The following is a 284,602-nucleotide window of genomic DNA, read 5'->3' on the forward strand; positions in this document are numbered from 1 at the left end:
GTATAGCCAGTGTGACAACAAGAATCAGCTTAACTAATGCATTGGCACACAAGTTTCCAATTTGTTTTTGAGTATTTTCTTAAAATACAAGCTAGCGCAGTTTTGTAATAGTGAATCAGTGTAGTGAATGTAATAGTGTAGTGTAATAGTGATCAGCCCTGAATTCAGATTTTTGCAAGACCCCTTGAAGTTTGTCTCCACGCCCCGGCGAGGTCTATCACTTTCCATGTAGCCTAACTCAACAAAGGTTACAATGAAAACACGGTCAAGGCGGGAAGACCACATATGCTCCCTTGAGCAGTTATGCATAACCTGGTGAGTATTGCAATCTAACAGTTTCATGATTCAACACAAACAATTGCAAAATCAATATAAACAGAGCATGATTTATTTCTTGGATTTGTCAACTGCTTGGCACTGGGGCTCAGAGTGGTTCACGTACATAAATTTGTTAGTAGATGGAAAAAAGTAACTGCCGAAGCAGGTGAAGATTTGAGCTGTTGTGGGTTTTCAAGGTTGTGTGGCTGTGGCCTGGTAGATTTTGCTCCTGACATTTCACCCACATCTATGGCTGGCATCTTCGGAAGCATGTCACGATGTGAAAATGCCAGCCATAGATGCGGGTGAAATGTCAGGAGCAAGATCTGCCAGGCCACACTGCCCGGAAAACCAACAACAACCAGTTGATTCTGGCCCTGAAAGCCACTTAGACAATACACAAGTTGTAGGTTTTGTTGCCGTGGGGACTAGAAATTTGGCCACAGAAATGGAAAGTCAGTGCAAGAATGGAGTAAGGTGTAGGAACCTTTCTGTGATGTTTCTCCAGACTTTTGTTTTAAGTTGGGGGTCCTTTGGCCAAATAACTCCCCCCCCCCCCGCCCTGTACAAACGGGCAGCCATTGAGACAAGGAGTGTGGGCAGTGAGCGTCGTGGGACGTACTGCGCAAACTCGCCTGGTGGCCACCCACGGGCAAAGAAAGCGGCAGGATGTTCCTGCGTTGGACGCTCTATCGCGCTTCCCTGTGTCTATGGTCCCCCTAACGACGTTTGCAGGCTGCGCTGCGAAGGGCGGTTCGCTTTACGGCAGAAGGGAACAAAAGAGGGGAAGTCGCTTCGCGACAGAGTGGCGGAAACGAGAGGGAGGAGTTGCTTTACGGTCGCCGGGGAATGAGCCTCTACGACCTGTTCCGGGGCTTCTTCGGCTTTCGCGGGGAGCGCAGGTGGGAGATCCGCGGCCTCATTGCCCAGGCGACCCTAACTTCTTAGTGGCAGGGGTCACCCATGAATGACCACCCTGAACCTTGACCCCGTGGCAAAGCAGGCAGAAATCCGTCTGGTGTAGCCTCTCCTTGCTGGGCGGGGTCCTGATTCGGCTGAGCGGCTGCCTGCCCTGCCAGCTTTTTGCACTTCAAAGCCGCCCCCAGTTCTTAAAGGATCTCAGGTGTTGGGAAGGGCCCGGGGCCCTGGCCCCTGGGGATTTAAGGTTTGGGAAGGGAGGGACCTCAGTGGGGTACTTAGAGCCATAAAGCCCACCCTTCAAAGCACCCATTTTCTCCAGTGGAACTGAGCCCTGTCTTTTGCAGCTGTGATTCCAGGGAATCCCCCGGTCCCACCTGGAGGCTGGCATCCCGAGCTCCACAGCATCTGCCTGGCATACGGAAAGTCCCTAGTTCAGTCCCCAGCATGAACAGATCAGGCAGTGAGGGGTCTCTCTGCCTTTGATCCCGGAGAGCTGCTACCCGTCAGAGCAGGCAATACCTTCGCTGATGGACCAATCAACCAATGCTCTGATTCTCTGATTCCATTCATCAGCTGAAGCTGCCAGTGATGGGATGGAAGGGGCTCTTACTGGGAACGTCTGCCAAGGAGGAGATCCTGGGCTCTGAGTTCAGGTTCAGTCCCCAGCAGTGAAAGGATCGTGGGTGGCAGGTGTGGAGAAAGACCCTTCTCTGCCTGAAGTCATATTTAGCCCGGTGGACTGGGGGTCTAAAACTATGGTTCCCAACCGAGGGTCCATGTTCCCCCAGGGGTATGTGCTAGAGCGTTTGGGATACATTAAAAAAATTATGTAATGGGTTAGCTAATATGGGGGTACAGTTTTAGGGAAATGGGTTCAATCATAGAATCATGGAGTTGGAAGAGACCCCAAGGGCCATCAAGTCCATAAGAACATAAGAACAAGCCAGCTGGATCAGACCAGAGTCCATCTAGTCCAACTCTCTGCTACTCGCAGTGGCCCACCAGGTGCCTTTGGGAGCTCACATGCAGGAGGTGAAAGCAATGGCCTTCTGCGGCTGTTGCTCCCAATCACCTGGTCTGTTAAGGCATTTGCAATCTCAGATCAAAGAGGATCAAGATTGGTAGCCATAGATCGACTTCTCCTCCATAAATCTGTCCAAGCCCCTTTTAAAGCTATCCAGGTTAGTGGCCATCACCACCTCCTGTGGCAGCATATTCCAAACACCAATCACACGTTGCGTGAAGAAGTGTTTCCTTTTATTAGTCCTAATTCTTCCCTTCAGCATTTTCAATGTATGCCCCCTGGTTCTAGTATTGTGAGAAATTTCTCTCTGTCAACATTTTCTACCCCATGCATGATTTTATACACTTCAATCATATCCCCCCTCAGACGTCTCCTCTCCAAACTAAAGAGTCCCAAATGCTACAGCCTCTCCTCATTAGGAAGGTGCTCCAGTCCCTCAATCATCCTCGTTGCCCTTCTCTGCCCTTTTTCTATCTCTTTGATATCCTTTTTGAGATGTGGCGACCAGAACTGAACACAGTACAGCGTTCACAGAGCAATGTTGGTGCAGAGGAAAGAACAAAAAATCAACCCCAGGGCAAAATGATCCGGTTGGAATGAGAGATGGCAGGTGGTGATTTTACTCCGCAGGTGCCTTGACGGTTTTTCTTGAGCCTTCAGGCTGAGAAAAACGCAAGAAGGTGGAACGGGACGCGGAGGCCGCGCTGGCATCTCGCAGCTCCCGCGTCCCAACGCTCCTGGGTGGCTCACAGTATTTTACTGGTGTGGTTAAGAGCAGGTGGATTCTAATCTGGAGAACTGGGTTTGATTCCCCGCTCCTCCATTCCTCCTACCTGGTAAACTGGATTTGTTTCCCTGTTCCTTCACATGAAGCCTGCAGGGTGACTTTTGGCCAGTCGCAGTTCTCTCAGGACTCTCGGCCCCCACCTGCCTCACAAGGTGTCGACTTTGGGGAGAGGAAGGGAAAGGAGTTTGTCAGGCGCTTTGAGACTCCATACAGTTGAGAAAAGTGGGGTATAAATCCAACCCCCTCTTCTTCTTCTTCTTTTTCTTTGATTTTGTAGACTTCCTTTCCCTGTGTGGACTTAGGGTGGTGTAAACATCAGTAAATAATGATAATAACAATACATCAGTAAACATTGTGTTTAGACCCCAGAGTTGTAGGTTCTAGTAAAGGATAAACAATTAAAAAGTCAAATCTAACTATACCCCTTAAAAATGTGAAAAATCCACATTCGTGCATATATTAGGGCAGGGGTAGGAAACCTTTTAACACTCAAAGAGCCATTTGGACCCGTTTTCCATTGGAAAAGAAAACACTTGGAGCCGAAAATAATTTTTGACATTTAAAATAAAGATAACACTGTATATATTGGGTTTTTTTAACCTTTTACTCCGCTCATTCTGAGAAGTGCATGGATGCGTCCGCCCTGCTGCCTGCAAGGCGGGCAAGGATGGGGCCAGCGGCTCGGCCTCACTGGCCGCCGGGAAAGTGCCCGCCCTGCTCCAACAGGGCAGGTGAGAGGGGAAGCCAGGCTGCGCCCACCCTGCTGCCTGCAGGGCGGGCAAGGATGGGGCCAGCGGCTCGACTCGTGGAGCCGCAGTTCAAGGGCAGAAGAGCTGCATGCGGCTCTCGAGCCGCAGGTTCCCTACCCCTGTATTAGGGGAAAGTGGAAAGGGGAAAAGGCCCAAGGGAAAGGGAGGGCAGCTGGAATGGATACCATAGCTATGCTCAACCACAGGCCATGTAAAATGCTTCTGAGCATCCTTTATGCGGCGATAGAGCTTATAATTTCAAGATATTCCCTTGTATCAATCTAACAAGCTAATTTGAAGACCTTCCCTAAGGTACCATATTTAGGTAGGTCGAGAGTAGTTGCACGAACCTGTTGGAGTTGCTCCTTAGAGTAAAGTGCTTTGAACGACTCCTCCTTCTCTAGGTCTCTATTTTGGAACCCAGTAACCTGGCATTTTATTCTCATTAGGGCCAGTGTGGTGTAGTGGTTAAGAGCACTCTAATCTGGAGGAATGGGTTTGATTCCCCGCTCTGCCACTTGAGCTGTGGAGGCTTATCTGGTGAACCGGATTATCTTTTATTATTATTATTATTATTATTATTTATTAAACTTAATATACCGCCCTATCCCCGAAGGGCTCTTGTGCAACACATGCCAGCTGGGTGAGCTTGGGCTAGTCCAGTGGTCTGCAACCTGTGGCTCTCCAGATGTTCATGAACTACAATTCCCATCACCCCCTGCCAGCATGGCCAAGTGGGAATTGTAGTCCATGAACATCTGGAGAGCCACAGGTTGCAAACCCCTGGGCTAATCACAGTTCTCTCAGAGCTCAATATTCCCATATCAGATTAACAAAACTCAAGCATAGTTGATGTAATAAACATTTCACAACATATCATCCACAAAACATAATTACATTTCATAATATGACAGCATCATTACATTAAAAACGTCACGACATTATAACATCCTTAATAATAACATCACTCCATAACATGTCTGTCTAATAACATAGAAAGCATTACAACATAATCGCATAATAATAAAATAACCACATTACAACATAATGTAAGATAACAGGAACGTAGCCTGTTGACCGACCTTGGGACAGTCATTCTCTCTTTGCCTACCCTACCTCGCAGGGTTGTTGAGAGGAGGGGAGAACCCCGCAAACCAGTGGAGGAAGGGCGGGATAAAAATGTGATGGAGATTCTCCTCTACTTATCCTAAGATGCCTACTGTCGCCACAGACCCCGAGACCCCTTCTTTGGGGGGATCACCCGGGACGATGACGAGGACGACGAGGACGAAGATGACATCGGCCCTTCCTTTGGGGCCAGGCCCTCTGACGACTTCGGCTTCGGCTTCACACTTGGCCCCGACGGGATGCATTTCCACGACAACTTCGGCTTCGACCAGCTCTTCCAAGACTTCAACAATCTGTTCAGTGAGATGGGATCCTTGACTCTGCCTCGCCACCCCTTTGGTAAGGGAAGTCTCTGACTAGAGGTGGGCGTTGGGCATGGAGGGGCAACCTTGGTTACCCCCAGCACCTTTCCTAGACTCACCAAATGTTTTGAGGAAGTGGGCGTGGCCACGTAGGCGGGCTCTGCGGGATCTTAGTGAATTCCGCAGGGCCTGTAAAACCGAATTGTTCCCCAGGGCCTTTGGGGAGGCCGGCTGCGGATTTTCCCCCTCGGAGGCAGAGGTGGGATCCAGCAGGTTCTCACAGGTTCCCGAGAGTAGGTTACTAATTATTTGGGTGTGCCGAGAGGGGGTTACTAATGGGTGATTTTGCCACATGATTTTTGCCTTAGTTACGCCCCCCCTCCACTCCTCAGCAGTAGCGTGCAGAACTTGAAGCGGTCTAGCAGGAGGTGCACCGGCGTGCGTGGCAGCCTGCGCCTGCGTGCATTTGTTTCCCGCCCAAGGACCGGCGCAGTGGCTGTGTCCTTGCCAGCAATGCCCCGCCCCCGGAATGCCCGGCCATGCCCCCGTCATGCCCCGCCCATCCCCATTGGCGCTACATCACAGTTTGAATCCCACCACCATGGGAACCTGTTACTAAAATTTTTGGATCCCACCTTCTCGGAGGCCCCCATGTTACATGCCGTACCATCATCGGCATTACCTGTATGACATCTTTTTGGTATTGTCTGTCCCCTCCCGGCCTTGGGATCGGGCGCCATCATCAGTATTATTTCTACTTGGTTTTTGGAATGCTGCTATGTTAAACTGAGTTAAGTTATGAGTGTTTAATTATGTATTAATTATTTATTGTGCTCTGTTGTTTTTAGTTGTTGTGTGCTGTACACCGCCCAGAGCCCTTCAGGGGTGGGTAGTTTATTAAATCTAATAAATAATAATAATAACAATAACAACAACAATAGGTATCTGGCCTAGCAGGGCCTCTCATTGGCCACTAGAGATTTGATTGGCTGTGCAGCTACCCCCACCGTGGTGGTTTTTCTCTCTCTTACTCTTCTCTCAAGTATACTTTTAAAATTAACCCACTTCTTGAGAGCTAGCATGGTGTAGTGGTTAAAAGCTGGTGGATTCTAAGCTGGAGAACTGGGTTTGATTCCCCATTCCTCCACCTGAGTGGCGGAGGCTTATCTGATGAACCAGATGTGTTTCTGTACTCCTACATTCCTGCTGGGTGACCTTGGGCCAGTCACAGTTCTCTCAGAACTCTCTCAGCCCCACCTGCCTCACAAGGTGTCTCTTGGGGGGGGGGGAGGGAAAGGAGATTGTCAGCCACCTTGAGTCTCCTTATAGGAGAGAAAGGTGGGTATAAATCCAAACCTCCTCCTTGTCCTTCATCTTCTTCTTCATCCTCCTCCCACCCCCTTCCTCTTGGGCTTCCAACTCCTGTAACCAGCCATTGTATGATTGGGCCCACCACCAAAATCCCAAAGATGCCCATCAAAATGTCCTGAAGTTAACATAATGGGGCCCCCACTTAGGGGCTCAGGGATCCCGGTGCTAATGGGACGGGGTAGATATGATGGTAGGCGGCGGCCATATGAGAGAAGGTGGGAGAGACATAGATGTACTCGCTCACCTTCTGACCTCCGACCTATCCCGAGGAATGTAGGTGGTAGGGTTCAGAGAGACTCCGCTTCATCATTGGTGCTGATCAATGCCAGGTCCATAAATAATAAGACCACAGTCCTCCGGGATTTTCTCGGGGACCTTCAGATGGACCTGGCTTGTATCACCGAAACCTGGGTGCGTGAAGGGGAGACCGTCGCTTTAGGCGAGGTCTCACCCCCGGGTTTCGCGTGCCTGCACCGGTCACGAACACGGGGCCGGGGGGGAGGCGTGGCAATGTTCATTCGTGATATCATCCCTTTTAGGGCAGCCCCTGTCCCGGAGATCGATGGTCTAGAGTGTGTCGGCCTAGAGTGGTTGGCCCAGGAGAGGTTGGCGGTTCTCCTGGTGTACCGGTCGCCTAGCGCGCCAGGAGATAGCCTGCTGCTGGAGGTGGTGGCGGACTGGGCGTTGCGGTTCCCCAGGCTTATTGTATTGGGGGACTTCAACGTCCATGTCGATGCCGCCTCATGTGTAGTGGCTGCGGACCTGGTGTCATCCATGGCGGCACTGGGCCTCTCCTTAGTAAATTCTGGCCCCACTCATGAGGCTGGGCACACATTGGACTTGGTTTTCGGGTCGGGGGTTAATATGGTCATATCCTCTATTGATAGGGTGCCATGATCTGACCATCATGCCCTGAAGGTTCGGATGGACATGCCACAACACCCCTGTCTAGGCGACGGACGAATTTTTGTCCGCCCGCGGAGACTTATGGATCCTATTGGATTCCTGAATGCTCTGCGGGACTCTGAACCCACCGGCACCCTCGATGAGCTAGTGGAAGACTGGAACTCCCGTCTTTCTGATGCCATCGAGGTGGTTGCTCCTCGGCGTCCTCTACGCCCCCGCTCGCGGCTGGCCCCTTGGTATACTGAGGAGCTACGCCGTATGAAGCGGGAACTTAGGCGACTAGGCGAGTGTGGAGGAAAACTCGTGGCGAGGCTGGAACATCTTATAGGGCGTTTATGAAGGCCTATGAGGTGGCGACTAAAGAGGCGAAGAGGGCCTTCTTCTCCTCCTCCCTCGCGTCTGCTAGCTCCGCCCGGCACAATTGTTTAAGTATTATTAGGTCTTTGACCTCATTGTCTGAGAAGTGTCGACAAATTGTCAATTGACTATTAGCTGTGAGGCATTCATGAGCTTTGCAGATAAAATCGTGTCGCTCCGCCAAGACCTTCCTGCCACCTTGGAGTCAATAAGTGAACTGGAGGCTCCCTTGCCGTCTTCTGGCCCTCGTCTGGCCCAGTTCTCTCTGCTCTCAGAAGCCGCTGTTGACAGGGCCCTGGCTGCTGTTAGACCTACTACCTGTCCTCTGGATCCGTGCCCCTCCTGGCTTATTAAAGCGTGCCAGGCGGAGTTACGACCCCACCTGTTGAGTATCATCAATAGCTCCCTTGAGCAAGGAGTTTTTCCTGGTGGGTTGAAGGAGGCAGTGGTCGCCCACTCTTGAAAAGACCATCGTTAGATCCTGGTGATCTGGCCAATTACCGCCCCTTTTCGAATCTTTCGTTCCTGGGGAAGGTATTGAGAGAGTGGTGTTGGAGCAGCCGGGGTTTCCTGGAGGGCGCGTGGCTTTGATCCCTTCCAGTCTGGTTTCCGTGCTGGGCATGGGGCGGAGACTGTTCTGCGTCGCCGTCACAGATTTGCTCCGCTTACAACTAGACCGAGGCGGATCGGCGCTGCTGGTTTTGTTAGATCTAACCACAGCGTTTGATGTGGTCGATCCGCGACCTTTGACCCACCGCCTGGCGCTTCGGTCGCGGGGCACTGTCCTTAAATGGATTGTCACCGTTTCTCCGGGACGGACACAGCAAATTATTGGTGTGGGGACCAAGCATCCGGAGGTGCTCACTTCATTGTGGTGTGCCTCAGGGGCGCTGTTGTCCCCACTATTATTTAACATCTATATCACGACCCCTTGCTCAGTTGGTGCGGAGCTTTGGGCTGGCGATGTCATCAGTATGCTGATGATACCCAGCTCATTCTGTTGATGGAGGCGAGCGGCGGCGCCCCTGCGGCTCTCCAGCATTTGTGTTTGGAGGCCGTGGCTGGATGGTTGAAACAGAGCAGGTTGAAGCTGAATCCATCGAAGGCGGAGATCCTCTGGCTGAGACTTGAGGAGGTGGGGGATTTCCAGCCGCCCGAGTGGGAGGGGGCTCTGGCCACCAGCCCCTCTGTCCGCAACCTGGGGGTCCACCTGGATTAGTCTCTTTCAATGGAGACCCAGGTGGCCCATATTACCCAGGTGGCGTTCTACCATCTTCGCCAGGCCGGCAGCTGGCCCTTCCTCTCCCAAACCGACTTGGCCACAGTGGTCCATGCAACGGTCACCTCAGGCTAGACTATTGCCTTCGCTCTGGCGGGCCTTCCCTTGCGTCTGATTAGGAGATTGAAAATGGTCCAGAATCGTGGCTTGTATGCTTGCAGGGGTGCCATGAGAGAACACATCACACCTGTGCCGCGCTTGCACTGGCTACCCGTTGAATACCGAATCACTTTCAAGGTGCTGGTGTTAACCTTCCAAAGGCCTTCTTGGCGGCCTGGGACCTCCGTACCTGCGGGACCGTCTTACCCCATATGTCCCAAATCGGTCTCTGCGTTCGGCAGAGGCCAATTTACTAGTGATCCCTGGCCCCTCCATGATGCGGCTAGCCTCCACCCGGGCCAGAGCCTTCACAGCTCTGGCCCCGCCTGGTGGAACGCCCTTCCACCAACTGTCCGGGCCCTGCGGGACCTCGCTGATTTCCGCAGGGCCTGCAAGACCATACTGTTCCACCGGGCCTTTGGGGAGACTAGCTGTTGATAGGGGGCCCCTTCCTTCCTTCCTTCCTTCTTTTCCTTCTGCTTGCCGCTGTAATATCATGTGGCCCCTACTGCCCCGCTTTTTTGGTGTATGTTTTAGAGGGAATAGATGGTAGGCGCCATCTTGAGCTAATGTTAATATTAGTTTTATCAGCTGCATTTTAATGGGGTAGGGTTTATTTTTACTAGAGCCATCTTAACTTATATTTATTGTATTTTAAATTGATTGTGCTCTACTTGTATTGTACACCGCCCTGAGCCCTCCGGGGGAGGGCGGTTTATAAACCCAACAAACAAACAAACAAACAAACAAACAAACAAACAAACAAACAAACAAACAAATAAATAATGGCATTCCGTGTTACATTTGGCAAAGTGCAAAAATTGTGGAGGTTCAGAGAGACATTGCGGAATGAATTGATTCTATATATTTTTTCATATTTCTTTACTATCGATTTATGTATTGATTATTTTTTATTTTTGTTGGATTTATATCCTGCCCTCTCTCTGAAAGGCTCTGGGCGGGTTACAACATAGTTTTAAAACATTCCGTAAACGTTAAAAACAGTAAAAATATCAATCCCAATCGCTTCACAATTTTAAAAAACGCTGAGATGATAATGAACGTAAGTTCATCCTTCCCATCTTCCACTCTACCTTCCTCCCCCTCCCCGTGGAGACCGAAATATGTAGTACTGTGGTCAAATCTACTGGATCCCTCCTTCAGATTGAGGGATCTGGGTGGGCCTCTGTAACCTCTATCTGTGGGTTCTGTGGGGCAGAACTTGGAAGGAGTTGCAAAGAACTAAATTTAAAACAAAATGGTTTACTTCCATAACAGATAACACTTTTAACTTTAACATTAACAATTTACAGTCCTTATAGGTTGCATTTTCAAGTCCTTATCTTGACAATCTATTGATAAATGCCAAGTCCAATTCTTCCTGCTGGTGGTTGGCTTATGACCGTGGTGGCGAACCTTTGGCACTCCAGATGTTATGGACTACAATTCCCATCAGCCCCTTCCAACTGGCCATGCTGGAAGGGGCTGATGGGAATTGTAGTGCATAACATCTGGAATGCCAAAGGTTTGCCACCACTGGCTTATGAAGACTTCAGAGGCTTGGTGAACGGGATCCAAGATGATGAAGGTCCCCAAAAGAACTCCCAACAACTACATACATAGCAAGCCCTGAAACAATAAATTCTAACATTTACAATATAGCAAAAATAAACAACTCCCTTCCCACTAGTTCCCAACAACTTTGCAGTTACCTTAAACAAGGTGTTAAGAGCTTATAAAGAATTAAACCAAGGTCCCAGCCTGGTAGCCTCAGAGCTTCCTCCAACTTCACCGGTTTGCGCAGCCTTCGGCTGCTTTGAGTCTCCACCCCTTTCTGGGTCAACCCATTCTGGACAGAGGGGTTACACCTGCTGACCAGCTTTGTTGACTGTTCCTGTGTTCAAGTGGCACCAGCAAAGCTGGAACTGGGCACAGCAGGGGGCCAGACAAGGGCCTTAGAGGGTGGGTGGGTGGGAGTGGGGTGGTAAGTCCTTATGAAAGAGAGCTGCCACTAATTTTTCCATCTCTGTCCACAGAGTTCCCTGGCATAGAGGCACCACCATCTGCCAACCGCCCTCGTGACAAGAAGCAAACACTGCGGGACTCGATGCTGAAATACCCAGAAAGCTACAGACCCAGCCGAGCCCTGGAGGAGGACTTGGGTCCTCCAGCGCCGGAGAGGCGGCCTTGGAGCCCATTCCAGGGGGTATGTGGTCCTGTGTAGTTGGGTCACCTTTAATGATGCCCAAACATTGTTCAAACAAAAGGAACAAAGACATAGATCAGTGGGGAGCCGGTGGGCACTGCTGTGCCTGCCAATTTTTTCCAAAACAGTGGGGCCAGGTGGGGCTTTTGCCCAGCAAGTCTTCTGATTGACTATCTATATCAGGGGGCCCCAAACTACGGCCCGGGGGCCAAATCAGGCCCCCGGAAGACATTTATCCGGCCCACTGGGCAGAAGCGGATCTCCCCCTTCTCTATCTCCTGTTCCCCAGGTTTACAAACAGCATTAAGCGCGGGCAACTCGCTGCTCATTCCAATCGGCCGGAGGGGATGGCACCCATGCAGCAAGGGGGGGAGAGAGAAAGGTGGCAGAGCTTCAGGGCCGGATTGGAAGGGGACCGCGGGGGTGGGGGGCTCGGCCAGGGGCGGGTCGAAGGCGGATGGATGGCGCCCCCCCGCGGGCGGCACTTGGTCCGGCCCCCGGCTGGGCTCTGGCCATGCGTGAACTGGCCCCCTGTTTAAAAAGTTTGGGGACCCCTGATCTATACATATATAAATCTATCAGTGCGTTTTTCTGCTGACAGGTAATCTCCCAAACTATTGGACCGATTGCTTTGAAATTTTCACACAACGTTGCATTCGCGTGTGGCCAGGTTTCCATACTGTTTCCACACCTCGTGTTGTGTACATGGCACAAGTGTGCCTGATATTGTGTACATTCCACACCTGTGACAGTTGGAACCACCGTTCTGTTCCACAACAGCGCCATCTGCTGGCCGTCAAAGCAACACCCTCTGATACAAGGGAAACAACCATGCCTTCCTTGAAAACCACTGCCATCTGGAGTGACAGGGATTGGGTCCGCCATCTGGACATGGCCCACCCACCCTAGCGGAGGAAGGGGAAGGTGAGGGAGGGACGGGGGCGGGGTGCCATGCAGGGAACGGGAGAGAGGGAGGGGAGCGAGGGGCCCCTTGCCACTCCCCTCCCTTGCAAGCATTGTGCAATGACACATGTTCGAACCGTTCGCTTCCCCTTTTCTTTCTTTTCCACTTCACCAGACTCAGCCACAGCAACGTGTGGCTGGGCCCGTAGTTACAGATATAATTGGCTGTGCAGATTTTAACTTTTTAAAAACAAACTTTTTGCAGAAAAATAATACAGTAATGCCATTGAATCATAGAATGATAGAGTTGGAGGAGACCTCAAGGGCCGTTGTAATGCAGCGCAGGAACGCACAATCAAAGCACTCCTGACAGATGGCCATCGAGCCTCTCTTTTAAAACCTCCAACCGAGGAGACGCCTCCACACTCTGAGGTAGTGCATTCCGCTGTCAAAACAGCCGTCACTGCCGTGTTTCTTTCTTTCTTTCTTTCTTTCTTTCTTTCTTTCTTTCTTTCTTTCTTTCTTTCTTTCTTTCTTTCTTTCTTTCTTTCTTTCTTTCTTTCTTTCTTTCTTTCTTTCTTTCTTTCTTTCTTTCATTCATTCATTCATTCATTCATTCATTCATTCATTCATTCATTTATTAAACTTATAGGCCGCCTCATCCCCGAAGGGCTCGAGGCTGCTCACAACATGGCTGTTCCAACGAACAGCAAATCAGCAAATCAACAAATCAGCAACATAAAACTTAATCCCTTTATGTCTGATAATAATGAATTTAGATTAATTTATATAATCAATTGAAGCTTATTACCACCAGATTTGTCGTGTTCAATCTATGACTCGTGACTGTTTGTTACTGTGTCTTTAAAAAATAAAACGTAGTTTTCCTCACCGAAATCTTTACTTACATCTTTTAATCATGAGTAAGTTTACCAACCTTGTATACCTCTAATAATGTTTCAATTTTTGATCCTAGATTACTTTTTTCCATTTTAAAAAATCCGATAATCTCTTTTCTGTTACGAAATCCCAAATTAACATATTCAATCTGGGGTTCCCATTTTTTCCTAAAACTCTTCATAAGTTTATTTGAAACCATTGTGTCAGTTTGGCCGTTTTTACAGTTACTTTTACTTGCCAATCTTTTATCTCAGGTATATTTGAAGATCTCCAGGTTTTTGCTAAGATTTAAAAAAATGTTGCTTTGGCAGCGGCTGCTACCATATCATTTTGTGGCTGGGTCCGCCTCCTGCGGCAGCCATTTTGACGGCAGCCATTTTGTTGCTTGGCCTATCGTGCAAGAATAATTGGGGCCAAGAATTGGAAAACGTCAGAGCTTCCAACGGTCTAAGAATGGCCATGTAAAGTCATGGAGTTTGTAAGATTGGCTAACCTGGCAGGTTCTATATTTTATGCAAGTCCGATATCGAATTCAAATTAGAGTGGAAAGAATGGGTAGATTATATAGTACGAGAGTATAAGAATGATAACATTGTAGGTGGCTCTGTAATGTTATAAATAGCTATAAACAGAGATATAATGTTTTAAAGAGATAATCATATATCAGATTGAAGATCGTCGGGAAGGTAACCGGAAGCAGAGTTTAATGTTACTTTTTAATTGAAGTTTTTTTTTAGTAGCAATGTTGAATAGCAGTACCGTCATGTAATATAAGTGACATCATTTATATTGCACCTCTATGAAAAACGTATTATGATAATGAAGGATTGACTGGTGGGGAAGACCCCTGCCATAGATACAGAGCAGCAGTGGCGTAGGAGGTGAAGAGCTCGTGTATCTAACCTGGAGGAACCGGGTTTGATTCCCCGCTCTGCCGCCTGAGCTGTGGAGGCTTCTCTGGGGAATTCAGATTAGCCTGTGCACTCCCCCACACGCCAGCTGGGTGACCTTGGGCAAGTCACAGCTCTTCGGAGCTCTCTCAGCCCCACCTACTGTTAGATTTCGTTTAGGATATGCCCAGTAGTGTGTGTGACTGCAGTTTATAGAAAGTTCTCCAGAGACATAAATGTAAAAGGTAAAACTTACATTTATTCAATCATCTTCAGTTCACAACTTTGTTCCAAGAAAAGGTAGATAGAAAGAACCCTGGTCTAAAGAGATTACTTTCCCTATGACAAGAAATTATATGGAGCACAACTAGCAGCCATCGCGTGTGTGGAAGTAGTGGATGCTGCAGTGGGGAAAGGCCCCACTGAAGCTTGAGGCTGCCGTGACCATGCTTTCGGTTTCTGAAAGAGCTAAGAGCAGAAGTGAAGCTAGCATGGGGAAGAAAGGGAGTTAGTGGGCGGTCTCCTGGCCCAGACAAGGAGGGCAAACAAGAGAGGCAACATCACAGAGTGAGATACACAGCACCCCCCAGTGTCCAGGCATGCAGAAGTCGCTTATCCCAACACTCCCTCTCTCTCAGCCCCACCTACCCCACAGGGTGTTTGTTGTGAAGGGGGAAGGGCAAGGAGATTGTCAGCCCCTTTGAGTCTCCTGCAGGAGAGAAAGGGGGGGATATAAATCCAAACTCTTCTTCTTCTTTATCCATGCTGCAGAATGGAGAGACTAGGACACCTTTGGGTAAAATTCTGGGCCGCAACTCCCTGCAGGTAGTCAGGGTGACGTTAAATGTTTATCCCTGGTGTTTTAGTTTTCTACTTGAAGGAAGTTCTTGGTTGTTGTTGTTTTTTAATTTCATGTAGGGCAGCATTAAAAGAAATCCCATATGCATGGACTCAAGTGGTTCAACCCAGCTTTCTGGTCTTTTAAGTCCAAGTTTGCTTTCTCACATGCTTTCTTCTTGGTTTATGTAGCTGGAAGAGAGGCCGGCACCTGCTGACATACAGGAAGTCCCAAAGGAGGACAGAGGTTAGTGGATGATTGGCAGAGCTGTAACGAGGGGGAACTGCGCCCGGGCCACGCGTGCGCCCCGCGCCCTTGTCCGCCCCCTGGTGTGTCATGCCCCCTCTGCCCCCTTGGTGCTACGCCACTGATGATTGGTAGGGTGGGTTGGGAGAAAATGTATACATCAGGGAAGCTACCTAGTTCATGATGGGTGAAAATTATTAATAATTTTTAGAACATATTATATAGTATATTGAAAAAAAAAGCGGAAGGGGAATAGAAGAATAGATAATTATATTAAAGAAGATAATTAGAATTTCCCATCACAATTTCTATTTATATTTGTAGTTTTTATATTTTGGGAGAAGAACTCTAGAAATGTACAGTTGTAATCAAGCGCTAGTTATTCACCAATGCGTTATATTAATCCAGAGGTAGGATCCAGCAGGTTCTCACAGGTTCCCGAGAGTAGGTTACTAATTATTTGTGTGTGCTGAGAGGGGGTTACTAATTGGTGATTTTGCCACATGATTTTTGCCTTAGTTACGCCCCTCCTCTCAGCAGTAGCACGCAGAACTTGAAGCAGTCTAGCAGGAGCTGCACCGGAGTGCGTGGCAGCCTGCGCCTGCGTGCATTCGTTTCCCGCCCAAGGACCGGCGCAGTGGCTGCGTCCTTGCCACAGCCCCGCCCAGGAATGCCCCACCCCCAGAATGCCCGGCCACACCCCCGTTGTGCCCCGCCCAGCCCCATTGGTGCTACGCCACAGTTTGAATCCCACCACCATGGGAACCTGTTACTAAAATTTTTCGATCCCACCACTGTATTAATCCATTTAGAGTGATAAAGATTTCTATCCAAAATCGCCAATATGGGGAACTGGTCTAAGATTTCTACATAATGTTATCTGCATGATGTTATTTCCTCCTTCGGTGTTTAGAATTGTAACAGTGATAAAATTCCGTTTTCTTGGCTTCGCTCTCAAAGCGCGGATTTTGCCACAGGATGCTGTATTGAACCACCTGAGAACCTCCCTTTTCTGACGAGATAGCATAAACTTCTAGTCCCTGTTTGTGAAGGAAAAGAGGGTTTGCCCAAGGGGTGCCCTTTCTTTCTTTCTTTCTTTCTTTCTTTCTTTCTTTCTTTCTTTCTTTCTTTCTTTCTTTCTTTCTTTCTTTCTTTCTTTCTTTCTTTCTTTCTTTCTTTCTTTCTTTCTTTCTTTCTTTTCTCTCTCTCTCTCCCCCTCTTTCTTTCTTTCTTTCTTTCTTTCTTTCTTTCTTTCTTTCTTTCTTTCTTTCTTTCTTTCTTTCTTTCTTTCTTTCTTTCTTTCTCCTACGCAGGAGGTTAAGAACTCGTGTATCTAATCTGGAGGAACCGGGTTTGATTCCCAGCTCTGCTGCCTGAGCTGTGGAGGCTTATCTGGAAATCTCAGATTAGCCTGAGCACTCCCACACACACCAGCTGGGTGACCTTGGGCTAGTCACAGCTTCTCGGAGCTCTCTCAGCCCCACCTACCTCACATGATGTTTGTTGTGAGGGGGGAAGGGCAAGGAGATTGTAAGCCCCTTTGAGTCTCCTGCAGGAGAGAAAGGGGGGATATAAATCCAAAACTCTTCTTCTTCTTCTTCTTCTTCTTCTTCTTCTTCTTCTTCTTCTTCTTCTTCTTCTTCTTATTATTATTATTATTATTATTATTATTATTATTATTATTATTATTATTATTATTATTATTATTATTATTCTTTCTTTCTTTCTTTCTTTCTTTCTTTCTTTCTTTCTTTCTTTCTTTCTTTCTTTCTTTCTTTCTTTCTTTCTTTCTTTCTTTCTTTCTTTCTTTCTTTCTTTCTTTCTTTCTTTCTTTCTTTCTTTCTTTCTTTCTAAATTTTGTATACCGCCCTACCCCCGAAGGGCTCTGGGCGGTGAACAACATATACAATTAAAACCATTAAAATAAACACAGCGGTAAATATAATAAAACCGCATCAGCAATAAAACCCTTATTAAAACCCTCCCAAAGAGGGGAGAAGGAAAAATGGGTCCCATGGATAGTAAAGGAACCCCAAGCACAGGATAATAAAGGGGCACTTTATCAGCTGCTGGACACTCCAAAAGCCCGGTGGAACAACTCAGTCTTACAGGCCCTGCGTAATTCACCAAGATCCCGCAGGGCCCGGACAGCTGGAGGAAGAGAGTTCCACCAGGCAGGGGCCAGTAATGTCCCGAGAAACAGGGTCCTTGATCCAGATACTCTCAAACAGCTGAGTTTTTAAAATTGTATTAAAAAGAAAGAAAATAAAAGAAAACACAAACAGGTTTCTCTCAGCTCTAGGCAGTTCCAGGTATCCAAAAACAAATACTGTGCAAGGCTGTCCAGCCCAAAGCAGATGAATGAATTTTGTAGCAAGTCCCTTTCCGCACGGGCCATCAACAGCGCCGCCCTCACTTCCCCAGCGAGGTTTACGGAAAATGGTGGCTTTGAGTCGCTGCCGTGCAAACGGCAGCGGCTCAAAGGCGCCCTCCCTCCCCCCTTTTAACTGTCGACCTACCATCGCTGCAGCCGTCCAGCGCGTCGCCGGGGCCTAAAGGACACTTCGCCCTGCCCACTGTGGCCCGGGCGGAACCGATTACGCGCAAGCCAGGGTAGGAGCAGAAATCAATACTGATGCCTCGACAGCAACGCTGCCGGATTGCCGCAGCAACGGTAGGTCGATCGGGTGACGGCACTCTGCGGCGCTGTCTTCCCGGTTGTTTCTGGGACCGTACGCCGACCCAACCCCAATCGTGGCCGTGCGTAAACGGCCTCTGAATCTGACTAACTCTGGCCACAAGTCAGAGTTTTATAGCCTTTTTCTTCTCTGGTCCTTGAAGAGGATGACTCCCACCTGAGCTTTTCTGGTCGTGTTTCAGGATGCGGCCTCGTAAAATCCAATTTCCGTTATGTAAACACAAACACGGTTTGCAACTTTAATGAGGGGCAAAAGGTTGCGTTGTTTACGAGCTGAAACCAAACGTTTGCCGTACAAGATGAATGATATTGTTGAAGGCTTTCATGGCCATCTGTGCCTGGGATCTTCAGAGGATCTGGCGGTAGTAAAGCAAATGGAGTATATATACCTCTGGAATGTCTAGTATAGAAATTAAAGCGAAATTTAACAAAACAAAAATTTAAAAAGTCACAGCCGACATATGGGGCTTTCAAGGCAAGAGACGCTCAGAGGGAGTTGCCTATTACCTGGCTTTGTGTAGCAATCCTGGACTTCCTAGATCAGGGGTGGCCAACCTATGGCACCCCAGATGTTCATGGACTACAATTCCCATCAGCCCCTGCCAGCATGGCCAATTGGCCAACGCCTGGAGTGTCATAGGTTGGCCACCCCTGTCCTAGATGGTCCCCCCTCCAAAGACTTACCAGGGCTGACCTGCTTAGAAGAAGAAGAAGAGTTTGGATTTATATCCCCCCTTTCTCTCCTGTGAGGAGACTCAAAGGGGCTTACCATTTCCTTTCCCTCCCACCCCCTCAACAAACACCCTGTGAGGTGGGTGGGGCTGAGAGAGCTCTGAAGAACTGTGACTAGCCCAAGGTCACCCAGCTGGCGTGCGTTGGAGTGCACAAGCTAATCTGGTTTACCTCCACAGCTCAAGTGACAAAGCGGGGGATCCAACCCGGTTCTCCATTTTAGAGCGCACCTGCTCTCAACCACTATACCACGCTGGCTCTTCGCTTCCAAGATCTGATGCGATTGGGCTAGCTTCGGACATCCAGCTCAGGGCAAAAGACATACAGAGGTGGTTTGCCGTTGCCTGCCCTGGATTACTGGGTGGTGTCCCATCCACATACTAAAACACACACACAAAAGTAAATCACTGTAGCTAAGCTGCTGAAGGCAACTACAGCACTGTTGTGAGCCATGACATTTAATGAATAAAGGAAGTTCAAATTGGGTTGCAAATGATAATGCAGAGCAGCAATACTAAATGCTATGTGTATAACACACTGCACAACACCGGAGAATCTTGTCTGAAGTATATTAGGAATAACTACCCACAGAAATGCAAATGCCAAAGTCCAAGATAAACACAACGTCCCAAATTTGTTTACCAGTTCTCTAGTCCTGAAATTTTTACAATACCTAAATTAACACATATTTTACAATACCTAAATTAACACATATTCCTGACAGCAGGAAGGTTTATAGCACCCTGTAGGAAACTATACCCTCTCACACAGACCCGCAGAAGGGCTATTTAATAAAAAGGACGTCAAAGCAGCAACATGAAGACTCGGGAGAGCAGCAGTGGCATGGTGGTTAAGAGCAGGCGTATTCTAATCTGGAGGAACCGGGTTTGATTCCCTGCTCTGCCTCTTGAGCTGTGGAGACTTATCTGGGGAATTCAGATTAGCCTGTGCACTCCCACACACGCCAGCTGGGTGACCTGGGGCTAGTCACAGCTCTTCTGAGGTCTCAGCCCCACCTACCTCACAGGGTGTTTGTTGGGAGGGGAGGAAGGGCAAGGAAATTGTCAGTCCCTTTGATTCTCCATGCAGGAGAGAAAGGAGGGATATAAATTCAACTCCTCCTCCTCCTCAGTGCAAGAACAGTGTTAAGAACTTGGCCCGGATCTCAGCATAGAATGAGCCGAATGAAATGCGTTGTGCTGTTTCAATAGTTGAGTAACGAAGGCAGATTCTTCCTGCGTATGGCACTCTCTGGAATCGACCACCAGCCAAGCCTCGGTCTTATTTCAAAAGCATCCCGGCTGATAACATTGTCTTGTCTCCCTTGTAGACCTGGACTCGCGTGTCACGTCTGAAGGGCTGGAGACGATTCTGCCGCCAGCCAAGCCCCGGTCTTATTTCAAAAGCATCTCGGTCACAAAAGTGGTGGCTCCGGACGGGGTGAGTGCAAAGGACTTGAAGCGGGGCCTGTCAGTGCTCAGTCTTCAGGAGCCAGGATTGGAGCCAGGGTTGCCAACTCGGTCCTGGGAGATTCCTGGAGATTTGGGGGGTTGAGTTTGGGGGGGGGGGGTTGTGGAAGGGATAATGCAATAGAATCCACTCTCCAAAGTGTTGGGAGAACCACACCTGGTGCGTGTGTTTCCCTTGCAAAAGTAGCAGAGCGGCACACAGGCTGAACACAGGGGAGCTTACCTGGGCACACGCGCGTGGCTGAGCTTGCTAGAGAGAACTTCAGACACAAAAGAAAGTCAGAGTCGTTTGTAGTTTCTAATCTAATGAAAAGAGCATTTATTCGTGAACTCCATTCTGGATAGAAAGGTGGAGAGATAGGTTCACTATCTAGTCTAATCTAGCTGGATGGAGGTGGATGCGTAGGAGACACATCCTCTCCCTAGGCATGGTGAAAGTAAGATGGAGAGGTTCTGAGAAGAAGGCAGAAGCTCCTAAGACAGTGGTGGTGAACCTTTGGCACTCCGGCTGTTATGGACTACAATTCCCATCAGCCCCTGCCAGCATGGCCAATTGGCCATGCTAGCAGGGGCTGATGGGAATTGTAGTCCATAACAGCTGGAGTGCCAAAGGTTTGCCACCATGGCCCTAAGAGTATCAGTCTACATCAAAGGGATAGAGTCAGCATGATAGAGTAAAGGTGACAAATCTCTAAGTCCCTATCTAGCTACTAGCTTGCTAGTAAAAAAAAACCCTCTATAGGATGAGGCAGGAAACAGCGTAAAGTCCCTTTCTTCCAACACAAAGCAGTCAATTTCTGCAAGGGAACTAATTTCTGTGGTCTGGAACTCATAGAACCATAGAGTTGGAAGAGACCAGAGGGGCCATCCAGTCCAACCTTCTGTAATGCAGGAACACACAATCAAAGCACTCCTGACAGATGGCCATCCAGCCTCTCTAAAAACCTCCAAAGAAGGAGACTCCACCACACTCAGAGGCAGCGTATTCCACTGTCGAACAGCCCTGAGGGTCAGGAAAGGGAAAGGCAAACCACCTCTGCTTCTCTCTTGCCTTGAAAGCCCTGGTCGAGTTGCCAAAAATTGGTTGCAATGAGATGGTACTAATATACATAATCCCTACACCAGGCTTGGAAGGCAGGCCTGAATCATACGTCCCGCCTCATACGGAGCTTGGTGGAGACTGAGAGGTGCTTGCCTCCAATCAGCTACTGAATTCATGGACGAAGCAAGATTCAAACCCAGGACTTTGTAGCATTTTTGTCTCTGCTCAATCATACAATCATAAAGTTGCAAGAGACCCCAAGGGCCATCAAGTCCAACCCCCTGCAATGCAGGAACACACAATCAAAGCACTCCTGACAGATGGCCATCCAGCCTCTCTTTTAAAACCTCCAATGAAGGAAACTCCACCACATAAGAACATAAGAACATGCCTGCTGGATCAGACCAGAGTCCATCTAGTCCAGCACTCTGCTACTCTCAGTGGCCCACCAGGTGCCTTTCGGAGCTCACGTGCAGGAGGTGAAAGCAAGGGCCTTCTGCTGCTGCTGCTCCTGAGCACCTGGTCTGCTAAGGCATTTGCAATATGAGATCAAGGAGGATCAAGATTGGTAGCCAGAGATTGACTTCTCCTCCATAAATCTGTCCAAGCCCCTTTTAAAGCTATCCAGGTTAGTGGCCATCACCACCTCCTGTGGCAGCATATTCCAAACACCAATCACACGTTGCGTGAAGAAGTGTTTCTTTTTATTAGTCCTAATACATCCCCCCAGCATTTTCAGTGAATGCCCCCTGGTTCTAGTATTGTGAGAAAGAGAGAAAAAATTTCTCTCTGTCAACATTTTCTACCCCATGCATAATTTTATAGACTTCAATCATATCCCCCCCTCAGACATCTCCTCTCCAAACTAAAGAGTCCCACACTCCGAGGCAGCGTATTCCACTGTCGAACAGCCCTTGCTGACAGGAAGTTTTTCCTGATGTTTAGATGGAATCTCTTTTCCTTCACCTTGAACCCGTTACTCCTGGTTCTAGTCTCTGGAGCAGCAGAAAACGAGCTTGCTCCCTCACCAACATGACATCCCTTCCGATATCTAAACATGGCTATCATGTCACCTCTTAACCTTCTCTTCGCCAAACTAAACATCGCCAGCTCCCTAAGTCTCTCCTCGTAGGGCAGTGGTGGCGAACCTATGGCACGGGTGCCAGAAGCGGCACTCAGAGCCCTCTCTGTGGGCACGCGCAAACAGAGTGCCCCCCACACACACATCTAGGCTGGCCTGGAACCGCTGGGCTCGATAATTAGCATTAAACCTGAGACCTAGTTTTGGAGAAGCAGTGTAGGTAACCCTGTTAAACCCCACTGATTTTCACGCAAAGAACTAAAGCGCGATCCTTGACCTGGGAGTCAGCTCGGTTGCTGGCAATGGGACTTGCTTCTGAGTAAACCCTCCTAGGGTTACAGCTGACTGCGCCTCGTTGGAAAGAGTTGCTTGGCCGGTTGCTTCAAAGCAAAGCCACCGACTACCACCATGCTTACTCCCGAGTAACGCACGCCTTTGAGACAACCGTTTTTTCTAAACTAAAACATCAGTATTCGGGTTAAATTGCCGGGTTGGCACTTTGTGATAAATAAGTGGGTTTTGAGTTGCAAGTTGGGCACTCGGTCTCGAAAAGGTTCGCCATCGCTGTCGTAGGGCGTGGATTCCAGACCTTTGACCATTTGGTTGCCCTCCTCTGGACCCGTTCCAGCTTGTCTATGTCCTTGCGGTGCCCAGAGCTCAGTTGCAGTTGTGGGAAATCTGGCTGGAGGTGGTCAACCCTTTTTGGGTCCATTGAAGACTGACCCGTGCCTGACAGCCGTTGAGCAAGCAGAAATGCAGACTTCCTCCTCGCACAGAGCGAAAACAATTCTCTTTCCGCAATCCTTCCCAAGCCCACGAGGCCTGCCTTGCCTTATTTCTCCTTTCAAAGGCAAACGAAATGAAACTGCACCGTGACCTTTCCGCCGCCCATTCCGTCTCTCAGTAGCAGCATTGTTCTTTTGTCAAAAATAAAACCCAAGCCCAGCTGTGCTGCTGCAGACGTTGCTCAGTCGCTCAGATGCGTGGGACTCTGCGGAGGAGGTTTTCCTTTCTGCTCGCCCGTCGCTGGATCCAACCCAAAGGTGGCGGTTCTGTGTCAAACTGAGGAACGGGATTTTGAGTGGATCCTGGGCAGTTTGCCTGAGAACTTTCGCTGGCATCTTTCGCTGGGCCGGGGGTGGGGGGGAGCGGCGAGTTTCCAGCCTTTGTGGCAAAAAAGACCATTTGAAATAAGAGGAAGGCCAAACCTAGGCAGGCAGCAAGCTGGGATGTCCATCTCAGCAGCGCAGTAGTGGTTAGGCGAGGAATTCGGAGGCCTGTCTTTGAATCCCCCCTCAGACTAAATGAGTCGTACTGTCTTCTGCACCTGTTGCACCTGTCGTACTGTCTTCTCCACCTGTAGGAGCAGCAGTGGCGTAGGAGGTTAAGAGCTCGTGTATCTAATCCGGAGGAACCGGGTTTGATTCCCCGCTCTGCCGCCTGAGCTGTGGAGGCTTATCTGGGGAATTCAGATTAGCCTGTGCACTCCCACGCACGCCAGCTGGGTGACCTTGGGCTAGTCACAGCTTCTCGGAGCTCTCTCAGCCCCACCCACCTCACAGGGTGTTTGTTGTGAAGGGGGAAGGGCAAGGAGATTGTAAGCCCCTTTGAGTCTCCTGCAGGAGAGAAAGGGGGGATATAAATCCAAAACTCTTCTTCTTCTTGTGAGGATAAAATGGAGAAAGGTAGGGTCACGTATACTGTCCTGAGATTCTTGAGGAAGGGCGGATAAAAATATAAGAGAGAGAGGGAGGGAGGGAGAGGCGACTTCCGCACATGCAGAATAATCTACTTTCAATCCACTTTGAAGTTGGATTTTATGGGTAGAATAGCAAAATCCACTTTCAAACAAAAGTGGGTTGAATGTGCGTTATTCCGCGTGTGTGGAAGAGGCCAGAGAGAGAGGGGGAGATTCTAACCCCGGCCAGTCAGACGCTTCCTGAAACGGCCACAACAAGGCCTAACCCTACGATCTGGCCCCCATGAATCGGGGCTCAGATTCATCTTGCTTCTGACCATGGAAGTTCAGTTTAGTAATATTTTGGCCAGCAGACCTCTTGTCCACAAACTTGACTCTGTACCTTGTCGCTTCAGACTGTGGAAGAGCGCCGGACAGTGCGAGACAGCCATGGCCACGAAGAGACGACGGTGACCCGCCAGAGCAGAGGGGAGTCCTATCCCGGTGGTGACGGAGGCCGGCAAGGCGAGTCAGGTGAGTTCCAGGAGGAAGAGCCCCGTCGGTGGGTTTACTCTGGGGAGGGGCTTGGAAACAAATAACGCAAGAGATAAACAGGGTTTAATGTATTGTCGAAGGCTTTCACGGCCGGAATCACTGGGGTGCTGTGTGGTTTCCGGGCTGTATGGCCGTGTTTGGACGTTTCGCCTGCATCTGTGACTGGCATCTTCAGAGGATCTGATAGTAGGAATGGAAAGCAAGTGGAGTGTATGTACTGTCAGGTCAAAAGGTGAGGCCCTCTGAATAGAGTAGCCTGGTATGTGAGTCACAAAGAAGTCTGTAGCCTGGGAGTAACAATGAAGATAGCAAGGTCAATAGGTGAATGCATCTGAATATTGACCTTGCTATCTTCATTGTTACTCCCAGGCTACAGACTTCTTTGTGACTCACATACCAGGCTACTCTATTCAGAGGGCCTCACCTTTTGACCTCACAGTATATATACTCCACTTGCTTTCCATTCCTACTGTCAGATCCTCTGAAGATGCCAGCCACAGATGCAGGCGAAACGTCCAAACACGGCCATACAGCTCGGAAACCACACAGCACCCCACCGATAAATAGGGTTGTGCGTTTTGCGGTTCTGCAACGGCACCCCTCGAATTCGGCTTCCTAAAAAAGCCAGATTTTCTTTTTGTTTGTTTTTAAAAGAAGAGGAGGAGTTTGGATCTATACCCTGCCTTTCTCTCCTGTAAGGAGGAGACTCAAGGCGGCTTGCAAACGCCTCTCTCTTCCTCTCCCCACAACAGACATCTTGTGACGTACATGGGGCTGAGAGAGTTCTGAGAGAACTGTGACTGGCCCAAGGTCACCCAGCGGGCTTCATGTGGAGGAGCAGAGAAACAAATGCTCATTTGGATGACGGGGGAACCAACCTGGTTCCCCAGAATAGAGTACCCCGCTCTTAGCCATCATACCATCCAGGCTCTCAAAAGATTCCTTTTTTTTTGTCCTTGCTTGCAAATTATTTACAGACAACTGTGATGGAATAGTACTGTAAAACTAGCAAAGTCACATATGACTGTGAAAAGCATCTTTGCCTTTTGATATCCTGGAGGGAGGACAGGAAACTATGCAGAGGTGTAAGGATGAAACTTCAAAGGCCTAAGTTACCTCGTGGCCTGAACAGAGTTTTCCTGAGAAGGGGAAAACAAAGGTTTTGGAATTCCATCTTAAGACATGGTCAGAGAAGCATCTCTGGGCCATGGGTTCCCGGAATGGGGACAAAATTCCAAAAGGGAAGTAACCAGCTAAGCAATCCCTTAACTGCATTTATGTTTTATTTCTTTGATTTCTGTTTTTCAATTAAAAAATCGTTGAGACCTCAGCTGGTTAGAGTTATTGGAGAAAAGAACCCAGGTTTTACTGAAACAAGCGTGGCTCTCCCAGGCTTGCTTTCATGATATGGTGGCAGCTTTTGTGGTCCCCGATACTCCAGGACTACACACCTTCGTGGATTTGCGGCAGGCTTGCTTTCGTGATTCCAGTGTGAGAATTTGGGAGAAGGCTGCGTGCAGGTTGAGATGGTAACCAGAGAGTCTGATGCTGATGGCATGAGTGCTTTGGGAGAAGATGTGCCAGGATCCGGCAGGGAGAAGCCAAGGGGCCAGGGCTCAGGTCCTGAGCGGGGCGCCCAGAGGGCTTTCTCAAGCGGCTGGCAGGAGCTCCTAAGAAGCTTTATGCTGCATCTACAGGTTATTTGGGATCTTTTGACAGCACAGCAGAGACAACAACTTCCAAAATTCGAAGCTGGAGGGGATCAAAGTCTCAAGAGAGGGAACGAAAATCCCAGGCTTGCTTTCATGATAACAACAAAGGAATGATTTTTAAAAATCCTGCTGATCAGGACAGATATAATGTCAGTGTTCTCTCTGCATCCCTCAAAGTCTTTATAAAATTTGTAGCTCTGCCTGTTACCCATCAGCCCCTTCCATCCCCAAGGTTATGGCCTGATGTTGTCAGGATTAGCTTCACAGTTGTTGTTTTTTTAAGGCTAGTTTATTGTCTTGTCAGAGCTGCAGAAGATAAGCTTGGAAGCATGTGAAGAATTCCCACAAGAATGTCAGAAGCTAGGGAGAGGTGGTTTTGAATTCCCAGCCGTGGTGGTTGGGAGATCTCGGCACCCTCCTGATCTTCGTCGCCCTTCTCCTAACCAGCAGACCAAGCGTACGTTCTGCAAATCCAAATTTGTTAAAGATCGCCGAAGCCATTCTGCAAAGAAGAAGAGACTTTGTACAAATTTTGCAGAATTGTGCGGGTTGCAGAATGCCGATCTACATTCTCTGGGGCCGGGATCTTGATACGGGGAGAGTTCACTCGACCCTGATAGAAAATAAGAATTAAAATGATAGCGCTGCTTTGGCTGCTGATGGATTAATATGGCAGACCAGCAATATCCCTTCCCGCTGTCCTGGCTGTTTCTCCCCCAGGTGACCTGGTACACCCAAGAGAAGATCTGGAGGACTCCTCTTCCATCTTGAATGCCTTTTTCCGCCGCTGGTTCCAGGGTCGATAGTTTGTCCCGGTGAGTAGCAGTACGGTTGAAATACCCGAAGACGGGAGGTCCTTTTAGACCTTTTAGACCCAGTCGTTTCCTTTTTTACAGTAAGAGTTTTTTACAGTAACAGAGAAATTATTAATGCCCCGCCCCCGGAATGCCCGGCCACGCCCCCGTCGTGCCCCGCCCAGCCCCATTGGCGCTACGCCACTGTTTGAATCCCACCACCATGGGAACCTGTTCCTAAAATTTTTGGATCCCACCACTGGGCCGGGGGGGGGGGGGGGGGTCTCAGTTTCAGCTCTTGTCCTGGGCACCATTTTCTGTACACACACTCCTGTGGACATGTGGGGTTTCTCTCTCTCACTGTTTCTCACAATGACCGATGCTGTTTTCTAGGTTTGCATGAGGTTTCCACCTGGCTCCTGGAGATAAACTATAGTTGCTCCTCCACGCCCCATCTTTGACGTCGCTTTCTTCCTACGTGGCTTCTGCCCTTCTGGTTTCTGAGAAGGCCGTGCAGCCCAGAAAGATGCAATAAAGTCTCTATTTGTCTGTGTGATCTCTTTTTTTTTTAACCTATATATTATTTTTGTTTATTCAACAGTCAGCAATCTATATATATAAAAATCTAACAGTGTGTTTGTCCCTGATGGTCTCCCTCAGAAACTGCTGGACGGATCGCCCCCAAATTTTCACAGGACGTCCCTCCCTGTTGCTGGCAGGTATTCGGACCTTCAAACCGCCGAAAGTCCATACCTGAGCCAGGTAAAACGTCTTTTTCCTGGCGCACCAGGCCATGAAGCTGGCTCTGTTTTAACTGTCACCCTTAGAATGTCCGTGCAGCCTGTCTGTGGCCGGAGGGATTGGTCTGAGGGCTGAGAATGTTCGTGCAGATGGGCAGAGAGGAGCAGTGAAAACAGTAAATAGGTAACACTGTTAGGTAATACGAGTGGAAGTGAAACACATACACACTTTGCCGTGTGAGACGTCAGGTGGGGTTCCTCCCCCCTCACACGCAGGTAACTTTCACTCTCTGTGCCTCACCCACTGCTACCACACAACACACATCCAGCTCATCCTCACACACCTCACTCTGCCCTCCCTCACATCCAAACACCACTTCCTCACCCGTATTCACCACAGCTCTCTTTTACTAAAAGCGAGTTGGAGTTTGCCTTTTTCTTCTAAGAAAATCCACGGGGTGGGGGCGAACCAACACTTCTTTTGCGCTTCTTTTGCACGTGGCCCTTTAAGGACCCAGGGAGCTGGCCTCGATCGGAGCGCCTCACCACCCTGCCTCTGCTGCCTGCCTGGGATAGCCTCCTTGCCCCAGTTCTGCCTTCCCCAAGCCAGGACTGTGCGCGTCAACCAGACTCATGGACAGCGGGATTCGCACTCTGGACAGCTCCGTTGTGGAATGGAAAGGGTTACCTTATACTAAAAAAACCAGACACCACCATATAACAATGTGAATTGAAAAGGGAAAGAGGGATTCCATTTGACCACCCCAAAAGGCTATGCTGCGGATCATTGGACCTGCATGGGCATCTGTGTGGGTTGCGGACTGTGATGAGAAGGACAATTGCCACAGCAACGCGGGGCTGGGCCCGCTAGTATTATACAAAAAGTTAATCAACTATCAAGAACAATGTAATTTGCAATCAGAAAACACCCCAACAACACAAATTACAAAGCTCTCAGAAATGCATAGACTCAGCTTATTCGCTCAGTCATATAACCATTAATTTGTTCCATTATGGATTACCTAAATCTACAACTTCCCGCTAGTGAAAAAAAAGCCCTTAACTATAGGTCCCAATTCTGCTTTAACTAAAACACATCTAAACAGCGCAACATTACATTTCTATGAGAATCTGTATCATATCTTATGTCATTACCTAACTTACTTGCGTAAGTATTTCCAATCTTAATATAAATATTAAACTAATCTTATCCATACTTCAGTCAATATTTATGACACTAACTTAAAATTGTTTCCTTATATCATCATTCGCCTTCTAGCAACTTTGCAAATATCATCATTACTGAGTTGCAAGCTTAATGATAAATTCAATGTTTGCAATCCTAATTCCAGCAGTGGTGTAGGAGGTTAAGAGCTCGTGTATCTAATCTGGAGGAACCGGGTTTGATTCCCCGCTCTGCCGCCTGAGCTGTGGAGGCTTATCTGGGGAATTCAGATTAGCCTGTGCACTCCCACACACGCCAGCTGGGTGACCTTGGGCTAGTCAGCCAAGCAGCTTCTCGGAGCCTCTCTCAGTCCCACCTACCTGATTCTCATTACAGGGTGTTTGTTGTGAGGGGGGGAAGGGCAAGGAGATTGTAAGCCCCTTTGAGTCTCCTACAGGAGAGAAAGGGGGGATATAAATCCAAACTCCTCCTCCTCCTCCTCCTCCTCCTCCTCCTTCTTCTTCTTCTTCTTCTTCTTCTTCTTCTTCTTCTTCTTCTTCTTCTTCTTCTTCTTCTTCTTCTTCTTCTTCTTCTTCCCAAAAACACAATTAGCGGTTTCTATATTTTAGTACAACTTTCTGTGTGATCTTCTGATGCCTAAAGCTTTACTCAGGCAGGGCGGGATCATGGGTAAATCTACTTTTAGCCCTTGTTCTGGGGTCATCTTTGAAATCTCCAGTTCCGCTTCCTGCATCCTTGTTCACTGAACTCTTAATAATGCTGAAGTAGTCTGGATGGGTGACGTTTCGCTGGTTCGCTCAGCTTATGCTTGAACATCACCCAACTTACCGCGCAGGGGTGTTGTGAGGATGAAGGGAGCAAGAAGAGAGCAGGGTAAGCTGATTTGGGTCCCCACGGGGGAGAAAGGCAGGAGATCAATAACATAAATACAAATTGGATTTTAAGGCATTAGATGAATTTATGGAGGAGGAGAGGTCTCTCTCTCCTAGGTGTTACATGTGATAGCTAAATAGCACCTCCGTGTTCAGAGGCAGGCTACCTGAATGCCTCATGCTGGAAAAAAGAAAAAGGAGGGCTACTAATTCGGTGGCATGTTTGCAAGCTTTCTAGATGCAGTTGGCCGGACATTATGGGATTAGGGTGCGGGACAAAATGAACCTCTGGTACGATCTTACAGGATTGCTCTTGTACACTGAATCTGGATTGGAAATTTTGGGATGGTGTCTGGGGAGGGTCTGGTTTGGGGAGGGGACGGACTTCAGCTGGATATAATGCCCTGGAGTCCATAAGAACTAGCCAGCTGGATCAGACCAGAGTCCATCTAGTCCAGCTCTCTGCTATTTTCGCGATGGTGGGCCCACTAGGAGTGCCTTTAAGGACTCCACAGTGCAGGATGTGAAAGCAAAGGAGATGGTGCGGCTGTTGCTCTCCCAGGCACCCTGGTCCTGTTAAGGCATTTGCAACCTCAAAGAGAATCAAGATTGGTAGCCATAGATCGACTTCTCCTCCATAAATCTGTCCAAGCCCCTTTTAAAGCTATCCAGGTGAGTGGCCATCCACCCACCTCCCCGTGGCAGCAGCATATTCCAAACACCAATCACACGTTGCGTGAAGAAGTGTTTCCTTTTATTAGTCCTAATTCTTCCCCCCAGCATTTTCAATGGATGCCCCCTGGTTCTAGTATTGTGAGAAAGAGAGAAAAAATTTCTACCCCATGGATAATTTTATAGACTTCAATCATACCCCCCCCCCCCCCCCCCAAGACGTCTCCTCTCCAAACTAAAGAGTCCCAAACGCTGCAGCCTCTCCTCATAGGGAAGGTGCTCCAATCCCTCAATCACCCTCATTGCCCTTCTCTGCACTTTTTCTATCCTATCTATTTTTTCTGTCTCCACCTTCCAATGCAGCCATTTTCTCCAGGGGAGCTGATATCTAGGGATCGATTGTAATCTGCCGAGATCGCCAGACCAAGCCTGTTCTGAGTCACTGCATATGAAGCGTTTCCAACCAGGCTCTCCCGTCTGAATTACACCACCCTAAACCGTGGATGCAGAGCGGAATAACTCTGCACGAGATCTCACTGCAAGTCGTTTTCCAAAGGCCCCTTCCGCACATGCAGGATAATGCACTTTCAATCCACGTTCAGAATTGTTTGCGAGTGGATTGTGCTATTCCGCGCAGCTGTAAAGTGCATCGAAAGGGCATTATTCCTGCATGGGCAGAAAGGGCCAAAGTCTGCTTGGCGATCTCTGCGGCGTTATTCTCACTGGAATTCGGGGCTGTTTACACGGATGATTAAAAAAAAAAAACACAGCCTCCATCAAATAAGTGTATTTCAACCAATGATAAATATTTGAATGTGACAGCCGAGATTGCTACCAGATGAAAACTGGGCTGGGTGGTCTTTCGGCTAGCTTTCTGGTATGTTTCCCGGAGGTCTTGGCGTTTGGATCCAGACCCGGCCGACGTCGTGGTCTGCAAAGTGATTGTTGCGGAAAGAAAACAAAACCTGGGATCTGCCTGCCGAATCAACGTCTCGCTCTGTAATTCGGGGGGAGAATCCTGGCAGGAATCCCCCACCCCCTCCACCCTCCCAAAGGAGCCCCTTTCATTAAGAGCTGGGATGGCGACCACAGAGGCCCGTCTTGACATGATAACTTTGTGGCCTGGCAGTAATTGGCACGACTGGGCCCCGTTGTCATGGTAGCAGGGGGAAAACAAAGCATAAACAGAATTCCTCCAGCCCAGGGCTTGGCTGTAGCTGGGGTTGCCAGCTCTGGGTTGGGAAACACCTGGATATTGTGGGGGTGCAGGCTGAGGCGGGTGGGGTTTGGGGAGGGAAGGGGCTGTATGGGGTACCATGCCATAGAGTCCCCCTTCCAAAGTGGCCATTTTCTCTAGGTTAATTGCAGGGGGTTCCTGCATGGCAGGGGGCTGGACTGGATGGCCCTTGGGGTCTCTCCCAACTCTATGATTCTATCAATTGATCCCTATCACTTGGAGATACACAACATTTCCAGCCACCCCCTTAAGAACATAAGAACAAGCCAGCTGGATCAGACCGGAGTCCATCTAGTTCATCTCTCTGCTACTCGCAGTGGCCCACCAGGTGCCTTTGGGAGCTCACATGCAGGAGGTGAAAGCAACGGCCTTCTGCTGCTGCTGCTGCTCCCGAGCACCTGGACTGTTAAGGCCTTTGCAATCTCAGATCAAGGTGGATCAAGATTGGTAGCCCTAGATCGACTTCTCCTCCACCAATCTGTCCAAGCCCCTTTTAAAGCAACGGGCCGTTTCTGAAACCAGTTTCTGAAACTTGAAGTTGGCATCTCTAGCTGTAGCTCAGGGAAACCCATCACAGCCTTGTGAGGGGCAGGGTTGCCAGATCTGAGTTGGAAAACTGGAGATTTGGGGAAGGGGACTAGGGCGGACCGTGGATCTGGTACCACCACCTCCCCACCAAAGGCCAGGGGGACCTGGGAGCCCTATCTGAGGAGCTTTCCGCACTACAGAAGGGAGCTAAGGTTGACTCAGTTCCCTTCAGTGGGGGGCGATTCCAGGCTGTCTGCACAGCAACTTACTTGGCCCCCTGGAACCGAGCTAAGTGGGCGGGATCATCTTGGTGCCTGTTTCGCTACTTGATCGTGATTGGAGCTTGTGTTACCACAGGAAATGGGAGCGTTCTTTTTTTTTTACAGTTTTTAGTTTATAGTTTACAGTTATATGCCCGCCACGACTCTCCCATTCTGCGCATGCCACAAAAGCGGCTCCTGATTGGTTGAACGGATGAGGTGTGGTTTCGATGCGTCCGCACTTCGAAGCTTCAAAGCGGTATCAACCTTGTTCCAGCAGAAAGGTGCAGTTCATAACTGTGACAGGGATGTTGAAGTTCTGAGAGGGGGGGAACTGAGACAAAACAACGTTGAGCTCAGTTGCAGTGTGGATACACTGAGGTGAACCTAGATAGAAACCAGTACAACTCTGTCAGTGCAGAAAGCCCCTGAGTGAGACAGGCCACTTGACATAAAGCAGACACGTGGGAGGTGGATCTGTCAGCGAACTTTATGGCCGTCTGAAACTCTGCACCCAGTTCTCCTCATGATATCTAACATTTTTTTCTCTTGGTCCTAAATCTACAGCCGATCAGCTCCGTTGCTTCGGTCCTTCGTGACCTGCCTTTGGCTGCTTACAGTCTTCTTTGGAAATAAAACCTGTGGACCGAAAAAGGACTGAATACCGCCCAAATGCGCTTAGAATAACTTGGTTGTAAATAAACTTGCAGCAATCCACTTATTTGATCTGTCAGCCGCCCTAGAGCAAAAAAAAAATTCCGCTTGACTCACTAGCAAACTCTCCCCTAGCAGCATTAACATAGATTTTAAAGCCATAAAAGCATAATATATAAGGACATTTTTGCAATATTAATACAGACAAGGACTTGTTTTGTGGAAGCCGGCTGCATAACAATAATATGTTCTTCCTTGAAATAATTCCAGTGGGGGAGAGGGGTAAATTGAGTTTTTTAAAAAAATGGGAACTGGGACGTCGTACCTCCTTAAAGATGAACACATGTTTTATTCAAGCACAGGTGTGAAAGCAGGTCGGTACAAAAGACTAGTAAATGGCTGAGGTGTTAACTCCCATCTTCCGCTTCAAGCCTCCCGAGAGAAAGAGGACCAGTAAAGAATTTAAATCTCTTCCCCTCCGGCCCCGTACCGAACATGCAGAATAATGCACTTTCAATCCACTTGCACAACTGTTTTGTAAGTGGATTTTGCTATTCCGCACAGTAAAATCCAGCTGCAAAGTGCATTGAAAGTGTATTATTCTGCATGTGCGGAAAGGGCCGTAAAAATGGCTGAATCTGGGTTGGGAAACTCCTGGATATTAGCAGGTGAAGCGTGGGAATGTAAGGGAGCTGTGCCATGCCATAGAGGACTCTCTCCAAAGTGGCCATTTTCTCAAGGAGAAGAGCCATCACTTCACACCCTGGTTACAATAGCACACTGCGTATCAGAGGCGGAGCTACAAGGGGGTCGGGATGTGCGCGCTGTACTGGGTGTGCACCGGGGGGGGGGGGTGGGCTCAGATTTTGCACCGGGCCCCATTTTCCCTAGCTATGCAGGTCGGTCCAAAAGACTAGTAAATGGCTGAGGTGTTAACTCCCATCTTCCACTTCAAGCCTCCCGAGAGAAACAGGACCAGTAAAGAATTTAAATCTCTTCCCCTCCGGCCCCGTACCGAACATGCAGAATAAGGCACTCCTGACATAATGACACTCCTGACATCCTGCTGCCTCTACCTGGAGCTGTCCCCACAATCCTTGGGAGGAGGAGGATCCCGCCCCTCAAGGAGGCCCGTTGCTTTCTGCCAATCGCTGCCTGCTCTCTGTTTGTTCCAAACACAAGCAACTCTTTCCTTACGCCCACACCCCTTACGCCCACTGACCCAACCTTCTGAGACAGGGGCAGGGTTCACCTTCTCCAAGCTTTGGTGGATAAGCGAGCAGAGCTTGCAAGACAATCATTAGCTTAACCATTAGCTCCCGTTCATCAAACATCAGCCAAGACCTTGTCGGAGACTGGAACCAGCTGGCTGTGGTGGGTTTTCAAGGCTGCGAGGCTGTGGTCTGGTCGTTTTTGGCCCTCCTCCAGTCCCGGGGCACGTCCCCCATTTGGAAGATGATGGACAAAGGCCTCAAAAAACTTTCTAAAAAGTTCTCTCACAATACTAGAACCAGAGGGCATTCGCTGACAATGCTGGGGGGAAGAATCAGGACGAATAAAGGGAAACACTTCTTCACGCAACGTGTGATCGGGGTTTGGAATATGCTGCCACAGGTGGTGGTGATGGCCACTAACCTGGATAGCTTTAAAAAGGGCTTGGACAGATTTATGGAGGAGAAGTCGATCTATGGCTACCAATCTTGATCCTCCTTGATCTGAGATTGCAAATGCCTTAGCAGACCAGGTGCTCGGGAGCAGCAGCAGCAGAAGGCCATTGCTTTCACCTCCTGCAGGTGAGCTCCCAAAGGCACCTGGTGGGCCACTGCGAGTAGCAGAGTGCTGGACTAGATGGACTCTGGTCTGATCCAGCAGGCGCTTTCTTATGATTGAAGTCTATACAATTATGCACGGGGTAGAAAATGTTGACAGAGAGAATTTTTTTCTCTCTTTCTCACAATACTAGAACCAGGGGGCATCCATTGAAAATGCTGGGGGGAAGAATTAGGACTAATAAAGGGAAACACTTCTTCATGCAACGTGTGATTGGTGTTTGGAATATGCTGCTACAGGAGGTGGTGATGGCCACTAACCTGGATAGCTTGAAAAGGGACCTGGACAGATTTATGGAGAAGTCGATCTATGGTTTCCAGTCTTGATCCTCCTTGATCTGAGACTGCAAATGCTTTAGCAGACCAGGTGCTCGGGAGCAGCAGCAGCCGCAGAAGGCCATTGCTTTCACATCCTGCAGGTGAGCTCCCAATGGCACCTGGTGGGCCACTGCGAGTAGCAGAGAGCTGGACTAGATGGACTCTGGTCTGATCCAGCTGGCTTGTTCTTATGTTCTTATGTTCTTTAAGCACTTTGGGAAGCACACCATTGGGCCAATGGGATTTGTACTCATCCAATGGAGCCAGGTGCTTATCAGTAACCTCTCAAGCAATGGCCTAGAAACTGTACCTTGTCTACTACCATCTCTCTATATGAGTCTGTTCTCTTCTTCAGGAAAAAAAAACTGAGACAACAGAAGCACCGAGTCTTCCAGATTTCTCTCTGTTCTCTGTCAAAGTTTCTCCATTTTCATCCAACAGTCTGTCTGTTGAGCCAGCGTAGCATAGTGTTTAAGAGCAGGTGGGTTCTAATCTGGAGAACCGGGTTTGATTCCCCACTCCTCCGCCTGAGTGGCAGAGGCTGATCTGGTGAACCAGATGTGTTTCACACTCCTACATTCCTGCTGGGTGACCTTGGGCTAGTCACAGTTCGCTCAGACCTCTCTCAGTTCACCTACCACACAAGGTGTCTGTTCTGGGGAGAGGAAGGGAAAGGAGCTTGTAAGCCACCTTGAGTCTCCTTACAGGAGAGAAAGGTGGGGTATAAATCCAAACTACTCCTCCTCCTGCTTCAGCTATTGCTTTTCACATCCTGTATGTGAGCTCTCACAGGCATCTGGTGGGCCACTACAAGTAGCAGAGTGCTGGACTCTTTCTTACATTCTTATGTATGTTCTTCTTCTTCTTCTTCTTCTTCTTCTTCTTCTTCTTCTTCTTCTTCTCCTTCTCATCTTCCTCCTCTTTTACCTGGCATTTGCTCCTGTTAGGTCTCGAACCTTGAAGCAATAAACAGACTCTGTATCTTTGATCAGCAGCGTTTCTTGATAGGCATCGAAGCACCCAGCTTCACAAAGCCATTCTGGCAAACGGGGCTTTTGCTATCCCCTTTATTCCGATGTTAGTCCCCCCTCCCATTTTCTCACAGAAATGTGAGAAAAAGTTAGGAGCTGAGGTGTCCCAAGATCGGCGACAGACAGACAGCCACCTGCAATCCTGCCCCCATGAGATAACGGAAACAATCCTGGTTCTCACGAGACCAAAGTGTCTGGGGAAAGCCTAGCTACCTACTCAGCCAGAGGTGGAATCCAGCAGGTTCTCACAGGTTCCCGAGAGTAGGTTACTAATTGTTTGTGTGTGCCGAGAGGGGGTTACTAATGGGTGATTTTGCCACGTGAGTTTGGCCTTAGTTATGCCCCTCCTCTCAGCAGTAGTGCGTAGAACTTGAAGCAGTCTAGCAGGAGGTGCACCGGCGTGCGTGGCAGCCTGTGCCTGCGTGCATTTGTTTCCCGCCCAAGGACAGACGCAGCGGCTGCATCCTTGCCACAGCCCCGCCCAGGAATGCCCCGCCCCAGGAATGCCCGGCCACACCCCCGTCATGCCCTGCCCAGCCCCATTGGTGCTACACCACAGTTTGAATCCCACCACCAGGGGAACCTGTTACTAAAATTTTTGGATCCCACCACTGAACTAGGTGTTAAATTATTTGAATCCTGCCACGGCTTTGCCCCTCTGCCTTTGTGGCATCCCTTTGCAAGAGGAGGGATCCACCCTCTTACAGCTGGGCATCACCAGTTCGTCGGCCAAAGCTCTCGCAAGCCGATCCATGGGGTCTGTGTCCCTTTGTACTCTCCTTACGCAATTTGCCCAGGCAATCAATCAGTGCGTGTCAAACGGAATGATTAGTGATTATCACAACAATTGAGTGGCGCCGGTATAAATGCTGCCCGTCGAGGCCCATTTTTCTGCACTGTCAACATCCTCCCCGTACCTGCTCGGCAATGATTTACGCCCGCTGCTTTGCCAAGGCCCAGGGCTGCCTCCGTCTTCGCAGCCTCTTGCTTCGCCAGTGCCTGGCAGAACTCCTGGGGGACTTCATGCTGATTGTGAGTTTCAAGTCTCAAGGGGAGCCGAAGGCTTCTGCAGGGGGCAATTGGAAGGCAGGAAGGTTTGTCGGCTGCTGAGTGGTTATTGCTTTTTTTAAAAAAATTTATTGTATAGAATATATGTACATTTGTTACATTCAATATCTTTGTTCCATCTATACATTTTTTCCTTTTTTCTCCCCCGCCCCCCTCTTTTCTATTGGTTATTTCATGCAAGCAGCAGGAGGTTCATCCTTCTTATTCTCTTATTCCATGGTTCTTCGTTAAATCAGGTTTCTTCCATCCATTTTTCATATATTGTCCATAGCTTCATAATATCTTCTATTTTTCCTTGCCATCATATATTTTTGGCCAGTCTTTCAAAAATCTCTAACTGTATTTGTTCCCAAAACATATTCCAGCCATTTTGAAACTGTCCGTTTTTTGTTATCTTTCCAGCCCAACGCCAACACTGCGTGTGCCGCTCTGATCATTATTTTATACATTGGTTCCAAACTTCTGTTCACTCTTATGTCATCTATTATCCCTTATATCATCTATTATCCCTTATATCATCTATTAGTAAATCATTATTTACATCAATTTTCACTTTTACTAACTTTTCTACATATTTCAAAATATTCTCCCAAAACTTTTTCACCATTTTACATTCTATCCACATATGAGTATAATATGCTCCTTTTTCTCCACAATGCCAACATTTTGGGCCTAATCCTTTTATCATATAGGCTAGTTGTATTGGGGTTCTATACCATTTAAGTAAAACCTTTCTTTCTAATTCCACATATTTTTCAATCTTTATCTTCTTCATACTGTCCATAATTCTTTCTATTTTTTCTTCTTCTAAAAATTTTTCTTTCTCCCATTTTTGGTTCAACTGAGTGGTTATTGCTGGGAACAATCGAGTGGTGATGGGATGGGATCGAAGAGGCGGTGGACGGTGGGTTATGGGATATTGACGGTCAGGTGCTGGAGTGGTGGACACGTTTTGCTTGCAGATGCCCGCCCGAGCATCTCACTGGAAAGTCCTAAGACCTTGGAAGGTCAGTGAAGAAGAAGAAGAAGAAGAGTTTGGATATATACCCTGCCTTTCTCTCCTGCAAAGATACTCAAGGGGGCTTACAAACTCCTTCCCTCCCTCTCCACACAACAGACACCTATTGAGGCAGGGGGAGTTGAGACAGTTCTGAGAGAACCGCGACTGGCCCAAGGTCACTCAGCAGGCTTCATGTGCAGGAGCGGGAAACAAATCCAATTCTCCGGATTAGAGTCCGCCGCGCTCAGGGAGGAGTGGGGAATCCAAACCCGGTTCTTCCAGATTAGAGTCCACCTGCTCTTAACCACTGCTCCGCGCTGGTTTCTGTCACCGTAGGTCAGTGATGGCGAACCTTTTCGAGACCAAGTGCCCGAATTGCAACCCAAAACCCACTTATTTATCGCAAAGTGCCAACACGGCAATTGAACCTGAATGCTGAGGTTTTAGTTGAGAAAAAACGGTTGGCTTTGAGGCACGCGTTACTCGGGAGTAAGCTTAGTGAAGCAACCGTGCAACGTTTCAAATGGGTGAATCACGATCCTAGGATCCTAGGATTATTCAGAAGCAAGCCCCATTGCCAGCGACCGAGCTTACTCCCAGGTAAAGGATCGTGCCCAGGCCAGCCTAGATATGTGTGTGTGGGTTTTCCACCCCCTCCCACATGATGAACTCTGTGCGGGAGTGCCCACAGAGAGGGCTCTGAGTGCCACCTCTGCCACCCGTGCCACAGGTTCGCCACCACTGCCGTAGGTGGACTGACAGTTTGAATCAATATAAAGTTATTCCCAGTATTAACAGAGAGGGCACAGAACTCACTGTTTGAGACCCTGGTTTATCGGCAGAAGGTTCCAAGGTTGCTCCTCGTTGTCTCCAATCACTTATTTATGTTGACTTGCTTTATTTATATCCCGTCATTCTCCCCACTGGCAACCAAAGCAGCTCACATCTGGGTCTCCAGGTGCCCCTTAGTGTGTTTGTGTGGGGCTACACGGTTCCCAGTTCCTGTTTGGGAAACTCCAGGAGATTTGGGGGTGAAGCCTGGGAGGACCCAGATCTCAGTGGGGTTCAGTCAGAGGTGGGATCCAGCATGTTCTCACCAGTTCCCGAGAGTGGGTTACTAATTACTTGTGTGTGCCGAGAGGGGGTTACTAATTGGGTCTGCTTTTCCGTTGGAAATTCCATTAGGTCCAAAAATCATGAAGTCCTGTTGTTTCCTATGTGGCTGGTTAGCGAAGGTAGAAAACAGGATAATTCTCCCTGTTGGGCTGTTTTCAAAACATGTTTTAGTAATATGGTAAAGTTCCTTGTTTAAGGAAAGTGCTCCTTTCTTTTAAGAGTTCTAGAAACAAAAATTAGAAGTATTCTAGAAAGTATTAAAATTTATTTATGCAGGCAGTCAATTTTTGGGAGGAGAAGTAGTTGTTTCTGTTGGCAGTAGACGATAGGACTTGCTATAATGAGATTGAATTATGGACAGAAAGATACCAGCTGGAAATTAGGAACTTTTTTTTTTACAGTAAGAGTTTTTTACAGTAACAGAGAAATTATTAATGCCCCGCCCCCGGAATGCCCGGCCACGCCCCCATCATGCCCCGCCCAGCCCCATTGGCAGAGATACAAAGGGCTATTTTTGTTCTTCTGAAAGAAACCTTGCGAGCGAAGAGGGAAATGTAAGAGGGAAACGTGTCTCAAATTAAAAGGAGTGCTGGGTAATCCAGACTCCTGCCTTGATTCAGGTTTGAGTTGCTGATTACAAGCATCCCATGAATGATTAAAAAGTTTTGGGTGAGGAACTGAGATATAAATGTTCATAATGTTGCAAAAGCACGTTTCTGCGATGTTGCTTGGGAGCAGTAGTGTCATGGTTCACAGATAGTCCAAACCATTGGCTGTCGCTTCCAGGTAGGATCCAGTTCACAGGTGTGAAGTCGCCGGGACTTCCAATGTCTTGCTGAGTGAATTTTTTTAATCGATGTGTTTCTTTGAATGTCTGGCCCATGATATTCTCCAAGCTGGGTGGTATTGTTATTGTATCAACCTGATTAGTACATTCCACAAGCACGTTTTAGCAAATTTGACTGTCGGCAATAATCATTGGTTCTGATAAAGGATTTGGCCATAATCCGAGACCGGGATTCAGCCCTGCTGGGTGTCAAAATCTGAATTTAAACGCCCCGAGTTAAGCGAGGTGTAGTGGTTAAGAGCCAGGTGGACTGTAATCCGGAGAACTGTGCTTAATACTCCGCTCCTCCACATGAGTGGCAGACTCTGATCTGGAGAACCAGGTTTGATTCCCCACTCTCTGTGAAAATATTTACTGACCCCTCGCATCCTGGACATAAACTGTTTCAACTCTTACCCTCTAAACGTCGCTACAGAGCACTGCACACCAAGACAACTAGACATAAGAACAGTTTTTCCCCGAATGCCATCACTCTGTTAAACAAATAATTCCCTCGATAATGTTAAACTATTTATTATATACTTATTATATAATTACTGCACTACTTTTTTCATCATTCCTATTACCCATCTCCTCCCACTTATGACTGTATGACTATAGCCTGTGCTGGCATTTTATTTTACATTTTATTTTATTTTATTTTATTTTATTTTATGATTTTACATTTTATGTTTTCATTACTACTGATTGTTTCCTGATTGCTTACTAGACCTATATGACAATCATTACGTGCTGTACCTTATGATTCTTGACAAATGTATTTTTCTTTTATGTACACTGAGAGCATATGCACCGGAGACAAATTCCTTGTGTGTCCAATCACACTTGGCCAATAAAGATTCTATTCTATTCTATTCTATTCTATTCTATTCTATTCTATTCTATTCTATTCTATTCACTCCTCCGCATGAATAGCGGATTCTAATCTGGAGAACTGGGTTTGATTTCCCCCACTCATCCACTTGAGTAGCAAACTCTTATTTGAAGAACCAGGTTTGATTCCTTCCTCCTCCACATGAAACTTGCTGGCTTTGGGCCAGTCGCAGTTCTCTCAGAATTCTCTCAGCCCCATATACCTCACAAGTTATCAGTTATGGGGAGCAGAAGGGAAGGAGTTTTCAGCTCTTCTGAGACTCCTTTCAGTAGACAAAAGCAGTGTATAAATGCAAACTCCTCCTCCTCCTCCTCCTCCTCTTCTTCTCCTCCTCCTCCTCCTCCTCCTCCTCCTCCTCCTCCTCCTCCTCCTCCTCCTCCTCCTCCTCCTTCTTCTTCTTCTTCTTCTTCTTCTTCTTCTTCTTCTTCTTCTTCTTCTGTACTGTACTCCCAATCTGAATGGCAGTATTTTTGTTTATAATAAAGCCACTACTAAAGCCCGCTGCCAATACTCTTTAGAGCTACAAGGCGAAACCGCTAAGTTGCTGTGATGCGATCTCTTAACCCTGGACAAGAATCATGGATCCTGGATAGGTTTGAGGACCTCCAGGTGCAGCCAGGAGATCTGGAATGATAACTGGTCTCCAAGCTACAGATCGGTAGAAAATGGCTGCTTTGGGGGGTGGTCTGTGTGGAGGTTCCGCCCCTTCCCAGGCTCCGCCCCCAAATCCCCAGGAATCCCACAGCCCAAAGCTGGCAGCTCAACCCTCCAAAGCAGTGAGGCCATCTGACCCCCGTTTGCTTCCTGGTCCATCCTCCATCTTCCTCCCGCAGTGGCCACTGGGAATCCAGGTGTGTAGGTGAGCAATGAAAATGCTCAGTCAAGATCAAATGTCGTTGCTGTGCCTTCCGCTGTAGCGGTAAGGTTCTTTCTGCGTTATATTCCCACTCCTCAACCAAAATTATGCTCCCGTCAAGGGCTGCGGGGGATAAAAATGGAGGATGCAAAAGGCAGAATTCCACGCAAGCGTTCCTTCCCTGCTGAGTTGGACCCAACACGATAGCGGGGTACACGGCTGCTCTCCTGGCCTCTCTCTGATCTCTTCAGTGATGAAGCAGGAAGGAGACAAACTCTCAAGTGGATCTAGGCCCCTGCTATACCCTTTTCCAGGATTTGAGAATTCTTCTACAGAGGAATCATTGAGTCTGTCATCTGCACCTCTATAACTGTGTGGTTTGGTTCTGCAACCCAACAAGATCGACACAGACTTCAGAGAATAATCAGAACTGCAGAAAAAACAATTGCTGCTAACCTGCCTTCCATTGAGGACCTGTATACTGCACGGGTCAAAAAAAGGGCTGTGAAAATATTTACTGACCCCTCGCATCCTGGACATAAACTGTTTCAACTCTTACCCTCTAAACGTCGCTACAGAGCACTGCACACCAAGACAACTAGACATAAGAACAGTTTTTTCCCGAATGCCATCACTCTGCTAAACAAATAATTCCCTCGATAATGTCAAACTATTTATTATATATTTATTATATATTTATTACATAATTACTGCACTACTTTTTTCATCATTCCTATTACCCATCTCCTCCCAATTATGACTGTATGACTATACAGTGCTGACATTTCATTTTATTTTATGATTTTACATTTTATGTTTTTATTACTATTGATTGTTTCCTGATTGCTTACTAGACCTATATGACAATCATTAAGTGCTGTACCTTATGATTCTTGACAAATGTATTTTTCTTTTATGTACACTGAGAGCATATGCACCGGAGACAAATTCCTTGTGTGTCCAATCACACTTGGCCAATAAAGATTCTATTCTATTCTTCCAGCATTTCCCGGACCATCTTTGACCTACAATGCTCCACTTGGGTCCAAGTGCCATGGAGACAGAACTAGGCAGGCACTAGGACCCAAACAGAGCATTCCAGAGCAAAGACAGTCCAGGAAATGGTGTCATCTTTATCCTGAAAAAGGTTTAGTGTGGCCAGCCTCCAAGTAAGACCCCGAGGTCTCCCGGAATTACAGCTGAATTCCCAGACGACAGAGATCAGTTCCCTTAGGAGAAAATGACTGTTTTGGAAGGTGGACTTCAAGGCCTTCTCCTGCCTGTGCTTCCTCCGCTTCCCAAACCCGCCATCTCTGCTCCGCACCCCAAATCTCCAACGATTTCCCAACCCAGACGCGGCAGCCGTGGATTCCGCATCACCGAGGGGTGTCTGGCAGAACCAGTGGCGTAGCGGGAGAAAATGGCGCCCGGGGCAAAATGGCACCCCCGGGCTCCCCCACATACCCTGCCCCCGCCTCTCCTCACTTACCTTATTTCAGGCTGGAAAAGTGACCTGTTCAGTTCAGGCTAAAAAACGGCCTGGTGGGAACTACACTTCCCAGGAGACCTTGGAGCTGGCGAGGTCTCCTGGAAAGTGTAGTTCCCACCAGGCCATGGGGTTGGGGGGCAATTTTCTGTCCCCCAGGTGTGCGCACTCCTGCCCCCTTATAGCTCCACCTCTGGGCAAAACTAACCGAAGGTCCACTTTTGTGTTCAGACTGAGGCCTCTTCCGCACCTGCAGAATAATGCTGCACTTTCAATCCGCTTTCACAACTGTTTACAAGTGGATTTTTGCTATACCACACAGTAAAGTCCAGCTGCAAAGTGGATCGGAAGTGGATTGAAAGTGCATTATTCTGCAGGCGCAGAAGGGGCCTGAAAGATGGAAACTCTGCCCCAGAACTGGGGTCAGGGAGGGCAGGCAGGCTTCGGGTGAGATTCACGTGGCGTTTTATTCCCCTTTCCTCTCCCAGGTGATCACGCTCAGTGCGGCAGCCCAGTCCATCACCAGCGAGGGGACGAAAGGAGGCTACATGAGCTCAGCCCTGGCCGGCGGCGTCGGCGTAATGGTAGCTATTTACGTTTCAGGGGGTGTCTCAGGTGAGATTGGCGGGAGAGTTGTCGTCTTTCCTGGAAAGAGTTCAGACAAGGCTTTGGAGCTGCTTTCGACAATCTGTGGCGCTTTTTCTCATCCGATGCCGTTATCTCTCTCAACGCTGGCTCCTGTCATTACTTGACCCGTGATTCAACCACCTTTTGCCAACTGGTCATGGCGACAGCTCCTAAGGGCGGAGGAAATCTGGGGAGAGATTTCACGTAGGCCCCTTCCACACATGCAGACTAATATACTTTCAATCCACTTTCACAATCGTTTGCAAGTGGATTTTGCAATTCCGCACAGCTGCAAAAAGCATTGAAAGTGGATTGAAAGTGCATTATTCTGCATGTGCGGAAGGGGCCTTAGAATCTATGACATATCCTACAGCAGTGGTCCCCAACATGGTAGTCACGGCTCACGGGCCCCATTGCATTCACTGATGCCTTTTTCGATGACTGATGTTTTCAGGAAGCGGGTGGGGCAGGTATAAGGTGACCAGATTGTCACCTTTTTAAACCGGGACAAGGGGGGGACAGGGCGGGAAAAGGGGAGCGACCCAGAAGGCAAAATCGGGACAGTTAAAAAAACCCCATGGGATGCGGGACAGATTGATTTAAGGCGGGACTGTCCTGCCAAAAGCGGGACATCTGGTCACCTTAGGCAGGTAGGACTTTTGACCAGCCAGGTTTGGATAGCTATCAAAATATTTGATTAGCTGTGCAGATTTTAAGCAATGTTGCTTCGGCAGCACCTTCCGCCACAGTCAAGGATCTCCACTGGGGTGTTGTGGGGTTTCTGGGCTGTACGGCTGTGATCTAGTAGCATTTTCTCCTGACGTTTTGCCTGCATCTGTGGCTGGCATCTTCAGAGGTGGGAGTGACCATGTTCTCCTGGAGTTCATTATGTCCCTACTCAGCCTCTGCGCTCAGCAGAGGCCAATTTGCTGGTGGTTCCCTCGATGATACGGCTGGCCTCCATGCGGACTGGGGCTTTTACGGCCCTGGCCCCTGCCTGGTAGAACACTCTTCCTCCAGCTGTCCGGAGCTCCCCATGGACCTTGGTCAATTCCTCAAGAGGGAGCCTGTAAGACTGAAGTCGTGTCCACCGAGGCGCTCTTGGATAGTAACCTCAGTCAGTTGAATGGTGCCCCCTTCTGTTCTCCAAGCCCCTCTGCCTATATTTTATACCTTATTGACGGAGCTAGCAGTCTTCCCGTTTGGGAGGGTTTTTAACAACGGGCTTGCGGGGGGGCCTTTGAATTTTTGAAATTTGAAATTGATTTTAACCGCTGTTTTTTAAAAAAAGGGATTGGTAATTTATTTGTATGGACGTTTAATTGTTTAATCTTGTTTGGGTATAATGCCAATAAAGGCTTTGGAATTGGAATCTTGTTTGGGTTTAGCTGCATTATGATTTGATTTTGTTGTGCACCGCCCAGAGCCCTTTGGGGATAGAGATCTGGGTATATAGATCAAACCTTAATAAATCAAATTGACGGACGGATCGACGGATCGATCGATCGATTTGACGGATCGGATATGGATGGATCGATAGACGGATGGATTTGACGACGATCATGGACGGACGGATTTGATCGACGGACGGACGGATCGATTTGACGGATCGATTTGACGGACGGATCGGACGGATCTGGATCGGACGGACGGACAGGACTCCAGGATCAGATCCAGGATCGGACGCAGGACGGATTTGGATCGATTTGACGGATTCGACGGATCAGGACGGATTTGACGGATTTGATCGACGATCTGACGGATCGACGGATCGATTTGACGGATCGGACGGATCGACGGATCGGATCGACGGATCGATCATTGACGGACGGACGGACGGACGGACGGACGGATCACAGATCGGATCATAGACGGACGGACGGACGGATCATATGGACGGACTTGACGGACGGACTGACGGATCGATCGACGACGGATTTGACGGACGGATCGACGATCGGATCAGACGGATCAGGACGACGGACGGATCGATCTGATCGAGGATTTGACGGACGGATCGATCGGATCGACGGATCGGATCGATCGGATTTGACGGACGGACGGATCAGGATCGACGGACGGATCGATCGGACGGATCGACGGACGGATCGATCGGACGGATTTGACGGATCGACGGACTTGATCGATCGGACGGACGGACGGACGGATCGCAGGACGGATGATTTGACGGACGGACGGACGGACGGATCGACGACGGACGGACGGACGGACGGACGACGGACGCAGACGACGACGGACGGACGGACGGACGGACGGACGGACGGACGGACGGACGGACGGACGGACGGACGGACGGACGGATGGATGGATGGATGGATGGATGGATGGATGGATGGATGGATGGATGGATGGACGGACGGACGGACGGACGGACGGACGGATGGATGGATGGATGGATGGATGGATGGATGGATGGATGGATGGATGGATGGATGGATGGATCGATGGATGGAAGGAATGGTTGGATGGATGGATGGATGGATGGATGGATGGATGGATGGATGGATGGATGGATGGATGGATGGATGGATGGATGGATGGATGGATGGATGGTGTGTGTGTGTGTGTGTGTGTGTGTGTGTGTGAGCAGGACAGAGTGGACAGACAGATAGAGGAGGAAGATGGATAGAGCAGGAGGGACAGAGCAGACAGATAGACAGAGGAGCAGGACAGGAGGAGCAGATAGAGGAGGTGGAGGGACAGACAGATAATACAGATGCCAAGTCTAGTCAGACACAGCCTAGACTTGAAAAGTGGATTTAATAACTGGGTGGACTTTAATGGCAGACTAAAAGAGAAGGGTGGAAGAGTGGATGGGGAGTTTCTCAAAAGGTGAGATCCTGAAGGCATAATTTCAAACAGGTCCAAGGAGGAGAAATAATGGAAGGTGTCTAAAGAAACCAGGTGGATGGATAAAGAACTCCTCAAGATCGGAAGTGGATATGTGGGCAAGAAATGGAAAATACTAAAGAGGGCCAAACAAATAGAAGGGACATGGGGAGAAAAGTTAGAAAAGCTAAAGCCATGCCAATGAGCTAGGATGGGTGAGAGATGTAAAATACAGTAAAAAGGGCTTTTAGGGTTTTGTGTTTGGCCCAAAGGTGAAAGAAAGGGGGAGCAGTGGATCTTCTTAATGTATGGAGTAGATGAGGAAATTGGACAGGGGAGCATGAATGGCAGAACTACTCCTTCTTTGCCTCATTTCCCACCCACCCCCCAAAGAAACAGTGCTCAATTGGGAAGAAATGGATCAGAAGATGCAGTAAGGGAAATTCAGCACAGAATAAATTAAGAGCTAGTGCAGATGATACGGAGGATACCAAGTTAGGGGAGGGGGTAGCTAATAATTCCTGGGAGTGACAGGGGCAGGATTCCAAAATGATCTGGAGTCCTGTTCAAAGTTCTGGTCACTACATCCTCAAAAAAAAGGATATTGAAGAGATAGAAAAAAAGTGCAGGAGAAGGGGGCAATCTAGGACGCATTGAAGGATTGATTGAGCACCTTCCTTATGTGAGGAGAGGGCTGCAGCTTTGGGAATTTTTTTCTTTAGTTTGGAGAGGAGACGCCTCTGAGGAGTATGTATGATTGAAGTTCATAAAATTATGCATGGGGTAGAAAATGTTGACAGAGAGAAATTTTTTCTCTTTTCTCCCAAATACTAGAACCAGGGGCATTCATTGAAAATGCTGGGGAAGAATTAGACTAATCAAAGAAACTACTTCTTCACACAACGCGGTGATTGGTGTTTGGAATATGCTGCCACAGGAGGCAGGTGGTGATGGCCACTCACCCTGATAGCTTTTAAAAGGGTCTTGGACACAGATTTCATGAAGGAGCAGTTCCATTTATGGCTACCAATCTTGATCCTCCTTGATCTGAGATTGCAAATGCTCTTAGGCAGACCAGGTGCTCAGGATAAGCAGCAGCAGAAGGCCATTGCTTTCACCTCCTGCATGTGAGCTCCCAAAGGCACCTGGTGGGCCACTGCGAGTAGCAGAGTGCTGGACTAGATGGACTCTGGTCTGATCCAGCAGGCTAGTTCTTATGTTTTTATGCTCTTATGTTCTTATCTGGACAGATTAGAGAGCTGGGCCAAAACTAACATAATTAATTTCAACAGAGATAAACATAAGATTCTACACTTCGGCAGAAAAAATGAAATGCACAGATGTAGGATGGGTGACAACACTGCATGCGAAAGGAATCTGGGAGACTTAGTAGACCACAAACTGAACACGAGTCAGCAGTGTGATACGGCAGCCAAGAAAGCCAGTGCGATTCTGGGATGCATCAATAAGAGTATAGTGTCTAGATCGAGGGAAGTAATTGTACTACTCTACTCTGCATTGGTCAGACCTCATCTAGAGTACTGTGTTCAGTTCTGGGCGCTGTAATTTAAGAAAGATATTGACAAGCTGGAACATGTCCAGAGGAGGGCAACCAAAATGGTCAAAGGTCTGGAATCCATGCCCTACAAAACCTGCCCCCATATTCCACGTGATGTCCATGCCTGTTCCCTTATTTCATGTAGATGTCAGTCATGCAGGCACTGTGTTAGCTGCCTCTGTGGAGAAGTATTTTTTCGGGTTTAGGTTTAATACCCTGAAAATATTTGCAGAAAAGCCGCTACAGCATCACCATTAAGTGGGAGTGGGGCGGGGCGGTCAAAAAAATTTCTGCATCTGTTAATCCCAAACCTGAAAAATACCAAGAAAAGGTGGCCAAACTCCATGAGTGCTTCCTTGCTTCATTCCTTGTCTGCCCTTGTCTCCATTAAGTCAGCATGGTTTAGTGATGGTGAACCTTTTTGAGAGCGAGTGCCCAAACTGCAACCCCAAAACCCACTTATTTATTGCAAAGTGCCAACATGGCAATTTAACCTCGAATTTCAGAGTTTTTTAGCTTTCTAGAAAAAACGGCTGGCCTCGAAAGGGGTGCTACTTCCTGTGAGTAAGCTTGGTGGTAGTCAGTGGCTTGCTTTGAAGCCAACTGTGCATCTCTTCCTAATGGGTGGAATCACCTAATTCCCTAGAGGGTTTACTTCCAGAAGCAAGCCCCATTGCCAGCAACCCAGCTTTAATTTGCAGGTAAAAGGATTGGCGCTTTTAGTTCTTTTGCATGAAAATCGTGGGATTCTTAACAGCACTTTAACAGGGTTACCTGCACTTCGCTTCCCCAAAACTAGGGTCTTAGGTTTAATGCTAATAATCGCTTCCAGCCGCCCAGGCCAGCTCTAGGTAGGTGTGTGGGGAGCGCAATTTCTCAATACGATGAACTCTGGGCGCGGCTCCACAGAGAGGGTTTTCCTGAGTGCCACCTCCTCTGGCACCCTCGCTACATAGGGTTCGCGCCATCACTGGTTTAGTGGTTAAGCGCAGCGGACTCTCATCTGGAGAATGGGGTTCGATTCCCCACTCCTCCATATAAGCGGCAGACTCTTATCTAGCGAACTGGGTTTGTTTCCCCGCTCCTCCACGCGAAGCCTGCTGGGTGACCTTGGGCCAGCCCAAGTTCTCTCAGAACTCTCTCAGCCCCACCTGCCTCACAAGGTGGCTGTTCCGGGGAGAAGAAGGAGGGCGATTGCCAATTGCTTTGAGACTCCTAACGGATTGAAAAAGGTTGGGTATAAAACTAACTTTTCTTGTTCTCCCACGCAGGAGGACACCTGAACCCCGCCTTCTCCCTGTGCATGTGTCTGCTGAACCAGTGCCCGTGGTGGAAACTGCCCATTTTCTCCGTCTTTCAGATCCTGGGGGCCTTTCTCGGCTCAGCCACCGTCTACGCCCTGTACTACGGTAATCGAGGCCGCGCAGAACATCAAACCCACACCCTGGGAGGGGGGGGGGGGCTCTGGAAGAATGAGTCCCGAACAGCAGCTGCACTCCCCCACCTTTGTTCTGTTCTCGCCGTGACAAACACAGGTTATTTATTTAGAAAACTCTTGTCAGCCACATTTCCACAGCAGATGGAGGAGTTGTGTTCTCTTCCCGCTCTGTTAAACGGGCAGGAGTCCTAATGGCGCTTCAGGAGGCTTGAACGGGCGCGGTGTCCCGGCATCGGTTGTTGTGAGTCAGATCTCGCTTCGGCAGATGCACGAAGTGAAGACCCGTCATGGGGCCATAGACGGAATCAAACCATTGCTCGGTAGTGAGAGATTATCTCCCACCCTAACAGAAACGCTACGTTAGACAGTTTCGACTGTGAAAACTGATTAGCCCTAGAAATCTCCAAGTTATAGAAAGTTTTTCGCCTCTAACTCTGGTAGTTTGAGAGCCAAAGTGATGGTAGTGGTTAAGAGCAGGTGCGCTCTAATCTGGAGAACCAGGTTTGATTCCCCACTTCTCCACATGAGCGACCGAGTCTTATCAGGTGAATCAGATGTGTTTCCGCGCTCCTACATTCCTGCTGGGTAACCTTGGGCTAGTCACAGTTCGTTGGAGTTCTCTCAGTCCCACCTACCTCACAGGGTGTTTGTTGTGGGATAGGGGAAGGGAAAGGAGATTGTAAGCCCCTTTGAGTCTCTTTACAGGAGAGAAAGGGGAGATATAAATCCAAACTCCTCCTCCTCCTCCTCCTCCTCCTCCTCCTCTTCTTCTTCTTCTTCTTCTTCTTTTTCTTCTTCTTCTTCTTCTTCTTCTTCTTCTTCTTCTTCTTCTTCTTCTTCTTCTTCTTCTTCTTCTTCTTCTTCTTCTTCTTCTTCTTCTTCTTCTTCTTCTTCCTCCTCCCTCCTCCTCTCCTCCTCCTCTTTCTCTTCTTCTTCTTCTTCATTGTACAAACAAGTTTTCCAGGAATGGAGTCCATTCTCTTGACCTATTAGCAAACCAGACAAGGCACCTACGCAGACTTTTATCTTTTACTAAGCAAAGAAAAGATTCTTTGTATTGCGCAAGACCGAAAAAAAAAATCACGGCAGGAAAGAATTAACTGTGGAAATGCGTGCTAAAATTATCAGCATTCCTGGCATTGCTTCCTCGTGTAAGAACTAATGATAGTTTTAAAAGAAAAACAGGTTTTGGATTTTTGTCCCTCTGCGATCAGGGGTTAGCTGAAAAGCTTGGAGATAACCCCCAAAGTCCTCACCAAGAGACGAAATCCCTCTTCTATTCTGGTTGGAGGACTTCTAGACAGAGCAGTTTGATTTGCAGGTCACAGCAGTGTGTATTTATAGAAAAATGTCAACCTCGTCTTTTTCAAAGTCTGATTTATGACAATTGTGGGCTTATGTCTAGATACCTGATTGGTTACCACGAAATAAAAGATAAGCGACGTGAATGCAAGTAGACAGTCAGCAGGTACATACGAGGCCCTCTGATACTGTCACAGTTCTTAAAAAGCAATTAATCCAGCTGTTTTTCTGCAACTGTTCTAATGAACTGTCTAAGATAAAGGTTGTTCTAAACAGCAGGTACGCAATCTCGTAGTCCACCTGCAAATTCAGCAGGAAAAAAAGTTATGTCATTGCAACACGCCTGTTCAGCTTAGGACTCCGACTGGCACGTCACCTGGTTTTTCATCCTTTCCTCTGGAGACTCCAGGTATTGAACTTGGGACCTTCTGCGTGCTGTAAAGATGCTCCACCACTGAGCCAAACCTGGCACTGCCAACCACCAGATAGAGCCAGCCAGGTGATCTTTGAGAATGACAACTGATCTTCAGTCTGTAGTTCCCTAGGCCCTAGGGTCTGCAACCTGCGGCTCTCCAGATGTTCACAGACTACAATTCCAACTGGCCATGGTGGCAGGGGCTGATGGGAATTGTAGTCCACGAACATCTGGAGAGCCGCAGGTTGCAGACCCCTGCCCTAGAGAAAATGATTGCTTTGGAAGGGGGAATCTCGTATTTATTTCGCAACGTTTTAATTCCGCTTTCTGCCACCGAGGCAGCTAACCATTTCAAACAGACATGATGAAAACCACACTTTAAAACCATTAAAATCAACCCCACGACACACATCATTAAAAACAGTTAAAATAATCCCCCCCCACATCAAGTCACAGCTGATTTATGGCGACCCCTGATGGAGTTTCCAAGGAAAGACCGTTGGAGGTGGTTTGCCATGATCTGCCTCCACGGCACGCACCTGGTATTCCTTGGAGGTCTCTCATCCAAATGCTTGTCAGGGTTGAAGCTGAGAGTGTGTGACTGATCCAAGGTCACTTGGTGAACTACCATGGCAGAGGGGTAATTCAAACCCGGGTTTTCCCAGATCCTAGTCCAGTGATGGCGAACCTTTTTGAGACCGAGTGCCCAAATTGCAACCCCAAACCCCACTTATTTATCGCAAAGTGCCAACACGGCAATTTAACCTGAATGCTGAGAGGTTTTAGTTTAGAAAAACGGTTATCTCTCCTCCTACTTCCAATGCATCGCCTAGCCTCCAGCAAAGTCCTGCGCGACCGGGCCTGTGCCTCTCTAGCAACTATCTCTGTCTCCCTATTATATAAAAACACTCGGCCTCTTTGGGCATATGCAGCCACCCGGAGCACGGGCATCAGGCCCGCCAGCCTTGAAGTCCTCCCTGCTCACTGCGAGTGGTAACAGAGGCCCAGGCTGTGCCTAGATGTCGGAATGTGTGGGGCGATTTTCCACCTCCCACATGATCTAACTCTGTGTGCACGTGCCCACAGAGAGGGCTCTGAGCGCCATCTCTGGCACCCGTGCCATAGGTTCGCCATCACTGTCCTAGTCCGATGTCTTAACCTTTATACCACTTTGACACAGGGACACAGGGGTGTGTAGAAATGATGCCTGGGGGGAAAGGGCACCCGGGCCCCGCCTAAGCGAACCCTGCTCCCCCCACATAGCCCCTTTACAGAGCCCTCTCGCTCATTTATTTCAGCCGCAGCCGGTTGAAAACGAAAGCTCTGTCTGCCTCGCCGGGGCTGGACCCTGGATGGGCTGGAGCAGGGCGAAGGCGAGGGAAGTTGGGGGAGGAAGCGGGGTGATTTCCAGCCCCACGTGACCCCAGCGGCATGCCCCACCCCTCCCCGTTATTGCTATGCCAGTACTTTGACTATCACCAGGGGGCATTCGTTGAAAATGCTGGGGGGAAGAATTAGGACTAATAAAAGGAAACACTTCACGCAACAGGAGGTGGTGATGGCCACTAACCTGGATAGCTTTAAAAAGGGCTTGGACAGATTTATGGAGGAGAAGTTGATCTATGGCTACCAATCTTGATCCTCCTTGATCTGAGATTGCAAATGCCTTCTCAGACCAGGTGCTCAGGAGCAGCAGCAGCAGCAGCAGGCCATTGCTTTCACCTCCTGCACGTGAGCTCCCAAAGGCACCTGGTGGGCCACTGCGAGTAGCAGAGAGCTGGACTAGATGGACTCTGGTCTGATCCAGCTGGCTCGTTCTTATGTTCTCATGTTCTTATCACGGTAAAAGACATACCAAACATAAGAAAAATTGGTTTGGAAGGAGAGATCTTTGAGGGATGCCAGTCCCCCTCCCCTAAAGTCGGAAGATGGCAGCAGAAGGTGACAGACAAATCTTTCTGGTGACACAGTTCCAGAGCTTTGGGGCCATGACGGAGAAGGCCCCGAGGGCACCCAAAGCAGTCGACGGCATTACACCCAGCTGACGTCCCTCCTCTTTACAAACGCCACACTTCCCAATTTCCCCCCACAAATCTTCGGGAATTTCCCAACCCAGAGTGGCTATACCAACCCACAGCCATTCCCCACTCCAAAAAATGTTCACCGAGAATGGAAACCGAAGGTCACAACAAACAGAAAGATGGGGTGCTGCGTGGTTTCCGGGCTGTATGGCCGTGTTCTAGCAGCACTCTCTCCTGACGTTTCGCCTGCATCTGTGGCTGGCATCTTCAGAGGATCTGATAGTAGGAATGGAAAGGATCTGATAGTAGGAATGGAAAGCAAGTGGAGTATATATACTGTGAGGTCAAAAGGTGAGGCTCTCAGGAGAGAATGCTGCTAGAACACGGCCATACAGCCCGGAAACCACACAGCACCTCAGTGATTCTGGCCGTGAAAGCCTTCGACAATACATTAAACAGAAAGACGTTGGGCAGGGGGGTGGGGCTACCAAAGGATGTGGACAAAATGGAACAGGTGCAGAGAAGAGCGATGAGGACGGATCGGGGCCTGGAGGACAAGTCCTACTAGGAAAGGCGAATGGATTTGGGAATGTGCGGTGGGGAAGGAGGGGCGGCGAACCGTGGTTGGACCGGGTTGGATCCCGCACCACCGCTCAGCTCCCCCGGACATCTGATTCCTTTGCGTGCAGAGTGCAAAAGAGGCAGCCGCCCCTTTAAGATGTCTCTTTTTTTTGTGTGCTAAAATGCTTGGAGACGGACCCGATGATTCTAAACAGAGTGATTAGTTCCGGTAAACAGTAAAGCAGTGGCGCTGGAGGTTAAAGAGCTCGGTATCTAATCTGGAGGAACCGGTTTGGATTCCCCGCCTGCCGGGCTTGAGCTGTGGAGAGCTTCTCCTGGGGAATTCAGATTAGCCTGTGCCCTCTCCACCACGCCCAGCTGGGTGACCTGGGGCTAGTCACAGCTCGAGATAGCTCTTTCAGTCCCACCACCTACACTCACAGGAAGCTTGTTGTGGGGGGAAAGGGCAAGGAGATTGTAAGCCCCTTTGAGTCTCCTATAGGAGAGAAAGGGGGGATATAAATCCAAACTCTTCTTCTTCTTCTTTTGGCTGGATCTGACTGGCCTTACCAATGTGTGCTTCATGTATCTCAGGAACTGAGCACTGACTCCCAAACACTCGTGATGGAATTGTGTTGTTGGTCTCTAAAATACCTTCAGACTCTTGTTTCGTTTCCAGAGCAATCTTTTTTTTAAAAAAACCCACAAACGTTCAATCCACAGCATCTTTTAGTTAAAAGATCTTGCGTCGGAGGAACCGGGAACAGCTTTTCTCTGCCCAAGATGCAAAGGGAGGCTTTCTTGCCCGAGCAGACAGCCCAGAGCTGGATTTGATATCAGACAATTCCCTCTTCTAATTCTCGAGGCAAAAGAACCACCGTTAAAAAGAAACTCATTATAAAATCAATAAAGCGAATCCCACGTTAAAATCACGAGGAGCAGACAGGACACCGCAGCCAGGAAACAAATTAAAAACAAAAGCACTTAGCCACTCTAAACAAGCAGCCTGTTTTACCTGGTTTTGAATGAGCTGAGATCATACATCTGAAATATTATTATCCCAAGCGCTGGGATTTTTACCCCTTAGAATAGCACAGGCGGTAAAGCGTCATCTGGTTTGTGTGCTGCTGTTAAACGGGGGCCCGTTATGCATGGAGAGCTTTCTGTGGTGTTCCTAGCCTCAAGAAGTCCCTTCTCGCCAAGCAGGGGTCTCCTCCGCTTCCCTCTGTTTAAATGCGTAATCCCTGTTATTCGGTTACATGCAGCCGTGCTCGCTATCATCGCGGCTGCCTGCCCCACTCAGAATGCAAGATATTACCCTTTCAAGGTAATATTAATTTTATCAATTCTTAATTAATTAATTAATTAATCGATCGATCGATCAATCAATCAATCAATCAATCAATTAATTAAACTTATAGGGTCACCTTCGCCCCCCAAGGCTCGGTATGTTCGATAACATGGTCATGCTCTAGTGAACAGCAAATCAACAACATAAAACTTTAAAATCCCTGCAAAACCTATGCAGCAATAAATGAAAACAGCAGAAGTATTTTAAAACACAATTGTTTTAAAACAGGCGCCCGAACCAAGGCCAAGGAAGGGAGGAAATAGGTAGGGCCCGCGATGTTATCAATGGATCAGGCCCAACCAGAATAAAAAAGATGGAGACAGGCAGCCTCAGATTCGGTGGGGGGCAATAGGGCCACGGCCGGCCCCTCCAAAAGCCCGGTGGAACAGCTCCATCTTTACGAGGCCCCGCGGAACTCACCAAGGTCCACGAAGAGGTCTCGACAGTTAATAATGCTTATTATGTCTCCATGTCGAGATATTAAATGAGAAAGCGTACCATTGCTTTTGCATTTTTAAGGGAAAAGGATCTCGGAGTTGGGGGGGGAACAGTCTCTCCCCTGCCATCCCACTCTGCTCCAGGATCCACAACCGGATTTTCCCGACAAATTCAAAATCAACGAAAAGCAGCCTCAGCAGTATCAACATCAGCCATATCGATATTACCTGGAAAGGACTTTAAAGAAGCAAAATAGGCTACCTTCATTTTGCTTTTGGACTGCAGCGACCTGTAAAGAGGGGAAACCCCACAGGGAGAGGGGAACCGTGTGGTTTCCTCACTCTTGCAAACTGCGGGGAATCCAGGATCTGCAGCGATGCAATTTAACGGCATCAGCGCAAGAATCTCTGCCCCGCGGAAACCACACATTTGCTGCCGGGCAGAACGCCAATGTATAATCAGCCCAAGTTACGCACGGCACCTCTTTATCTATGCAAACTAATATGCTTCCTTTATGGTAAGAAACTCCCTTCTGCACAGTATAGGGTAGAAGTAGAGTTTCTAATCCAGGCTTACTAGTAGGATGAATGGAGATGCGGGATTTATGTCCTGCCCGTATGGTGCCAAGATGGAGAGGAGAATGGTATGGGGCAGAAGGTGTGAAAACAGAAGGAAGGAAGGATATGATTGAAGTCTATAAAGTTATGCATGGGGTAGAAAATGTTGACAGAGAGAAATTTTTCTCTCTTTCTCACAATACTAGAACCAGGGGGCATCCATTGAAAAAATGCCGGGGAAGAATTAGGATCTCATCGCGGAAACACCTCTTCACTTAACGTGTGATTGGTGTTTGGAATATGCTGCCACAGGAGGTGGTGATGGCCACTCAACCTGGGATATTAGCTTTAGAAGGGGGGCTTAGGACAGATTTATGGAGGGAGAAGCTCCATCTATGGCTACTCCATCTTGATCCTCCTTGGTCTGAGGTTGCAAATGCCTTAGCAGACCAGGGTGCTCAGGAGCAGCAGTCAGCAGAAGGCCTCTTTGCTTTCTCACATCCTGCACGTGAGCTCCCAAAGGCACCTGGTGGGCCACTGTGAATAGCAGAGAGCTGGACTAGGTGGACTCTGGTCTGATCCAGCAGGCTCGTTCTTATGTTCTTATGTTCTTATGAAGGCTTACCTGTCTACATATCAAAGGGATAGCATCAGAGCAGTAGAAAGAAGGATCTTGAGTGTCCTGACTATCGCTCTGACTCTCTTGTAGTCAGTCCCACTCTGAAGTCTGGGGGTGAGGCAGGGCAAAATCTTTCACTGTCAACGAGGAGAGCTGACCACCTTCTGAGAAAGCCTATTATTCTGAGGAATGGCTCTAGGCCCCTTCCGCACATGCCGAATAATGTACTTTCAATCCACTTGCAATGCACTTTGCACAGTGGTGGGATCCAAAAATTTTAGTAACAGGTTCCCATGGTGGTGGGATTCAAACTGTGGCGTAGTGCCAACAGGGCTGGGCAGGGAACTGCAACGACGGGGCATATGGGCGGGCATTCCCGGGCGGGCATTCCTGGGTGGGGCTGTGGCAAGGACGCAGCAGCTGCGCTGGTCCTTGGGCGGGAAACGAATGCCTCCTGCTAGACTGCTTTCGGTTGTGCTGCCGCTACTGCTGAGAGAGGAGGGCGACCAAGACAAAAACCACGTGGCAAAATCACCACTTAGTAACCCCCTCTCGGCACACACAAATAATTAGTAACCTACTCTCGGGAACCTGTGAGAACCTGCTGGATCCCACCTCTGACTTTGCAGCTGGATTTCACTGTGCGGAATAGCAAAATCCATTTGTGAAACTGGATTGAAAGTGCATTATTCTGCATGTGTGGAAGAGGTTTAAGTATGTAAAAACCAAGAATCGCGTCACACACTAAGGCGGAAACTAAATAAATGGAAAACCAATAAATCTCTGAAGTTACTGCTATAATTCATAAAGTGTTGTATAACATACAAAAAAATAGACCAAAGTCATGATTCAAATTCATCAAAATAATTATGGCTATTATGTGGAGTGTCCATATTATGTGTCCATTGTTGGAGTGCATGACAGCTCTACGGAGAGATAAAAAATCCATATGGCAATTAAGAAATGTGAAAAAGAGAATTTATGAATTTCTTCTCCTGAGGAAGATATCTACGAAAACACTTTTTGAAACGCGTGAGGTGTTTTGAAAGAGAGACTCTAAAGGATTTATAAAGACTGGAGATATTTATTTTGACGCTCTTTGAACCATTATTTTGGCCTTTTGCATATAATATCACACTATATGAATTATAAGAATTTGAATGAGAGACTCTAGATACTTACAGAGACTTAAGATAATTATTTTGATGAATTTGAATCATGACTTTGGTCTATTTTTTTGTATGTTATACAACATTTTATGAATTATAGCAGTAACTTCAGAGATTTATTGGTTTTCCATTTATTTAGTTTCCGCCTTAGTGTGTGTGACGCGATTCTTGGTTTTTACATATCTATACGTTACACACATTGTTGTATTGTTCTTTGTATTTGGAAGAGGTTTAAGTGCCAGGAAGTTCTTCCTAATGTTTATCCAAAACCTTCTGATTTAATTTCAACTTGCTGGTCTGAGTTGAGTTCAGGCAAGAGTGGAGAACAGATACATTTGTCTGAAAGGATGGTTATTTATCCTTTGCTTTCTGTGTTACTAGTCCTCATGTTTACCTGGCTTCCCGCAGATGCCATCCAGCACTATACCAATGGGACCCTGACCGTTACCGGCCCTCGGGAAACTGCCTCCATCTTCGCCACGTACCCAGCTCCGTACCTGTCCCTGAGCAATGGCTTCTTCGACCAGGTAAGGCTGCCTGTCCCCGGAAATCGTGACACCACCAGGAGAGAAGCCCATCTATCTGCAAGGTGTCTGTGGTGGGGAGAGGAATGGAAGGAGTTTGTAAGTCTCTTTGAGTCTCCTTAGAGAAAAGCGGGGTATAAAAGACAGACAGCGTGGCGTAGTGGTTAAGAGCAGGTGCACTCTAATCTGGAGAACCGGGTTTGATTCCCCACTCTGCAACTTGAGCTGTGGAGGCTTATCTGGGGAACCAGATTAACTCGTGCACTCCAACACACACCAGCTGGCTGACCTTGGGCTGGTCACAGTACTTCGGAGCTCTCTCAGCCCCACTTACCTCACAAGGGGGCTTTCCCCACTGACAGAGTTGAACTGGTTTCTACCTAGGTTCGCCTCAGTGAATCCCCACTGCCACCGAGCTCAACATTGTTTTGTCTCAGTTCCCCTCACCTTCAGAACTGCGACATCCTTTTGTCGCAGTTATGAAGTACACTTTTCTGCCGAACAAAGGTCGATGCACCGCCGCTTCGGCGGGGAAGCATCGAAACAACACCTCATCCGTCCAACCAATCACGAACCGCTTTTGTGGCATGCGCAGAACAGGAGAGTCGTGGCGGGCCGAAAGAGCATGTAACTGTAAAAGAAAAGAACGCCCCGCTTTCCGCCGTAACACAAGCCAATCACGATCGAGGAGCTTAAACAGGCACCAAGATGATCCTTCCACTTAGCTTGGTTCCAGGGGGCCAACTCAGTTGCTGTGGGGACAGCCTGGAATCGCCCTCCACTGAAGGGAACCGAGTCGACCTTAGCTCCCTTCTGTAGTGGGGAAAGTCCCAAGGTGTCTGTTGTGGGGAGAGGAAGGGAAAGGAGATTGTCAGCCCCTTTGAGTCTCCTTGCAGGAGAGAAAGGCGGGATGTAAATCCAACTCCTCCCCCTTCTCCTCCTCCCTGGCCCCAGTGTTGACACCAGCCCTTCTGTGGATCCTCATCTATTATAAGAGAGGGGCCATATGTGTGCGTGTGTGTGTGCGCGTGTGTGTGTGTGCGATTCTTCCTTTGCTAATCTTCCTCTTCTGCCTGGACAGGTGCTCGGGACAGCCGTCCTGATCATATCCATTCTGGCAATCATTGATTCCCGAAACAAGAGCATCCCCAAAGGACTGGAGCCGGTGGGGGTGGGGCTGTTGGTCCTCTCCCTCAGCCTGGCCATGGGGGCCAACTGCAGCTGCGCCATCAACCCGGCGAGGGACTTGGGCCCCCGGCTGTTTACCTACGTGGCCGGATGGGGCCCTCAGGTTTTCAGGTAGGTCCCAAATGGGGGCAGGGAGAAGGAGAGGGTTCATTCCTAGGGGTTCCTTGCCCTCTGTAAACATTTCAGTTGCCTGAGCCCAACAGTCACTGGTGACCAGCGGCGTCCGGGGCGTGACCAGCTCCCTGTGGCCCCCCTGCCTGGCACTCCACGCCCCACTTACGGCTGCCAGTGTAACCTCTATCTGTGGGTTCTGTGGGGCAGAACTTGGAATGAGTTGGCAACAACAAATTTTAAAACAAAATGGTTTACTTTCTTAACATATAACATCAAACATCAACATTTAACGTCACACTTCAAGGTCCAGTTCAGGTTGCATTTTCAAGTCCTTCTAGTTACAATCTACTGATACTGCCAAGTCCAATTCTTCTTTGCAAGTGGGTTGGCTCCTGAAGACTCCAAGGGCTTGGTGAACAGGATTCAACATGATGAAGGTTTTCCAGGAGAACTCTCACCATTTACATACACAAAAAGAAACCCTGAAACAATAAACTCCAACATTTACAACATAGCAAAAAACAAACAACTCCCTTCCCACTAGTTCCCAACAACATTGCAGTTACCTTAACAAGGTGTTAAGGGCTTATACAAATCAAGGTTCGAGTCTGGTAGCCTTGTCTCTTCCAAACTACATGAGCTCTGCAGCCTTCTGCTGCTTTGAGTCTCCACCCCTTTCTGGGTCAACCCATTCTGAGCAGGGGGGTGACACCAGCAGGGAAGCCAGGGGGCGGGGCTTGGCAGTGGGCAGCTCGGCGGCTCAGATGGGTGCTGCAAAGGCATGCTGGCTCCTGCCCTCCAGGGTGTGGCCTGTGGCCACGGCATCTACCTGGGCCACTGGCCACCGAGTCCCACCCACCCAGACCTCCCTGCAGGCCAACGGGGTGGGAGCCAGCCCGCCACTTAGCTACCAAGTGGCGCCCTGGCACAGGGGGAACCACCAGGCGGGTCGCCATACCACAGGAGAGGTCGGGGGCGGACTTCGGAGGTGCAGCCAGCTGTATCGTTTAATGCCGGGCTCGGCCTGGCTGGGCCCAGCTTTAAACTGCAGGCTCTCCATCTTCCATTGAGGGACTGGAGCACCTTCCCTATGAGGAGAGGCTGCAGCGTTTGGGACTTTGGAGAGGAGACGTCTGAGGGGGGATATGATTGAAGTCTGTAAAATTATGCATGGGGTAGAAAATGTCGACAGAGAGAAATTGTTCTCTCTTTCTCACAATACCAGAACCAGGGGGCATCCATTGAAAATGCTGGGGGGAAGAATTAGGACTAATAAAAGGAAACACTTCTTCACGCAACATGTGATTGGTGTTTGGAATATGCTGCCACAGGAGGTGGTGATGGCCACTAACCTGGATAGGTTTAAAAGGGGCTTGGACAGATTTATGGAGGAGAAGTCGATCTATGGCTACCAATCTTGATCCTCTTTGTTCTGAGATTGCAAAGGCCTTAGCAGACCAGGTGCTCGGGAGCAGCAGCAGCAGCAGAAGGCCATTGCTTTCACCTCCTGCCTGTGAGCTCCCAAAGGCACCTGGTGGGCCACTGCGAGTAGCAGAGAGCTGGACTAGATGGACTCTGGTCTGATCCAGCTGGCTTGTTCTTATGTTCTTATGTTCTTATGCTCTGCCTCTCCAAAGCGGTGGCGTAGCACCAAGGGGGCCGGGTGGGGTGCAATGCACCGGGTGTGTACTTGTGCGGGGGCGTGGCGTGGCAGAGGCGGATGGGGGCGCAGGACAGAGGCATGGCCCGGGCGCATCTCCCCCTCGCTTTGCCCTTGCTCCAAAGCCTACATGGGCTTTGGAGGCTGTAGGCACAATTCAGTGCTGGGCCCCGGGATTCCGTGGGGAGGAGAGAGGTTTTCAATGCTTGTCCTGCCGTTTTCCATAGATACACCCTGCATCTAGGGCTGACTGCCGACCCTGCAGAGCTGAACGGGGACCTGGCTTTTTAAAAATCTCACTAATGGTTAGGTCTGAGTCTAGTTGTATCTTAGACACCGACAAGATATTTTGAGTAAGAGCTTTGGAGATTGAAAGCTCCCTTTGTTCGATGCAGAATGTAATACGTTCCCCTTCTCCCTCCTCTGTATAGGAGAGGAGTGAAGACGTCCCCTGAATAATTAACTACTTCCTATTGATTTCCTACTTAGAGATCTCAGCCACACTAGTTCCCTTTTTGTATAAATTAGGTTGCACAAGGCCACCACCCAGAGACAGCGAGAAGCCAAACGGAACGGAGACATTTATTCTACAGACATTATAAATAGGAAAGGGGTTTTCTTTCTGCCGCTCCAGAGACTAACGGGTTCAAGGTGAAGGAAAAGAGATTCCACCTAAACATCAGGAAAATCTTCCTGGCAGTAAGAGCAGCAGTGGCGCAGGAGGTTAAGAGCTCGTGTATCTAATCTGGAGGAACCGGGTTTGATTCCCTGCTCTGCCACCTGAGCTGTGGAGGCTTCTCTGGGGAATTCAGATTAGCCTGTGCACTCCCACACACGCCAGCTGGGTGACCTTGGGCTAGTCACAGCTTCTCGGAGCTCTCTCAGCCCCACATACAGGGTGTTTGTTGTGAGGGGGAAGGGCAAGGATGTGTAAGCCCTTTGAGTCTCCTACAGGAGAGAAAGGGGGGATATAAATCCAAACTCCTCCTCCTCCTCCTCCTCTTCTTCTTCTCCTTCTTCTCCTTCTTCTCCTTCTTCTTCTTCGACAGTGGAATGGACTGCCTCAGAGTGTGGTAGAGTCTTCTTCTTTGGGGTTTTTTAAAGAGAGGACGGATGGGCATCTGTCAGAAGTGCCTTGATTGGGTGTTCCTGCATTGCAGGGGGTTGGACTGGATGGCCTTTGGGGGTCTCTTCCAATTCTATGATTCTGACAGACAAAGAGCAGTGGTTTACCATTTGGTGCTTTTCCATCCAAGTCAGAGCTGACCCTGCTTAGTTTTGTAGACCTATAAAACCAGGACAATCAACACATGCTCCAGATGTTTATACTTTGAAAACTGTATAAGTTCATGAGTTTACACCATAGTGTAACACACATAGCCAGTGTGGTGTAGCGGTTAAGAGCAGATGGAGTCTAATTTGCAGGGCAAGATTTGATTCCCCACTCCTCAACACGAGTGGCAGACTCTTATCTGGCGAACAAGATTTATTTCCCCACTCTTACATTCCTGCTGGGTGACCGTGGGCCGGTCACAGTTCTCTCTGAACTCTCTCGGACCCACCTACTTCACAAGGTGTCCATTGTAGGGAGACGAAGGGAAAGGTAAACTGGAGGTGGGGTATAAATCCAAACTCTGCATCTTCTCAAGTTTCACAAGGTCAGCCGGCTGATTAAAACGGTGAGTTTTGGTTTGTAATGAAAAACGAAACACAGACGTTGATTTAAATCAGGCGTCTGAAGCCTGCGCCTCTCCAGATGTTCACGGACTACAATTCCCATCAGCCCCTGCCAGCACGAACATCTGGAGAGCTGCAGGTTGCAGACCCGTGATTTAAACGGTTAATTGCACTAGCATAGAACAGTAAACTCAGATGAGCAGGTTTACATTCTTCACATGGTGATATTGCATTTATCAGCCTTCGCAAGGTTGTTTTGCCATGTAGTTTCCTAGATCTGTGAAGAATGCGTCAGTCTGGGCCGTTCAGGTCAGGGGAAGATCTCCCTCCAGATGCTGGTTTTCTGACCCTCAACATTTCTCTCTAATCAAGCTGATAACATTTTGCGTTGGACATCTGTATCCTCAGTTCCTTCGTTTGCAACATCCTTCCCGCCTTCTGACTGGGATTTAAGCACTCGGGGATCTCCGTTCTGACTCGTATCTGACAAAGGGAGCTTTGATTCTCAAAATCTTATACCTTGACAATCGTGTTAGAATCACAGACTCACAAAGTTGGAAGAGACCCCCCCCCGCCAAGGGCCATCAAGTCCAGCCCCCTGCCATGAAGGAAGACACAATCAAAGCACTCCTGACAGATGGCCATCCAGCCTCTCTTTAAAAACTCCACAGAAGGAGACTCCACCACACTTCAAGGCGGTGCATTCCACTGTCGAACAGCCCTGACTGTCGGGAAGTTTTCCCTAATGTTTTGGTGGAATCTCTTTTCCTGCATCTCGAACCCATGACTCCTGGTCCTAGTCTTTGGACGCCCCCGTCGTGCCCCGCCCAGCCCCATTGGCGCTACGCCACTGTTTGAAAACAAGCTTGCTCCATTTTCAACATGACATCCCTTCAAATATCTAAACATGGCTATCATGTCACCTCTTAACCTTCACCAAACTGAACATCCCCAGCTCCCTAAGTCCCTCCTTGTAGAGCATGGATTCCAGACCTTTCACCATTTTGGTAGCCCTCCCTTGGACCCGTTCCAGCTTGCCAATATCCTTCTTGAATTGCGGTGCCCAGAACTGTACACAATATTCCAGGTGAGGTCTAACCAATCCAGAATAGAGAGGTACAATTACATTCCTCAATCTAGACACTATACCCGTGGTGGCGAACCTTTGGCACTCCAGATGTTATGGACTACAATTTCCATCAGCCACTTCCAGCATGGCCAATTGGCTATGCTGGTAGGGGCTGATGGGAATTGTAGTCCACAGCATCTGGAGTGCCAAAGGTTCGCCACCACTGCACTATACTCCTATTGATACAACCCAGAATCACATTGGCTTTCTTTGCTGCCGCATCACACTGCTGACTCATGTTCAGTTTGTGGTCTACTAAGACTCCCAGATCCAGAGGTGGGATCCAGCAGGTTCTCACCAGTTCCCGAGAGTGGGTTACTAATTATTTGTGTGTGCCGAGAGGGGGTTACTAATTGGGTCTGCTTTTCCGTTAGAAATTCCATTAGGTCCAAAAATCATAAAGTCCTGTTGTTTCCTATGTGGCTGGTTAGCGAAGGTAGAAAACGGGATAATTCTCCCTGTTGGGCTGTTTTAAAAACATGTTTTAGCAACATGGTCAAGTTCCTTGTTTAAGGAAAGTCTCCTTCTTTTGATTTCTAGAAACAAAATTAAGTATTTGAAAGTATTAAGTATTTGACAGGCAGTCAATTAGAGGAGAAGTAGTTGTTTCTGTTGGCAGTAGACGATAGGACTTGCTAGAATGAGTTTACATTATGGACAGAAAGATACCAGCTGGAAATTAGGAACTTTTTTTAACAGTAAGAGTTTTTTACAGTAACAGAGAAATTATTAATGCCCCGCCCCCGGAATGCCCGGCCACGCCCCCGTCGTGCCCCGCCCAGCCCATTGGCGCTACGCCACTGTTTGAATCCCACCACCATGGGAACCTGTTACTAAAATTTTTGGATCCCACCACTGCCCGGATCCCATTCGCATGTTGGTCTCTAAAGGGCTACTGGACTCAATTCTAGCTCTTCTGCCAACCAACACAACTATTTTCTGAAATGAGTTCAGCTGCTTGTAAACTTAGCAGCTAAGGACTGGGAACAAATTATGTGCTAGCTAGGAAAGGGTGCAGCAAGTTCAGGTTTGCCTAGGAATTTCCTCCGCTGAAATGCAGGCTCCTAATATCTGAGTCTGGTCACGACTACAAAATGTTTTTGAGCAGTTCCCTCTGCCCATGCTCAGATGCCCTCTCTTCATGATGGCTTTGACACCCTTCATTCTCACGCTCTGTGCCAAACCAAGTACACAAATTAAACAGTGATCGATTTCTGTAAGCCCCAAGTATCCGCGTGCACAGGGGTCTGCCCACTGTGCTTTGGAATGAGTCCCTGCTCCTAACTTGTCCCCTTCGAATCAGCCTCTGTTGGGAACAAGTAATTTGGTGGCATTTCTCTATCTTGCGTGACCTAATCAACCTGTCATTGCTGATGAAGAGATGCAGCAGGATTGGCTGAGCCAGCCTCCATGAAGGGTGGGTGATTCACCGGAATCAGTCAATGCCTTTTGATGTAGAAATGCCATAGAATTGGGACTGCATTACCCCATATGTCCCAACTTGACCTCTGCGCTCAGCAGAGGCCAATTTACTGGAAGTCCCTGGCCCCTCAATGATGCGGCTGGCCTCCACTTGGGCCAGGGCCTTCATAGCCTGGTGGAACACTCTCCCTCCAGCTGTCCGGGCCCTGCGGGACCTTGGGGATTTCCGCAGGGCCTGTAAGACTGAGTTGTTCTGCCAGACCATTGGAGAGACCGGCCGCTGAGGGTGCCCCTGCCCCCTCCTCTTTACCCCCATGGGCCCTAATACCATCAGGACCCATTATTTCGCATTAGGAGGGTTTCGTAAGGGCGTGGGCGATGTTTTAAGATATGACTGTTGTTTTAATTATATGTATGTTTTTAGCTGATGTTTTATCTGTACACCACCCTGAGCCCTTCGGGGATAGGGCGGTATACTACATTTAATAAGCAAACAAACAAATAAACAAACAAACAAACAAACAAACAAACAAATAAATAAATATACTAATAATACTAACAACAACAACAACAACAACAACAACAACAACAATAGTAGTAGTAGTAGTAGTAGTAGTAGTAGTAGTAGTAGTAGTAGTAGTTTTGGAACACAATACTCCTGACCTCACGATTGTGGAAAAAAAGAAAGTGTGGATAGTCGATGTTGCAATTCCTGGTGACAGCAGAATTGATGAGAAGCAACTGGAAAAACTTACACGATACGAGGATTTAAGGATTGAATTGAACAAAGACTCTGGCACAAACCAGCAAAGGTGGTCCCAGTGGTGATCGGCACACTGGGTGCAGTGCCTAAAGACCTTGGACAGCACTTAAAAACAATCGGCGCTGACAAAATCACCATATGGCAGCTGCAAAAGGCCACCCTACTCGGCTCTGCACGCATTATTCGTCAATACATCACACAGTCCTAGATGCTTGGGAAGTGTCCGACGTGTGATGTAATACAAAATCCAGCATATTGATCTTGTTTGCTGTGTATAACTGTTTTTGTATCAATAAAATAATAACGATAACGATAACGATAACAATAACAATAACAATAACAATAATCATCCTGGGAGGAGGCTGCCTGTTGTGCTTCTGAATGAATCCCTGTGTCATCCTCCTTTCAACCAGGGGGCAATGACTCCAGCAGAAAACGCAGGGACGGTTTCCTCCGAGGCCTGGCAATCCTTACTCTTTCGTGCACTCTAAAAGTCAACCTTTGAGCATTAGGACCTCTAATCTGGATTTGCAAACAATTGTGTCAGCTGTCAGAAATCTGGGAATTGCTGTTTTTGCAAATTCCAGGGCTAAAACAAATCAATTGCAGCTTATGCTGCTTCCGAAGCACTTAAAAGCCTCTTGGCATGGCCCGGGATAACTCGTCTGGCATTCATTCCCGTTTTGTTCTGTCTTTCCAGTGCTGGAAACTATTGGTGGTGGGTTCCGATCGTGGCACCAATGGTTGGCTCGGCCGCTGGTACTGCCGTCTATCAGCTCTGCATAGCGTTCCACCATCCCCCAGATGAAGATGAAGCGATCCCTACGCCTGCTCTTGAGAAGGCCCACCTAGGGGCGGAGAAAGACGTGGACCTTCCGATTTACGTTGTGAACAAGTACGTGGACACGTGGGTGGAAGGGAATCCCATGGTCGTCCCTGCCACGGAGCACGACAAAAGGGAAACGGCACCGTCGACCTAAAGCCTGAGAAGGAATGGAAGTCCTTCTCCACCCCCTTCTGTATTTTATATTCGGTTGGATCTGTCCAGCTTTTTCAGTGGATCTCGCTCGGTTCCTCCACAGTCCCAGTTCTTCGTGGCTTTCAGACATGCAAATTCCCTGAGTCTCAGCATAGATTGTTCCAGAAGTCTAAGGGCAATTCCGCATGCGAGTAAAATAGGTTCGACCCAGTTCCCTGAGAAGGGTACTAACCTAGGTCGAAGCCATTGTTGTTCCCCACTGCAACCAGCTTGATTCCAGCTCAGAGGGCGGAATCATCCTGTGCCTCTTCGCCGCTCCGTTCCGATTGGCTACTGTTCTACGGCCATGTTCCGTCTATCCCCACACATTATAAAAAAAACTGCCACAGGAATGGAGGGACGAAGGTGGCGTTTTTTGATTGGCCAGCTGTACGCATGCTTGAAACACTCAGCTGTGATTGGCTGAATAGGGAATCCTGGCACCAGAGATTCTGCACTTTACTGGAATTGAGCTGAGTTCGAGCGTGGTTCCCGGAAAAAGTAGTAGTTCCCAACTGGAGTCGGAAATTTGACCGTTACACGGGGCGAAGCTGGTACAAAACCACATCGATCCCAGTGGCTGTGCGGAGCACTTAGGTCGAACGCAGCTCGAACTTAGGTCGATAATGCAAGTGCGGAATCGACCTAAGAGGGTTTCTTCCTTCCTCACCCAACAGTTCTTCGCATGAAAATCAGTGAGGTTTAACAGGGTTACCTACACTGCTTCCCCAAAACTAGGTCTTAGGTTTAATGCTAATTATCGAGCCCAGCGGTTTCAGGCCAGCCTAGATGTGTGTGGGGGGGGGGGCACTCTGCGCGTGCCTGCAGAGAGGGCTCTGAGTGCTGCCTCTGGCACCCGTGCCATAGGTTCGCTACCACTGCTCTAGGTCAAAACTGCTGACTTAGAGATTCCTTGATCCCGATTATTCCAGGGCGGCTGTAGCTATTTGGTGTGGGAGAATGTACCTGCTCTGTGTGCTCAGACTTGGGTGATCATCTCAGTGCTTTCACGATAAGCATTCCAGAGAGCCACATGGTGTAGTCATTAAGAGCAGGTGCACTCTAATCTGGAGGACTGGGTTTGATTCCCCACGCTGCCACTTGAGGTGTGGAGGCTTATCTGGTGAACCAGATTAGCTTGTGCACTCCAACACATGCCAGATGGGTGATCTTGGGCTAGTCACAGTTCTTCTGAGCTCTCTCAGTCCCGCCCACCTCGCAGGGTGTTTGTTGGGGGGGGGAGGGAAAGGAGATTGTAAGCCCCTTTGAGTCTCCTTACAGGAGAGAAAGGGGGGATATAAATCCAAATTCTTCTTCTTCTTCTTCTTCTCCTCCTCCTCCTCCTCCTTCTCTTCTTCATCTTTGAAATCATATTGCACTGCACATCTCCTTGAGTAAACGCTTTTTAAAAATACTACTTATTTACTTTTCAGTCTGTAAAGATAAAACCCAAACACATTAGAATGTGGAGCTAGAAAAGATATATTGCTGAAGGCTTTCACGGCCGGATTCAACTGGTTCTGGTGGGTTTTCTGGGCTGTGTGGCCGTGGTCTGGAAACAGACGTTTCTCCGTGATACACCTCTGAAGAGGCCAGCCACAGATGCAGGCGAAACGTTAGGCACAAGATCCACCAGACCACGGCCACACAGCCCAGGAAACCCACCAGAACTAGAAAAGATAGTTCTTTTCATTTCATCTGTACGGCACATTTTTATCCACCGTGTTTTCCTAGGAGTGCATGGTTCCCCCCTCCTAGATTTATCTTCACAACAACCCTGCGAGATAAACTAGGCTGAGAGAGAGAGAGAGAGAGAGAGAGAGAGAGTTTATATTCACGTTTGTATAGCTTATGCCAATAAAGGTCTATTGTGATTGTGATTGAGATTGAGATTGAGATTCAGACAGACAGACAGACAGACAGACAGACAGACAGACAGACAGACAGACAGACAGACAGACAGACAGACAGACAGACAGACAGACAGACAGACAGACAGGCTGAATCACCCAGCAAGTTCCATAGCAGAGAAAAAACTTGATCAAGATCACTTCCCATCCCCTGTATGGAAAATTGAGGATTCTTTTTCTGTCTGAAATTTTTTTTAAAAAACCAATGTGATTGTAAGAAAATGCAAGAGAACTTTGACAGTGGCAGAGAAGGCAGGAATCCAACAGGTCCGGTTTTCAAGCCCTCTCTGTGCCAGGGAAGCGTCAACAACTGCATATTTCCCCAGTGCAAAAATAACAGGAGCCTGGCTTGTCAAAAAAGGCGACAACTCTCGGTTCTGGGCTCAGCCCATCTCATGCCAGGGCAAGGTAAGACATGATAACTTGCCATTCTGCCTGGCCGCGTGAAGTGACAGGGATTTCTCTGGAAGTCACGCCCAAGCTGGTGGAAACAGTAGGCGTCACCTGCTAGAGATGCCCGAAACATTGGCCTTTGAAACCTGAACATAAGAACATAAGAACTAGCCAGCTGGATCAGACCGGAGTCCATCTAGACCAGCACTCTGCTCCTCGCAGTGGTCCACTAGGTGCCTTTAAGAACATAAGAACAAGCCAGCTGGATCAGACCAGAGTCCATCTAGTCCAGCTCTCTGCTACTCCCAGTGGCCCACCAGGTGCCTTTGGGAGCTCACCTGCAGGAGGTGAAAGCAATGGCCTGCTGCTGCTGCTGCTGCTCCCAAGCACCTGGTCTGCTAAGGCATTTGCAATATAAGATCAAGGAGGATCAAGATTGGGAGCCAGAGATCGACTTCTCCTCCATAAAGCTATCCAGGTTAGTGGCCATCACCACCTCCTGTGACAGCATATTCCAAACACCAATCACAGGTTGCGTGAAGAAGTGTTTCCTTTTATTAGTCCTAATTCTTCCCCCCAGCATTTTCAATGAATGCCCCCTGGTTCTAGTCAGACCTAAGCTGGTGGAAACAGTAGGCGTCACCTGCTAGAGATGCCAGAAACATTGGCCTTTGAAACCTGCATCAATTCCGTTACACCCAGGCGCACACATGCAGGATAATGCACTTTCAATCCACTTTCACAATTGTTTGCAAGTGGATGTTGCTCTTCCGCACAGTAAAATCCAGCTGCAAAGTGCACTGAAAGTGGATTAAAAGTGCATTATTCTGCATGTGCGGAAGGGGCCCCCGTCGCTCTAGCTGGACTTTACTCATAGCTAAGATGAAGAAACGGAACAATTAAAATTAATAACATATACAGTATGTCTTTATGGCACAGGGCTTGAAGAAATAATATTAAACGCAACATTAAACACTGAAAATTATGTATTGTCGAAGGCTTTCAAGGCCGGACTCAACCGGTTGTTGTGGGTTTTCCGGGCTGTGCGGCCGTGGCCCGTTAAATCTTGTTCCCAACGTTTCATCTGCATCTGTGGCTGGCATCTTCAGAGGTGTATCGCAGAGGGAAGTCTGTTACACAGTGTGTTACAGACTCCTCTCTGTGATACACCTCTGAAGGTGCCAGCCACAGATGCAGGCGAAATGTTAGGAACAAGATCTACCAGACCATGGCCACACAGCCGGAAAATCCACAAGAACCACTTAAAATTAGATCAATCCAATAGAAATGTGGATCAAAAGACTGAAACTATGACGACACACAAATATCAAATTATTGCATACGATACAACAGCGGTGGCGAACCTTTGGCACTCCAGATGTTATGGACTACAATTCCCATCAGCCCCTGCCAGCATAGCCAATTGGCCATGCTGGTAGGGGCTGATGGGAATTGTAGTCCATAACATCTGGAGTGCCAAAGGTTCGCCACCACTGCGATACAAGAACATCCCTTTCTTTAAAGCATCTCTCTGGCTCATTCCGCACGTGCAGAATAATGCACTTTCAAACTGCTTTCAGTGCTCTTTGAAGCTGTGCGGAATAGCAAAATCCACTTGCAAACAGTTGTGAAAGTGGTTTGAAAACACATTATTTTGCGTGTGTGGAAGGGGCCTCTGAAGACCTTTCACCCTGCAGGAATCTCTGCTTGCGTCCCACTGATTGTTCTAGCAACCCTTCTGGCATCCCTTTGTGGAAAGAGCCATAGAGCAGCAAGTTAGAGCAAAGGGCCACTGGAGGAATGGGGGTGGGGATTAGTTGTGAATTTCCTGTGTTGTGCAGGGGGTTGCATTAGAATCATAGGTGTCAAACTCGCGGCCCTCCAGATGTTACGGACTACAGATCATGCTGTCAGGGGATGATGGGAACTGTAGTCCATAACATCTGGAGGGGCGTGAGTTTGACGCCTGTGGATTAGATGATCCTTGCGGTCCCCTGCAGCTCTATGTTTCTATGATCCATTATGCAAGGAGAACTTCTCACGATGCTCCTAGCCCCGCAGTCCCTCCGCGGTGGAGTCTCCTCACATTTCCCTGTTTAAACACGAGGAGCTGCCCTTCCGTCTGCCACACTGCTCCTGATCGCCTGCCCCCACGCTGCTCCAACCAAAAGTCTCGCCTGCCCCTGCTTCCAGATCCCTGAGTCCTTGAGTCCTTATATCCCAGTCTTGCCTCCAGTCAAAAGGAAAGACCGATATTACCCTCTAAAGGTAATATCGATATTGGTTATATCGATATTGTGGGGAGGCTGCTGCGTTCTAGCTTTTGCATTTTAAGAGAAAAGCTAGCTGTCAATCCGTGAGAGAGGAGGGAGGTCTCTTGCCTACACTCCTTTCAGGGATCGACGGCAAGAATTTCCCTTAGGAGCAGCAGTGGCGTAGGAGGTTAAGAGCTCGTGTATCTAATCTGGAGGAACTGGGTTTGATTCCCAGCTCTGCCGCCTGAGCTGTGGAGGCTTATCTGGGGAATTCAGATTAGCCCGTGCACTCCCAACGCACGCCAGCTGGGTGCCCTTGGGCTAGTCACAGCTTCTTGGAGCTCTCTCAGCCTCACCTACCTCACAGGGTGTTTGTTGTGAGGGGGGAAGGGCAAGGAGATTGTAAGCCCCTTTGAGTCTCCTGCAGGAGAGAAAGGGGGGATATAAATCCAAACTCCTCCTCCTCCTCCTCCTCCTCCTCTTCCTCTTCTTCTTCTTCTTCTTCTTCTTCTAATGCAAAAACCACGAAAGCAGCAGCCTCCCCACTATCGATATAAGCAATATTGATATTACCCTTTAAAGGGCTTTCAGAAACCAAAACAGGCAACCATCGATCTTGCCTTTTGAAGCCTCCTGGAAGGAGGGAAACCCTGCAGCTAGAAACCTCACGTTTTTCCCCGCTATTGCAAACTGCGGGGTGTCCGGGATCTCCAGCGACGCAACTTTAATGGCGTCAGTGCAAGAATCTCTGCCCCGCAGGAACTATACCAGTGATGGCGAACCTTTTTGAGACCGTGTACCCAAATTGCAACCCAAAACCCACTTATTTATTGCAAAGTGCCAACACGGCAATTTAATACTGAGGTTTTAGTTTAGAAAAAACGGTTGGCTCCGAGGCGTGCGTTACTCAGGAGTAAGCTTGGTGGTAGTCGGTGGCTTTGCTTTGAAGCAACCAGGCAACTCTTCCAATGGGTAAATCACGACCCTAGGAGGGTTTACTCAGAAGCAAGCCCCATTGACAGCAACCAAGCTTACTCCCAGGTAAAGGATCGTGCTTTAGTTCTTCACATGAAAATCAGTGGGGTTTAATAGCGCTTAACAGGGTTACCTACACTGCTTCCCCAAAACTAGGTCTTAGGTTTAATGCTAATAATCGATCCCAGCAGCCCAGGCCAGCCTAGATGTGTGGGGGAGGGGAGCGACTCTGTTTGCGCGTGCCCACGGATAGGGCTCTGAGTTCCACCTCTGGCACCCGTGCCATAGGTTCGCCACCACTGAACTATACGCTTGCGGTGGGGCAGAGCACCAGTGTATAATCAGCCTATGTTTATTTGTAGCACTGTCCCTAAACAGAATTACATCCTTCGAAGGCCCCTTCTGCACACGCAGAATAAAGCACTTTCAATCCACTTTCAATGCACTTTGCAGTTGTGCGGAATAGCAAAATCCACTTTCTAACAATTCTGAAAGTGGATTGAATGTGCGTTATTCTGCGTGTGCGGAAAAGGGGCTCCACTCTATTGAAGCCCAGGGTCTTCGAATGGAGTAATTCTGCTCAGGGTTATCATGACTGGTCTGGTTTAAACTAAGTTTGGAAATTGACTTGTCGACCTTTGACCTCTGTTTGTCATCACCCCCTTCTTGCCTTCTTCTAGAGGCCTCCTTTTTGACCTCTACGATGTGATCTTTTTTCTATTGTAGATTGTAAGCCAAAGCAGGGTTTGTTGTTTTTTGGATACAACCAGTGTGTAGCGTCTGTCTTTTAAGGGCTTTTAGGCATCGCCTTCGTCATTACGGAAGTAAGAATGAGAAGAATTTGACCTGCTCTGAATCAAACCGCTCTGTCTCCCAAGGAGTGCTAATAAGTTGAAACGGACCAGACCTTTCCAGCTCTTAGTGGTCTGAGGTGACGTTTCGTCTGTCGTTTTCCGCCTGCGTTTGAGGAACCATTGAGCGTTCGGTCCCAAGAGGGCCAGACCTCAACCCTTCGAGGCACCGACGTTCAACCTAAGATGTTCTCTCTTTTTTTAATCTCTTGAGATGACTGTTTTTCCTCTCGACTTGTGTACAGCTGTAAATAAAACAAACTGATTTTTGCAAAGTTGTGGTAACGTTTCCTGACCCCGGCCTATGCAGAAACGAAACCACAAAACGAGCCACATTCTCGAAGTTTCATAGTCTAGCCGACAAAAGTTACATAGCATGTTGCCGAAAACTGTACTTAGGTTATTTTAAAATCACATTTGTAGCTAGCTAGAACATACGTATTTCACCCTTCTGGGGTAGGTGAGGTGCAGAGGGAGAGAGAGGCAGATAGAAGAAGAAGAAGAAGAAGAAGAAGAAGAAGAAGAAGAAGAAGAAGAAGAAGAAGAAGAAGAAGAAGAAGAAGAAGAAGAAGAAGAAGAAGAAGAAGAAGAAGAAGAAGAAGAAGAAGAAGAAGAAGAAGAAGAAGAAGAAGAAGAAGAAGAAGAAGAAGAAGAAGAAGAGGAGGAGGAGGAGGAGGAGGAGGAGGAGGAGGAGTTTGGATTTATATCCCCCTTTCTCTCCTTGTAGGAGACTCAAAGGGGCTTACAATCTCCTTGCCCCCCCCTCACAACAAACACCCTGTGAGGTAGGTGGGGCTGAGAGAGCTCCGAGAAGCTGTGACTAGCCCAAGGTCACCCAGCTGGCGTGTGTGGGAGTGCACAGGCTAATCTGAATTCCCCAGATAAGCCTCCACAGCTCAGGTGGCAGAGCTGGGAATCAAACCCGGTTCCTCCAGATTAGATACACGAGCTCTTAACCTCCTACGCCACTGCTGCTCCTAAAGAATGAATGACTCAACCGAGGCCACCCAGCAAACTAGATAGTTCAGTGAGAACCTGAACCCAGGCCCTAGTCTAATCACTATCTAATTTGTTTGTTTGTTTGTATCATTTATACTCTGACTTTCTTGCCAAAGCATCATACATCCTTCTCCTCTCCTCCAGTTTATTCTCACAATAACCCTGTGAGGTTGGCCAAGCAGACTGGTTATGGCCTGCTATTCTTTGCAGAGCTCAAGGTGACGTACACGAATCTCCGAAAGAGGTTTTCCATTCAGACACTGACCAGATCACATACTTGTTTGGGCTCAGCAGGGTTTTCAAAGCAAACTTCTGAAAAATTAAATGACTGACATTTTCATCACTACCTGCTATGATAATCGGTTGACACTATACTCCTATTGATACAGCCCAGAATTGCATTGGCTTTCTTTGCTGCCGCGTCACACTGCTGACTCATGTTCAGTTTGTGGTCTACTAAGACTCCCAGATCCCTTCTGCGTGTAGTGTTGTCAAGCCAGGTGTCACCCATCCTATATCTGTGCATTTCATTTTTTCCCTACCTAAATGTAGTATCTTATACTTATTTCTGCTGAAATTCATTTTGTTTGTTTTGGCCCAGCTCTCTAATCGGCCCAGGTCATTTTGAATTCTGACTCTGTCCTCTGGGGTGTTAGCTACCCCTCCTATTTTGGCGTCAACGGCAGATTTGATTAACAAGCCCTCTGTTCCATCATCCAAGTCGTTGATAAAAATATTGAATAGCACTAGGCCCGGTACAGAACCCTGTGGCACCCCGCTAGTCACTTCTCTCCAGGATGAAGATGAGCCATTCATGGGCACCCTTTAACCAATTAGAAAACCATCTAATAGTAGCATTGTTCAGGAGCAGTCTACCTCTGAGTATCCAGCAGTAAAGGAACACTGAATACATCTTGTCATGCTTAGGAAATTTTCCTTGGGTATGTGGTTGGTCATTGCATGCAGCGTGAGGTGGATCTTTGGATCTGATCCAGAAGGGCTTTGACAACAACCACTCTCCATGACTCACAATGAAGACTGCATATTTAGAGGCAGTATACCTTGAAATACCAGCTAAACACATCACATGCTTAGGAAATTTTCCTTAGGTACGTGGTGGGTGACTGCATGCAACAGACACTCCATATTCATTTCATTTCAATTTTAATTTATACGCTGCCCTATCCCCGAAGGGCTCAGGGCAGCTAACAACATAATAAAACAATACATTATAATAGAATGAACAATAATAACAATAATAAATACATTAAGAACTAGAGATAAGATCAAAATATTCAGATGGCGACTTAGCAACAGCAGCACTAGAAGAACAATATATCAGTACACCAATATGAAATCCATATCAGAGGTAGGATCCAGCAGGTTCTCACCAGTTCCCGAGAGTGGGTTACTAATTATTTGTGTGTGCTGAGAGGGGGTTACTAATTGGGTCTGATTTTCTGTTAGAAATTCCATTAGGTCCAAAAATCATAAAGTCCTGTTGTTTCCTATGTGGCTGGTTAGCGAAGGTAGAAAACGGGATAATTCTCCCTGTTGGGCTGTTTTCAAAACATGTTTTAGAAATATGGTAAAGTTCCTTGTTTAAGGAAAGTATCCTTCTTTTGATTTCTAGAAACAAAATTAAGTATTTGAAAGTATTCAGTATTTGACAGGCAGTCCATTAGAGGAGAAGTAGTTGTTTCTGTTGGCAGTAGACGATAGGACTTGCTATAATGAGTTTAAATTTTGGACAGAAAGATATCAGCTGGAAATGAGGAACTTTTTTTTTACAGTAAGAGTTTTTTACAGTAACAGAGAAATTATTAATGCCCCGCCCCCGGAATGCCTGGCCACACCCCCATCGTGCCCCGCCCAGCCCCATTGGCGCTCCGCCACTGTTTGAATCCCACCACCATGGGAACCTGTTACTAAATTTTTTGGATCCCACCACTGATCCATACCATAGTAGTACAGCAGTAGATCAAAATATTAACGATAACATAATAACAATAACAATCTATTAGCATATGAGAAATCAGTACATAGACAAGTCAGTTCATTTGCAATAAATCAATACATTTAAAACAGTATGTCTAACAATGTATTAATACATTAACACTACTCTGATAGGACTAAACTATTTCACGCTATCATAACTGCTGCAAGAGTCAATCTAGTAACACTACATCTACTCAACCTACACTAATTAACTTACACTCCCTAACAATGTTACAGAAGGAACTAACTACACTCTCTAACAGTATACAAGAGGAGCCATCTAGCTCTCGACATGTAAAAGGAAATTCAGAGGCAGTCTATCCTGAAATACTGGCTGAATACATCATGCCATGCTTAGGAAATTTTCCTTGGGTACGTGGTTGGTCACTGCACGCAGCGCGAGGTGGATCTTTGGATCTGATCCAGCAGGGCTTTGACAGCAACCACCCTTCATGACTCACCATGGAGATTCCAAATTTAGAGGCAGTATACCTTGAAGTACCAGCTGCAGGGCACAAAGAGCAGGCGAAGGCCCGGCTCCATTCATGGATTGCTGAGAGGCCTCCAGCGAACTGGCCTTCAACCCCAGAACGTCATTCATCCAAGGTCAAAGGGGCTGACAATCTCCTTTCCCTTCACCCCCCCACACAACAAACACCCTGGGAGGTGGGTAGGGCTGAAAGAGCTTGGAAGAACTGTGACTAGCTGGCGTGTGTTGGAGTGCACCAGCTAATCTGGTTCCTCAGATAAGCCTCTGCAGCTCAGAGCAGGGAATCAAACCCGGTCCTCCAGATGAGAGCGCACCTGCTCTTCACCACTAGGCCACGTGGAAATAATTCAGAGCTTGTAATTTATATTTACCTGAGCTTTATCGCCTGTTTTAATATTATTCATGCTAGTCCTGTTTTTTTGTTATGTCAATAAAGGCTATGCCAGGGGTCTTCAAACTATGGCCCTCCAGATGTTCATGGACTATAATTCCCATCAGCCCTGCTACTTGGCCATTCTGGCAGGGGCAGATGGGAATTGTAGTCCATGAACATCTGGAGGGCCATAGTTTGAAGACCCCTGGGCTGTGCTATTCACTATGCCACGCTGGCTCTGTGACAGATCTCTGTAGTCTGGATATCAGCTGTATTTCTGGGAGACTTCCAGCTCACACCTGGAGGTTGGCATCCCAATCTACTCCCTGGCGTATTTAAAAAGGACATAGCCTGGGCTGGCGATGCTCACCCTTCACAGTGGCCTGTTCATCGCAGCTGCACTGGGCTGAACAGAAGCTTAATTGGATTACTGAGCTTTGGACGCTGGATCGGATTCCAGCACCTCCCAGGTCCGAGGTAAGCAAGAAACGCGGTTTAGTCGAGTGCACAGGAAAATAAAAACGCCCTTGCGAGGAAACCCGAGAAGCAACGTTGCAAGATTGGGAGGGACGGTTTAGCTTTGCTGGCTCTAAAGCGACGGGATTTTTGCAAAGGCGAGCTGCAAGCTCTGCCCTTTTGTTTGGCGCACAACAGCCGAGGGGCAGAGCCGGCCCAAAACAGTGCAAGGCCGGTGCCAGGCTGCGTGTCTGCCGCTAGAGGCTGCTCCGATCGCTTTCTGATGGGCTTGTGGGCACATGCCAACCGGTTTCAGAGGCAGCCAGCCCAGGAATGCGGGCTGGCGAGCCCCGGGCAAGGCCTGGCTTGTCCTAGATCCCAGGCCTAGGGCACGAGGGATCCTCGAACAGCCCCAAAGAGATCCTGCCAGCTATCCACGCCTAGTGCCAGAGGGAGAGCCCAGAAGGTGGCAGAGAGAATCTTTTCAGAAACTGGCATAGGATTGCCAGCTGCCACATGTGTGCTGGAGAATTGCTGAAATTACCACTGAGGTCTACACAACATAGATAAGTTCCTCTATCTATCTATCTATCTATCTATCTATCTATCTATCTATCTATCTATCTATCTATCCATCCATCCATCCATCCATCCATCCATCCATCCATCCATCCATCCATCCATCCATCCATCCATCCATCCATCCATCCATCCATCCATCCATCCATCCATCCATCCATCCATCCATCCATCCATCCATCCATCCATCCATCCATATCCATCCATCCATCCATCCATCCATCCATCCATCCATCCATCCATCCATCCATCCATCCATCCATCCATCCATCCATCCATCCATATCCATCCATCCATCCATCCATCCATCCATCCATCCATCCATCCATCCATCCATCCACCCACCCACCCCTCCATCTATCCCTCTCTCTCTCTCTCTCTCTCTCTATCTATCCATCCATCCATCCATCCATCCATCCATCCATCCACCCACCCACCTACCTACCTACCTACCTACCTACCTACCTACCTACCTACCTACCTACCTACCTACCTACCTACCTACCTACCTACCTACCTACCTACCTACCTACCTATGTACCTTTCCATCTAAAGAAGTGGCTGTCTACCTGTTTGCCTGCCTGCCTGCCTGCCTGTCTATATCTATCATCTATCATCTATCATCTGTCTGTCTGTCTGTCCCCAGAAGGGGCTCAGGGCGGCAGTACAACAGCATAAAACAACATTTGATAAAAACAACAATAAATGCCCTAAAACATTATAAACAACAATACAATATGATGTAGCTTAAAAACGACCAAGATGGTGACTTAAAACCCCCAGAAAGAGTTCTCCGAAAAAGAGTCCCCGGGAAGCGAAGAAAGAAAGTAGTAGCCCGGCTGGCCTCCAGAAAAAACCCGGCAGAATAGCTCCATCTTACAGGCCCTGTGGAAACAACTCAAGTCCCGCAGGGCCCTGATCTCGCTCTGGAGCATATTCTACCAGGTGGGGGCCAGGACAAAATAGGCCCCACTCCTTGTCGAGGCCAGCCGGATATTTTTTGGGCCAGGGATAACCAAAAGGTTCTCCTCCGAAGAATGGAGGGAGCTGATTGGGCAATATGGGGAAAGGCGGTCCCTAAGACCGCTCACAGCCTTAAAGGTTAAAACCAGTACAGCGGAACCTCGGTTTTCGTTGGTCATCCGTCCGAAAAGAATCGATGAAAACCGAAACCGATGAAAACCGAGGCAAACTTTTCCAGCGGAATCAATGTAAATCCAATTAATCCGTTCTAGGCACTCCAAAAAACATCCCAAAACCACATTTTTTGGGGGTGAATAAACATAGTGTTTAATGCTGAAAACAGTAACAAACAAACACGATCTGAATAAACTTAAACACCCAATTTTCAGTAAAATAATGCTGAATAAACTTTCAATAATGCCTTATCTTACTTCTTTGTTTAACGTTAACTATCGAAGAGCCTACAGCCTACTCTGTTACAACGCCCTTTCGTCTAACTATACCAACGGGACTTATAACAAAGTACCAACTGAGGGTAGAATTTGCAGTTGTCAAATAGGAGGTGTTGAAAACTCGGAACATATAATATTTGAATGCTCATACCATGATGAAATACGTCGGATGCTTCTGTCCTTTGACCAGACAAACTCTCCTTTGGCTAAGAAAGAAAAGGTTAAAATTCTGTTATCAGATACCAATAAAAATCTAACGTATTCTGTTGCCAAGTTTGCCCAGATATCAAGTAAAATCAGGAAGGCCCGACAGAGCACTACCGGCTCTGCCAGCTAATCCTTATTATTAATTATCATTAGACTGACATTCCATTCATTATCTTGAGCTGATGTTCTGAGTTCCTGAGGCCTATTATCTGCATTTTGTTAACTGTTTTAATCTGTATATTTGTAATATCTGTAAATTTTATGGTTTTAATTCTTCTGGATCTTGCTGGTCAATGACCGTAAATAAACTATGATGATGATGAGCAAACAATAACACTAGGACCAGCTTCAGAGCCAGTGGTCCGACGTCGCACCAGAAAGCTGTCCAAGGAGGTCTGTTTCTGACGCCTCTTTAAGATTTGTCTGAAATGAGGCAAGACACTGTCATTAGACAAGTTGCAGACACGGCCTGCCACAGCTTTGTCCGGGTGATTTTCCTCCGCAAATCCCTGCACCTGACTGCAAATCGATGAAAACCGAAGCAAATCGATGAAAACCGAGACAAATCGATGAAAACCGAGACACTGAAAAAATCGATGAAAACCGAAGGCAATGAAAACCGAGGTTCCACTATACCTTGAAAATAACCTGGGAAGGGAGGACTGTGTCCCACTGAGATATTTTATGTCACCAGGCTCGTACAGCATTGTATTCCACTAATCATACCGTGTTTCCCCGAATATAAGACAGTGTCTTATATTAATTTTTGCTCCCAAAGATGCCCTATGTCTTATTTTCAGGGGATGTCTTATTTTTCTGTGTTCTGTTTGTCGGGCATGCTTCCAAACAAAAAACTTTGCTATGTCTTACTTTCGGGGGATGCCTTATATTTCGCACTTCAGCAAAACCTCTACTATGTCTTATTTTTAGGGGATGTCTTATATTCGGGGAAACAGGGAATTACTCCTTCGCAGCCTCCAGTCCCAAATCTCCAGGAATTGCCCAACCTGGATTTGGCAACTAGCCAAATGCCCCAATTCACCTTTCCTCAAGGACAGTTCTCACTGTTGGCCGGCACGGACACCTTGCACGAAACAGACTCCGCTTAAGGCAGCTTTGCCTGAAAACCAAGGCATCGGTTATACAACAAAATCAATGAAAAGCGAGCGAGGATTCTTGCTTCGGCAGAAATTGTAAGAGCGGCGGGTGGGCGGGCGGGAGGAGAGGCGAAGGAGCTGTCATCTTCCATCCGCGTTTTCTGTCTGGATAAGGACAGATCTCTGCCCTGAGGAGCTTAAGGTCTAAAATTGGAATCAGGGGTATAACTGGGAGACGGAAGCCTGGATACAGTGTCTGTTGTGGGTTTTCCAGGCTGTGTGGCCACTGTCTGGTAGTTTCTGCCCCTAGTGTTTTGTCCGCCAAGGAGCAAAAAATGACCAGATCACGGCCACGCAACCCGGAAAACCCACAACAGCCAGTTGATTCTGGCCCTGAAAACCTTTGACAATACAGTGTCAGCTTAGTTTTAGCAGTGCAGAACAGAGGGGCTTCGGCAGTGGCGTACCGCCCAGCGGGACATATGGGGCCAAATGTCCCCGGACTGTGGTCATTTAGTCACGTGGGGGGGCGCCCCACACACCCCCTCCTCCCCCCCCCCCGGGTCCATACACTGACTTCAAGACCTGGTGCGAAAAAAGTTGTTTGATCATGGTGGGGGAGGGCAACCGCCCGTATGGGGGTGGGGGGCGGAAAACTCTGATTTTGCACCAGGCTGCATTTTCTCTAGATATGCCTCTGAGTTTTAGGCGCCTGTCTTTAATTTTGCTTGCTCTTAACTTTGTCATTTAAATTTTAAGAAACTGCTGCTGTGGAAATTTGTTTTAATGGGGTTAAGTTTTAGTTATGTATTTTATGTGCTGTTATTGGAACAGCTGTATTGTGAGCCGCCTCGAGCCCTTTGGGGGGTGAAGCGGCCTATAAATCTAAACAACAACAACAACAACAACAACAACAACAACAACAACAACAACAACAACAACAAACCAGCTGAGGTCGTCCCAGTGGCAATCGGCACACTGGGCGCCATCCCGAAAACACTAGGGCAGCACTTGAAACATCTTCGAATTGACAAAATCAACATCTGTCAAATTCAGAAGGCAGCCCTGCTGGGATCCGCATGAATACTATGCCGATACATTACAACTTCCGAGGCCTCTGGGTGAGGCTCGAATTGTAATGAAGGCCAACAACCAGCTAAAGATCTGGCAGCTGTGAAATCTACAATAATAATAATAATAATAATAATAATAATAATAATAATAATAATAATAATAATAATAAAGGTGGTCCCAGTGGTGATCGGCACACTGGGTGCAGTGCCTACAGATCTTGAACGGCACTTAAAAACAATTGGCGCTGACAAAATCACCATATGTCAGCTGCAAAAGGCCACCCTACTCGGCTCTGCACGCATTATTCGTCGATACATCACACAGTCCTAGATGCTAGGGAAGTGTCCGACGTGTGATGTAATACAAAATCCAGCATATTGATCTTGTTTGCTGTGTATAACTGTTTTGTATCAATAATAATAATAATAATAATAATAATAATAATAATAATAATAATAATAATAATAATAATAATAATAATAATGACCTAAAGCTCTATGGAAAATCAAAAGCAGAGATTGAGTCACTACTGAACACAGTGAGAGTCTTTAGCACTGACATTGCAATGGATTTTGGACTTGACAAGTGTGCAACTTTGGAACTCAGTAAAGGTAAACTTGCAACATGCGAAGGTGTGAATATGCCAAATGACATAGAAATAAAGAGCTTACCAGTGAATGAAAAGCTTCACCAAATACTTGGGGATACTCGCAAAGCAGAAGGGAACCATCAAGCATGCAGAAGTCCAAAGGCGCCTAATTAGGGAAGGAATATCTTAGAAGGGTCAGAAAAATTTTAGCAAGCGAAATCAAAGTTAAATGGAGGAAATACAATAAAGGCAGCATTAATACTCATGCAGGTGCCTGTGAAGTGCACGCTACCACTGCTGGCATAATTAACTGGACAACAAGCCGAATTGGACATCCTGGACAGAAAAACAAGGAAAATTATGACCATCAATCGAAAGCACTGCAATCCAAGCAAGAAGTGAAGGTGTAGACAGACCTCTACCTGGCAAGGTCAGAAGGAGGAAGAGGACTGCTCCAGGTCAAGCAATCAGTAGAGGGAAAGAGAAAAAAGAGGCCTGAAAAAGAGCATACATCCAAGAAAGTCAAGAGCCAGCATTGAAAGAAGTCCACAAGGCTGAGATGGCACTGAAAGCCAAAGAATCAAAAAAGAAGAGTATAGAGCCCAACAGTTTAAAACACCGAAAGGAGCGAGGTGGATACAAACAAAGCCACTCCATGGGCAGTACTTTTAAGAAAATTGAAGGGAAAGGTTGACAGCAAGCAAAACTTATGGGAGTGGCTCTGCTAGAAGGGGAACTCTAAAGAAAGAAAACTGAAAGGCCTTCCGATTTTGCTTTCGCCCAGGAGCAAGCATTACGGACAAATGCAATAAAGACACATCGAATCCGAAAAAAAGTCCTAGTAACAATGACTCCAAAAGTGCCGCCTCTGCAAAAGAGTGTGATGAAAACCGTGGAGCACATCATCTGCTGCTGTAAGAAAATAGCCCAAACTGACTATCTCGAACGTCACAATAGGCTAGCAGCAATGGTGCACTGGAACCTTTGCAAAAAGTACGGCCTGCCCTGTGGCAAGACCTGGTACGAGCACAAGCCAGAGAAGGCCACAGAAAATGAAGAAGCAAAAATACTCTGGGACTTTAGAATACAGACAGACAGACACCTGGCACACAACACCCCAGACATAACAGTGATAGAGAAGAAACATGTTTGGATCATCGATGTTGCTGTGCCAGTTGACAGCAGGGTAGAGGACAAAGAGCTGGAAAAGATCACAAAATACAAGGACTATAGGCTCCTTGTCGAGGCCAGCCGGATATTTTTTGGGCCAGGGATAACCAAAAGGTTCTCCTCCGAAGAATGGAGGGAGCTGATTGGGTAATATGGGGAAAGGCGGTCCCTAAGACCGCTCACAGCCTTAAAGGTTAAAACCAGTACAGCGGAACCTCGGTTTTCGTTGGTCATCCGTCCGAAAAGAATCGATGAAAACCGAAACCGATGAAAACCGAGGCAAAGGGCCAAGGGAGGGGGCCCAATATGCCTATGGAGATGGTGCAGGGTAATGGCGACGGATTTGCCCTCTCTGGGGCACTTACCCTGGCAAAGGGGTAAATCCTCCCCGGAGGGGGCTTCCACGGTGGCCTCAGCAGGGGCATTTCGGAAGCACGACTGGGACCGGAGCCGACATTAGTTGTTTTTCACTCGGCCTTTTCCTGCCAGAACGCTGTGGCGTAGACCCATAAAGACCCATAGAGAGTTAGCCAGTGGTGGGATCCAAAAATTTTAGTAACAGGTTCCCATGGTGGAATTAAGGATTCAAACTGCATGTAGCGCCAATGGGGCTACAAAGCACGCATAGGGGCGTGGCTGGGCATTCCGGGGGTGGGGCATCCCTGGGCGGGGCTGTGGCAAGGACGCAGCCGCTGCGCCGGTCCTTGGGCGGGAAACAAATGCACGCAGGCGCAGGCTGCCACGCACGCCGGTGCACCTCCTGCTAGACTGCTTCAAGTTCTGCGCGCTACTGCTGAGAGGAGGGGCGTAACTAAGGCAACAATCACGTGGCAAAATCACCCATTAGTAACCCCCTCTCGGCACACACAAACAATTAGTAACCTACTCTCGGGAACCTGTGAGAACCTGCTGGATCCCACCTCTGGAGTTAGCCATTGAATTGCCATCCCTTATATTTCAACTGGTGGCCAGACTTGAGTATAATCTGACGCTGCTGTGCCCCCACGTCTACTCTCGCGATACAAATTGGTTTGCCATCCTGCCATCTATTTTTGTACTGTGTTTATTAATTTTTAACTGTTTTTATGCTTGTAATTGGGTTTTATACTAGTTAATCTTATATATTGTGCACTGCCCAGAGCCCTCCGGGGGGGTGGGTGGTACAAGAAATCCAATAAATAAATAAATAAATTGTATCTGGCTTTCATGGCCAGATTCAACTGGTTGTTGTGGGTTTTCCGGGCTGCGTGGCCGTGGCCTGGTAGCTCTTGTTCCTAACGTTTCGCCTGCATCTGTGGCTGGCATCATCAGAGGTGTATCACTGAGAGAAGTCTGTTACTGGACACAGTGTGTAACAGACTTCCCTCTGTGATACACCTCTGAAGATGCCAGCCACAGATGCAGGCGAAACGTTAGGAACAAGATCCACCAGACCACGGCCACGCAGCCCGGAAAACCCACCACAACCAAACAAATTGTAGGCCTGGCGGAAGAGGCCCAGAGAACTGAGGTGAGTCTCGCAGGACCCCGTTCTCGTTTGATAAAGTCCCACCAGGTCGGGGATGGGCCAAGAAAACTCCGGCTCTAATTGACAACACCCCTCCTCTCTCCTGGATAGGGACCCCAAAGTGGCTTACGTCGTTCTCCTCTCCTTCCTCCTCCTCACAACGAAGCTGTGAGGTAGGTTAGGTTGGGTGGGTTAGACTAGCCCAAAGTCACCCATTCAGTTTCTGGGACAGATCTGGGATTTGAATCTGTCTCTTCCAGACCTTAAACTGACACTCTGACAGCTACGCCCCACCGAATTTGGGAAGTCACATTTATGAAGTTGAGAAACCACAAGGTGACGGGCATTCATTCATGCGTCTGCATCCGGTGTTTTTAGGAAATTGTAAACTGCCTCCAGTTCTGCAAGATTTTTTTTAAAGTATTGATATCCTACTTCTCAGTATAAATATATGTCAGGCAGCTTGCGAGAGGTAAAGAATCATAAAACCGGCATCTTCTTCTAAAGACCTGCTAGCTGGAAACTTCCCGGAAAATATGGCATGAAGACACCAGCTGGGCCTTGATATTTATTCCCTGGGTCTGTTTTTCAGAGGGTATATTGCCTCTGTACATGGAGATTCCATGAAGAAGAAGAAGAAGAAGAAGAAGAAGAAGAAGAAGAAGAAGAAGAAGAAGGAGGAGGAGGAGGAGGAGGAGGAGGAGGAGGAGGAGGAGGAGCAGCTCCCAAAGGCACCTGGTGGGCCACTGCGAGTAGCAGAATGCTGGACTAGATGGACTCTGGTCTGATCCAGCAGGCTAGTTCTTATGTTCTTAAGGAGAAGAAGAAGGAGAAGGAGAAGAAGGAGGAGGAGGAGAAGGAGGAGAAGAAGAAGAGGAGGAAGAGAAGGAGAAGAAGGAGGAGAAGAAGGAGGAGGAGGAGGAGAAGAAGAAGAAGAGGAGAAGTAGAAGAAGAGGAGAAGGAGAAGAACAAGGAGAAGAAGAGGAGGAGGAGGAGAAGAAGAAAAGAAGGAGGAGGAGGAGGAGGAGGAGGAGAAGAAGAAGAAAAAGAAGAAGAAGAGTAGGAGGAGGAGGTGGAGTTTGGATTTATACCCCATCTTTCTCTCCTGCAAGGAGACTCAAAGTGGCTCACAAGCTCCTTTCCCTTCTGTGACTAGCCCAAAGTCACCCAGCAGGAATGTATTGGAGTGCACAAACTAATCTGGTTCCCCAGATCAGCCTCCGCAGCTCAAGTGGCAGAGCGGGGAATCAAACCCGGTTCTCCAGATTAGAGTGCGCCTGCTCTTAACCCCTACGCCACACTGGTGGTTGGTTTCCCATCCAAAGATTAAGCAAAGTGGACCCAACATAGCTTCTGAACTCCAATAAGATCATATTAGCCCCGTGACGGCGAACCTTTAAGGCTCAACGTGTTGAAAATTCAGAAAACGCCTAACGTGGCTCTGCTGTTGTGTCCCTGCCCCCTCCACAAAGGAGAAACAATTATTTACATATTCATTTATTTGAAAAACACACAGTCCAATTATGTCTGGGGCGATGTGTTATATAAAGAAACGCCAAATCATTACAAAAATGATTCAGACTCAAAACAGGAAGAATCATTGTTTTCGGGGGCTGGCGAATGCCGGCGCGTCACCCGAAACGTTGTGGTGTGTCACCGACACACCGCAACGTTTTGGGTGACACGCCAGCAATCGCCGGCACCTGAAAACAATTATTTGACAAGCGTGTCATAGGTCGGCCGTCACCAGGCTCGGCTGAGCTAATGAGCTGCTCTGTATGCCAGCTCACGGCGCAAGTACTCTGTCTGTTCTGTTGCGATTGGCAGGTGCCGTCTTTGCGTGCCAAAAGTGCTCGGCTTGAGCCTTGGCTGGTAAATGGGATTGCAGAATCGTAGGCCCCTTCTGCACGTGCAGAATAACGCACATCCAATCCACTTTCGCAATTGTTTGAAAGTAGATTTGCTATTCTGCGTGGTAAAATCCAGCTGCAAAGTATGCATGGAAAGTGGATTGAAAGTGCATTATTCTGCATGTGCGGAAGAGGCCATAAAGGTGCAAGAGACCACCAGGGCCATCAAGTCCAATCCACCTGCCATGCAGGAACACACAATCAAAGCACCCCTGACAGACGGCCATGCAGCCCGTTTAAAAATCTCCCAAGAAGGAGACTTCGCCACCCTCCGAGGCAGCATCTTCTACGGTTAAACAGCCCTGGCAGTCAGGAAGTTCTTCCCAATGCTTAGGTGGAACCTCTTAGGTGGAACTGAGTTTGATTCCCTGCTCTGCCACTTGAACTGTGGAGGCTTATCTGGTGAACCAGATTAGCTTGGGCACTCCAACACACGCCAGCTGGGTGTCCTTGGGCTAGTCACAGTTCTTTGGAGCTCTCTCAATTCCACCCACCTCACAGGGTGTTTGTTGTGGGGGAAGGAGGAGATTGCAAGCCCCTTTGAGTCTTCTTACAGGAGAGAAAAAGGGGGCTGTAAATCTAAACTCTTCTTCTTTTCTTATAGTTTGGGCCTCAGGTAGCCTTTGGGTCAGGAAAGGCCTTCTCTGCTCAACGTACTGGAAAACGGCTGCTAGCCAGACGAGGCGACGCTGCGTTACACGGACCAGCAGTCTGACTTCGTTTCAGGCCGCTTCACAGGTTGCATAAGGACACACAACACAGCGCTACCTATAAATATGTGCACTGACACACTGTCTCCCACTCACGATTATGCCGCCACAAGAGAACGACAGGATAAAACCATGGGCCCCGTCTTGCCAACTGCAAACATTATTTTGTCTTTTCTCGGGCGTGAAGCCGCAGATAGATCTTTGATGAAAACTGGGCAAAAGCAGATTAAAATGAACCCCCCCCCTTCCTTTTAAAGGGAAAGATGGACACACAACTCACAGCGATGGAGCAGAGAGAGGAGGCGATTTCCGGGCACAGTTGCTAGCACAGCCGTGCATCTTAATTGACTTATGGTTTTTTAATTTGGTTGCCAGCGGTCTCCTGGGTCATTAACGGAGAGGCGGGGGAGCAATGTTGGAGGCTAATAAATAAAGGGATGTCGTGTTGGCCCAATGCTGCCCCTGCCTTTTTGAGGGACTGGCGTCGGAGGGTGGGGAAGGATGGGAGGTAGGGTTCCCAACCTCCAGATGAGGCCTGGAGATTTCCCAGAATTCCAGCAGATCTCCCAACTAGAGATCCGTTCCCCTGGAGGAAATAACTGGTTTGGATGAGGAAGTGGCGTACGGCCCACAGGGACACGTGTGGCCACATGTCCCGGGGAAGAGGTAATTTAGTCACGTGGGGGGCAGAAAAACACCCCTCACATGCCACACGCCCACCAGTCTGCCCAGTGAGGAACCCTACGGCATCCACCAGCCACGGCCACGTCTCCCGCCAGCCCCGTGAGTTTCCCGCTCCCCCTCATTGAAAGTTGCGCCCAGAGGGTGCTACTGCCCCAATCCCACACCCAGCTGGGACTTTTCTTCATCTTCCTGTGCCCGCCAGTCAACATCATTGGGCTAAGGGGGTGAGTAGCAGACACAGAGGCGTATCTAGGGGAAATGGAGCCTTGGGCAAAATCTAGGGGAAATGGCGCGTGGGGGAGAAGGGAGGGACAGGACTCCAAATCGTCCTCTTCTTCTACAACGGCTCTCCAGTTTCTTCTGCAATGACCATTACCAGCTTGTGCGGTGATGAAGAGTGGCAGACTCTCATTTGGAGAACTAGGGTTTGTTTCCCCGCTTTTCCCCAATGCACCCTTGCTCGGTGACTTTGGCCCAGTCCCGGTTCTCTCGGGACTCTCTCAGCCCCACCTCTCTGACCAGGCGTCCGTTGTGGGGAGAGGAAGGGAGGATGATGGCAAGTCTTAAGGTTGAGCAAAGTGGCGTATACGTTTTTAATACATTTTTTAAAATCTATTTATCTTTCGATTTCTACCCCACGTAAAAGTTACTCTCCTTGTCCCCATGAAGCCAGCTGGGCCCGTCCCAGTTCTCTCGGAACTCCCCCAGCCCCCCCCCCCCACCTCCCAAGGTGTCTGTGGTGGGGAGAGGAGGGGGGGAGGAGCCCCTTTGAGGAAAGCGAGGTCTCCTTCTGACCCTTTTGGGGGGAGGCCTCGGGGATCCTGAGCCCCGCTGCTTGGAGAGAGGGCGAGGAGGGGGTTCCTTGCTAAGGGAACCTCCTGAGGGGGGGGGGGGCTGGAGGCCAGGAGGGGGGAGGGGGAGGGGGCGTCCTCCCCGGCGTCCCTCTGGCTCCAAGGCCAGGGCGTCCTCCCCGCGCGCCCTCCTCCCCATCTCCCTCTGCCCAGGCGGAGCCGGCCGGGCTCCAAGCGGCCCCTTTCATCACTTCCGCCCCCCCTCCCCTTCTTCACTCCTCCTCCTCCTCCTCCTCCTCCTCGCCATCCAGCCACCGCCACAGCAGCAGCAGCAGCAGCCGGAGGAGGAGGCGGCGGCGGCGGCGGGCGGCTTGGCGAGGCTGGGGCGCACGGGAGCCGAGGCGCGCGGAGCAGAGCGCAACCCTCCTCCTCCTCCGCCGCCGCCGCCACCGCCATGGGCCGGGGCGCTGGGCAGGCCGGGCCGGGCCGGGGCTGGGAGGCGCGGGCAGCCCGGGCGTAGCGGCCCCGGCCGGGGATGGAGCGCGGCGGCTGCGGCGGCGGCGAGGGGCGCCCGGGGGCGGCTCGTTAAGGTGAGCCCCGGTTCGGATCGGGGGGGGGGGATTTGGGCAGCGGAGGGGCAAGAAAGGGGGGGGGGGTCCTTCCCAGATCCTCTGGCCTGGCGGGTGGGGATCCCTGTGCAGCGATCGATTCTGCCCCCCCCCCTCCGGGCACCCCCAGCGGCTTGGGATCTCCTCGGGATCCCTTTTCCACGTTCCCTCCCCCCCACGCAGGCTCCATTGTGCCGAGAAACTCCCAACCCCCCCTCCCGTTTTCCGGCACCCCCCTCTCCCCCCGACTTCTTCTTCGATGCCCCTTCTCTGCCCCTCAGTCCCTATTCCTAACCCCCCCTCTTTCCCCAATACTGAAGTTTAGATTTCCTTTGCCTGCCCCCTGGCCCAAAAGTCTTGACCTCCGCTTTGTAGTTTTTAGGCTTGGATCCTGCACTCCACACACACACACACACACAACACAACACACACCCCGTGCACAGTTCCTCTTTTGGGTGTTGTGCCCCCACCCCAGATGTGGGTCTCCCCTCCACTCCTGGGTTCCGATTCCACCCCTTCCCCGTCTCACTGCTTGCTCCAATCGGTTCCCCCTTCGCCCCCTAAAGCGCTGAGGCCTGGCTGTCTTATCCCCACTCCTGGGTCACCCACAGAACTTCCCCCTTCCCCCTCCCCCTCCCAGGTTCTAGATCCCCCTCCCAGGTTCTAGATCCGGCAGTCTTTTCCCAGGGAACCGCCCCCCCCTCGCTTTTTCCCCTTGGCACCCAGCCCCCTCTGCCAGATGCTGCCGCCCAAAAGAGAGGAATCTTGCTTTCGTGTCATTTGAGGAGCAGCCGGGCTTTTTGGAGCTCGAATCTCTTCTCCCCCCTCCTGACCCCAGCAGTGCCAGGTGCCCGGGCAGCCTGCTTGGCACATCATGGGCTGGGCAGGATGGGAGCCCCACGCCTGTCCGAACTTAGGAAGAAAGGCCAGAGTGTGGGCAGAAGAGAGGAAACCGTTCTCTGTTCCCGTAAGTCCCCTGTGTGTGCCCCCCCCTTTCCTTTTGCCCGTGTTGACTTTACCTCCCTTGCGGGTGCCCCAAGTGGGGATATGCCCATGCCTGCCAGCTGTTTGTCCTACCTCCAAAGTTTGGAAGGAAGCCACACCCAATAAACCTATCAGTCTTCTCTCTCTCTCTCTCTCTCTCTCTCTCTCTCTCTCTCTCTCTCTCTCTGTTTCTCCGTCTCCTCCTCCTCCCCCCCACCTCACAAGTTTACCTCTTCATTTTTTTTCTGCGACCTGCGTGAAGCTGAGCTGCGGTGGGACCCTTATTTTCACACCCCGCCCTGGGATCTGGGAAGGGGGTGGGGTGAAAAGAGCACTCCTGAGTTAGTGCGGAGTGCCGTTCAGCTGCAGCGGCCATTGTCCCCGCCTGTGTACACCACTCTGCCTTATGCTGAATCAGATTCCCGGCCCATCCGGATCAGTATTGTCTGCTCCGACTGGCAGCCGCGCTCCGAGGCTTCTGGCCGAGCGCCTTCACATCCCCCACGGCTTGTAAGCCACTGAGCCACAGCTCCTATTCAAAGGGGCAGCGGCGTTCTGGAGTCTCAGGCAGAGGGCTTTCCCATTGCCGACTGCCTCGTCCTTTGTAACTGGAGACACTGGGGATAGAACTGGTGACCTCCTGTGCACATCACAGGGGCTCGTCCAATGAGCCGTGGTCCTTCCGGAGGACAATTGCAGAGTAGTGGGAAAGGGCAGGAGGGTCTTTTGTTACAACCTCCATGCTTGGAGGCAGAGCGCTCGGGAATACCGAATACCGATAACCCGCTTACGAACTTTCTTCGGCTTATCGGGATGCGGTCCTTTCGGCCACATCCCCGCTGGCCTGCTCTGTTGCTCCTCGGTGTTTGCGTCTGCCAGATCCTCTCCAGATGATTTCTGCGGTTGGTCGGCCAGCCAGACGTCCACTGGGGATGTCTGTGAGGAGGAGGGGGAGGGAGCCGGTTAATCTGTCCTCGTCTCCACCCATCCCAGAACGGCACAAGCCAGGGCCTTGGCTGTTGTTGAGGTTAGAAGCAGGCCTATTCTGGTATTTGTTTCTCTCTGCTTTATTTGTGATCGGAGAGCCAGTGACTGTGTTCACTTCCTGCCCACGGGACAGAAACAGATAAGGTACACCTCATCTCCCCGCCTCTCTGCTCAGTGGCGGTTTGGTGGGGTTTTTTCCCTTGTGCTTGAGGACCTGGTTTTATGACAGCCGCTTGCCTGAGGAGAACAGAGTCTGTCTGCAGGCGACCAGCGACCGAAACTTTGTGGAGTGTCGTGGTTAAGAGCAGGTGGGTTCTAATCTGGAGAACCGGGTTTGATTCCCCACTCCTCCACCTGAGCGGCAGAGGCTGATCTGGTGAACCAGGTATGTTTCCGCACTCCTATGTTCCTGCTGGCTGACCTGGGGTTAGTCACAGTACTCTCAGGTCTCTCTCAGCCCCACCTGCATCACGAGGTATCTGTTGTGGGGAGAGGAAGGGAAAGGAGCTTGTAAGCCACCTTGAGTCTCCTTACAGGAGAGAAAAAGGGGGTATACCCAAACTCCTCCTCCTCCTCCTCCTCCTCCTCCTCCTCCTTCTTCTTCTTCTTTTTCTTCTTCGCTGAGGACGAAACTGGTGTTTTGTTCTTTCCTTCTCATCCAAACTGTTTTGACTTTAAAAGAACCTGTTCTAGGCATCCCTGCTGGGGTATCGTCACATGGTGCAGGGGACTTTGGAGAGGGCAGTTATGGGATGCAATTATTTCCTAAGGGGCGATGGTCGAGCTAGTGCTTTGAATTGAGAGCGGCACGTATAAAAATTTCCCAAGTTGCGGGGGAAGCGATAGGTAAGCCAGCATGGTGTCAGGTTCAAACCTCCGCTCAGTTGTGAAGTTCGCTGGGTGACCTGAGACCAGTTATTCTTTCTTCACCTTGCCTACCTCACAGGGGTGTTGTGATGGCAGAAGGAAGGGGGGAGGTGTGTATGCTGCCCTAACCTTGGAGGAAGGATGGAATGAAAACATGGCAAGCAGCTAGCTCAGGATCTGCAACTTTCAGCTCTCCAGATGTTCATGGACTACAAATCCCATCAGCCAATTGGCCATGCTGGCAGGGGCTGATGGGAATTGTAGTCCATGAACATCTGGAGAGCTGCAGGTTGCAGACCCCGGAGCTAAATGATGTTCGGTGAGGCTAACTCCCAGTGGAGTGTGCTTAGTGTTACAGCGTAAAACCTATCCCCCAGAGGGTATTAACCAAATGAGTGGGAAGATACAGGTTCCTGGTACTTCAAAAAAACAGGGCTGATCAGAGGTGTACTGGGGAGCAGGGCCGGAAATCGGTGCCCAGGGCTCCCAGCTCTGCTCCCGGCGCGCCGCCGCCAGAAGTGCTTGCACTCCCTCGGGGCCTTGCTGTGGCCCAGGAGAACGGGACCAGATGGCCACGGCCTGGGGCGCTTCCCCGGAGAGGCCGGCGGTGGGGGCATTTTGCGAGGGTCCTCTCCACGTGGCGCCAACGGGACATGGGACCACCCATGTCCCTCGGGCAGATATGCCACTGGGGCTGATAACACCTGGGGGTGGTGGTGAGGCTGAGAATGGGTTACAAACCCTTCCTCCTCAAACTCTACTCTGCAAAATTATTTAAGGTCGTGATATCTGGCCCTGTGCGAGGTCTCTCTCGATGTCTCCCTTGTCCCCAAACCAGACAGCAACTGAGTGGGCCCGGTGGGCGTTTAGAAAAGGAGAAATCCCAACCCTGCCCCACTTGAGGGCTTTGGGAGAGGGATTTTCTAAGGCCCCTTCCGCACATGCAGAATAATGCATTCTCAATTGACTTCCAGCGCGCTTTGCAGCTGAGCGGAAGAGCAAAACCCACTTGCGAACGATTGTGAAAGTGGATTGAAAGTGCGTTATTCTGCATGTGCGGAAGGGACCTAAGTGAAATCGCAGCAGAGGGTAAGAACAAGCCAGCTGGATCAGACCAGAGTCCATCTAGTCCAGCTCTCTGCTACTCGCAGTGGCCCACCAGGTGCCTTTGGGAGCTCACATGCAGGAGGTGAAAGCAATGGCCTTCTGCGGCTGTTGCTCCCGATCACCTGGTCTGTTAAGGCATTTGCAATCTCAGATCAAAAAGGATCAAGATTGGTAGCCATACATCGACTTCTCCTCCATCAATCTGTCCAAGCCCCTTTTAAAGCTATCCAGGTTAGTGGCCATCACCACCTCCTGTGGCAGCATATTCCAAACCCCAATCACACGTTGCGTGAAGAAGTGTTTCCTTTTATTCGTCCTAATTCTTCCCCCCAGCATTTTCAATGGATGCCCCCTGGTTCTAGTATTGTGAGAAAGAGAGAAAAATTTCTCTCTGTCAACATTTTCTACCCCATGCATAATTTTATAGACTTCAATCATATCCCCCCTCAGCCGCCTCCTCTCCAAACGAAAGAGTCCCAAACGCTGCAGCCTTTCCTCATAAGGAAGGTGCTCTAATCCTTCAATCATCCTCATTGCCCTTCTCTACACTTTTTCTATCTCCTCAATATCCTTTTTGAGATGCGGCGACCAGAACTGGACACAGGACTCCAAGTGCGGTCGCACCACGGCTTTATATAAGGGCATGACAATCTTATTATCAATTCCTTTCCTAATGATCCCCAGCATAGTTTGCCTTTTTCATAGCTGCCATGCATTGAGTTGACATTCCCATGGAGCTATCAACTAAGATGCCCAAATCCCTTTCCTGGTCTGTGACTGATAGCACTGACCCCTGTAGCTTGTATGTGAAGTTTGGATTTTTTGCCCCTATGTGCATCTGGACTGTAGCTGGACTGTACGCTCTTTGCCGGTTCTGCTGCATAAATGCCCCTTCCTGGGCGGTTTTTTAGTTACCCCACCACCCCCTCCAGAGCTGGACTGTAAAAAGCGAAAGGAACCTGGCGATGAGAAAACCAACCTTGGGAATAAAGGGGGGGGGGAATTGTGGCCATTTTGGGGGTGGAACCAGTGGTGGGATTCAGCAGGTTCGCACCAGTAGAACTGGTAGCTAACCGGCTGCGATCCCACCACTGGGTGGAACCCCTGTGGGGTATGGTGCCCAAAAGAGTCCAAAGCAGCCAATTTCTCCAGGGGGATTGATCGCTGTCACCTAGAGGTCAGTTCTAATTCCAGAAGATCTCCAGGCCCCACCTGGAGGTTGGCAAGCCAACTTGGGGGGAAAATTGCAGCACTGTGTGAAAACAGACTTTTCTCTGTGATACTCCTCTGAAGATGCCAGCCACAGATGCAGGTGAAACGTTAGGAACAAAATCCACCAGACCACAGCCACACAGCCCGGAAAACCAACCAGAACCAGTTGAATCCGGCTGTGAAAGCTTTCGACAATGCAGGAATATGTTCCTCTCAGTTCCGCTGATCCTGCCAGAACTCCCTTCCCAAGGAAGGCTGACTCTGTTGGCTAAAGCAAATGGACTTAGGTGACGGGCCGGAGAGCTGGGATCTACCGGTAGTTGAGCGCTTGGAAAAACCTTATTTTTTAAAATTTTATTTTATTGGGCTTGCTATCCTGCCCTTTCCCAGCCTGAGCCTGGCTCAGGGCGGCTAACATACACAATTACACAGCAAACAAATTCAATGTTATATTATATGTTACCCAATATTATATATTACACAACATACACATTCGTACACAATTGCACAACATACAAGTTCACAACATACCAATACACAGCATACACATTCAGATTACTTGCTATAATCTTTCAGAACTCTTGGAGAACAGAACATAAGAACTAGCCAGCTGGATCAGACCAGAGTCCATCTAGTCCAGCTCTCTGCTACTCGCAGTGGCCCACCAGGTGCCTTTGGGAGCTCACGTGCAGGATGTGAAAGCAATGGCCTTCTGCGGCTGCTGCTGCTCCTGAGCACCTGGTCTGCTAAGGCCTTTGCAATCTCAAATCAAAAGGACCGGAGGAGGGCTAATGTTATCCCCATCTTCAAAAAGGGGAAAAATAATTACCGTCTAGTCAGCCTGACATCGATACCAGGGAAGATTCTGGAGCAGATCATTAGACAGATGGTCTGCCAGCACTTAGAAGGGAATAGTGTGATCACAAAACGTCAGCATGGGTTTCTGAAAAACAAGTCATGCCAGACCAATCTTATCTTTTTTGTTTGATAGAGTGACAAGTTTGGTAGATGAAGGGAATGCTGTGGACGTAGCATACCTTGATTTTAGCAAAGCTTTTGACAGTGTGCCCCATAACATTCTAGCAAGTAAGTTGGTGAAATGTGGACGAGACAAGGTTACTATTAGATGGATTCCTAATTGGTTGACTGACCAAACTCAAAGGGTGCTCATCAAAGGCTCACCTTCATCCTGGAGAGAAGTGACGAGTGGGGTGCCCACAGGGTTCAGTCCTGGGCACAGTGCTATTCAATATTTTTATCAACGACTTGGATGATGGAATAGAGGGCATGCTGATCACATTTGCAGAGGACACCAAATTAGGAGGAGTAGCTCATACCCCAGAGGACAGAGTCAGAATTCAAAATGACCTGGGCAGATTAGAGAGCTGGGCCAAAACAAACAAAATGAATTTCAACAGAGATAGATGTGAGATACTACACTTAGGCAGAAAAAACAAAATGCACAAATACAGGATGGGCGTTACCTAGCTTGACAACATTACATGCAAAAGGGATCTGGGAGTCTTAGTAGAGACGTGAGTCAGCAGTGTGATCCAGCGGCCAAGAAAGCCAATGCAATTCTGGGCTGTATCAATAGGAGTATAGCGTCTAGATGTAATTGTACCTTTCTATTCTACACTTAGACCTCACCTAGAATATTGTGTTCAGCTCTGGGCACCACAATTTCAAGAAAGATATTGACAAGCTGGAACAGGTCCAGAGGAGGGCAACCAAAATGGTGAAAGGTCTGGAATCCGTGCCCTATGAGGAGAGACTTAGGGAATTGGGGATGTTTAGTTTGGTGAAGAGAAGGTGAAGAGGTGACACGATAGCCACGTTTAGATGTTTGAAGGGATGTCATGTTGGTGAGGGAGCAAGCTTGTTTTCTGCTACCTCAGAGACTAGGACACGGAGTAATGGATTCAAGGTGCAGGAACAGAGATTCCACCTAAACATCAGGAAAAACTTCCTGACTGTCAGGTAGAGTTTCCTTCATTGGAGGTTTCTAAACAGAGGCTGGATGAGCATATGTCAGAAGTGCTTTGATTGTGTATTCCTGCATGGCAGGGGGTTGGACTTGATGGCCCTTTGAGGTATCTTCCAACTCTATGATTCTAATATAAAATATAATAAGCATAAATATTAAAAACATTAAAGCCACACCATCCAAACCAATACGATTCCTAAAGATGGCGGTGAACAAGTAACTCGTTTCAGGGTACCATTCGGGCCCCACAATAGCTTAAAGTTTAGCCTAAAAATTTCTTCTTCCACCTCATCGCAAAACAATAATATGGGGGGGGGGGGGGAGAGGAGAGGAGGGCCAAATCGGGAGGCTTATTATTAATATGCTTATTATTAAAGAAGAGAAGAAGAGTTTGGATTTATACCCCACATTTCTTTCCTGTAAGGAGCCTCAAGGTGGCTTACGAGCTCCTTTCCCTTCCTCTCCCCACAACAGACACCTTATGAGGCGGGTGGGGCTGAGAGAGTTCTGAGAGAACTGGGACTAGCCCAAGCTCACCCAGCAGCAGGAATGTAGGAGTGTGGAAACACATCTGGTTCACCGGATAAACCTCTCCCACTCAGGTGGAGGAGTGGGGAATCAAACCCGGTTCTCCAGATTAGAACCCACCTGCTCTTAACCACGACGCCACGCTGGAAAATCGTAGCTGCCTCGACCGAAGGCCCAATGGAACATCTCCATCTTTCTATTGGGGAGAGCGGTTTTACGGAGGGTCCAGTTGCCTAGGGAGGTCTTAGAAAAGGTGCTCTTGAGATGATCTAGGTAGCTGCCCCCCCTCCCAGTTTTGAGTCTCTCAGGCTGGGAGGCCCCTCAGTACGTCCAGGTGTCAGTTTTCCACAGCGAACCCAACCGGCCCTTTGCAGGAGGCCAGGTGTCTGCATAATCATAGGGGAAGGAAGCTGCTGCGGCCGCTGCAGCCGAGGAAGGGAGACGGTGCTCCCCCTCCCTCCTCTCCGTGGGCTTCGGCTGGCAGTAATTTGGTGTCTGGTTTGTGGTGTCTGACGTGGCTGGTCGCCTGGTTGCTGGAAGCAGCACCTGCCACAGCTGCGGGGGGAGGGGGAGAGGTTGTCTTTTCCAGGGCTCTGGGCCTCCATGTGGTTTGGCGGTTGCTTTTGCTAACTGGTAGGGAAGAGGAAGCATCGACCTGTTCCAGATGGTGATAACTTGAGAACCGGGAAGGTTTGGGTGGGTTTCGTTGGCTGCATTTTAAGCCCTTTTGTACGTGTTTCCTGTTTTTCTTCCTGAAATGGTCTTGATGGTGGTTTCTCACTGCCCAAGAGTTCTCTGCTGGTCTCCATCACTGCCCCATCTGACTGGAACTCCTTGCCGTTCTCCCTCGCTGCTCTTTAGGCCTAAAACTCTGTGCTGTTCTCTGTCAGTGACCCTCATATCTGGAATTCCTTCCTGTTTCCCCTCTGTGCCCCATCTGCCTGGAACTCTCTGCCACTTTCCCTCACTGCCCCTTATGCCTGGAACTGCCTGCCATTTTCCCACACTGCCCCATCTGCCTGTAACTCCCAGCGATTTTTCCTTAATTCCCCATCTGCCTGTAACTGCCAGCCATTTCCCCTCATTGCCCCTTACGCCTGAAACTGCCAACCATTTTCCCTCACTGCCCCATCTGCCTGAAACTGCCAACCATTTCCCCTCACCGCCCCTTATGCCTGGAACTGCCTGCCATTTTCCCTCACTGCCCCTTATGCCTGGAACTGCCAGCCATTTTCCCTCACTGCCCCATCTTCCTGGAACTGCCTGCCATTTTCCTTCACTGCCCCTTATGCCTGGAACTGCCCTCATTTCCCTCACTGCCCTTATACCTGAAATTCCCAGCCATTTCCCCTCACTGCCCCTTATGCCTAGAACTGCATCCATTTCCCCTCACTTCCCCATATGCCTGTAACTGCCTGGCATTTTCTCTCACTGCCCCTATGCCTGAAACTGCCAGCCATGTTACCTCACTGCCCCATCTGCCTGGAACTGCCTGCCATTTCCCCTCACTGCCCTTTTTGCCTGGAACTCCCACCCATTTCCCCTCATTGCCCCTTATGCCTGGAACTGCCTGCCATTTCCCCTCACTGCCCCTTATGCCTGAAACTGCCTGCCATTTTCCCTCACTGGCCCTTATGCCTGGAACTGCCTGCCATTTCCCCTCACTGCCCTTTATGCCTGGAACTGCCTGCCATTTTCCCTCACTGCCCCTTATGCCTGGAACTGCCTGCCATTTCCCCTCACTGCCCCTTATGCCTGGAACTGCCTGCCATTTCCCCTCACTGCCCCTTATGCCTGGAACTGCCTGCCATTTTCCCTCACTGGCCCTTATGCCTGGAACTGCCCGCCATTTTCCCTCAGTGCCCCTTATGCTTGGGACTCCCTGCCATTCACCCTTTCTGCCCTTCATGCCTGGAACTCCTGTCTCCCTCACTGCCCCTTGTGTATGGAACTCCCTGCCATATTCCTTCACGACCCCTGATGCCTGGAACTCTTTCCCAGGATTACCCCCGTGGCAACACCCTTTTCCTTCTATCACCAGTGCTCACGTTTGGACTATATCCCTTTACCCTGCTGGAAGGAAGCTCTATGCATGTGACTCAAGCAGAGACCTCATCTTTTACCCGGGTTCCTTGCCCTTCCCACTTCCTCCACTAATCTTCTATTTATTGATTTAAAATGCTGATATTCCCTGCTTCCAATGCTGTCTTCCAAAAAGTGGCTATCCTGCAAAATTAAAAAACGAACACAAGTATCCCAAAGTAAAAGAGCAAGTCCCGTAAACCAATCTAACCTGGCAGTTATTTCTTTAGTTTTAAAGAAAACACTCCCCTGGTACATGAGAAGTGTGCATTAGAATGAAGAAGTGTGATATAAAGGCGAGACGTGTAACATAAAGGCCTAAAGGACCAGGAAGTATGCGCCCTATGAAATGAGGCTGGGACAGAGCCATAATCCCCGCCTCTGTCCAATGGTCTGTGGTGAACTTGGATTGCAAGGTCATTGGGGCAGAGACCCAATTTCTTGTTTTTCTCAACAGCACCGGAAGACAATGACAGCCTTCTGTTAGGGCTGTATGATCACCCGAACATCTGTCTGTCTGTCTGTAGCCGCTTAGTAATATCTTCAAGTCTAAATTAGCTGCGAACATCTGTAGGAAAAAATGGACCGGGGCGATTGGTATAAGCCGCTTTGCGTCCCTATTGGGGAAAAATTAGAGTATAAATTAAATACAGGGTTAGATAAATAATAAATTTGAGTGGCGGGAGTGAGACATAGAAGCAGAAGGCTGGAAGGGACTTCAGGGGTCATCTAGACCAGGGGTAGGGAACCTGCGGCTCTCCAGATGTTCAGGAACTACAATTCCCATCAGCCCCTACCAGCATAGCCAATTGGCCCGTACTGACGGAAGGCTGATAAATTATGAATTCCTGAACATTTCGAGAGTCTAGGTTCGACTACCGCTGCTTTAGACCAACCCCAGCACAACGCAGGAAGTTCAAGAATAAGACACTTGCTTGATGGATTCCTTCAGCATGCTTGGAGGAAAGCAAAAAACTTCCAAGTTCCCTGGCCAGTCCGGCCTGGAGAAAAATTCCTTCATCTAGGGGAGGAGAATGGAGATGTACCTTGCAGGGTTGTTGTGTTTTTGGACACCCCAAGGAGCTATTTGATGCTGATGGTAATGACTCTTTTGTAAAATAACGCACCGGAAGGGAAATTGTACCCTCAAGTCAAATCAAAGGCAGTTAAGAGTAACTCTTGCTCCCCTGATTATTAAACAAAAGCTTTTGTGGATTATTGTAAGGATCAACACTCTGCAGGGTTGTTGTGTGTCCTGCCCTGTGTGTGCTGCTCAGAAGGGCTCAATAAAAAATTGTTTATTTTTAAATTAGCTGAGCAAGGAGACGAAAATATGAGCAGAGGATGGGGTTGGTAGTGCTTACCAGTGGTTAGAGCAGCGAATGAGACAGACCTGAGTGTGAATGCCTCCTCAGCCTTGAAGTTTTCTCAGTCCCTGCAGGCCAGTTCTCTTTCAGCCTGTCCTACCTCGCAGGGCAGTTGTGGAGAGGAAAGAGGCAGAAGGAGGAAACGTGCTGATTTGTGTGTTTTGATGTGTAGCGGTGGGGGGGGGGGTGCACGGGTGTGTGCTTTGGTTTGCCTCCTCCTCATTGCTTCCCTCTCGCCTCTCCCTCGCAGCGTCTCCCATGGGCCTGATTAACTGCCGGCGCATGCCATGGAACTGTGCACCAAGAAACGCCCCCCAGGTAAGGCCCTTGAAGAGGACTTAGTTGAGTTGGGGGCCAGGGAAGACCGTGGGGCAAGTGTCGCAACCGAGTCAGACTCATTTCCCCGCTGGGAGAGGTGCCTTTTCTTTCCCTCTAAGCCAGAGGTGCCCAATTGGCCATGCCAGCAGGGGCTGATGGGAACTGTAGTCCATGAACATCTGGAGCGCCAGAGTTGGACGCCCCTGCTAAGCTGTAAGGCACCAGAGCAAGCCGGCCTGGGTTTTTAATTTTACAGTTCACGGTTTTTCGGTGAACTCGTGACCTGCCTCACAGGGGTGTTGTGTAGGTAACAGGAAAACCACAGCCTGTCTCTTTGAAGGAATGAGTGAGATAAAATGAAAGAGGATGCTGAGGAGGAAGGCTGGGGGGGGGGGGATTGGGAAAGGGAAACACAGCCGATCAGGGATAGGTTATGCTAGACAGCATCTATCAACCTCTGGATGTCCCTGTCTTGCTCCGTCAGCTCTAGCATGGGGTGGGGGAAGCAACAAGGAGAAAAGACCCTCCCTTTCGCTGCCCCCCCATGCAACGGTTGCCTAGGTGATGCCATCCCGGCCCTCCATTGGCTGCCGGGTGGCGGTGGGCGTCCACAACTCTTCAATGTCAGCGTGGAGTTTTCCCCCTGCAGCGAGTGGGGAGAGAGAGTCACCGGAGCGGGATGGGGGGCACGGACTGGGGAGGCTGGCGGCGGGGGGCCGCCGTCTGAGCGTCGAGGGGAGGGGGTTCCCCTGGATGGCTCCCCCGATTCTGCCCGCACACACGGTCCGGGCCTGCGGTAACCATGACGATCCCCAAGGAGATGCCCGAGAAATGGCCCTGGGTCGCCGTGGCGACGGGCAGCTTGCTGACTCTAGGCTTCGAGAGGACTGTATTTTTTTTGGGAGTAATGTGAAAGATAGGAGGAATTAAAGCCAGGGGTTAGGGTCTCACAGAGCCCCCCTCCCCAGCTTTGTCCTGAATTGCTCTTCCGAAGAATGCTGTCATTGCAGCTTTCTCCGAACATTACCTCATTCCCTTCCTGCTTTCCTCCTCCCCGCCCCCCCCCACAAGTCCTCTCCTTTGCATGGTGGCTTGTTTTTTTTTGAGGGGGAAAGGGGGGCTGCTGTCTTGACTGATGGAATAGCCCCCTCCCCCTCCATCCCTGCCAGTGACCTTGCTTTATGGGGAGGGGGGGTTGTTTGCCAGTAGTCGAGAGATAAGGAAAAAGGTCACCCATAAGGGACCGTGCGGGCGATCGACCCCGCTCCGGTTTCTTCCAATATTTTTGGCCACTCGTCAAGACAGAGCTAGCTCGGGGTGCAGACCTGGGGGGTGTTAAAGTTTTTTGGGGGGCTGCTACGTTTTCGAGCCGACCTTCTATCATGGGACGCCGGGGGCGGTACAAGGTTGAGGGCGTGGAAGGGGAAAGCGCTGGGGGTCGGGGAGGGGAGCTGCGGCCCGCGTGGGGAGGGTGCCGTGGCCGAGAGGGGGCAGACGCCACGGCTGACTTGCCTCTTGGTCTGTTTCAGAGGAGGAAAGGAGGGTGAAAGCGAACGCCCGGGAGTATAACGAAAAGTTCCAGTATGCGGTGAGTGGGGGATTTGGGGGTGTTAGGTGGGTCTATGACCCACTTTTAGGGAGGTGGGGAACACATCGATCCAGATGGAGATGCCAGGAATATAACAGAGCGGCTCAGGAACGTGCTTTTACGAGGGGACCAGACTGTAGTCTGTGTCACCGAGTGCGGCGCATGTTACTTGTTTATTGTACAGCCTATCCTTACAGCAGTGTTTTCCACTGTTGTTGTTCCAGTTGGGGGTGGATTGGATATTAAAAAGGGGCATACGTTATACACAGTTTGGGGTGGGGCAGGGTGGGGAGGCAGTATGGTTCACCGATATCTCGGAAGCTAAACAGGGTCAGTCCTTGGAAGAGAAACCACCAAGGAAGGCTCTGTAGAAGCAGATAATGGCAAACTACCTGTGCCTTGAAAGTCCTCTTGCCAGGGTAACCGTAAAACACTGTGACTTAGTGGCACTTTACGCACACCTACACTGTACGCAGAGACTCCTCTTAGAGCAGGGGTCTTCAAACTATGGCCCTCCAGATGTGCATGAACTACAGTTCCCATCAGTCCTGCCACTTGGCCATGCTGAGAGGGGCTGATGGGAATTGTAGTCCATGAACATCTGGAGGGCCATAGTTTGAAGACCCCTGGCTTAGAGAATGGAGCTGGGAAAGCGATTTTGTGGTGGTTGGTGTCGGAATCCAGACCTAGTTGGGAAGTCTTTGGGGCAGGGGGCTGAAGACCAGCGGTCCGGCTGCTGCTTTTGCGTGCAAAAGGACTCATGCAGAGGGGCGGCGGGGAAAACCCTTTCACGCAACAGACCCCGACAGGCAGCTGCTAACCAGAGTAGGCGCTGGTGAGTTGAGTTGGATGGATCAGTGGTCTGAACAGGGTAAGGCACAGGTGTCAAACTCGCGGCCCTCCAGATGTTATGGACTACAGTTCCCATCATCCCCTGCCAGTATCATGCTGGCAGGGGATGATGGGAACTGTAGTCCATAACACCTATGGGGTAAGGTTATGCGCAGAAAGTATAAATTTTGCTCTATAAATTTAGCTCTGAAGCTCGCTGGGAGATAACTCGCCAGTAGGACAACCGTTTGCCTCCCTCACAGGTTACCAACTCAGGGCTGGGGAATTCCTGGAGATTTGGGGTTTGAGCCTAAGCAGGATGGGGTTGGGGGAGGGGCTTCAGTGGAGAACGATGCCGTAGACTCCGCCCTACGAAGCAGCTGTTTTCCAGAAGCTGACCCCTGTCATCTGGAGGTCAGTCATAATTCTAGAAGAAATCCAGGCCAAAACTGGCGGTTAGCAACTCTAGGCCTGGAGTCAGACAGCGTCACAGGCGAATGGTTAAGTGGGACGGGGTCCGGAGAGCATCCTCTATAGAGGTGAGGCCATTTCCCCAACATGGTTTGTTTGTCCGCGGTCTGAGGAAGGCTGACCCCCATTCCTATCTCACTCGGGCGTGTCTTTGAATAACTTCCCATCCGGGAGCTCGCTCGTCTGCGGTTATAAATAGATCTGGGGGGGAGGGGGCACCAAAAGCATGGGGGGAGGCGTGCGGGAGGAAGCTGACCTTTGACCTTTGCAGGATGTTGCTTGCCTACTGCCCGCTCCCCCCTAGAGCCAAAGATTCATTCTTTGAAACAATGAACTTTGCTTCTTTCTCTTTTTCTTGTGTTGGTGGATTGGAGCATAAGATGGCGGTGAGGGAGGTGGGGCTGGTGGAGATATCACGGTTGCCAACTCCAGGTCGGACAATTCCTGGAGATTTGGGGGGGGGGTGCTGGAGAAGGGAGGATTTGGCAGTGGAGGGAGTATAATGCCCTTTAATGCAGCCGTTTTCTCCAAAGGAACTGATCGTGGCCATCTGGGAATCAATGGTGTTAGCGGGAAAACTCCAGGCTGGTGGTTGGCAGCCCTAGGTGGCGGTAGGGACAGGGGGTTGCCCAAGCTGCTTTGCTTCCCGTTCCCTCAACTCTTCCCCCACTCTTTCTCCTCCAGAGTAACTGCATCAAGACGTCAAAGTACAACATGGTCACCTTCCTGCCCATCAACCTCTTCGAACAGTTCCAGGAAGTGGCCAACACTTACTTCCTGTTCCTCCTCATCCTCCAGGTGAGGCTCCTGTGGACTCTCTTTTCTTCAGGGTGGGGAGGGGACAGCTTCCTCCCCTGACAGGACCGGTTCTCTGGCTGAGCCACCCTGAGCAACTGCTTGGGGGGGGGGGGGGCTGCACACACACACACACACACACACACACACACACACACACACACACACACACACACACACACACACACACACACACACACACACACACACACACACACACACAGCATTTACCCGGCGAGAAGGAGGAGGGGTGTGGGAGACGATTTTCCACCCCCATGTGACTAAATGGCCGCAGCCTGGGGACATTTGCCCCAATATGTCCCCCTGGGCATTATGCCCCTGCTGGCACCCCTTGCTAGACCCACATCACATCCAGCTTCTTGTACTGGTGTTGGACTAGGATCTTGAAAACCCGGGTTCGAATCCTTATTATGACCTTGGGCCAGTCACACACTCCCAGCCTAAGGATAAAATTGTAAGGATAGAATAGAGCATAGGTGTCAAATTCGTGGCCCTCCAGATGTTATGGACTACATGATGCTGGCAGGGGATGATGGGAACTGTAGTCCATAACATCTGGAGGGCCGCGAATTTGACACCTGTGGAATAGAGGGATGGAAATCAATGGTTTCTCATCAGGGAGAAAGGTAGGATATTTCCCTGAGGATATTTCACAGCGATTTTCCATCTGCAGCTTCGTCTACAACTCTGCTGCAGTTGTAAAGTTTCGTGGTTTGTCGCCATCTTTTTATTTGGCCTACCTCCTGGCCCAGCCACAGCGACTGGTTCAGTTAGTGGTACCCATCACATAATTAATTTTTAATTAGATCAATGATGATTTGAATTAACTATTGTATAAATTTTTAGATCTCTACTCGGCTTTCAATTTACGGGTTTTTAAGCATGCTGAGATGGTTTTGTTGTATCGCTGTTCATTCTGTAAGTTGCCCCGAGCCCGTTTTGGGAGGGGCGGTTAAGAAATGTGAGAAATAAATAAATGAAATAAATATAAATAAAGTAGAGGAATAAATAAACAGGGTTTGGACTCAGCCGTTGGCAACTTAGGCCCAACAGAGAACGCATCAACAAAATACTTTGAATTTCTCTCATCCCTGTTTATTTCCCGGCACCCAAGCTTGTGTTTTCTCACCTGTTTTCAGTCCCTCGCCAGGTGTGTTTTTCCCTTGAGGTAGTATAAGAAACAGGTGAGGTATAGTCAGAGGCCTACTGGGGGTAAATGGCGCCCCCGCCTCCTAATGCCCCCAGGCTCCACCCCCCACTGCCCTCGACCCCACCCATGTCACCATGGACATGGGCAAGGTCTAGGGTGCCCACCTTCCCCCCACCCCAACGGCTGGGCTCCCAGCTGGCAGCCTGCAGTTTCTTCTGACCTCCCCTCCAGGCAGGCCAGAAGAGACTGCAGTCCCAGTCTCGAAGACCTGCTTTTATAAGCACTGAGGCTGGGGGGTGGGGCTTGGGGAGCAGGAAGGGGTGGGACTTCCTGCTCCCCAAGCCCCACCCCCGGCCTCAGTGATTATGAAAATAGGTCTCTGAGACTGGGACTGCAGTCTCTTCTGGCCTGCCTGGAGGGGAAGTCAGAAGAGACTGCTGGCTGCTGGCTGTGAGCCCAGCCGGCAGGGGGGGAAGGAAGGGAGGGGGAGTCTAGGGTGGGTTTGAGGGCGCTTGTCATTTTTGCGTGCCTTGACTGACACGGACGGGGTCGAGGCATGGGAAACCGACGAGTCAGCAGGACCTCCTGGTCACGTGGGGGGCTGATTTTGCGCCCACGTGACCAGAAGAGTGGCGCCCGGGGACAAGGGGTACATCTTGTCCCTAGGTAGATACGCCACTGGGTATAGTGGTTGGCGAGCTGAATGAGATTTTGGGAGACCTGTCTGCTCTGCCACGAAAGCTTGAAACCAGGCGCGTGCTCGCAGACCAGTCTACCAAGCTGGGTTGCTGTCACGACAAAACAGGAGAGGGAAACGACACGAGCTGGTTTGGGTACACGTTGTGGAGAATGGCGGGGCGCGAATGAAACCAATAAAGAGATCCAGCGGCCCTTTCCCGCCAGTGACCCTTCCTCGTCTTTTCCCCCGCCACAGCTGATCCCGCAAATATCGTCTCTCTCATGGTTCACCACCATAGTGCCTTTGGTTCTCGTGCTCACGATTACGGCGGTCAAGGACGCCACCGACGATTACGTAAGCGGAGGGGGGAAGGGGGCGGGGCTCCGGGGAGGAGCAATCTGTGCCAGTATGTGTGATGCTGGCGCCGAGGACTTGCTGTCCCACTGAGTTTGCACATGTGTGCTGCTGTGAGACCAGTTCATCGTGGGGAATGCTCGATGTAGAATCCCTTGGATGGCGGGGAGTAAAGGATCATTAGGAAAGGAATTGATAATAAAACTGCAAAGATTGTCATGCCCTTATATAAAGCAGTGGTGCGACCGCACTTGGAGTACTGTGTCCAGTTCTGGTAGCTGCATCTCAAAAAGGATATTGAGGAGATAGAAAAAGTGCAGAGAAGGGCAACAAGGATGATTGAGGGACTGGAGCACCTTCCCTATGAGGAGAGGCTGCAGCGTTTGGGACTCTTTAGTTTGGAGAGGAGACGTCTGAGGGGGGATAGGATTGAAGTCTATAAAATTATGCATGGGGTAGAAAATGTTGACAGAGAGACATTTTTCTCTCTTTCTCACAATACTAGAACCAGGGGGCATTCATTGAAAATGCTGGGGGGAAGAATTAGGACTAATAAAAGGAAACACTTCTTCATAGCGTGCTTGATTGGTGTTTGGAATATGCTGCCACAGGAGGTGGTGATGGCCACTAACCTGGATAGCTTTAAAAAGGGCTTGGACAGATTTATGGAGGAGAAGTCGATTTATGACTACCAATCTTGATCCTCTTTGATCTGAGATTGCAAATGCCTTAACAGTCCAGGTGCTCGGGAGCAACAGCCGCAGAAGGCCATTGCTTTCACATCCTGCATGTGAGCTCCCAAAGGCACCTGGTGGGCCACTGCGAGTAGCAGAGAGCTGGACTAGATGGACTCTGGTCCGATCCAGCTGGCTTGTTCTTATGTTCTTATGTTCTTAAGGATTATGGCTGTTTTGGGGATACATATTAGGGGGTGTCCTGCTGGGGTCTTCTGTGAGCACATTGGGGTTTGGTGGGGTGAATATGGGCTCATGGGGATTTGCCCCTCTCATTTTCACGCTGACGTCTCTCCGCAGTTTCGCCACAAGAGCGACAACCAGGTGAACAATCGCCAGTCTCAGGTGCTGATCAGTGGAAAGTGAGTGCCATTTTGGGGTATTTTTTTTGTGATAATATTTTTGATTTTTTAAAAATCACCTGGAAAAACGCAGGAAAAAAGAAGGAAGTTAAGATTTAAGAGCAGAGATGAAGCAATCATATCAATTTTCACAACTGAAAAGAGGAAGTCTCATAAACACGTAGCCTTATATAATCTAAATCTAATATAATCTATATCCAAATCAGTTCGGCATTTATAATCTTATTACTAAGAATACTGATTTTTACTGATAAACTGGCTAAAAACCTTAATCACTAATCTCATTAAACAGGTTAGCTGCTGTTAACGATGATCCTGTATATATTTAATTAAATTAACAAATATTTCTGATTATATATACTTCTTTAAAAACAAACTTTTACAACAGCCTAAAATGTTTGATCTGGTCTATTTAGAATGTTATAGATGTTTGGCTTACAATTATCTGTTTATAAATAGATATATAGTTATTAAATATTGCAGTAAAAATGATAACATCCTAAATGAGTAGATATGTAAGTTGGGGGGGGAGGAAGGTGCGAAGCAGAATGGGAACATGATGGACACGTCCTTGTATTGTCTATTTATATTTCTGCATTTCTGCTTCTGTAATAATTGTTACAATACTTTTTGAGTCTCCAAAACCCTTTGCTTACAGTAATCACACAACAGCCCTCAAGGGTAGGCCAGTTCCCATGCTGAAATTGGGGGCTGGCTTGACGTTTATCTTCCACGTAAGCAGAGCCCCCACTGGATTAGATCAGTGTCTACTGCAAGGGGATTTAGAAACCCCATAAGTGGATGCCTGAGAGCCGTAACTTTCCCCCAACATCTAGTATTTGGAGATAGACTGCTTCTGAATCTGGGGTTTGCATTTAGCTCTTAAGGCACAGGTGTCAAACTCGCGACCCTCCAAATGTTATGGACTACAGTCCCCATCATCCCCTGCCAGCATCGTGCTGGCAGGGGATGATAAGGAGGCTGTAGTCCATAACATCTGGAGGGCTGCGAGTGACACCTATGCGGCTTAAGGTAAATAGCTGTTAATTGGGCTCTTCTCCAGCAAGGCTTGGGACCTAGGTAAGACTTGAATCCTGGACTTTCTGCTTCAAAGCTCACATTTTGAACTCCAGTGTATCACCGGCTGTTTGGGTAGCAGAGAATGTTTGAAAGAAGTGAGGGAGGGTCTTACCACCCCACCTGATACTCCTCCCCCCCTGCAGTGTAGGCTGTTGCTTAACCTTCATGCTCTGTCTCGATTTTCCAGGCTCCAGCAGGAACAATGGATGAACGTTCGCGTCGGTGACATCATCAAGTTGGAGAACAATCAGTTTGTGGCGGTGAGTCTCGCGCAGGGGAGAGGCGGGGTCCAAGGAAGGAGGTTTGGGGTTGGATCCGGATCTGTTGGGGTTGGATCCAGAAGAGATAGAAAAAGGGCAGCGAAGGGCAACGAGGATGATTGAGGGACTGGAGCACCTTCCTTATGAGGAGAGGCTGCAGCGTTTGGGACTCTTTAGTTTGGAGAGGAGACGTCTGAGGGGGGATAGGATTGAAGTCTATAAAATTATGCATGGGGTAGAAAATGTTGACAGAGAGAAATTTTTCTCTCTTTCTCACAATACTAGAACCAGGGGGCATTCGTTGAAAATGCTGGGGGGAAGAATTAGGACTAATAAAAGGAAACACTTCTTCATGCAACGTGTGATTGGTGTTTGGAATATGCTGCCACAGGAGGTGGTGATGGCCACTCACCTGGATAGCTTTAAAAAGGGCTTGGACAGATTTATGGAGGAGAAGTCGATTTATGGCTACCAATCTTGATCCTCCTTGATCTGAGATGGAAAATGCCTTAGCAGACCAGGTGCTCAGGAGCAGCAGCAGCAGAAGGCCATTGCTTTCACCTCCTGCATGTGAGCTCCCGAAGGCACCTGGTGGGCCACTGCGAGTAGCAGAGAGCTGGACTAGATGGACTCTGGTCTGATCCAGCTGGCTTGTTCTTATGTTCTTACCTGTCGATTCTGAAGGATGAAAGTGCAGAATATGCGCCCTCTCCTGGCAAATGAATTAGGCTCACACTCTCGGGGAAAGTTTTCCTGTACCAACGCCGCTCCTTTTTGCTCCAAAATCCCCCCCTGCATCTGTGTCTGGCATGTCACGGTGAAATGTCTTTTCCTCCAGGGTACAGTGTGGAGTGATTGTGGGGCCGGGTATACTTTTTACGCACTTCACAGGTAGTGGGGGCTGCATGCCCCTTCTGCACGGGGGGGGGGGGGGGGGGGGGGTTTCCGCACAGGGTTTTTTTTCCACAGAGGCCCTTTCCGCACGTTCAGAATAATGCACTTTCAATCCACTCTCAGTGCATTTTGCAACTGTGCGGAATTTCAAAATCCACTTGCAAACCGTTGTGAAAGTGTATTGAAAGTGTATTGTTCTGTATGTGCGGAAGAGGCCAGAGAGAAACACGTCTCACTGTGACGCGCCTCTGTAGATGCCAGCCATTGAGATGGATGAAACGTTTGGAGCAAAAACTACCAGATCACGGCCACGCCGCATGGAAAACCCACAACGGCCAGTTGAATCTGACCGTCAAAGCCTTTGACAATTCACAGCTTCCTGTGCTGGGATATACGTCTTCTTATCCCATCGCAAGGAATTCAGGGCAGCCTACATTTTCCTCTCCTTCTCTGAGCCAGTGTGGTGTCGTGGTTAAGAGCAGGTGGATTCTAATCTGGAGAACTGGGTTTGATTCCCCACTCCTCCACCTGAGTGGCAGAGGCTTATCTGGTGAACCAGACATGTTTCCGCACTCCTACGTTCCTGCTGGGTGACCTTGGGCTAGTCACAGTTCTCTCAGGTCTGCCTCAGCCCCACCTGCCTCACAAGGTGTCTGTTGTGGGGAGAGGGAGGGAAAGGATGATGGGTATAAGTCCAAACTCCTCCTCCCTCCTCTCCTCCTCCTCCTCTTCTTCAGCAGTGGCGTAGTGGCTAAGAGCAGTGGCTAAGAGCAGGTCTGATCTGGAGGAACCGGGTTTGATTCCCAGCTCTGCCGCTTAAGTTGTGGAGGCTTATCTGAGGAATTCAGATTAGCCTATGCACTCCCACACACACCAGCTGGGCGACCTTGGGCTAGTCACAGCTTCTTGGAGCTCTCTCAGCCCTACCCACCTCACAGGGTGTTTGTTGTGAGGGGGGAAGGGCAAGGAGATTGTCAGCCCCTTTGAGTCTCCTACAGGAGAGAAAGGGGAGATATAAATCCAAACTCCTCCTCCTCCTCTTCTTTTTCTTTTTCTTCTTCTTCTTCTTCTTCTTCCTCCTCCTCCTCCTCTTCGTCCTCCTTCCTCCTCCTCTTCCTCCTCCTCCTCCTCTTCTTCCTCCTCCTCCTCTTCTTTTTCTTCTTCCTCCTCTTCCTCTTCCTCCTCCTCTTCCTCTACCTGTTCTTCCTCCTCCTCCTCTTCCTCCTCCTCCTCCTTTTCCTTTTCCTCCTCTTCCTCCTCTTCCTCCTCCTCTTCCTCTTCTTCCTTCTCTTCTTCTTCCTCCTCCTCCTCCTCCATGTTATTCTCACCACAACACTGTGAGATAGGCAAGGCTGAGAGAGGAAGTCACTGGCCCATGGCCGCCTAGCAATTTTGACAGTTGAAGCGGGATCTCCCTCAGCCTCCCCGATCCCGTTCTAAACACACCACGGCTTGCGGCAGTCACCAGCTCTCTTGACTACAGCTTCCCTCTTCCTTTTCTCTAGGCTGACCTGCTCCTCCTGTCCAGCAGCGAACCTCACGGCCTGTGTTACATCGAGACTGCTGAGCTGGACCGGAGTGAGAGTAACAGAATGGAAGAACCCATTCAGCGCTAGGTAATTGAGTCAGCGTGTTGGTGAGATGGATTCGTTATTAGACCTCGGGCAGCGGATCAAACCGCTGCTGCCTGAGGGAGTTTTGCAGCCAGCTGGAACGCTCTGTCGCCCGCTTGGCTGCTGCCGTGCGTTTTATCGCTCTGTGCAAACGTCTGGCTCGCTTTGTTTCCACTGCTTGTTTTTGTCTGCTGATAATTGCGTTATGGCCTCCCCTGGAGGTTGAATGGGGGGATGTGCATCTTTTCAGCGCGGGGCAGTGGTTATGAGCAGGTGGATTCTAACCTGGAGAACCGGGTTTGATTCCCCACTCCACCTGAGTGGCAGAGGCTTATCTGGTGAACCAGGTGTGTTTCCGCACTCCTACACTCCTGCTAGCTGACCCTGGCTTAGTCACAGTTCTCTGCCTCACCAGGTATCTGTAGTGGGGGGAGGAAGGAAAAGGAATTTGTAAACCTCAGCAGGGGGACCTGGATAAGAATGGGAAGGAAGGGACTGTTAGCTTTGAAGCCTCCATTACTTTGAGGCATTTCTGCCTCTGGACGCTGGGGGTAAACCACAGGGGGGCACTGTTACCTTCATGCCTCATTTCATAGAAGCATACAGACCCCAAGGGACATCAAGTCCAATCCACCTGCCATGCAGGAACACACAATCAAAGCACTCCTGACAGACGGCCATCCAGCCTTTCTTTAAAAACCTCCAAAAAGGAGACTCCACCACCCTCCGAGGTAGTCCATTCCACTGTTGGACAGCCCCTGACAGTCAGGAAGTTTTTCCTGATGTTTCGGTGGAATCTCTTTTCCTTCACCTTGAACCAATGACTCCTGGTCCTAGTCTCTGAGGTAGCAGAAGACAAACTTGCTCCCTCACCAACATGACATCCCTTCAGATATCTAAACACTGCTATTTGCGGGGTTCTTAAAAGTAGGAGGCTAGATTGGATGGACCCTCGGTCTTCTCCAGAGACCTCTTCCGACCTTGCCGTGTACTTTAGAGCGTTCTGCAGAGAAGGCCGATCAGCTCTAGCACGCCCGGGTAGGGCTGTAGAAACCTGGCCCGTGTCCCGGCGTCTTCCTTCCCCCGCTCACCCCGTTTCTGTTTTCAGGGAAACCAACATGAAGGTGAGGCAGGCCATCCCTGTGACGTCGGAGCTGAGCGACACCAGCAAACTGGCGCACTTTGATGGTGAGTGGGGGGGGGGGCCGTGCGGGGATGGGAGGAGAAGGCGGGTAGGGCTGAGAGGGCGTGATTTGTCCCAGCTCCCCTGCAAGCTACTTGGTCGAGTGGGGGGGATTCCAGTCCGTGTCTTATCTGATGCTCTGAGCCAGGCATTTTGAATTCATGGATATGATGAGGAAGAAGAAGAGGAAGAAGAAGAGGAAGAAGAAGAGGAGGAGGAGTAGGAGGAGTTTGGATTTATATCCCCCCTTTCTCTCCTGCAGGAGACTCAAAGGGGCTGAGAATCTCCTTGCCCTTCCCCCCCTCACAACAAACATCCTGTGAGGTGGGTGGGGCTGAGAGAGCTCCGAGAAGCTGTGACTAGCCCAAGGTCACCCAGCTGGCGTGTTCCCCCCCCCACCCCCCCCCCCCCCCACCCCCCCCCCCCCCCACCCCCCCCCCCCCCCACCCCCCCCCCCCCCCACCCCCCCCCCCCCCCACCCCCCCCCCCCCCCACCCCCCCCCCCCCCCACCCCCCCCCCCCCCCACCCCCCCCCCCCCCCACCCCCCCCCCCCCCCACCCCCCCCCCCCCCCACCCCCCCCCCCCCCCACCCCCCCCCCCCCCCACCCCCCCCCCCCCCCACCCCCCCCCCCCCCCACCCCCCCCCCCCCCCACCCCCCCCCCCCCCCACCCCCCCCCCCCCCCACCCCCCCCCCCCCCCACCCCCCCCCCCCCCCACCCCCCCCCCCCCCCACCCCCCCCCCCCCCCACCCCCCCCCCCCCCCACCCCCCCCCCCCCCCACCCCCCCCCCCCCCCACCCCCCCCCCCCCCCACCCCCCCCCCCCCCCACCCCCCCCCCCCCCCACCCCCCCCCCCCCCCACCCCCCCCCCCCCCCACCCCCCCCCCCCCCCACCCCCCCCCCCCCCCACCCCCCCCCCCCCCCACCCCCCCCCCCCCCCACCCCCCCCCCCCCCCACCCCCCCCCCCCCCCACCCCCCCCCCCCCCCACCCCCCCCCCCCCCCACCCCCCCCCCCCCCCACCCCCCCCCCCCCCCACCCCCCCCCCCCCCCACCCCCCCCCCCCCCCACCCCCCCCCCCCCCCACCCCCCCCCCCCCCCACCCCCCCCCCCCCCCACCCCCCCCCCCCCCCACCCCCCCCCCCCCCCACCCCCCCCCCCCCCCACCCCCCCCCCCCCCCACCCCCCCCCCCCCCCACCCCCCCCCCCCCCCACCCCCCCCCCCCCCCACCCCCCCCCCCCCCCACCCCCCCCCCCCCCCACCCCCCCCCCCCCCCACCCCCCCCCCCCCCCACCCCCCCCCCCCCCCACCCCCCCCCCCCCCCACCCCCCCCCCCCCCCACCCCCCCCCCCCCCCACCCCCCCCCCCCCCCACCCCCCCCCCCCCCCACCCCCCCCCCCCCCCACCCCCCCCCCCCCCCACCCCCCCCCCCCCCCACCCCCCCCCCCCCCCACCCCCCCCCCCCCCCACCCCCCCCCCCCCCCACCCCCCCCCCCCCCCACCCCCCCCCCCCCCCACCCCCCCCCCCCCCCACCCCCCCCCCCCCCCACCCCCCCCCCCCCCCACCCCCCCCCCCCCCCACCCCCCCCCCCCCCCACCCCCCCCCCCCCCCACCCCCCCCCCCCCCCACCCCCCCCCCCCCCCACCCCCCCCCCCCCCCACCCCCCCCCCCCCCCACCCCCCCCCCCCCCCACCCCCCCCCCCCCCCACCCCCCCCCCCCCCCACCCCCCCCCCCCCCCACCCCCCCCCCCCCCCACCCCCCCCCCCCCCCACCCCCCCCCCCCCCCACCCCCCCCCCCCCCCACCCCCCCCCCCCCCCACCCCCCCCCCCCCCCACCCCCCCCCCCCCCCACCCCCCCCCCCCCCCACCCCCCCCCCCCCCCACCCCCCCCCCCCCCCACCCCCCCCCCCCCCCACCCCCCCCCCCCCCCACCCCCCCCCCCCCCCACCCCCCCCCCCCCCCACCCCCCCCCCCCCCCACCCCCCCCCCCCCCCACCCCCCCCCCCCCCCACCCCCCCCCCCCCCCACCCCCCCCCCCCCCCACCCCCCCCCCCCCCCACCCCCCCCCCCCCCCACCCCCCCCCCCCCCCACCCCCCCCCCCCCCCACCCCCCCCCCCCCCCACCCCCCCCCCCCCCCACCCCCCCCCCCCCCCACCCCCCCCCCCCCCCACCCCCCCCCCCCCCCACCCCCCCCCCCCCCCACCCCCCCCCCCCCCCACCCCCCCCCCCCCCCACCCCCCCCCCCCCCCACCCCCCCCCCCCCCCACCCCCCCCCCCCCCCACCCCCCCCCCCCCCCACCCCCCCCCCCCCCCACCCCCCCCCCCCCCCACCCCCCCCCCCCCCCACCCCCCCCCCCCCCCACCCCCCCCCCCCCCCACCCCCCCCCCCCCCCACCCCCCCCCCCCCCCACCCCCCCCCCCCCCCACCCCCCCCCCCCCCCACCCCCCCCCCCCCCCACCCCCCCCCCCCCCCACCCCCCCCCCCCCCCACCCCCCCCCCCCCCCACCCCCCCCCCCCCCCACCCCCCCCCCCCCCCACCCCCCCCCCCCCCCACCCCCCCCCCCCCCCACCCCCCCCCCCCCCCACCCCCCCCCCCCCCCACCCCCCCCCCCCCCCACCCCCCCCCCCCCCCACCCCCCCCCCCCCCCACCCCCCCCCCCCCCCACCCCCCCCCCCCCCCACCCCCCCCCCCCCCCACCCCCCCCCCCCCCCACCCCCCCCCCCCCCCACCCCCCCCCCCCCCCACCCCCCCCCCCCCCCACCCCCCCCCCCCCCCACCCCCCCCCCCCCCCACCCCCCCCCCCCCCCACCCCCCCCCCCCCCCACCCCCCCCCCCCCCCACCCCCCCCCCCCCCCACCCCCCCCCCCCCCCACCCCCCCCCCCCCCCACCCCCCCCCCCCCCCACCCCCCCCCCCCCCCACCCCCCCCCCCCCCCACCCCCCCCCCCCCCCACCCCCCCCCCCCCCCACCCCCCCCCCCCCCCACCCCCCCCCCCCCCCACCCCCCCCCCCCCCCACCCCCCCCCCCCCCCACCCCCCCCCCCCCCCACCCCCCCCCCCCCCCACCCCCCCCCCCCCCCACCCCCCCCCCCCCCCACCCCCCCCCCCCCCCACCCCCCCCCCCCCCCACCCCCCCCCCCCCCCACCCCCCCCCCCCCCCACCCCCCCCCCCCCCCACCCCCCCCCCCCCCCACCCCCCCCCCCCCCCACCCCCCCCCCCCCCCACCCCCCCCCCCCCCCACCCCCCCCCCCCCCCACCCCCCCCCCCCCCCACCCCCCCCCCCCCCCACCCCCCCCCCCCCCCACCCCCCCCCCCCCCCACCCCCCCCCCCCCCCACCCCCCCCCCCCCCCACCCCCCCCCCCCCCCACCCCCCCCCCCCCCCACCCCCCCCCCCCCCCACCCCCCCCCCCCCCCACCCCCCCCCCCCCCCACCCCCCCCCCCCCCCACCCCCCCCCCCCCCCACCCCCCCCCCCCCCCACCCCCCCCCCCCCCCACCCCCCCCCCCCCCCACCCCCCCCCCCCCCCACCCCCCCCCCCCCCCACCCCCCCCCCCCCCCACCCCCCCCCCCCCCCACCCCCCCCCCCCCCCACCCCCCCCCCCCCCCACCCCCCCCCCCCCCCACCCCCCCCCCCCCCCACCCCCCCCCCCCCCCACCCCCCCCCCCCCCCACCCCCCCCCCCCCCCACCCCCCCCCCCCCCCACCCCCCCCCCCCCCCACCCCCCCCCCCCCCCACCCCCCCCCCCCCCCACCCCCCCCCCCCCCCACCCCCCCCCCCCCCCACCCCCCCCCCCCCCCACCCCCCCCCCCCCCCACCCCCCCCCCCCCCCACCCCCCCCCCCCCCCACCCCCCCCCCCCCCCACCCCCCCCCCCCCCCACCCCCCCCCCCCCCCACCCCCCCCCCCCCCCACCCCCCCCCCCCCCCACCCCCCCCCCCCCCCACCCCCCCCCCCCCCCACCCCCCCCCCCCCCCACCCCCCCCCCCCCCCACCCCCCCCCCCCCCCACCCCCCCCCCCCCCCACCCCCCCCCCCCCCCACCCCCCCCCCCCCCCACCCCCCCCCCCCCCCACCCCCCCCCCCCCCCACCCCCCCCCCCCCCCACCCCCCCCCCCCCCCACCCCCCCCCCCCCCCACCCCCCCCCCCCCCCACCCCCCCCCCCCCCCACCCCCCCCCCCCCCCACCCCCCCCCCCCCCCACCCCCCCCCCCCCCCACCCCCCCCCCCCCCCACCCCCCCCCCCCCCCACCCCCCCCCCCCCCCACCCCCCCCCCCCCCCACCCCCCCCCCCCCCCACCCCCCCCCCCCCCCACCCCCCCCCCCCCCCACCCCCCCCCCCCCCCACCCCCCCCCCCCCCCACCCCCCCCCCCCCCCACCCCCCCCCCCCCCCACCCCCCCCCCCCCCCACCCCCCCCCCCCCCCACCCCCCCCCCCCCCCACCCCCCCCCCCCCCCACCCCCCCCCCCCCCCACCCCCCCCCCCCCCCACCCCCCCCCCCCCCCACCCCCCCCCCCCCCCACCCCCCCCCCCCCCCACCCCCCCCCCCCCCCACCCCCCCCCCCCCCCACCCCCCCCCCCCCCCACCCCCCCCCCCCCCCACCCCCCCCCCCCCCCACCCCCCCCCCCCCCCACCCCCCCCCCCCCCCACCCCCCCCCCCCCCCACCCCCCCCCCCCCCCACCCCCCCCCCCCCCCACCCCCCCCCCCCCCCACCCCCCCCCCCCCCCACCCCCCCCCCCCCCCACCCCCCCCCCCCCCCACCCCCCCCCCCCCCCACCCCCCCCCCCCCCCACCCCCCCCCCCCCCCACCCCCCCCCCCCCCCACCCCCCCCCCCCCCCACCCCCCCCCCCCCCCACCCCCCCCCCCCCCCACCCCCCCCCCCCCCCACCCCCCCCCCCCCCCACCCCCCCCCCCCCCCACCCCCCCCCCCCCCCACCCCCCCCCCCCCCCACCCCCCCCCCCCCCCACCCCCCCCCCCCCCCACCCCCCCCCCCCCCCACCCCCCCCCCCCCCCACCCCCCCCCCCCCCCACCCCCCCCCCCCCCCACCCCCCCCCCCCCCCACCCCCCCCCCCCCCCACCCCCCCCCCCCCCCACCCCCCCCCCCCCCCACCCCCCCCCCCCCCCACCCCCCCCCCCCCCCACCCCCCCCCCCCCCCACCCCCCCCCCCCCCCACCCCCCCCCCCCCCCACCCCCCCCCCCCCCCACCCCCCCCCCCCCCCACCCCCCCCCCCCCCCACCCCCCCCCCCCCCCACCCCCCCCCCCCCCCACCCCCCCCCCCCCCCACCCCCCCCCCCCCCCACCCCCCCCCCCCCCCACCCCCCCCCCCCCCCACCCCCCCCCCCCCCCACCCCCCCCCCCCCCCACCCCCCCCCCCCCCCACCCCCCCCCCCCCCCACCCCCCCCCCCCCCCACCCCCCCCCCCCCCCACCCCCCCCCCCCCCCACCCCCCCCCCCCCCCACCCCCCCCCCCCCCCACCCCCCCCCCCCCCCACCCCCCCCCCCCCCCACCCCCCCCCCCCCCCACCCCCCCCCCCCCCCACCCCCCCCCCCCCCCACCCCCCCCCCCCCCCACCCCCCCCCCCCCCCACCCCCCCCCCCCCCCACCCCCCCCCCCCCCCACCCCCCCCCCCCCCCACCCCCCCCCCCCCCCACCCCCCCCCCCCCCCACCCCCCCCCCCCCCCACCCCCCCCCCCCCCCACCCCCCCCCCCCCCCACCCCCCCCCCCCCCCACCCCCCCCCCCCCCCACCCCCCCCCCCCCCCACCCCCCCCCCCCCCCACCCCCCCCCCCCCCCACCCCCCCCCCCCCCCACCCCCCCCCCCCCCCACCCCCCCCCCCCCCCACCCCCCCCCCCCCCCACCCCCCCCCCCCCCCACCCCCCCCCCCCCCCACCCCCCCCCCCCCCCACCCCCCCCCCCCCCCACCCCCCCCCCCCCCCACCCCCCCCCCCCCCCACCCCCCCCCCCCCCCACCCCCCCCCCCCCCCACCCCCCCCCCCCCCCACCCCCCCCCCCCCCCACCCCCCCCCCCCCCCACCCCCCCCCCCCCCCACCCCCCCCCCCCCCCACCCCCCCCCCCCCCCACCCCCCCCCCCCCCCACCCCCCCCCCCCCCCACCCCCCCCCCCCCCCACCCCCCCCCCCCCCCACCCCCCCCCCCCCCCACCCCCCCCCCCCCCCACCCCCCCCCCCCCCCACCCCCCCCCCCCCCCACCCCCCCCCCCCCCCACCCCCCCCCCCCCCCACCCCCCCCCCCCCCCACCCCCCCCCCCCCCCACCCCCCCCCCCCCCCACCCCCCCCCCCCCCCACCCCCCCCCCCCCCCACCCCCCCCCCCCCCCACCCCCCCCCCCCCCCACCCCCCCCCCCCCCCACCCCCCCCCCCCCCCACCCCCCCCCCCCCCCACCCCCCCCCCCCCCCACCCCCCCCCCCCCCCACCCCCCCCCCCCCCCACCCCCCCCCCCCCCCACCCCCCCCCCCCCCCACCCCCCCCCCCCCCCACCCCCCCCCCCCCCCACCCCCCCCCCCCCCCACCCCCCCCCCCCCCCACCCCCCCCCCCCCCCACCCCCCCCCCCCCCCACCCCCCCCCCCCCCCACCCCCCCCCCCCCCCACCCCCCCCCCCCCCCACCCCCCCCCCCCCCCACCCCCCCCCCCCCCCACCCCCCCCCCCCCCCACCCCCCCCCCCCCCCACCCCCCCCCCCCCCCACCCCCCCCCCCCCCCACCCCCCCCCCCCCCCACCCCCCCCCCCCCCCACCCCCCCCCCCCCCCACCCCCCCCCCCCCCCACCCCCCCCCCCCCCCACCCCCCCCCCCCCCCACCCCCCCCCCCCCCCACCCCCCCCCCCCCCCACCCCCCCCCCCCCCCACCCCCCCCCCCCCCCACCCCCCCCCCCCCCCACCCCCCCCCCCCCCCACCCCCCCCCCCCCCCACCCCCCCCCCCCCCCACCCCCCCCCCCCCCCACCCCCCCCCCCCCCCACCCCCCCCCCCCCCCACCCCCCCCCCCCCCCACCCCCCCCCCCCCCCACCCCCCCCCCCCCCCACCCCCCCCCCCCCCCACCCCCCCCCCCCCCCACCCCCCCCCCCCCCCACCCCCCCCCCCCCCCACCCCCCCCCCCCCCCACCCCCCCCCCCCCCCACCCCCCCCCCCCCCCACCCCCCCCCCCCCCCACCCCCCCCCCCCCCCACCCCCCCCCCCCCCCACCCCCCCCCCCCCCCACCCCCCCCCCCCCCCACCCCCCCCCCCCCCCACCCCCCCCCCCCCCCACCCCCCCCCCCCCCCACCCCCCCCCCCCCCCACCCCCCCCCCCCCCCACCCCCCCCCCCCCCCACCCCCCCCCCCCCCCACCCCCCCCCCCCCCCACCCCCCCCCCCCCCCACCCCCCCCCCCCCCCACCCCCCCCCCCCCCCACCCCCCCCCCCCCCCACCCCCCCCCCCCCCCACCCCCCCCCCCCCCCACCCCCCCCCCCCCCCACCCCCCCCCCCCCCCACCCCCCCCCCCCCCCACCCCCCCCCCCCCCCACCCCCCCCCCCCCCCACCCCCCCCCCCCCCCACCCCCCCCCCCCCCCACCCCCCCCCCCCCCCACCCCCCCCCCCCCCCACCCCCCCCCCCCCCCACCCCCCCCCCCCCCCACCCCCCCCCCCCCCCACCCCCCCCCCCCCCCACCCCCCCCCCCCCCCACCCCCCCCCCCCCCCACCCCCCCCCCCCCCCACCCCCCCCCCCCCCCACCCCCCCCCCCCCCCACCCCCCCCCCCCCCCACCCCCCCCCCCCCCCACCCCCCCCCCCCCCCACCCCCCCCCCCCCCCACCCCCCCCCCCCCCCACCCCCCCCCCCCCCCACCCCCCCCCCCCCCCACCCCCCCCCCCCCCCACCCCCCCCCCCCCCCACCCCCCCCCCCCCCCACCCCCCCCCCCCCCCACCCCCCCCCCCCCCCACCCCCCCCCCCCCCCACCCCCCCCCCCCCCCACCCCCCCCCCCCCCCACCCCCCCCCCCCCCCACCCCCCCCCCCCCCCACCCCCCCCCCCCCCCACCCCCCCCCCCCCCCACCCCCCCCCCCCCCCACCCCCCCCCCCCCCCACCCCCCCCCCCCCCCACCCCCCCCCCCCCCCACCCCCCCCCCCCCCCACCCCCCCCCCCCCCCACCCCCCCCCCCCCCCACCCCCCCCCCCCCCCACCCCCCCCCCCCCCCACCCCCCCCCCCCCCCACCCCCCCCCCCCCCCACCCCCCCCCCCCCCCACCCCCCCCCCCCCCCACCCCCCCCCCCCCCCACCCCCCCCCCCCCCCACCCCCCCCCCCCCCCACCCCCCCCCCCCCCCACCCCCCCCCCCCCCCACCCCCCCCCCCCCCCACCCCCCCCCCCCCCCACCCCCCCCCCCCCCCACCCCCCCCCCCCCCCACCCCCCCCCCCCCCCACCCCCCCCCCCCCCCACCCCCCCCCCCCCCCACCCCCCCCCCCCCCCACCCCCCCCCCCCCCCACCCCCCCCCCCCCCCACCCCCCCCCCCCCCCACCCCCCCCCCCCCCCACCCCCCCCCCCCCCCACCCCCCCCCCCCCCCACCCCCCCCCCCCCCCACCCCCCCCCCCCCCCACCCCCCCCCCCCCCCACCCCCCCCCCCCCCCACCCCCCCCCCCCCCCACCCCCCCCCCCCCCCACCCCCCCCCCCCCCCACCCCCCCCCCCCCCCACCCCCCCCCCCCCCCACCCCCCCCCCCCCCCACCCCCCCCCCCCCCCACCCCCCCCCCCCCCCACCCCCCCCCCCCCCCACCCCCCCCCCCCCCCACCCCCCCCCCCCCCCACCCCCCCCCCCCCCCACCCCCCCCCCCCCCCACCCCCCCCCCCCCCCACCCCCCCCCCCCCCCACCCCCCCCCCCCCCCACCCCCCCCCCCCCCCACCCCCCCCCCCCCCCACCCCCCCCCCCCCCCACCCCCCCCCCCCCCCACCCCCCCCCCCCCCCACCCCCCCCCCCCCCCACCCCCCCCCCCCCCCACCCCCCCCCCCCCCCACCCCCCCCCCCCCCCACCCCCCCCCCCCCCCACCCCCCCCCCCCCCCACCCCCCCCCCCCCCCACCCCCCCCCCCCCCCACCCCCCCCCCCCCCCACCCCCCCCCCCCCCCACCCCCCCCCCCCCCCACCCCCCCCCCCCCCCACCCCCCCCCCCCCCCACCCCCCCCCCCCCCCACCCCCCCCCCCCCCCACCCCCCCCCCCCCCCACCCCCCCCCCCCCCCACCCCCCCCCCCCCCCACCCCCCCCCCCCCCCACCCCCCCCCCCCCCCACCCCCCCCCCCCCCCACCCCCCCCCCCCCCCACCCCCCCCCCCCCCCACCCCCCCCCCCCCCCACCCCCCCCCCCCCCCACCCCCCCCCCCCCCCACCCCCCCCCCCCCCCACCCCCCCCCCCCCCCACCCCCCCCCCCCCCCACCCCCCCCCCCCCCCACCCCCCCCCCCCCCCACCCCCCCCCCCCCCCACCCCCCCCCCCCCCCACCCCCCCCCCCCCCCACCCCCCCCCCCCCCCACCCCCCCCCCCCCCCACCCCCCCCCCCCCCCACCCCCCCCCCCCCCCACCCCCCCCCCCCCCCACCCCCCCCCCCCCCCACCCCCCCCCCCCCCCACCCCCCCCCCCCCCCACCCCCCCCCCCCCCCACCCCCCCCCCCCCCCACCCCCCCCCCCCCCCACCCCCCCCCCCCCCCACCCCCCCCCCCCCCCACCCCCCCCCCCCCCCACCCCCCCCCCCCCCCACCCCCCCCCCCCCCCACCCCCCCCCCCCCCCACCCCCCCCCCCCCCCACCCCCCCCCCCCCCCACCCCCCCCCCCCCCCACCCCCCCCCCCCCCCACCCCCCCCCCCCCCCACCCCCCCCCCCCCCCACCCCCCCCCCCCCCCACCCCCCCCCCCCCCCACCCCCCCCCCCCCCCACCCCCCCCCCCCCCCACCCCCCCCCCCCCCCACCCCCCCCCCCCCCCACCCCCCCCCCCCCCCACCCCCCCCCCCCCCCACCCCCCCCCCCCCCCACCCCCCCCCCCCCCCACCCCCCCCCCCCCCCACCCCCCCCCCCCCCCACCCCCCCCCCCCCCCACCCCCCCCCCCCCCCACCCCCCCCCCCCCCCACCCCCCCCCCCCCCCACCCCCCCCCCCCCCCACCCCCCCCCCCCCCCACCCCCCCCCCCCCCCACCCCCCCCCCCCCCCACCCCCCCCCCCCCCCACCCCCCCCCCCCCCCACCCCCCCCCCCCCCCACCCCCCCCCCCCCCCACCCCCCCCCCCCCCCACCCCCCCCCCCCCCCACCCCCCCCCCCCCCCACCCCCCCCCCCCCCCACCCCCCCCCCCCCCCACCCCCCCCCCCCCCCACCCCCCCCCCCCCCCACCCCCCCCCCCCCCCACCCCCCCCCCCCCCCACCCCCCCCCCCCCCCACCCCCCCCCCCCCCCACCCCCCCCCCCCCCCACCCCCCCCCCCCCCCACCCCCCCCCCCCCCCACCCCCCCCCCCCCCCACCCCCCCCCCCCCCCACCCCCCCCCCCCCCCACCCCCCCCCCCCCCCACCCCCCCCCCCCCCCACCCCCCCCCCCCCCCACCCCCCCCCCCCCCCACCCCCCCCCCCCCCCACCCCCCCCCCCCCCCACCCCCCCCCCCCCCCACCCCCCCCCCCCCCCACCCCCCCCCCCCCCCACCCCCCCCCCCCCCCACCCCCCCCCCCCCCCACCCCCCCCCCCCCCCACCCCCCCCCCCCCCCACCCCCCCCCCCCCCCACCCCCCCCCCCCCCCACCCCCCCCCCCCCCCACCCCCCCCCCCCCCCACCCCCCCCCCCCCCCACCCCCCCCCCCCCCCACCCCCCCCCCCCCCCACCCCCCCCCCCCCCCACCCCCCCCCCCCCCCACCCCCCCCCCCCCCCACCCCCCCCCCCCCCCACCCCCCCCCCCCCCCACCCCCCCCCCCCCCCACCCCCCCCCCCCCCCACCCCCCCCCCCCCCCACCCCCCCCCCCCCCCACCCCCCCCCCCCCCCACCCCCCCCCCCCCCCACCCCCCCCCCCCCCCACCCCCCCCCCCCCCCACCCCCCCCCCCCCCCACCCCCCCCCCCCCCCACCCCCCCCCCCCCCCACCCCCCCCCCCCCCCACCCCCCCCCCCCCCCACCCCCCCCCCCCCCCACCCCCCCCCCCCCCCACCCCCCCCCCCCCCCACCCCCCCCCCCCCCCACCCCCCCCCCCCCCCACCCCCCCCCCCCCCCACCCCCCCCCCCCCCCACCCCCCCCCCCCCCCACCCCCCCCCCCCCCCACCCCCCCCCCCCCCCACCCCCCCCCCCCCCCACCCCCCCCCCCCCCCACCCCCCCCCCCCCCCACCCCCCCCCCCCCCCACCCCCCCCCCCCCCCACCCCCCCCCCCCCCCACCCCCCCCCCCCCCCACCCCCCCCCCCCCCCACCCCCCCCCCCCCCCACCCCCCCCCCCCCCCACCCCCCCCCCCCCCCACCCCCCCCCCCCCCCACCCCCCCCCCCCCCCACCCCCCCCCCCCCCCACCCCCCCCCCCCCCCACCCCCCCCCCCCCCCACCCCCCCCCCCCCCCACCCCCCCCCCCCCCCACCCCCCCCCCCCCCCACCCCCCCCCCCCCCCACCCCCCCCCCCCCCCACCCCCCCCCCCCCCCACCCCCCCCCCCCCCCACCCCCCCCCCCCCCCACCCCCCCCCCCCCCCACCCCCCCCCCCCCCCACCCCCCCCCCCCCCCACCCCCCCCCCCCCCCACCCCCCCCCCCCCCCACCCCCCCCCCCCCCCACCCCCCCCCCCCCCCACCCCCCCCCCCCCCCACCCCCCCCCCCCCCCACCCCCCCCCCCCCCCACCCCCCCCCCCCCCCACCCCCCCCCCCCCCCACCCCCCCCCCCCCCCACCCCCCCCCCCCCCCACCCCCCCCCCCCCCCACCCCCCCCCCCCCCCACCCCCCCCCCCCCCCACCCCCCCCCCCCCCCACCCCCCCCCCCCCCCACCCCCCCCCCCCCCCACCCCCCCCCCCCCCCACCCCCCCCCCCCCCCACCCCCCCCCCCCCCCACCCCCCCCCCCCCCCACCCCCCCCCCCCCCCACCCCCCCCCCCCCCCACCCCCCCCCCCCCCCACCCCCCCCCCCCCCCACCCCCCCCCCCCCCCACCCCCCCCCCCCCCCACCCCCCCCCCCCCCCACCCCCCCCCCCCCCCACCCCCCCCCCCCCCCACCCCCCCCCCCCCCCACCCCCCCCCCCCCCCACCCCCCCCCCCCCCCACCCCCCCCCCCCCCCACCCCCCCCCCCCCCCACCCCCCCCCCCCCCCACCCCCCCCCCCCCCCACCCCCCCCCCCCCCCACCCCCCCCCCCCCCCACCCCCCCCCCCCCCCACCCCCCCCCCCCCCCACCCCCCCCCCCCCCCACCCCCCCCCCCCCCCACCCCCCCCCCCCCCCACCCCCCCCCCCCCCCACCCCCCCCCCCCCCCACCCCCCCCCCCCCCCACCCCCCCCCCCCCCCACCCCCCCCCCCCCCCACCCCCCCCCCCCCCCACCCCCCCCCCCCCCCACCCCCCCCCCCCCCCACCCCCCCCCCCCCCCACCCCCCCCCCCCCCCACCCCCCCCCCCCCCCACCCCCCCCCCCCCCCACCCCCCCCCCCCCCCACCCCCCCCCCCCCCCACCCCCCCCCCCCCCCACCCCCCCCCCCCCCCACCCCCCCCCCCCCCCACCCCCCCCCCCCCCCACCCCCCCCCCCCCCCACCCCCCCCCCCCCCCACCCCCCCCCCCCCCCACCCCCCCCCCCCCCCACCCCCCCCCCCCCCCACCCCCCCCCCCCCCCACCCCCCCCCCCCCCCACCCCCCCCCCCCCCCACCCCCCCCCCCCCCCACCCCCCCCCCCCCCCACCCCCCCCCCCCCCCACCCCCCCCCCCCCCCACCCCCCCCCCCCCCCACCCCCCCCCCCCCCCACCCCCCCCCCCCCCCACCCCCCCCCCCCCCCACCCCCCCCCCCCCCCACCCCCCCCCCCCCCCACCCCCCCCCCCCCCCACCCCCCCCCCCCCCCACCCCCCCCCCCCCCCACCCCCCCCCCCCCCCACCCCCCCCCCCCCCCACCCCCCCCCCCCCCCACCCCCCCCCCCCCCCACCCCCCCCCCCCCCCACCCCCCCCCCCCCCCACCCCCCCCCCCCCCCACCCCCCCCCCCCCCCACCCCCCCCCCCCCCCACCCCCCCCCCCCCCCACCCCCCCCCCCCCCCACCCCCCCCCCCCCCCACCCCCCCCCCCCCCCACCCCCCCCCCCCCCCACCCCCCCCCCCCCCCACCCCCCCCCCCCCCCACCCCCCCCCCCCCCCACCCCCCCCCCCCCCCACCCCCCCCCCCCCCCACCCCCCCCCCCCCCCACCCCCCCCCCCCCCCACCCCCCCCCCCCCCCACCCCCCCCCCCCCCCACCCCCCCCCCCCCCCACCCCCCCCCCCCCCCACCCCCCCCCCCCCCCACCCCCCCCCCCCCCCACCCCCCCCCCCCCCCACCCCCCCCCCCCCCCACCCCCCCCCCCCCCCACCCCCCCCCCCCCCCACCCCCCCCCCCCCCCACCCCCCCCCCCCCCCACCCCCCCCCCCCCCCACCCCCCCCCCCCCCCACCCCCCCCCCCCCCCACCCCCCCCCCCCCCCACCCCCCCCCCCCCCCACCCCCCCCCCCCCCCACCCCCCCCCCCCCCCACCCCCCCCCCCCCCCACCCCCCCCCCCCCCCACCCCCCCCCCCCCCCACCCCCCCCCCCCCCCACCCCCCCCCCCCCCCACCCCCCCCCCCCCCCACCCCCCCCCCCCCCCACCCCCCCCCCCCCCCACCCCCCCCCCCCCCCACCCCCCCCCCCCCCCACCCCCCCCCCCCCCCACCCCCCCCCCCCCCCACCCCCCCCCCCCCCCACCCCCCCCCCCCCCCACCCCCCCCCCCCCCCACCCCCCCCCCCCCCCACCCCCCCCCCCCCCCACCCCCCCCCCCCCCCACCCCCCCCCCCCCCCACCCCCCCCCCCCCCCACCCCCCCCCCCCCCCACCCCCCCCCCCCCCCACCCCCCCCCCCCCCCACCCCCCCCCCCCCCCACCCCCCCCCCCCCCCACCCCCCCCCCCCCCCACCCCCCCCCCCCCCCACCCCCCCCCCCCCCCACCCCCCCCCCCCCCCACCCCCCCCCCCCCCCACCCCCCCCCCCCCCCACCCCCCCCCCCCCCCACCCCCCCCCCCCCCCACCCCCCCCCCCCCCCACCCCCCCCCCCCCCCACCCCCCCCCCCCCCCACCCCCCCCCCCCCCCACCCCCCCCCCCCCCCACCCCCCCCCCCCCCCACCCCCCCCCCCCCCCACCCCCCCCCCCCCCCACCCCCCCCCCCCCCCACCCCCCCCCCCCCCCACCCCCCCCCCCCCCCACCCCCCCCCCCCCCCACCCCCCCCCCCCCCCACCCCCCCCCCCCCCCACCCCCCCCCCCCCCCACCCCCCCCCCCCCCCACCCCCCCCCCCCCCCACCCCCCCCCCCCCCCACCCCCCCCCCCCCCCACCCCCCCCCCCCCCCACCCCCCCCCCCCCCCACCCCCCCCCCCCCCCACCCCCCCCCCCCCCCACCCCCCCCCCCCCCCACCCCCCCCCCCCCCCACCCCCCCCCCCCCCCACCCCCCCCCCCCCCCACCCCCCCCCCCCCCCACCCCCCCCCCCCCCCACCCCCCCCCCCCCCCACCCCCCCCCCCCCCCACCCCCCCCCCCCCCCACCCCCCCCCCCCCCCACCCCCCCCCCCCCCCACCCCCCCCCCCCCCCACCCCCCCCCCCCCCCACCCCCCCCCCCCCCCACCCCCCCCCCCCCCCACCCCCCCCCCCCCCCACCCCCCCCCCCCCCCACCCCCCCCCCCCCCCACCCCCCCCCCCCCCCACCCCCCCCCCCCCCCACCCCCCCCCCCCCCCACCCCCCCCCCCCCCCACCCCCCCCCCCCCCCACCCCCCCCCCCCCCCACCCCCCCCCCCCCCCACCCCCCCCCCCCCCCACCCCCCCCCCCCCCCACCCCCCCCCCCCCCCACCCCCCCCCCCCCCCACCCCCCCCCCCCCCCACCCCCCCCCCCCCCCACCCCCCCCCCCCCCCACCCCCCCCCCCCCCCACCCCCCCCCCCCCCCACCCCCCCCCCCCCCCACCCCCCCCCCCCCCCACCCCCCCCCCCCCCCACCCCCCCCCCCCCCCACCCCCCCCCCCCCCCACCCCCCCCCCCCCCCACCCCCCCCCCCCCCCACCCCCCCCCCCCCCCACCCCCCCCCCCCCCCACCCCCCCCCCCCCCCACCCCCCCCCCCCCCCACCCCCCCCCCCCCCCACCCCCCCCCCCCCCCACCCCCCCCCCCCCCCACCCCCCCCCCCCCCCACCCCCCCCCCCCCCCACCCCCCCCCCCCCCCACCCCCCCCCCCCCCCACCCCCCCCCCCCCCCACCCCCCCCCCCCCCCACCCCCCCCCCCCCCCACCCCCCCCCCCCCCCACCCCCCCCCCCCCCCACCCCCCCCCCCCCCCACCCCCCCCCCCCCCCACCCCCCCCCCCCCCCACCCCCCCCCCCCCCCACCCCCCCCCCCCCCCACCCCCCCCCCCCCCCACCCCCCCCCCCCCCCACCCCCCCCCCCCCCCACCCCCCCCCCCCCCCACCCCCCCCCCCCCCCACCCCCCCCCCCCCCCACCCCCCCCCCCCCCCACCCCCCCCCCCCCCCACCCCCCCCCCCCCCCACCCCCCCCCCCCCCCACCCCCCCCCCCCCCCACCCCCCCCCCCCCCCACCCCCCCCCCCCCCCACCCCCCCCCCCCCCCACCCCCCCCCCCCCCCACCCCCCCCCCCCCCCACCCCCCCCCCCCCCCACCCCCCCCCCCCCCCACCCCCCCCCCCCCCCACCCCCCCCCCCCCCCACCCCCCCCCCCCCCCACCCCCCCCCCCCCCCACCCCCCCCCCCCCCCACCCCCCCCCCCCCCCACCCCCCCCCCCCCCCACCCCCCCCCCCCCCCACCCCCCCCCCCCCCCACCCCCCCCCCCCCCCACCCCCCCCCCCCCCCACCCCCCCCCCCCCCCACCCCCCCCCCCCCCCACCCCCCCCCCCCCCCACCCCCCCCCCCCCCCACCCCCCCCCCCCCCCACCCCCCCCCCCCCCCACCCCCCCCCCCCCCCACCCCCCCCCCCCCCCACCCCCCCCCCCCCCCACCCCCCCCCCCCCCCACCCCCCCCCCCCCCCACCCCCCCCCCCCCCCACCCCCCCCCCCCCCCACCCCCCCCCCCCCCCACCCCCCCCCCCCCCCACCCCCCCCCCCCCCCACCCCCCCCCCCCCCCACCCCCCCCCCCCCCCACCCCCCCCCCCCCCCACCCCCCCCCCCCCCCACCCCCCCCCCCCCCCACCCCCCCCCCCCCCCACCCCCCCCCCCCCCCACCCCCCCCCCCCCCCACCCCCCCCCCCCCCCACCCCCCCCCCCCCCCACCCCCCCCCCCCCCCACCCCCCCCCCCCCCCACCCCCCCCCCCCCCCACCCCCCCCCCCCCCCACCCCCCCCCCCCCCCACCCCCCCCCCCCCCCACCCCCCCCCCCCCCCACCCCCCCCCCCCCCCACCCCCCCCCCCCCCCACCCCCCCCCCCCCCCACCCCCCCCCCCCCCCACCCCCCCCCCCCCCCACCCCCCCCCCCCCCCACCCCCCCCCCCCCCCACCCCCCCCCCCCCCCACCCCCCCCCCCCCCCACCCCCCCCCCCCCCCACCCCCCCCCCCCCCCACCCCCCCCCCCCCCCACCCCCCCCCCCCCCCACCCCCCCCCCCCCCCACCCCCCCCCCCCCCCACCCCCCCCCCCCCCCACCCCCCCCCCCCCCCACCCCCCCCCCCCCCCACCCCCCCCCCCCCCCACCCCCCCCCCCCCCCACCCCCCCCCCCCCCCACCCCCCCCCCCCCCCACCCCCCCCCCCCCCCACCCCCCCCCCCCCCCACCCCCCCCCCCCCCCACCCCCCCCCCCCCCCACCCCCCCCCCCCCCCACCCCCCCCCCCCCCCACCCCCCCCCCCCCCCACCCCCCCCCCCCCCCACCCCCCCCCCCCCCCACCCCCCCCCCCCCCCACCCCCCCCCCCCCCCACCCCCCCCCCCCCCCACCCCCCCCCCCCCCCACCCCCCCCCCCCCCCACCCCCCCCCCCCCCCACCCCCCCCCCCCCCCACCCCCCCCCCCCCCCACCCCCCCCCCCCCCCACCCCCCCCCCCCCCCACCCCCCCCCCCCCCCACCCCCCCCCCCCCCCACCCCCCCCCCCCCCCACCCCCCCCCCCCCCCACCCCCCCCCCCCCCCACCCCCCCCCCCCCCCACCCCCCCCCCCCCCCACCCCCCCCCCCCCCCACCCCCCCCCCCCCCCACCCCCCCCCCCCCCCACCCCCCCCCCCCCCCACCCCCCCCCCCCCCCACCCCCCCCCCCCCCCACCCCCCCCCCCCCCCACCCCCCCCCCCCCCCACCCCCCCCCCCCCCCACCCCCCCCCCCCCCCACCCCCCCCCCCCCCCACCCCCCCCCCCCCCCACCCCCCCCCCCCCCCACCCCCCCCCCCCCCCACCCCCCCCCCCCCCCACCCCCCCCCCCCCCCACCCCCCCCCCCCCCCACCCCCCCCCCCCCCCACCCCCCCCCCCCCCCACCCCCCCCCCCCCCCACCCCCCCCCCCCCCCACCCCCCCCCCCCCCCACCCCCCCCCCCCCCCACCCCCCCCCCCCCCCACCCCCCCCCCCCCCCACCCCCCCCCCCCCCCACCCCCCCCCCCCCCCACCCCCCCCCCCCCCCACCCCCCCCCCCCCCCACCCCCCCCCCCCCCCACCCCCCCCCCCCCCCACCCCCCCCCCCCCCCACCCCCCCCCCCCCCCACCCCCCCCCCCCCCCACCCCCCCCCCCCCCCACCCCCCCCCCCCCCCACCCCCCCCCCCCCCCACCCCCCCCCCCCCCCACCCCCCCCCCCCCCCACCCCCCCCCCCCCCCACCCCCCCCCCCCCCCACCCCCCCCCCCCCCCACCCCCCCCCCCCCCCACCCCCCCCCCCCCCCACCCCCCCCCCCCCCCACCCCCCCCCCCCCCCACCCCCCCCCCCCCCCACCCCCCCCCCCCCCCACCCCCCCCCCCCCCCACCCCCCCCCCCCCCCACCCCCCCCCCCCCCCACCCCCCCCCCCCCCCACCCCCCCCCCCCCCCACCCCCCCCCCCCCCCACCCCCCCCCCCCCCCACCCCCCCCCCCCCCCACCCCCCCCCCCCCCCACCCCCCCCCCCCCCCACCCCCCCCCCCCCCCACCCCCCCCCCCCCCCACCCCCCCCCCCCCCCACCCCCCCCCCCCCCCACCCCCCCCCCCCCCCACCCCCCCCCCCCCCCACCCCCCCCCCCCCCCACCCCCCCCCCCCCCCACCCCCCCCCCCCCCCACCCCCCCCCCCCCCCACCCCCCCCCCCCCCCACCCCCCCCCCCCCCCACCCCCCCCCCCCCCCACCCCCCCCCCCCCCCACCCCCCCCCCCCCCCACCCCCCCCCCCCCCCACCCCCCCCCCCCCCCACCCCCCCCCCCCCCCACCCCCCCCCCCCCCCACCCCCCCCCCCCCCCACCCCCCCCCCCCCCCACCCCCCCCCCCCCCCACCCCCCCCCCCCCCCACCCCCCCCCCCCCCCACCCCCCCCCCCCCCCACCCCCCCCCCCCCCCACCCCCCCCCCCCCCCACCCCCCCCCCCCCCCACCCCCCCCCCCCCCCACCCCCCCCCCCCCCCACCCCCCCCCCCCCCCACCCCCCCCCCCCCCCACCCCCCCCCCCCCCCACCCCCCCCCCCCCCCACCCCCCCCCCCCCCCACCCCCCCCCCCCCCCACCCCCCCCCCCCCCCACCCCCCCCCCCCCCCACCCCCCCCCCCCCCCACCCCCCCCCCCCCCCACCCCCCCCCCCCCCCACCCCCCCCCCCCCCCACCCCCCCCCCCCCCCACCCCCCCCCCCCCCCACCCCCCCCCCCCCCCACCCCCCCCCCCCCCCACCCCCCCCCCCCCCCACCCCCCCCCCCCCCCACCCCCCCCCCCCCCCACCCCCCCCCCCCCCCACCCCCCCCCCCCCCCACCCCCCCCCCCCCCCACCCCCCCCCCCCCCCACCCCCCCCCCCCCCCACCCCCCCCCCCCCCCACCCCCCCCCCCCCCCACCCCCCCCCCCCCCCACCCCCCCCCCCCCCCACCCCCCCCCCCCCCCACCCCCCCCCCCCCCCACCCCCCCCCCCCCCCACCCCCCCCCCCCCCCACCCCCCCCCCCCCCCACCCCCCCCCCCCCCCACCCCCCCCCCCCCCCACCCCCCCCCCCCCCCACCCCCCCCCCCCCCCACCCCCCCCCCCCCCCACCCCCCCCCCCCCCCACCCCCCCCCCCCCCCACCCCCCCCCCCCCCCACCCCCCCCCCCCCCCACCCCCCCCCCCCCCCACCCCCCCCCCCCCCCACCCCCCCCCCCCCCCACCCCCCCCCCCCCCCACCCCCCCCCCCCCCCACCCCCCCCCCCCCCCACCCCCCCCCCCCCCCACCCCCCCCCCCCCCCACCCCCCCCCCCCCCCACCCCCCCCCCCCCCCACCCCCCCCCCCCCCCACCCCCCCCCCCCCCCACCCCCCCCCCCCCCCACCCCCCCCCCCCCCCACCCCCCCCCCCCCCCACCCCCCCCCCCCCCCACCCCCCCCCCCCCCCACCCCCCCCCCCCCCCACCCCCCCCCCCCCCCACCCCCCCCCCCCCCCACCCCCCCCCCCCCCCACCCCCCCCCCCCCCCACCCCCCCCCCCCCCCACCCCCCCCCCCCCCCACCCCCCCCCCCCCCCACCCCCCCCCCCCCCCACCCCCCCCCCCCCCCACCCCCCCCCCCCCCCACCCCCCCCCCCCCCCACCCCCCCCCCCCCCCACCCCCCCCCCCCCCCACCCCCCCCCCCCCCCACCCCCCCCCCCCCCCACCCCCCCCCCCCCCCACCCCCCCCCCCCCCCACCCCCCCCCCCCCCCACCCCCCCCCCCCCCCACCCCCCCCCCCCCCCACCCCCCCCCCCCCCCACCCCCCCCCCCCCCCACCCCCCCCCCCCCCCACCCCCCCCCCCCCCCACCCCCCCCCCCCCCCACCCCCCCCCCCCCCCACCCCCCCCCCCCCCCACCCCCCCCCCCCCCCACCCCCCCCCCCCCCCACCCCCCCCCCCCCCCACCCCCCCCCCCCCCCACCCCCCCCCCCCCCCACCCCCCCCCCCCCCCACCCCCCCCCCCCCCCCCCCCCCCCCCCCACCCCCCCCCCCCCCCACCCCCCCCGCCCCCCACCCCCCCCCCCCCCCACCCCCCCCCCCATAGCCCCACCCCCCCCCCCCCCCCAAACCCCACACCCCCCCCACCCCCACCTCCCCCCCCCCCCCCCCCCCGCCCAATGCACACACAACTAACTGACAAAATTGTTCTCCCAAGATGCTTGTGTGTCTATGATTAGTCTGCGAAAGGGGGAAAATGCATATAGGTTCTCAGGGGAAGAGAGAATTCTGCTTCCCAGGAGCCACTCTGAAAAAGGCCCTGCCCCTGGTAATTCGGCCCCTGGTTAGGCCTAACTAGTAGATCTTACAAATCTGGAAAGCATTGGTGACTAAAGTGTTGGCCTAAGTGCTCAGCAACCAGTTAGCTTTTTTCTTATGTGTTTACTTGAAATGTCGTTTCACCCCCCCTCTTGCAGCTTTCAGGTTTGCTTTGTTAAGGACGAGGGTCGAGTTTGTGTGAATGGGAGTGGGCACAGAGAACTTTAACCCTTCCCTTCCCTGCCATTTTCTCACCAGAAAAAACCCACCTCTGAGCTGCTTTTACTCCTGCTTGGGAAAGCTTAAAGTTAGCCTTATCCCCCCGCCCCCCCCCCCCAAGTGAAGTAAAAGTAATTCAAGGGTGGCTTTTCTTTAGCAAAAATAAAAACTCAGGGTTACCGTTTCTTCCCTGCACAGTTCTCTTCCTTCATAAAGCAATATTGGAGGCTGTATTTGCAAACAAGACAAGAAGCGTTCGGAGAGACCTAGATTCGAATCCTGCCCTCTCTCCGGAAAGTGACCTAGGGAAGTCACTTTCTTAGCATAACCTGCCACATGAGGTTGCCACATGGCTGGGATCCTTCCTTGTTGTCCTTTCCCCTTCCTTCTTTTTGTTCAGATAAAGTTTTGGTGCGGGTGCTCACAGGTTGGGGGGGGGGGTACTCTGGTTATTTGTGCAGCGTGGGCAAAGTGACCCGGACCGAAACTTATAACCCTTTCTTTCTCACTTCCGATTCCCTTTCCCCCCCACCTGCAGAAAACAGAACCCGTCGATTTCTCCTTCAACCCCCTGGCTGACCCCGGCTTCACGTTTTGGGACACGGGTCTCTTGGAGGCGGTCAAGCTGGGCGACCCGCACGTCCACGAGTTCTTCCGCCTGCTCTCCCTCTGCCACACAGTCATGTCCGAGGAAAAGAACCCAGGTTGGGACGGACCGAGTGGGGAAGCTAGAGGGTCAGAGGCCGAGGGGAGGAGGAGAAATCTGCCCCGTGCCACCCGGGGAGGGGGCACAGATCACATGGCTCTTGGTATCCTAGAGATGGCCTAGAGAGGAGCAGCAGTGGCGTAGGAGCTCATGTATCTAATCTGGAGGAACCGGGTTTGATTCCCAGCTCTGCCGCCTGAGCTGTGGAGGCTTATCTGGGGAATTCAGATTAGCCTGTGCACTCCCACACACGCCAGCTGGGTGACCTTGGGCTAGTCACAGCTTCTCGGAGCTCTCTCAGCCCCACCCACCTCACAGGGTGTTTGTGGTGAGGGGGGAAGGGCAAGGAGATTGTCAGCCCCTTTGAGTCTCCTACAGGAGAGAAAGGGGGGATATAAATCCAAACTCTTCTTCTTCTTCTTCTTTGCTTGTGGGGGGCAAATTCTCGCTCCCTGCGTGTTTTTGAGAGGCACTGTTTTGAAGTGAGAGGCTTGAATTGCACCTGCCTTGGGATTCCTGAGTTCATAATGGAAAGATTAATTATTGCTGGCATTCCCTGGCCTCACCCTGCTCTGGCGCGAAAAGTCACGCAGTGCGTGATTGGTGTTTGGAATATGCTGCCACAGGAGGTGGGGATGGCCACTAAGCTGGTTAGCTTTAAAAGGGGCTTGGACAGACTTATGGAGAAGTCGATCTATGGCTACCAATCTTGACCCTCCTTGATCTGAGATTGCAAATGCCTTAACAGTCCAGGTGCTCGGGAGCAGCAGCAGCAGCAGCAAAAGGCCATTGCTTTCACATCCTGCATGTGAGCAGCTGCGGTCTGATAGCTTTAGCTTGGAATATGCTGCCGCAGGAGGTGTTGATGGCCACTAAACTCCTTGGATAGCTTTAAAAAGGGGCTTCAATAGATTTATGGTATGAGAAGTCGATCTCAGAATCACAGTGTTACAGTATATTTGTATTTCCTTGAGCCAGTGTGCTGTAGTGGTTAAGAGCAGGTACACCCTAATCTGGAGGAACCAGTTTGATTCCCCGCTCTGCCACGTGAGCTGTGGAGGCTTATCTGTTGAACCAGATTTGCTTGTGCACTCCAACACATGCCAGCTGGGTGACCTTGGGCTAGTCACATTCTTCTGAGCTCTCTCAGCCCCACCCACCTCACAGGGTGTTTGTTGTGGGGGGGGGAAGGGAAAAAGCCCCTTTGAGTCTCCTTACAGGAGAGAAAGGGGGGATATAAATCCAACTACTATTATTCTTATTATTGTTTTTACTGTTTTGTGTTTGAAATTCTGTTGTTTTCTTGATTTATTTTTGATTCCGTTTCCCCAGGAGCTTGATGCATGTTTATTTTATTTTTTTAAAACTCATTTCTTTTATGCTCTCTGTTCCAAGAACCGTTTTGTCCGATGGTGCAGGATCAAAAGGCCTCACATAAACATAGCCCCCAAATCCATAAGGTTTTGCTTTCCCTCTTCATCCAACGTGACTTTGTTCCCCTTCCCTCCTTCCCCTTCCTTCTTTCCCTCACAGGGGAACTGTATTACAAAGCCCAGTCTCCGGACGAAGGTGCCTTGGTAACCGCCGCCCGCAATTTCGGTTTTGTGTTCCGTTCCCGCACCCCCAAGACCATCACGGTGCATGAATTGGGGCGGCCAGTGACTTACCAGCTTCTGGCCATTTTGGACTTCAACAACGTTCGCAAGCGCATGTCCGTCATCGGTGAGGAAGGGGGAGGGCTGGGGGGGAGAGGTACCCTGTTTCCCCGAATATAAGACATCCCCTGAAAATAAGATGTAGTAGAGGTTTCGCTGAAGTGCGAAATATAAGGCATGCCCCGAAAGTAAGACGTAGCAAAGTTTTTGTTTGGAAGCATGCCCGACAAACAGGTGCTCGGGAGCTCTCTCAGCCCCACCCACCTCACAGGGTGTTTGTGGTGTGTGTGGGGGGGGGTAAGGGAGAGGAGATTGTAAGCCCCTTTGAGTCTCCTTACAAGAGAGAAAGGGGGGATATAAATCCAAACTGTTCTCTTCTCCTTCTCCAATTCCTCCTCCTCCTCCTTGTACTTGTGCTTTCTAATCCCTACACTGCTTTGAAAGTCTTGGTGGTGATCTTGAGCCAATCAGATACTCTCAGACTAACCTTCCTTTGTGATTATTGTGAAGATTAAACAGAAACAGGGAAACTGTGCATGTTTCACTGAGTTCCTGGAAAGTAGGGGAGGAATAAATATGTGATGCCTAAGTCATGCATTGTTGGGTCAGTTCCAGGATCTATGTTAGTGGTGGCGAACGTTTGGCACTCCAGATGTTAAGGACTACAATTCCCCTCAGCCCCTGCCATCATGGTCAATTGGCCATGCTGGCAGGGGCTGGTGGGAATTGTAGTCCATAACATCTGGAGTGCCAAAGGTTCACCACCACGGAATTATGTAATTGAAGATCCTGTGGCTAACAGTGGCCAAACTGATACTTCTAGGAAGCCTACAACCAGGTCAAAAAGCCATTGCTATCCTCTGTTGTTCCCTTCCAGCAGCTGGTTCTTGCAGGCACACTGCCTCTGTATGTGGAGGTTCCACTTAGCTATCACGGCTAATAGATCTCCTCCTCCTCTGTCTCCACCCCCCTGATTTCCCACCCTCTCGACACGGTCTTGCCCCGTCCCGTTTGAACTCAAAAGCGGTTTCTCCTCTTCTCTCCCCTCCCTCCCTCCCATCTCCTCCCAAGTGCGGAATCACGAGGGGCAGATCCGTCTGTACTGCAAGGGAGCCGACACCATCTTGCTGGAGCGGCTTCACCCCGGCAACCAGGAGCTGTACAACGCGACAACCGACCACCTGAATGTAAGTCAGGGGCAGGGAAGCAGGGGCTCGGAAATCTGAGGCTGCGGGTTTGACAGGGGCATTCCCACGGTCGGCGTAGAGCGGAGCAAGTCATGGCTTCATGTGATTGGCGGGAGGGGATGGATGTCCACAGGAAATCAGAGTTTGGAGACCAATAGCAGCTGTTAGCTGGCCTGGGCGGGAGCCTCCTTCAATGCCTCCTCCCCCCCAGAAATTCCTCCTTCCCCCCAGAAATAGGAGCCACTGTGGTGTAGTGGTTAAGAGCAGGTGGCTGCTCGTCATGGGGGCTGTGTGCATTTTATTTAGAAGCAATTCCATTTACGTCTGAGGTAAAGGGCTGGGGTAGAGACCGCGCCGGTCAGGTTTTAAGACCTCAACTTCCACAGTAGGAAATTCTAGACCAGGGGTGCAGAATTCATTTGTTACGAGGCCGGATACGACGTGAATGTGCTTTGGTTGTCTTGGGCCTAGGGATGGGGTGGCTGCCTCAGGTGATGAGCCCTCAGGGGACCCCCCTCCCCCCGATAAGCAATGGGGGAGGGGATGGCTATCTCAGCTAGTGAGAGTGCAATGGTTTCACTACCCCACAATGGCAAGCCTGCAGTAACCTTTCCAGCCCAGAAAGGCACTGGGGCAGTTGGATGCCTGGACTCACAAGTCCGCAGGGGGCTTGCCAACCCCGTGACCTTCCCCTCCCCTCCTCTCCCCTTCCCGCCCTCAGGAATACGCCGGTGAGGGTCTTCGGTCGCTATGGTTCTGGGCCTAGTCACGACCTAGAGGAAGGGCAAAGCCACACTGGGCCGAGCTGACAGCACAGAGCCAGCTGCGACTCAAGCGAGGGCCGGGAGGAGAGGGTGGCCCGGCTGTACGAGGAAGTGGAGAACGACATGGTGGTAAGGCAGGGCCCCGAGAGGGGTGCCTCTGTTGCTCCGTTTCCTTCGAAGGCTGTTTAATGTCGCTTAACCCAATTAGTTAATGTGGACGAATGGCGACGTGAACCAGTCAGGGTAGTGTAGTGGTTAGGAGGGGTGGATCCTAATCTAGAGAACATGGTTCAATTTATCCATTCCTCTACATGAGCAGAGGATTCTTATCTGGAGAACTAGGTTCGATTCCCCACTCCTCCACATGCGCAACGGACGTATAGCTGGTGAACTGGATTTGTTTCCCTGCTTCTCCACATGAAGCCTGCTGGGTGCCCTTGGGCCAGTCACAGTTCTCTCCGAACTCTTTCAGCTAAGTCACAGTTCTCTCAGAACTCTTTCGGCTAAGTCACAGTTCTCTCCGAACTCTTTCAGCTCCACTGGCTTACAGAGTGCCTGTTGTGAGGTAGGGGACAGGACTGAGACTCCTTATGTTTGGGAAAAGCAGGGTATAAATCCAAATTCCTCCTCCTCCTCCTCCTCCTCTTCTTCTTCTTCTTCTTCTTCTTCTTCTTCTTCTTCTTCTTCTTCTTCTTCTTCTTCTTCTTCTTCTTCTTCTTCTTCTTCAATACCTCACAAGATATTGCAGCGGGGCCTTCCGATTGAGCTTCTGCTTATTTGCATTCTCCCCTGAAAATTTCAAAAAATGGAAATTAATAAAGATTTCGCGGTCTGACCTGAGCAGCTGGAGAGCCGTTTCTTTTCACGGATGCGGAGATGAGCACTCCACACAAGTACCCAAAGTATGTAACTCTCTGACAAATCTCCTAAGCCGGCATTTATTATGTCTTAAATCTGGCTTGAAAACAGAAATGAGGGATTTTGCGAGCTCGTGACTCAGCTGGAAGGCAGCGAGGGGGAAACAGAAAATTCATTAGGAACTCTGAGGCTCAGTTTGGAGGTAGGTGCTGGGGCTACAGAGAGATCGCACCGCACATTCTTTGTCAACAGGATTTTATTTTATTTAATACACTAGCGGGCCCGGCCACACGTTGCTGTGGCTGAGTCTGGTGAAGTGGAAAAGAAAGAAAAGGGGAAGCGAACGGTTCAAACATGTGTCATTGCACAATGCTTGCAAGGGAGGGGAGGGGCAAGGGGCCCCTCGCTCCCCTCCCTCTCTCCCGTTCCCTTGCATGGCAACCCGGCCGGTCCCTCCCTAACGTTCCCCTTCCTCTGCTAGGGTGGGTGGGCCATGTGCAGGTGGCTGGACCTGTCCCTTTCACTCCCTTCCCTTGCAGGCAAATTTTCTAGCGTAAAACATGCTGGGAGGCATGAGCTACGTTGTGTTCAAATTTCAGAGCGTTTGGTCCAGCAAACCCCTGGACCCTCCCTCACCTTCCCCTTCCTCCGCTAGGGTGGGTGGGTCATGTCCAGTTGGCCCGCCCCATCCCTTTCACTCCATAAGGCAATGGTTTTCAAGGAAGGCATGGTTGGTTCCCTTGTATCAGAGGGTGTTGCTTTGACGGCTGGCAGATGGCGCTGTTGCAGAACAGAACTGTGGTTCCAACTGTCACAGGTGTGGCATGTACACAATAACTAGCACAGTTGTGACATGTACACAACAGGGGGTGTGGAAACAGTGTGGCAACCGGGCCGCACACGAATGCAACGTTGTGTGAGAATGTCAAAGCAATCGGTCCAGTAGTTGGGGAGATTACCTGTCGGCAGAAAAACGCACTGATAGATTTTTATATAGAGAGATTTTCCCTGCCTTTCCACCGAGGAACTCAAGAGTGCCTCCCATGTTTCTCTCTCCCTCTTTTTTTATCCACACAACAACCCTGAGAGAACATGACTGGTGCGAGGTCACACATCAAGCCTTAAGGCAGAGGGTGAATTCGAACCTGGCTCTCCCAGATCCTAGTCTGACATTCTTAGCCGCTACACCGTGCTTGCTATCTAATGACATAATCTTCATGTTATTTATCAATGTCGTTCGTATCCCACTTGTTTCCCCAGCGGGGGACCCAACGCGGCTTCCGTTGTTTTCCCCGTCTCCCATTTTGTCTGCACAACAACTCTGTGAAGTAGATTAGGCCGAGGCTGTGTGACTGGGCCAAAGCCAGCCAGCAACTTTCTGTGGCCAAGTGGGGATTCGAACCTGGGTCTCACGAGATCCCAAGCCAGCTCTCGCCACTACAGCACGCTGGCTTCACTTCACAGCAGTAGGCAAGACTCCTCTTTCTGAGAAGCTTCAGCGAATACCCCGCTCTGTTGACCTCGGACAGGGTCCACGGCGCTGCTGGCGCCATCTTGGGCCAAAACAGGCGCTCCCTACTTGCAGTGACAACTTCTCTTCCTCTTGCCCTCCAGCTGCTGGGAGCCACCGCCATTGAGGACAAGTTACAGCACGGAGTTCCGGAGACCATTGCCCTTCTCACGCTAGCAAACATCAAGATCTGGGTCTTGACAGGAGATAAACAGGGTGAGAGGCACGTTGGTCGGGCTGGGGGAAGAATGGGTGCCGGGTGAGTGGCGGGCTCCTTTTTGGTTTTGTTTTTAGGTCAGTCACTGTAGAAATTCTAGTCAGCCAGTCAGGGGCGTTCCTAGGCAAACTGGAGCCCGGGGACAAAACCTGAGTTTGGCGTGCCCCCCCCCCAGCGAATGGGTGGCCACCCTCCCCCTAGTGACACCAAAATTTCAGGGTATCGTCTGGTAACTATTCTTATGATGCCACCCAAGTTTGGTGAAGTTGGGTTCAGGGGGACCAAAGTTATGGTCCCTCAAATGGGTAGCCCCCTCTCCTGTTAGCTCCCATTGAAAACAATGGGGATGGGGCACCCCTTTTGGGGGTCCATAACTTTGCTCCCCCTGAACCAAACATCACCAAACTTGGGTGGTATCAACAGGACAGTCTCTGGATGGTCGCTAGCTTTAAAAATGCGCCCCCTGCACGCCAAAACGTAAAAAACTCTAAAAAATGTTAAAAACACAAACGACTCTGAAATGGTGGCACCCCGCCACATGACCAAATGGGGGGCGCCCGGGGACATAGGGTACCCCCTGTCCCTAGGCAGGTACGCCAGTGCAGCCAGTGCTAGAAGTTTGATATTAATCGGTCAAATTTACATGCGTTTAAAGAAAATAATGCTGAAAGCAAAAGCACGCTTAAATTGTTTCTAGATTAGCTTCATGTTGTTGAAAATAATATATTGAAAGAGGCATTCCCTCATCTTTTTCTTTCTGGGGGAACGCCTCTTCTAAGAGAATTGAAGAAATCTTAATCAATCAGCCCTGCAGCTTTGTCAATTAAGTGATCAAATTTGCATATCACTGAACAAAATAGTTCTGGAATGCTTAAATTGTTGACAAGACTCTTGTTATAAAAATCTTGTCTTAGATGAGGCATTCCCCCGTGTCTCTCTTTCGGGGGAATGCCTCTTCTGAAGAAATCCTAATCAACCGGGCCTAGAAGTCTGTCAGTCAATCAGTTAAATTTTACATGAGTGAGGAAAATAGTTCTGGAAGTAAAATTGTTTTTAGATTTGTATTGTAACAACACTGTCTTAGAAGAGGCATTCCCATTTCTCTCTCTTTAAGGGGAATGCCTCTTCCAAGAGAATATCACAACGCATGTTGTAATGAATAAGAGGCATTTCCCTGTCTCACATGGAGAATGCCTCTTCTGGGCGAATGTCAGAAATGCTTGTGTCACAAGCAGCCTCTGTCTTAGGAGAGAAATTCCCCCTGAGCAAGAAAGCCTCTTCTAACAAAACACAATGAAGAAACTTTTTCTTTGATCAGTCAGTTAGACGACTTAACAATGCTGCAACTGCGATTTCTTTAGTACATTTCAATATCTCAGAAACCCGTTGCATTCCCTCGTTTGGAGGTCCATCGTTCAAAACAGTTTCTGGGACCGAGCCCCTCTTGAGGTCAGGTGTGGAGATTTAGGCTCAGCTCTCGTTTGTTTGTCACAGAAACGGCCGTCAACATCGGCTACTCCTGCAAGATGCTGACCGACGAGATGACCGAGGTGTTCATCATCACAGGACACACGGTCCTCGAAGTGCGGCAAGAGTTGCGGTGAGTCGGGGCCGTGGCTGGCGGCGTGGCGGCGTGGCAGTGGATTTTCGGTGGGCTAGATAAATGACGGCGCTGAGTAGGCTAAGAGAACGAGGTCTCTGCTACAAGCAGACGAACAGAACAGACGAAGAGCCAGCGTAGCATAGTGGTTAAGAGCAGGTGTGCTCTAATCTGGAGAACCGGGTTTGATTTCCTTCTCTGCCCGGCAGACCAGAGTCAAGGCGGGTACCGAGCGAGGCGTAGTCAGACAGCCCAGAGTCAGGGCAGGTGGCAAGCAATGACGTGGTCTGGGCAGTCCAGAGTCAAGGTACCGGCAGGAGGGCAGGCAGGCTGAGAGCTGGCAATTAGAAGGAGACCAGACCATGGAGCTTACCAGAAAAGGACACTCGTTGCACCCTGGCAGAGCCAAGCCCAAGGCGGAGTTTATTTACAAAGTCTTGGCTAATGAGGCTGGGATCCTGCAAGGGCTCAGTCCTCAGATGCAGATGCCTCCCTCTCACTGAGCCTTCTGCCATACCTAGTAGCAATGCAAGCACCTTTCCTTTTACTCTGCAGCTTCTGTCTCTGCCTCCTTTGAGCAGCTGGCTCATCACTCGGCTCTTTGGAGATTCCTGAGGGCTCTTGCAGCTGCACGGCATCAGTCTCTGCCTCGGCTTGCAAGGAAGGGCTTGGAGCTGGCTCTGGTGAGCCAGCATCGGGTAGTGGTTGAGAGCAGGTGCATGCTAATCTGGAGAACCGGGTTTGATCCCCCACTCTGCCACTTGAGCTGTGGAGGCTTATCTGGTGAACCAGATTAGCATGTGCACTCCAACAGCTGGGCGACCTTGGGCTAGTCACAGTTCTTTGGAGCTCTCTCAGCTCTCTCAGCCCCACCCATACCTAGCAGCAATGCAAGCACTTCTCCTTTTACTCTGCAGTTTCTGTCTCTGCCTCCTTTGAGCAGCTGGCTCATCACTCGGCTCTTTGGAGATTCCTGATGGCTCTTCCAGCTGCACGGCATCAGTCTCTGCCTCGGCTTGCAAGGAAGGGCTTGGAGCTGGCTCTGGTGAGCCAGCATCGGGTAGTGGTTAAGAGCAGGTGCATGCTAATCTGGAGAACCGGGTTGGATTCCCCTCTCTGCCACTTGAGCTGTGGAGGCTTATCTGGTGAACCAGATTAGCGTGTGCACTCCAACAGCTGGGCGACCTTGGGCTAGTCACAGTTCTCTCAGAGCTCTCTCAGCCCCACCCACCTCACAGGGTATTTGTTGTGGGGGATGGGGGTGGGAAGGGAAAGGAGATTGTAAGCCCCTTTGAGTCTCTTTACAAGAGAGAAAGGGGGGGATATAAATCCAAATCTTCTTCTTCTTCTGAACCAGACTGACCTTGATGAACTGATGGTCTGATTCAGCATAAAGCTGCTTTGTGTGTCCATGTGACACGTTTGAGTCGCGCAAGAACAGCAGCAAGTGTTCGCTGTGGCAAAGGTTTTACTAAGAACGCAGGCTGAGACACCAGAGAGAGAGTGGGTTTCGGAGATCCCCCCGGCCGTTGCCTGCCAACTTCTGGGTCGATTTTGTCACCTTGAAGGTTGGAAATTCACCTTGCACTGAAGCAGTGCATCAACTGAGCTTTGCAGGCTGCCTTGGAAATTGGAACGAGGCCAGGACCTGGCTTGATCATAGAATCACGGAGTTGGAAGAGACCTCCAAGGGCCATCAAGTCCAACCCCTGCCGTGCAGGAACACGCAATCAAAGCACTGGGACTGTTACTCTAATGGATGCAATGTGCACAATCACTACGGAAACAAACGCGCTGCATCAACCGCTTATTATTATCAGTATTCCAACAAACATTAAAGCGCAAACAGTGAAATAAAGTGCAAAAATCAACCGTGCAATACTCTTGCGGATTGTGCTATTGTAGAAGATTGAATCGAAAACGGCTACAATAGCGCGATCCGTTAATTGTGTCTGTCAGACTTGGCCAAGACCAGTCCGCATATCTTCCAGACCAGGGGTAGGAAACCTGCGGCTCTCCAGATGTTCAGGAACTACAATTCCCATCAGCCCCTGCCAGCATGGCCATGCTGACAGAGACTGATGGGAATTGTAGTTCCTGAACATCTGGAGAGCCGCAGGTTCCCTACCCCTGTTCCAGACGTACAACAAGTCAGTTTGACGGAATACAGGGAATGCAGCACGTTGAAGTCGGTTGATAGTCTTCAAGAAAGAGACTTTGTCTTAGTATGTATATGGACTGGTAATTTAAGAGGACTGTTTGAAGACGACACCCAAGAGCTGTTATTGTAATTTATGTGCTATATCGTATAGAATTGTATGAGAGTATTGCACAGTTGATTTTTGCACTTTATTTCACTGTTTGTACTTTAATGTTTGTTGGAATACTGATAATAAATAAGCGGTTGATGCAGCGCGTTTGTTTCTGTAGTGACTGTTATCTAATCTCAGGATTTAGAAGGCAGGAAAAGCTTCCTTTTTATCATTGATCTTTATTCCTCCGTTTCCTTCATTCCCTCTGCCGGCAGGAAGGCCCGTGAAAAGATGGTGGACTCCTCTCGGTCTATGGGAAATGGATTCACCTACCAGGAAAAACTGTCTGCCTCGGATCTAGCCTCGGTGCTGGAGGCGGTGGCCGGAGAGTATGCCCTTGTCATCAATGGGCACAGCTTGGTAAGCAAAGTCCCAGAGCGCTCTGAGAAACCAACCAACCAACATATATGAGGAAGGACCTGCTACTGAATAGAATCGTAGAGTTGGAAGAGACCCCAAGGGCCATCAAGTCCAACCCCCTGCAATGCAGGAACACACAATCAAAGCACTCCTGACAGGTGGCCATCCAGCCTCTGTTTAAAAACATCCGAAGAAGGAGACTCCACCACACTCTGAGGCAGTGAATTCCACTGTCAGGAAGTTTTTCCTGGTGTTTAGGTGGAATCTCTTTTCCTTCACCTTGAACCCATGACTCCTGGTCCTAGTCTCTGGAGCAGCAGGAAACAAGCTTGCTCCCTCACCAACATGACATCCCTTCAAATATCTAAACAGGGCTATCATGTCACCTCTTAACCTTCTCTTCACCAAACATCCCCAGCTCCCTAAATCTCTCCTCGTAGGGCATTGGATTTCAGACTTTTTACCATACCTAGAGAAGAATGCAATTAAAGAATCAGCCCCACCTACCTCACAAGGGGAGAGGAAGGGAAAGGAGCTTGTAAGCCACCTTGAGTCTCCTTCAGTGGTGGGATTCAAATAATTTAACAACCGGTTCTGGTTGTGGGGTTCAAATAATTTAACAACTGGTTGTTTACAAGCAGCATTTTAACAACCGGTTCTGCCAAAGTGGTGCAAACCAGCAGAATCCCACCACTGGTCTCCTAGACTCCTCCTCTTCCTTTTCTTCCTTTTCTTCCTTTTCTTCCTCTTCCTCTTCCTCTTCCTCTTCCTCCTCCTCCTCCTTCTCCTCCTCCTCCTCTTCCTCTTCTTCTTCTTCTTCTTCTTCGTTGTCGTCGTCGTCGTCGTCTTCTTCTTCTTCTTCGTCGTCGTCGTCGTCGTCGTCGTCGTCGTCTTCTTCTTCTTCTTCTTCTTCTTCTTCTTCTTCTTCTTCTTCTTCTTCTTCTTCTTCTTCTTCTTCTTCTTCTTCTTCTTCTTCTTCTTCTTCTTCTTCTTCTTCTGTTTGCTTCACACATTCTCCCGATTGGTCCCCGCAGGCGCACGCCCTGGAGGCCGACATGGAGCTGGAGTTCCTGGAGACGGCATCCGCCTGCAAGGCTGTCATCTGCTGCCGCGTCACCCCCCTGCAGAAAGCCCAGGTGGTGGAGCTGGTCAAGAAGTACAAGAAGGCCGTCACACTGGCCATCGGTGACGGGGCCAACGATGTCAGCATGATCAAGAGTGAGTTATGAGGGCGGCGTTCGGCGGCAGGGGTGGGCAAGCTGTCGGCATTCAGAAGGTCCCAGATTCAATTCCAGCCATCTGCAGTTAAAAGGACCAGGCAGTGGACGATGTGAAAGATCTCAACCTGAGACCTTTTCTGCCGCCGCCAATCAGAGTAGATAAGACTGACAACTGACTGATTACGCCGGTCCTATACCAACTGCACTGGCTGCCAATCGAGTACCAGGTCATGTTTAAAGTTTTGGTATTGACCTTTAAAGCCATTCGCGGCCTTGGCCCTGCTTATCTGAGGGACCGTCTCTCCCTATACCACCCTTCTAGGCCCCTCCACTCGTTGGAGGAGGACCTACTGGTGATCCCTGGCCCCAAGGCGATCCGGCTGGCCTCTACAAGGGCCAGGGCCTTTACGGCTCTGGCCCCTACCTGGTGGAACAGGCTTCTAGGTGAGATCAGGGCCCGGCGGGACTTACAAAGTTTCCGCAGGGCCTGCAAAACGAACCTGTTCCGCCAGGCGCTTGGCCAGCCGGGATGATGTCAACTCCACCATAAGAACACCTGGCCTCCCGTGGGTACATAAAAGAGGGGGAGGGGTTGAAGCCATCTGTAGTTTTAGTATTTTATGTATTTGTATGTAAATTATGATGTTTTATGATGTTTTAAATTGTTTTATTATTGATGGACACCACACTGAGCCTTCAGGGAGGGCAATATATAAATATAATGAATGAATGAATGAATGAATGAATGAATGAATGAATGAATGAATGAATGAATGAATGAATGAATGAATGTATTGTCGAAGGCTTTCGTGGCCGGAATCACTAGGACGTTGTGGGTTTTCCGGGTTGTATGGCTGTGTTCCAGTGGCATTTTCTCCTGACGTTTCACCTGGCCCCGGGAAATTTCTCCTGCTGTTTCGGCTGGTTACAGGGAAATAGTATTTTCTCCTGGTCACAGGGAAAGAACCCCCTCCTCCTTCACCAACAGAAGAACGGGTTGGATTCAACCTAATCTACCCATAGCTCAAGGGAAGAGTTTCTGAAATGGGTGGGAATGACTATTTCTAAATGACTATTTCTAAACATCAGGAAACAACAACTGAATGGAAAACTCCTGGTGTCCTTTTACCGCTGTTCTATAGAGAGTGTCTTAACCTACTGCATCTGTGTATGGTTCTCCAGTTGCACAGTGGCAGATAGGAAGGCGCTCCAAAGGGTGATCACTGCTGCACAGAGGATTATTGGCTGCCCTCTCCCCTCCTTGGAAGAACTCTATAATTCCCGAAGCCTAAAAAAAGCCCAAAATATTCGGAGAGACCCATCTCATCCAGCACGCTCCCTTTTTGAACTGTTACCATCCGGCAGACGATACAGGTCTATCAAAACTAGGACAAAGAGGCTTAGAGACAGCTTTAGAGCTGTGGCTATGCTAAACTCCGCGGCTTCGTGTTGATGTGTTTGGGGCTGTGTAGGGATGGGTGGAGGAAGGGGAAAGTGAGGATGGGGTATGAGTCTGGAATTGTGTGCATCGAGGAATGCTGCTGTAAATTTCGTTGTGCGTTCACAATGACAATAAAATGCTTATGCTTATGCTTAAATTAATATTATGAGGCAAAAGAATAAACCTATGCCTCAGTCACAAGGTGCAGTTAAAGAAGACACGGGGAACAGGGCAGGTCTAGAATTATTATTTTTTTAGAATAAGCCTTAGAAAATAGATCTGAGTCGATCTGCTTAGGATCTGGCCGTGGTCCGCCCGCCCTGGAGGATGGAGTGGAAGGAGAACGGGGCCCCATCATCTGGTAGTGGCACAGCCATCCCGGGGAGGAAGGGGAGTTAGGGGAAGAGGGGAAGGGGGCCCTTCATCCCGTCATGGCACACCCACCCTGGAGGATGGGGAGGAAGGGGAAGGGGGCAGCCACAGATCTGTGGCAGCCACAGATGCAGGCGAAACATCAGGAGAAAATACTAAAGGAGAAAATACTACCTGCCTGGTGGAATTCTCTACCTCCAGCTGTCCGGGCCCTGCGGGACCTTGGTGAGTTCCGCAGGGCCTGTAAGACAGAGTTATTCCACCGGGCTTTTGGAGGGGCCGGCCGCGGTTCTACTGCCCCCCACTGAAACCAAAGCTGCCTGTTTTTTCCATCTTGATTGGGGCCTGATTCCATCTTGGGCCCTGCCTATTCCCTCCCCTTTATTTTGGCCTATAGATCGGGCGCCTGTGTGTGTGTTTTCACGCAACCTTGTTGTTTTAATCTATATTTATTGTTTATTAATTGCTGCTCGAGTTTTAGTGGGTTGAGTTTTATGTTGTATTAATTTGCTGTCTTGGAAAACAGCCATGTTGTGAGCCGCCTCGAGCCCCTCGGGGATGAGGTGGCCTATAAATTTAACTAACTAACTAACTAACTAACTAACTAACTAACTAACTAACTAACTAACTAACTAACTAACTAACTAACTAACTAACTAACTAACTAACACGGCCATACAACCTGGAAAACCCACAGCGTCCTAAGACTGACACTGATGGACTGAATTGTGTGATTTTGTGTAAGGCAACTCCAGTTGTTCATACGTTGCTCCCAGGCCTTCTAGGTCTTGCCTCAGGCCTGTCTTGGTGGCTGCGGTAGTTCAAGACACAATAAAGGGGCATAAGCCCTGCCAACTTCTTTCACGCCACTGGCCCCAGGGGTATTGTTAGCCTTTTCCAGGACGCCCCTCAGTTGCCTGGGCTGAGAATCAGCCCTTCGTGGCCAGCCAAATGAGTTATACCTGCGTCAGCATGAATTTATTACTGGGGAGGAGCTGGGAGACTGAGCTCTGCGGGTAACCTTTAAATTTTACGCGACCTGGGACCCTCGTACCTTCGGGACCGCATTACCCCATGTGTCCCTCCTCGGCCTCTGCATTCAGCAGAGGCCAATTTGCTGGTGGTTCCCGGCCCCTCAATGATGCGGCTGGCCTCCACGCGGGCCAGGGCCTTTACGGCTCTGGCCCCGGCCTGGTGGAACACTCTCCTTCCATCTGTCCGGGCCCTGCGGGATCTTGGTGAATTCCGCAGGGCCTGTTAGACTGAGCTGTTCCCCCGGGCTTTTGGAGTGCCCAGCCGCTGATTGATCGCCCCTTTTTATTCCTCTGGTTTAGAGTTCCCTTTTGCCATCTATGGGACCCACTTTTTCGTCCTGCTTCCCCCCTCTCTGGGAGGGTTTTAATTGGGGTTTTATTGCGTGACACCATCTTTGTTAATTTTATCGCTGTGTTTTGATTCTAATTTAATGGGTGACCTTGGGCTAGTCACAGCTTTTCGGAGCTCTCTTGGGGTTTTTGTTTGTATGGGTTGTAAGAGGAAATTATGTTGTGCACGGCCCAGAGCCCTCCGGGGTTTGGGCGGTATATACAACCCATAAACAAATACAATGAAATAACCTGGCATCCTCTCTCTCTTCCCTGCCCCCTGGCAGCTGCCCACATCGGCGTGGGCATCAGCGGCCAGGAAGGCATCCAGGCGGTGCTGGCTTCCGACTACTCCTTCTCGCAGTTCAAGTTCCTGCAGCGCCTCCTGCTGGTTCACGGGCGCTGGTCCTACCTGCGCATGTGCAAGTTCCTCTGTTACTTCTTCTACAAGAACTTTGCCTTCACCATGGTGCACTTCTGGTTTGGCTTCTTCTGTGGCTTCTCCGCCCAGGTGACGCTCCAGGGAAGGTGGCGGGGGAACGGGGAGAAGGGGGCAGGGGGCACTCATTGAAAATGCTGGGGGGAAGAATTAGGACTAATAAAAGGAAACACTTCTTCACGCAACGTGTGATTGGTGTTTGGAGTGTGCTGCCACAGGAGGTGGTGATGGCCACTCACCTGGATAGCTTTAAAAAGGGCTTGGACAGATTTATGGAGGAGAAGTCGATCTCTGGCTACCAATCTTGATCCTCCTTGATCTCAGATTGCAAATGCCTTAGCAGACCAGATGCTCGGGAACAGCAGCAGCAGAAGGCCATTGCGTTCACATCCTGATCCAGCTGGCTCTTTCTTATGATTGAAGTCTATAAAATTATACATGGGATAGAAAATGTTGACGGAGAGAAATTTCTCTCTCTTTCTCATACTACTAGAACCAGGCGGCATTCATTGAAAATGCTGGGGGGAAGAATTAGGACTAATAAAAGGAAACACTTCTTCACACAACGTGTGATTGGTGTTTGGAATATGCTGCCACAGGAGGTGGTGATGGCCACTAACCTGGATAGCTTTAAAAAGGGCTTGGACAGATTTATGGAGGAGAAGTCGATTTATGGTTACCAATCTTGATCCTCTTTGATCTGAGATTGCAAATGCCTTAGCAGACCAGGTGCTCAGGAGTAGCAGCAGCAGAAGGCCATTGCGTTCACATCCTGATCCAGCTGGCTCTTTCTTATGATTGAAGTCTATAAAATTATACATGGGATAGAAAATGTTGACGGAGAGAAATTTTTCTCTCTTTCTCATACTACTAGAACCAGGAGGCATTCATTGAAAATGCTGGGGGGAAGAATTAGGACTAATAAAAGGAAACACTTCTTCTCGCTGTTTTTAAAAGGGATTTAGTAATATATTTGTATCGAAATTTATTTGTTTAGCTTTGATTTGTTGTTTAGCTGTATTATGATTTAATTTTGTTATACACCGCCCAGAGCCCTTCGGGGATAGGGCGGTATACAAAACCAAACAATAAATAAAATAAATTAAAATAAAATAAAATAAATAGTATTACTATTATGGGGGGTGGGGAGGGGAACTAGATCGGATTTTTTTCCTTGTATCTTTTTATGGATGAGTTATTCAGATGTGTAAAATAAATAAAAATTCTCACAAAGTCGAAAAAGTTTTCCCCCAAATAGTCAATAGTTTTGGCTTTACTTCCGGCGGCAAACCTTTTCCTGTTGCGTAGCTCGGTTTGTTGATGTGAACGGCCTCTAGGGGGCAGCAGAGATTATGAGTCGGGGGCCAACAGACTGGAGAGTAGGGGAGTGACCCACCTCCGTTTCCTGCTGCTCCACCTCTCTCCCCGACTCACCGATTTTTTCTCTCTTTCCAAAGACTGTCTACGACCAGTATTTCATCACGCTGTACAATATTGTCTACACCTCGCTGCCTGTGCTCGCCATGGGTGTCTTTGACCAGGTCAGTCGAAGAGTTCGTTCTGCTCCCGAATGTTGTGAGGGTGAAGGGGCGGGGTTTGGCATGCAGGACAGGGAGGGACTAGGCAAGCCCGCCCCCTTCCTCTCCGTCGTGGAAGCCCCGTTTGCCGCACTGCAGTCCTGTCAATCCCAACCCGTTTGGGGGTGGTGAAAGAATCTGTAGCATGCTGTGGAAAAATTAATGTCTCCCCTGACTCTTAAGGGTCGCCCGCTGAGAGGAGTGTGCCTGCTGCCCCTCTGCTAGATTAACTCTCCAAGCCGAACTTCTTCTCAATTCATCACCACTGCTGGAAACAGATAATTCCACTGTGAATCTGCATGGCACGGTGATGGGTCTGTTACAAATGTAGAGACTCACTAGTATTAATCACCTCCCGTATTTCCACTCTCTGCCGCATCGTGTTTTGATTGCATGGTTACTGATGTCACTGTTTGCCCACCTTTTACAAGAAGAATTAGGAAGAATTACAATTAGAATTGGGACTAATAAAAGGAAACACTTCTTCACGCAACGTGTGATTGGTGTTGGGAATATGCTGCCACAGGAGGTGGTGATGGCCACTAACCTGGACAGCTTTAAAAGAGGCTTGGACAGATTTAAGGAGGAGAAGTCGATCTCTGGCTACCAATCTTGATCCTCTTTGATCTGAGATTGCAAATGCCTTAACAGTCCAGGTGATCGGGAGCAGCAGCAGCAGCAGAAGGCCCTTGCTTTCACCTCCTGCATGTGAGCTCCCAAAGGCACCTGGTGGGCCACCGCGAGTAGCAGAGAGCTGGACTAGATGGACTCTGGTCTGATCCACCTGGCTTGTTCTTATGTTCTTAAGAAGAAGAGAAGGGTATCTCTGAGCGTGTACAGACTGCCTTTCTCTCCTCATTAAAGAACTGTAGCCTGTCCCCACACTAAACCTTTCCCTTCTCCTGAAGAAGAAGAGGAGGAAGAAGAAGAATGTGGATTTACATCCCCCCCTTTCTCTCCTGTAAGGAGACTCAAGGTGGCTGACAAGCTCCTTTCCTCTCCCCACAACAGACACCTTGTGAGGCAGGTGGGGCTGAGAGAGTCCTGAGAGAACTGTGGCTGGCTCTAGTCATCTCTGCATGTTACGTTTCTTGCATACTGCCCCATACGACGCATGTGATCGGGGTGTGTGTGTGTGTGCGTGTGTGTGTGCAGTTTAAGATGCTAATGGGACCTGGTTTGCTCTCCACCCCTTGCCCTAAGAGGCCGGGTGAATACCCCTGCTGCCTGCCCTTGTTATGCATGCCAAGCTTCTCTCTCAGATAGCTACTGAGAGCCAGCGTGGTGTAGTGGTTAAGAGCAGGTGGATTCTAATCTGGAGAACCGGGTTTGATTCCCCGCTCCTCCACCTGGGTGACAGAGGCTTATCCAGTGGACCGGGTGTGTTTCCGCACTCCTACATTCCTGCCGGGTGACCCTGGGCTAGTCACAGATCTTCGGGACTCTCTCAGCCCCACCTGCTTCACAAGGTGTCTGTTGTGGGGAGAGGAGGAGGAGGAGGAGGAGGAGGAGGAGGAGGAGTTTGGATTTATATCCCCCCTTTCTCTCCTGTAGGAGACTCAAAGGGGTTTACAATCTCCCTGCCCTTCCCCCCTCACAACAAACACCCTGTGAGGTAGGTGGGGCTGAGAGAGCTCCGAGAAGCTGTGACTAGCCCAAGGTCACCCAGCTGGCGTGTGTGGGAGTGTACAGGCTAATCTGAATTCCCCAGATAAGCCTCCATAGCTCAGGCGGCAGAGCTGGGAATCAAACCCGGTTCTTCCAGATTAGATACACGAGCTCTTAACCTCCTACGCCACTGCTGCTCCTAGGGAAAGGAGCTTGTCAGCCACCTTGAGTGTCCTTACAGGAGAGAAAGGCGGGGTATATCAAACCCGGTTCTTCCAGATTAGATACACGAGCTCTTAACCTCCTGCGCCACTGCTGCTCCTAGGGAAAGGAGCTTGTCAGCCACTTTGAGTGTCCTTACAGGAGAGAAAGGCAGGTATAAATCCAAACTTTTCTTCTTCTGCTCCTTCCTAACTCCCCTGACTTTGCCAAACTAGGAAAAGTTTTGCTCCAGCATTTTGCCCTCCTGCAGATGTTTTTCTCTTACCAAGACTAAATTTTTGGTCCTTCTCGGTTTTACATCCGTGAGGTCTGGAAATCTGCCCTTTTAAAGCGACGATCGGAAGTTTCCGAGTTTCGTATTCACTTGGGCCGAGCTGAGCAGGACAAGAATTGAGCGGAGGGAAGGGATGATTGGGAGCAACAGCCGCAGAAGGCCATTGCTTTCACATCCTGCATGTGAGCTCCCAAAAGGCACCTGGGGGGGCCACTGCAAGTAGCAGAGAGCTGGACTAGATGGACTCTGGTCTGATCCAGCTGGCTTGTTCTTATGTTCTTATGTTCTTAAGGGATGCCTAGAAAGAGCAGGGTGAAATGAAGGTCATGACACTTTTGGCCTCTCTGTGTTGCAGGATGTGCCTGAACATCGCAGTCTGGAGTACCCCAAGCTGTACGAACCCGGGCAGCTGAACCTCCTCTTCAACAAACGGGAGTTCTTCATCTGCATCGCCCAAGGCATCTACACCTCTGTCTTCATGTTCTTCATCCCCTACGGGGTCTTCAGCGACAACGCCCACCTCGCTGACTACCAGTCCTTCGCCGTCACCGTGGCAACCTCCCTCGTCATTGTCGTCAGCGTGCAGGTGCGGCTCCCCGTCTGTGGTCTTGCTGGCGTCTCCCGTCCCACAGTGTCCCCTTGGCCAAAGTCCCTGGAGCCAGTGTGGCATAGTGGTTAAGAGCCGGTGGATTCTAATCTGGAGAACCAGATTTGACTCCCCACTCGAGTGGCAGGGGCTTGTCTGGTGAACCAGACGTGTTTCTGCACTGCTAAATTCCTGCTGGGTGACCTTGAGCTAGTTACAGTTCTCTCAGACAGCCCCACCTGCCTCACAGGGTGTCTGTGTGGGGAGAGGAAGGGAAAGGAGTTTGTAAGCCGCCTTGAGTCTCCTTACAGGAGAGAAAGGTGGGATATAAATCCAAACTCCTCCTCCTCTCCTCCTCCTCCTCCTCTTGGGAATTCAGATTAGCCTGTACACTCCAACACACACCAGCTGGGTGACCTTGGGCTAGTCACAGCTCTACTGAGTACTCTAGTATCACAGCTGCCAGTTCTTTAGCTGGTTGTTGGCCTCTCATTATAATTCTCTCTCAGCCCCACCTACCTCACAGGGCGTTTGTTGTGAGGGGGGAAGGGCAAGGAATTTGTAAGCCCCTTTGAATCTCCTACAGGAGATATAAATCCAAAGTCTTCTTCTTCTCTTCCTCCTCCCCCCCCCCTTGTGGTACGCTGCTGACCTTCTTCCCTCTGCTTCGTAGATTGGGCTGGACACAGGATTCTGGACTGCCATCAATCACTTCTTCATCTGGGGCAGCCTGGCGGTTTACTTTGCCATCTTGTTCGCCATGCACAGTGATGGCCTCTTCCAGCTCTTCCCCAACCAGTTCCGTTTTGTCGGTGAGTCCAGCCCGCCCCTCTGCAGCTGTCTGCCACGAGGGGTGCTGTGGCTCAGTGGCAGAGCGTTTATTATGTAACTAGGTCAGGATAGTACTGTCATTATTGAAAAGTTTGTATGTTTTCGGGACGTAGCCCCTAGCCCAAAGGGGAAGAACGGCCTATGAAATTCATGAATGATAAGAATAGCCATCGGCACCCCGGGTGCCATTCCGGAAACACTCGGGGCGGTGCTTGAAACACCTTCACATTGACAAAACCAACATCTGTTAGATTCAAACGGCCGTCCTGCTGGCATCCACACGAATGCTGTGCTGATGCATCACGGTATCCTAGGACTCTGTGGGAGGCTCATTATAATGAGAGGCCAACACCCAGCTAAAGAACTGGCAGCTGTGATACTAGAGTACTGTGTTCAGTACTCTAGCATCACAGCTGCCAGTTCTTTAGCTGGGTGTTGGCCTCTCATTATAATTCTGGGCACTGAAATTCAAGAAGGATATTGACAAGCTGGAACGGGAGGGCAACCAGAATGGTGAAAGGTCTGGAATCCATGCCCTATGAGGGGAGACTTAGGGAGCTGGGGTTATTTAGTTTGGTGAAGAGAAGATTAAGAGGTGACATGATAGCCATGCTTAGATATTTGAAGGGATGTCATGTTGAAGAGGGAGCAAGCTTGTTTTCTGCTGCTCTACAGTCTAGGACCAGGAGTCATGGGTTCAAGGTAATTGAGCGCTGTATTTTTAACGGGGAGGGGTATTAAGATGCATGGAATTTGTTTATATATTTAATTGTATTTATATAGTTATGTTGTGAACCGCCCTGAGCCCTTCGGGGGAGGGCGGTATACAAGTTTAATAAATAAAGGAAGGAAGGAAGGAAGGAAGGAAGGAAGGAAGGAAGGAAGGAAGGAAGGAAGGAAGGAAGGAAGGAAGGAAGGAAGGAAGGAAGGAAGGAAGGAAGGAAGGAAGGAAGGAAGGAAGGAAGGAAGGAAGGAAGGAAGGAAGGAAGGGTAGGTAGGTAGGTAGGTAGGTGATAGATAGATAGATAGATAGATAGATAGATAGATAGATAGATAGATAGATAGATAGATAGATAGATAGATAGATAGATAGATAGATAGATAGATAGATAGATAGATAGATAGATAGATAGATAGATAGATAGATAGATAGATAGATAGATAGATAGATAGATAGATAGATAAGGTGAAGGAAAACCGATCCCACCTAAACATCAGGAAAAACATCCCGACAGTCAGGGCTGTTGGACAGTGGAATGCACTGCCTCGGAGGGTGGTGGAGTGTCCTTCATTGGAGATTTTTAAACAGAGGCTGGATAAACACTTGTCTGGAGTGCTTTGATTGTGTGTTCCTGCATTGCAGGGGGTTGGACTGGATGGCTCTGGTGGTCTCTTCCAACTCTATGATTCTATGATTAAACAAAATTAAATAATAATAACGATAATAATAGTAAAGCCTCCCTCCTCATTCCCAAAGCAGTGTGTACTAAGAGAGAATCCCACTACGCTCTGTGTGTGTGTGTGTGTGTGTGTGTGTGTGTGTGTTTGTGTGCGTGCGTGCGTGCGCTTGCGCTTGCAGGCACTGTTGTCAGAGTGTTGCACCACCCCTCCCTGGGGCTGTATCAGCCTTTTCTCATTCATCCTTCCCTCCCCTGGTTTTTTCTTTCCACTGGCCAGGCAACGCCCAGAACACGCTTGCCCAACCTGCCGTGTGGCTGACGATTGCCCTGACGACTGTCATCTGCATCATGCCCGTGGTGGCGTTCCGTTTCCTCAAGTTGGATCTGAAACCGGAGTTGTCGGATACGGTGAGATTAGACTCCCAGGGGCTCGAGGGGCTTGTGTGTGGGGGGGTGGGGGTGGGGGGGTGAGTGTCGAAGCCTGTCGACTGCCAGTGGAGTTGGGGCAGATTGGTGCCAGAGGTGGTGACTCTTCCTTATGTCTGGGGTAGAAAGCATCAGCAGAGAGAATTTTTTTCTCTCTTTCTCACAATACTAGAACCAGGGGGCATTCATTGAAAATGCTGGGGGGAAGAATTAGGACTAATAAAAGGAAACACTTCTTCACGCAACGTGTGATTGGTGTTTGGCATATGCTGCCACAGGAGGTGGTGATGGCCACTCACCTGGATAGCTTTAAAAAGGGCTTGGACCGATTTATGGAGGAGAAGTCGATCTCTGGCTACCAATCTTGATCCTCCTTGATCTGAGATTGCAAATGCCTTAACAGTCCAGGTGCTCAGGAGCAGCAGCAGCAGCAGCAGAAGGCCCTTGCTTTCACCTCCTGCATGGGAGCTCCCAAAGGCACCTGGTGGGCCACTGCGAGTAGCAGAGTGCTGGACTAGATGGACTCTGGTCTGATCCAGCAGGCTCGTTCTTATGTTCTTCTTATGGTCCTGTCTCTCTGCTGATGAATTCAGGCCTCATTTTGTCAGGGTGAAGGGTAGTAATTAAGTCTGTACTAATTTGAGTTCTCAGCTCTTGGAAGCTAAGCAGGGTCAGAACTTAGAAGGTGACCACCCAGGAAGGCTCTGCAGAGCAAGACTGTGGCAAATCACCTCTGCTTCTTTCCTTCAAAGCCCTTTGCTGGGTTGCCATGAGTTGGTCGCGCCTTGATGGCTCATACTTAACGTAGTTTGGGGTTTTTTAATGTATGTATGTATGTATGTATGTATGTATTTATTTATTTATTTATTTATAAATGAATGAATCACCGAATGAAATGAATCAAACAATGAATGAAACAACGAAATGAATTGTTTAAACGAATGAATGATAATAATAACGTTTTTTTATACCGCCTCCAAGGCGGCTTCTCCGGCGGTGAACAACATAATAATAACAGCAATAACATTAAAATCCCAATTAAAACAGCGGATTAAATAAAATTACAGCGGCATCCGACAAAGACTTCATAAAACGTAATACACCCACCCTGGAAACAGACCCAAAAGGCTGAGGGTCCCATAAAAATTAAGGGCCCAGAGCGTAAAAAAGGGGGGAAGGGGGAGGGCGCACATCAGCGGTCGGCCCCTCCAAACGCCCGGTGGAACAATTCGGTCTTACAGGCCCTGCGGAACTCCCCAAGATCCCGCAGGGCCCGGATAGCTGGTGGTAAAGTGTTCTACCAGGCAGGGGCCAGGGCTGTAAAGGCCCTGGCCCGGGTAGAGGCCAACCGCATTTAGAGTATGTTTTCACTTGGTTATGATTGTATTGTTTGTTGACCGCTATTTGCCCAGATCACATCCAAAGTGTGGATGGGCAGGCATGCCAGGTAAACTGGGAAGCGGAAATTAAACGATCCTCAGCAGGGAAGGAAGCAGGACTTTGCGGAAACCCTTTGCATCTGTATAAAACTTTCTTGTGGCTCCTGACGTGGCCGTTCCTCTTCCTCTCCAATGTCCCCCAGGTGCGCTACACTCAGTTGGTGCGGAAGAAGCAGAAAACACAACATCGCTGCATGGGCCGGGTCGTCCGAGTCGGCTCCCGGCGCTCCGGCTACGCCTTTTCGCACCAGGAGGGCTTCGGCGAGCTCATCATGTCTGGGAAGAACATGCGGCTCAGCTCCCTGGCCCTGTCCAGCTTCAGCGGCCGTCCCAGCACCAGCTGGATCGAGACCCTGCGGAAGAAGAAGAACGCGGGCGGAGAGGGCAGCGCGGCCAGCAGCCCGAGCGGCGGCGGCGGCGGGCCGGACAAAACCCTCAAGGTGTGAAGAGCCTGGGACAGTCCTGGTTGGACAGACGTCAGCAAGGCGGACAGGCGGCCCTGCGGCGAAGGGTCGCTCGCAGGCCGCAATCGGGCCATCGCCGCCGGTTTCCGTGGAGACACAGAACCTTCCGGATGGAGCTTTGGTACCGGCCCAAGAGACCCCCCCCCTTTGGGGTCTCATCATATAACCAAAAAAAAAAATCATATCTGGCTGGTGTCGTATAGTGGCGCAGCCTGCTGACTTGGTGGGACAGATGGCCATTGTTCCCCAAAAAGATGGACATATACTCTTGACCGTCTTTTTTTCATCCAGTGCTATCTACCCACTCCGGGAGCGCAATGTTTTTTCTCCCCGAACTGCACATGAATGTATCTGGCTTGAGACACAAGAAAGGCGGGCTCAGAGGAGGCCGGGGTCTTGCGGGGCGATGCCGGGGAGAAGCCCCCCCTCCCCCGTTCTCCTTATTTCCCGGCTCCTCGCCATGACACGTGTGTCTTTTTAAAAAAAAAAACATATATAGAGTAACTAAAGAACAATCTAAGTTTACAAAAAAAAAAGACGTTTTATTTTCTATTCCCATTGGCAAAAGAAGTTCTCGGTGGGTGCCCTCGGGCACCGAGCGGGGGCATTTTGAGGAACGGGACAGAAACATCGTAGCACAAGAGACCCCGGAGTCCGCTCGACCAGCCGTGGACGGACAAACCCCACCGAGGAAGAATTCCGAAGCCGACGCGTGCGAAGAAGCGAGACGCCCAGCTCTTTGCGAGGAGAGCTGGGGGTTTGGAACACCGCCGGGCAGCTTCTGCCCCTCCCCCCGTCTCATCCCGGGCCGCCCTCCCAGCCCCCCAGCCCTGTCTCAAACCTCGTGACCGCTCGTTGGGGGCCGGAGAAGGTGTCAAAAGAATTTTATTTTTATATAATGTCCAACCTTGGCTTGCAAGGAGCCTCCTCCTCTCAGACCTTCCTCCTTTCCCTGACGGGCCCAGCCAATGTTTTGAATCATTGTTGACAGTGCGGGGCCAGGGCTCACCTGCCGGACACAGCAAAGCAAATCCAAACAGGAAGGAGATGGGCGCTGAGCATCGGTTGTTTAGGATCCTGGCAAGCGAAGTCATTCTTTGCGGCAGGGTCAAGTCCCCTTTCCCCGTGCTACACCTTCTCTGTTTTTCCTCCCCAGTACGTTTCAGTGGCTGGCTGTTTGGGGTGATACCCGGTTAGGTGTCAAACTCGCGGCCCTCCAGATAAGCATAAGCATATTATTGTCATGGTGCACGCACAACAAAATTTACGGCAGCATCCCTCGATGCACACAATTCCAGACTCATACCCCATCCTCACTTTCCCCTTCCTCCACCCATCCCTACACAGCCCCAAACACATCGACACGAAGCCGCGGAGTTCAGCATAGCCGCAGCTCTAGAGTAGAAGCTGTCTCTAAGCCTCTTTGTCCTAGTTTTGATAGACCTGTATCGTCTGCCGGATGGTAACAGTCTGGGGCAAAAAGAGAGTGTGCCGGATGAGATTCGGGTCTCTCAGAATACTTTGGGGCTTCCTTTAGGCTTCTGGGAATTATGGGAGTTCTTCCAAGCGAGGAGAGGGCAGCCGCATAAATCTCTCTGTGCAGTAGTGGATCACCCTTTGGAGCGCCTTCCTCATCTGGCCACTGTGCAACTGGAGGAAATCCTATGCACACAGAGGTGCAGTAGGTGAAGACACTCTCTATAGCAAGCACAGCCGGTAAAAAGGACACCAGGTGAGTTTTCCCATCCAGTTGCTGTTCCCTTAACAGTTTCAGATAGTGCAGTTCCTTGCTGGGAACGGGTGAGTCCATAACATCTGGGAGTGGCCATGTAGTTTGACACCTGTGCCTGTTAACTAGGGCATTTCTGGATCCCCATCCAGCCTCTGCCCAAGGTCCTCCTGGCTAGGTTGTGTTGGCAAATGGCTCGCTCTTTGGAGGTCGTAAAGATGACTCTGCTGGGTTTTCATCCTGAGCAGAAACCGTGACAGTCGCCCAGAATCCTCAATGTGGCGTGTGGTACACCAACGCCGGCATGGTGTAGTGGTTAAGAGCAGGTGCACTCTGATCTGGAGGACCGGGTTTGAATCCCTGCTCATCCAGCCTCTGCTTAAAAACCTTCAAAGAAGGAGACTCCACCACTCTCTGAGGCAGCGAATCCAGAGGTGGGATCCAGCAGGTTCTCACAGGATCCCGAGAGTAGGTTACTAATTATTTGTGTGTGCCAAGAGGGGGTTACTAATGGGTGATTTTGCCACGTGGTTTTTGCATTAGTTACGCCCCTCCTCTCAGCAGTAGTGCGCAGAACTTGAAGCAGTCTAGCAGGAGGTGCACCGGTGTGCGTGGCTGCCTGCGCCTGCGTGCATTCGTTTCCCGTCTAAGGACCGGCGCAGCGGCTGCATCCTTGCCACAGCCCCGCCCAGGAATGCCCCACCCCAGAATGCCCGGCCACGCCCCGTCATTCCTCACCCAGCCCCATTGGCACTACGCCACAGTTTGAATCCCACCACTATGGGAATCTGTTACTAAAATTTTTGGATCCCACCCCTGAGCGAATTCCACTGTTGAACAGCCCTTTAAGTCAGAAAGTTCTTCCTCATGTTTAGGTGGAATCTCTTTTCCTTCACCTTGAAACCCCTATTATCTTGGTTCAGTCCAGGGCAACTTTGTACCTGATAGGATTATACTATCAGCTCTCGCCGGCATGGCCAATTGGCCATGCCGGCAGGGGCTGATGGGAATTGTAGTCCATAACATCTGGAGTGCCAAAGGTTCGTCACCACGATCCTAGTCTCTGAGGTCGCAGAAAACAAGTTTGCTCCCTCTTCGACATGGCATCCCTTCAAATATTTAAACAGAGCTATCATGTTCCCCCTTAACCTTCGCTTCTCCAGACTTAACATCCCCAGCTCCCTACGTCTCTCCTCATAGGGCATAGATTCCAGACCTTTGACCATTGTGGTCACCCTCCTCTGGACCTGTTCCAGCTTGTCGATGTCCTTCTTAAATTGCGATGCCCAGAACCGAACACAGTACTCTAGGTGAGGTCTGACCAATGCAGGGTAGAGTGGTACAATTGCTTCCCTTGAATTGTACCATTCGACTCTGCATTGGTCAGACCTCACCCTACCAGAAGAGGACTCTGGTGGTTGGGTGTCATGTTCCGGCTTGCGAAATCACCTCCCCCCCTCCCTTCTAGTTTCCTGCTCTTCCCACTTCCTGGAAAAGGCCAGAGGATTGGGCATAGGGAATCGTGGTGGGACCTTGATTCAGTTTCGTTGGGCCCTTTGTCTTTGCACGGTGGAGCTGTGGATTCAATGCCTTTCCCCTCCGCCACGCATGCGGCATACCGCAGGGGACACGCGGAATCCGAGAGCTTGCTTCTTTCCTCCCTCTTAAAAACAACAGAGTGGTGTGGAAAATTTAGTTTCTCTTGGTTGATCTTTTTCCCCCCCACCCCTGGATGTTAAGGCAAGGTAGTAATGCATCTACGCACCTCTGGGTGGCGCACGGAACTCGCACGTGCTTGTGTCTTTGGCACCTCCGCCACCACGCTAGGACAGTCACTGTCCCAACGTGCGTGAACCAGATTGAGAGAAAAGGCTTTCCCTAGCTTTGAAGCAGAGGCGTATCTTGTGAAAATGTAGCCTGCCCCCCACCCCTCGTATGGGGGACTGCCCTCCCCCTCCACAACCAAACACCATTTTTTTAAAGTCAGGTCGTATGAAATCTCCGAGGAGGGGCGGGGGTGATTTTCCTCCCCCATCGCGTTGACTAAAATGGCCGCCGTTTAACTCTCGATGACATCTCCTAACTCCCCTATGTCCCCCTCAGTGGTGCACCCCTGCTCAGAAGTGTACCCTGCCTCCTTGAAAGATTTTCCTCGTAGGTGCTCAAATCCAAACCAAAACCATACCTCTTTATCGGTATCTAAAATTTCCGACAATAGAAGAAGAAGAAGAAGAAGAAGAAGAAGAAGAAGAAGAAGAAGAAGAAGAAGAAGAAGAAGAAGAAGAAGAAGAAGAAGAAGAAGAAGAAGAAGAAGAAGAAGAGTTTTGGATTTATATCCCCCCTTTCTCTCCTGCAGGAGACTCAAAGGGGCTGACAATCTCCTTGCCCTTCCCCCCCTCACAACAAACACCCTGTGAGGTGGGTGGGGCTGAGAGAGCTCCGAGAAGCTGTGACTAGCCCAAGGTCACCCAGCTGGCGTGTGTGGGAGTGTACAGGCTAATCTGAATTCCCCAGATCAGCCTCACACAGCTCAGGCGGCAGAGCTGGGAATCAAACCCGGTTGCTCCAGATTAGACACACGAGCTCTTAACCTCCTACGCCACTGCTGCTCCTATAGAACTATCAGCTTAAACAAAAAGTTGTCAGGAGGAAGATTTGATCGAACGCTTTTGCTCTGCTGTGTGATCTCAGGCTGCCCCCCCGCCCCCGCCCCCGCCCCCGCCCCCCCGGTTACTCCTCCTGTCTGCAGGACCTTTGCAATCTCAGAAGCGCAAGGAAGGGACCGTTGGAAAAAACCAAGCTCCGCCTGGCGGCTGCACCTGTATTTCACCTGAGGCCAATTTCGATACCAAAGAGGAAACGTTCATTTTGGGGAGGGGAGGGGAGGGTCCGGCTTGCCGCAGACACTGTCTTATTTTTTGGAGCAGGTCGAGGGGGATCTACAGTGCGGCAGCCGCGCCGGGCAGGGACCGAGGAACATTCCGTTTAATTTATTACACGTTTCTATACTTGGCAGAATTGTATCATTTTATGGGTATAAAGAGAAACTGCATTTTCTAAAAAATCCAAAACGAACCGTGTCGCTGTCATGACGTCTTTCTGTTTCGTGCCTTAAATAAACGGAAACCTTATTGGGGCGGCGGGGGGTTGAGGATAGGCAAACACTGCATTTCTTTAAGGTTGTGTGTTTTCCCTGGCCCTGAAAAGGAGGGATTCCAGTAAATCCAGGTGTTGTCGAAGGTTTCCACGGCCGGATGCGACTGGTGGTTGTGGGTTTTCCGGGCTGTGTGGCCGTGGTCTGGTGGATCTTGTTCCTAACGTTTCACCTGCATCTGCGGCTGGCATCTTCAGAGGTGTATCTGAGAGAGATAAGCCTGTTTCACACTGTCCAGTGAGGAGGAGGAGGAGGAGGAGAAGAAGAAGAAGAGTTTAGATTTATATCCCCCCTTTCTCTCCTGCAGGAGACTCAAAGGGGCTGACAATCTCCTTGCCCTTCCACCCTCACAACAAACACCCTGTGAGGTAGGTGGGGCTGAGAGAGCTCCGAGAAGCTGCGACTAGCCCAAGGTCACCCAGCTGGTGTGTGTGGGAGTGCCCAGGCTAATCTGAATTCCCCAGATAAGCCTCCACAGCTCAGGCGGCAGAGCTGGGAATCAAACCCGGTTCCTCCAGATTAGATACACGAGCTCTTAACCTCCTACACCACAGACTCCTCTCTGTGATACACCTCTGAAGATGCCAGCCGCAGATTCAGGTGAAACGTTAGGAACAAGATCTACCAGACCACGGCCACGCAGCCCGGAAAACCCACAGCAACTCTACTACGTGGGGGAGAAGGGGTTGGCATTCTGGGCTGCAAATTTCGTCTATCGGGCTGTCGGCCAGGACAGCAACCTAGTCTGCTCTGGCTCTTGAGCACTTCTCCAGGATGTGGAATCTTCTATCCCTCGACACGCCGATTGCTGAATTCAGAAAGGGAGCAGAAGAAGGAGAAGGGCCTCTCGGGGAATGCCAACGGGCTCCGTGCAGAGGTGGGATCCAGCAGGTTCTCACCAGTTCCCGAGAGTGGGTTGCTAATTATTTGCTTGTGCCGAGAGGGGGTTACTAATTGGGTCTGCTTTTCCGTTAGAAATCCCATTAGGTCCAAAAATCATGAAGTCCTGTTGTTTCCTATGTGGCTGGTTAGAGAAGGTAGGAAACGGGATAATTCTCCCTGTTGGGCTGTTTTAAAAACACGTTTTAGAAATATGGTCAAGTTCCTTGTTTAAGGAAAGTCTCCTTAAACAGTCTGAACAGCTAGTGTCCTTAGTCTGGAGAAGAGACGGTTAAGGGGGGACATCACAGCCATATTGAAATATTTGGATGCAGAGGTGGGATCCAGCAGGTTCTCACCAGTTCCCGAGAGTGGGTTACCACCATTATCAGCCGAGAGGGGCTTCATTAACAACCTGCCTTTCCATTGTGAAACTCCATTAGGAACTAAAATCATAAAGTCCCAGTTACCTTAAGTGTGTGGTTGGTTAGAGGTTGTAGGAAACGGGATAATTCTCCCTGTTAATGCTTTAAAAACACGTTTTACTGGTCAAGTTCCTTGTTTAAGGAAAGTCTCCTTCTTCGGATTTCTAGGAAACAAAACTAAGTATTTGAAGTAATGGCTACTTGACAGGCAGTCACCAGGAGTAGGAGAAGTTTTAGTTGTTTCCTGCTGGCAGTAGACTATAGGACTTAAGAGTAATGAGTTTCAACATGGCCAGAAAGAGATACCAGCTGGAAATCAGGAACTTTTTTTTTACAGTAAGAGTTTTTTACAGTAACAGAGAAATTATTAATGCCCTGCCCCAGGAATGCCCGGCCACGCCCCCGTCGTGCCCCGCTCTGTTCCCACATTGGCGCTACAGCACTGTTTGAATCCCACCACCAAGGGAACCCAGCATTAAAATTTTTGGATCCCACCACCAATTCAGTGTTGAGGGTTCTGCTTGAACCCGCTGCTTAAGTGGCAGAGCAGAAGAGCTCCTGTTGGATCAGATCACGGGTCAATCTGGCTCCAGCTTCAGTCTCATATAGCTGGACTACCAGTTACTCTGGTAGGCACACCTATTCTGCTCACAGAGGTCAACGCCTTTGCACGCCTTCTGGCCCTGGGATTGAGAAGTTGACTGCCTCTGGATGCAGAAGTTCTCTTTGGTGACCTAGCTAGAAGCTGATGATGGAGGTTGGCTGCTTCTGGCTGTGGAAGTTCTCTTCAGTCACCCTACCTAGCAGCTGCTGTCTGTCTGTCTGTCTGTCTTATCTGTCTGTCTAGAACATAGGTGTCAAACTTGCGGCCCTCCAGATGTTGTGGACTACAATTCCCATCATCCCCTGCCAGCATCATGCTCGCAGGGGATGATGGGAACTGTAGTTCATAACATCTGGAGGACCGCAAGTTTGACACCTGTGTCCTAGAAGAAAAGAAGGAGTTTGGATTTATATCCCCCCTTTCTCTCCTGAAGGAGACTCGAAGGGGCCTACAAGCTCCTTTCCCTCCCTCCCTCCCCCTCCCCCGCACAACAAACACCCTGTGAGGTGGGTGGGGCTGAGAGAGCTCCAAAGAACTGTGACTAGCCCAAGGTCATCGAGCTGGCATGTGTTGGAGTGCACAAGCCAATCTGGTTCCCCAGATAAGCCTCCACAGCTCAAGTGGCAGAGCGGGGAATCAAACCCGGTTCTCCAGATTAGAGTGCACTACACCATGCTCTCTCTCTCTCTCTCTCTCTCTCTCTCTCTCTCTCTCTCTCTCTCTCTATCTATCTATCTATCTATCTATCTATCTATCTATCTATCTATCTATCTATCTATGCATTCTTCTACCTATCTATGTACCTTTCCATCTAAAGAAGAGGCTGTCTACCTGTCTGCCTGCCTGTCAAAGAGGCATTCATCTGTCTGTATGTTTAAAGCGTGGTCATTAAGCATAAGCATTTTATTGTCATTGTGCACGCACAACGAAATTTACAGCAGCATTCCTCGATGCACACAATTTCAGACTCATACAATTTCATACAATACATCATCCTCACTTTCCCCTTCCTCCACCCATCCCTACACAGCCCCAACCACATCAACACGAAGCCGCGGAGTTCAGCATAGCCACAGCTCTGGAGTAGAAGCTGTCTCTAAGCCTCTTTGTCCTAGTTTTGATAGACCTGTATCGTCTGCCGGATGGTCACAGTTCAAAAAGAGAGCGTGCCGGATGAGACGGGTCCCTCAGAATATTTTGGGCTTTCTTTAGGCTTCGGGAATTATGGAGTTCTTCCAAGGAGGGGAGAGGGCAGCCGATAATCCTTTGATTATTAGGCTGGGTAACAGCGGGATATTAAGTCAAATAAAATAAAAATCAAAGAATGAATGAAGAGAGGCATCCTATCCAGCTATCCGTCTAAAGGTGAGGCATTCTATTGATTAATTGATAAAGAGATTCTGTCTGTCGAGAGAAGAAATGTATTCTATCTGTCTAAGAGGCATTCTTCTACCTATCCAAGAGAGGCATTATCTCCCCTATATACTTATCTTTACATCTAAAGTCTCTGAGTGTGTGCAGAGCGCTGTCCTCCGAAGGAGGCCAGCTTAGGGGGTCAGAGGTCTAGCTCTTCCAGGCCGGCCGGAGCCTAGAAAATGCTCTTCGGAGAAGCACCCAGGGGGATTTCTGTCCTCCACTCTGGCCGTCTCTCTGCGCGTTGCCCGTGTTTCCTAGCTGTCATTTCCCTCCTCCTGGGCCCTCTGGTGTGTGTTTTTTTCCTGCTCCGCCCCGTTGCTCAACCTTTCTCAACCAGCCCCGGGGCCTCCGCTCGCAGCCCTTTGCCCGGAACAGTTCCTCTAATGCTGCCCTGCAGTCCGGACGGGCAGAAGCCGATGCCCAGAGGCACGGGAGGGTGGCAGCGCCCAGCAGGCCGGGCTGGAACCCAGAGGCCGCCTGGCATCTCCCTGGCACTATGTGGCTGGCCGGTGCCTCCTTGATGGTTTCGTGGATCGCGGCCACCACTGGCTTGGTGCAACCGGGGCTCCAGTGCCAACAGCCAGGTGGGTGCTTGCGAAATCTGGCGTGCCAGGCGAGGGAAGGCACACGAGGAAGGGGTTGTGCAAGCGCCCCCTTTCCCCAGGGGTGATCTCCCCCCCCACAGAAGTAGGAACAGCCCTCGAGGGTTGTGTCGTTTCCCTATCTGGGTCTGATTTGCTTGGCGGATCGGGACCGCAATTTGGTGTGTCTTTTTCTCTGTGTGTCTTTTTTTCTCTTCTGATGGAGAAGGCATGTGAGAGGAGGCACTTCTCGCCAGCGTGGTGTAGTGGTTGTGAGCAGGTGGGTTTGATTCCCTGCTCTGCCGCTTGAGCCACGGAGGCTTATCTGGTGAACCAGGTTAGCTTGTGCGCTCCAACACTCGCCAGCTGGGTGACCTTGGGCTAGTCCCAGTTTTTCGGCGCTCTCTCAGTCCCACCAACCTCACAGGGTGTTTGTTGTGAGGGGGGAAGGGAAAGGAGTTTGTAAGCCCCTTTGAGTCTCCTTGCAGGAGACAAAGGGGGGGGGGGGATATATATCGATTCTTTCCTGGGGGAAAGTGGCTTTTGATGGATATTTGATTTCAGCTGAGTATCTCCTCATAATGAGAAAGGGCGGTTGGCATTTTGCTGGTAGGATTCAGGAGTCTGGGAATAGTTGCCAACAGATGAGAGGGAAGTCCAGTCCTTTCGAAGAAGAAGAGTTTGGATTTATATCCCCGCTTTCTCTCCTGCAGGAGACTCAAAGGGGCTTACAACCTCCTTGCCCTTCCCCCCTCACAACAAACACCCTGTGAGGTAGGTGGGGCTGAGAGAGCTCCGAGAAGCTGTGACTAGCCCAAGGTCACCCAGCTGGCGTGTGTGGGAGTGCACAGGCTAATCTGAATTCCCCAGATAAGCCTCCACAGCTCAGGCGGCAGAGCGGGGAATCAAACCCGGTTCCTCCGGATTAGATACATGAGCTCTTAACCTCCTACGCCACTTAACCTCCTATGCCACTGCTTCATAGAAGCTTAATGGGATGTTATGTAGCAGGAGACATAATTTACGCCCATGTCCTGAAAAGCGTTCGATCTGCATTTCCACACATTGAGCATCTATTAAGGGAACAGGACATTTTCCTCTTGGCCAGTTGGTAACCCTTTTGGGAAGGCCCTGTGCGCACCCCCAACCTCCTTAGGCGAGGGTCCCATCCTAAAAGAGCATGGGTGAATGAGAGAGTGTCGGTCTCCTGGGTTCTCTTCCTTTTTTCGGGCATTCAGGTTTAAACTTTGGGTCCTCGGCCATCGTGGAGCACCGTCTGGAGTTTCGGCGGGGTAGGCCGGGGCAGAAAAAGGGAAGTCGCAACAGCACAGTTGTGTTCTTTTCGAAGCTCGGCCGGGGTGTGTGTGAGTGGGTGGGCGGGGAGAGATCTAATGGGTTGGAGGAGGGTAACGGGATCTGGAAGTGTTGGTGTGCTCAGAGAAACTAGACACTAAGAGGTGGAAAGCTGAGTCCATCAAACATTTGGATCCTGAATGGCTGCTTTCCTCCCCTTCTCTCCCACTAGCACTTCAACTGTACACAACATTTGTTTTATGTGCTTTTCCACAATTCTCTCTCTCTCTCTCTCTCTCTCATGTCTGTCTGTCTGTCTGTCTTCTATCAGTGGCGTAGGAGGTTAAGAGCTCTTGTATCTAATCTGGAGGAACCGGGTTTGATTCCCCGCTCTGCCGCCTGAGCTGCGGAGGCTTATCTGGGGAATTCAGATTAGCCTGTGCACTCCCACACACGCCAGCTGGGTGACCTTGGGCTAGTCACAGCTTTTTGGAGCTCTCTCAGCCCCACCTACTTCACAGGGTGTTGGTAGTGAGGGGGGAAGGGCAAGGAGATTGTCAGCCCCTTTGAGTCTCCTACAGGAGAGAAAGGGGGGATATAAATCCAAACTCCTCTTCTTCTTCTTCTTCTTCTTCTTCTTCTTCTTCTTCTTCTTCTTCTTCTTCTTCTTCTTCTTCTTCTTCTTCTTCTTCTTCTTCTTCTTCTTCTTCTTCTTCTTCTTCTTCTTCTTCTTCTTCTTCTTCTTCTTCCGTGCTTTTCCACAATACTCTCTCTCATCTGTCTGTCTGTCTGTCTATCTTAGAAAGGCATTCTTCTATCTGACTGCCTGTCTTTCTCCCTCCCCCCATCTAAAAAAGAGACATTTTTTCTGTCTGTCCATCTGTCTACCTAGCTACCTTATCTATCTATTGAAGATGCTTTCAATTATCTGACTGTCTGTCTAAAGCCTGAACCTGGCTGTCAGGCTGGGAAACTGTGGGATATTCAGTCCAATAAAATAAAAATAAACAAACGACAGAGGCATTCTTTTAGCGATGTATCCTTTAAAGATGAGACATTCTATCGATCAATTGATAAAGAAAAGTTACTCTTCAGCTTGGCTGTCTAAAGGTTTTCTATCTGTCATCTGTCTGTCTGTTTATCGCCCCATCTATCCAAAGAAGGGACATTTTAGCGATGTCTATCTGAGAGGCATTCTTTTATCTGTTTATTTTATATTCCTTTATATATTCGATTTGGTAGACCGCCCTACCCTCGAAGGGTACAAGCCAAACAAGAACAATAAATTACAACTAAAAAGGAAAGAACAAATCAAATAATCCCAATAAAATCAATAAAATACAATAAAATCAGTAGCAACAATAACCCATAAATAATTAGGTGGATCTAAAAACCAGAAGGTAGGTAGGTAGCTAGTTGTCTGTCCGTCCACCCACCCACCCACCCATCCATCCATCCATCTGTCCAGAATGGTATTGTCTCTAAAAGTCTCAAGGCCTTTGATATCACCTGCGATCCAATCCTTTGAACTGCAGACGCTGGGAATCAAACCTGCGACCTTATGCATGCTAAGCAGGGGCTCTGCCACTGAACCACAGGCACTTCGGTGTTTCGCCAATGTAGCAAGAAGGGTCTCCATAGCTGGGCTCTGTCATCTGTTAGCTTATTAAGCGCATGGGGCGCGGGGCACACTGTCCTTTCTGGAAAGAAATTGTGTCCCACCAACAGTGAGATACAAATCGCCAGGATTAGCAGTGAGCTGTTACTTCTATCTCTCCAGGTACTGGCTGTTCTGGGCAAGGGACCAAATGAACAAACAGGTCTTCACGGGGAGGGATCGGGGTCATGGAATATTTGCCCTGGGCTGTTGACATTTCACAAAACGCCCATTTTTGGAAACCTGGCAAGAGAGGGAGTGTTTGGGGGGCTTCGAGTTGACCGTTCCTTCTAGCCTTTTGCCAATGAGCTCTGCATACTTTCCACTACCCTGCTGGACTCCCGAGAAGCAGCATGGTGTAGTGGTTGAGAACAGGTGGATTCTAATATGGAGAACCAGGTTTGATTCCCCACTCCTCCACTTGAGTAGCAGTGGCGTAGGAGGTTAAGAGCTCGTGTATCTAATCTGGAGGAACCAGGTTTGATTCCCAGCTCTGCTGCCTGAGCTGTGGAGGCTTATCTGGGGAATTCAGATTAGCCTGTGCACTCCCACACACGCCAGCTGGGTGACCTTGGGCTAGTTACAGCTTCTCGGAGCTCTCTCAGCCCCACCCACCTCACAGGGTGTTTGTTGTGAGGGGGGAAGGGCAAGGAGATTGTAAGCCCCTTTGAGTCTCCTGCAGGAGAGAAAGGGGGATATAAATCCAAACTCCTCCTCCTCCTCTTCTTCTTCTTCTTCTTCTTCTTCTTCTTCTTCTTCTTCTTCTTCTTCTTCTTCTTCTTCTTCTTCTTCTTCTTCTTCTTCTTCTTCTTCTTCTTCTTCTTCTTCTTCTTCTTCTTCTTCTTCTTCTTCTTCTTCTTCTTCTTCTTCTTCTTCTTATCTGATGAACCAGATATGTTTCCGCACTCCTACATTCCTGCTGGGTGACCTTGGGATAGTCCCAGTTCTGTCTGAACTCTCTCAGCCCCACCTGCCTCATAAAGGTGTCTGTTGAGGGGAGAGGAAGGGAAAGGAGCTTGTCAGCCACCTTGAGTCTCCGTACAGGAGATTTATACCGTACAGGGTATAAATCCAAATCTCTTCTTCATTCACACGTATTTCCATTTTCGGGCCCAAGGCATTCTAACAACTGACAATAAGTGCAGAAAACTTCACCAGCTATTTTCTCCACGTTCTTGTCCATGAAACCCGACAAATAAGATTTAGGTTTAAATTGTATTTTCAACTTTGTTTGAATTTTATAATTCACACTTTGCCAGAATGTTTTTGCTTTTTGCACAACCACCACATGCTTAGGTTGAGTGCCCTGGGAGGAATGTTCTTACTTCTTATCTTCTACAACGAGACAGTCTGAACAGCTAGTGTCCTTAGTCTGGAGAAGAGACGGTTAAGGGGGGACATCACAGCCATATTGAAATATTTGGATGCAGAGGTGGGATCCAGCAGGTTCTCACCAGTTCCCGAGAGTGGGTTACTAATTATCTGTGTGTGCCGAGAGGGGGTTACTAATTGGGTCTGCTTTTCCATTAGAAACTCCATTAGGTCCAAAAATCATAAAGTCCTGTTGTTTCCTATGTGGCTGGTTAGAGAAGGTAGAAAACGGGATAATTCTCCCTGTTGGGCTGTTTTAAAAACACGTTTTAGAAATATGGTAAAGTTCCTTGTTTAAGAAAAGTATCCTTCTTTTGATTTCTAGAAACACAATTAAGTCTTAAGTATTTGACAGGCAGTCAATTAGAGGAGGAGGAGTTGTTTCTGTGGGCAGTAGACGATAGGACTTGCTATAATGAGTTTAAATTATGGGCAGAAAGATACCAGCTGGAAATTAGGAACTTTTTTTTACAGTAAGAGTTTTTTACAGTAACAGAGAAATTATTAATGCCCCGCCCCCGGAATGCCTGGCCACGCCCCCGTTGTGCCCTGCCCAGCCCCATTGGCATTACGCCACTGTTTGAATCCCACCACCATGGGAACCTGTTACTAAAATTTTTGGATCCCACCACTGTAGGGATGTCATGTTGAAGATGGAGCAAGCTTGTTTTCCGCTGCTCCAGAGACTAGGACAAGGAGTAATGGATTATAGGAAGTGTAGGCAAAGAGATTCAACCTAAACATTCATAAATGACCTGGAAGTAGGGGTGGGTAGCGTGGTGGCCAAGTTTGCAGATGATACCAAATTATGTAGGGTGGTGAGAACCACAAAGGATTGCGAAGAGCTCCAAGCGGACCTAATAAAAGGAAACACTTCTTCACGCAACGTGTGATTGGTGTTTGGAATATGCTGCCACAGGAGGTGGTGATGGCCACTAACCTGGATAGCTTTAAAAGGGGCTTGGACAGATTTATGGAGGAGAAGTCAATTTATGGCTACCAATCTTGATCCTCTTTGATCTGAGATTGCAAATGCCTTAACAGTCCAGGTGATCGGGAGCAACAGCCGCAGAAGGCCATTGCTTTCACCTCCTGCATGTGAGCTCCCAAAGGCACCTGGTGGGCCACTGCGAGTAGCAGAGAGCTGGACTAGATGGACTCTGGTCTGATCCAGCTGGCTTGTTCTTATGTTCTTATGTTCTTATGATAAATTAGGTGAGTGGGCTAAGAAATGGCAAATGTAGTTCAATGTAGCAAAATGCAAAGTGATGCACATAGGGGCAAAAAATCCAAACTTCACATACAAGCTACAAGGATCAGTGCTATCAGTCACAGACCAGGAAAGGGATTTGGGCGTCTTAGTTGATAGTTCCATGGGAATGTCAACTCAATGCATGGCAGCTGTGAAAAAGGCAAACTCTATGCTGGGGATCATTAGGAAAGGAATTGATAATAAAACTGCAAAGATTGTCATGCCCTTATATAAAGCAGTGGTGCGACCGCACTTGGAGTACTGTGTTCAGTTCTGGTCGCCGCATCTCAAGAAGGATATTGAGGAGATAGAAAAAGTGCAGAGAAGGGCAACAAGGATGATTGAGGGACTGGAGCACCTTCCCTATGAGGAGAGGCTGCAGCGTTTGGGACTCTTTAGTTTGGAGAGGAGATGGCTGAGGGGGGATATGATTGAAGTCTATAAAATTATGCATGGGGTAGAAAATGTTGACAGAGAGAAATTTTTCTCTCTTTCTCACAATTCTAGAACCAGGGGGCATTCATTGAAAATGCTGGGGGGAAGAATTAGGACTAATAAAAGGAAACACTTCTTCACGCAACGTGTGATTGGTGTTTGGAATATGCTGCCACAGGAGGTGGTGATGGCCACTAACCTGGATCGCTTTAAAAGGGGCTTGGACAGATTGATGGAGGAGAAGTCGATCTATGGCTACCAATCTTGATCCTCCTTGATCTGAGATTGCAAATGCCTTAACAGACCAGGTGATCAGGAGCAACAGCCGCAGAAGGCCATTGCTTTCACCTCCTGCATGTGAGCTCCCAAAGGCACCTGGTGGGCCACTGCGAGTAGCAGAGAGCTGGACTAGATGGACTCTGGTCTGATCCAGCAGGCTAGTTCTTATGTTCTTATGAAGAACTTCCTGACAGTCAGGGCCGTTCGACCGTGGAATACGCTGCCTCGCAGGGTGGTGGAGTCTCCCTCTTTGGAGGCTTTTCAACAGAGGCTGGATGGCCATCTGTCAAGGGTGCTTTGATTGTGTGTTCCTGCATGGCAGGGGGTTGGACGGGATGACCCTTGTGGTCTCTTCCAACTATTTGAGTCTACGATTCTAAAAGGTGTCAGCTATGTTTATCTTATGCCTATTGGCTCTGCTTGTCTTGATGAGCAGTTATTGGTTTCTGTGTTACGATGTATAAGAAAGTCGACTGATGCAACGTTAAGGCCAATACACAATCCCAAATAAGGCAATACACAATCACAATCTTTGCATCCACCGCTTTTTATGTGCTTAAAAAGTGCATAAACAATACAGTGCATATATACAAATCAAACCAAGTGCAACAATGCTATACAGCAAGGTTCTATATACTCAATAGCTTCCGTGCACGTCAATGCAAACAACATACTGCACAGACGAATTCAGTCGAGTCTTTGATACTCCATAAATGAGTTGTTCCAAGATAACGATGTTTCGTCAAGTTTAAAGGACAGCGCGTCAACGCAGAGAACGAACTGGTAACACTGAGTACGAACGCGGATACTTTTACAGCTGAGACTTGTTACAGCTAAGAACTATATCTCGGAAGCTATTGAGTATATAGAACCTTGCTGTATAGCATTGTTGCACTTGGTTTGATTTGTATATATGCACTGTATTGTTTAAGCACTTTTTAAGCACATAAAAAGCGCTGGATGCAACGCGTTCTGTGATTGTGTATTATTCTATGTTACGATGTCATTATGATGTCAGGTTTTCTACAGTCGCCTGAACATTGCGTTCATTGATTGGCACGCCTGTACAGCAGGAGCTCTGTGCCGGGTTAGATTCTTTTCAATACACAAAATAAACCTCCTCTGTTATTCCTATTGAGGTCTCATTTTTTTCCCATTTGGACAAATAGCCCCAAAATAGGCCGTCGGGCCTTTGAATGCATAATTGTCGTAAGACTCAAGTCCAGGAGCCTCCACAAGATTTTCAAGGTAGTCAACGCTTCCTTTGTCAGATACAAGCTGAGTGGAGATCCTGTTACCGCGAATTGCCAGGTAACAATAAGTGATTTCAGCTCAGCAACTTAATGAGGCGCAGGGAGCAGGCGTTTCTTCAAAGCAGAAAGGATTTTATTGCAAGTGATTTCTTGGCACAGCTCAGCAGAGAAGGAACCCCCATGGCTGTGCCTCAGCCCCTTTTTAATACATTTCCCAGTAACCCAGAAAAGGGGTGTAGGGCAGTCCCACCCCCACAGTGCAAAACCCAGGAAGGGGGCGGTCTCCTTCCATCTAATACAGAGAAAAAATCCTAGAACGCCGAAGGGAGAAAACAGTCCCTTTGCACATGCTGATGAGATCAAATCCCAGAAGAAAAGCTAGCACCTTCTTGCCTGAGGTGGTTCCTTGGGAGTGTTTGACAGAGAAAAGTTCAAATGATCCAATGAATTCTTGGATCCTGAAAGTAAGGATGTGAACAGTCCAATGAGCTTCTGGATCCTAAGAGTAAAACTTCAAACAGTCCAATAGCAAAACAGGGTGACATCCTTTGTTAGTCAAAAGGCCCTTTTGTTGGTGAAGATAGGATTACCTGGGTGTTGGTCCAAACTAAATTCCAGGAGTAACTTCCTTGTCCCTTAATTTCAGACCTTAACTAGCTATTGCTTCTATTCTCAGACACAAATTTCAAAAATAACATTTCTAACTTAAACATTAGGAAAACCTTAAAGGATAAACACACATACTTATACTTATTGGCAGGACTGTATATCTACCTACTGGCAGGGCTCGCTTAAAACTAATAGAACCTTAACCTAACTGAAGAACCTTATTAAACTAAAATCCTAAACTACAGGCATAAACTTAACTAAGAGGAGCGTTGACTACATCCTAGAATGACACAAACACAAGGGAAATCATATAGCATTGGCACAAACATACATATGCGTTCTCTGTGAACCTTATGGAGGCTTCTGAACCACACAAGTCTCCGCGTCTGGGCATGGAGCCAGTGTAGCCAGGCAACCTGACTTCAGGAAAATATTTTGTTTATTTTCCTGGCGGTAACAATCCCTTGAGCTGTGAAGGAACTCGAGTTTGGAAAATGGATCCTTGCCGTTGCTGAGTAGGGACATAGGATTCTTACCACCCTACAGATGCTAATTTTCTGTCCCTAAGCATTTCTCTTCTGCTCCTGGCTCTGTCTGTCTATCTGTCCTATCCTGTCCTGTCTATCTGTCCTGTCTATCTGTCTGTCTGTCTGTCTGTCTGTCCTGTCTGTCTATCTGTGTCTGTCCTGTCTGTCTATCTGTCTGTCTGTCTGTCTAGGTCCTGTCCATCTGGGATCTATCCATCTGGGATCCGTCCTCCCATCCACCCACCCTTCCTACCTTCCATCCATCCATCCATCCATCCATCCATCCATCCATCCATCCATCCATCCATCCATCCATCCATCCATCCATCCATCCATCCATCCATCCATCCATCCATCCATCCATCCATCCCAATCTAATGGTGGGGTTTTACCCTGGCACAGGGAGGTTTTCCTGGGCACAGATGGTCTAGAGACCTTCCAAGTCTCTTCTGCCAGAGGAAAACATTGCCCTTAGATGCATGTGGCCTGTTACTCTGTTGAAGTCATACTTTTGGGCTAGATGCCTTGTCACTTTCTGTATACAATTGTTGTGGCTGAAGAAGTCCAAGGTTGAAAGTGTTGAACTCACCCAGGTCAGCATTACCACCACAAATGGATGTTTCTACTAACTGAAGTGGAATCCAGCCGAACATTTGGCATTTGGAATCCTTCCAACTTGTGTTGCTTTTTGGGTTTTCACTGAAGGGATATCATTTATACGGAGACTTTGAGTTCTAAGTGTCTATGTTGGGATCCCCTTTCTGTTTGTAATGTGTTCTCCATGTCTTGTGTTTTTCTTTATTGATTGTCTTTTGATATAGTCTTTTAAATGATTTCTATTAAAAGTATAGTTTTAATGCTGTTCTTTGAGCCAGACAGAGGTTTTCTTTTTGTAATATTTACACTGTTTCTGGCTCATCTTGTATACTGAAAACATAGCCCTTCTCAGAATGAAAGCCCGGGAGTCTGCAGATCCTTTGCATGCGGAACTCCTTTGGCACAGGGAAGGGTGGTAAATTATGATAAATTAAATAAACTGGCCAGGTAGGTAGTTGTTGTTGTTTTTTGAACTAATTTTGACCGGTTGGCGCTGTCACCTCTGCTCCATTTCACCCCTCTGGCAAATATTGACAAAATTCCCCTTGGCCTTGCTAGGGAGGTATCCGAGCAACACAGCAGGACACGGCCGAGGGACATCTGGCCCTCGAGCCCCTTCAATTGGCCGCGGTAAAATCTGCCCCTTGACATTAGCGGTACCCAGGATACGACGTAGGCGACGACAGTCCCTATTTACCAGGGAGAGACAGATCCTATGTTTGGCTGCTCATTCACAGTCCCTGTTCCGTGCTTATTTTTGACTTCCGGAGATGTTATGATCGGTGGTGTGAGTCACAGCTGTTAGGGTTAGCGTTGCCAACCATCCAGGGGATGGCTGGAGATCTCCTGGAATTACAATTGAACTCCAGATGAGAGAGATCCGTCCCCCTGGAGCCAATGGTGGCTTAGGAGGGTTGACGGTGGCATCACATCTCTGAGCCCCTCCCTCTTCCCATACTCCGCCCTCCCCAACCCCAAGCCATGCTCTCGTGTCGCCACAGATTTCCCAAGCAGGTGCTAGTGCAACCTCTTTCTGTGGGTTCTGTGGGGCAGTACTTGGAAGCAGAGGTGGGATCCAGCAGGTTCTCACCAGTTCCCGAGAGTGGGTTACTAATTATTTATTATTATTGCGAGAGGGGGTTACACTAATTGGGTCAGCTTTTTCGATCTCCAAGCCCTCGCGCCTCCCCGAGAGACATCCTGCCTTTGAGCGTGGAGGGTTCCATATAGCAATTCGCGATTCAAAATAATGTCACTCCCTGAACTGGGTTAATCCCTTTCAGGTACTGCAATTCACAGATTCTCAGCCTTTCGTACCTTTTATCTCACCAGTCTCTATCAAAGAACCTGTGTGTTTCACCACTGCTGTGTTCAGATTTGTGAGTTAGGGCATTTTCTATAATGTGATGATGATTTAGAAATGACCTGGTGCAAAAAAAAATTTGGGGGTCGTGGTGGGGTGGCTGCCCATGGGGGGGCATCCAACTCAGGTTTTGCCCAGGGCTCAGGTTTGCCTAGGTACGCCTCTGCCCCCTTTGCTGAGGGGCGGGGGCTGGCGAGGGAACCTGTTGCTAAAATTTTTGGATCCCACCACTGCTTGGAAGGAGTTGCAAAGAACTAAATTTAAAACAAAACAGTTTACTTCTCTTAACAAACAACATTTAACATTTACACTTGACAGTCCTGTTAAGTTTGCATTTTCAAGTCCTTATATTTACAGTCTACTGATATTGCCAAGTCCAATTCTGCTTTGCTGGTGGTTGGCTTTTGAAGACTTCAGAGGCTTGGGGAACAGGATTCAAGATGATGAAGGTTTCCCAGAAAACTCTCACCATTTACATACACAAAAAACCCCCTGAAACAATAAACTCTCAACATTTACAACATAGCAAAAATAAACAACTCCCTTCCCACTAGTTCCCAACAACATTGCAGTGACCTTAACAAGGTGTTAAGGGCTTATACAAACCGAGGTCCGAGTCTGGTAGCCTTGTCTCCTCCAAACTACATGAGCTCTGCAGCCTTCTGCTGCTTTGAGTCTCCACCCCTTACTCAGTCAACCCATTCTGAGCAGGGGGGTTACACTAGCAGTTAGCAACGCTCTTCAGCGCGGTGTGGTGGTTAAGAGCAGGTGCACGCTAATCTGGAGAACCGGGTTTGATCCCTCGCTCTGCCACTAGAGCTGTGGAGGCTTATCTGGGGAACCAGATTAGCTTGTGCACTCCAACACATGCCAGCTGGGTGATCTTGGGCTAGTCACAGTTCTTCTGAGCTCTCTCAGCCCCACCTACCTCACAGGGTGTTTGTTGTGGGGGGGAAGGGCAAGGAGATTGTAAGCCCCTTTGAGTCTCCGGGAGAGAAAGGGGGGATATAAATTCAAACTCTTCTTCTTCTTCTTCTATCCACTCTTAGCCTCAACCCAACACACGCCAGTCACAGTTCTTCGGAGATCTCTCAACCCCACACACCTCACAGGGTGTTTGTTGCGGGGGAAGGGGGTGGTAAGGGAAAGGAGCTTGAGTCTCCTCACAAGAGAGAAAGGTGGGGTATAAATCCAAACTCGTATTCTTCTTCATACTAGACTTGGGTGGCAATTTCCACTTTTCCCAGCAGGGAATCGCTTGATTGGAGGAAATGGTGGAACTAGTTTGTGGAATCCGAGTGGTGGGATCCAAAAATTTTAGTAACAGGTTCTCAGGGTGGTGGGATTCAAACTGTGGCGTAGCGCCAGTGGGGCTGGGCGGGGCACGACGGGGCGGGGCATTCCTGGGTGGGGCTGTGGCAAGGACGCAGCCGCTGCACCGGTCCTTGAGCGGGAAACGAATGTACACAGGCGCAGGCTGCCACGCACGTCGGTGCACCTCCTGCTAGACTGCTTCAAGTTCTGTGCGCTACAGCTGAGAGGAGGGGCGTAACTAAGGCAAAAACCACGTGGCAAAATCACCCATTAGTAACCCCCTCTCGGCACACACAGATAATGAGTAACCTACTCTCGGGAACCTGTGAGAACCTGCTGGATTCCACCTCTGGATCCGACCCGATTCTATGAAGCGTGCTTCGGCAACCTTCCCTGGGTCTTAGCAACCCGAACTCTGACGACGATTCTCTCCGCCCTCTCCTTTGCAGCTCTCTCGTCGGATACGGTTCTCAGTCGACCAGGTGCAAACGTTACCCTGCCTTGCCTAGAGGGGGAGCTAGAGAACACCACGCTTGTGCACTGGCGGTTAAATGGACAGAATATAAGTTGGCATCGCGGAGGGCAGATGTTGGAGGAGTCCTCTCTCTTCCTGCCATCAATACTTTTCAATGATTCTGGCTGGTACAGCTGCCATGCTGGTGACTCCGTCCTCCGCTCTGTGCGTCTGACGGTCGAAGGTGAGTGCCTGTTCTCTTGGGCGTGGGGGTGGCACATTCTGTCAGCCGGACCCCCGATGAGGCTTTTTAACCTCCCCCCCTTACCTCCATTATCACTTTTTCAACTGTGCCTCTTCTCCCCCATCCCTGAAAAAAGTCTGCCCTTGGGAAGGTGACATTCTCCTGAGCATGTGCAGAAGGTTTTTTCCATAAGAACATAAGAACTAGCCTGCTGGATCAGACCAGAGTCCATCTAGTCCAGCTCTCTGCTACTCGCAGTGGCCCACCAGGTGCCTTTGGGAGCTCACATGCAGGAGGTGAAAGCAAGGGCCTTCTGCTGCTGCTGCTCCTGAGCACCTGGTCTGCTAAGGCATTTGCAATCTGAGATCAAGGAGGATCAAGATTGGTAGCCATAGATCGACTTCTCCTCCATAAATCTGTCCAAGCCTCTTTTAAAGCTATCCAGGTTAGTGGCCATCACCACCTCCTGTGGCTGCATATTCCAAACACCAATCACACGTTGCGTGAAGAAGTGTTTCCTTTTATTAGTCCTAATTCTTCCCCCCAGCATTTTCAATGGATGCCCCCTGGTTCTAGTATTGTGAGAAAGAGAGAAAAATGTCTCTCTGTCAACATTTTCTACTCCCTGCATAATTTTATAGACTTCGATCATATCCCCCATCAGACGTCTCCTCTCCAAACTAAAGAGTCCCAAATGCTGCAGCCTCTCCTCATAAGGTAGGTGCTCCAATCCTTCAATCATCCTTGTTGCCCTTTGAGATGTGGCGACCAGAACTGAACACAGTACTCCAAGTGCGGTCACACCACTGCTTTATATAAGGGCATGACAATCCTTGCAGTTTTATTATCAACTCCTTTCCTAATTATCCCCAGCATAGAGTTTGCCTTTTTCACAGCTGCCATGCATTGAGTTGACATTCCCATTGAACTATCAACTAAGATGCCCAAATCCCTTTCCTGGTCTGTGACTGATAGCACTGACCCTTGTAGCGTGTATGTGAAGTTTGGATGTATGATGGTTTCTCCCATTTCCAGAGCCTCCCGAGGTGCCATACTTAACTTGCTACCGCAGGAGCTTCGCCAAGGATATCCTGTGCGAATGGAAACCGTCCCGCCAACTATCTGCTCGTACCAAAGCCAAACTCTGGGTGGGAAAAGGGTAAGCCTATTGTGTGATATTACGGCTGGCTTGGAGTGAATAAAGGGGCTAGCAAGAGAGGTTGATTGTTAAGATGCTAGAGTGGGGTGGTTTGCCGGGTGCATGAGAAAGCCTCTAGATAACTTTTCTTAACCGCTGGACCTTTAAAAGGGCCATTTGGTTACAGCCAGCATGGTGCAGTAGTGAAGAAGAAGAAGAGGAGGAGGAGGAGGAGGAGGAGGAGGAGGAGGAGGAGGAGTTTGGATTTATATCCCCCCTTTCTCTCCTGCAGGAGACTCAAAGGGGCTTACAATCTCCTTGCCCTTCCCCCCTCACAACAAACACCCTGTGAGGTAGGTGGGGCTGAGAGAGCTCCGAGAAGCTGTGAGTAGCCCAAGGTCACCCAACTGGCGTGTGTGGGAGTGTACAGGCTAATCTGAATTCCCCAGATAAGCCTCCACAGCTCAGGCGGCAGAGCGGAGAATCAAACCCGGTTCCTCCAGATTAGATACACGAGCTCTTAACCTCCTACGCCACTGCTGCTAAGAGTAGGTGGAGAACCAGTTTTGATTCCGCCCTCTTCCACATGAGCCGCGAACTCTTATCTGGTGAACTGATTTCTTTCATCACTCCTCCACATGAGGCCTGCTGCGTGACCTTCGGACAGTCACGGTTCTCTCCAAACTCTCTCAGCCCCACCTGCCTCACAAGGTGTCTGTTACAGGGAGAGGAAGGGAAAGGTACTTGTAAGCTGCTTTGAAACTCCTAACAGGAAAGAAAGGCAGGGTGTAAATCCAAACTCTGTTTCTTTTCTTTCACATGTCATTGCACGGTATGGAAATGAAAAGTCAAAGGCTTAATGGCTGGGAAGAACAGGCTGTTGAATGCTGTCTGTGCTGTGTGGTAGTTTTAGCTCCAAATGTTTCGCCTGCATCTGTGGCTGGCATTTTCAGAGGCACGTCACGGTCTGATGCGTTTCTTTCCATGGCACAGCGTGGAATGTTCTTAGTTAAATTTCATAAGAACATAAGGAAGAGCCTGCTGGATCAGACCAGAGTCCATTTAGTCCAGCTCTCTGCTACTCGCAGTGGCCCACCAGGTGCCCTTGGGAGCTCACATGCAGGATGTGAAAGCAATGGCCGCCTGCTGCTGCTGCTCCTGAGCACCTGGTCTACTAAGGCATTTGCAATCTCAGATCAAAGAGGATCAAGATTGGTAGCCATAGATCGACTTCTCCTCCATAAATCTGTCCAAGCCCTTTTTAAAGCTATCCAGGTTGGTGGCCATCACCACCTCCTGTGGCAGCATATTCCAAACACCAATCACATGTTGCGTGAAAAAATGTTTCCTTTTATTAGTCCTAATTCTTCCCCCCAGCATTTTCAATGGATGCCCCCTGGTTTTAGTATCATGAGAAAGAGAGAGAAATTTCTCTCTGTCAGCATTTTCTACCACATGTATAATTTTATAGACTTCAATCATATCCCCCCTCAGACGTCTCCTCTCCAAACTAAAGAGTCCCAAACGCTGCAGCCTCTCCTCATAAGGAAGGTGCTCCACTCCTTCAATCATCCTCGTTGCCCTTCTCCGCACTCTTCAAAAAGGCAGTTTCAGACGGTAGCTGGGTTGGTCTGAAGGTGAACAGGGTTGCTGGCTCTGACTCGGCCTAAGCGAATATTATCATCTTCTTCTGTTGTTTCTAGGCTCATGGGAGGGAACCGTACGGAACAGCCGTGTCGGTATTACAGTAGATCCCAGAAATTTTCATGTCGCATCACAATGACTCACCACGATGAGGACATCGCTCTGCGGGTGACAATGTGTGTCATAAACACGGCAGGCGCTACGACGAGCGAGGACAAATACTTAATGACCGGCAGTCTAGGTGTGTAACTCTATTGATCTGGAACAAAGAGAAGGGTTGTGTGTGTGTGTTAGTATGTGTAGGCAGGCCATGGCCCTCTTTCCTGGGATCGTGCCTACATATTTTCAGGTTGCATATCGTCGCCCCTGATCTGATTGCAAACAGGAAGCTCCCAGACTGCAACCAGGAAGTCTGCAGCCAGGAAGCTCCCAGGCTGCACCCTGGAAGCCCACGGCCAGAGAATTGGCTGATCGGTTTAAACAGCGGCGTAAAATACAACACCTGACATCATCCCCTGCCGCAAACCTAATCTGGTGTGTCAAGACACACGACATTATGGAGGGTGGAGTTTCCTCTTTGAAATTTCCTCTTGTACGCAATCCTTAAAGGATCAAGAGAATCCTCATGGTCCTGCCATGCCCCAGTCTCCAAGCCTTTTCCTCATACCCTTTTCTCTTTCCGCATTCCTGTAATCTTCTCTGCTGCTTCCTCTGTGTGTTTTCCCCGACAAGCCGCTTCTGCTTTCTCCTCCCAGAAGTCAACGTTGACTTCTGCAATCAGCCACCAGAGAGGGGAACAAGCTATCCTTCTGTGGCTGTAAGCTCGGGCCAATCTAGACTCTCTTTTTTTGTCCATGGGGGTCTCCTTGGAAGAGGAGCGTGCGTTCTCCCATTAGCTTTTGAACCTCTAGCTACCGGTCCAGAGGAGGGCAACCAAAATGGTCAAAGGTCTGGAGTCCAGGCCCTACGAGAAGAGACTTAGGGAGCTGGGGGTGTTTAGTTTGGTGAAGAGAAGGTTGAGAGGTGACATGATAGCCATGTTTACATATTTGAAGGGATGTCATGTGGGTGAGGGAGCAATCATAGCCCTTTTAAGAAAGTTGCCCTTTTAAGAAAATTGCCCTTTTAAGAAACTCATAGAGACACCCTGCCTGAGCGGCAGGTTCCCTGAAGCCAAGCTTTGGAGCCTGCGGGGAGGTGGGGGGAGAAAAGATGAGTAAGTGAGTGAGGGGGACAACAGGCGGCGGCAGGCAGCAGCGGGGGGTGGGAGTGGGGGTGGGGAGTGGGCGGAAGCCTGCTAGGTGCCCCACAGGCATGCGCCCGGCGTCACGAGTGGCCCCGGCTCTTCCCTGCCCCCACCTGCTTTGGAGTTACCACCCTAGACTTATACACGAGTCAATAAGTTTTCCCAGTTTTTAGTGGTAAAATTAGGTGCATCGACTTATACACGGGTCGACTTATACACGAGTATATACGGTAACTGTCCCAGCACTTAAATTACCCTGCACCCTAAATTACTCTGTTACCCCGGTGTAGTTGCCCAAATTACCATTCAGGATTTCTTCATTGTCATTGATTCATAGAATTGGAATAGACCACAGGGGCCATCCAGTCCAACCCCCTGCCATGAAGGAACACACAATCAAAGCACTCCTGGCAGATACCAGTTCAGCTGCTGTTTAAAAACCTCCAAAGAAGGAGACTCCGGGCCTGTCCCCACTTACCGTAAGCCCTGCGCTACTCTCCTCAAGTAGCGCGGGGTCCCCCGGCACTCCCCACTACAGGGGCAGCGATAATGCAGCCGCCCCAACGCTGCTGCTGTCGCTCCCCCTCAGCGCGCGTCATTCCTGGCGCTCTTGTAAATGGCGCCTTTTGATGATCCCATGCAGAGCGCGGGGACACCCGGGCGCGCGCCAGAAATGATGCGCGCTGAGAGCAGTGCGCGGCATAGGGGGGATCGTGGTGAGTGGGGAAACACCCTCCGTTACCCTCAGAGGCAGCATGTTCCATAGTCATACAGCCCTTAACATCAGGAAGTTCTGCCTAATGTTTAGGTGGAATCTCTTTTCCTGCACCTTGAACCCATTATTTCTTCTCCTAGTCTTTGGAACAGCAGAAAACAAGTTTTCTTTCTCATCACATGACGCCCCTTCAAATATGAAATATGACTATCATGTCACCCCTTAACTTTCTTTTCTCCCGACTGAACATACAGACCTTTTACCATTTTGATCACCCTCCTCTTGACCTGTTCCAGGTTGTCAACCTTAAAATTATGCCGTTCCCATTTAGCCATTACTTCCTTGTCAGCGTCTTGATGATGTTGATTCCAGCGGTAACAATCCAACTTCTTGGCACCTCTCTTTCGCACCTGTAACCTTCATTGAGTCGATGCGCTTTCATATGCTTTCACTGATTTCTGCCGGGATTGTGATGTCATCTGCATATCTCAAATGGTTAATGTTCCTTCCACCAGGACTTCCTGGTGGACTTCCTTTCTGCTGCTCCAGAAGCTAGGACCAGAACTATGGGAGCAGCAGTGGCGCAGGAGGTTAAGAGCTCGTGCATCTAATCTGGAGGAACCGGGTTTGATTCCCGGGTTTGATTCCCAGCTCTGCCGCCTGAGCTGTGGAGGCTTATCTGGGGAATTCAGATTAGCCTGTGCACTCCCACACACGCCAGCTGGGTGACCTTGGGCTGGTCACAGCTTCTCGGAGCTCTCTCAGCCCCACCTACCTCACAGGGTGTTTGTTGTGGGTGGGGGGGAAGGGCAAGGAGATTGTCAGCCCCTTTGAGTCTCCTACAAGGAGAGAAAGGGGGGATATAAATCCAAACTCTTCTTCTTCTTCTAATGGGTTAAAGGTGCAGGAAAAGAGATTCCACCCAAACATCAGGAACAACTTCCTGACAGTCAGGGCTGTTCAACAGTGGAATGCACTACCTAGATAGGGGAAGCTTTCCCCTCTTCACATCTGTACTGTACAGCTTTTCCCATGTAGTTTGTGCGGGGCTATAATCCCTGCTATCATCTCTCACAGAAGCCAAAACCGTAAACATTTTGTTGCTGCCAGCTTTGATCCTTGAGCAGTTGGAATGTTTGTTGGCATTCCTTAGCACCCTATCAGCTCAGCCAAGCCAGTTTCACTGGTGCAAACATACTACAATGCATTTAGCTAGGGTTTGACAAGTAATGGTGTTTAACGTTTGCTAACTAAACATTTTGAAAATTTGCTATTTGATGCCTATCAAGAGATGGCGCTTTGGCAGTGAAGGCTGCGGTCCTAAGAGTGGATTTGATGCGGCTGGCGAGTAAGAACCAGGTTGCGATTCCCCATTCCCGCAATTAGATGTGTGCTCGTCACAGAAGAGAATATATCCAGGTTTCCAGCAGATTCCCCACTTTACACCAGCGCACTGAAAGCCGGATTTGATCCCGTCTCGTGCTGCTCTTCCCCTCTCGAAGCGCCGTGTTATTTTTTGGAACCTGGAAAGAAATGTAGCCAGCACCTTTTGAAAACGTAGCGTGCGCTGTAAGATGATGAATGGAAGCGTGTTGGGAATTTTTGGGGTGAGATCTATTTTTCGTTTTTCCCGCCCACGCTATTTGCAGTAGTGGACAATGTGGGAGCCTTTCGTCCAATCAGGAAGCTGAGTGGGATTAATAGCGCTGCATGGCCAACTTTTTTAAAAAATTTCACGAGCACAGATCCCACCGTCCTAAACGGGTAAAACAACACTTATGGGGCCAGTTCCCAGATGAATGCTTCACTGAGGCAAAAATTGTAAGAATTGAAGCGGCTAGCGTCAGTATGCGATATCATGTCGGCGACCGGCGTAGGGTTGTTCTGCGCGATGCTACGCATGAAGACGCAGGGACCCGTCAGTTTGAAAATTTAAAAAATCCCCGCCCCAGCACAACGCAGCAGCCAATCAGGATAGCCCCTGAGCGGATCGCGGGTTTGATCCACCGACAGTCGGTACTCCTGCCTGGCTGCTGCATTGCTGCTGCTTATGGGGCAGACGCTGTAGTGGGGACCTTGAAACCGTGCTCAAACCTACTGGGTTTGTATCTAGTTTCATTTTTGAAGTGGGGAATCGACCCCAGTGAAGTCAGAGGGGCTTACTTAAGAACATAAGAACTAGCCTGCTGGATCAGACCAGAGTCCATCTAGTCCAGCACTCTGCTACTCAGTGGCCCACCAGGTGCCTTTGGGAGCTCACCTGCAGGAGGTGAAAGCAATGGCCTTCTGCTGCTGCTGCTGCTGCTCCTGTGCACCTGGTCTGTTAAGGCATTTGCCATTTCAGATCAAAGAGGATCAAGATTGGTAGCCATAGATCGACTTCTCCTCCATAAATCTGTCCAAGCCCCCTTTAAAGCTATCCAGGTTAGTGGCCATCACCACCTCCTGTGGCAGCATATTCCAAACACCAATCACACGTTGCGTGAAGAAGTGTTTCCTTTTATTAGTCCTAATTCTTCCCCCCAGCATTTTCAATGGATGCCCCCTGGTTCTAGTATTGTGAGAAAGAGAGAACAATTTCTCTCTGTCAACATTTTCTACCCCGTGCATAATTTTATAGACTTCAATCATATCCCCCCTCAGACGTCTCCTCTCCAAGCTAAAGCGTTTACTTCTGAGTAAACATGGTGCTCACGTCTGTGCTGTAAAGATGGCGGGCAGGGAAATGCGGGTTTTATTTTTCGTAAAGACAGTATTGCCCTATCTTTGGAACCTGACCCAAAAGAGGATTATGAAACCTTTGAACCTAAGGGTCCCGAAAGCTGTTTGTTGTTGATTTATTGATTTGTGCTTGCTCTGTTATCTTTGGAGTGGAGTCATGCCAAGAGCCGAAAGATGCAAGAATTTGGACTTGCGGGGAGGGAGTACCCTGGCAGAGAAGGTTCAGAGTGGAGAAACTTTCTCTTTCTGAACCAAACACTTCCACACAGACAACGGATATACCTTTTTTTTTTTAAAAAAAAAAAAATTATTAAAAGAAGAAACAATTCAAAGGCACTGATACTGGCAGGTGCAAATCGGTATAAAATGAGGAAACTGAAAAAAAACTACTGTACCCGCAGAGCATAGAAAAGAGTCCCAATATAATCCCGGGTTAGAGAAATCCGTTCACGGTAGAGCTCCTTGGTTTTGTACAGCAAAGCAGATTCCAGTCTTTTTCCACATCCCAGAACCCAGAGTTCAAAAGCAGTGCCGAGCCAAGATCAAAGCCGAATGACTCGCAACTGTAACCGCATGTTAGAATAGCTAAGCAAAGATACCTCTACTACACCATACTAAAACTATATAGAAAAGGACCATAATTCCCATGTGGTACCCTTGCTGAACCAATGGGATCGCACCGTAGTGAGAGCGATGCATAAAGCTGTTCTCTCAAAAGTTTCCGGGTGGAAAACGGTTACAGGAAACTAAAAGGAATGCTATTCCAGTGCTTATCTAACGGTTTCTGCTGTAGCAGCGACCTTGATGGGTGAGAAACCAATCCTCTTTCACGGTAGTTGGCTAAAAAAACAAACAAACAGACATGACATGACATTCAAGGGTTCTAAAAGTGATATACAAAGAATGGCTGCCTTATGTCAAGAAGAAGAAGAAGAGTTTGGATTTATATCCCCCCTTTCTCTCCTGCAGGAGACTCAAAGGGGCTGACAATCTCCTTGCCCTTCCCCCCTCACAACAAACACCCTGCAAGGTGGGTGGGACTGAAGGAAGAGCCCCGAGAAGCTGTGAGCTCGCCCAAGGTCACCCAGCTGAAAGTGTGTGGGAGTGCTGAAGGAGCTAATCTGAATTCCCCAGATAAGCCTCCCACAGCTCAGGCCGGCAGAGCTGGGAATCAAAGCCAGTCCCTCCAGATTAGATACACGAGGCTCTCTTAACCTCCTAAGCCACTGCTGCTCTCCAACTCAATAATATATGAAATTAAAACATACTTTCTCCAGGAACAGTGTGGTGTAGAGTAGTTAAGAGCAGGTGGATTCTAATCTGAGAGAGCTGGAGTTCGATTCCCCACTACTCCACCTGAGCGGCAGGGGAAAACATCTGAGTGAACTACGGTGTATGTATCCGTACTCCTACTTTCCTGCTGGAGTGGCAGGTGAGTCACAGTTCTCTCAGGACTCTCTCAGCCCCACTTGCAGAAGGGTAGGGATCCAATCAGTTCCTCACCACTACTCTACCACAGAAGTGGTTACTCATTTTTCCGAGATTGGCGAGAAGGGAGGTTACCAAAGCAACCTCCCTGCCCAATAGGGACTGGAGGCGCGTGTGTGCAGCGACGCCACTGTTTGAATCCCACCACCCTCGGAACCTTTTATTGAAATTTTTGGATCCCACCACTGCCCACTTGCCTCAGAAGGTGTCTGTTGTGGGGAGAGAAAGGGAAAGGAGCTTGTAGGCCACCTTGAGACTCCTTACAGGAGAGAAAAGTGGGGTATAAATCCAAACTCCTCCTCCTCCTTCTCCTCTTCTTTATTTATTTATTTATACTTTGGGCTTTTATACCGCCCTATCCCCAAAGGGCTGCTGCTGCTGCTGCTTTCTCCTCTTCCTCCTCTTCCTCTTCTTCTTCTCCCTCCCTCTCTCCCCCAGCAACATTTCCAGCCTGTTGGGACTCTACTTAGTTTTCAGAAGCCATTCCCACAGATGCTGTGGTTCAGAAGGGATTCTGAGCGGGAATCCCAAGTAGCCAAAGATCCAGCTCTTGTACAAAACCCTAGACTTCTACCACTTTGTGATATCAACGGGATTTGCTCCGAAGAGTTGATTCTATTCAACATAGCCTTAACCATACGCTGGGTTGATATACACTTGCGCAGGTAGAAGCCAGACCAGCCGGAGAGCACGTCAAGGGAAGTGACGCCTTGCATTAAGAAGAGCCCCGCCGACTCAAATGCTCCGTGTGACCTGGCATTACCCCTCCTCTTGGGGCTCCAAGATGCTTACCAGCTTCAGTTCCAACTTCGATACCGGGCAGAGCGTCTTACAGACATGCTTGGAGAGTTTGAAGCCATCTTTCCTTTTCTGCGTGATGGCTGGGGGGCAGGAGTGGGATGAAAACATTTTAGTAACAGGTTCCCATAGTGGGTAGGATTCAAACTGTAAGCGTAGCACCAATGGGGCTGGTAGGAGCACGACGGGGGCGTGGCCGGGCATTCCGGGAGCAGGGAATTCCTGGAGCGGGCTGTAGCGGGAGCCGAAAACGCTGCGCCAGTCCTTGGGCAGGAAGGCTTGAATGCATGCAGGCGCGGGCTGCCATGCACGCCGGTGCACCTCCACCGCTAGACTGCTTCAAGTTCTTCGTGCTACTGCTGAGAGGAGGGGCGTAGCTAAGGCAAAAATCGCATTAGCAAAGTCACCCGTGCGTAACACCCTCTCGGCACACACAGGCCAACTGGTAACCTACTCACCGAGACCTGGCAGGAACCTGCTGGATCCCACCTCTATGCCCGTCCCTCTTGACTTAGATCTGAAACGTATTGGTAATTGACGTGGCAAAAATGGGAATAACATCGAACCAGCCCGAAGCCAAAGTACCGGGACTGTCCAGACAGCTACCACGTGTTCTGCACACCGCAGCCTCCAATTTCAGAACGTTGGTGTGCTCCACGACCAATCTATCGCAGCATTTTCAGAGGTCAGCTTTACCAGAGATTCCCCACCCAAAAAAAACCCCTTCCTTCCAACTCTTATTGTTACAATGAGGATTAGCATGACTTCTTCCTTTAAAAAAGAGGAAGGAATCCTGTGTTCTTCGGCTAATAAATTCTGCTAGCTTGTCTGTGCTCCGCCTGCAGCCGTGCTCTTCCAAGTGTGGTCAGTTGCGTCCGTGTCAAATCTAGAGTTACCAGCCCCCCTGGGAAGTTTGGAGTGTGGAGCCCCCTCCCCACATGACCTGCCGGCGTGCGCCCAGAGACATGTGACCCCACATGTCCCCATGAGCGCTCCTCTTCTGATGGGGAATAATGTCGATGCAAAGGCTGGAAGGGAGGTCTGCAGGAGAGCTGCCGGGAGTCCCGCTACAGATATCAGCAGCAACCCAGATCAGTTCTTCCTGTTGTTGCGGGGGAAAGGCACAGATGATGGGTTACTTGGGGTGAAGAAAAATGGCGGGGAGTTATTTTCAGTGCCTTTTTTGGGTGATTTTGCTTCCAGGTGGAGCTTCCATTGGAGACCATGTTCTATGTGATCCACGATGCGTTGCAAAACCTCCCCCACCGAGTTCAAGTGCGAGCGCATGAGGAATTCAACTACGGGACGTGGAGCGAGTGGAGCCGTGAAAGTACGGGAACGCCCTGGACAGGTGTGGAAAGGGTGCCTGACTTCACAGACCTTGGCCAATCGCCCCTCAATTCTTGGATTCAGCAGAAGGGACAGCCTCAGTGGCGTAGGAAGTTAAGAGCTCGTGTATCTAATCTGGAGGAACCGGGTTTGATTCCCAGCTCTGCCGCCTGAGCTGTGGAGGCTTATCTGGGGAATTCAGATTAGCCTGTGCACTCCCACACACGCCAGCTGGGTGACCTTGGGCTAGTCACAGCTTCTCAAGAACTCTCTCAGCTCCACCTACCACCCAGGGTGTTTTTGTTGTGAGGGGGGAAGGGGCAAGGAGATTGTCAGCCACTTGGAGTCTCCTGCAGGAGAGAAAGGGGGGATCCAAATCTAAGGCTCTTCTTCTTACAGCACCTTCCTTCTTCTTCTTCTTCTTCTTCTTCTTCTTCTTCTTCTTCTTCTTCTTCTTCTTCTTCAGCCTAGCCTTCTTCTTCTTCTTCTTCTTCTTCTACTCAGTGTGCTTAGACTCTGAATAAGTTCAATAGCCGAGAGAAGGAGCTTGGGAATTAGGTCACTTTAAAGGTTAACGCATTTTCTGTATTTCTGGAGACAAAACTTATGTTGTCCAAATTCATCATTCATTGATTCCTTCCCAAGGGAATCTTGGAAAGAAGAAGAAGAAGAGTTGGGCCTCCCTTTCTCTCACAGAAGGGACACTCAAAGGGGCTTGCAAACTCCTTTCCCTTCCCCCTCTGCTGTGAGGTAGGTGAGAGGGCTGAGAGAGCTCCAAAGAGCGGTGACTGGCCCAAAAGTCACTTAGTTGGCATGTGTTGGAGTGCACTGGCTAATCTGGATTCACCTGTGTTAGCCTTTCAGCTCAAGTAGAAGTAGAATGGGGAATCAAAACCCGGTTATCGGAATTAGAGTGCACCTGCTCTCTTAACCTCTCAGCGGCCTTCACTCAGTAGTTCACAAGAGATCAGGGGATATGCGATTATAAGTCATCAACTCCATAAACAAACAGCAATTCCCTGGATTCCGGTGTTGGAGGGAGGTAGATTCCTCTAAAGAAAGTGGGAAAGCTTATTTCCAGAAAACTAAAACATGCTGGGAGTAAGGTTGTGAAGGGATTGTACACATTTGAGAGAACAGCCAGCAGCAGGCTTTGGGAAATACTTTGAGATGATGTTAGGGGTGGAGCCTGAGGAGGCCTTGTGAATTTGGGTGGGGGGCAGGACTTTGGCAGGAGTATAATGCTAAGAATCATAGAGTTGGAAGAGACCCAGACAAGGCCATCAAGTCCAGCCTGCCATGCAGAGACACACAATCAAAGCTTGCTCACGACATATGTTTTATCCAGCCCCTGGTTAAGAGAGCCTCCCGAAGAGAGGAGACTCCACCACTCTCTGAGGCAAGAATTTCCCACTGCCCTGACAGAGAGTTCAGCCTGGTACCCAAGGTGGAATCTCTTTTCCTGCATCTTCAAATCCATTACTCTGTGATTTAGTCTCTAAAGCAGCAAGAAGGAAAATAGGGTTTGTCCCCTCTTTGGCATAGCATGCCCTTTAAATCATTTAAACCATAGCTATCAAGTCCCCCCTTAGCCTTCGCTTCTCCAGACTAAACATCCCCAGCTTCTGCTCTTTCCTCTGTAGGGCATGGATTCCAGACCTTTGGCCATTTCGGTAAGCCCTCCTCTGGATATTACGTTCCAGCTTGTCAATATCCTTCTTAAATTATGGTGCCCCAAGAACTAGGAACACAGTACTCTAAGGTGAAGTCTGACCAGTACAGAATAAAATTGTTGAATTGCTTCCCTCAATCTAGACACTATACCTCTTATTGATGTCATCCCAGAATTGCATTGGCTTTCTTGGCTGCCATATGTATCATCCTGCACTGCTTGACTCAGTGACTCATGTTCAGTTTGTGGTCTACTAAGACTCCCAGATCCGCTTTCCTATGTAGTGTTTGGCTTCAAACCAGGTGTCACCCATCCTGCATATCAGTGCATTTTCATGTTTTTCTGCCCTAAAGTGTACAAGAGTTCACTTTTCAAAGCAACCGTGTTTCTCCAGATGAACCAATTCTTGTTGCCTGGGAGATCAGCTGTAATAGAAAACAGCTGCTTGCTTTGGAGGATGGATTCCTGCGTCATTCATTATATATACTGCCAAGGGCCCTTCTCTCCCCAGAACTCCCAGACTCCACCCGCCAAATCTCCACCCTGGCCTACAAGTGTCCAGATCTGGCAATCCCTACCTTGTCAGGTTGTTGTGAGGAAGAGTGTGAATCACGCCCACCTGGTCCTCACTGGGAAGAGGGTTACAAACCAAGTAGAAATAAATCCCCCCCTACTATTGGAACTCTTCTGTTAGGATATTTTATTCCCGGCACTTTGCCCCACAGTAAGATAGCTTGGCTTGCTTTCCAACTGTTTCTTTTTTTCTGGTTGGCATTTCAAGAACCCCCAGAGGCCAAGAAATGACTTCAAAGCGTCCCAAAGGTAAGAAGTAGTGAGATGCGGGTGAGGAGTCCAGTTATTGCGCCACTGTTTACAGCAATCATAGACTTGAAGAGTTGGAAGGAAGGAGACCCCCCCAAAGGGCCATCAAGTCCAATCCACACCTCTGCCATGCAGAACACACAATCCAAGCACTCTCCATTCCCACTGTCGAGATAGCCCTTACTAATAATGGTCACTGAGATTCTCTCTGATTCCTTTCCTGGTAAAATCCTTTGTGTCTTGGTGCCAGGGAGACAGACATTTGAGACTTTATTAATGAGGCTGCTGGCCTCGCCACCACTTTGGGAGAAATCTGATTCCTCCTCCCTCTGGAAGAATGGCTAAATCCATCAGACGAGGAGGCAAATCTTACATCCCGTCCAGCCCATCCCACATCCCACGCATGTGCATGTGAACATTAGGAGCCGACTCTACACTGCACTCTGCTGAGATATTTTTGAACTGCTAAAACGGCCAGGACTCTAATCCTGGAGGGGAGAACTGGGTTTGTTTTCCCAGCTCTTACACATGAAGCCACCTGCTGGAGTGATCTCCAGGTAGCCAACCCAGGATTCTCTCTCTGAACTCTCTCAGCCTCACCTGTCTCACCAAAGGTGTCTGTTGTAGTGAGACAGGAAGGAAAGGAGTTTCTAAGCCTTTGCTGAGACTCCTTGCAGAAGAGAAAGGCGAGGTTCTAAATCCACGCTCTTCTTCTCCCCATCACCCGGCGGCGGCTACTGGGCTTGTGATTCCTATAGACCAATGACAGAAGCCCCTTCGCACATGCAGAATGATGCACTTTCAATCCACTTTCAATGCACTTTGCAGCACAATGCTTGGAATAGCAAAATCCACTTGCAAACAATCGTGAAAGTGGACTGAAAATGCATTATCCTGCATTTGCAGAAGAGGACCAGAGAGCTCAGGGAACTTTTATTGTCCTGAGTAAAACTGGTATTATTTTTTAAAACAAATGTATAAGTGATGAACCATGTGGAGATGCCCTTTTAAAGCAAAAGATTGGATGCTGCTTACATCAAGATCTCCAGTTAAAGGCTCATATTATCCCTAAACATGTCACTGTCAGACCACGGCTTTCCTATCAAAGGGGCTTACTATCTCCAGTGAGTGGGATCGAAAATTTTGAAAAGTAACAGGTTCCCATGGTGGGTGAAGTTCAAAACAGTGGTGTAGTGCTGCCAATGGGGCACAAATGAGGGCCGCGATGGTGGGGCGTGGCCGGGCATTCCTGGGGGCGGGCGCATTCCTGGGGGCGGAGCTGTCGGCAAGAGATCGCAGCCGCTGCGCCGGTCTTAGGCGAAGGAAATAGGTGCATGCGAAGCGAACTGCTTACGCCTGCCACCACCTCCTGCTAAGAGCTGCTTCAAGAGTTCTCTGGCAGCTACTGCTGAGGGAAGCCCGGAGAGCGTCAGCAAGACAAAAAAATCATGTGGCAAAATCACCCATTAGTAACCCCTCTTTCGGCACACACAAATTATTGGTAACCTACTCGGGACGCACCTGTGAGAACCTGCTGGATCCCACCTCTGACTATCTCACTCCAGACATCAGAATTATGTGTTTCCCTTTCCATCAAGCAATGAAGCCGCTCAGAGCAATTCTATTTCTGTTTCCGTTTCTTTTGATGGAGAACTAGAGGCAAAGTGCCCGTAATGCTGTGTTTAAATTATTTAAAATATACATGTCGAAGGCGTAGGGTCTATGAAAGGATGATAGTGAGCAGCCTTTGGTGAATTGTCTGTATAATTCCGTAGAAATAATAGGTAAAAAAGTGAAACGCGAGGAAACACTCCTGCAAGAACGGCATTTCCATTATAACTGATGAGCCCTAGAGAGGGAGGAGGAGAAAGATGAGATTTATATTTGTTATCTCCGCCCTCCCTTGTGCATCAAGGGTTCAGGAGGCAAGTTTACGGCAGGCGTTACAACAACAGTTAAAACAATTGGAAACCATAGAAATAACTGCAACCACCTGTAATAATAGATAAATCACGATCATAAAGATCAACATCCGGAATTAAGTCAATGTGTGACTCTACTGGAAACCAGGGAGTCCCTCATACCCGAAGGTACTTCATATTCTCCAGCTCCGCGGCTCTGTTATTTCATCCCACATGGGTCTCCATCCATCCCGAAATGGTAGCACCCTGCACCCTCAACTTCAGCTGGAGAAATGACACCTTTTCCATACCTCCCCTGATGTTCTACCTGCACAGGAGTCCAGAGGAATTGGGGTCCAGCAGGTTCTCTACAGGTTCGAGGAAGTACAGGTTCCTGGTATTTGTGTGTGTGCCGAGTGGGTTACTAATGGGTGATTTTGCCGGGATTTTTGCCTTGGATGCGCCCTCACCTCTCTCTGGCAGCAGTAAAGGCGCACAGAACTTGAAGCAGTCTAGCTTGGGAGGTGCACCCGGCGATGCGTGGCCTTTAGCCTGCTTCGCCCACTAGGCACGGTCGTTTTCCATGAAAAGGACCGCTTTAGGAATGCCCGCCCGGAATGCCGGCCACGCCCGGTGGCTCTACACCACGGTTTGAGATCCCACCACCACCATGGGAACTGTTGCTAAAATTTTGGATCCCACCACTGTTTGTATGCATACTTTGCCATGGCGCTATGAATAGTTATCTTGCCAAAGGCCAGGCTAGATCAAGGATTTGTAAGGTTTGGGGCTGCTTTCCTCGTGGAAATTTCAGAAAGCAGGCTAACCATCCAGAAGGAGGTTGGTTTTCGGGCTGCAATGGCGAAACTTTGTGGTCTGGTAGATCTTGCTCCTAAGCGTTTCGCTGCATCTGTGGCTGGCTGAAAATCTTCAGAGGTGTATCACCGGAGGGGAAGTCTGGTATATCCAGAAGAGGTCAGCCCAGCCTTTCTTTCACTACTTTTGCAGATTCCTGATTAGCATGATTTTTTGTTACCGGATATGCCGCTGCAACTCCTGGAGTCCCCGTCGATAGGCCAGGAAAGCCAAATGGTAAAAGCGTGGATTTCCCATTGGCTTTGCTTGCATGAAAAGGCCCCGGGCTTCCTTGAAGCACGAGTCGCAGTTTCCAGGAAATGGGAGAGGAACTGCGGTGGCATCCCCAGCGGTTACGTGAGGGAGTTCTAAGATTCCTGAAAGATCTTTCTCTTAAACACTGGTTCTCAACTTCCTAATGCAGCGACCCGCTTTAATATAGTTCCTCCATGATGTAGTGACCCCAACCAGAGGTGGGATCCAGCAGAGTTCGCCAGTTCGAGCCGGAAGGTTACTAAAGGTATTTGTGTGTGTGCGAGAGGGTTACTCATTGGGTCTGATTTTTCCGTTAAGAATCCCATTAAGGTCCAAAAAAAATCACGAAGTCCTGTTGTTTTCCTATGTGGTTGAAGTGGCTTGAAGGTAGAAAGCGGGATAATTCTCCCTGTTGGGCTGTTTCAAAGAAACATGTTTTAGAAATATGGTCAAGTTCCTTCTTTAAGGAAGAGTCTCTCTTCTTTTGATTTCTAGAAACAAAAATTAAGTATTTAGAAAGTATTAGTAATTTGACAGGCAGTCAGTTAGAGGAAGTGAGTAGTTTCCGTTTGGCGGTAGGCGATAGGACTTGCTATAATGAGATTGAATTATGGACAGAAAGACACCAGCGAGGAAATTAGGAACTTTTTTTTACAGTAGAGTTTTTACAGTAGCAGAGAAACTATTAATGCCCGCCCGAGATGCCTGGCCATGCCCACCATCGGCACCCTGCCAGCCCCATTGGTGCTCACGCCACTGTTTGAATCCCATCACCATGGGAACCTGTTACTAAAATTTTGGATCCCACCACTGCCCCCAACCTAACATTTATCCATTTTACAGATGGAGGACACTGATGCAGAATCTAGAACCCTGTGAAGGGTGGATTTAGACCCCCAAAGGGTCCGACCCCTGGAGTTGAGAACCACTGCTCTTAATAGTCAGACCTCCCACGCTTACCTTTTGGATATGTATGGACTGGTATTGAAATAGATGGGGCCAGGACTGGAAAATTCAGGTTTTACTAGCTGTCTCTCAGCCAATGGCTGAGGATGCATCACAGCAGTTACCCGAGACTGTTTAGCGATGGGGGTCTCCCCGCGTTCGCCGTTTCCACATGAAGGAAGTGCCCACTAGTTCCTCTAAACCCAGCTGTGGTTTTGCCTTCCCCTGTTTCTGTTTGCGGCCTTTTCTTTCTGAATTGTTTAATGCGTCCATCATTTAGAAAAACCCAAATAGAAGCCCACTGATCTGCCAGAAATTCTGGTGAAGGTGGTGTGGAACTGCTCCTGTGTGGCGGGGGAAGGCAAGGGAGGAACAAAGCCAGAGGAAGCTAAGCGTTACTGGTGTGCTTCGGCTTTTCCCGTGCAGGCAAAGGGAGAAAAGTCACACTTTGCCTGCTCTTGCAAACCTTGAGCAGCACGATCTCGCGGTGTGGTGAGTTAAGGAGGATGAGTGCGCAGCCAACAATCCCCTGACCACGAGGGAATGTACACTCACTGCATGGCAGACCACAAGTGCAAAAAATGGCATATGAACGCAGGCCAGTGATGCGGCGGAGCAGAACCGAGTGCGGGAGGCGAGACGGGGAAAACTGCATCTGAGGGCATTATGCACCCTGCGCCCTGCCCTGCCCTGGAATGCCCTCCCCGTCACCTCTGGCCGTCACACCTGGAGCAGCCCTTGCCACGCCCTGCAAGTCCCGCCCCCAGTGCGTTGCACCTCCCTCGCCCCGCCAGGCACTGTGCCGCTGCCGGGGTGCCCAAACTGGGGCGATGGCCGATGTGCCCACAAAGAAGGTTCTGAGTGCCACGCCTCTGGCACCTGTGCCATAGGTCATACCACTGCCTTGAGCCAATCTTTCATAGGCCACTCTTTTTGAGCCAGTGGGGTGTAGTGGTTGAACAGGTGGATTCTAATCTGGAGAGCGGGTTTGGTTCCCCACCACAGGTGGCAGGCTTATCTGGTGAGACCAAAGTCGCGTTTCTGCACTCCTACATTCCTGCTGGATGAGCTTGGGCTGGTCTGATTTCTCTCAGGACTCTCAGCCCCATCTGCCTCGCAAGGGTGTCTGTTGTGGGAGAGGAAGGGAAGGAGCTTAGAAGTCACCTTGAAGTCATAAAGATGAAGAAAAGTGGGGTGTAAAGAACCCTCATGGCAGAAGGTTTATCAGTTTCCAGGTGGTTGGCTGGAGATCTGGAATCTAGCTGATCCCCAGGCAACTGAGGTCATTTCCCTGTATGGAGAAAATGGGCTGCTTGGGAGGTGGACTCTGTGGCATTATACCCCGGTGAAGTCCTTCCGCTTGTAAACCCGCCCACCTCAGGCTCCTCCCAAAATCTCCACATAGGCAGTGGAAGTCCTAGCTGGGGCTTGTCTCTCACTTTATGCTCAGTCTCTCACAATGGAGTGTCTGCCTCAAATAATTTCTTCAAATGGTTTGTTTACAGTCCAAGAGACTGATGTATTAAAGTGATTAATACCGTTTCCCTCTCCCCTAGCTGTTTCCCTGTTTGTTTTCAGTGGAATTGAGTAGCGTCGGATCTTCACCCTGGTAGTAGGCATTGTCCTCCAGGTAAGGAAGGAATCTTGGGAAAGGTAACTAACAACCTGGTTGCAAGCGAGGATCGAGATCGGTTGCTGGTTTTTGTGACGACAACCACAAAAGTTCTTGGAACACCCTGGCTTCTGGTTGTAATTTGGAGGGGTGCAGTGATCATTTTATCCCAACAACTGGGAGTGGAAGGAAAATAGTGGCTAATAATACCATTGAGGCAGATTCATTTCAGGAGACAGTTCTGTGATAATAAGCAGGTTCAGTTCTGAGCCAAGGGTTGCCCATTATGCATAGAATGCTTACCTCGGGGCTCTTCCCTGCCCAGTGGGTTGTAGTGGGGATGCCTCGCGTTTATACATGTGGAGACACCCTGCTGCCTGCTCTTGGCTGCCTGTTGAGCTCTCCGGGTTTTGCTTTTCCTGGTTCGCTGCTTTCTACCCATCAGTCACTCTTAAAGGCTCAAGATCATCGCACCCGGTAGTCTTATGACTGCTGGCTTGTAAAAGCCAGCGAAATTATGATATATTGATACTGCTGTTTACAGTTATTTCAAAATTGTAGCCTTTCAAAAACAATCCTCTCCCAAATGAAGCAGTAAAACAATTCCCGGTTACTTTGTTGAAGAGGACCATGCATGAAACTGATATTATCTCTCCCTGCCCTTCACACACACACATGTATACTTCCTCTTGCTGCTGCTGCCACAGGAGGACAGAGTGGCTTGTTATTTCGACATTCCTTGGTATTTCAATATTCCTGTGTTAGATTTATCATTATGTCGCTAGATCTAATATGTTACAAATGCTTGAAGTTGAAAATAAGTTTTACAAAGCCCTCCCGAGGGTGGATGTAGAGCAGGGGAAGTGGGGGAAACCAAAGTTCCAAGCATAAAATAACACAAGTCCATTTGTTTCATCTTCCCTGCAAAACAGGGGAAAAGTTCGCTCTTTGCCCGCTCTCACAAACAGCGGAGATTATGGGATCTGCCGCATAGTGAGTGTGAAAGGAGGGAAAAGGAATCTGTAACACAGGGGTGTCCAAATCTGGCGCCCCAGATGTTCATGGACTAGGATTTCCATCATCCCTTGCCAGCATGGCCAATTAGCCATGCTGGCAGGGACTGATGTGAGTCATAGTCCATGAACATCTGGGGTGCCAGAGTTAGACACCCTGCTGTAACAGCAGCTCTGCTCCAAAGACGATCTCCCTTCAGCGCATGACAGTTTGTAATCGGTCTATGGCATTATATCCCTTTGAGCCCCTGCCACCCCGAGCACTGCTCCCAAATCCCCAGGCATTTCCCAGCTTGCACCTGGCTGCCCATCTTTAGCCTTCTGCTGTTTCAGAAAGCTGTGCAAGATCTTGCGTGAAGGTCCACACAAGCAGAACGCCAGCTGACTTTGTTTCGATTTTTCTCGTGCAACGCTCCAGCTCCGTGTCTTTGTTTAAAACCTCCTCTTGCCGTTGCTGTTTTCCAGGTATCGGAAAAAATGGTGGACGCCGTCTTCTGAAGAGGCGAAGCCCAAGACCGTGCCATCAAATTCCTTGGTTCCCCTAAGTTCGGGGTTCCCCCTCAGCTCATCACCCCTCCTGACCCCGCCCGCCTCGCCCTTCAGCGAGAGTTCTGTGGACAGTCCCAGAATCCTAGAAGGCAGTCGATGCCTGGCGTTTCTAAGCGGTTACTTCTTGATTAAGCAGGTAACCAACGAGCAGCGGATTAGAGGATCTCGAACCCTGTTGTGTTTGGGACTTGGGAGTTTCACACTGGACAAATGGGACGTGAAACCAGACCGCCTGTCTGGAAAGCGTTGGTGCTAAATCCCACTTCTTTGCCGCTGTTGATCCCATCTCAGGGGGATCCATGCTACTGATCACAGATGACCTGGTCTCCTCCATCCAAAATCCGCGCCTCTCAGTGATCTGGAAAGTATTCGTAGAAAGCTCGGGTTTTTTGGTCCAAGGAAGAAACTTTGGACTCGGTCGCTGTTGATTTTCGTTGGTTGTTGGAAGTTCCATTGCAATTGGATGTTTTAGGTCACCCCGGTATTTCGCCAAAGAAAACAATCAGAACACCACGAGGCTGTTCTATGTTTGGGACACTTTCGCTGGATTTTCCCGAGCCGCGAAGCAGCGGTTTGATGTCCTTGAAACTGATTGGCCGTCATGCTGTGTGATGTCAGGGGAGGTGGCCGTCCGGCTCAAAGCATCATCCACCGTTGCAGGATTTGGCAATATTCAGGAAACCAGCTAGAGGTTTTCACAAGCTAATGGAAGATGTCCAGAGAAGATACTTCCCCAGAATGCACTGGGAATAACCACACCTTCGATGCTGTGCGCTTGACTGGAAACAAAACAATCCGCTACCAGTTGCATCCTGGGACGAAGTCTCCTCCCCGTGCCACACTTGAGTTTCATGGCCAGGCGTGCCGAGAATACTGCAGGATAACGAATTACCAGAGAACTCATCTGAAGCGGGCGTCTGGTTATCAATGCGGCACTGCGTCACGAGGCGAGGAACTGTGGCTGTGGCCTTTCGGCGAACGGTTGCCGAGAAATGGAACTAGTGGAGAACTTTGTCGTTCGCTGTAGTTATGAAACCCCGGGGTTACGCAGGCTGTATTCTGCTGAGCTGACTTTTTCCATAAGTCAAAACGTGAGACTGTTTCCCTCCCACCCCTTTGTTTTTCTTTCGGGTGCTAAGCTGATAACAGTGGACAATTTCCTGCTCGGACTGGAACGGGACCGAGAGGGGTGCCTCCCACGTAGGAGAAATTGATGAAGCAGGGGGTTAGGGCAGGTCAAAAGGCAAGGTGCTTTCCAGGGAAGGTGAGCCAGAATGCTAAAGGGCCCGCTTTGAGCCAGACAAATGCTCCTGGTAGCCTCTCTGGTGATAGGCATGGACTTGTGGCTACCGAATGTTCAGTGGCGCATTTATTATATATGTATATTGCTGTTGGATTTAGAACGAATATTCCCAGATAGAACAATTAAGAAGATCTTTCACCTTCTGTCTTTCCTTTCTGTTCCAACCTGCCTCGGTTTCCCCTCAGGGCTCCTTCCATTTTATGTCATGTGTTCTCTGAGAGCCAAGCGCCAATGCCGAAATTAGTTAAAGAGTCTGTGAACTCTAATCGAGAGAACGGGCTTGATTCCCGGCTCTGCCCACGTGAGCTGTAGGCTTATCTGGTGAACTAGATTAGCTTGTGCACTCCGAGCACATGCCAACTGGGTGACCTTGAAGTGCAATTTCTTGAACTCTCTGGCCCACCCACCTCACAGAGATTGTTTGTTGTGGGGGTGGTGAGGAAAGGGGTGTAAGCCTTGAGTCTCAACTTTAGGAGAATTATAAATCAGCTCTTCTTCTTCTCCTCCTCCTGCTTCTTCTACTTCTATTTCTTGTCTCTGCTTTTTCTACTGGCTATCAGGTAGCTGGCTGAGCTGGGTTTGGTCTCATTCCCAAGCCCGTGAAATACCAGGTGAGTGTTGGCTAGCCTTTCTTTCACTTTCTCGGTGGAACCTACCTCACAAGGTCGCTGTGCAGGCCAAGTCTCTGGAGAAGAAGCAGAGCTGCCACCGAGCATACCAGAATAAAAATATAGGACCGGAAACCAGCCAGCGTCGTGGAGTGGTTAGAATGTCAGACTAGGACTTGAGAACCTGGGTCCAAATGAGCTGTGAGGCTTACTGGGGGACTTTGAAGCTGTGTCCATTTATGCACGCACTACTCGTTTTTCTTAGCACGAGTTATTTTCCACCACAGGTATGCCTATTTGAGGCGATCACCATTTTGCCGTTGCTTCTTTGCTTGTCCGTGCAACCTTAGATCACAGGAAGGTTGCGGGAATACCTTTTCCTTTCCTTTTCCTTTCCTTTCCTTTCCTTTCCTTTCCTTTCCTTTCCTTTTCCTTTCCTTTCCTTTCCTTTCCTTTCTTTCCTTCTTTTCTGTTTGGTTTCATCTCTGGTGTAGCGTTAATTTGCTAGAGCCTTGGTTTTATAATCAGTTCAAGGGTCTATTGCTGAAGCGGTAGGCCATAACATGAAACCACCACAACAGCCCTTTTGCTCGTTCTGAAATAATGGCTGGAAGGTAGGAGAAGCTGCTATTGATAGCGTCGTCTGCGTGCGTAGCGTGCGTCGCGTCGCGTCGTCGCGTCGTCGCGTCGCGTGAAATGATGGTGAGAGTGAGTGAGTGGTGAGTGGTGGTGAGTGAAGTGTGTGTTATTATTGTGAGGGGAGAGCGGGGAAAGGCAACAAAACAAAATAGCGAAGAGACCGATGTTCGATTTCTTTCCCGAGAAGGAAAGAGTAAACTCGGCGTTGGAAACCGCGAGGGATTCTCTGATCTGAGAGTGTAGTGAAGAAATATTACGCGAAATACCGAATCAACCTGAGAATGCGCTCCATTGGAAAGGAGTCACGAGTGCGTAAAGGGCCTGTAAGCTCTCACCGTAACCTCTCACCTACCTCACAGGGTTGTTAGCGAGGGGCAAAATAGAAAGAAGCGGAGAACATATGCGCTTCCTATAGGTTTTCCTGTAGGATGAAAATAAGATAAATACAGGCAGCTGCATTCAGTGGCCGGAGGAACTGCGCCAGGGCGCGACTGCCATACGCCCTCCGCCCACCTTGGCTGCAATGGCAGCCTGGAAGCGGCTTGCCTCAGATGTCCCATTGCAGCTCGCCTCTGCATACCTTACAAACTCATTGTTTCCTGGCCAGTTTGATAGCGAATTTTTCTCAGAAGGAGGTCGGAGAAGTTCAAAGAACCTAGTTTTCGCTTTCTTGCACAGCTCTGGTTTGAGATTTATGAATCCGGGCATTTGGGGACAACAGCAAAGGGCCAAAGGCGTGGCATATATGTGTCAGGGGCCGTGCCCCAAATCCTTTGCCATCTGCAGAAGATCAGGCTCAACACCTAGGGGTACAAGAGCGATGGAAACGGTATCTATGTGTTGGCGCTAGGCCTACCTCGGGTTATTTGCCCCATGGCCTGACAACTCCGGAGAGGCACTTTCTGGCTCACACAGCTGGGACTCTGGATTAAGTGGTGATGCGTGACATTAAAGATGAATATGCAAGGTACACCTCATGGGTTTTGTTGGTGATCTCTCACACCTTTGCTGGTTGTGTGCTGAAATGGCCGGTGCTCCCTTTCCCCTTCGAATCTCCAAGAGTCTGTACTGAGCGTGTGGTGTAGCTGAAACAGGTGCACTCTAATCTGGAGAACGGGTTTGATTCCCCATAACTCTGCCACTTAAGCTGTGGATGTTTACACCTGGGGAGCCAGATTGGCTGTACTCCAACACATGCCAGCTGGGTAATTTGGGCTGATCTTTTTGAGCTCTCTCAGCCCACCTACCTCACAGGAGTCTGACATTTGTAGGAGGAAAAAGTGTCAGCCCACTGAATCTCCTTACAGGATATAAATCCAAACTCTGCTTCTTCCATTTGCATATTGCATAGAAGAAGGTGCTGGAATTCCACTTCTGGTTGCAATGTGGGGTATCACAGTTTTGAGCAGCTGTCAGGCAGAAAAGCTATTCCTAGTGCAATAAACTACTTTCGAGGGCTTTGCTAATGCTTGTCCTTGATGAGCTAGTTCTCATGCGAAGATGTTTCGGCGGTGTTTTAAACCGTGGGGACCTTCAAAGATATGATTTCATACTTGGCTGGGTTTAAGAAATCACACAAGCCAGAATCTTTTCTATTTTAAGTTTACCATAGCCAAAGGTGTAGAGTTTTACTACTACAGAAGGGTTTGATTTATATACACGGGGAAACAGAATGCAGGGGCAGAATCGCCCATTGACATTACCACCTCGAGACTAAGGGTGGAAAGTGCTGTTTAGATACTCAGTGGCGTGGGAGGACCTGGAGTGCATTCTAATCTGGAGGAACGGGTTTGATTCCAAGCTCTGCCGCCTGAGCTGGGAGGCTTATCTGGGAATTTCAAGATTGCACTCCCGCGCCAGCTGGGTGACCCAGGCTGCGTCCCTGCAGTTTCTTCTGAGCTCTCTCAGCCCACCCACCTCACAGGGTGTTTGTTGTGAGGGGGGGGAGGGAAAAAAAAGTTGTCAGCCCTTTGATCTCCTACTGCAGGAGGAGAGATGGGGATATAAATCAAACTCCTCTTCTTCTCTTCTTCCTGTATCAAAAAAAAGGCATTACTCAAATGCTGGAAAAACACAATTGCTGACAAAATGCTTCAACAAATGCTTCAAAAAATGCGGAAGCCCCAAGCATGTTGAACAAGATTTTTATTTACAGACTTTCAAAAGAAAACTGGAGAATGTTTAAAACGGTGATATCCACCCCTGCAGTCTGCTTTCACCGTGGTGGTATAAGTAGTGAGATAGGGGTGGACTCTAATCTAGAGAACAGGATTTGATTCCTTGCCCTCCACTTATAGGCGGCAGATTCTAATTTGGAGAACTGGGTTCGAGTGCTCCTCCTCCCACATGAAGCCTGCTGGGCGACCTGGGCCTAGTCACAGGTTTTGCTTTCAGGAACTCTCTCAGCCCAACCTGCCTCTGAATATACTGTTGTGGTTTTGAAAGGGAAGCTGAGTTGCAAAGCCACTTTGAGACTCATTATGCTTGGGAGAAAAACAGGGTGTAAAAAACAAAAGCACAACTGTGCCCTACTGCAAGAAAAAACCAGTGTGGCATAGTGGTTAACAACTCAGATGAGCCCTGGATCCAAATCCTCAGTGAGCTCACTGGATAACCCTGAGCCAGTAACTCTCAGGTCATTCGCACTTGAGTTGCTCGACCCTAAGTTGAGGAAGACAGGTTGGGCCTAAGTGCTCAACACAACCACTGGGATCGACATGGTTTTGTACCAGCTTAAGCCCTCCTTGTGTGATTGATTTCCAGAGCTCAGTTGGGAACTACCTACTTTCAGGAACCCGGCAGACTCAGCTCAATTCAGTAAAGTCTTGGCGAATCACAGATTGCTAGGAGTCCTCCATTCAATACAATCACAGCTGAGTGTTTTTTTGGGCATCGTGCAGCTGGCCAATCAAAACGCCACCTTCGTCCTCCATTCCTGTGGCAGTTTTTTTTTTTATGCGTGTGTTAGGATAAAATGAGTTATGGCAGTAGAACAGTAGCCAATCCGGAGCGAGGCGGCGAAGAGGCACAGGATGATCCGCCCTCAGAGGCTGGGATCAAAGCAGTTGCTGATGGGGAACAACAATGAAAGCGACCTAGGTCAGTACCCTTCTCAGGGGAACTGGGTCAGAACCTATTTTACTACGTGTGCAGAATAGCCCTCACTCAGCTTAAATTACCTCATAGAAGTTGTGATGAGGACAAACCAAGGGGAGACAGAGAACCATGGATCCCACATAGGTGCTCCTATAAAGAAGATGGGATGGCCACATTATAGACACAGCTTTACCAGCAAGTGCTAGCATATCATAGAATCATAGAGTTGGAAGAGACCTGAGGGGCCATCATGTCCAGCAAATGTACATCTTCAGGGGCAGTCAAAGCACTCCTGTCAGATGGCCATCCAGCCTCTGTTTAAAAACAGGACTCCACCAAAGCGCCCGGTGCCATTCCCACTGTCAAACAGCCTGACTCTGTCAGGAGAAGTTCTTCCCTGATGTTTGGTGAGTCTCTTTTTCCCTTCACCTGGAACCCATGACTCCCGGACCTAGTCTCCGGAGCCATGAAAACAGCTTGCTCCCTCAACAATATGGCATCCCTTCAAATGCAGAAACAGGACTATCATGTCACCTACCTTCTCTTCACCAAACTAAACACACACAGCTCCTAAGTCCCTCCCTCGTAGGGCATGGATTCCAGATCTTTTGCCATTTTGGTGACGTAGGAGGTTAAGAGCTCATGTATCTAATCTGGAGGAACGGGTTTGATTCCCCCACTCTACCGCTGGCTGGAGGCTTATCTGGGGAATTCAGATTAGCCTGTCCCCACTCCCACCTGCAGCCAGCTGGGGTGACCTTGGGCTAGTCACAGCTTCTCAGAGCTCTCTCATCCCACCTACCTCACAGGGTGTTTTGTTGTGAGTGGGGAAGGGCAAGGAGATTCTTCAGCCTCTTTGAGTCTCCTGCAGGAGAGAAAGGGGATATCAATCAAGCTCTTCCTCTTCTTCTTCTTTCACCAGTGAATTGCAGGATTCAACAGGTTTGCACCATTTGGCAGAACTGGTTGTTAAAATGGTGCTTATAAACAACCAGTTGTTGAAATTATTTGAATTTCACAACTGCCTTTCACACCATTTTGGTTGCCCTCCTCTGGACCTGTTCCAGTTTGTCAATGGCGATTCCTTTCCACAGTAATAGTTCACCCCAGTTCCCTGAGAAGGGTATTGACCTAGGTCGAAGCCATTGTTGTTCCCCACTGCAACCAGCTTTTTTAATCATCATCATCATCATCATCATCATCATCATCATCATCATCATCATCATCATCATCATCATCATCATCATCATCATCATCAATTCAATTTGGTATACCACCCCATCCCTGGAGGGCTATAGGAGGGCGGGTTCATCCAGTGCCTCTTCACTGCTCCGTTCTGATAGGTTACTGTACTACAGCGGGAAATGTGACCCCGCATTTCCCTATTTTTTTTTAAAAAAAACCTACTTTGGAGCTACATAGAAGCTGACAGACGCCGTGCGGAATGAGAAGTGAAGATTTATAGCTCTATAGCCTCTTGTCAGAAATTTAGTATGAAGTTTGCGTTTCTGTTGGTAACTTGATCTGGGCCTTCTGCACCAGAGCTTTCTGCACCAGCCATGCCTGCTGTACCAGCTGCCATGTCCCATCTATCCCCCGCACTTTTAAAAAAAAGCGCCGCGGGAGCCGGAGGACAAAGGTGTTTTGATTCGGCGCTTACGTTAGTGCGGTGGAAGTGTACCGTTAGGTCGCCAAAAGCCATCACTTGAGCATACGAAGAGGAAAAAATTAAGCTTTTCGTTGCAGCGGTTCTCCAGCTCTACACATGCCCGAAACACTCTGCTATGGGTGCTGTGTGGTTTCCGGGCTGTATGGCCGTGTTCTAGCAGCATTCTCTCCTGACGTTTCGCCTGCATCTGTGGCTGGCATCTTCAGAGGATCTGAAGGATCTGCCAGCGAATGCAAACGACTGCTGCGCTAACCGCTTAACTCGGCTCCACAACAAAGCTGTTCAACGTGAAAGCGCCGACAATACACTCGCTATGATTGGCTGAGCGGGGACTCTGGTGGAATTCGCGCTACTGGAATCGAGAGTTGAGTTGGCCGGAGGTTCCCGAAAAGTAGTAGTTCCCCAGCTGAAGTCGGAAGTGACTAGCCATTACGGGGCGAAGCTGGTACGAAAACCACGTCGATCCCAGTGGTTGTGCAGAGTACTTAGGTCGAACGCAGCTCGAACTTAGGTCGATAACGCAAGTGCGGAATCAGCCGACATGTAGAATTCAGAGTCAGGGTGAGAAACACAGTAGTTTGGCGACTGAGAGGTCTCGGTTTTGCAGGCCTTCTTTCTTTTCCTGTTTCCGTGGTTCATGTTTGTGCGTGTGAAGAACAAAACTGTTGAGCAACAATGGGGCCCAGCCGGCTTCAGGGAGGGGAGAGGGTTGGTGGTGAAACCATTGCTCTGAGCAGCTGCTTCCAGTTCTTCTTTTGGGTGGTTCCTTGGGTGATCAACAGCTCCCTTGTCTCTCTGTGCACGGGGGAAGCTCTGAAGTCCCCTGGGGCATTCTGGAGAGGAACCTCTAACTGCTCCCTTCTCCACTGGCAACAACATATAGCAGTGGTGGCGAACCTTTGGCACTCCAGATGTTATGGACTACAATTCCCATCAGCCCCTGCCAATAGGCCGTAACGGCGGGGCTGATGGGAAACCAACGAATCCACTAACATGAATATAAGAATTTCCTACAAAGTAAAGTACCTCGCGGATATAGGATGAGTGACAATGGTTGGACAACAGTACACAATAAAGGGATCTGGGAGTCTTAGTAGACCACAAACTGAACATGAGTCAGCAGTGTGATGCAGCAGCCAAAGAAAGCCAATGCAATCCTGGGTTGCATCAATAAGAGTATATTGCCTAGGTCAGTGATGGCGAACCTTTTCGAGACCGAGTGCCCAAATTGCAACCCCAAACCCACTTATTTATTGCAAAGGGCCAACACGGCCATTTAACCTGGATGCTGAGGTTTTAGTTTAGCAAAAACAGTTGGCTCCAAGGCGCACGTTGCTCGGGAGTAAGCTTGATGAAGCAACTGTGCAACACTTCGAATGGGTGAATCACGACCCTAGGAGGGTTTACTCAGAAGCAGGCCCCATTGCCAGCAGCCGAGCTTACTCCCAGGTAAAGGATCGTGCCCAGGCTAGCCTAGATGTGTGTGGGGGGGTGATTTCCCCACCCCCCGATGAACTCTGTGCATATGTGCCCACAGAAAGGGCTCTGAGTGCCACCTCTGGCACCCGTGCCATAGGTTCGCCACCGCTGGCCTAGGTCAAGGGATGTAATAGCACCACTCTATTCTGCACTGCTCAGACCTCACCTAGAGTACTGTATCCACTTCTGGGCATCGCAATTCAAGGACATTGACAAGCTGGAACGTGTCCAGAGGGCAACCAAAATGGGAAAAGGGTCTGGAATCCATGCCCTATGAGGAGAGATGTATGGAGCTGGGAATGTTTAATGTAGAGAAGAGGTGGTTAAGGGGTGACATGATAATCATATTTCAGTATTTGAAGGGATGTCATGTTGGTGAGGGAGCAAGCTTGTTTTCTGCTGCTCCAGAGACTAGGCAGGACATGGAGTAATGGATTCAAGGTACAGGAAATTAGATTCCAGCTAAACATTAGGAGAAATTTCCTGACAGTAAAGGCTGCTCAACAGTACACTGTGACCATCTTCAGAGGTGTATCACAGAGAGAAGTGGGTTACACACTGGACACAGTGGCCCCTTCCGCACAGGCAAAATAATGCGTTTTCAAACCACTTTCACAACTGTTTGCAAGTGGATGTTGCCATTCCGCACAGCTCCAAAGAGCACTGAAAGCAGTTTGAAAGTGCATTATTCTGCATGTGCGGAATGAGCCAGTATGTAACACATTTCTCTCTGTGATCCATCTCTGAAGATTTCTCTCTGTGATACACCTCTGAAGATGCCAGCCACAGAGGCAGGCGAAACGTTAGGAACAAGATCTACCGGACCACGGCCACACAGCCCGGGAAGGCCACCACAACCAATTCAGTCCAGCCGTGAAAGCCATCGACAATACATTTACCAAATAGTCCCTCTGGAAAGGGCTCACGACAACTATATGCCCTGGGGCTGTCATTCCCCAGCGGTTGAATGACTTTGTGAAACCTTCGCAGTGGCCCATTATCCTGTGTAATATTAAGAAACAATCGTCGTCAAAACACATTCCAGAAACAATATTGAGTGAAACCTACTTGTCATTTTCCAAAAAAATCCTGTTCCAAAAAGGCTACAAAAATCCTTAAAGTTCTTTTTTGTTTTGCTATATAAGAACTGGCTCTCCTATAAATAATAATTGTAAAGAAGGCTCTCGCCTCCCCAGATATTGAGGACCTTAAATTTGACAGGTGGTTTGGAAGGGTCTGGGTTTTAGACAGAGGTGGGATCCAGCAGGTTCTCACCAGTTCTCGAGAGTGGGTTACTAATTATTTGTGTGTGCCGAGAGGGGGTTACTAATTGGGTCTGCTTTTCCGTTAGAAATTCCATTCGGTCCAAAAATCACAAAGTCCTGTTGTTTCCTATGTGGCTGGTCAGCGAAGGTAGAAAACGGGATCATTCTCCCTGTTGGGCTGTTTTAAAAACATGTTTTAGAAATATGGTAAAGTTCCTTGTTTAAGGAAAGTCTCCTTCTGTTGATTTCTACAAACAAAATTAAGTATTTGAAAGTATTAAGTATTTGACAGGCAGTCAATTAGTGGAGAAGTAGTTGTTTCTGTTGGCAGTAGACGATAGGACTTGCTATATGGACAGAAAGATACCAGCTGGAAATTAGGAACTTTTTTTTACAGTAAGAGTTTTTTTTACAGTCACAGAGAAATTATTAATGCCCCGCCCCCGGAATGCCCGGCCACGCCCCCGTCATGCCCCACCCAGCCCCATTGGTGCTACGCCACTGTTTGAATCCCACCACCATGGGAACCTGTTACTAAAATTTTTGGATCCCACCACTGGTTTTAGACCCACCGGTTCTGAAAAAAATCCAGCATCAGCAGAGCTCTTCGAAACAGCGCCCCCCTTTCTTTGTTTTTCTCCTTGGCTCATTCCGCACACGCAGAATAATGCACTTTCAAGCTGCTTTCAGTGCTCTTTGAAGCTGTGCGGAACGGCAAAATCCACTTGCAAACAGTTGTGAAAGTGGTTTGAAAACGCATTATTTTGCGTGTGCGGAAGGGGCCTTTGTTAGTCTTTCTTTTTCTCTCTTCTCTTTTTTCTCTCTTTTCTTTTTCAACAATAAGTGGATCTTCATACAAGGGGAGGGGGAGGAGAGACTTTCACAATATTGGAGAAAGAAAAGCGAGAAAATGGCTGCCCCCAAATATGGACTCTGTGACCTTATGCTCTTGATAGGCTCTGCGCATGTGAGGTGCCAGAAACAGAGACCCTGTCGCATATTTTTCTACGATGTCCCCTGCCGCAGCAGCAGCAGCAGCAGCAGCAGCAGCAGCAGCAGAAGAAGAAGAAGAAGAAGAAGAAGAAGAAGGAAGAAAGAAGAAAGAAGAAAGAAGAAGAAGAAAGAAGAAGAATAGGAAGAAGAAGAGACCTTTTATGGAATATCCTTTTATGGAATATCTTTTGAAAACCTAACTGAATCGAGCAATAGTGGCAGGGCTTGAAATCTAAAGAAAACAGTAGATTGTAACCATTAGAACACAATTAAGAAATAGCTATTGAATTAATGCCTAAGTTATATATTCATGAACTTAAGAGAAAAATTTTAATCAAAGATGACATAGTTGGAAGTCAATATATGATGGGTAGGGGGTTTCTTTCTTTGGCAAATTACCCGCCAGAACTCATCCCGACTTGCTTCTTCTTGTACCAGGTTAGCGAGAGTAACTCACGTCAGAGCAGGGGAACGCTGGCAGTGTGTAATTGGCCTTTCTTTCTTTCTTTCTTTCTTTCTTTCTTTCTTTCTTTCTTTCTTTCTTTCTTTCTTTCTTTCTTTCTTTCTTTCTTTCTTTCTTTCTTTCTTTCTTTCTTTCTTTCTTTCTTTCTTTCTTTCTTTCTTCCTTCCTTCCTTCCTTCCTTCCTTCCTTCCTTCCTTCCTTCCTTCCTTCCTTCCTTCCTTCCTTCCTTCCTTCCAAACGTTTGTATGTTTTGTTTGCTTTATGTGTGAAAAGAAATAAAAAATTATATTTTAAAAGAGTTTAAAAATGGTTTAAAAAATTTTAAATGCTGATTCCTGGGAACTTTTCTCTCCTCAGGGATTTGCATGGTACCCTGTAGCTTTCATATACATATGAGCAAAGAATGAAACCTGCCTCCAGATATCGACCTAAAAGAGGAAAACGCCATGACTCCAGGTCACGGACGCCTATTTCTGCCTCACATTCTTATGCCAATAGTGCAATTTCAGCAATAACGGGTGGCGCATATTTCCCTCCCGTGTTTCTGGTTTCCGCTTTGCGTTCCGCCGGCCGCATGATTCAATTTTCCTTTATTCTAATCCTGTGTCGCAATGGATAAAACTGACTTGTGAGCTCGCAATCGGCTCTGCTGGCGGAGAAACAGGTATTTGTACCTATTAATAGGTAATGCTGTCGGAGTGGGCTGGGCCCAAAGCACGGGTACGGAAGCAGAGAAGGACACACAAACACGCCAAAAAAACCCCTTCTGCTTCCAGCCTCTCTGAAATTGAGTCAGCAGGCTCAGAATTAGCGGCAGGTGCCGTCCCTGCTGGGCCATCTTGCCACAGGAAAACCACAGGCGTACGAGACCGGCACTGGGCTGGCTTCCTGTTCTGGAGGACTTGGAGGGATGGGTATGCCGGTGTGTTCACTGCACAGGTTTTAGCTGAACGAATGAAATTTATTTGCAGTCGTAGACCAAAATCATGACAATATCCAACACTCCTGATACCACTCTAGGGCAGTGATGGCGAACCTTTGGCACTCCAGATGTTATGGACTACAATTCCCATCAGCCCCTGCCAGCAGTCCAATTGGCCATGAAGAAGAAGAAGAAGAAGAGTTTTGGATTTATATCCCCCCTTTGTCTCCTGCAGGAGGCTCAAAGGGGCTTACAATCTCCTTGCCCTTCCCCCCCTCACAACAAACACCCTGTGAGGTAGGTGGGGCTGAGAGAGCTCCGAGAAGCTGTGACTAGCCCAAGGTCACCCAGCTGGCATGTGTGGGAGTGCCCAGGCTAATCTGAATTCCCCAGATAAGCCTCCACAGCTCAGGCGGCAGAGCTGGGAATCAAACCCGGTTCCTCCAGATTAGATACATGAGCTCTTAACCTCCTATGCCACATGCTGGCAGGGGCTGATGGGAATTGTAGTCCATAACATCTGGAGTGCCAAAGGTTCGCCACCACGGCTCTAGGGCTTCCAACCTCCATGTTGGGCCCAAAGGTCTCCCAGAATGACAACAGGATTACAATGACCGAGCTCAGTTTTCCCGGAGAAAATGGCTGCTTCAGGGGGTGGAGTCCGTGGTGTTATCCTCAGAGGAGGCCCCTCCTCTTCCCAATCCCGCCCCTCTTCAGGCTCCGCCTCTAAATTCTCCAGGCGTTTCCCATCCCGGAGGTGACAACCCTATAACTAGCCTCAATCAGCATCATAGAGCATCCAAAGTCTGCGGGACAGAGAGGCCCCTTCCGCACATGCAGAATAATGCAGTTTCAATCCACTTTCACAATTGTTTGCAAGTGGCTTTTGCTATTCCGCACAATAAAATCCAGCTTGAAAGTGGATTGAAAGTGCATTATTCTGTAGGTGCGGAAGACGCCAGAAACAGACATGAAGCCTAAAAATTGTTGCTTGAAATCTCCCCCGCCTCTATTTTCTTAAACATCCAGCCTAAAGATTCTCTATGGAAAACTCAGAACCTCACACACCTTTTGGGTTGGTTTTAATAAGATCTAGTATATAGGTTCAGGGGATTTTTCTTCAAGCCAGTGCAGCTACCCACAACTTTTATGTATGAGATTGTTTTCCTGTGAGAGGTTCTAGCTGGCCCGAGATTGAACTTCCTGCCAAATACGGGCCAAACCCAGGTATCTTTGGTCAACCCTGGTTTTCTAACGGCTGAAAAAACGTTAACAAATGTTGTAGGATGTTTTTGAATTGCCAGCATTCCTTAACACGCACGACCCAAACCACTGAAGAAGAAGAAGAAGAGTTTGGATTTATATCCCCCCTTTCTCTCCTGCAGGAGACTCAAAGGGGCTGACAATCTCCTTGCCCTTCCCCCCTCACTACCAACACCCTGTGAGGTGGGTGGGGCTGAGAGAGCTCCGAGAAGCTGTGACTAGCCCAAGGTCACCCAGCTGGCGTGTGTGGGAGTGCCCAGGCTAATCTGAATTCCCCAGATAAGCCTCCACAGCTCAGGCAGCAGAGTTGGGAATCAAACCCGGTTCCTCCAGATTAGATACACGAGCTCTTAACCTCCTATGCCACTGCTGCTGTGGATTATAAAATTCTGGATGTGTTTGTGTAGGAAATAAATGTGCTAGCAGTGCTTTGGTAGTTGTGTCAGGCTTTAAACAAAGCAAACGAACATCGCACAAAGAAGAACAGTTTGGATTTATACCAGCTTTTCTCAACCGTAAGGCGACTCAAAGTGGTTTACAAACTACTTTCCCTTCCTCACCCCACAACAGACATCTTCTGAGATAGGTGGGACTGAGAGAGTTCTGAGACAACTGTGAGTAGCCCAAGGTCGCCCAGCGGCCTTCAAGTGGAGTAGTGGGGAAACAAATCCAGTTCACCAGATAAGAGTCTGCTGCTCTTGTGGAGGAGGTGAGAATCGAACCCGGTTCTCCAGATTAGAGTCCACCTGCTCTTAACCACTATGCCATGCTGTAGCTGCCTCAACAGCACAAGGATCTTCACTATGCGACTTGAAGATAAACAAGAAAATATTTTGAAAACATATCCATTTAAAAGGCATCCTGCCAAACAGAACGCCTGCCTGAAATGGTGAAGAGTTACTAATAGTGACTATTAGAGTTACGTAGAAACCATTTTGTGGTTGGTTCCACCTCTTCCGTCAGCCATTTTGTGCTTAGCTGCACCTTCTGTGGCGGCCATTTTGTAGCTGACTCCTTTCCTGGGGGCAGCCATTTTGTGGCTTTGTCTGTCACCCTGTCAGAATTCCAAAAATGCTCGCAGGTTGAAAAAAGTTGCCTTAAAGAGCGATATCTTCTGTGTGTGACGTCAGCCTTTGAGAACCAGAGCCCCCTTCGTCTGAGGCATGACGTGGTTCACACAGTCATCCTTGGATGCGACCACAGAAGTTCTGCAGGATCACCAGTGGACCTGATTCTGAGCTATATACAGCTGGAGGTCTTGCCGTGATACAGTGGAGAACGTGGTTCAAGAGAAAGTGGGGAAATCTCTCCCATTTGCAAGGAGCAGCAGTGGCATAGGAGGTTAAGAGCTCGTGTATCTAATCTGGAGGAACCGGGTTTGATTCCCAGCTCTGCCGCCTGAGCTGTGGAGGCTTACCTGGGGAATTCAGATTAGCCTGTGCACTCCCACACACACCAGCTGGGTGACCTTGGGCTAGTCACAGCTTCTCGGAGCTCTCTCAGTCCCACCTACCTCACAGGGTGTTTGTTGTGAGGGGGGAAGGGCAAGGAGATTGTCAGCCCCTTTGAGTCTCCTGCAGGAGAGAAAGGGGGATATAAATCCAAACTCCTCCTCCTCCTCCTCCTCCTCCTCCTCCTCTTCTTCTTCTTCTTCTTCTTCTTCTTCTTCTTCTTCTTCTTCTTCTTCTTCTTCTTCTTCTTCTTCTATATAATTCATGGTTGCTCACTGAAATAAACAGGTAGCATTTCCTCATGCAGCCAAGAAAGCATTTCTTCATCCAATATATAAACAACATACGGAACTCACCCCCACAAGACGCAACAAGGGCAATGAACTTAGAAGGCTTTATGAAGGAGTCAGGTGTCTCAACAACTATTAGACATAATTAACCGGCGGTGGCTGATCGGGGCAGTCAAAGGCAATGTATGCACTTGCGCATATTGAGTGTACATTCCCTTTGGGTTGGATTCTCAGTTACACACACGTTTTCCCCCTCTTTGGAGATCACCACAGTCTCAGATCAGAGAATCTCCGTGGTTTCCGAAAGCTCTCAGTGAGACTATCTCTTCGCAGGATATCCAAAGAGAATCAGCATGTATTTAGCTTCCTTCGGGTGGTGCAGTGGTTAAGAGCAGGTGGATTCTAATCTGGAGAACGGGGTTTGATTCCCCACTCCTCCACCTGAGTGGTGGACTCTTATCTGGTGAACCAGATGTGTTTCCATGCTCCTACATTCCTGCTGGGTGACCTCGGGCCAGTCCCAGTTCTCTCAGGACTCTCTCAGCCCCACCTGCCTCACAAGGTGTCTGTTGGGGGGAGAGGAAGGGAAAGGAGCTTGCATAGGCATGTAAGTCTCCTTACAGGAGGAGAGAAAGAGTATATAAATCAAACTCCTCTTCCTCCTCCTCTTCTCTCCCTACCATCCTCTCCTGCTCTTTTAGCTACCATTTCAGAAGAATCAAAATGGCTGTTTTTCTTTTTAAAAATTCACACTGAGGGTCCATCACTGAAGCGACCGACCCTTGGAATTGAATTAAAGCTAACATGGTTTAGTGAATTAATGCTAGACCTAAGGTGGCAGCCTCAAAAAAATGTGGCAAGTAACCTCTCCAGATAAAGGTTTCATGAGAATGAGAAAGAAGTGGGGGCCGGAAAAATGTCACATTGGCTGGGTGTGTCAAGGACCATGGCTGTCAGTATCTTGATGTCTTGCTGTGTGTGATTTGCTTTCCTGTTTCCCTTTTCCCTTCTAGCAATCTCCTGTTAGCAATCTCCACCAGCAGCCATGAGAGTGTGAAGGTTCCCAGGGTTGCTGTAGCTTTGTAGTAGGCTATGGCGAATAATATTTGGTGTGGGGAAGCCGAGAAGCAGGGGATTAAAAGATATAAGTCCTGGATCTGGGGATCTCCCTGGCTAAGTCCTGCTTTCTGTGTTACTCTTCTTATCACCTGGAATAAACTGCTTTTGGGCTTTCCCACGGTCTCTGTTATTTCCACGTTCAAGAGTCTGACAGGGTGAAGGTATTACCAGTATGCCCGCTGTATCCCTTTACTAACACTATTAATTAGTAAAAAAATGGCACAAAATATTTCCTCGAATGACTCCCGAGAAGTCAGATTTGGAACTTCCAGTACCACTGAAGAAGAACTGAAAATGGCTACCAATCTTGATCCTCCTACCGATCTGGATTACCGTGCCTTGAATCAGGTGCTTTCCGGGGAGCAGCAGCAGAAGGCCATTGCTTTCACATCCTGTATGTGAGCTCCCAAAGGCACCTGGTGGGCCACTGCGAGTAGCAGAGAGCTGGACTAGATGGACTCTGGTCTGATCCAGCAGGCTCTGACTTTCTTATGTTCTTAACCCTTCACAACTGTGGATAGGATTCTGGTCTGGAACACGTATAAATTCTTTACAAGTTGTGGGCATTCAAGATATATGGTGAAAATCCATATTCTTTTTATGGACTTTGGTGATTTAAAATAAGTAGTATGATATAGGGTTTAGTATATATGTCAATGTTTGTACGTTTTGGGCACTTCAGTGCACATTAATAGAGCACGTGCCCCCTTGTTCTCTGTGCATATGTTCCTGTTTTAAGCCATTGGGCATAGTGTAAATAGTAGCTCTCTCTATACAACAACCACATTGCCCAAGAGATATTGTAAGTTGTAGCATGAGACCTGTTCAGTGGTGGGATCCAAAAATTTTAGTAACAGGTTCCCATGGTGGTGGGATTCAAACTATGGTGTAGTGCCAATAGGGCTGGGCGGGGCATGGCAGGGGCGTGGCCAAGCATTCCGGGGGCGGGGCATTCCTGGACGGGACTGTGGCAAGGAGGCGCGGCAGCACAAAGTGGAGTCCTTGGAGTGGAAAGCGAATGCCGCGCCAGGCGCGGGGTGCCATACTGCGCTGGTGCACCTCCTGCTAGACTGCTTCCAGTTCACGCCACTACTGCTTTGCTGAGAGGAGGCAAAATCACGTGGCAAAATCACCCATTAGTAACCCCCTCTCGGCACACACAAATAATTAGTCACCTACTCTCGGGAACCTGTGAGAACCTGCTGGATCCCACCTCTGGACCTGTTCCTCAGAGGGGTTTCCCAGCTTACTATTCCTCTGGCAATGGCTGCTTCATAGCAGGAACCACCTGCCAACACTAAACCCCACCAAACTAGGACCCTTGCCCACGCACCTGAAACACGTTGGGGAACGGTGCTCAGGAGAGCGGCAGGTGGCCTGTCAAAGAACCACATGGGCTTGAAAACCTCTTTTTTTCATTCAACGTTATGGCAGATGGGTACCAGCAGCTTGGCAATTTAAACCGCTGCTCCTTGCCACATCAAAGGCCTTTTCCGTACAGCCAATATATCCTGGGATAAGGAGGTGAAGCATTCCGGTTCGGCCATGACTTCCGCAAAATTTCCCTTATTCCTGTCGTTCAAAAAATGTAATAAAGTGGAGGTTCTTTTCAAAAGCCGGTCGGTCGCGCCTCCGCGTGATTAGATGCGTCATGCAGGGGGATACCCATGTTCACTCTGGCAGATGCGCCCTGGGAGGGGAAGGAGGAGGAGGAGGAGGAGGAGAAGAAGAAGAAGAAGAAGAAGAAGAAGAGAAGTAGAAGAAGAAAGTAGAAGAAGAAGAAGAAAGAAGAAGAAGAAGAAGAAGAAATCAGAAGAAGAAGAGAAGAAGAAGAAGAAGAGAAGAAGAAGAAGAAGAAGAGAAGAGAAGAGAGAAGAGAGAAGAGAGAAGAAGAAGACTACGCCCGCCCGCCCTTGCATACGCCGCCCGCCCGCCGCCACGCTTACGCCGATGTAAAGATCTCAGTGGTGCTGATTCTCTTCACAGCCATTTGGCCTTGACTGAATTCTGGGCGAGGCTGATGGGCCGGAGCTCCGCCAGCACCCACACTGCTAGAGGGCTTATCTCATAGAGCAAGATGAGAATTCCGTTCCCCATGAGAATGAGATGAGATAACGGGAGGATGGGAGAGGATATTATAACAGGAGTTTTAAAATCCCATTCCTGTCATGCCGTGTGCGTGAGAGCTTTCTAAAATCTGAATAAACAGTCTTTCAACCAAAAAAGCCTTTTATTTCTGCTCTTTGGAATTCCTTACATTATGACAGGAATCAATCTATCTTATTCTTTTTAAAACCAGTGGATCTCTGGTGTTTTAACATGCAGAGGTTGACCACTCTTGAAACTGTGGAAGGCACGGTAGCCCCGCGAGGTTTCGAGCCTTCCCTTCAAATCTGAGGAACCACCGGGAGAACTGGATCGCTGGTGACCCTCTCCGTCCTAAATCCCAGCTCGAGTCTTCCCTCGCCGTTAGGATGAGGGATGTGGATGCGACCATGTGGATTTACATGAGTGCGTTTGAAGCTGTCTATGGATCCCGGCGCCTGTGGATCCGGATCTCTACCCGTTTTTCGTGTGGATTACAAACCTCCAAATGCAACCGATCTCGGAGAAATGGGTTGCTTCACGTTGCATGCTCATACCGGAGTCGCAGGCGATTCCTTGACTGCGTGCCCGAGGGATGCTCCCGGGACCCACAGTGGCATAGCACTGGGGCTCGTCCCAAATCCACAGCTGAGACCGGGACTATGACGAGATCGGGATCAGTAATCGGGAGAGGTTTCCGTGCCGGCTCCCATTCTGGATCTCCGACCCCCGGACCGGGTGTAGACGACAGGCAGGAGGCGCCCCGTGGGGCCGTCGGAGGACTAGAGGAGCTACCATCCGGAGAGGAAGAAACCGAGGAAGATCTCACTACCATTCCAGATTCATTCCCCCTCCCGTCCAAAGACAGTTGGGAGGCTGAAGTGGCCAAACTGCGTGATGCACCAAAGCTGGGGACGTGGCGCGGAGTTCTGGGGAGGGAGAAGGCGGGAAAAGTTGCTGGACCTTGGGGGGAGTCCTGCAAAGGCCGTGAGCAACAGCGCCAGGAAGTGCAACTTCGGTTGAATGCGTGCCAAGGGCTGTAGCGACAATCAGCGAACTTATTGATCCATGACAAGGTCCTGGATCACTCCAGAATAGTCTGGAACACCGAAGCATCAGGGCCATCCAGACGCAGAGTGAACTGACTGCGGCTATACAACGAGATGAACAAGCCAAACTGGTCCGTGAAAGAACGGCCCTACATGCGCACCAGGATGCCTTAACACGCCAAAAGAAGGGGAATTGCTGCCTTGGAAGCGGGGAGCTGAAGGCGAAGCGGGACATGGACCGTGTAGGGGACTACACCTTTACGGCGCACCTACCACGGCTCCCCTGCCCGTGGGGTGCGGCCTTAGCGAGACCCCCTACTCCAATCCGCACCCTCACGCCTCCTCTACCACCACGCCACCGTGCACCTGCCGCCTCTTTCCTCGCCGGAGGGACGTCGGTGCATGGCCCAGCTCTACCCCCCCAACCAGCGGTGCCTCCACCGGCTCCTGCTGCCCCAGCCCCGCCGCCGCACCCGTTGCAACCACAACCCCAACGGGTGCCCAGAGCGGTGGAGAGAGGATATTACAGGCCCCCCATCCCGGCCCGTTTTGACGGGACCGCCACCAAACTACCCTACTTCATCCTTCAACTTGATGCTCATATGCAAGAGTTTGATGATTTGTATCGTTCTGAACGTGAAAAAATCAGGGACATCGGGTCAGTCTTGGATGGGGTGGCTGCTGAGTGGTTCGTGACTCTTTATGAAATGCAGGCTGAAGAGACTGCGCTGATGGCGGTTCTCCAAACTGCGTTGCCGATTCCAAGAACCAGATGCTGAAAATGAGGCTATTCGTACCATAAAATCCATTCAGCAGGGGAACCGTTCCTTCGCCGAATTCGCCCGTGAATTTCGTGCGGCGGCTGCAAAACTTCCTCCTGACTGGCCGGAACGCATGAAGTGTAAATACTTTTTTGAGGCTATAAATAGCAAACTTCGGGAAACAGTGCTTCTCATTCGCATCCCGTGCACCGTCGCTGAATGGATCGATCTGGGATGCGCCAGGTGGCGACCCCGTCTGGATTAAGCCCGTGCAGGGCCGACCGAAACCTACCACCCCAGCTACTCGCAAACCCGGCCCGGCTGTCTCCGTCTCCTCCGAAACCACCTCTGAGCGCCGCCGCCGCTTGGGATTGTGCCTCTATTGTGGTGGTCCTGGCCATATGGCTGCCAGTGCCAACAAAACCCCAGTTCGGCTCCGCGCACCCCCTCTGCCAAGCCTCCGCGGAATCCGGTCCCCCGCCTACGGGTTCGTCCAAAGCGGTCACTGAAGGCGACTTCGAGGAGGGGGAAGTGGCGGTTTGTCTTTCTTCGGCACCCATGGACATGGGTCCTACTCCAGATTCGGTGAGGTGAAGGCAGCGTACATTACTATTCAAGCCTCTTGTAGCCCACACTAAAGCATCTCTGTGCATTATCTTAGCCTCGCCCTCGTTGATTCGGTTGCTCCCACTGTTTAATCTCGCGACCCCAGGTGGCTGAAATTCGGCTTAGACCGGATCCCCTAATTGAAACCCATCCCGTTTTACTCTCAAATGGATGGTAGCCTACTTGGCTGAGGGCCCGGCTTTCCGGTTCACAAGCGCCAACCTGTCCTTCTCCGTTAAGCTGACCGGTCAGGAAAAAGATCCAGTTTTTATACTTGCTCCAGTGGCCAAACACTCCATTGTCTTAAAGGCATGCCATGGTTGTTATTTTATGAACCAAATATCATTTGGAAGAATTTTTAAATTTACTGATCACTCCCTCTCGCGGGGGAGCATATGAAGTGGGGGGAAAACCCACCTCCAAATGACTCTAAACCGCCGGTCCCCGCAACTTTGCACACCTCAGTGGCTTCTATTCCCACAGATATTCCACGGGCTTATCAGGATTTGGCCAGAGTGTTTCAAGAGCAAGAGTGCGATCAGTTACCTCACCATAGAGATACCGATTGCAAAATTATACTACAGCCCGGAGCTCAACTGCCCAAGGGTAGAATCTACGGCATATGGGCCCCACCCGAAGAAGGAGCTCCGTGCGCTTCTTAGATAAGAACCTGGCTCGCAGATTCCTCACGAAGAGCCACCAAACACCATGCAGCCCCAGTTCTTTTTGTAAAGAAAAAAGAAGGCTCTTTGAGACTTTGTACTGATTACCGTGGATTGAGCAGCTGTCTCCATGTCCAATAAGAACCCTTTGCCCTTAATCAAGGATCTCTTAGATGTACTGGAGCAGAATTAGGATCTTTACTAAGTTGGATTTAAAGAGAGAGCATTATTACAGAGTCAATTTGCTGAGGGCTATATGAACCCATTTAACGGCATTTAATGCAAATTTGGACAATATGAGATATTTAATAATGCCCTTGGGATTAGCTGGAAGCGCCTGGAGCTTTATGGCCCTATATCAGCGAAGTTTTGCCGATTTATTGTATAAAGGGGTGAGTGCGTGTACTTAGACGATGTCTATTTGCTTTTCGGAGCTTTGGAAAACCCGCGAATCCCGCATTGAAGGTATTTGCAAGCGCTTACTTGACAACTCCCTCTTCGCAAAACTATCAAAATGTTGTTTTCCTCAATCCTCCATAGACTATTTGGGCTATTGAATCTCATCCAATGGTTTAGAAATGGATCCTGCTAAAATAGACGCAGTGCTTCAATGGCCTGCCCCCACCACCAGGAAGGAATTACAATGTCCTTCGCTTGGCACACTAATTTCTATCGATGATTTTATACTTTAATTTGGTGAACTGGCCCTTCCGGCTTACGATCTCTTAAGCACCAAGGGCAAGGATTTACCAAGCTGCTAAGCCGGGGCTCCTCCCTTGGTCTCAGAGATGTCGGCTGGCATTCCGGTATTTTAAAGAAATCAACTTTTACTTCTGAGCCTATTTTGAAGAGCATCCGACCCCGACCTTCCTTTTAAAAGTGGTTCAACGTGGATGCAATGTCGGACAAGAGGCATTTCGGCGCCAACCCTTTTGCAGAAGAGGAAAATAAAGATGGTAAGGCTTGTTCCGTGTGCTTATTTATCAAAAGTTTTCGACTCTGAGGCTCCAACTGGACTGTGGGGGGGACAAAAGAGACTGCTGCGATCCAGGTGGCTCTCTCGGTGCTTTAAGCCACTGAAAACTGAAGGCCAAAGCATCCACTTCCAGAGTTTGGTCGGGATCCTGCAAGAACCTGGCGACCCTCTCTACCCCCCCCTCAAAATGTCTGCCAAAAGCAGCTTCGTTGGAGCTGACTTTTCTATAAAACTTCTCCTTCACAGTTCATTTTTTTTTTCCCTGGGAAAACCAATAAGAAACTGGCTGATCGCATGTCTCGCCTCGGAGAGGGTGAAGTTCTTCTTTAGCAATTATTCACGCACCATTCTCTCCCCACTCCCAGCTGGGGTTTGGCTGTCACTTTCGGTCTGAACGGGCAAAACCTCCTCTCCCTCCTGCTTAAGCCCATTCTGAATTATCGTCTCCCCCCCCTTCCTCGCGGGGAACTTCGAGGCGGATATCCGCTCGAACTTTGCCAGCGGAGGAAGAGACTCCCCAACTTCACCGCTAAACTGGAAGGTGGCGTTTGAAGCGAGGGAGGGTGTTGATGCGCGATGCCTCCCCGCCAGTCAACAAGTTCTCGAAGCCTGCCATGATGCCCGGTCGGCTGGACATTTTAGCTTCCTCAAGAGACCTGCATCACCAGTTGCGTCGCCAGTTTTGGTGGCGGCGCCATGTATAAGGACATTAGAGACTTATATCAAAGGGATGTTAGGTTTTGCTGAGGAGCCAGAAATCCGATCGGGGAAAGCCACATGGTCTTTTAAAACCTCTCCCTGTTGCCTCCCGGCCCTGGGAGGTTATTTCGATGGATTTTATTACTGACTTACCGGACAGCCAGGGAAACACCGTTTTGTGGGTGGTGGTGGACCTGTTCTCTAAACAAGCACATTTCATCCCCTGCACCACCATCCATCCGGCTCCTAAACTGTACGACTGTTTATACAACATATCTATAAGCCTACACTCCTCCCTTCAAAGGTGGTGTCCGACCGCGGGCCCCAATTCATCTGCAAAGTTTTGGAAGGCTTTCCTGGGTTTGTTTAGGATCCACCCGGCGTCGCCGCCTACCGCACGTTCAAAGTGGCGGTGAATGCGGAAAGGGCGAACAGAACTCTAGAGCAGTACTTGCACGTTGTTACACTAACTACCACCAAGACGGAGTAGATGCGATTTGATCCCGATTTTGAAGATGCAGCCTACCTTAAGCGTAATTTCATGGTAGCACACCAAGAAGACCCTTTGAAATTGTATGTTTGGTGGATTTCCTTCCCACCATTGCCCCAGCTTCCACGGAGGCGTTACACCCTCCAGAATTCAAACAATGGATTTCATCCCTGGCCGAGGGGTGAAGCAGTTCGAACTTGCCTTGCAGCAAACAGGGGAACTCACAAAAGTTTCGAAGGATAAGCTTACCGTTGGATTTTCCGTGCGATGTGGGGGCTTGAGTTTGTTGTCTACTAAAATCTCGAGAGGCGTTCACAAATATTCAAAATTGAGCGAGAATTGAATTGGGGCCTTTTAGAATTACAAAGAGAGTGATTAATGATGTTACTGCCCGTTTAGAACTGCCAGGTCTTTAAAGTAATATCCATCCCATCTTTTCATTCCAGTTTGCTCAAGGGGCTCCGTTTCCGATACCAGCGCGACCCTCGGGAATACCCCGCCGACCACGCAATTGATGGCCACAAGCACTATATGAAATTGGCGCTATTATTCTGGACTCACCGGCTTTATTACCTTGTCGCTTTACCGCAATATTTGGTTTCTTGGGTGCGGGATATTCCTCTGGCCATAATCAATGGGTGTATTCAGAAAACATCGATGCCCCCTCCCTTATTTCAGCTTTTCATCGTGCCTTCCCGCTGAAGCCGGGAGGGGAGGGGTTTCTCTTAGGGGAGGCAGAATGTAAAGATCTCAGTGGTGCTGATTCTCTTCACAGCCATTTGGCCTTGACGCTGAATTCACTGGAGACGCAGGCGATGGAGCCCGGAGCCTCGCGGCACCCACACTGCTAAGAGGAGCTTATCTCGCATAAGAACAGATGAGAATTCCGTTCCCATGAGAATGAGATCGGAGAGTAACCGGGAGGGGGATGGGAGAGGGATATTATAACCGGGGGTTTAAGCGGGAAATCCCATTCCTGTCATGCTGTGTGCGTGAGCTTTCTGAGATGTCTGAATAAACGGTCTTTCAACCAAAAAAGCCTTTTATTTCTGCTCTTTGGAATTCCTTACATGCCGCCGCCGCCGCCGCCGCCGCCGACAAAGAGTTGGGTTATACCCAACTTTTCTTTACCTTCAAGGAGGCTCAAAAAGGCTTACAAGCTCCTTTCCCTTCCTCTCCCCGGAACAAACACCTTGTGAAATAGGCGAGGCTGAGAGAGTTCTGAAGAACTGTGACCAGCCCAAGGACGCCCAGCAGGCTTCATGCGAAGGAGTGAGGAAATAAACCTGGTTCATCAGATTAGAGTCCACCGGGCACGGGGAGGAGTGGGGAAACAAATCCAGTTCGTTTGATTAGAGTCTGCTGCTCTAAACTACTACATTATGCTGGGGACCTTCTGCCCCGGCCTGAGCCACAACTGCCTCCTTTCTGAGAGGCAAGACAAAATCATTTTTGAGAGACAGTGTGGCGTAGTGGTTAAGAGCAGCGGACTCTGATCTGGACAAGCAGGTTTGATTCCCCAGTCCTCCACATGAGCAGTGAATACTTATCTGAAATGAACGGTTGTTTCCCGCTCCTCCCAGCGAAGCCTGCTGGAGTGACCTTGGAAACCCGAGTCCGGTTCTCTCAGAACTCTCTCAGCCCCACCTGCCTCACAAGGTGTCCGTTGTGGGGAAAGGAGTTTGTAAGCCGCTTTGACACTCCTTATGTTTGGGGAAAGCGAGGTGCAAACCTGAACTCTTCTATTTCTCGAGGCCTGATTTCAGCAGCAACTAACTCTTAAACACAGGCCCACTGAAAAAGCTCCGGTGGCATTATGAATTGACCAAAGGGGCTTGCTTGACTAAAATGGAACATAAGAGTAGCTACTAGTAGTGGGTGGGCAGTGGTGGGATCCAAAAATTTTAGTAACAGGTTCCCATGGTGGTGGGATTCAAACTGTGGCGTAGCGCCAACGCGGGACTAGGCGAGAGGGGGGCACAATGGGGGCAGAAGGCGGCGGGCATTCGAGGGGCGGGGCATTCCTGGAAGCGGGGGGCTGTAGCGGGGCGCGGTTGCTTTCTTGCGCCGGTCCTTGAGGCGGAGTAGCGAAGATGCAGCGGCCCAGCATAGCGCTGGCGGAATCCTTGCCAGAGGCGAAGCGAATGCCGCGCTGAAGCAGGCTGCCGCGCATGCTAGTGCACCTCCTGCTGAACTGCTTCAAGTTCTCGCGGCGCTGCTGCTGGGAGGGGCGTAACGAAATACCTACAAAAATCGTGGCAAAATCACCCATTAGTAACCCCCTCTCGGCACACACAAATAATTAGTAACCTACTCTCGGGAACCTGTGAGAACCTGCTGGATCCCACCCACAGATGTTAATCTACCAAGTGGGGTGCAGGATGATTTGTTCTGGCAGAAACCATGTACAAAGTTGCCCGAAAGCCACCCTCTGACCCAACTGTCCTCGCAATGTCCTTAAACAATTGTTTTCTCCTTTCAAGCCCCGTGAGAACGTTCACAGATCGGCCTTCCTCTAAAGCAACCCCACTTCGCTGACTTCTCCATATCAGGCCATGTCGCAACGGGTTAGTTCCCTAAAACAAGTCCAATTATAGAGCACTGTCTCTGTTTTTTAAAAAGCGGAGGAGCCGGCGGTTCCTTATGCTAAAAAGAAGAAGGGGTGGGGGGAAATTGCTAGTGTTCAGAACCGATGAAGGGAAACCCATGCAAAACGGGGAAAGCTGGGTGAAGGAAAACAAGAAATGTGTTGGCTTGCAAGCTGGGCCAAAGGAAGTCTGTGTAGGAGAAAGGGAAATGAGGCAAGAGAGAGAGCGGGTGCTTTTGCTCTTTGGGGGAACGGGGTGGAAGGGACAGGCCAGGCCGAGGCCTAGGTTACAACTGGAGAAAAGTGCGCAGATGGCAGCTTTTGGCCCCTTCCGCACATGCAGAATAATACACATTCAATCCACTTTCACGATGGTTTGCAAGCGGATTTTGCTATTCCGCACAGTAAAATCCAGCTGCAAAATGGATTGAAAGTGGATTGAAAGTGCACTGAGAGCAGCAGTGGCGTAGGAGGTTAAGAGCTCGTGTTTCTAATCTGGAGGAACCGGGTTTGATTCCCAGCTCTGCCGCCTGAGCTGTGGAGGCTTATCTGGGGAATTCAGATTGGCACTCCCACACATGCCAGCTGGGTGACCTTGGGCTAGTCACAGCTTCTCGGAGCTCTCTCAGCTCCACCTACCTCACAGGGTGTTTGTTGTGAGGGGGGAAGGGCAAGGAGATTGTAAGCCCCTTTGAGTCTCCTGCAGGAGAGAAAGGGGGGATATAAATCCAAACTCTTCCTCCTCTTCTTCTTGTGGGAAGAGGAAGGGAAAGGAGCTTGTAAGCGACTTTGAGTCTCCTTACAGGAGAGAAAGGTGGGGTATAAATCCAAACTCTTCTTCTTCTTCATTATCCTGCGTGTGTGGAAGGGGCCTAACAGCTGCCATCAGAGGTGGGATCCAGCAGGTTCTCACAGGTTCCCGAGAGTAGGTTACTAATTATTTGTGAGTGCCGAGAGGGGGTTGCTAATGGGTGATTTTGCCACGTGATTTTGGCCTCAGTGACGCCCCTCCTCTCAGCAGTAGCGCGCACAACTTGAAGCAGTCTAGCAGGAGGTGCACCGGCGTGCGTGGCAGCCTGCGCCTGCGTGCGTTTGTTACCCGCCTAAGGACCGGCGTAGCGGCTGCGTCCTTGCCACAGCCCCGCCCAGGAATGCCCCGCCCCCATGGGAACCTGTTACTAAAATTTTTGGATCCCACCACTGGCTGCCATGTGGTTTTTGAGAGTGTTGGAAGTGAAGGTCTTTGCATTGCCTCTTAACCTCACACTTCTGAAGGGGTCTTGACTACAGAGTCAGGCCCCTTCCGCACATGCAGAATAATGCACTTTCAATCCACTTTCAATGCACTTTGCAGCTGGATTTTACTGTGTGGAATGGCACAATCCATTTTCAAACAATTGTGAAAGTGTTGTGGGTTTTCCGGGTTGTACGGCTGTGTTCCAGTAGCATTTTCTCCTGACGTTTCGCCTGCATCTGTGGCTGGCATCCTCAGAGGATCTGATGGTAGTAAAGCAAGTGGAGTACATATATACCTGTGGAATGTCCAGGGTGGGAGAAAGAACCATTTGCATTGTTTAAAAGTGTTAAGGGTTCAATTTGCAAGTGTAATTTGCATGTGTTAAGTGGAATCCAGGCAAAACATCACGAGAAAATGCTACTGGAACACGGCCATACAAACCGGAAAACCCACAACCCCCTAGTGATTCTGGCCATGAAAGCCTTTGACAATAAATTGTGTAAGTGGATTGAAAGGCCCTGTAATCTCCCTCCACCCCAGTTAGTTGCACTCGATTAGGAAACTGTATTGACTCTGTCCTGTCCGGAAATTGGGTTCCTATAATAAATCAACTATTAATTTGAAGAGATAAACAAGGTTGGGTTGGGTTTTCCGGGCTGTGTGGCTGTGGTCTGGTGGCTCTTGCTCCTAATGTTTCGCCTGCATCTGTGGCTGGCACCTTTAGAGGTGTATCGCGGAGAGAAGTATTGTTACACACTGTGTCCAGTGCCCTGTAACAGACTTCCCTCTGTGGTACACCTCTGAAGATCTCAACCTCTGAATACTAGGCTGCTGATAATAGGCACGAGATCTGACCACGGCCACACAGCAGGGAAAACCCACCACAATCAGTTGAATCCAGCTGTGAAAGCCTTCGACAAGATAAACAAGGCTTCAAGTAATTTTGCTCTCTGGCACACAGACACCTAGGTTGGTTCGGCTGGCCCCAGGACCCAAATGGAGCAGTCTAAAACAAAGACGGTCCAGCATGTGCCAAATGAAGTTACCGTTTTGTTTAGTAACTGTAAGGGCCCCCCTGTATTTTTCTCTCCCATTTGAACGGGGCCACTTGGCACACTACCTGTATTGCTTAATAAACCCTGCTCAAAGGAGAGCCATAATGCTCGCCAGGTTTAATGTTATGCCTTCTGCCTTGTTACATGGCAGATTTAATAAGCAAGAAAAGGCTAAAAGATTGTGCCCGTGTAATGATGGCTCAGTTGAATCTCTGGCCCAACAATTACTACACTGTCTCAGATTCAAGGAAATCAGATCCAAGTATGTGAATCTTACTCCTTTACATTTACCCGATCTCCCCGATTTAATTAGATTACACTACTTGTTGGACAATCCTGATCCTTCTCTCTGTATGATAGTGGCAGACTTTCTCCTGGAAATTACTAAACGCCAGTAGATTTCCTTCGACCTAACAATTATTCCCTGTATTGTATATGCTTTTTAATCCGTTTTTATTATTGTTGTACTGTTGTCTAGGCCAATAAAGGCTTGCTAAATTAAAAAAGTAACTGTAAGGAGGGTTACATGGAGATAAAATAAGAAACCCTTCCTTTCCTGTTACTCATCTACATTACTATGCATTTGGTTACATCTTGCTAACTATGGGCTGTCTCAGCACATGTCTTCGTCCCCTCCAATAAAGAAACCAAGTTAACCACTGATGTACATGATTACTAACATGTAAGCAATGGCTATTTGACTGACCGAAAGCTAATCCATAGATCAGGTCATAAACAGTGACTTCAGCAACTTGGGCTAGTCACAGATCTTTGGAGCTCTCTCTCAGCCCCACCCATCTCACAGGGTGTTTGTTGTGGGCGGGGGGGGGGGAAGAGAAAGGAAATTGTTAGCCCTTTTGAGTCTCCTTACAGGAGAGAAAGGGGGGATATAAATCCAAACTCCTCCTCCTCCTCCTCTTCTTCATCTTCTTCATCCTTTTAGGACTGAGTTGTGACTGACATTTGCAAAATCCCAACAAGAGGTCCAAAATCCCAAAATCCCAACAAGAGATCCATTGATGAGATCACAGGCAGGAGGAGCAGCCCCCGGACACCCCAATATGGTGCCTGGATCTGGCTCCAGCAAAGGATTAGCCTTTAGTTTTCTACTGCCACCACAGAGGCAATCAGAGAGAAGAGACAGCAGCTCACAACTGACCAAGGGAAAAGCAGCGGAGTCTAATCTGGAGAACCAGGTTTGATTCCCCCCTTCCACCACATGAGTGCCAGACTCTTATCTCATAAACTTGCTTACCTGCTCTTCCACATCTTGTGCCAGTCACAGTTCTCTCAGAACTCTCTCAGTTGTGGGAAGAGGAAGAGAGAGGAGTTTGTAAACCCCTTTGAGTCCCCCTGCAGGAGAGGAAGGAGGAGTATAAATCCAAACTCTTCTTCTTCTCTTCTCAATCTGCCGAACTGGATTTGTTTCCCTGCTCCTGCACATGAAGCCTGTGAGGTGACCTTGGGCCAGTCACGGTTCTCTCAAAACTCTCTCAGCTGCGCCTGCCTCAAAAGGTGCCTCTTGTTGGGAGAGGAAGCAATTGTGATTGTAAGCCATTTTGAGACTTCTTACAGTTGCAAAAAGCAGGGTATAAATCCAAACTCTTCTGTTTGGTCTCCACAGTGTGACTGGACTTGAATTTTACTATTCTACTGTAAACCCGCACAGCTACCCTGGATAAAAATATTGCTGGACTTCTCCTGTGTACTGTTTTTTTTTTTTCATTGTTGTGCCACTTGGGCTGAAACAGGTAAAGTGAATAAAAATTGTGCTTCAACTGGTGTTCCAATGTCTTTCCCTAGTGGAAAAGAAAAGATGATCTTGAACCAAGTGCTGCCTTTTGGCCTGACCTAACTCACCAGGTTGTTGTGAAGATATAATAGGGTACATGCAAACCACACAGGGAAACCTGAATTCCTTGGAGGACAAGCTGAGCCCAAGTGGCAATTGCATTTTTTGAAATTTCAATTGGTTTTAATTGTATTCATGATATTTTAAACGTTGTATTGTTTATTGTATTGTGTGGATTTTATTGTAAGCTGCCTTGAGTCTTCCATTAAAAGGCAGGGTATAAATGTAATAAATAAATAAATCATAAGAACATAAGAACAAGCCAGCTGGATCAGACCAGAGTCCATCTAGTCCAGCTCTCTGCTACTCGCAGTGGCCCACCAGGTGCCTTTGGGAACTCCACGTTGCAGGAGGAGGTAGAGAAGCAATGGCCTTCTAGTGGCTGTTTGCTCCACGAGCTTACTTGGTGCTGCTAAGGCATTTGCAATCTCAGATCAAGGAGGATCAAGATTGGTAGCCATAGATCGACTTCTCCTCCATAAATCTGTCCAAGGCCCTTTTAAAGCCATCCATGTTAGTGGCCATCACCACCACCTGTGGCAGCATATTCCAAACACCAATCACACGTTGCGTGAAGAAGTGTTTCCTTTTATTAGTCCTAATTCTCTCCCCAGCATTTTCAATGGACATGCCCCTGGTTCCTAGTATTGTGAGAAAGAGAACTTAATTTCTCTCTGTCAGCATTTTTTCATACCCCATGCATAATTTTATAGACTTCAAATCATATTATCCCCCCTCTCAGGCCTTGCCTCCTCTCCAGAACTAAAGGAGGTCCCCAAAGCGGCTGCAGCCTCTCCTCATAAGGAAGGTGCTCCAGTCCCTCAATCATCCTCGTTGCCCTTCTCTGCACTTTTTCGATCTCTTTGATATCCTTTTTGAGATGTGGCGACCAGAAGATATAATAAGGTACATGCAAACCACACAGGGAAACCTGAATTCCTTGGAGGACAAGCTGAGCCCAAGCGGCAATTGCATATTTTGAAATTTTAATTGGTTTTAATTGTATTCATGATATTTTAAACGTTGTATTATTTATTGTATTGTATGGATTTTATTGTAAGCTGCCTTGAGTCTTCCAGGAAAAGGCAGGGGATAAATGTAATGTAATGTAATAAATAAATAAATCAGGCTCTCACCCCACCAAACGGTGGTTTAGAACCGAAACAAAACTCGGCCATCTGGGGATTTCCATTGACTACTTGACAATGTTAACAGAACAAGAGATCTTTTGTGCTGTTAAAAGACTCTTTCACGTGGAATTTATGTGGATGTTGGATGCGGCCAACAAATCTTGTTCCCCCGTTTTTTGAGAATGCCCTTTGTTAAGATGATCAGTTGCCAAATATTTACTGACTGCCGTCCAATGGTGTAGAGCTCTTAACCTTGCTAGATGCAATTTTTTACCTCCCTCCCTCCAACAGGGATGACGTCTGGGGATTCCTTACAAAGATAGGAAATGTTTTTGTTATCTGGATTGTGTAGAACAGTGGTGGCGAACCTATGGCACGCTTGATGCGGAGGAGGTGGCACTCAAAGCCCTCTCTGTGGGCACGCGCGCAGAGTTCGTCATGTGGGGGGAGCGGAAAATCACCCACACAAACACACATCTAGAGCTGGCCTTGCTTCTGAGTAAACCCTCCTAGGATCGTGGTTCACCCGTTCGAAGCATTGCACGGTTGCTTACTCCCGAGTAACGCGTGCCTCAGAGCAAACCGTTTTTTCTAAACTAGAACCTCAGTATTCAGGTTAAAAGGCTGTGTTGGCACTTTGCGATAAACAAGTGGGTTTTGGGTTGCAATTTGGCACTCGGTCGCGAAAAGGTTCTCCATCACTGGTGTAGAATCTGTACCAAGTGGTGGGATTCAACCGGACCAACCACCGGTTAGCCCCCCTGCTGCACGGCCCTCACCCACTTACCTGGTTGCTGCGCCCCTGCCACCCCTTTCCAACGTTGGGCGGGGGAGGCGAGGGAAGGTGGCGGCTTTGGGGCCCGCAGGGGGACTTGGCTGGCCGCAGATCGGGCTGTGCACATGGCATGCCCGGCCTGCTGGCACTCCAGCAGGCTTCCCAGCTCTCCCCCGAAGGCCGCATGCCAAAAGTAGCCCAGGACGTGGTCCGATCTGCCATGGTGGGATTCAGCCGGTTAGCTACCGGTTCAGGAGAACCGGTGCGAACTGGCTGAATCCCACCTCTGTCTGTATTCCACATGTTGTTATACTGTTCCTTTTATGTTTTATCTAGGGCAGACCTGGGCATTATACGGCCCGAGGGCCACATCCGGCCTGCCGGATGACCTTGACTTCAGCCCACTGCTGGCTGTGCTGGGGCCCGAAACGCCTTTGAAAGCACAAGCGAAGCCAGTTAGCAACTTGGCTGCCAGCTTCTGCGGAAGCTTTCCAAAAGCGCCTCGCCCTTCGCCCCGCTACTATACTGCCAGGGCCGAGGTGAATCTTTGAAAGCCCATAGCCGAATTGCCTGGATTTGCCTTAACTGCCGGCTTCTCTGCCCGAGGGAACTTTCAGCACTTCGCTTACGCTTCACCTGCTGCTTTAGAGGCGAGGAGGTGTCTTTGAAAGCACCTCAGAAGCTGGTTGCCTTGGCTGCCGGCTCTCTGCGGGGGCTTTCAAAAGCGCCTCCCTGCCTGCTGGGGGGGCGGAGCCCGCGCCCAGAAGCTGATTTGCCTTGGCTGCGACTGCGGGGCACTGCCCCGCTGCTGCTGCTGAAGGGCGAGGTGTCTTTGAAAGCCCGCGCAGAAGCTGGTTTGCCTTGGCTGCCCGGCTTCTCGCGGGGAAATTCAACTTCCGCCCAGCTATGCCTTTAACTGGGGAAGCCGAGGTGTCGCTGAAAGCACCTCTCAGAAGCTGGTTGCCGCTTGGCTGCCGGCTTCTGCCGGGGAGCTTTCAAAAGCGCTTCGCCAAAACGCTTCTATACTGAGGCGAGGTGTCTTTGAAAAGCGCCTCAGAAGCTGGTTTTTAGCGGCTTAACGCAACGACTTCTCGCGGGCGAGGCTTTCTCAAAAGCGCTTCGCCCCCCTGCTACTGCAGGGAGCGAGGTGTCTTTGAAAAGCACCATGAAGCTGGTTGCAACCGGCTGCGGCTGGGGGCTTCAATAACCCCATCGCCCTACTACTGAGGAGGCCGAAGGTGTCTTTGAAAGCCCACCTCAGAAGCTGGTTTGCCTTGGCTGCCGGCTTCGGAGACTTCAAAAGCACTTCGCCCATGCTGCTGGGGAGGAATTGTCGACACCTCGAAGCTGCGTTTTAACGCGACTTTTCAGCTTCCTCGCTCCCCATCTTAACGAGGATTTGTCTTTGAAAGCTTTACCACTCAGAAGCTGGTTTGCCTTGGCTGCCGGCTTCTGCGGGGAACTTTTCAAAAGCGCTCCTCGCCAGCTACTGAGGGGCCGAGGTGTCATTTTGAAAGCACCGCTGAAGCTGGTTGCCCTTGGCTGCCGGCTTCTCGCCCGGAGAACTGCGCTTCAAAAGCCCCCCTTCTATACTGGGGGCGAGGTGGCTTTGACGGCCCGCCCAGAAGGTGGTTGCCTTGGCTGCCAGGCTTCTCGCGGGAGACTCAAAAGCGCCCCGCCCTGCTGCACTGGGGAAGCGAGGTGTCTTTGAAAGCCCGCGCAGAAGCTGGTTGCGCGTTGGCTTACGGCTTATAGGGGTTTTCAAAAGCGCCTAAACGCCCCTGCTACTGAGGCAGTGTCTTTGAAAGCCCATGAAGCTGGTTGCCTTGGATGCCGGCTTCTGCGGGGTTTCAGCGCCCTCTGGCTGACCCTCCACAATATTTTCTGTTTCTTATGCGGCCCTATGGAAAAAATAATTGCCCACCCCTGATCTAGGGGAAAGTATATAGCCCCGCTTTTGTGCAAGCTTGAAGGGACAACCGATGAACAGAAGTTTATTTTTCTTATAAACAGCGATTGCTGTGAGGTGTTGGGAGCGGTGGCTAAATTTTTAACTGGTGTAATTTCTATGCGTTCTCGATTGTGTTAACTGAGAGGCTGTTGTGTTTTTTATATATGCCATTAAAGGTATTGGAATATAAGACATCAGCTGGTCACCGAAGATACCATCTTGGGCTTTGTGAATCAATAGTAAGCTTAACAGCTAGCGGAACTGGAAGCAGAGAAGAGTTTAGTGTCCAGTATGTTGACAGGTAGCCCAAGACATCTTGATGCTCGATGTAGAAAATTCAAATTGTCCTCCTGGTGGCAAAACAATCACTGAAGTTGAAACCTCACCCCCACCTGCCACTTGCGGAAGATTCAAACTGCACTCCCAGTGGTAAAAATATACTTCGCAGAAATCTGTGCCAGCATTTTTTTCAAACTAGGGGTTCCTCAGTACTGATGTATCTTGAACTTGTTTACTTCAAGACCTGTTGCCTCACTGCGACAGGAAAAATGTGTCATCTGACGGGATGACAAAGGACAACATGAAAAGTGCCTTTTCTTCTACACAATGAGTAATATCCTTTGTTTATTAAAGCGTGCCGCCTTGGCAAATGCTATCGTTGGGGCATTGCGACATACGCTTCCCTTTTACCTGTTTAGTCCGAAATTGCTACAACAATTCGGCTTTAACAGAAAATGCAGGCAATTTTGTGGGCAACTAGGCGCACTTCAGTGTTATTTTTCTGTCTTCTAAAAAAGACCCAATTTATACATTTTTTTACACTTTCCCCCGAATACTGCTTTTTCTTTTGTGGCCGGCCAAAGCCATTGCTTATTTAAAAAGATCACTTTGTTTGGTAGTATCCGGTCTCTTTCGCTCATGCAGAATAATGCACTTTCAATCCACGTTCACAATTGTTTGCAAGTGGGTTTTGCTATTCCGCACAGTAAAATCCAGCTGCAAAATGCATTGAAAGTGGATTATTCTGCATGCGTGGAAGGGGCCCCAGTAGTATACCACTCACAAAAAAAATAACTTTAAAAAAAATGAGGAATGCCTTAAGCTACCGTGTTTCCCTGAAAATAAGAGAGTGTCTTATATTAATTTTTGCTCCCAAAGATGCGCTATGTCTTATTTTCAGGGGATGTCTTATTTTTCTGTGTTCTGTTCGTCAGGCATGCTTCCCAACAAAAACTTTGCTACGTCTTACTTTCGGGGGATGCCTTATATTGCGCACTTCAGCAAAACCTCTACTACGTCTTATTTTCAGGGGATGTCTTATATTCGGGGAGACAGGGTAGCTGCAAAGTAAAAATAAAGTCTACTCGACTTCTAACATAATTTAACAACTGATTCATGAATGGTGTGAGACTTGAGAGTGCTCAGAAAAGAGACGCACGCACATACAAACACCAGGAAACAACTGATCTGAAAACAAAGGAATAAAAAGGGGGATTGCTAGTAAATGGGGGATGGGACCGACTTCCAAGTAGACAGATATAGGATCTTGCCTGTGGGCAGTGGTGGGATCCAAAATTTTTAGTAACAAGTTCCCATGGGGGTGGGATTCAAACTGTGGCATAGCACCAATGGGGCTGGGCACGACGGGGGCATGGGCAGGGCATTCCAGGGCGGGACTGTGGCAAGGACGCAGCCGCTGCACTGGTCCTTGGGCAGGAAACGAATGCACGCAGGCGCAGGCTGCCACGCACACCGGTGCACCTCCTGCTAGACTGCTTCAAGTTCTGCGCGCTACTGCTGAGAGTAGGGGGCGTAAGTAAGGCAAAAATCACGTGGCAAAATCGCCAATTAGTCACCCACTCTCGGCACACCCAAAGAATTAGTAACCTACTCTCGGGAACCTGTGAGAACCTGCTGGATCCCACCTCTGCCTGTGGGGTTGGGGTTTTGTGGTGGTCTACGGCTCTGAATTGGGAGGGAAAGCAGGCATAGGAACACTTTGTCAACCTTAGTTGAAAGGACAGATAAAAAAGACAGGAAAATGCGGATGGGCCCAACTTGGCATTGCCATCTCCAGACTGTGAAATTCCTGGGGATTTTGGGAGTAGAGTCTGGGCAGGGTCAGGTTTAGGAAAGGGAGAGGTCTCAGTGGGGCACGATGCCAGAGTCCACCTTCCAAATCAGCCATTCTCTCCAGGGGAACGGACCTCTTCTACCCGGAGACCAGTTTTGGAGCTTTCCAGCCGCTCCCGGGGACTGGCCACCCGGTACTGAAACTGAACCCCACTGAAGGTTGTGTGGTGTTAGAAAAGACTTCTTTGACTCCCAATCTTACAGCTGTTCCCCGCCAGAGAAGTTGTAAGCTAGCACTGCTGAGGCTATGAATACAGACATTCCCTAGGCCCGTGGTGGTGAACCTTTGGCACTCCAGATGTTATGGACTACAATTCCCATCAGCCCCTGCCAGCATGGCCAATTGCCATGCTGGCAGGGGCTGATGGGAAACCATATCCACTGGAAGTGCCCTCAGAATATGGAACCACCATTGCCCTAGGCCTTGAATCATGCTAAGCCAGTGTGGAGAGCCAGCGTGGTGTCGCAGTTAAAAGCAGGCGGGTTCTAATCTGGAGAACCGGGTTTGATTCCCCACTCCTCCACCTGAGTGGCAGAGGCTTATCTAGTGAACCGGATGGGTTTCTGCGCTCCTACGTTCCTGCTGGGTGACCCTGGACTAGTCACAGTTCTCTCAGGACTCTCTCAATCCCACCTGCCTCACGAGGTGTCTGTAGCGGGGAGAGGAAGGGAAAGGTTGTAGGCCTCCTTACAGGAGAGAAAGGTGGGGTATAAACCCAGACTCCCCCTCTTCTTCTAAACTGTCCCCTCAGTGGACGATCCTTTTTAAAAATGCTGGATGGGATTCCTGCAATGCAATCGGTTTGACTCTTCCCCACCCCCCCATTCCTAGTTACCTCTGCAATGCACAGCGCTGCCACACGGAGGCAGCGTTGCCCCAACCATGCCATGTATGGGCCATGCTGCCTTGCGGGTTCCTCAGAGAGGAACATCAGAAAGGGAGGGGGCGGGGGGCGGGAAGAGACCAACAAACCTTGTGTATATTGAAAAACCTGTCCCAGACGACTTGTGTGTGTGTGTGTGTGTGTGTAGGGGGAAATGCCCCTGCCCCAGCAACAAGCTCTGTAGGAACAGCCCCCATCCCCGCACTGATTGAGAGCCATCGTGGTGTAGTGGTTAAGAGCAGGGGGGTTCTAATCTGGAGAACAGGGTTTGACTCTCCACTCCTCCACCCGAGCGACAAGACTCTTATCTGGTGAACCAGATGTGTTTCCGCACTCCTGCAGGGTGACCTCGGGCTAGTCACAGTTCTCTCAGAACTCTCTCAGCCCCACCTGCCTCACAAGGTGTCTGTTGCGGGGAGAGGAAGGGAAAGGAGCTCGTAGGCCACCTTGAGTCTCCTCACAGGAGAGGGAGGGATGTGTGTGTATAAATCCAAACTACTCCTCCTCCTCTTCGATTGTCTACTCCACAGGTGTCAAATCCGCGGCCCTCCAGATGTTATGGACTACAGTTCCCATCATCCCCTGCCAGCATCATGGGAACTGTATTCCATATGGGAACTGTAGTCCATAACATTATGGGAACTGTAGTCCATAACATCTGGAGGGCCGCGAATTTGACACCTGTGGTCTACTCAGACTGGCAGCAGAGACGGAGACCTTTCGCGCTGCCTGCTGCCTGGTCCTTTTAACCGGAGATGCCGGGAATCGAACTCGGGACCTTCTGAAAGCGAAGCGGAAGCTCTTCCGCCGAGCCACCGTCCCCCTCCAGCCCACAGACCTTTGCTGGGATTTTGCACAGCTCTAAAAACGGGCTGCTGGCCCTCGCCGGAGATAACATCCGAGCCCATCCCTCGCCAGAGCCAGCTCGAACCGTCCCTCTTTCTTTGCAAAAAGACGCTGGAACCTCTCAAAATAAATCCTCTTCCCCGGGTCGGGTTTCCCTCGCTGACAGAATTGCAGGAAACACACGCTCCCGGCTTCCGCTCCCAGCCCCACACAGAAGCCTGGAGGATCACTGACGGGTAAAGATAAATTTTATTCACATCCTTGTCTGCGCCGATCCACTCGAGCGCATAAAGCTGCTGGCTACAGAGTCAGGCTGTTCCTCCGTCGAGGGCTCGCTATCGCCTGCTCTGACTGGCAGGCGCTCTCCAGGAGGAGATCTTTCCCGTTTTCGCCCATCTGGCCCTTTAAACCGGAGGTGCCAAAAGGCTGAATTTGGGACCTTCTGCTTTGCTACCAAGGCAATTTTGTCCATTTTTATCCACCCGAATACTTGGGCGAGAATCAGTGTGGTTCAGGTGTCAGACTAAGATCTGGGAAACCCGGGTTCGAAACCTCACTCTCCCATGAAAACATACTTGGGTCAGCTGTAGTGTATCAAGAGGATCAAGATTGGGAGCCATAGATCGACTTCTCCTCCATCAATCTGTCCAAGCCCCTTTTAAAGCTATCCAGGTGAGTGGCCATCACCACCTCCTGTGGCAGCAAATTCCAAACACCAATCACACGTTGCGTGAAGAAGTGTTTCCTTTTATCAGTCCTAATTCTTCCCCCCAGCATTTTCAATGAATGCCCCCTGGTTCTAGTATTGTGAGGACGTCTATACACTACCCTAAAACTATCTGCAGACTACTCCTGGCGTTCACCCTCTGGGAATCTGTGGACGAGGAGCTACCCGTGTTCCCACTCTGTGTCTTTCCTTGCAAGAAGCTTATCTCCATTTTAAGTACAGCTTGTTCTATCCTCTACAGATTTAAAAGCATGTTCAGGCCATAATGAAAAATAAAGGGGGGGGTGACCTTCAACTCAGACCCTCACTCCAGGGCCTGGGGTATGGAAGGGAACCCCTTCCTCAGCGGTTCCCTCACTTCCAACCTCGCTCTCTGACCCTCTGTCCTTCCCATTTCCCCTTTTGCGTTTGGTTTCAGTTGTGGAAGAATTCTCAAAGCCCTGACAGATCTTGGGGGGTTTGTGTGTGTGTTAATTTCATGAGAGGGAAATCTCACTAGCGTGGTGTAGTGGTTATGACCGAGTGCACTCTAATCTGGAGAACTGGGTTTGATTCCCCGCTCTGCCACTTGAGCCGTGGAGGCTTATCTGGGGAACCAGATGAGCTTGTCCAACACCAGCCAGCTGGGTGACCTTGGGCTAGTCACAGTTCTTTGGAGCTCTCTCAGCCCCACCTACCTCACAGGGTGTTTGTTGTGAAGGGGGAAGGGCAAGGAGATTGTAAGCCTCTTTGAGTCTCCTTGCAGGAGAGAAAGGAGGGGATATAAATCCAAACTCCTTCTCCTCTTCTTCCTCTTCCTCTTCTTCATATGAACGGCTGTCAGAGCAACATTACCTGGAAGAGAATTGCATTGCACGAAACAGCTCGATGGCAGTGAACCTCCAACTCTGTGACAAGGCAGGAAAGAGGTTAGAGGCAAATTTAGTATTGGGGTAAGGTGAACCGGGGGACTGTTATGGTCCCTGGTTGCTCCAGGGGCCGAACATGGCTACCGACGCACACCCCTGCCCCGTTCCTCCGGCCAGTTCTGACGCGTGGGGCTAGTGGGTCTTGCCAGGGCTGGGCAGCGGGTGCCGGAGGGTCATGTGCTCGGCTCCTTTGAAGGGCAGTTTCTCGGCGGAGTAGTAGCGCACCACCTCCGGGACGCTGTCGAAGAGTCCGCCCGTCTGGTTGAGGGTGTATTTGTGATCCTTCGTCTGGGCGACGATGATGTGGACGCAGCCCTGGCTGGTCCTGGGGAAGAGGAAAGAGACGAGGTTGTCTTAGACTGGGGAACCTGGTTCGCCTAAACATAAGAACATAAGAACAAGCCTGCTGGATCAGACCAGAGTCCATCTAGTCCAGCTCTCTGCTACTCGCAGTGGCCCATCAGGTGCCTTTGGGAGCTCACATGCAGGATGTGAAAGCAATGGCCTTCTGCTGCTGCTGCTCCCAAGCACCTGGTCTGCTAAGGCCTTTGCAATCGCAGATCAAGAAGGATCAAGATTGGTAGCCAGAAATCGACTTCTCCTCCATAAATCTGTCCAAGCCCCTTTTTAAAGCTATCCAGGTGAGTGGCCATCACCACCTCCTGTGGCAGCATATTCCAAACACCAATCAGACGTTGCGTGAAGAAGTGTTTCCTTTTATTAGTTCTAATTCTTCCCCCCAGCATTTTCAATGGATGCCCCCTGGTTCTAGTATTGTGAGAAAGAGAGAACAATTTCTCTCTGTCAACATTTTCTACCCCATGCATAATTTTATAGACTTCAATCATATCCCCCCTCAGCCGTCTCCTCTCCAAACTAAAGAGTCCCAAACGCTGCAGCCTCTCCTCATAAGGAAGGTGCTCCAGTCCCTCAAGCATCCTCGTTGCCCTTCTCTGCACTTTTTCTATCTCTTCAATATCCTTTTTGAGATGTAGCAACCAGAACTGAACACAGTACTCCAAGTGCGGTCGCACCACTGCTTTATATAAGGGCATGACAATCCTTGCAGTTTTATTCTCAATTCCTTTCCTAATGATCCCCAGCATAGAGTTTGCCTAGCTTGGTGTTCCCTATTCTGGTGGCAGCCGCGCTGGCAGAGATCCGACAACATGTGAAACCACGCTTGGCTTCTAAGTACGGTTAGTGCGGCTGCTGGATGAACATTCAAATAGCCATTTACCCCAGTTCGGTCTCCTTTTTCCCACACAGCTCCGAACCGAGCACTTAGCCAAGGAATGAGCCAGAATTACGTTCTTTCGGCGTAGCATAGTGGGTAAGAGCAGGCGGATTCTAATCTGGAGGAACCGGGTTTGATTCCCTGCTCTGCCACTTGAGCTGTGGAGGCTTATCTGGGGAACCAGATTAGCTTGTGCACTCCGACACATGTCAGCTGGGTGACCTTGGGCTAGCCACAGTTCTTTGGAGCTCTCTCAGCCCCACCCACCTCACAGGGTGTCTGTCGTGGGGAGGGAGGGGGAAGGAGATTGTAAGCCCCTTTGAGTCTCCTACAGGAGAGAAAGGGGGGATATAAATACAAACTTCTTCTTCAGTGGCGTAGGAGCTGCAGTGGCGTAGGAGGTTAAGAGCTCGTGTATCTAACCTGGAGGAACCGGGTTTGATTCCCAGCTCTGCTGCCTGAGCTGTGGAGGCTTATCTGGGGAATTCAGATTAGCCTGTGCACTCCCACACACGCCAGCTGGGTGACCTTGGGCTAGTCACAGCTTCTCAGAGCTCTCTCAGCCCCACCCACCTCACAGGGTGTTTGTTGTGAGGGGGGAAGGGCAAGGAGACTGTAGGCCCCTTTGAGTCTCCTGCAGGAGAGAAAGGGGGGATATAAATCCAAACTCCTCCTCCTCCTCCTCCTCCTCCTCCTCCTCCTCCTCCTCCTCCTTCTTCTTCTTCTTCTTCTTCTTCTTCTTCTTCTTCTTCTTCTTCTTCTTCTTCTTCTTCTTCTTCTTCTTCTTCTTCGAACAAGAGCTTGAGAGCAGCCAGCCGGGGGCGGCTTTCAGAAGACAGACTCCTCGCTAGGTACCCGTTAGCCCGTCCCTCCTACCAACTCAATGCCTCTCTCGTTATTTTTTTTAAAACCCCTTCCTTTCTCTGCTCCGATTGTTTCAATGGCAAGGGCTTAGCATCCTGAGGAAGGAAGCGGGCCGCACCCCGGCCAGTGATCCTCCACAGCGCCAGGCAGTAGAAATAGAAAGGCCAAAAGGGGCAGCGGAGGGAACTGGGGGGGAGGGGAGTCCATCTTTGACCCCCTCTTGTAGGCTTGGAGCGGGGGTGGGGGGCGGGAAACAAAGCCGGGGCCCGAAAGCTGCTGGAAGAAAACGAGGCCTGTATGGAGAAGGGCCGGGCCTCAGGCCTTTGTGGGCAAGGTCGCCCAAGAAAGACGCCCAGAATTGTTGGCGTACACGGTCAGAGGCTCTTTTATTATGTATGTGGCAAATGCGGTACGACAACTTTGCGGGCGTGGCGCTGATTTTATGGTACCTGCAAAGGAGTTATGTACCACTGAGGGGGAATGGCACTTTGCACGAGCTCAGGGACCCTCTCGATTCCCCCTCCACAACTTGTTCCTTGATAACTTTCTCTGCTCCTCATCTCATAAGAACATAAGAACAAGCCAGCTGGATCAGACCAGAGTCCATCTAGTCCAGCTCTCTGCTACTCGCAGTGGCCCACCAGGTGCCTTTGGGAGCTCACGTGCAGGAGGTGAAAGCAATGGCCTTCTGCTGCTGCTGCTCCCGAGCACCTGGTCTGCTAAGGCATTTGCAATCTCAGATCAAGGAGGATCAAGATTGGTAGCCAGAGATCGACTTCTCCTCCATAAATCTGTCCAAGCCCCTTTTACAGATATCCAGGTGAGTGGCCATCACCACCTCCTGTGGCAGCATATTCCAAACCCCAATCACACGTCGCGTGAAGAAGTGTTTCCTTTTATTAGTCCTAATTCTTCCCCCCAGCATTTTCAATGTATGCCCCCTGGTTCTAGTATTGTATTGTAGTTAGTATTGTAGTTCTAGTATCTCCCATGACTTCTATCTGCTCGGGGGGGGGGGGAGAGGGGAGGGGGGAGACAATTTAACAGTGCAGTGAAGTGTGCTTGACCTGCAAAACACCGCAAAGGGAAAGAGCTGGATCTCTCTCCCACAGCACTGTTGCCCTGGCCTAATCAAAACAGTAGCCCTCTTGGCTTCATTTAATGAAGAAACAGTAGATCCAGTTGCCGATTTTCCGAGCCCTGTGCAACACGGTTCTCCCCACCCTCACCATTAGCCCCCCACTGAAATGTGGCCTCATTTTAACCTCCTCCCAAACACTCACTTCAGCGCAATGGAGTACTTGCTGGTGCCCGTCTCGCTGGTCCGCACCAAGTATCCGGCTTCCTTGCAGAGCTGCAGCCGGTTCTCGGCCTCGGCTCGTGTGATGGCCCCGTGAAACCACCTGCACAAGAAGGACAAAATGAGGGTCTGAATGAGGCGAAGGAGGATAAAGTAAGGGTCTGAAGGAGGTGAAGGAAGACAAAGTGAGGGTCTGAATGAGGCGAAGGAGGATAAAGTGAGGGTCTGAAGGAGGCGAAGAAAAAGTGAGGGTCTGAAGGAGGCGAAGGAGGACAAAGTGAGGGCCTGAAGAAGGCAAAGGAGGACAAAGTGAAGGTCTGAAGGAGGTGAAGGAGGACAAAGTGAGCGTCTGAAGGAGGCGAAGGAGGACAAAATGAGGATCTGAAGGAGGCGAAGGAGGACAAAGTGAGGGTCTGAAGGAGGCGAAGGAGGACAAAGTGAGGGCCTGAAGGAGGCGAAGGAGGACAAAGTGAGGGTCTGAAGGAGGCCAAGGAGGATAAAGTGAGGGTCTGAAGGAGACAGAAGATAAAATGAGGGTCTGAAGGAGGCGGAGGATAAAATGAGGGCCTGAAAAAGTGGTCCAAGTGGTCCACTGTTTGACGTGTAAAGGTCCACTCCCCCTGAACATGGAGGTTCCACTTGGCTATTCACAACTAACAACTAGAGCTAAATTTGAGTTCAGTAGCACTTTATTTATTTATTTTTCAGTTTTTTTATACCGCCCCGTCCCCTAAGGGTTTAAGAGACCGACAAGATTCTCGGAATATAAATGTCCGAGAGTCAACTCTATGATTCTATGAAAAATCCCAAAATATTGCTGTTCTTTCATGTGCTGCTAGAAGAGAATACAGAAGAGAAGAAGAAGAGTTTGGATTTATATCCCCCCTTTCTCTCCTGTAGGAGACTCAAAGGGGCTTACAATCTCCTTGCCCTTTCCCCCTCACAACAAACACCCTGTGAGGTGGGTGGGGCTGAGAGAGCTCCGAGAAGCTGTGACTAGCCCAAGGTCACCCTGCTGGCGTGTGTGGGAGTGCACAGGCTAACCTGAATTCCCCAGATAAACCTCCACAGCTCAGGCGGCAGAGCTGGGAATCAAACCTGGTTCCTCCAGATTAGATACATGAGCTCTTAACCTCCTACGCCACTGCTGCTCCCACTTTTCTCAACTGTAATGAGTCTCAAAGCAGTCTCAAAGCAGCTTACGAACTCTTTCCCTTCCTCTCCCCACAACAGACTCAAATCTAAGGCCCCTTCCGCACATGCAGAATAATGCATTTTCAACCCACTTTGCAGCTGTGCGGAATAGCAAAATCCACTTGCAAACAATTGTGGAAGTGGGCTGAAAGTGCATTATTCTGCACGTGCGGAAGGGGCCTCAGTTTTCCCGCTGCAGACCAATATACGCTACTGCCCTAAAGCAAATAATTAAAGAGATCTTGTCTTCCATTAATTTATACCACAACAATTATAAGGGCAGACCTGTAATTTGATCTCCTTTTTCATTTGTAAATAGTGCGTCTGGGATGGGGGACTCAGACTGCAACTGTGGCGGTGGAGGAGGGGAGGGGGGCAGGGTTAAACCCTCCTCTCTATTTCCAACAGTGGCCAACCAAATGCCCCCTAGAAAACTGCAAAGGAGGTTCCGAATAGACTCCGCTCGCGCCTGAGATTTGCGGCCAGCGTCTGGTTATCATCAGGGGTATTGTGCCTTTGAATATGGAGGTTCTATTTTTAGTCCGCCCGCCTAAAGCTAGCCGATAGAGGCACGCATCCGGACTCCCGTCTAATCCCTTTGAGTCCCCCCCCTTTTTATTTCTAAAGCTACTTATCAGAGCGACCATGGCAACATTTCACAGCAATTAATTCCATCGTTTCATTACGAGCTTCCCTTTGCGCGTCCTTGAACTTCCTGCCACTCAAGTCATTCAGCGAACGGCCTTGCGTTTCGGCGCCGGGAAAAGGGAGCAGATTGTTCTTAACCGTCTCTCCTTTCAGGCAGCGCTCGTATCTTCCTAAGCTTTTCATGACCACTTTTCGGGGACTTTTCAGTCTCGGGGGAATGAGTTTATAAAGGATGAGGGAGAACACAATGCGGTTTATAACAATTTTCTCGCAGGGTGGAGAAGGTAGAGAGAGCTTTTGATTCCTCTACCATAATTTAGGGGCCTGTAATGAAATGGTTGCCAAATAGCTTCAGAACAGAAAGAAGGGGGCCTTCTGGTTCATTCAGCAAGTGATTCATCTGCAGAATTCATAAGAACATAAGAACTGGCCTGCTGGATCAGACCAGAGTCCATCTAGCCCAGCTCTCTACTACTCGCAGTGGCCCCCCAGGTGCCTTTGGGAGCTCACAGGCAGGATGTGAAAGCAATGGCCTTCTGCTGCTGCAGCTCCCGAGCACCTGGACTGTTAAGGCCTTTGCAATCTCAAATCAAAGAGGATCAAGATTGGTAGCCATAAATCGACTTCTCCATAAATCTGTCCAAGCCCCTTTTAAAGCTAAAGGGGAATACTAGGGGAATAGCTCAATTTGGATTTAGTGGCACTTTCGTGACCCGCAAGACTTTTGGACTGTGAGTTTTCAAAAGTAAGAGATCCATTTGAATCTGATGAAGAGAGCTTTTGACTCTCTGACAGCCCATACTCTAAGAAGGTTTAGTCTTTCAAGGTGCAACTGGATTCAAATCTCGCTCTTCTGCTGTAAATAAAGAAGAGTTGGTTTTTAATCTCTTGATTTTATCTACTGTTAAGGAGTCTCAAAGTGGTTTACAATCACAATCCCTTCCCCTCCCCACAACAGACACCTTGTGAGGTAGGTGGGGCTGAGAGAGTTCTGAGAGAACTGTGACTGGCCCAAGGTCACCCAGTGGACTTCACATGAAGGAGCAGAGAAGAAGAAGAAGAAGAAGAAGAAGAAGAAGAAGAAGAAGAAGAAGAAGAAGAAGAAGAAGAAGAAGAAGAAGAAGAAGAAGAAGAAGAAGAAGAAAAGGAAGAAAAGGAAGAAGAAAAGAAGAAGAGGAGTAGGGGGAGTTTGGATTTATATCCCACCTTTCTCTCCTGTAAGGAGACTCAAGGTGGTCTACAAACTCCTTTCCCTCCCTCTCCCCACAACAGACACCTTCTGAAGTAGGTGGGGCTGAGAGAGTCCTAAGATAACTGTGAGTAGCCCAAGGTCACCCAGCAGGAATGCAGGAGTGTGGAAACACATCTGGTTCACCAGCTAAGCCTCCGTCACTCAGGAGGAGGAGTGGGGAATCAAACCCGGTTCTCCATGTTAGAATCCACCTGCTCTTAACCACTACGTTATGCTGGCTCTCTCTTAGGGCAACGGCCAGTGTCTTACGGCTGTTTCTCCAGGGCTACGGCGGGATCCACGTGCTCCCCATCGGCACCAGGGTCTGCCGTCCCCGGGGGCTTCACCATCTTGGAGGGCCAGCTTCTCTGGCGGCGATGCTGCTGCCGTGGCGGCACCTGAGCTTCTTCTTTGGATGCTGCTGCTGCTCGCTCGGAGCTCTCAAACTGGACTGGAAGAGACAGGGAGACGGCATCAGGAGCGATTGGAGGGGGGGGGTCTCATACCTTCACAGGCCCCAGCGGAGAAGACGGCCCGTTTTTTGAACGGTGTCAGATAAATTTGTGGAGGAAGCAAGGCTTAGCCCTTTCAATCCACTTTCAATGCCCTTTGCAGCTGGATTTTACTGGGCGGAATAGCAAAACTCCCCCTGCAAACAATTGTGGAAGTGGATTGAAAGTGCATTATTCTGCAGGTGCGGAAGGGGCATTACGGCCCTCCGCACAAGGAAGAGCCAGTCCTCATATCATTCCAAGGCAGGCAGGTTCTAGTGGAGGTAGTTGCAGGTCAACATCCAACAGGTGATGCTTCTTCCATGCTTCTTTTGAGGTTTTTTTCCCCATCACAATTCTTGTATTGTTTTGATGGGGATCGAGCTGCTTCTTTCTTTTTTAAGGCCAGGAAAGGTTTTGAACTGAACTGAAAAACTGGATTCCAGGTCATGACAGTGGCAAACCACCTCTGAATGTCTCTTGCCTTGAAAACCCTACAAGGCTGCCCCAAGTCAGCAAAACCACACAGACACACACACACACACACACACACACACACAAACTGCCTGGCCCTTTGAACAGGAGATGCGGGGAATTGAACCTGTGGCCTTCTACATGCCAAGCAAAGGCTCATCCACTGAGCCCCAGCTCATAAGGACATAAGAACGAACCTGCTGGATCAGACCAGAGTCCCTCTAGTCCAGCTCTCTGCTACTCGCAGTGGCCCACCAGGTGCCTTTGGGAGCTCACCTGCAGGAGGTGAAAGCAATGGCCTTCTGTGGCTGCTGCTGCTCCCGAGCACCTGGTCTGCTAAGGCATTCGTAATCTCAGATCAAGGAGGATCAAGATTGGGAGCCAGAGATCGACTGTCCAAGCCCCTTTTAAAGCTATCCAGGTTAGTGGCCATCACCACCTCCTGTGGCAGCATATTCCAAACACCAATCACACGTAGCATGAAGAAGTGTTTCCTTTGATTAGTCCTAATTCTTCCCCCCAGCATTTTCAATGGATGCCCCCTGGTTCTAGTATTGTGAGAAAGAGAGAAAAATTTCTCTCTGTCAACATTTTCTACCCCCTGCATAATTTTACAACTTCAATCATATCCCCCCTCAGACGTCTCCTCTCCAAACTAAAGAGTCCCAAACGCTGCAGCCTCTCCTCATTAGGAAGGTGCTCCAGTCCCTCAATCATCCTCGTTGCCCTTCTCTGCACTTTTTCTATCTCTTTCTATCTAGCTCCTACTCAGACTGGCCGAGGCTCTCCAGGGGCTTAGAAAAAGAAGAGGAGTTTGGAATTATACGCCGCCTTTCTCTCCTGTAAGGAGACTCAAGGTGGCCTACAAGCTCCTTTCCCTTCCTCTCCCTACAACAGACACCTTGTGAGGCAGGTGGGGCTGAGAGAGTCCTGAGAGAACTGGGACTAGCCAAAGGTCACCCAGCAGGAATGTAGGAGTCCGGAAACACATCTGGTTCACCGGATAAGCCTCTGCCACTCAGGTGGAGGAGAGGGGAATGAAACCCGGTTCTCCAGATTAGAATCCACCTGGTCTTAACCGCTACACCATGCTGGCTCTCAGGTGGAGGTCTTCCACATCTCCTACTGGTACTGACTGTTCCTTTAACTGGAGATGTCGGGGTTTGAACCTGGAACCTTCGGCATGCAATGAGAGAGCACGAGGCAGAAAAGCGTTCTCCACTGCTAGATCGCTTCCCCTGCTGAATTCCAGCCTGTCCCACAGCTACAGGCCCAAAAGCCTCGCAAGAAAAACTCGAGCTTTCCCCCACCTTTCTCCATTCATGCTAATAAACGCGCATACATTAGCTAATTAATATGAAGAGATTCTCATAAATTAATAAATGAGCATAAATCAAATAAATTACCATAATTTATAATAATAGATTAGCATAAAGCAGAAACACACCCAGAAGTTTTTAGAAATCTACTTCGCTGACTGGAGGCGATTCTTAACTCGCCACAGGTGACCAAATGATCCCCTATTTGTAAACCCCGACGGTTCCTCTCAGGGTCTGTCCGCTATACCTGAAAGAGCTTTCACAATTTGGTCCTTTTTCCACTCCCAGGGCTGTTCGTACTCAGCCGGCGGCCGTTCGTCGTTCTCGGGTAACCAGGCGTCGGGTTGGGGACCCCCTACCTTCGACGGCTCATAGGGGGTGTCGTAAAGCTGAGGGGGTTTGACCGCTTGGCGCTTGACGGCGACATCTCCCTTGTTCCCGGGGTCCGCTGGCTCATCCAGGAGTAAGACGGCTTTGACCAAAGGGTCCTTGGAGCCCCGCCTCCGGATCTCTGGAAGGGAAACAAAAATGGAGTCAAAAACACGGCACACTTCTAAAGGAGAGAAGAGTTTGGATTTATATCCCCCCTTTCTCTCCTATAAGGGGACTCAAAGGGGCTGACAAACTCTTTTCCCTTCCTCTCTCCACAACAGACTCTTTAGTTTGGAGAGGAGACATCTGAGGGGGGATATGATTGAAGTCTATACAATTATGCATGGGGTAGAAAATGTTGACAGAGAGAAATTTTTCTCTCTTTCTCGCAATACTAGAACCAGGGGGCATCCATTGAAAATGCTGGGGGGAAGAATTAGGACTAATCAAAGGAAACACTTCTTCACGCAACGTGTGATTGGTGTTTGGAATATGCTGCCACAGGAGGTGGTGATGGCCACTAACCTGGATAGCTTTAAAAGGGGCTTGGACAGTTTTACGGAGGAGAAGTCGATCTATGGCTCCCAATCTTGATCCTCCTTGATCTGAGGTTGCAAAGGCCTTAGCAGACCAGGTGCTCAGGAGCAGCAGCAGTAGCAGCAGAAGGCCATTGCTCTCACCTCCTGCATGTGAGCTCCCAAAGGCACCTGGTGGGCCACTGCGAGTAGCAGAGTGCTGGACTAGATGGACTCTGGTCTGATCCAGCAGGCTAGTTCTTATGTTCTTATGTTCTTTGTGAGCTAGGTGGGGCTGAGAGAGTTCTGAGAGAACTGTGACTAGCCCAAGGTCACCCAGCAGGCATGTCATAGTGGGAGAAAGCTTGTTTTCTGCTGCTCCAGAGACTAGGACACGGAGAAATGAGCTCAAAGTGAAGGAAAAAGAGATTCCACCTAAACATTAGGAAGAACTTCCTGACCGTCAGGGCTGTTCGACAGCAAAATTCACCGCCTCAGAGTGTGGTGGAGTCTCCTTCTGTGGAGGTTTTTAAAGAGAGGCTGGATGGCCACCTGTCAGGAGCGTTTTGATTGTGTGTTCCTGCATGGCAGGGGGCTGTGAGGCGGGTGGGGCTGAGAGAGTCCTGAGAGAACTGTGACTAGCCCAAGGTCACCCAGCAGGAATGTAGGAGTGTGGAAACACACCTGGTTCACCGGATAGGCCTCCGCCACTCAGCTGGAGGAGTGGGGAATCAAACCCGGTTCTCCAGATCAGAATCCACCTGCTCTGAACCACTACGCCACGCTGGCTCTCATACCCCAAGATCTCGGTGCTCCCGAATCTAGCTCTTCTACTGCAGATCAATTCAGCTACCCTCTGAAATCCGATTAGAAACTGATACCAAACTTGGCACAGTGCAGTGGCAGAAACATGGGATTCTTGGCCAGGTGCGGCTTGCGTCCCAGAGTCCCTCGCTCGCTCCAGGATGGCGGCAGGCACGAATCAAAAACAGGGTGCGAACGGATGGTACGGGAAACTCTTCCAGACTGTGCCGAGTCCCACAATCGGCGACGCCTCCAGCAACAATGACCCGCTCTGGCTCCGGCTCCCAGCGTGGCCATTTCCTGTTATTCTGTCCAGCTGTGACAACTCTGGGATGGGATGCCAGAGACCCACGAGCTAGTGACAAATGTCCGGTTGGTTGCTAAGTGGCCCGAGTGTGGGGGTTGGTGTGTGAGTGTGCAGCTGACGCAGAGAAGGCACCGTGCCTATTCTACCCTGCCTCTTCAATTAAAAAAAAAATCTCCCTTTAAGATGGGCTGGAGTCCAGCGTGAGGGACATAATAGTTCCACTCTAATCTGGATGGGTCAGACCTCACCCGGAATACTGGGTCCAATTCTGGCCACCCCGATTCAAGAAGGAGGTTGATGAGCTGGAATGGGTCCTCAGAAGGGCGAACAAAATGGTAAAATGTCTGGATTTCATGCCCTACAACGAAGGTGTCAAACTCGCGGCCCTCCAGATGTTATGGACTACAGTTCCCATCATCCTGATGATGGGAACTGTAGTCCATAACATAAGAACATAAGAACTAGCCTGCTGGATCAGACCAGAGTCCATCTAGTCCAGCACTCTGCTACTCGCAGTGGCCCACCAGGTGCCTTTGGGAGCTCACCTGTAGGATGTGAAGAAGAAGAAGAAGAAGCAGCAGCAGCAGCAGCAGCAGCAGCAGCAGCAGCAGCAGCAGCGGCGTTTGGATTTATATCCCCCCTTTCTCTCCTGCAGGAAACTCAAAAGGGCTTACAATCTCCTTGCCCTTCCCCCCTCACAACAAACACCCTGTGAGGTAGGTGGGGCTGAGAGAGCTCCGAGAAGCTGTGACTAGTCCAAGGTCACCCAGCTGGCGTGTGTGGGAGTGCCCAGGCTAATCTGAATTCCCCAGATAAGCCTCCACAGCTCAGGCGGCAGAGTTGGGAATCAAACCCGGTTCCTCCAGATTAGATACACGAGCTCTTAACCTCCTACGCCACTGCTGCTCCTGAGCAATGGCCTTCTGCTGCTGCTGCTGCTGCTCATGAGCACCTGGTCTGCTAAGGCATTTGCAACCTCAGTTCAAGGAGGATCAAGATTGGTAGCCAGAGATCGACTTCTCCTCCATAAGTCTGTCCAAGTCCTTTTTAAAGCTATCCAGGTTAGTGGCCATCACCACCTCCTGTGGCAGCATATTCCAGACACCAATCACACGTTGCGTGAAGAAGTGTTTCCTTTTATTAGTCCTAATTCTTCCCCCCAGCATTTTCAATGAGTGCCCCCTGGTTCTAGTATTGTGAGAACATCTGGAGGGCCGCGAGTTTGACACCTATGCCCTACAAGGAGCCGCTTAGGGCGCTAGGTATGTTTAGTCTGGTGAAGAGAAAGTTAAGGGGTGACGTGATTTGGAGGGATGTCATGTTGGTGAGGGAGAAAGCTTGTTTTCTGCTGCCTCAGAGACGAGCACCAGGAGTCATGGGTTCAAGGTGCAGGAAAAGAGATCCCTATTAGGAAGAACTTTCTGACTGTCAGGGCTGTTTGACAGTGGAATTCACTGCCTCGGTGGTGTATGCATTTTTTTTGGGGAAAAAATAAATAAATGCCTCCCTTTCATTATTGAGCATTCCAGCTCTCTTGTCTCTTTTCATTATTTAGCATTCCAGCTCTCCGAACCAGCGTGGCGTAGTGGCTAAGAGCAGGTGCACTCTGATCTGGAGAACCGGGTTTGATTCCCCGCTCTGCCACTTGAGCTGTGTGAGGCTTATCTGGGAAACCAGATTAGCCTGTGCACTCCAACACATGCCAGCTGGGTGACCTTGGGCTAGTCACAGTTCTTCGGAGCTCTCTCAGCCCCACCCACCTCGCAGGTTGTGAGGAGAGGAAGGGAAAGGAGATTGTCAGCCCCTTTGAGTCTCCTTACAGGAGAGGAAGGGGCGATATAAATCCAACTCTCCTTCTTCTTTCCCCATGTCCATAAGGTCAGAATCCCTCGACCAGCTGCCAAAGCAGTCACTCGAAATGCGTCTTCTCTTCTCTCCACACCACAACCAACACACCCCGCCTTGTCTCGCGAAGCAGAGAGGCAGGAAATGGGAAGCCTAGTTTCCTGACCCCGAGTTCCCCCCTCACATTTATGCCGTGCCTGCCCCAACTGTGCCAACATTTTACTTTCCCCTTCCTCAGATTAAAACAGCCAGGCTTATTTTAATACATTTGCAGAGCGATCCAAGGCAATGTTTACTTAGTAAGAAACCCCACCTCATTCAAGAGGGCCGTGCAAGAGCTTTCATGATTACAGCCTATAGTATAAACTTGGGATGTTTATACGATTGCAGTCAATACTGTAAACTGCGGAAAGTCACGTACTCAGCAAACAGAACGTCAACAAAGCAGGGTTCCGCCCCAACCCTACAGGGATATCATCTTTCAGGGAGATCCCATGAAGAAGAAGAGTTTGGATTTATATCCTCCTTTCTCTCCTGTAAAGAGACTCAGGGTGGCTTACTATCTATCTATCTATCTATCTATCTATCTATCTATCTATCTATCTATCTATCTATCTATCTATCTATCTATCTATCTATCTATCTATCTATCTATCTATCTATCCATCATCTCTCTCTCTCTCTCTCTCTCTCTCTCTCTCTCTCTATCATCACACATCCATCCATCCATCCATCCATCCATCCATCCATCCATCCATCCATCCATCCATCCATCCATCCATCCAACTCTATCATCTATCCATCTATCCATCTATCCATCTATCTATCTAACTCTATCTATCATCTATCCATCTATCCATCCATCCATCCATCCATCTAATCTATCTAATCTATTTATTTATGGGATTTTTATATCGCCCAACCCCCGGAGGGCTCTGGGCGGTGCACAACACAGATTCCACATACAATATATACAGACAAAAACCCCATTAAATTAAAATGATTTAAATTTAAATTTAAGAGTTTAAAACACAGCGGAAAATTCAATATGGCGTCAGCAATAACCCCAGTTAAACCCTCCCAAGGAGGGGGAAAGAGAACAAAAGTGGGTCCCCTAGATGACAGGGGGACTCCGAAACCAGGGGAATAGAAGGGGCACCTCGATCAACGGCTGGGCACTCCAAAAGCCCGGTGGAACAACTCAGTCTTACAGGCCCTGCGGAATTCACCAAGATCCCGCAGGGCCCGGACAGCTGGAGGAAGAGTGTTCCACCAGGCAGAGGCCAAGGCTGAAAAGGCCCTGGCCCGAGTGGAGGCCAGCCGCCTCCTCCCCCCCCCCCCAACAAACACCCTGTGAGGTAGGTGGTGCTCTGAAGAGAGAGCTCTGAAGAGCTGTGATTAGCCCAAGGTCACCCAGCTGCCATGTGTGGGAGTGCACAAGCTACTCGGGTCCACCAGATAAGCCTCCACAGCTCAAGTGGCAGAGCAGGGAAATCAAACCCGGTTCTCCAGATTAGACTGCACCTGCTCTTAACCACTATATCACTGCTGCTCTCCAAGCAGGTTTGGTACTTGGAAGGGAAACCACCAAGAAAGGCTCTGAAGAGGAAGATGATGGCTAAACATTTCTACTTCCCATTTGGTTTGAAAGCCCCTTGCTGGGGTCATTATATGTTGGCAGCTAAGCAGGGTGGGTACTTGGATGGGAGACCACCCAGAAAGACTCTGTAGAGGAAGGCCATGGCAAACTATCTCTGCAAAATCCCTTTCCTTGAAAACCCAAGTAGGGATCACCGTATTTCGGCTGCACCTTGATGGCACTTTAGACCCAGACATAGCAGAGGGAAGGACAAACAATTTCTAAGTTAGGGTTGCTGGTTCTGGGATGGGAAATATCTGAAGACCGAATCATAGAATCATAGAGTTGGAAGAGTCCATAAGGGCCATCAAGTCCAATCCACCTGCCATGCAGGAACACACAATCGAAACACTCCCGACATATGTTCATCCAGCCTCTGTTTAAACCCCTCCAAAGAAGGAGACTCCAGCACTCTCCAAAGCAGTGAGTTTCACCGTCGAACAACCCTGCCAGTCAGAAAGTTCTTCCTAATGTTGAAGTGAAATCTCTTTTCCTGCTCTTGAACCCATGACTCCTGGTCCTAGTCTCTGCAGCAGCAGAAAACAAGCTTGCTCCCTCTTCGACATGGCATCCCTTCAGATATCTAAACACGGCTATCATGTCACCTCTTGACCTTCTCTTCACCAAACTAAACATCCCCAGCTCCCTGAGTCTCTCCTCGTAGGGCATGGATACCAGACGTTTGACCATTTTGGTTGCCCTCCTCTGGACCCGTTCCAGCTTGTCAATATCCTTCTTGAACTGCGGTGCCCAGAACTGTACACAATAGTCCAGGTGAGGTCTAACCAATGAAGAATAGAGAGGTACAATTACATCCTCCGATTTAGATTAAGCCTGCAATTCCTGTGGATCTCCTGAAATTCATGGATTGAGCATTCCTCTTATCAGCCTCACCAGCATAGCCAATTGGCCCTGCTGGTGGGGCTGATGGGAATTGTAGTCCATGAACATCTGGAGAGCCACAGGTTGCAGGCCCCTGATCTCGAAAAAATGCAGAATAGAGAGGTACAATTACATCCCTCCATCTAGTCACGAAGCTGCAACTGGAGTAGGTAAACCTACTCTGCACATCAAAACCCTGTGGAGTTGCCACATTTTTTTAAAAAAAGTCCTTCCACAAGTCCTCCAGGAGAGACAGCAGCTACAAGGCATTCACAGAAGGAAAATAACGCTGATGGGGGACTTTTGGAATATGTGCTCAGTCCCAAAGGATCACAGCTCTGGAAGTCTATGAATGACGCTTCATTATTGGGGATAACTGGGTTAGTAAAGTGATCCCACAGTTTAAGGCACACTGTGTGTATGCGCGCGCGCAGGCGCATGGATGCACTTTGCTGCCGCGGTATCGCTTGAACAGGGAGCGAAGCAGGAAGCGGTAAAGATTACTTTTTCCTTCCCTAACAATGAGCGCCAGCTGTCGTTTATTAAATGCCAAGCCCCTTCCTGCGCTTCCTTTGCTATCTCAGGAAGGCCTACGTGTAGGGTACCACGCACACTTTCTCCGTCTGACCTTTGCCTGAGGATATACACACGTGACTGGGGGGTGCGCCATGGCAGAATTTGAACCCTGATCTCTTTACCTGGGAAAAAGGCAAACTCCATGCTGGGGATAATTAGGAAAGGAGTTGATAATAAAACCGCAAGGATTGTCATGCCCTTATATAAAGCCGGGGTGCGACCGCACTTGGAGTCCTGTGTTCAGTTCTCTGGTCGCCGCATCTCAAAAAGGATATTGAAGAGATCGAAAAAGTGCAGAGAAGGGCAACGAGGATGATTGAGGGACTGGAGCACCTTCCCTATGAGGAGAGAGTAAGGCTGCAGCGTTTGGGACTCCTTAGTTTGTGAGAGGAGACGTCTGAGGGGGGATATGACTGAAGTCTATAAAATTATGCATGGGGTAGAAAATGTTGACAGAGAGAAATGTTTCTCTCTTTCTCACAATACTAGAACCAGGGGGCATCCATTGAAAATGCTGGGGGGAAGAATTAGGACTAATCAAAGGAAACACTTCTTCACGCAACGTGTGATTGGTGTTTGGAATATGCTGCCACAGGAGGTGGTGATGGCCACTAACCTGGATAGCTTTGAAAAGGGCTTGGACAGATTTATGGAGGAGAAGTCGATCTATGGCTACCAATCTTGATCCTCCTTGATCTCAGATTGCAAAATGCCTTAGGCAGGACCAGGTGCCTCAGGAGTGCAGCAGCAACAGAAGGCTGCTGCTTTTCACCTCCTGCACGCGGAGTCTCCAAAGGCACCTGGTGGGCCACTGCGAGTAGCAGAGTGCTGGACTAGAGGGACTCTGGTCTGATCCAGCAGGCTCCTTCTTATGTTCTTATGAATGTGGAAGCTGTCCACCTTCCCACAAGAGGTGAGAAAAGTCAAAACCCAGTCAATTGGATAATGAAGTAATGCCTTCCAATGGGCTATTGTTTGGCTGTGATCAAATATCATTTAAGACCCCCAAATCCAAAAACGTCTGTGTCTATCATCACAGCTGCTAGACGCAGGGGTGGGCAACTATGGCCCTCCAGGTGTTCGTGGACTACAATTCCCATCAGCCCCTGCCAGCATGGCCAATTGGCTATTTTGGCAGGGGCTGATGGGAATTGTAGTCCACGAACATCTGGAGGGCCATAGTTGCCCACCCCTGTGCTAGAGGGATGGTTACCCAGAACTGGAAATCTAAAATGATGCCATCAAAGGAAGACTGGCTGAATACCTTACCGGAATACACAGCAAATGATAAACTATCTTCTTTAATTAAGAACAAAAGTATTAAATTCTTTGTGGAAAACAGGCATCCTCTTTTAAAGTTTGTGGAGAAGAGAATGGAAAATAATGGTAAATTATAGCGGCATTTAATTTAACCGCAATCTGGTTCATATAAGAAGGTTTGTGCTATTTTTTCTTCTTATCAAAGTTTATAAACTTAAAAGAATTCAAGAAATATGTCGTAAAATATGTTTTCCCGCAACTTATCTTACAATGTGGTTAAACATTATTACTGTTTCCTAAATATTGTACATAATATCGAATAATTCATGCTAAGATTGATTAAGATAATTACCATTTAATGCTTCTTATAGCACTATTCAATGCTCATAATGGTCATGATCATCTCGCATTGTTTATTGTTTAATATATCATTGTCAATAATATTACATATATACTTATTCTTCTCTTTTTATTTTACTGCAACTGTAAATGTTACAATACGGTTCCCATTTCTCTTAATTTTCTGTTCTGTTTATGCTTACAAAAATAAAATAAAAATAAATTGGAAAAAAAAGAAAAGAAATATGTTGGTAAGTAATAACTAAGATTATTGAAACGAAACTTTTTTCTGTGAAAGCGTTATTTTTCTATCAGTTTCTTAATTTAAATGAGCTAATCATAATTGTGATTTACTCGATGTAGGTTGTTTTGTCACTAGTCTGCAATTTTTGTTTTTTTTCTGTTTGTATTTTTTTTGTTAAATAAACTTTACTTTTATTAAAAAAAAAACACATCTGTGTAGACAGCGGCTTCCCCCTTTCTAAATTTCATGATGGTGTCATCCACCGGCAAGAGTGAAACCCACATGTCCCCAAATCCTGCTGCAATTCGGGACAACTCCCCTGGGCAAACCCCACAGGGTAACAATATCTCTCAATTACCACCCCCCACCCCCAGCTAACATTGAAGAGCTCTCCAAGCAGGGAGATTGTTCACATTGACAGTAAAAAAATTTACCGGATTTTATTCTGCAGGCCTCTTCTACTACTGGTGCCACCCTCTACAGACACAAAGAGCTTTCCATGTCAAAGACCTGTCCTACCAAGAGTAACTTCTACAGACACAAAGAGCCTTCCAGGTCAAAGACCTGTCCTACCAATAGTAACTTCTACAGACACGTAATCCTTGTCCTACCTAATAGTGTAACTTCTATAGACATGAAGAGCTCTCCAGGTCAAAAGACCCTGAATCTACCATGCTAAAATTTCTATAGACACAAAGAGCTTTTCCTATGTTTTCAAAGACCTATCCTACCAATAGTAACTTCCACATGACATGAAAGAGCTTTCTATGTCAAAGACCTGTCCTACTAAGAGTACCTCCTGGCATACATAAAGAGCTTCCTTCATGTCAAAGACCTGTCCTACCAATAGTAACTTCTAAAGACAAAAAGAGCCTTCCATGTCAATGACCGGTCCTACCAATAGTAACTTCTATAGACACAAAGAGCCTTCCAGGCCAAAGACCTGTCCTACCAATAGTAACTTCTACAGACACAAAGACCTGTCCTACCAATAGTAACTTCTACAGACACAAAGAGCTTTCCATGTCAAAGATCTATCCTACCAATAGTAACTTCTACAGACACAAAGAGCCTTCCAGGTCAAAGACCTGTCCTACCAAGAGTAACTTCTAAAGACAAAAAGAGCCTTCCATGTCAATGACCGGTCCTACCAATAGTAACTTCTACAGACACAAAGAGCCTTCCAGGTCAAAGACCGGTCCTACTCCATTAGTAACTTCTACAGATTAATAAGAGCCTTCCAGGCTTCAAAAAAGACCTGTCCCACCAATAGTAACCTCCTTAGGGCACAAAGAGCCTTCCATGTCAAAGACCCTAGTACCACTAATAGTGCAACCTCCCAGAGGTTAAGAGCCTCCCAGGCCAAAAGACCTGTCCTACCAGCTAGTAGTCTACAGACAATAAAGAGCCTTCCTAGGTCAAACACCTGTCCTAACAATAGTAACTTCCGTAGGGAAATAAAAGAGCCTCTCCAGGTCAAAGACCTGTCCTCCAAATGGCTAAAACTTCTACATACATGGGTAAAAGAGCCTTCTAGGTCAAAGACCTGTCCTACCAATAGTAACTTCTACAGACACAAAGACGTGTCCTACCAGTAGTAACTTCTACAGACACAAAGAGCCTTCCAGGTCAAAGACCTGTCCTACCAAGAGTAACTTCTACAGACACAAAGAGCTTTCTAGGTCAAAGACCTGTCCTACCAATAGTAACTTCTACAGACACAAAGACCTGTCCTACCAGTAGTAACTTCTTATCAATAAGAGCCTTCCAGGGTCAAAGACCCGTCCTACCTAAGAGGGGTCTACAGACACAAAGAGCTTTCTAGGTCAAAGACCTGTCCTACCAACAGTAACTTCTACAGACACAAAGAGCTTTCTAGGTCAAAGACTTGTCCTACCAAGAGTAACTTCTACAGACACAAAGACCTGTCCTACCAATAGTAACTTTCTATAGACACAAAGAGCCCTCCAGGTCAAAGACCGGTCCTACCAATAGTAACTTCTACAGACACAAAGACCTGTCCTACCAAGAGTAACTTCTACAGACACAAAGACCTGTCCCTATCAAGAACTTATGACACAGCATTCCATCCTACTAAGAGTAACTTCTACATATATTAAAGAGCTTTCTAGGTCAAAGAATCTTGTCCTACCAATAAAAATCTTTCATGGTCATTGGGGGAGCCTTCCTGTAGTCAAGAATTTGTCCTACCATGTAGGTGTTAGTAACTTCTACAGACACAAAAAGCCTTCCAGGTCAAAGACCTCCAGATCACTATTAGCACCTCTCTAGCAGTTACTTTGGTAGTATTTGTTTTCTTCTCCTGTGATCCCTGCAAACACTTCCAACAGTGATCATCTTATTATATCATAAGGAAGTCCATCAGCTGTTGTTTTCTAGAAGCCTCTCAAGCCTCGCGCTGTCCTTTATGTTTGGTGCATTTGGAATCGTAATGTTATCAAAGCAATCTTCTAGGATGATAACTCCTTTGATTAGGGTTAGGAGGAGAAAAGAAAAGCCACTTCAGCAGTCTGTTTGGCCTGAACTGGTGGTGCAGTTCTAACTCTTTGTTCTCCTCACATTCTAAATAGCCATTCAGGTGCTACACTTTTAAAAAAGCAAGTGATGGGTCAAAAGCTGAAAGCTCCAAAAAAGATTTACTTTTATAGGGTGAGAGTACCTGTTCCCAAAGTCACCCAGCACTATGCCTTCTCCTGCATGTGCCTCCTGAATGGAGAGAGATACAACCAGGGCAGCATGTCATACAGAGATGCAACAGCCAGACTCCCTGAGGAAAGGAAGATCCTACTACAGAAGTGGGGACTGAGCATCTCCTAATAAAAAGGCTGTTGTATGAGCACCCCAACAGAAGTTTAATGTTTTAAAATTCCCAGCTAACGGCTTTCAGATACAACAGGAAACCTCCATTCTACTCTGAATTAGGAGGGAGCGAAAAGTCCAATTGCATGTGGCATAGATATGTGGAAAAAATGTAGTTCCTTGAGCTAAAGGGAAAGAAAAATCCTTGGATATCAGATTCTACAGTGTTTTGGGAAACAAGATGAGAAGTCATTTCAAAGAGTTAATAAAGGGTTTTCAGGAATGAAGAGAGACTTGTTCTGGAAGAGCTTGACGGAACATTTTGCCTGCATCTGTGGCTGGCATCTTCAGAGATGTATCACAGAGAGAAGCCTGTTGTGTCTTCTCTCTGTGATACACCTCTGAAGATGCCAGCCACAGACGCAGGCGAAATGTTAGGAACAAGATCTACCATTCATGTCACACAGCCCGGGAAACCCACCACAACCAGTTGAATCCGGCCGTGACAGCCTTCGATTGATTCTTTATTGAGAGTCATGCACAGGCCTGAGGCCGGTAGCCCTGCATTGTCTGAGATTCTAAGTATACTTTTCCCTATTAGTGAACATTTTCCCTCCCTGCCCATACACTGTTTTTTCAGTTCCAGCCCTGGATAAGAAGCAGTCCTGTGATGTAGTCTGCGAAATAAAGTCCACAAAGCCATGGTCTAGGACGCTTAAGATGAAAATGCATTCTCAGCAAGCGCTTGTATTCTTTGTGATAGCTGAGCCAACTTTTCTCAAACGGGGGCATGTAGGAATTAAAAGAGAGCGCGCTAAAGCGAACGAACGACACCCGGCAGAGAACGTCACCCCGAGGTTAATTGGGTACCAGGACCAAAAGCAGAGCAGTCGACAAAATTTGCCAGGAAAGAGTTGTCACGAAGTCATACATTTCTACGGCTTTGTGGGGGACAGGAAGGAGGAGGAGGAGGAGGAGGAGGAGGAGGAGGAAGAGGAGGAGAATTGGATTTATATCCCCCCCTTTATCTACTATAAGGAGATTCAAAGGGGCTTACAAACTCCTTTCCCTTCCCCCCTCACAACAAACACCCTAGGGAGAGAGGGTGGGAATGAGACTGCATTCTCCCATGCCTGTAACTAGCCCAATGTCAACAGTCTGCCTGTGTTGGGAATGCACCAGCTAACCTAGTTCCCCAGAGGCAAGCCTCCACAGCTCAAGTGGCAGAGTTGGAAATCCAAACCCTGCCTTATCCAGATTAGAGTGCACCTACTTAGCTACCACAACACGCTGGACAGTGTAATTCCTAATCCTAATGGACCCCAAATATACGTGGGCCCCCTCAGAAGGATGAAACCCATGAGGGGCTCTTACCGTGTCCTGTTTGACCTTCTCTGGTTCGGGTGCAGCTGCCGGAGTGGGGCTCGGAGCAGTGGCGGGGTAGTTTTTCCCATTCTTATCGTGGGTGTCCACTTTAATGAGGCGGTTGATGTAGGTCCCGCAGGCGGCGTTGGCCTTGGGGGTCCCCCGCGCCGGCTCCTCCGCGGGGCCGCCGTCCACGCGCGAATTCTTGCGCATCTTCCCCGCGGCGACTTGTAGGAGGCCTTGGAGGTTGTCCCGCGATAATAATGTTCCACCTGTCTTTTCCTAGTTTGGGCGCTACCCAGTTCGGTAGTATGAGTTTTATGCGGTTCTTCCCAAGCGAAGCAGGGTCTATTCGGGTAGAGTCAGGTTCTTGCAGAATGCCGCTCAGTTTGACTGCAGCTGCCCACAGTGTTCTGAAACACTGTGGAGGTTAGATGGGAACTCTTTGAACCACTTGGCTGCCATGACGGCAGAGGCATAAGACGGCGATTGGACAAAATGCAAAGCATCCATGTGTTATATGAATGATTCTGTGCCTGTCAAAGACTGGCAACAGGCTCAAGTTCTCGGAAGCCACAAATGTTACAGGCCTGAAGATAGTCTGATCCTGATGACACAGGAGGGAGGGGAGGCAGGCTCTCTCGAGCTGGCTTGTTCCCAAAGACGGGCAGAGAAAGACCAGGCAGAAGCCGGCGGCAAGAGAGTAGAAAAGGCATTCCCTGGACAAGGAGGTCTGGAGGTGGCCAGGATCGGGGCCAAACTGGACACCCCCACCCCCCACCCACTTCCTCCCACCCAGAATTTCCAATAGTTAGATTTACTGTGCAGGTTGGGAAGGAAATTGACCCATGGAGAATAAACAAACAAAACAGGGCCCTGATTTGGGGATCAGAGAGGTTGTGAGGTTGGGGGTGGTCAGGAAGGATGCTTGAAAGGTGGGAAATTAAGGGGGCAGCCCTAGAGTCTTGCACCCCCTCCCTTCCAGTGGAGAGCTACAGCTGGGGTCTCTCTAATAACCCTAAGGTCAGAGCCAAGCAGATAGAGGAAGGGTCCCTTATTGGGAGGGGGCAGATTTTCTAACCTTTCAGCCCTGGGGTGTGCTCTATTCCCTTCCTACAGGAGGGGGCCTCCTTAAACAATGGGGTGGGGGGTAGATCCAACCCAAGGCGGGGGCAGAACTGATGGCCAAGCCTGGGGAGGCCAAGAAAAAACACCTCTCCAATAATTCAGTGGGGCCAGCAACAATTGAAGGGGGGTGTTATTGGGGTCGGGGCCAATGGAGAGTCTAAGATCGGGGGCCGGGGAGGGGGGGGGTCCTTACTCTTTCACTCCCGGCCGGGGGGGTGGCAAGCGAGGCTTCTCCATGGGTGCAGGTCCAAAGGGCAAAGGGGTCCCCCGGCCTCTCCAAAGCGCCCTCCGCCTCAATCGCCTCCGGGACAGCCGCCGGCTCCCCGCCTCGCTCCCCGCGGGGCCTCTGCGGCTGCCGGACGGGGGTGGACGGAGGGCGGCCGCCGCTCCCCGCCCAGATCCGGAGGGGGCGGCCCGGCCGGAGCTGGGGGGCTGGCGGGGGCGCGCAGCCGCCGCGCGCAGTTGGCGACCTGGTGCGCGGGTTTTGCGCGCCCTGCGCCAAACGCGCGCGCCTCGGGTCCGGTGCGCCTGGCTTGGGAAAGCGCAGCCGGCGAAAGACACGAGGGGAGCAGATCCCCCCGGCCTCCCTTTGGGATCTCTGTTAATCTGTGCATCTCAGTGCATTCAAAAAGACTTACTCCACAGAGCTCGACCGCCCCACACTCCACAAAGCATTTGCATATTTCTCTCGCCTTCATTTGTTAAAGCATTTTGCATATTTCTTATTTTTTGCTCTCATTTATTAAAGCATTTTGCATATTTCTTTTTTTGCTTGTTTCATTTATTAAAGCAAGCTATCTATCTATCTATCTATCTATCTATCTATCTATCTATCTATCTATCTATCTATCTATCTATCTATCTATCTATCTATCTATCTATCTATCATCTAATCTTGGATTTTAAACCGCCCACCCCTGGGGTGGCTCTGGGTGATGAAAAAATAGCACAAACAATATTGCAATAGCAATAGGCCATTACATTACACACCATAAAATACATTAAATGAGTTAAAACAATTTACAGATTTCTTAAAACCTAGCAGCATCAGACAGCATTATAAAATACATTATAAAAGTGTGACGCCAATTTCTTTCTTTGCTCTCATTTATTAAAGCATTTTGCATATATTTTTTTGCTTGTTTCATTTATTTAGCCATTTTGCATATTTCTTTTTCTTTTTTTAATCCATCGCACCGGGAAGAGCCTTTTTGCAAAGCAGACGGGAACGGGGAGTCCTTCAAAATGCCCGGGGTGGGCTGGGGGGCTGGGGGGGGGGGCGGCATTTGCTTTTGGACAAAGAATTCTTCCTTTGAATGCGTGGTCCGTCTCCAAACCCCAGGAAGAACTGCAAAGGGTGATAGCAGGCTACTATGTCAGTACTAAACACTGACATTCAGAACTGGTTTGCGCGGACGGCAGAAGTACAACCGGTGGCACTGGCGGCAAGCTGCGCCTGCCGAGTTTCTGCCTGCTGGCTTTCGGTCCCGCATCGTCGCGCGGAAAACTCTTTGGGGGCCGTGCATCCTTGCTTAGGAGTAAGTCTTCTCGAATGCACTGAGATGCACATAAATTATTTGCAAGGACGCCGTGCAATAGATAGCAACCATTATTTAGCATCATTTGCAGAGGAAATAGCACGCTTCTCCTTTGGGATATTTCCTTCCTTCCGGGTGGGGGGGCCTGTTTAACGCATTGCAGCGCAAGACTTGGGAGGGGGGGGGTCGCCGATGGAAGCAACCCCGGCGTGTTTGCAAGAAGTGCATTCACCCCCTCCCCAATTCCCCATTAAAAAAAAAACAACTTTGCATTTTAAAACCTCAGTGAGAAAGCGTTCACCATTCATTCCTTTCTTTTGGGAAACCGGGATCACTAGTGCAAAGGGCGGGGGGCGTTGCCCGGTCTCAGAGTTTGCAAACTGAGTCAAACGACCACCGGGATGACGCAAAGTTTCCAAACGGGGAGACCCTCTTCACTCTGACGCTGCGCGAAAGGTCGGGGCGGAGGGGGTTAAAAAAAAAGGATGGCCGCGCATGCGCCAGAGCCTAGGGGGAAAGCGCGCTGCGAGCTGTGCACGTGGAGACCTGTGTGTATTAGCGGTGAGAAACTGCAACCCCCGCCCCCCACACTCCCCAGTGCATGGAATGGGTGCATATGGAAGGGGGGTTGGTGGTGGGGTGGGGAGGCAATAGTTGGTCTTCAATGCAAGTTGGGATTGCAGGTTGCTTTTCATTTGCAATTGGGGGAGGGGGGATTGTACTAGGGGAGGCCATCTTGTCACCCCCCCACCTCTCCATCTATTTTATCCTATTGCTCTTCCAAAGCCGGCCTTTTATGGCTGCCAAGTCCTGTTGGGGGGGAGAGACCAGGAAATAATACCATAGACCCCTCTCTTGATTCTTGACAAATGTATTTTCTTTTATGTACACTGAGAGCATATGCACCGGAGACAAATTCCTTGTGTGTCCAATCACACTTGGCCAATAAAGATTCTATTCTATTCTATTCTATTCTCCAAAGTGGCTGTTTCCTCCACCAGAGGAGAAGAGCTTGGATTGATAACCTGCCTTTGTCTCCTGCAAGGAGACTCAAGGTGGCTTACAGACCTCCTCTCCCCTCAGCAGACACCTTGTAAGGCAAGTGGCGGGGCTGAGAGAGTCCTGAGAGAACTGGGACTGGCCCAAGGTCAGGCCAGCAGGCTTCACGTGCAGGAACGGCAAATCCAATCCAGTCCACCAGATGAGAGTCCCCTGCTCACGGGGAGGGGTGGGGAATCGAACCCAGTGCTCCACTTTAGAGTCCACCTGCTCTTCATCACTGCGCCGTGCTTTGTGAGGGTATGCTTTGTTTGCTTTTGAAACAGGAAAAACACACTCTTGTGGTTTGTATAGCTAAACACATAAGGGGACAGAAATTTGAGTAAAGAGAGGATTGGTTGCAATTAACAAGTTTTCACTAAAGTCTGAGAATCCCCCCCAGGCAGTGGTGGGATCCAAACATTTTAGTAACAGGTTCCCATGGTGGTGGGATTCAAACAGTGACATAGCACCAATGGGGCTGGGCGTGGCACGATGGGGGCGTGACCAGGCATTCCGGGGGCGGGGCATTAATAATTTCTCTGTTACTGTAAAAAACTCTTACTGTAAAAAAAGTTCCTAATTTCCAGATGGTATCTTTCTGTCCCTAATTTAAACTCATTACAGCAAGTCCTATCGTCTACTGCCAACAGAAACAACTACTTCTCCTCCAATTGACTGCCTGTCAAATACTGAATACTTTCAAATACTTAATTTTGTTTCTAGAACTCAAAAGAAGGAGACTTTCCTTAAACAAGGAACTTGCACCATATTTCTAAAACATGTTTTTAAACAGCCCAATAGGGAGAATTTTATCCCTGCTTTCACCTTCAACCAGCCACATAGGAAGACAAATAGGACTGTAAGGATTTTGGGACCGAATGGAATTTCTAACGGAAAAGCAGACCCAATTAGCAACCCCCTCTCGGCACACACAAATAATTAGTAACACCCTCTCGGGAACTGGTGAGAACCTGCTGGATCCCACCTCTGCCCCCAGGTACTTTTAATCTTTCCATTTGGGATCCACTAACTGAATTAGGATTGATAAGAGAATTTAATTTAATTCTGCTGCCGTCTATTTTATTCACATTGTTTTCCATTTGCCGGTGCTCAGTGGTAAGAGAGCACAACCTCAGCAGATCTTAGAAGCTAAGCAAGGTTTTCTGTGACTTGACCCTTCTTTTCTGTTTTTTCACATTTGCTACCTTGGCAACTATATTTGGATGAAGAGGCGGTATAGGCATATTTTAAATTGAGGCATAATTTCCTGCTTCTTAGATGATGATAGCCGCCATTCTTTTACGGTTGACTTGTGAAACCTGGGTGGATCAGAAAACGATGGGAAGAGGCCTAGAATGGGATCTCGTTTTCTCTTTCTTGGCTGCATCCACTTCTCCTTATCTCTCTTTTACAGATGTGGGGGGGAACCACCATGGCGTAGTGGTTAAGAGCAGGTGGATTCTAACCTGGAGAACCGGGTTTGATTCCCCACTTCTCCACTTGAGTGGCAGAGGCTTATCTGGTGAACCAGATGTGTTTCCGCACTCCTACATTCCTGCTGGGTGACCTTGGGCCAGTCCCAGTTCTCTCTGAACTCTCTCAGCCCCACCTGCTTCACAAGGTGTCTGCTGTGGGGCGAGGAAGGGAAAGGAGCTTGCAAACTACCTTGAGTCTCCTTATAGGAGAGAAAGGTGGGGTATAAATCCCAAACTACTGCTTCCTAATTTAAAGTCAGGCAGGAGTCTGTGGGGGCATCTGTTTAATTCTGGACTCCTGTTTAACTTTGCTGGGGCAGATAAATGCAGCTACTCCCCAGGGCCCATTATTCATAGTGTGCTTATCCTGAGGCGTTTTGCTCTGCCGTCGGGGTCTCCTTGCATTTCTCTGTTTACATGCAAGGAAGTTCCCCACCGCCTGTTATTTTGCCTGCCCCTACTGCCAGGTTGTTCCTGATCACTCGCAAGATTGCTGCGTTTTCCCCGAAGCATTTTTATTGTTTTATTGTGTCATTGCTATATGATGGTCCAGTAGTATTCTTTTTTTTAAAGACACCCACTGATTCCCCAAAAAAAGCCTGCAAGGGGGGCAGGGGAAGATGGAAAGGAGCTGAAACCTCGAAGCCGGCGAAAACGTCGGAATTTGTCTACTCTCAGAAACCGCGGGGCTTTGGGGATCTTGCTAAATCACGAATGTGAAACGTTTCTGCAATCTCAACTCTGCCCCGAAGGAAACGTGCTTTCACTGCAGGGCAGAGCACTGGGGTACAATCGGCTTAGCTTAAAATAATGCTCTTTCTCTACTGTGTAGATTTCGGGTCCTCGGAATCCACTGAGACATGTAAGTAGTTTAGTTTATTTATGGTGAACAGCCGGTAAAACAATAATTAATAAAAAGCCAAATTCCAGATTATTTACTAATGAAGAAATAAACAGTGAAAATATAAAATGGAACTTATTTTAAAGTTCCTCTATAAGAACTAAGGGTCTCCTGTCTATCTGCTCTCCTGTATTCCTTTACTAAAACACAAAACCGGGCTACATCACTAGAAACTCTTTGGTCCTGACCCAACAGCAAATAGTTGACAGAGAGAAAATGTTGACAGAGAGAAATTTTTCTCTCTTTCTCACAATACTAGAACCAGGGAGCATTCATTGAAAATGCTGGGGGGAAGAATTAGGACTAATAAAAAGAAACACTTCTTCACACAACGTGTGAGTGGTGTTTGGAATATGCTGCCACAGGAGGTGGTGATGGCCACTAACCTGGATAGCTTTAAAAAGGGCTTGGACAGATTTATGGAGGAGAAGTCGATCTATGGCTACCAATCTTGATCCTCCTTGATCTGAGATTGCAAATGCCTTAGCAGACCAGGTGCTCGGGAGCAGCAGCAGCGGAAGGCCATTGCTTTCACCTCCTGCCTGTGAGCTCCCAAAGGCACCTGGTGGGCCACTGCGAGTAGCAGAGTGCTGGACTAGATGGACTCTGGTCTGATCCAGCAGGCTAGTTCTTATGTTCTTAGTTTATTATCTTTTGACATGTAAATATTGGGAGTGGAGAGTGTTGACACAGGTATGGGAGAAATGGCTTTTTGAAGGCCCAGCCAGCCAATCACAACGTTAGCAGGCCCGGGTTCGAGTTCACCAAATGCTGGAGAGACAGAACCGAGTGACTGTGAATCCTAAGGTTTTTCCCTTTCTAACTAGTGCTTATTCTGTTTATTCAGCTCTTTCTCCAAATCTCAGTGAGGGGAGTTATGTGGTTCCCCCCCCCCTCTATTTTATCACGATTTTATTATGTTCTTATGATCCTTGCTGTGATGTCTTATCTTGGACCTGCTAAAGCACAGGTGTCAAACTCGCGGCACTCCAGATGTGATGGACTACAGTTCCCATCATCCCCTGCCAGCATGATGCTGGCAGGGGATGATGGGAGTTGTAGTCCATCACATCTGGAGGGCCGTGAGTTTGACACCTATGCACTAAAGGTATGAAGCTGCTGTTTCGTGAGGATCCTTTTCGAATGGAACAACTCAGTTTCTCAAAATTATTCTGTGTACAAGATGGGCATAGGAGTGTGGGGAGGGGGAAACCAAAGTGGGGGCTGCTGAACCTGCGTTGGAGAGGCAGTGTGCTGTAATAGGTAGAGCCCGGGTCCCCAACCCGTTCAGCAAACATTTGGCAGATGCCAGATTCCTGGCATCCGCCAAATGTTTATTGAAAATGGATGGCACTAGGCGGGGCTTTACCCAGCGGGGCTTCTGATTGGTTCACTGAGATGATTGACAGCGCAGATTTGTTTAAAAAGGAAGTCAATTTGGCGGCAGCTGCAGTAAAAGGATCCTCATTTTATGACAGAAATTGAGCTATGTATCGTATGTAAGAAAATATTTTGAAACAGCATGCTCGTTAGAAAAATAAACTCACTCCCTGACACTTATCACACGTTCTGAGGCAGCCATTTTGTGCCTGACGTTACCTCTTGCGGCAGCCATTTTGTTCAGAATCCCAACAGTGCCTGCAGACTTCGAAAGGTTGGGAAGCCCAGAGCTCGAGGGTCGAACAGCATCCAAGGAGACCAGATTTCTGCTCATCTGTGAAGCTGGCTGTCATCCAATGTTGTTCTCTTCACCTGGCCTAACTTGCAGGGTTGTTGTGAAGCGCAGCCCCTGGGAGGGAGGCGAGAATACATACTATTTTCATCTCCTTGGGGGAAGGAGAGGATGACATTTTTTTCCACAGGCTTTTATTTTCCTACAGTTGCACCCCCCGCTTTCTTCTCCGCAGCTGCATGGAGCCTACTGAAAGGAAAGAAAATGGCAAGCACAAACTGTAGAAAAATACAAGCCTTGCCATCCAAGACCTCTGCTTAACTTAGAGTAATAGAGTAATTCTCCCAGTGTTTTCCCCTGACAGATGCTGCGATCAGCAAATAACAATTTAATGGTGGTCCCTGGCCCAAAAGATGTCCAGCTGGCCTCAAAAACGGTCAGGACATTCTTGGCGGAAGGCTCTGATGAAATCCCCCAGGGCCTGTAAGACAGAGATCCCTTCCGCACGTGCAGAATAATGCACTTTCAATCCACTTTCACAATGGTTTGCAAGTAGATTTTGGTAGTACCTAGATTGTGAGTACCTAGCTCATAGCCAGGGGGTAAAGAATAGCTGGGGAAAGCAATGGCAAACTACCCCACAAAGAGGCTTGCCTATAAAATCACTGCTCGCAGTGGCACCCCAGGGTCGAATACGACTGACGGGGAAACTTGACCTTTACTTTAGTTTTTGCTATTCCACACAGTAAAATCCAGCTGCAAAGTGCATTGAAAGTAGATTGAAAGTGGATTATTCTGCCTGTGTGGAAGGGGTACAGAGCTGTTCTTCCAGTCTTACGGTTGAGGTTGTTATGGCTGTAACATCCAAATGGCCTCCCTCTTTTCCCCTCTGTTGTTTATATTGGCGGGGTTATGACATTGTGTATTGCAATGGAGTCTGATTTTATTCGCCATCTGAGTTTTAATTGGTGTTATTGATGGTGTTGTGCTTTGATAGCGTTTGAAATGTTGGAGGCTGCCCTCGAACCGCAAGGGCAGGGGCAGCATATAAATATAATAAAACAATCAATAAATATTAAGAAACTTGATGGCGTTGGGGAGACGTCTGCATGACGCCGTCAGGTGTGGGGTACCTCACATAGGGTCGTGATACCACGCCTTGTTTATACCACGCCTTCTCTCTTTATTTTCCACCCCTGCTCTAAGCAAAGGGCAGCGGTATTAATTTTCTAAGGCCATTTTCTTTTTATTTTACTTTGTTTATACCACGCCTTCTCTCCTGTGGTGACACAGAGCGGCTCCCGTCATTCTCCTTTCCGCTGCTTTACCCTCACAACAACCCTGTGAGGGAGGCCGGGCTGAGATTATGTGAAGGGTGCACGGTCGCCCAGGAAGTTTCCGTGATAGAGGGGAGATTCGAACCTGCTTCTCCCAAGCCATAGTCTGATGCTCTAAACTCTACACCGTGCTGGCTATCACACCAACTGTCCAAGCAACCCGAAAACAGTTTAAAAATATTGTTTTGTTCCTATTCAAATGTAATCAACAAATCTGCTTTTAGTTTATTCGGTTGGGTGAATACGGTTCCTTTAACCCAGGGGTGTCCAACTCTGGCGCTTCATATGTTTCACCCCCCCCCCCCCCCACCCCCCCCCCCCCCCACCCCCCCCCCCCCCCACCCCCCCCCCCCCCCACCCCCCCCCCCCCCCACCCCCCCCCCCCCCCACCCCCCCCCCCCCCCACCCCCCCCCCCCCCCACCCCCCCCCCCCCCCACCCCCCCCCCCCCCCACCCCCCCCCCCCCCCACCCCCCCCCCCCCCCACCCCCCCCCCCCCCCACCCCCCCCCCCCCCCACCCCCCCCCCCCCCCACCCCCCCCCCCCCCCACCCCCCCCCCCCCCCACCCCCCCCCCCCCCCACCCCCCCCCCCCCCCACCCCCCCCCCCCCCCACCCCCCCCCCCCCCCACCCCCCCCCCCCCCCACCCCCCCCCCCCCCCACCCCCCCCCCCCCCCACCCCCCCCCCCCCCCACCCCCCCCCCCCCCCACCCCCCCCCCCCCCCACCCCCCCCCCCCCCCACCCCCCCCCCCCCCCACCCCCCCCCCCCCCCACCCCCCCCCCCCCCCACCCCCCCCCCCCCCCACCCCCCCCCCCCCCCACCCCCCCCCCCCCCCACCCCCCCCCCCCCCCACCCCCCCCCCCCCCCACCCCCCCCCCCCCCCACCCCCCCCCCCCCCCACCCCCCCCCCCCCCCACCCCCCCCCCCCCCCACCCCCCCCCCCCCCCACCCCCCCCCCCCCCCACCCCCCCCCCCCCCCACCCCCCCCCCCCCCCACCCCCCCCCCCCCCCACCCCCCCCCCCCCCCACCCCCCCCCCCCCCCACCCCCCCCCCCCCCCACCCCCCCCCCCCCCCACCCCCCCCCCCCCCCACCCCCCCCCCCCCCCACCCCCCCCCCCCCCCACCCCCCCCCCCCCCCACCCCCCCCCCCCCCCACCCCCCCCCCCCCCCACCCCCCCCCCCCCCCACCCCCCCCCCCCCCCACCCCCCCCCCCCCCCACCCCCCCCCCCCCCCACCCCCCCCCCCCCCCACCCCCCCCCCCCCCCACCCCCCCCCCCCCCCACCCCCCCCCCCCCCCACCCCCCCCCCCCCCCACCCCCCCCCCCCCCCACCCCCCCCCCCCCCCACCCCCCCCCCCCCCCACCCCCCCCCCCCCCCACCCCCCCCCCCCCCCACCCCCCCCCCCCCCCACCCCCCCCCCCCCCCACCCCCCCCCCCCCCCACCCCCCCCCCCCCCCACCCCCCCCCCCCCCCACCCCCCCCCCCCCCCACCCCCCCCCCCCCCCACCCCCCCCCCCCCCCACCCCCCCCCCCCCCCACCCCCCCCCCCCCCCACCCCCCCCCCCCCCCACCCCCCCCCCCCCCCACCCCCCCCCCCCCCCACCCCCCCCCCCCCCCACCCCCCCCCCCCCCCACCCCCCCCCCCCCCCACCCCCCCCCCCCCCCACCCCCCCCCCCCCCCACCCCCCCCCCCCCCCACCCCCCCCCCCCCCCACCCCCCCCCCCCCCCACCCCCCCCCCCCCCCACCCCCCCCCCCCCCCACCCCCCCCCCCCCCCACCCCCCCCCCCCCCCACCCCCCCCCCCCCCCACCCCCCCCCCCCCCCACCCCCCCCCCCCCCCACCCCCCCCCCCCCCCACCCCCCCCCCCCCCCACCCCCCCCCCCCCCCACCCCCCCCCCCCCCCACCCCCCCCCCCCCCCACCCCCCCCCCCCCCCACCCCCCCCCCCCCCCACCCCCCCCCCCCCCCACCCCCCCCCCCCCCCACCCCCCCCCCCCCCCACCCCCCCCCCCCCCCACCCCCCCCCCCCCCCACCCCCCCCCCCCCCCACCCCCCCCCCCCCCCACCCCCCCCCCCCCCCACCCCCCCCCCCCCCCACCCCCCCCCCCCCCCACCCCCCCCCCCCCCCACCCCCCCCCCCCCCCACCCCCCCCCCCCCCCACCCCCCCCCCCCCCCACCCCCCCCCCCCCCCACCCCCCCCCCCCCCCACCCCCCCCCCCCCCCACCCCCCCCCCCCCCCACCCCCCCCCCCCCCCACCCCCCCCCCCCCCCACCCCCCCCCCCCCCCACCCCCCCCCCCCCCCACCCCCCCCCCCCCCCACCCCCCCCCCCCCCCACCCCCCCCCCCCCCCACCCCCCCCCCCCCCCACCCCCCCCCCCCCCCACCCCCCCCCCCCCCCACCCCCCCCCCCCCCCACCCCCCCCCCCCCCCACCCCCCCCCCCCCCCACCCCCCCCCCCCCCCACCCCCCCCCCCCCCCACCCCCCCCCCCCCCCACCCCCCCCCCCCCCCACCCCCCCCCCCCCCCACCCCCCCCCCCCCCCACCCCCCCCCCCCCCCACCCCCCCCCCCCCCCACCCCCCCCCCCCCCCACCCCCCCCCCCCCCCACCCCCCCCCCCCCCCACCCCCCCCCCCCCCCACCCCCCCCCCCCCCCACCCCCCCCCCCCCCCACCCCCCCCCCCCCCCACCCCCCCCCCCCCCCACCCCCCCCCCCCCCCACCCCCCCCCCCCCCCACCCCCCCCCCCCCCCACCCCCCCCCCCCCCCACCCCCCCCCCCCCCCACCCCCCCCCCCCCCCACCCCCCCCCCCCCCCACCCCCCCCCCCCCCCACCCCCCCCCCCCCCCACCCCCCCCCCCCCCCACCCCCCCCCCCCCCCACCCCCCCCCCCCCCCACCCCCCCCCCCCCCCACCCCCCCCCCCCCCCACCCCCCCCCCCCCCCACCCCCCCCCCCCCCCACCCCCCCCCCCCCCCACCCCCCCCCCCCCCCACCCCCCCCCCCCCCCACCCCCCCCCCCCCCCACCCCCCCCCCCCCCCACCCCCCCCCCCCCCCACCCCCCCCCCCCCCCACCCCCCCCCCCCCCCACCCCCCCCCCCCCCCACCCCCCCCCCCCCCCACCCCCCCCCCCCCCCACCCCCCCCCCCCCCCACCCCCCCCCCCCCCCACCCCCCCCCCCCCCCACCCCCCCCCCCCCCCACCCCCCCCCCCCCCCACCCCCCCCCCCCCCCACCCCCCCCCCCCCCCACCCCCCCCCCCCCCCACCCCCCCCCCCCCCCACCCCCCCCCCCCCCCACCCCCCCCCCCCCCCACCCCCCCCCCCCCCCACCCCCCCCCCCCCCCACCCCCCCCCCCCCCCACCCCCCCCCCCCCCCACCCCCCCCCCCCCCCACCCCCCCCCCCCCCCACCCCCCCCCCCCCCCACCCCCCCCCCCCCCCACCCCCCCCCCCCCCCACCCCCCCCCCCCCCCACCCCCCCCCCCCCCCACCCCCCCCCCCCCCCACCCCCCCCCCCCCCCACCCCCCCCCCCCCCCACCCCCCCCCCCCCCCACCCCCCCCCCCCCCCACCCCCCCCCCCCCCCACCCCCCCCCCCCCCCACCCCCCCCCCCCCCCACCCCCCCCCCCCCCCACCCCCCCCCCCCCCCACCCCCCCCCCCCCCCACCCCCCCCCCCCCCCACCCCCCCCCCCCCCCACCCCCCCCCCCCCCCACCCCCCCCCCCCCCCACCCCCCCCCCCCCCCACCCCCCCCCCCCCCCACCCCCCCCCCCCCCCACCCCCCCCCCCCCCCACCCCCCCCCCCCCCCACCCCCCCCCCCCCCCACCCCCCCCCCCCCCCACCCCCCCCCCCCCCCACCCCCCCCCCCCCCCACCCCCCCCCCCCCCCACCCCCCCCCCCCCCCACCCCCCCCCCCCCCCACCCCCCCCCCCCCCCACCCCCCCCCCCCCCCACCCCCCCCCCCCCCCACCCCCCCCCCCCCCCACCCCCCCCCCCCCCCACCCCCCCCCCCCCCCACCCCCCCCCCCCCCCACCCCCCCCCCCCCCCACCCCCCCCCCCCCCCACCCCCCCCCCCCCCCACCCCCCCCCCCCCCCACCCCCCCCCCCCCCCACCCCCCCCCCCCCCCACCCCCCCCCCCCCCCACCCCCCCCCCCCCCCACCCCCCCCCCCCCCCACCCCCCCCCCCCCCCACCCCCCCCCCCCCCCACCCCCCCCCCCCCCCACCCCCCCCCCCCCCCACCCCCCCCCCCCCCCACCCCCCCCCCCCCCCACCCCCCCCCCCCCCCACCCCCCCCCCCCCCCACCCCCCCCCCCCCCCACCCCCCCCCCCCCCCACCCCCCCCCCCCCCCACCCCCCCCCCCCCCCACCCCCCCCCCCCCCCACCCCCCCCCCCCCCCACCCCCCCCCCCCCCCACCCCCCCCCCCCCCCACCCCCCCCCCCCCCCACCCCCCCCCCCCCCCACCCCCCCCCCCCCCCACCCCCCCCCCCCCCCACCCCCCCCCCCCCCCACCCCCCCCCCCCCCCACCCCCCCCCCCCCCCACCCCCCCCCCCCCCCACCCCCCCCCCCCCCCACCCCCCCCCCCCCCCACCCCCCCCCCCCCCCACCCCCCCCCCCCCCCACCCCCCCCCCCCCCCACCCCCCCCCCCCCCCACCCCCCCCCCCCCCCACCCCCCCCCCCCCCCACCCCCCCCCCCCCCCACCCCCCCCCCCCCCCACCCCCCCCCCCCCCCACCCCCCCCCCCCCCCACCCCCCCCCCCCCCCACCCCCCCCCCCCCCCACCCCCCCCCCCCCCCACCCCCCCCCCCCCCCACCCCCCCCCCCCCCCACCCCCCCCCCCCCCCACCCCCCCCCCCCCCCACCCCCCCCCCCCCCCACCCCCCCCCCCCCCCACCCCCCCCCCCCCCCACCCCCCCCCCCCCCCACCCCCCCCCCCCCCCACCCCCCCCCCCCCCCACCCCCCCCCCCCCCCACCCCCCCCCCCCCCCACCCCCCCCCCCCCCCACCCCCCCCCCCCCCCACCCCCCCCCCCCCCCACCCCCCCCCCCCCCCACCCCCCCCCCCCCCCACCCCCCCCCCCCCCCACCCCCCCCCCCCCCCACCCCCCCCCCCCCCCACCCCCCCCCCCCCCCACCCCCCCCCCCCCCCACCCCCCCCCCCCCCCACCCCCCCCCCCCCCCACCCCCCCCCCCCCCCACCCCCCCCCCCCCCCACCCCCCCCCCCCCCCACCCCCCCCCCCCCCCACCCCCCCCCCCCCCCACCCCCCCCCCCCCCCACCCCCCCCCCCCCCCACCCCCCCCCCCCCCCACCCCCCCCCCCCCCCACCCCCCCCCCCCCCCACCCCCCCCCCCCCCCACCCCCCCCCCCCCCCACCCCCCCCCCCCCCCACCCCCCCCCCCCCCCACCCCCCCCCCCCCCCACCCCCCCCCCCCCCCACCCCCCCCCCCCCCCACCCCCCCCCCCCCCCACCCCCCCCCCCCCCCACCCCCCCCCCCCCCCACCCCCCCCCCCCCCCACCCCCCCCCCCCCCCACCCCCCCCCCCCCCCACCCCCCCCCCCCCCCACCCCCCCCCCCCCCCACCCCCCCCCCCCCCCACCCCCCCCCCCCCCCACCCCCCCCCCCCCCCACCCCCCCCCCCCCCCACCCCCCCCCCCCCCCACCCCCCCCCCCCCCCACCCCCCCCCCCCCCCACCCCCCCCCCCCCCCACCCCCCCCCCCCCCCACCCCCCCCCCCCCCCACCCCCCCCCCCCCCCACCCCCCCCCCCCCCCACCCCCCCCCCCCCCCACCCCCCCCCCCCCCCACCCCCCCCCCCCCCCACCCCCCCCCCCCCCCACCCCCCCCCCCCCCCACCCCCCCCCCCCCCCACCCCCCCCCCCCCCCACCCCCCCCCCCCCCCACCCCCCCCCCCCCCCACCCCCCCCCCCCCCCACCCCCCCCCCCCCCCACCCCCCCCCCCCCCCACCCCCCCCCCCCCCCACCCCCCCCCCCCCCCACCCCCCCCCCCCCCCACCCCCCCCCCCCCCCACCCCCCCCCCCCCCCACCCCCCCCCCCCCCCACCCCCCCCCCCCCCCACCCCCCCCCCCCCCCACCCCCCCCCCCCCCCACCCCCCCCCCCCCCCACCCCCCCCCCCCCCCACCCCCCCCCCCCCCCACCCCCCCCCCCCCCCACCCCCCCCCCCCCCCACCCCCCCCCCCCCCCACCCCCCCCCCCCCCCACCCCCCCCCCCCCCCACCCCCCCCCCCCCCCACCCCCCCCCCCCCCCACCCCCCCCCCCCCCCACCCCCCCCCCCCCCCACCCCCCCCCCCCCCCACCCCCCCCCCCCCCCACCCCCCCCCCCCCCCACCCCCCCCCCCCCCCACCCCCCCCCCCCCCCACCCCCCCCCCCCCCCACCCCCCCCCCCCCCCACCCCCCCCCCCCCCCACCCCCCCCCCCCCCCACCCCCCCCCCCCCCCACCCCCCCCCCCCCCCACCCCCCCCCCCCCCCACCCCCCCCCCCCCCCACCCCCCCCCCCCCCCACCCCCCCCCCCCCCCACCCCCCCCCCCCCCCACCCCCCCCCCCCCCCACCCCCCCCCCCCCCCACCCCCCCCCCCCCCCACCCCCCCCCCCCCCCACCCCCCCCCCCCCCCACCCCCCCCCCCCCCCACCCCCCCCCCCCCCCACCCCCCCCCCCCCCCACCCCCCCCCCCCCCCACCCCCCCCCCCCCCCACCCCCCCCCCCCCCCACCCCCCCCCCCCCCCACCCCCCCCCCCCCCCACCCCCCCCCCCCCCCACCCCCCCCCCCCCCCACCCCCCCCCCCCCCCACCCCCCCCCCCCCCCACCCCCCCCCCCCCCCACCCCCCCCCCCCCCCACCCCCCCCCCCCCCCACCCCCCCCCCCCCCCACCCCCCCCCCCCCCCACCCCCCCCCCCCCCCACCCCCCCCCCCCCCCACCCCCCCCCCCCCCCACCCCCCCCCCCCCCCACCCCCCCCCCCCCCCACCCCCCCCCCCCCCCACCCCCCCCCCCCCCCACCCCCCCCCCCCCCCACCCCCCCCCCCCCCCACCCCCCCCCCCCCCCACCCCCCCCCCCCCCCACCCCCCCCCCCCCCCACCCCCCCCCCCCCCCACCCCCCCCCCCCCCCACCCCCCCCCCCCCCCACCCCCCCCCCCCCCCACCCCCCCCCCCCCCCACCCCCCCCCCCCCCCACCCCCCCCCCCCCCCACCCCCCCCCCCCCCCACCCCCCCCCCCCCCCACCCCCCCCCCCCCCCACCCCCCCCCCCCCCCACCCCCCCCCCCCCCCACCCCCCCCCCCCCCCACCCCCCCCCCCCCCCACCCCCCCCCCCCCCCACCCCCCCCCCCCCCCACCCCCCCCCCCCCCCACCCCCCCCCCCCCCCACCCCCCCCCCCCCCCACCCCCCCCCCCCCCCACCCCCCCCCCCCCCCACCCCCCCCCCCCCCCACCCCCCCCCCCCCCCACCCCCCCCCCCCCCCACCCCCCCCCCCCCCCACCCCCCCCCCCCCCCACCCCCCCCCCCCCCCACCCCCCCCCCCCCCCACCCCCCCCCCCCCCCACCCCCCCCCCCCCCCACCCCCCCCCCCCCCCACCCCCCCCCCCCCCCACCCCCCCCCCCCCCCACCCCCCCCCCCCCCCACCCCCCCCCCCCCCCACCCCCCCCCCCCCCCACCCCCCCCCCCCCCCACCCCCCCCCCCCCCCACCCCCCCCCCCCCCCACCCCCCCCCCCCCCCACCCCCCCCCCCCCCCACCCCCCCCCCCCCCCACCCCCCCCCCCCCCCACCCCCCCCCCCCCCCACCCCCCCCCCCCCCCACCCCCCCCCCCCCCCACCCCCCCCCCCCCCCACCCCCCCCCCCCCCCACCCCCCCCCCCCCCCACCCCCCCCCCCCCCCACCCCCCCCCCCCCCCACCCCCCCCCCCCCCCACCCCCCCCCCCCCCCACCCCCCCCCCCCCCCACCCCCCCCCCCCCCCACCCCCCCCCCCCCCCACCCCCCCCCCCCCCCACCCCCCCCCCCCCCCACCCCCCCCCCCCCCCACCCCCCCCCCCCCCCACCCCCCCCCCCCCCCACCCCCCCCCCCCCCCACCCCCCCCCCCCCCCACCCCCCCCCCCCCCCACCCCCCCCCCCCCCCACCCCCCCCCCCCCCCACCCCCCCCCCCCCCCACCCCCCCCCCCCCCCACCCCCCCCCCCCCCCACCCCCCCCCCCCCCCACCCCCCCCCCCCCCCACCCCCCCCCCCCCCCACCCCCCCCCCCCCCCACCCCCCCCCCCCCCCACCCCCCCCCCCCCCCACCCCCCCCCCCCCCCACCCCCCCCCCCCCCCACCCCCCCCCCCCCCCACCCCCCCCCCCCCCCACCCCCCCCCCCCCCCACCCCCCCCCCCCCCCACCCCCCCCCCCCCCCACCCCCCCCCCCCCCCACCCCCCCCCCCCCCCACCCCCCCCCCCCCCCACCCCCCCCCCCCCCCACCCCCCCCCCCCCCCACCCCCCCCCCCCCCCACCCCCCCCCCCCCCCACCCCCCCCCCCCCCCACCCCCCCCCCCCCCCACCCCCCCCCCCCCCCACCCCCCCCCCCCCCCACCCCCCCCCCCCCCCACCCCCCCCCCCCCCCACCCCCCCCCCCCCCCACCCCCCCCCCCCCCCACCCCCCCCCCCCCCCACCCCCCCCCCCCCCCACCCCCCCCCCCCCCCACCCCCCCCCCCCCCCACCCCCCCCCCCCCCCACCCCCCCCCCCCCCCACCCCCCCCCCCCCCCACCCCCCCCCCCCCCCACCCCCCCCCCCCCCCACCCCCCCCCCCCCCCACCCCCCCCCCCCCCCACCCCCCCCCCCCCCCACCCCCCCCCCCCCCCACCCCCCCCCCCCCCCACCCCCCCCCCCCCCCACCCCCCCCCCCCCCCACCCCCCCCCCCCCCCACCCCCCCCCCCCCCCACCCCCCCCCCCCCCCACCCCCCCCCCCCCCCACCCCCCCCCCCCCCCACCCCCCCCCCCCCCCACCCCCCCCCCCCCCCACCCCCCCCCCCCCCCACCCCCCCCCCCCCCCACCCCCCCCCCCCCCCACCCCCCCCCCCCCCCACCCCCCCCCCCCCCCACCCCCCCCCCCCCCCACCCCCCCCCCCCCCCACCCCCCCCCCCCCCCACCCCCCCCCCCCCCCACCCCCCCCCCCCCCCACCCCCCCCCCCCCCCACCCCCCCCCCCCCCCACCCCCCCCCCCCCCCACCCCCCCCCCCCCCCACCCCCCCCCCCCCCCACCCCCCCCCCCCCCCACCCCCCCCCCCCCCCACCCCCCCCCCCCCCCACCCCCCCCCCCCCCCACCCCCCCCCCCCCCCACCCCCCCCCCCCCCCACCCCCCCCCCCCCCCACCCCCCCCCCCCCCCACCCCCCCCCCCCCCCACCCCCCCCCCCCCCCACCCCCCCCCCCCCCCACCCCCCCCCCCCCCCACCCCCCCCCCCCCCCACCCCCCCCCCCCCCCACCCCCCCCCCCCCCCACCCCCCCCCCCCCCCACCCCCCCCCCCCCCCACCCCCCCCCCCCCCCACCCCCCCCCCCCCCCACCCCCCCCCCCCCCCACCCCCCCCCCCCCCCACCCCCCCCCCCCCCCACCCCCCCCCCCCCCCACCCCCCCCCCCCCCCACCCCCCCCCCCCCCCACCCCCCCCCCCCCCCACCCCCCCCCCCCCCCACCCCCCCCCCCCCCCACCCCCCCCCCCCCCCACCCCCCCCCCCCCCCACCCCCCCCCCCCCCCACCCCCCCCCCCCCCCACCCCCCCCCCCCCCCACCCCCCCCCCCCCCCACCCCCCCCCCCCCCCACCCCCCCCCCCCCCCACCCCCCCCCCCCCCCACCCCCCCCCCCCCCCACCCCCCCCCCCCCCCACCCCCCCCCCCCCCCACCCCCCCCCCCCCCCACCCCCCCCCCCCCCCACCCCCCCCCCCCCCCACCCCCCCCCCCCCCCACCCCCCCCCCCCCCCACCCCCCCCCCCCCCCACCCCCCCCCCCCCCCACCCCCCCCCCCCCCCACCCCCCCCCCCCCCCACCCCCCCCCCCCCCCACCCCCCCCCCCCCCCACCCCCCCCCCCCCCCACCCCCCCCCCCCCCCACCCCCCCCCCCCCCCACCCCCCCCCCCCCCCACCCCCCCCCCCCCCCACCCCCCCCCCCCCCCACCCCCCCCCCCCCCCACCCCCCCCCCCCCCCACCCCCCCCCCCCCCCACCCCCCCCCCCCCCCACCCCCCCCCCCCCCCACCCCCCTCCCCCCCAACCCCCCCCCCCCCAGAAAAAACCCACAGATTTCAGCTTTGAAATGTATTATTCTTCATAGGGGCAGAGAAGTGTGTGTGTGCTTAGCGGAAGCGAAAGGATCTGGATTCTGAAGGAGGGGAATTGTAAGGCAGGGAAGCCGTGGTATTTTTTTTTGTGGAGCGCGTGTCTTGCGCGCCCGCCTCTTCTGCAAGATCTCTCTCACGTGGTTCTTACAGGTGAAAGGCACTTTCGTCCTCCCCACAGGCTCATATCTGGGGCCCACACAATACACCAGGGGTCCCCAACGTGCCCACGGGGGCCACACCCTCCAACACCTTCTTTGAGCAGCAGTGGCGTAGGAGGTTAAGAGCTCGTATATCTAATCTGGAGGAACCGGATTTGATTCCCAGCTCTGCCGCCTGAGCTGTGGAGGCTTATCTGGGGAATTCAGATTAGCCTGTGCCCTCCCACACACGCCAGCTGGGTGACCTTGGGCTAGTCACAGTTCTTGGGAGCTGTCTCAGCCCCACGCACCTCACAGGGTGTTTGTTGTGAGGGGGGAAGGGCAAGGAGATGGAGAGAAAGGGGGGATATAAATCCAAACTCTTCTTCTTCCTCCTCTTTGGCTCCTACCAAGTGCTTTTAGGAAGCAAGTAGGGCCAAGTAGGGATTTTGCCCAGCTAGATTTCTGATTGACTATTGGGGATTCAAATTGGGGATTCAAATTGTCTGTGCCGATTTTTTTAAAAAAATCCCGCTTTGGCAGCAGCTGCCATCACAGCACAAAGATCCGGACGGTGTTGACAGAAGCTAAGCTGTGGCAATTGTTTTGCGGCTGGCTTCTCCGGCGGCCATTTTGTGATCGCCGTTTTGTTGCTGCGCCTACCGTTCAGTGTTCAGAATTCCAAATGTGCCTCCCTCACAGGGCTGTTGAGCAGATAAAGCAGGAAGGGAGGGCATGCCCAGCAGCTTTAGTTCCTTGAGAGCTCCTTGAGAGAGCAGCAGTGGCGTAGTGGTTAAGAGCAGGTGTGCTCTAATCTGGAGAACCGGGTTTGATTCCCTGCTCTGCCGCTTGAGCTGTGGAGGCTTATCTGGGGAATTCAGATTGGTCTGTACACTCCCACACACGCCAGCTGGGTGACCTTGGGCTAGTCGCAGTTCTTCGGAGCTCTCTCAGCCCCACCTACCTCGCAGGGTGTTCGTTGAGGGGGGGAGGGAAAGGAGCTGGTAAGCTCCTTTGAGTCTCCTACAGGAGAGAAGGGTGGGGGGTATAAATCCAAACTCTTCTTCTTTTTGGAGGTAGGTAGGGATGTGATTGGTGTTTGGAATATGCTGCCACAGGAGGTGGTG

At 53.8% G+C, this 284,602-nt stretch overlaps 4 protein-coding genes across 4 annotated transcripts; 3 read left to right on the forward strand and 1 right to left on the reverse strand.

The window, feature by feature from the left end:
• Window positions 1-1,072: 1,072 nt before the first annotated feature.
• HAX1 (HCLS1 associated protein X-1) lies at window positions 1,073-27,534 on the forward strand. The gene is made up of 8 exons (XM_048516683.1): window positions 1,073-1,220; window positions 5,031-5,266; window positions 11,278-11,447; window positions 15,170-15,224; window positions 19,985-20,094; window positions 24,341-24,458; window positions 26,912-27,006; window positions 27,379-27,534. Exons 1-7 carry the CDS (start codon window positions 1,168-1,170, stop codon window positions 26,995-26,997), a joined length of 828 nt encoding a protein of 275 aa, XP_048372640.1. The 5' UTR covers window positions 1,073-1,167; the 3' UTR covers window positions 26,998-27,006; window positions 27,379-27,534.
• A 9,705-nt stretch (window positions 27,535-37,239) lies between these two features.
• AQP10 (aquaporin 10) lies at window positions 37,240-67,922 on the forward strand. The gene is made up of 6 exons (XM_048503454.1): window positions 37,240-37,344; window positions 44,048-44,174; window positions 49,866-50,003; window positions 58,874-58,992; window positions 60,071-60,288; window positions 67,643-67,922. Exons 1-6 carry the CDS (start codon window positions 37,240-37,242, stop codon window positions 67,920-67,922), a joined length of 987 nt encoding a protein of 328 aa, XP_048359411.1.
• A 23,935-nt stretch (window positions 67,923-91,857) lies between these two features.
• Window positions 91,858-161,383, forward strand: ATP8B2 (ATPase phospholipid transporting 8B2). Its single transcript, XM_048503467.1, has 25 exons — window positions 91,858-91,968; window positions 102,373-102,440; window positions 103,970-104,028; window positions 106,015-106,128; window positions 108,231-108,329; window positions 109,364-109,425; window positions 110,693-110,765; window positions 113,165-113,232; window positions 114,378-114,460; window positions 134,935-135,023; window positions 135,771-135,936; window positions 137,472-137,660; window positions 138,665-138,780; window positions 139,502-139,540; window positions 139,593-139,673; window positions 142,017-142,128; window positions 143,624-143,729; window positions 146,257-146,401; window positions 147,436-147,619; window positions 151,086-151,309; window positions 152,695-152,778; window positions 155,274-155,504; window positions 156,178-156,316; window positions 158,013-158,143; window positions 159,744-161,383. The coding sequence occupies exons 2-25, from the start codon at window positions 102,410-102,412 to the stop codon at window positions 160,044-160,046; spliced, it is 2,928 nt and encodes a 975-aa protein (XP_048359424.1). The 5' UTR covers window positions 91,858-91,968; window positions 102,373-102,409; the 3' UTR covers window positions 160,047-161,383.
• An 80,825-nt stretch (window positions 161,384-242,208) lies between these two features.
• On the reverse strand, window positions 242,209-266,523 carry LOC125436464 (SH2 domain-containing adapter protein E-like). The gene is made up of 9 exons (XM_048503481.1): window positions 266,425-266,523; window positions 265,224-265,562; window positions 263,977-264,184; window positions 263,477-263,537; window positions 252,849-252,952; window positions 251,182-251,445; window positions 248,921-249,101; window positions 245,561-245,680; window positions 242,209-242,501 (listed from the first exon to the last, which is right to left on the reverse strand). The coding sequence occupies exons 1-9, from the start codon at window positions 266,521-266,523 to the stop codon at window positions 242,309-242,311; spliced, it is 1,569 nt and encodes a 522-aa protein (XP_048359438.1). The 3' UTR covers window positions 242,209-242,308.
• Between the last annotated feature and the right edge of the window lie 18,079 nt (window positions 266,524-284,602).

Source organism: Sphaerodactylus townsendi, linkage group LG01 (assembly GCF_021028975.2).
Source record: "Sphaerodactylus townsendi isolate TG3544 linkage group LG01, MPM_Stown_v2.3, whole genome shotgun sequence".
In the NCBI taxonomy this organism is placed as follows: Eukaryota; Metazoa; Chordata; class Lepidosauria; order Squamata; family Sphaerodactylidae; genus Sphaerodactylus; species Sphaerodactylus townsendi.

Excerpts from the sequence above, each read along its gene's own strand:
- HAX1 (XM_048516683.1), top strand. The coding sequence starts at position 1,168 with ATGAGCCTCTACGACCTGTTCCGGGGCTTCTTCGGCTTTCGCGGGGAG. Across the intron at positions 11,448-15,169 it reads CTTGGAGCCCATTCCAGGGG|CTGGAAGAGAGGCCGGCACC; the intron begins GTATGTGGTCCT and ends TGGTTTATGTAG. Across the intron at positions 20,095-24,340 it reads AAGTGGTGGCTCCGGACGGG|ACTGTGGAAGAGCGCCGGAC; the intron begins GTGAGTGCAAAG and ends TTGTCGCTTCAG.
- AQP10 (XM_048503454.1), top strand. The coding sequence starts at position 37,240 with ATGATTTACGCCCGCTGCTTTGCCAAGGCCCAGGGCTGCCTCCGTCTT. Across the intron at positions 37,345-44,047 it reads TGGGGGACTTCATGCTGATT|GTGATCACGCTCAGTGCGGC; the intron begins GTGAGTTTCAAG and ends TTCCTCTCCCAG. Across the intron at positions 44,175-49,865 it reads CGTTTCAGGGGGTGTCTCAG|GAGGACACCTGAACCCCGCC; the intron begins GTGAGATTGGCG and ends TCTCCCACGCAG.
- ATP8B2 (XM_048503467.1), top strand. The coding sequence starts at position 102,410 with ATGGAACTGTGCACCAAGAAACGCCCCCCAG. Across the intron at positions 114,461-134,934 it reads CAAACTGGCGCACTTTGATG|TCTGCGAAAGGGGGAAAATG; the intron begins GTGAGTGGGGGG and ends GTCTATGATTAG. Across the intron at positions 146,402-147,435 it reads TCATCAATGGGCACAGCTTG|GCGCACGCCCTGGAGGCCGA; the intron begins GTAAGCAAAGTC and ends TGGTCCCCGCAG.
- LOC125436464 (XM_048503481.1), bottom strand. The coding sequence starts at position 266,523 with ATGCGGGACCGAAAGCCAGCAGGCAGAAACTCGGCAGGCGCAGCTTGC. Across the intron at positions 264,185-265,223 it reads CCCCGGCCGGGAGTGAAAGA|GAAAAGACAGGTGGAACATT; the intron begins GTAAGGACCCCC and ends CGCCCAAACTAG. Across the intron at positions 252,953-263,476 it reads TTCCTGTCCCCCACAAAGCC|AGTTGTCACAGCTGGACAGA; the intron begins GTAGAAATGTAT and ends ATCCCATCCCAG.